The sequence below is a fragment of the Salmo salar genome, chromosome ssa15, assembly GCF_905237065.1.
Source record: "Salmo salar chromosome ssa15, Ssal_v3.1, whole genome shotgun sequence".
Lineage (NCBI taxonomy): Eukaryota > Metazoa > Chordata > Actinopteri > Salmoniformes > Salmonidae > Salmo > Salmo salar.
In genome coordinates, this window is record NC_059456.1 from 31,223,436 (window position 1) to 31,471,370 (window position 247,935).

Genomic DNA, 247,935 nt, shown 5'->3' on the forward strand with positions numbered 1-247,935 from the left:
CATCAATCTACAGTCGTGGCCAAAAGTTTTGAGAATGACACAAATATTATTTTTCACGAAGTTTGCTGCTTCAGTGTCTTTAGATATTTTTGTCAGATGTTACTATGGAATACTTGATATTTGTGTCATTCTCAAAACTTTTGGCCACAACTGTACGTACACACAATACCTCATCATGACAAAGCAAAAATATTTTTTTTAGAATTTTTTTGCAAATTTATAAAAAAAAATGTCAAACTGAAATATCACATTTATGTAAGTATCTGTGGTTATATTAGAAGTTTTTATTAAAAGTATGAATTTTAGCACCTCGTGGATGGACCGCAGTTGCATAGGACAGTTTTCAGAATTTACATTTCTACAAGCGTCGACTGATGGTGACTCAATGTTGTTGCTAGCAAATCGTGCGACCAATTATCAAAACTCAACTCTGCTTCGATATAAGAGAATGGAGTTGTGCATTCCTCAGCTACGTTAACCGTGATTGTAGTCGGCGCTAACATTGCCTTTAAATTTCATCACGTATCTTCACCTACCGTAAACGCTGCATATGTCAGCTCAATCGGAAATAACCTTTACATTTATATTGCGCAATCTGTAACACCAGCGATAAAGATTGAATAGACTTTAACCACCATGTAACACAAAGACATTAGATCGGGGAATTGATCATACACATTACCTCCTGACATTTCCAGAGCACAGGTCTGCTATAAGCCATATCTACACAAAGACTGAATTATCAGGGAGCCCCTTGAACATTTAAGGTTGTCGTTAACATTCCAATACAAGTTCCCACAGAGATATGCCTGATGTCATTTTAAGGTAGATGTTTTGCATCTGCCACCAGTGTATTGTATAATTTCTGTCCCCAAAACTGAAGTTTTATTTTTGAATATCATGTATCACTGATATTAACAATAGCCCACAAGCTTTACCATAGGAAATTATTAAAGTATGTAAAGATGTGTAACAATAATAAACTAACGAATTCATATATCTGTTATTAGTTGTGTATTGTGTATTCTCTTTGAGTAGATCTTTCAGTTTAGCCTGAGTGCCAGTCTGTTTTTTGCATCATGCCAACTCCTTGTCACTGTTTGGCTTCACAATGAGCAATGGAGTTGGCAGGAGAACAAACAGATATTGGATCAGGCTACAGTCCTTTAGTACAGATGAGCCTGAGGGCAAGTGAATCTTCTGTCCTCAGTGTATCCACTAGAGGGCAGTATACAGCCTCCGTCTCTGCCAGCTCTAAGAATAGCATCCACATCATCCTCTCACTCACCATACATACAGCAGATCCCTCAGACCTGGCATAGCCATGCAGACATACCAGTACCTACCCATACACTCTAAAGAACACATCTGTCACTGCCGATAACTGGCCTGCAGGCATTCATTCAGTAATACACTCGAGACCAAGATACTGAAGAAGCTATTACAATGGAGTTGCCTAAATGCATTTTTGCCAATAGATTAGAGCCTGGATTCATTCAGATCCAAGTGTTAACCGGCAATAGCAGACACCCACATAGCGGCTGTTTTGGCGCTGTTGGAAGTGGAACTGCATTGGCGCAAATGCTTTATATATACATACTAGATGACTGATAGGAGGCACTGTGTTGACCTCACCGTGCCTCCATCTTGGCTCTACTCCTCCATTGTAACATATTTTATAACCTATAGAAATGCATTTCTTAATGTCTACATACAATTTTGCCACATTTATTATTTTAAACACCTTAATGCATACTTTTAAATTATGTTATGTGAGCTAAACATAAAAATAAAAAATATAAAAACATTTTCATTGAAGTATACATTTTTAGAGATGACCAATGTTACTGTCCCCACTACAACAACACACATATTGAAATACATGTAATTTTGTCCTTGAAACATTTAATTGAAATACTGTGGAATTCCATTAATTTCTATGGAAGACTGCTCTTACTGGGGACTGAAAATATAGCCAACCGGTGGCTTCAAAGAATCTCAATGGCCAATACATAGCATCAGCAATCCAGGGTTTATATCCAGTACCAGTCAAAAGTTTGGACACACCTACCCATTCAAGGGTTTTTCTTTATTTTCTACATTGTAGAATAATAGTGAAGACATCAAAACTATGAAATAACACATATGGAATCATGTAGTAACCAAAAAAGTTTTAAACAAATCTAAATATTTTATATTTAAGATTCTTCAAGGTAGCCGCCGTTTGCCTTGATGACAGCTTTGCACACGCTTGGCATTCTCTCAACCAGGTTCACCTGGAATGCTTTTCCAACAGTCTTGAAGGAGTTCCCACATACACTGAGCACTTGTTGGCTGCTTTTCCTTCACTCTGCCGTCCCTCATCCTAAACCATCTCAATTTGGTTGAGATTGGGTGATAGTGGAGGCCAGGTCATCTGATGCAGCACTCCATCACTCTCCTTCTTGGTCAAATAGCCCTTACACAGCCTGGAGATATGTTGGGTCATTGTCCGGTTGAAAAACAAACGATAGTAGGACTAAGCGCAAACCAGATGGGATGCCGTATTGCTGCAGAATGCTGTGGTAGCCATGCCGGTTAAGTGTGCCTTCACACCATCACATCTCCCCCTCCATGCTTCACCGTGGGAACCACACATGCGGAGATAATCTGTTCACCTACTCTCCGTCTCACAAAAACACTGTGGTTGGAATCAAAAATCTCAAATTGGGACTCATCAGACCAAAGTATAGATTTCCACCGGTCTAAATGTCCATTGCTCATGTTTCTTGGTCCAAGCAAGTCTCTTCTTCTTGTTGGTGTCCTTTAGTAGTGGTTTCTTTGCAGCAATTTGACCATGAAGGCTTGGTTCACGCAGTCTCCTCTGAACAGTTGATGTTGAGATGTGTCTGTTACTTGAACTATGTGAAGCACTTATTTGGGCTGTAATTTCTGAGGCTGGAAACTCTAATGAGCTTATCCTCTGCAGCAGAGGTACAGTGAGGGAAAAAAGTATTTGATCCCCTGCTGATTTTGTACGTTTGCCCACTGACAAAGAAATTATCAGTCTATAATTTTAGTTGTAGGTTTATTTGAACAGTGAGAGACAGAATAACAACAAAAAAATCCAGAAAAACACATGTCAAAAATGTTATAAAATGATTTGCATTTTAATGAGGGAAATAAGTATTTGACCCCTCTGCAAAACATGACTTAGTACTTGGTGGCAAAACCCTTGTTGGCAATCACAGAGGTCAGAAGTTTCTTGTAGTTGGCCACCAGGTTTGCACACATCTCAACAGGGCTTTTGTCCCACTCCTCTTTGCAGATCTTCCCCAAGTCATTAAGGTTTGGAGGCTGACGTTTGGCAACTCGAACCTTCAGCTCCCTTCACAGATTTTCTATGGGATTAAGGTCTGGAGATTGGCTAGGCCACTCCAGGACCTTAATGTGCTTCTTTTTGAGCCACTCCTTTGTTGCCTTGGCCGTGTGTTTTGGGTCATTGTCATGCTGGAATACCCATCCACGACCCATTTTCAATGCCCTGGCTGAGGGAAGGAGGTTCTCTCCCAAGATTTGACGGTACATGGCCCCGTCCATCGTCCCTTTGATGCAGTGAAGTTGTCCTGTCCCCTTAGCAGAAAAACACCCCCAAAGCATAATGTTTCCACCTCCATGTTTGACGGTGGCGATGGTGTTCTTGGGGTCATAGGCAGCCTTCCTCCTCCTCCAAACACGGCGAGTTGAGTTGATGCCAAAGAGCTCCATTTTGGTCTCATCTGACCACAACACTTTCACCCAGTTGTCCTCTGAATCATTCAGATGTTCATTGGCAAACTTCAGATGGGCATGTATATGTGCTTTCTTGAGCAGGGGGACCTTGCGGGCGCTGCAGGATTTCAGTCCTTCACGGCGTAGTGTGTTACCAATTGTTTTCTTGGTGACTATGGTCCCAGCTGCCTTGAGATCATTGACAAGATCCTCCCGTGTAGTTCTGGGCTGATTCCTCACCGTTCTCATGATCATTGCAACTCCACGAGGTGAGATCTTGCATGGAGCCCCAGGCCGAGGGAGATTGACAGTTCTTTTGTGTTTCTTCCATTTGCGAATAATCGCACCAACTGTTGTCACCTTCTCACCAAGCTGCTTGGCGATGGTCTTGTAGCCCATTCCAGCCTTGTGTAGGCCTACAATCTTGTCCCTGACATCCTTGGAGAGCTCTTTGGTCTTGGCCATGGTGGAGAGTTTGGAATCTGATTGCTTCTGTGGACAGGTGTCTTTTATACAGGTAATAAACTGAGATTAGGAGGACTCCCTTTAAGAGTGTATAAGAGTGTATAAAAGAAACCTGGGAGCCAGAAATCTTTCTGATTGAGAGGGGGTCAAATACTTATTTCCCTCATTAAAATGCAAATCAATTTATACAATTTTTGACATGCATTTTTCTGGATTTTTTTGTTGTTATTCTGTCTCTCACTGTTCAAATAAACCTACCATTAAAATTATAGACTGATCATTTTTTTGTCAGTGGGCAAACATACAAAATCAGCAGGGGATCAAATACTTTTTTCCTTCACTGTAACTCTGTGTCTTCCTTTCCTGTGGCGTCCTCATGAGAGCCAGTTTCATCATGATGGTTTTTGTGACTGCACTTGAAGAAACTTTCAAAGTTCTTGAAATTTTCCAGATTGACTGACCTTCATGTCTTAAAGTAACAATGCACTGTCATTTCTCTTTACTTATTTGAGCTGTCATAATATGGACTTGGTCTTTTACCAAATAGGCTATCTTCTGTATACCACCCTTACCTTGTCACAACACAATTGATTGGCTCAAACACATTAAGAAGGAAAGAAATTCCATAAATTAACTTTTAACAAGGCACCCTTGTTAATTGAAATGCATTCCTCATGAAGCTGGTTGAGAGGATGCCAAGAGTGTGCAAAGCTGTGATCAAGACAAACGGTGGCTACCTTGAAGAATCTCAAATATAAAATATATTTTGATTTGTTTAACACTTTTTTGGTTACTACATGATTCCATATGTGTTATTTCATAGTTTTGATGTCTTCACTATTATTCTACAATGTAGAAAATAGTAAAAATTAAAGAAAAATCCTGGAATGAGTAGGTGTGTCCAAACTTTTGACTGGTATTGTATGTACATCATTGGTTGGAGGCTTCAAATTAGTGAGCAGCTGCTCTTGCAATCATTGTCACAAAATTCCATCTCCGACACCACCAAAACAACCACTATGCAGATGTTGGCTAAAGCGGATCTGGATGAATAAAGTAGCAAAATGACGGTAACTTTCCCTAATTCCAAGGTTTTCTAGAAATCCCGGTTGAAGGATTCATTAGTCGCAGTAAACTTGAGAAAATATGTGTTGTACCAGATTTAGCTAGTAGCTAATTTCCGTCTGCAAAGAGTATTCACTAAAAAGGGCATAGCCGCGGGAACTTGTTTGGGGGTGCTGGGATTTTTTCCCGCGCTGCAGACAGCTATATCGGTCCGCTAATACAGGACTATTAAAGGCCCAGTGCACTACTTTTGTGAAAAATATTTTCTTCCCACGGCTATGGAAAAGGTAATTGGGTTTTGTATTACTGCCAAGTGACTGCACAGGCTGGTTGAATAAATGAAATCCACTATTGTACATAAAAATATGCAAATTTATTCATTAAAAATAAGTAAATGAGAATTTCTTGGTACAATCATCACATTACTTATTATCTACGTCCCAAATGGCACCCTATTCCCTATATAGTGCATTACGTTTGCCAAAGTCCTTTTGGCCCTGGTCAAAAGTAGTGCACTAAATAGAGACGGTGCTATTTGGGATGCACCCATGATGTTTTGGCATCACATTTGAATGAAACAAAAATGTAATTCGGCTAGCGTCACACCGACACAGGAACGGACTGATGAACACTACCAATCAACACATACAGCGTTGACACAATCCGAAACAGGAAGTGACATCTTCTGTGTTCAGGGCCAACACTGATTGGCTGTATCCATTACTATTGTATAAATGAGTGTCACTTGACTCAGGACACATGACACAGATATCAAACTATAAACAAGTCCTATATTTAGTCCTGATTCATGTCTTTCTAGCTAATCAACAGACCCCTTGTCCCGCTGTGCGTGTCCTTGGATGTCAGCAAACCAAAATGGCAACCGCCTTGGTACGGCGGTTTGGCTGACAAGAGAAGAGCGAGTCAGTTTCATTTCCGGACAATGACCGCCTGGTCCAGGTAGATGGCTTCCCCCAAAAGAGCACAAGTCGTGAGCCTTTGGCAGAAGCCTGGACCTGTATCCAGGCCTGGTAGACTCCTTGTAGGGCACTAGGTATACTACTGTGAAGAGGAAGGGGGATTTAGAAGCTTGATTTTGGTCCTGGTCAAGTACAGTGGAGACTGAGGCTCTGTCTGTTTGGCACTAGAATAGCTTATCACAACAGGTGGGGGGCACAAATCTGGATGGGAAGGAGGGAGCGAGGGCTGGGGTGGAATGTTGGGGAACAGGAATTATGGCTTTGGCACTGAGCCGGCAGTGTGGAGTGAGGGGGCTGGGGTAGCGCCTTAAATGTCACACTATTCCCTATATAGTGCACTACTTTTTAAAAGTAGTGCTACATATTGAATAGGGTGTCATTTGGCACGCTGACAGAGTCTGGGTAGTGATTCCAAAGTGCCAGGGGGAGAGTCTCAGACAGAGCTGAGTTTAACCAGGCCCCTGACAGAGTCCTCGTGCAGAGAGTCCTGGCTGGCAGGGTCGTAGAGCTGGGCCGGGTTCATGTGTCCCCCGTGGGTCATGTGGGCGGGGCAGGGCAGAGTCAGAGGCATGGGGCCGGGCGAGGGCGTCTCCTCAGGACTGACAAAGTGATGGTGGTGGCAGTGGGTGTCTGGGTCCCTCAGGGTCAGCATGTCCCCCGCACAGCCCAGGCCGGGCATGGAGGAGGGCAGGGAAGGCTGGCTGGGGGCCAGTGAGGCACAGGGGCCCCCCAGGGAACTCTTCCCAGGGAGAGTGGGTCCCTCTCCGCCCATCATGACAGGGTTGCTGTGGAGCAGGGGTGTAGCGGCAGCCTGCAAAAGGAATTTGGTGCTCTGAATGCAGTGCTCTTGGTCACACTGAGGAGACGGGGAAAGTGACAGGAGATATAGATGAAGGTAAGAGAAGGGGGGGAAAAAACGTAGGAGAATGATATGTTTTTGAGGAGGGACAAGAAATAAAGAAAGTAAATGAGAGGGACAGGAAATACACACATATAAAAAGGTTAACAGACAAAAGAGGAAGAAAGTTAGTGAAACAAGGTCTTCCATAAAACATCCCATTACTACAGGCTCATTAGCATGTATAATCAACTCAATGCCTCATTCAACTCAAACAGGTGGTACTACCATGTCATTTCCATTCGATTTCCATTTTCAACACATTTTGAGATTTCCCAATGCTGCTTCCTTTTTTATTTTCAAACATTTTCATAATCTCTGCACGGGCGTACGGCCAAAGTTACTTGTTCTCACAGCTGCCAGCTTCAAGCAAGGCTGTATGCAAATAAGGAACTAGCTAGAAGACTATGATTATTCTGCTTGAGATAAAAAAGGGCTATTTGAAACCACTGCAGGGAGAGGATCCACAGACTGCAGGGGGATAACACACATCAGCATTCATCAGAGTACCGACAGGTGAATTCAAATATGGATATATTTAGATGGAGGGTGATAGGATTGCCTCAGAGTGAGACGTGAGAAGTTACACCCCGATGAATCAATGAACACAAACACATAAGCTGTGTTCATTCACTATTAAATACTGCTCTCTGGATCACAGGGTAAAGCCCACTGCGACCACCAGTAGGGAGAGAGGGAGAGAAAAGGGAGAGAGAAAAGAGAGAGCGAGAGGATAAATAGCGAACCAGAGAGAGAGAGAGAGAGAGAGGAGAAAGGGAATCAGAGCCCAATAGTGACATGAATAGAGACAGATGACTGCTCTCTGTTGGTCGTAATAATGACAGAGTCCAGTTCAAAGAGCCATTTGTAAGTGAGTTGCTGACATCATAAGGGGAGTCCACTTTGAAATAACTTTCAAAGCGTTTCTCAGTGGTTATAAATACTGAAGTGCCAACTCAGTCCTGTGAAACCACAGAATGCATTAAGAAAGTGCTCTCTCTCTCTCTCCAGAGCACACCCACATCTCCCTCTTCCTATTTCTCACACACACACAACCTACCATGTGAATGTGAAGCTGGGTGGAGTTGTACATGCTGCTCCCATTGGAGTGTGACACAGGCTGGGGTGTGTCTGGCTGGATGAAGCCTCTTCTGTCAATAAGACTAGAAATAAAAGACATGGCACATGAGCAGAGGTCTTGAAATGTGTGTGTACCTGCAAAAGTGTCTGTGTTCACGCTTAGGTGTTTGTGTGTGTGTGTGTGTGTGAGAGAGAGAGAGTCTGCTTTGGTGTGCATGTGTGTAACTGCAGAGTGTTTGTGTGTGTGTCGCCTTGGTGCGAGCATTCATGCGTGTGTGAAGCCTCCGCGCCCCATCTCTCCATGCATACCCACACACAGAGCAGATGGTAGTCACCCGTCTACGGACAGAGAACAGTCACCTGAAATTCCCAGAGGATCCAATGTACAGTACCTACCTACTGAGCAAACCACACACATACCTCAGCTAGTATTACACATACCTCAGCTAGTATTACACATACCGCAGCTAGTATTACACATACCGCAGCTAGTATTACACATACCTCAGCTAGTATTACACATACCTCAGCTAGTATTACACATACCTCAGCTAGTATTACACATACCGCAGCTAGTATTACACATACCTCAGCTAGTATTACACATACCTCAGCTAGTATTACACATACCTCAGCTAGTATTACACATACCGCAGCTAGTATTACACATACCTCAGCTAGTATTACACATACCTCAGCTAGTATTACACATACCGCAGCTAGTATTACACATACCTCAGCTAGTATTACACATACCTCAGCTAGTATTACACATACCTCAGCTATTATTACACATACCTCAGCTATTATTACACATACCTCAGCTAGTATTACACATACCTCAGCTAGTATTACACATACCGCAGCTAGTATTACACATACCTCAGCTAGTATTACACATACCGCAGCTATTATTACACATACCTCAGCTAGTATTACACATACCTCAGCTAGTATTACACATACCTCAGCTAGTATTACACATACCTCAGCTAGTATTACACATACCTCAGCTAGTATTACACATTACACATACCTCAGCTAGTATTACACATACCTCAGCTAGTATTACACATACCTCAGCTAGTATTACACATACCTCAGCTAGTATTACACATACCTCAGCTATTATTACACATACCTCAGCTATTATTACACATACCGCAGCTATTATTACACATACCGCAGCTATTATTACACATACCGCAGCTATTATTACACATACCTCAGCTAGTATTACACATACCTCAGCTAGTGTTACACATACCGCAGCTAGTATTACACATACCGCAGCTAGTATTACACATACCGCAGCTAGTATTACACATACCTCAGCTATTCCACTATTGTCAAGCCAGATGCAACCCATTAATGTGATAGGCCAGCTAATGAATCAATGATAATTGTTACTCCACCAGATGTTTGAGAAACTGACTTGATTTTGTATCTGCGAGTAGTGTATGGAGTCAAATGAATGGGTGAAATAATTTAGGCCCCAAAATAAAATTGACCCTAATGTAACTCCATAGTTTTGGTATTGTGGTGTCATTGGGGATAGAGCAGATGACTGGATGAATGACATTATCCTCTACAGCCAGACCATTTGCGTTAAATGCAATAAAAAAACATATGCTGTAGGGACGCTTACGATGGATGTGCCCCAAATTGCACCCTATTCCCTATATAGTGCACTACCTTTGTCAAAAAGGTTGCAATTTGGGGTGTAGACAATGTGCTGAGCTCATCCTAATAATGTGTAAGACAAGGCTAGTTCCAGCTCCCTCGAAAGAGAACAGAAACAGAGTGTACAGTAATTATTCCTGCCTGCGTGCACTGATGGATATCTTGATTGAAAGCGTTGCTCATTTAACACAGTGGCTGACAGTTTGATTCACATAAGGGGAGCTCATTCAGTGGGTGCTGACTAATGCAGTAAAGGAGAGGAGAGGAGGAGGAAGGGGAGAGAAGAGGAGAAGGAGGAAGGGGAGAGGAGGAAGGGGAGAGAGGAGGAGGGAGAGAAGAGGAAGGGGAGAGAGATGGAGGGATAGAGGAGGAGGGAGAGAGATGGAGGAGGAGGAGGGAGAGAGATGGAGGGGAGGAAGAGAGAAGGAGGAGGAAGGGTTGAGAAGAGGAGGAGGAGGGAGAGAGATGGAGAGGAGGAGGAGGGAGACAGATGGAGAGGAGGAGGAGGGAGAGAGATGGAGAGGAGGAGGAGGGAGAGAGATGGAGAGGAGGAGGAGGGAGAGAGATGGAGAGGAGGAGGAGGGAGAGAGATGGAGAGGAGGAGGAGGGAGAGAGATGGAGAGGAGGAGGAGGGAGAGAGATGAGGAGGAGGGAGAGAGATGGAGAGAGATGGAGAGGAGGAGGAGGGAGAGAGATGGAGAGAGATGGAGAGGAGGAGGAGGGAGAGAGATGGAGAGGAGGAGGAGGGAGAGAGATGAGGAGGAGGGAGAGAGATGGAGAGAGATGGAGAGGAGGAGGGAGAGAGATGGAGAGGAAGAGGAGGGAGAGATGAGGAGGAGGGAGAGAGATGGAGAGAGATGGAGAGGAGGAGGGAGAGAGATGGAGAGGAAGAGGAGGGAGAGAGATGGAGAGGAAGAGGAGGGAGAGAGATGGAGAGGAGGAGGAGGGAGAGAGATGGAGAGGAGGAGGAGGGAGAGAGATGGAGAGGAGGAGGAGGGAGAGAGAGGAGGAGGGAGGAGATGGAGGGAGAGAGATGGAGAGGAGGAGGGAGAGAGATGGGAGGAGGAAGGGGTGAGAAGAGGAGGAGGAGGGAGAGAGATGGAGAGGAGGAGGAGGGAGAGAGATGGAGAGGAGGAGGAGGGAGAGAGATGGAGAGGAGGAGGAGGGAGAGAGATGGAGAGGAGGAGGAGGGAGAGAGATGGAGAGGAGGAGGAGGGAGAGAGATGGAGAGGAGGAGGAGGGAGAGAGATGGAGAGGAGGAGGAGGGAGAGAGATGGAGAGGAGGAGGGAGAGAGATGGAGAGGAGGAGGGAGAGAGATGGAGGGAGAGAGATGGAGAGGAGGAGGGAGAGAGATGGAGGAGGAAGGGTTGAGAAGAGGAGGAGGAGGGAGAGAGATGGAGAGGAGGAGGAGGGAGAGAGATGGAGAGGAGGAGGAGGGAGAGAGATGGAGAGGAGGAGGAGGGAGAGAGATGGAGAGGAGGAGGAGGGAGAGAGATGGAGAGGAGGAGGAGGGAGAGAGATGGAGAGAGGAGGAGGAGGGAGAGAGGTGGAGAGAGGAGGAGGGAGAGAGATGGAGAGAGGAGGAGGGAGAGAGATGGAGAGAGGAGGAGGGAGAGAGATGGAGAGGAGGAGGAGGGAGAGAGATGGAGAGGAGGGAGAGAGATGGAGAGGAGGAGGGAGAGAGATGGAGAGGAGGAGGGAGAGAGATGGAGAGGAGGAGGGAGAGAGATGGAGAGGAGGAGGGAGAGAGATGGAGAGAGATGGAGAGGAGGAGGGAGAGAAATGGAGAGGAGGAGGGAGAGAGATGGAGAGGAGGAGGAGGGAGAGATAGATATTTTATTTCATTTGGTTTTTTATTAGGTCCCCATTAGCTGTTGTGAAAGCAGCAGCTACTCTTCCTAGGGTCCACACAAACCATGAAAGATGACATAATACAGAACATTAATAGTCAAGAACATCAAGGACAGAACTACATACATTAAAAAAAATGCACACGTAGCCTTCATATCAATACGTACACACAAACTATCTAGGTCAAATAGGGGAGAGGTGTTGCTTTATCAGTTATCTTAAATCAGGTTTGCTGTTCATTTGAGCAATACGAGATGAAAGAGAGTTCCATGCAATAAGGATTTGGGGACTGTGAAAAGACCCCTGGTGGCATGTCTGGTGGAGGGGAGGAGGGAGGGGTGAGAAGAGGAGGAAGGAGAGAGATTGAGGGGAGGAGTGCGAAAGAGAGATGGAGGGGAGGGGAGGAGGGAGGGGAGAGAAGAAGAGGAGGAGGGAGAGAGATGGAGGGGAGGAGGGAGAAAGAGATGGAGAGGACGGAGGGGAGAGAAGAGGAGGAGGAGGGAGAGAGATGGAGGGAGAAAGAGATATGGATAGGATGGGAGGAGGGATAAAAAGAGATGGAGAGGACGGGAGGGAGGGGAGAGAAGAGGAGGAGGGAGAGAGATGGAGGGGAGGGAGAAAGAGAGATGAGGGGAGGGGAGGAGGGAGGGGAGAGAAGAGGAGGAGATAGAGAGATGAATCTAAAATCCCTTGGATCTACAGTTGAGCTACAGTCGTGACTGTGTGGCCCCTCAGCGCATACAAAAGTATGTGTTCTCATTGGACAAGTTTCAGGAAGTACCTCCCTGTTTCAAATAGTTTTCTCCTTACTGAACACGACCAGCCTTGCTGTTAGGGTTAGTTTGGCCATGGCAGACAGAGACTCACCTGGGTGGAAGAGGACCACAGAGGGCAGCACAGCAGTTGGTCAGGATGTTCCCGTAGCTGTAGGGGTTGTAGTTGTCCTTCGCCCGTTTGGTCGACCACGAGCCTTTAATCTGGAGGGGGAACATGACCCATCAGTCCAAAGGGAAGGGAAGGGAACACTGCCGCTACCTCGCTCTCAAACCAAGGTGCATGAATTGAGGAGCAAATTGAAGTGAAGAGGAAATTCAGACACTCTTGGAGGACAGTGGAACTTGACCAATCACACCAGAGAGACAGTTCAGAAGGATGAGGGAGGATGTTCGAGTGTTCAATCTACCAGAACCTCAGCAGCGCAAGTGAAAAAAAATCAGGCCAGCAAGTTATTACATGGAGGACCAAGCGTGAAATGAGCCTTAATGAGACAGAATTTATATCAGCAGTCAAAGACGGAGAGAGCTGGATGATGACAAGTGGTGTGTGTGTGTACTCACGTCCTCGTTGGTGGTCTGATTGGAGCTGATGAGGTAGGTGTGGAAGCCCGACAGGCCCATAATGGACCACACCGAGAAGAAACACACCAGCACCTCCAACACAGTCATTCAGTTAAGGAAACGAGACCACCATCACTACAACAACTGGCACGTCGTCACGGTGACTGAGAGGTGGAGAGAGCTCTTGCATTTGACCTTGGTAACATAGTGGGACATAGTGGTATTGACTACCAGAAGATTGTCGGGCCATTGATTTACTAGGCAATGCAATCTCCATGTGGTACGGCTCCATGAAATAACTGCTGTGTCCTCCGTAATGTCCCGAGAGACTCCAGGCAAAGTGGATACACACCAACAATCAACTAACATACACATCTAACCCAGCACACGTGCTACACACGCAAACACACACGTTAATGCCTCTCCCCCTATCATTTGTTTAGTGTATTCCAGCCTACAGAGTGTGTGTGTGTGTGTGTGTGTGTGTGTGTGTGTGTGTGTGTGTGTGTGTGTGTGTGTGTGTGTGTGTGTGTCAGATCTGTTGCCTCTGCAGGATGACAGGGGGCGGGCCTATGTGCAGTGTGATCAAGGCCCAAATGAAAAATGACAGGTGCATGATTGTCAGAAAGCAGCAGGGTGGCTGGATGGAGACGAATGGAAAAGAGGCAATGTGTCTGTCTGCTCCCTAATGGAAATGAAAAGAAGGGAGATGGCAGCGTATAGCTCTCCCCTCAAATCAAACGAAAACCTGTCCCACAATGCACAGAATTTAAACACCTCCTCCTTGTGTTTATCTCTTCTGATGTTGTGTGTACGTGTGCGTCACGATTTCCGGACATTTGAGAAATTTACCGGACCCATATGCATTGGGTGCATAACCTGATTAGGGCGTCCACCCACGCTGCTCACAATGACAGAAATCACATTTAGATTATGGTAATTCATCTTAACATGGAATGGCGTTTCTGAATTCTGATGTGCACTTTGAAGATGTTAGAATAACAGTCCACATGTACTTTTCCTCAGCCAACAAGACGAGTAACGAACAGCAAAATCACTAGCTTATGTCAATCTACTATCCCCATAGTAGAAAAGCTTACCTATTCTATTAGTCAGCTTGTTGTTCTGCGCGAGAAAGAAATAGCCTATTCCAAACAGACTCTGGGACAATAGATTCCAAATTCATACGACCAGTAGTCCTAGCCTACACCAAAAAAACGTTAAAAAGCAAAGAGGCTGATGCAACAGATCAAAACGTTTAGTTTAAAATGTTGATAAACTATTATTTCTTCACATTATAAGCACAGCAATGTGCACAAGGCTGTAGGCTACACGCACATTTTCGTTCCATAATGCAATTAGCTGGAAACCGTAATTGTCAAAAGCACATGCGAGCGGTTTCCTGTGACAGAGATGAAAGTACCTTTAACATGTTAGTCATTTAGCATAAGCTCTTATCCAGAGCCACCTACAGGAGCAATTAGGGTTAAGTGCCTTGCACATACAGATTTTTTTCACCTCGTCGGCTCGGGGATTCGAACCAGCGACCTTTTGGTTACGGGCCCAAAGCTCTTAATCACTAGGCCGCTGTTGTCAAAAAACGGCTATTACCGGCTAACGGAAACGTTGGTGTGTGTGATAACCATTAGATTACTCCCACAGTTGGAAAGAGCGACATACTTACAGTATCATCTGTCATTCAGAGATGAGGACAGTATCATCTGTCATTCAGAGATGAGGACAGTATCATCTGTCATTCATAGAGATGAGGACAGTATCATCTGTCATTCAGAGGGATGAGGACAGTATCATCTGTCATTCAGAGATGAGGACAGTATCACCTGTCATTCAGAGAGATGAGGACAGTGTCATCTGTCATTCAAAGATGAGGACAGTGTCATCTGTCATTCAGAGATGAGGACAGTATCATCTGTCATTCAGAGATGAGGACAGTATCATCTGTCATTCAGAGATGAGGACAGTATCATCTGTCATTCAGAGATGAGGACAGTATCATCTGTCATTCAGAGAGATGAGGACAGTATCATCTGTCATTCAGAGGGATGAGGACAGTATCATCTGTCATTCAGAGATGAGGACAGTGTCATCTGTCATTCAGAGAGATGAGGACAGTATCACCTGTCATTCAGAGAGATGAGGACAGTATCACCTGTCATTCAGAGAGATGAGGACAGTGTCATCTGTCATTCAGAGATGAGGACAGTGTCATCTGTCATTCAGAGATGAGGACAGTGTCATCTGTCATTCAGAGATGAGGACAGTATCATCTGTCATTCAGAGATGAGGACATTATCATCTGTCATTCAGAGATGAGGACAGTATCATCTGTCATTCAGAGAGATGAGGACAGTATCATCTGTCATTCAGAGAGATGAGGACAGTATCATCTGTCATTCAGAGGGATGAGGACAGTATCATCTGTCATTCAGAGATGAGGACAGTGTCATCTGTCATTCAGAGATGAGGACAGTGTCATCTGTCATTCAGAGATGAGGACAGTATCACCTGTCATTCAGAGAGATGAGGACAGTATCACCTGTCATTCAGAGAGATGAGGACAGTGTCATCTGTCATTCAGAGATGAGGACAGTGTCATCTGTCATTCAGAGATGAGGACAGTGTCATCTGTCATTCAGAGATGAGGACAGTGTCATCTGTCATTCAGAGATGAGGACAGTATCATCTGTCATTCAGAGATGAGGACAGTATCATCTGTCATTCAGAGATGAGGACAGTATCATCTGTCATTCAGAGATGAGGACAGTGTCATCTGTCATTCAGAGATGAGGACAGTGTCATCTGTCATTCATAGATGAGGACAGTGTCATCTGTCATTCAGAGAGATGAGGACAGTGTCATCTGTCATTCAGAGATGAGGACAGTGTCATCTGTCATTCAGAGAGATGAGGACAGTATCATCTGTCATTCAGAGATGAGGACAGTGTCATCTGTCATTCAGAGAGATGAGGACAGTATCATCTGTCATTCAGAGAGATGAGGACAGTATCATCTGTCATTCAGAGAGATGAGGACAGTATCATCTGTCATTCAGAGAGATGAGGACAGTATCATCTGTCATTCAGAGAGATGAGGACAGTATCATCTGTCATTCAGAGAGATGAGGACAGTATCATCTGTCATTCAGAGAGACGAGGACAGTATCATCTGTCATTCAGAGAGACGAGGACAGTATCATCTGTCATTCAGAGAGACGAGGACACTATCACAGACAGATAGACAGACAGACAGACAGACAGACAGACAGACAGACAGACAGACAGACAGACAGACAGACAGACAGACAGACAGACAGACAGACAGACAGACAGACAGACAGACAGACAGACAGACAGACTCTCCCCCAGTGAAAGGATATCTGGCAGGGCTGTCTTTGAGTGCGCTGAGGAAGCCTGTCCGTTTGGATCCTGCGGAGAGCAGAGAGAGAGAACAGAGAGAACAGAGAGCAAAGAGAGAGAACAGAGAGAGCAGGGAGAGAGAACAGAGAGAGCAGGGAGAGAGAACAGAGAGAGCAGGGAGAGAGAACAGAGAGAGCAGGGAGAGAGAACAGAGAGAGCAGGGAGAGAGAACAGAGAGAGCAGGGAGAGAGAACAGAGAGAGCGGAGAGAGAACAGAGAGAGCAGGGAGAGAGAACAGAGAGAGCAGGGAGAGAGAACAGAGAGAGCAGGGAGAGAGAACAGAGAGAGCAGGGAGAGAGAACAGAGAGAGCAGGGAGAGAGAACAGAGAGAGCAGGGAGAGAGAACAGAGAGAGCAGGGAGAGAGAACAGAGAGAGCAGGGAGAGAGAACAGAGAGAGCAGGGAGAGAGAACAGAGAGAGCAGGGAGAGAGAACAGAGAGAGCAGGGAGAGAGAACAGAGAGAGCAGGGAGAGAGAACAGAGAGAGCAGGGAGAGAGAACAGAGAGAGCAGGGAGAGAGAACAGAGAGAGCTTGTTGGTAGAGTGGAACATCCAAAGTCTCACTGAGCACCATGATGATGAGCTAGTCAATACACAGCATTACTTCACATAACTGAAGCTACTCACACTGACTGACTGACTGCACCTGGGAGAGTAACTGATGTTACTCACACTGACTGACTGACTGCACCTGGGAGAGTAACTGATGTTACTCACGCTGACTGACTGACTGCACCTGGGAGAGTAACTGATGTTACTCACGCTGACTGACTGACTGCACCTGGGAGAGTAACTGATGTTACTCACGCTGACTGACTGACTGCACCTGGGAGAGTAACTGATGTTACTCACGCTGACTGACTGACTGCACCTGGGAGAGTAACTGATGCTAGTCACACTGACTGACTGACTGACTGCACCTGGGAGAGTAACTGATGCTAGTCACACTGACTGACTGACTGCACCTGGGAGAGTAACTGATGCTAGTCACACTGACTGACTGACTGACTGCACCTGGGAGAGTAACTGATGCTAGTCACACTGACTGACTGACTGACTGCACCTGGGAGAGTAACTGATGCTAGTCACACTGACTGACTGACTGCACCTGGGAGAGTAACTGATGCTAGTCACACTGACTGACTGCACCTGGGAGAGTAACTGATGCTAGTCACACTGACTGACTGCACCTGGGAGAGTAACTGATGCTAGTCACACTGACTGAATGACTGCACCTGGGAGAGTAACTGATGCTAGTCACACTGACTGACTGCACCTGGGAGAGTAACTGATGCTAGTCACACTGACTGACTGCACCTGGGAGAACAGAGAGGAGCAGAAAAGGAGATCTCTAGCCCTGTGCTCTGTCTATACAGCAGTAACACATTGAAAACCTCCCTACACAAAGGCAATGATGAGAAAACTAGGTTTAATTCAGGGCTTGATGTGAAGGGTCAATAGGCTGAATCAGTCAAGTAATCCACCAGAAACTCTAGACTTGATCAAAACACCTCTACTGTGGTGAAGCAGGGAATGTGTGCATCCCAAATGGCACCCTATTCCCTATATAGTGCACTACTTTTGAACAGAGCCAATAGGGTACCATTTGGGACGCGACAATGACTGCCAATTAAGGGTTCAGAAGAAGCTCTTCCCATCTGGGGCGGCAGGTAGCCTACTGGTTAGAGCGTTGGACTAGTAACCGAAAAGTTGCAAGATCGAATCCCTAAGCTGACAAGGTACGAATCTGTCATTCTGCCCCTGAACAAGGCAGTTAACCCACTGTTCCTAGGCCGTCATTATAAATAAGAATTTGTTCTTAACTGACTTGCCTAGTTAAATAAAGATAAAATAAGGCTACACATAGGACACACTAACCACAATCAATCCCCACAACCCGGTTAGTTACAGTAATCAATGGGCCTACTGCTGATCACTGATACAAATGAAACCTCAATCCATTCATTATAGCCTGTAGAGAAGCCATTGTAGGAAATGACTAAACAAACAGGTATATAATTAAAGCCAGGCCATGCGTATGTTGACTCTCTCCCTGCAGTGAGTTGTGGTCCCCAGACCGGGGTTGCAGTGTGCACACCCCTGGGGCCGTATGTATCAAGCTCAGTGTATCTCAGAGTAAAAGATTACATGGACGGGGGGAGCTGATCCTAGATCAGCACTTCTCTTCTGAGAGGCTTGATACATACGGCCCCTGGTCTGCTGACTGATCTGTGGTGTAAAGTGTCACAATGCTCTGTCTCCTCACACAGAGAGAGAGAGAAGCCATGTCACCAGCTTTGCTGACAGCCAGCCTCCGCTGGGGAGCAGGGAGGGAGGGCAGTACTCTGCGGAGTGGAGGTAGGGAGAGGGGCTGATCGATGTCAGAGCCCATCTCACCCATTACAGAGATGAAGTGCCCTAGGAGGTAGTGTTGCTCAGGGCTAGAGGCTGCTAGAGGGTGTGGCCCTTGTTTATGTGTATATATTGCTGACTGTTAAATACACCTGAAAAGAATGTGAGAAACGCTGTGCTGCAGTGTATCGGGATAGGAAAATTAAGTAAAGATGTCTAGGGCAAAAAAAGATTGATACCTATTAGAGAAATACCAGGGTAATATATTCCCTCATCTTGTCCTTGTTGATATTATCTGCATAACAAACAGTATGTTCAGGGTACCTGACATGTACAGGAGACTTGTTTGGGGAAAAACTGAGTTTTGTGTTTATCTCAGGGCATCACCACTGTGTGTGTGTGTGTCTGGTCGGAGTCACTCACTCAGGATGACGTGTGTAATAACGAAGGCGAAGATGAAGACGGTGAGGAAGGAGAGGGACAGGATGAAGAGGTAGAAGAAACGGTAGTTCCTCTTCCCAACACAGTTCCCCACCCAGGGACAGTGGTGGTCAAAACGCTCTGCAGAGAGAGAGAGAGAGAGAGGGGAGAGAGAGGGGGGAGAGTGAGAAAGAGGGGAGAGAGAGGGGAGAGTGAGAGAAACAGAGAGAGAGAGAGAGGAGAGTGAGAAAGAGGGGAGTGAGAGAAACAGAGAGAGAGAGAGGAGAGGAGAGAAAGAGGGGAGAAAAAGAGGAGAGGGAGAAACAGAGAGGGAAGTGGAGAGAAAGGGAAACAGAAAAGTGTAAAGAGTGGAAGAGAGAATTAAAGGGGAAGAGAGAGGGAAGAAGGTAGCGGATAGAAAAGGAAATAAAAAGTAGAAAGCGAGGGGAGGGTAGATGGTTTAAAAGTCATACATATGGAACAGCCATGGAGTTAGTCAGTTTCTCCTATTATGTTCCCACAGAAAGAAGCCTGAGCGTCTGAGTGATGTCCAGGTCTACTCCACTCACCTACACAGTTGTCACACAGGCTGCAGTGCGAGGCCCGTGGGGGCCTGAAGATCTTGCAGGTGAAGCAGTACTTAAGCTTGACCGTCTGCCCGTTGATGACCACTTCTCTGATCCTCGGGGGCGGCCTGTACCCTGGACCACTGGGGCCATTAGCGGCGTCTGAAGAGGAGCACACAAGACCAAGTCAGATTTAGTTCACAAGGGAAGCATATTCCTTTGTTTTCCTATGTTGGATATCCAGTGCATTCTCAGAGCTGTATCTTATTTCAAAATGCACAGCCAGTCTGGTAGGGGCAAGATACGAACTCCTGTATCCAAGGGGGCTCTGGCTCTGTTTTTATTTCCCTGTTCCCCGTAATAAACAAAATAAGTCACGCAATCGCATCAACAGTATAGGCTTTCACAGTCAGCACATTTTACTGGCTTCCTCGCTGATGCAATTTACAGCGGCAGGCACCTGGGGCACGGTGGCACAGTGTTAACTTGATTACATTATTCATCTCAGATCTAGCACTCATCACACACACTGCATGCTCTTCCTGCTTGGAGATGGGGGGGGGGGGGGCACACCTAATTGATCCAGAAAAAGTTATTTATTAGTCTCAGTGTGGTCTGGGGGGTGAGGCTTCTGGTGGGTGGGGGCCAAAGGGACGGCCCTGCAGCCCTGCATAACACTTACTCTGCATCACTGCCTTGGACCATTGTTTTCATCATACACTGCATCATTCCTTGTTAACATTTCATTGCACTGTACCACTGGTTTATTGTTTAATATAAATAGAGTGTATAAACGTTAAAGATCGCTCCGCCATTTCCTGGTTGCTATAATTCTAATAGTTTCAGTTTATGTAACAAAACAAGCAAGGATAGTGTAGAAAACCATTCTACCATCTAAACCGCTGTGAAATATATTTTCCATAACCAAAATATTGTATTTTCAGCTGTTTGAAGCTGGTGTACAAAACCAAAAGTAAAAGACGCAAAAACTAAACTTAAGAATGGGAAGCATAGAAATAGCGCACATAGAACAGATTGACTGTTTCTTAGACTTGCTTTAAATGAGAAAGAAATATTTGTTATAGATCTGTCAATGTGAATTTGGTCAGATCGCCCAAAAAGTTAAATATTGCAGATTTACCTATCATGTTTCAGGCGACAACGGAATATCAATGTGGTGAACATCTGTGGGATTGAGGTTTAGCCTCAATATTTAACCACGACTTTGTGCATATGAAAAACAAGACATTGACAGTGGCGGTGACAGTAGCGTCGGAACAGAGCATACATTAAGTATATTGCGGAAAGGGAATGAGATCACTTGCAATCACATTCACGTCATTCTTATACACAGAGGATTGTGAATGCATTTAACAACACGACTCCTGCTGAAACACAGTGCAGGAATGATGAGAAGTATATATAAAAAGGAGGAGAGAGAGACAGAAAAACACACAGTGTGTCACATCCTGACCAGTAAAAGGGGTTATTTGTCATTATAGTTGGTCAGGGCGTGGCAGGGGGGTGTTTGTTTTGTGTGTTTGGGTATTTTGGGTTTAGGTTCTAGTTTTCTTATTTCTATGTTTAAATCTAGCTTTTCTATTTCTATGTGAGTTTTGGCAATGACCTCCAATTAGAGGCAGCTGGTTGTTGTTGTCTCTAATAGGAGGCCATATTTAGTTGTGTTTGTTTTCACTTGTGTTTGTGGGTGGGTGCTTCTAGTATAGTCTGTGCACCTTACTGGACTGTTTTTGTCATTTGTTTATTTTGATTAAGTGTTTTCTTTAATAAAATAAGAAGATGAGCACTTTACCCGCTGCGCCTTGGTCCTACCCTTACGATGTCCATGACACAGTGAGAGAGAAGCACAGCAGACATCAGACAGAATGCATTGTGGGACTGCAAGTTGTGGGAAGCAGCAAATAAAGCAGCTTAGAATTGAAAACACATCGAGCTGCTCCAAAGCTAACATTCGGGAGCGAGACTGAAGAAGCGTGGGAGAGACAAAGACAAAGTAGTAGTTTGAAGGCGTTTAGGTTGCAAGGGCTAGGTTGTGAAACAGACAATAGGACTACCTCTCCATAAGCTCACTGCTTTTTCAGTGCAGGCCTGTAATATTACTTTTCATCAACGTTCAATAAACAAAATGTAATTCTCGTTTATAGGTATTGTTTGTAGGCACGATTTTGACGACAATTAGCACCAATTTCCTGTTTGTAGAGTTGACGGTACAGTCCAGAACCTCTACATCCTTTAATACAGGATGTGCAGATGTTATTTCTAGACGTGCATCACATAGTGACTGGCCACAGACACTAAACAACCAAACTGAGTAAATATAACAGAATTCTTTCCACCCTTCCTCATCAAACGTATACAACAGCGTTGAGGTGGTGAGACATAGGCTATGTCCCAAATGGCAACCCATTTCCAATATAGTGAACTACTTTTGACCAGAGCCCTATGGGGACTGGTGAAAAGTAGTGCATTACATGAGAAATAGGGTGCCATATGAGACGCAGCCAGGAAACGTTTTCTCTTCTGCTATAAAAAAGCTGGAGTTAGATGCAGAGCAAGCAATGCCCAAATTTGGTCATTCTCTCAGTAATGACTCTTTTGTGATTGACAGGTCTGTTCCGGAATGCTGTATTCACATGGAAAAACACAGTTTAAATATACATTGATTGTTCGGTCTGTATAATACAGATTCTGTCAGTGAACATCCCTGACTCATTCTTCTTGGTTTGCATTGGATTGGGTGTCTCATAACAAAAGGGAACAAGTGTCTTGCATGTGATAAAGGAGGGTTGGTTCCCAAATGGCACCCTATTCCCTACATATTGCACTACCTTTAACCAGAGGCCTATGAGTCCTGATCGAAAGTATTGCACTAAAAGGGAATATGGTAAAACATTTGCGACACGGCTGAGATATTTTCTAAATTGAACTCTAAAATGAGTCCCTTAAAATCAGGCTGTTTGGACCACATGCCATTGTGCTCTGGGCAAAGCACCTCTCAAAGCTGATGTCATCTCTGAACACCTTATCATCTCACTGGCACGCACACACAGGCGTTTAGAGGGCGGCACGTGATTGGCTCGATCCACGCCGTTTAATAGAGGTCGGGTGAAGTTCACGTTGATAACAAATCTATCTACCTCATTAGAACACAAACAAGGAGAAGCAGCCACCTCAGAGTTCTGCCTCAGCAAAGTCCCAAAATGCACCCTATTCCCTACATAGTGCACTACTTTTGACCAGAACCCAGTTCTGGACTGTTAGGAAACCAGGTGGTCTCCATAGTTACCAATCTGTCTCTCCAAGTCGGCAGCCTCGTCGGGCGTGGCACGGGGCAGGACTCCCGGGTCACTGAAGCTAGCTCTGAACAGCATCCCCAGAACAAAGACAAACAGCACCCCTCCGATTACCGGGATGGCCGGGGTCAGGTTGGACGCCAGGAATGGGCAGCTGGAAGAGGGGAGGAACGAAAAGAATTAGGAATGGAAAAGCATGTAGCTCATTTCCCCCCCAAACATCGGACACCCCCAAACATCGGACACTCTAGTGGTTGGAGGATTAAATCACCTTGAGCTCAACATTTAAATGGCCTGGGAAATAACAGTACGTTTTGTGACTAAAGACACCCTTCTAGCTAGCTGACCACCAATTTTCATTGCAGTTTATGTAAGTTTTGAGACTTTTCAAAAAAGTTATATATATATATATATATAAACTCAGCAAAAAAAAGTAACGTCCTCTCACTGTCACTTGCATTTATTTTCAGCAAACTTAACGTGTAAATATTTGTATGAACAAAACAAGATTCAACAACTGAGACATAAACTAAACAAGTTCCACAGACATGTAACTAACAGAAATGAAATAATGTGTCCCTGAACAAAGGGGGGGGGGGTCAAAATCAAAAGTAACAGTCAGTATCTGGAGTGGCCACCAGCTGCATTAAGTACTGCAGTGCATCTCCTCCTGGACTGCACCAGATTTGCCAGTTCTTGCTGTGAGATGTTATCCCACTCTTCCACCAAGGCACCTGCAAGTTCGCGGACATTTCTGGGGGGAATGGCCCTAGACCTCACCCTCCGATCCAACAGGTCCCAGACGTGCTCAATGGGATTGAGATCCGGGCTCTTCGCAGGCCATGGCAGAACACTGACATTCCTGTCTTGCAGGAAATCACGCACAGAACGAGCAGTATGGCTGGTGGCATTGTCATGACAGGATGAGCCTGCAGGAAGGGTACCACATGGAGGAGGATGTCTTCCCTGCAACACACAGTGTTGAGATTGCCTGCAATGACAACAAGCTCAGTCTGATGATTCTGTGACACACAGAGTACAGGCCTCGGTGTAACGCTTATTCCTTCGACGATAAATGCGAATCCGACCATCACCCCTGGTGAGACAAAACCGCGACTCGTCAGTGAAGAGCATTTTTGCCAGTCCTGTCTGGTTCAGCGATGGTGGGTTTGTGCCCATAGGCGACGTTGTTGCCGGTTATGTCTGGTGAGGACCTGCCTTACAACAGGCCTACAAACCCTCAGTCCAGCCTCTCTCAGTCTATTGAGGACAGTCTGAGCACTGATGGAGGGATTGTGCATTCCTCGTGTAACTCGGGCAGTTATTGTTGCCATCCTGTACCTGTCCCGCAGGTGTGATGTTCGGATGTACCGATCCTGTGCAGGTGTTGTTACACGTGGTCTGCCACTGCGAGGACGATCGGCTGTCCGTCCTGTCTCCCTGTAGCACTGTCTTAGGCGTCTCACAGTACGGACATTGCAATTTATTTTTGCAATTTACATTTATTTTTTTGCTGAGTTTATATACACTGCTCAAAAAAATAAAGGGAACACTAAAATAACACATCCTAGATCTGAATGAAATAATCTTATTAAATACTTTTTTCTTTACATAGTTGAATGTGCTGACAACAAAATCACACAAAAATAATCAATGGAAATCCAATTTATCAACCCATGGAGGTCTGGATTTGGAGTCACACTCAAAATTAAATTGGAAAACCACACTACAGGCTGATCCAACTTTGATGTAATGTCCTTAAAACAAGTCAAAATAAGGCTCAGCAGTGTGTGTGGCCTCCACGTGCCTGTATGACCTCCCTACAACGCCTGGGCATGCTCCTGATGAGGTGGCGGATGGTCTCCTGAGGGATCTCCTCCCAGACCTGGACTAAAGCATCCGCCAACTCCTGGACAGTCTGTGGTGCAACGTGGCGTTGTTGTTTGGATCGAGACATGATGTCCCAGATATGCTCAATTGGATTCAGGTCTGGGGAACGGGCGGGCCAGTCCATAGCATCAATGCCTTCCTCTTGCAGGAACTGCTGACACACTCCAGCCACATGAGGTCTAGCATTGTCTTGCATTAGGAGGAACCCAGGGCCAACCGCACCAGCATATGGTCTCACAAGGGGTCTGAGGATCTCATCTCGGTACCTAATGGCAGTCAGGCTACCTCTGGCGAGCACATGGAGGGCTGTGCAGCCCCCCAAAGAAATGCCACCCCACACCATGACTGACCCACCGCCAAACCGGTCATGCTGGAGGATGTTGCAGGCAGCAGAACGTTCTCCACGGCGTCTCCAGACTTGTGCTCAGTGTGAACCTGCTTTCATCTGTAAAGAGCACAGGGCGCCAGTGGCGAATTTGCCAATCTTGGTGTTCTCTGGCAAATGCCAAACGTCCTGCACGGTGTTGGGCTGTAAGCACAACCCCCACCTGTGGACGTCGGGCCCTCATACCACCCTCATGGAGTCTGTTTCGGACCGTTTGAGCAGACACATGCACATTTGTGGCCTGCTGGAGGTCATTTTGCAGGGCTCTGGCAGTGCTTCTCCTGCTCCTCCTTGCACAAAGGCGGAGGTAACGGTCCTGCTGCTGGGTTGTTGCCCTCCTACGGCCTCCTCCACATCTCCTGATGTACTGGCCTGTCTCCTGGTAGTGCCTCCATGCTCTGGACACTACGCTGACCGACACAGCAAACCTTCTTGCCACAGCTCGCATTGATGTACCATCCTGGATGAGCTGCACTACCTGAGCCACTTGTGTGGGTTGTAGACTCCGTCTCATGCTACCACTAGAGTGAAAGCACCGCCAGCATTCAAAAGTGACCAAAACATCAGCCAGGAAGCATAGGAACTGAGAAGTGGTCTGTGGTCACCACCTGCAGAACCACTCCTTTATTGGGGGTGTCTTGCTAATTGCCTATAATTTCCACCTGTTGTCTATTCCATTTGCACAACAGCATGTGAAATGTATTGTCAATCAGTGTTGCTTCCTAAGTGGACAGTTTGATTTCACAGAAGTGTGATTGACTTGGAGTTACATTGTGTTGTTTAAGTGTTCCCTTTATTTTTTTGAGCAGTGTGTGTGTGTGTGTGTGTGTGTGTGTGTGTGTGTGTGTGTGTGTATGTATGTATATATATATATATATATATACATACATACATATACACACACATATTATATATATATATATATATATATATATATATATATATATATATATATTTTAACTCAGCAAAAAAAGAAACGTCCCTTTTTCAGGACCCTGTCTTTCAAAGATAATTAATAAAAATCCAAATAACTTCACTGATCTTCATTGTAAAGGGTTTGAACACTGTTTCCCATGCTTGTTCAATTAACCATAAACAATTAATGAACATGCACCTGTGGAACGATCGTTAAGACACTAACAGCTTACAGACGATAGGCAATTAAGGTCACAGTTATGAAAACTATATATATATACACACACACATTGTGAGACACACTGTATATTGTCAAATTTGACTGCGTGACAGAGCACATGTTTAATATCCAACTTTTTACCTACATTTTTCATGCTGATTTATATGTTAGTATTAAAGTGTTATCTACTTTCTCAAAACATAAGAATTATCTGTAAAACAAATAATGAGACATTATTTGGTCACAACACTCAAGAAGATGTTGGTGAAGAACCATTTTTAAGAGTCTACAGGAGGGCCCACCGGGCTACGCAATGAAGAGTTGACAGGGAAGTCATTTTTTTTTTTTTACCCGAAGGCTAGTCAACTATCTTGTAAACACTTTGGATACATGGTTGGTGTCTCTTTTTTGAACCAAATTAAAACAGATATATCTTAGAATTGAACCAAATAGTAAGGTGGCCAATAACTGGTGACCGTATGCCGATAATACGAGACGTATTTTGTAAACCGCTTATCAAAAAGCTGATAGAGTAGTTCTTCCACTGAAATGTCAAACATGCTAATTGCTAACCAGTTTTTACGACACCAATAATCACAAAACATTGATGGCTTGATCACAAGAACACTGTTGAAGGTAATATAGTTCTTAAACGCTGTTGAATATGTCGACAATACATTATTAGCCTATGCTAGGTGTATTTATTAGCTGGTCTTAGCGTGGTCTCTCTGTATCTGGGTGGGTGGAAAGTTTACAACTAATAAAACTGTTAGGATAAACAGGCATGTGCACACACACACATAATTATTTGATTCACTTGTAACAACAAACTCACTTAAACCATGCCTAGTGTTTTGTTCATGAACAGATGTTGGTTAGCACTACTGTACTGTCTGTCTTCTGTACCTAACGTCATCAGATGACAAGACTGGGGCCAGGGCCAAGGAGGAATGGCCTTCCTGGAAAGCTTTCTGTGGCACAATTCAACACACCCCATAGGGCTCTGGTCAAAAGTAGTGCACTATATAGGGAATAGGGTGCCATTCGGGACGTATCCACTGACTGAAATCTACTGGCCTCAGCCTGAGAAGAAAAACTATTTCCAAGCATTTTCCTCGACTGGCATCCGTGACAAAAGCATGAAATGAAAGGTATGCCTTCATATTTATTTTCACATTATTTCAACAAATGAACAGACGCTCCATTCTTCTCTTCTCATAGCCTGGGTCTATAGCAGCACATACTGTACATATGGCAATGGTATGGAGTTATGTGCATTTTTCCATACAAATGGACCCATAGGGCTATGGTCACACATAGGGCACTACAGCCTCCTGAGTGGCGCAGTGTTCTAAGGCACTGCATCGCTAGAGGCATCACTACAGACCCTGGTTCGATCCCAGGCTGTGTCGCAGCCGGCCATGACCGGGAGACACATGAGGCGGCGCACAATTGTCCCAGCGTCGTCGGGGTTAGGGGAGGGTTTGGTTAGCCGGTATGTTCTTGTCCCATCGTGCTCTAGTGACTACCTGTGGCGTGCCAGGCGCATGCATGTTGACTTTGGTTGCCAGCTGTACACTGCTCACTTAACCCGGCTAGCTTCCAGGTTAAGTGAGCAGGTGTCAAGAAGCAGTGCGGCTTGGATGGGTTGTGTTTCGGAAGACGCATGGCTCTCGACCTTCGCCTCTCCCAAGTCCGTACAGGAGTTGCAGCAATGGGACAACACTAACTACCAATTCTATATCACAATATTGAGGGTAAAAAGTAGTGCACTATATAGGGAATAGAATGCCATTTGGGAGACAGCCACTGTGGAGCCTGCAAGTTAAGCATTTCATGGTACTTGTGCACATGACAATAAAACTTGAACTTGAGTGAGAGGACATATTGACTGGTCCTATGGGTTAGTAAGGACAGCAGCCCCAGATGCTGTTATTCTTGGCTTGGTGGGGAAATTCCTAAATTACTCCACTATGGCTCCTCTCAGAGGATCTCAATCATTTGCAGATCATGGTTGCACCCGAACTGGCACACTATATCCTACATAGCGCACTACATTTGACCAGAACCCATAGGACTCTTGTCAAAAGTAGTACACTATGTAGGGAGTAGGGTACCATTTGGGACATAAGCCCATAACAAACATTTTTGGAAAGATTTTGGAAGTTCCTACCTGGTATTATATAGGGGGTCATAGATAGGTATTAAGATGGCGCCGACAGACGTAAGATGGCGCCGACAGGCGGCATCTTTATTGTGTGTTATTTCTTACATTATTAGCCCAGAATGTTTTTTGTGTTATTACATACAGGCGGAAATAACTTTTGGATATCAGAGCATCGGTAACTCACAAGCATTACAAACAGGAATACAACTTTCCCGATTTGGATCCTTTGTTCGTACCCCCCATGGCAATTGAACTTATCCCAGAGGCTACTCCAAGATGCCGCCTTGGGAGAAGAGGTATTCGGAGTGGACTTCTAGTCCGACTCAGGTGGCGTGCACATCATCCACCGCTTCAGAGTATATTACTCGCTAATGTTCAGTCTCTGGACAATAAAGTAGACGAGCTCAGGACGAGGATCTCCTTCCAGAGAGATCAGACGGCATCCCTAGCTGCGTCCTCAGAGCATGCGCAGACCAGCTGGCTGGAGTGTTTACGGACATATTCAATCTCTCCCTATCCTAGTCTGCTGTCCCCACTTGCTTCAAGATGTCCACCATTGTTCCTGTACACAAGAAAGCAAAGGTAACTGTACTAAATTACTATCGCCCCGTAGCACTCACTTCTGTCAGCATGAAGTGTTGAGAGGCTTGTTAAGGATCATATCACCTCCAACCCTCCAACTTACCTGACACACTAGACCCACTTCAAGTTGCTTACAGCCCCAATAGATACACAGACAATGCAATTGCCATCGCACTGCACTATCCCATCTGGACAAGAGTGCTACCTTTGTAAGAATGCTGTTCATTGACTATAGCTTGGCCTTCAACAACATAGTACCCTCCAAGCTCATCATTAAGCTCAGGGCCCTGGGTCTGAACCCAGCCCTGTGCAACTGGGTTCTGGACTTCCTGACGGGCCGCCCCCAGGTGAAGGTAGGAAAACACCTCCACTTCACTGATCCTAAACACAGAGGCCCCACAAGGGTGCGTGCTCAGCCCCCTCTTGTACTCCCTGTTCACCCATGACTGCGTGACCATGCATGCCTCCAACTCAATCATCAAGTTTGCAGACGACACAAGTAGTAGGCCTGATTACCAACAATGACGAGACAGACTACAGGGAGGAGGTGATGGCCATGGCGGAGTGGTGCCAGGAAAATAACCTCTCCCTCCACGTCAACAAAACGAAGGAGCTGATTGTGGACTTCAGGAAACAGCAGAGGGAGCACGCCCCATACACATCGACGGGACTGCAGTGGAGATGGTGAAAAGCTTCAAGTTCCTCGGCCTACACATCACTGACAATCTGAAATGGTCCACCCACACAGACAGTGTGGTGAAGAAGGCGCAACAGCACCTCTTCAACCTCAGGGAGCTGAAGAAATTCTGCTTGGCCCCTACGACCCTCACAAACTTTTACAGATGCACAATTGAGAGCATCCTGTCGGGCTGTATCACAGCCTGGTACGGCAACTGCACCGCCCGCAACCGCAGGGCTCTCCGGAGGGTGGTGCGGTCTGCGCAACGCATCACCGGGGGCACACTGCCTGCCCTCCAGGACACCTACAGCACCCGATGTCACAGGAAGGCCAAAAAGATCATCAAGGACATCAACCAACCGAGCCACTGCCTGTTCACCCCGCAATCATCCAGAAGGAGAGGTCAGAACAGGTGCATCAAAGCTGGGACCGAGAGACTGCTTCTAAACAGCTTCTATCTCAATGCCATCAGACTGTTACAGACTGTTATTTACTGTTAAATAGCCATCACTAGCCGGCTACTACCTGGTTACTCAACCTTGCACCTGAGAGGCTGCTGCCCTATATACATAGACATGGAATCACTGGCCACTTTAATAATGGAACACTAATCACTGTTTACAAACTGCTTTACTCATTTAATCTGGATATACTTTATTCTATTCTACTGTATTTTAGTCAATGCCACTCCAACATTGCTCGTCCTAATATTTATATATTTCTTAATTCCTTTTAGATTTGTGTATTGTTGTGTATTGTTAGATACAACTACACTGTTGGAGCTAGGAACACAAGCAATTCCCTTCACCCGCAATAACATCTGCTAAATATGTGTGTGACCAATAACATTTGATTTGAATTAGAAAAAGGATTGGGAAGCATCATGTCCATGTAATCCGTTAATATTTTGGTGGGCACAATATCCAATCAAAATCTCTTAACCCTACATCTGTTCCCTAAAGTCTTCTATGGGTTGTTGCAATATTGGACATCAAGATCCCTATTTAATGAGTGAGGCATGTTGAGCGCAGGTTTGAGTAATTGGTTTCAGGTTATAGTCTAGGCATAAAACTATATTAAATATTTAAAGGTACTAGCCATGAAGTGAAAATCCATGTTTTTATTCACTTAGCATAGTCAGTGTGAACTGATATGAGATCTGAATGGCTGCTACTTTGGCTCTGTGTGACGGCTACGCTGGAATTGAATTAGACTGAAACTCAGATCTTATCAGTTCGTCATGCTGGGATTGGAAATAGCTGCAGCAAGTTTCCAAGTAGTCCTGTTTAAAAAATGTCTACCATTGTAGACTAGAGGAGGTTATCGGCCAATGTTGTTATTGGCATTGTAAAGAAAACATGGATAATTGTCAGAGGGCTGGCTTGGAGAGCTGGCACACAGTGGAGGGAAAGGTTGGGGTAGGGTCATGGTAGAGTGATTATTTTACTCTACCTGCACTTCACTATCCCACTGTCTTTGGAAATACAAGGACTATGCCATTGGTAAAGACTATGGAATCTGGATAGTATTGGATACTGTACTGAAAAAAATTGTCTGAATGAAAGCTTGAAAGGTAGACTAGCAGTTAAGAGGGTTGGCCCAGTAACCGAAATGTCGCTGTTTCAAATCCCTGAGCCAACTCTGTGAAAAATCTGTCTATGTGCCCTTGAACAAGGCACTTAACCCCTAATTGCTCCTGTAAGTCACTCTGGATAAGAGCGTCTGCTAGATGACTAAAATGCAAATGTAGGAGATGTGTAAACATTCAGGCATGAGTTTCTCATTTCGTTTTCTCAGGCTTTATACAATGCAATGAGTAACCAGAAGTTGATCCATTCCAAGGTTGAATCACGACACAATTCGTCCTTGTTATGTTTCATTGGCCCATTTGTCCAATGTTTCCCAGGCAAATCCCAGAGCATGTTGGACTATAAATGGATGAATGTTTTGGCTGTAGTTTAGAGATGCTCTCCGTTCTGGCTAGAGGAGTGCAATTACTTTAGTCTTATCTTTAGTCAAACACAACAAACAGAGACCAAGTCTGAGTCCCAAATGGCAACCTATTACCGATGTAGTGCACTATATAGGTAACAGGATGCCATTTGGGACGGAGACCAAATCAAACTGGAACAATTGGTGACTCTTCTCCAGTTGCCTTGGAGATGCAGGCTGTTGGTTCGACAGCACACAAAGAGCCTAAGAGGAAACTGTTACCATGGAAACGGGAACACTGGGGTGCCATGTTTTGGAAGGTAGGGAACGTGGGAGGAATGAAAGGCAACAGAGAAGGAAAGATGGGAGGGAGATGGGTAGACCGATCGGAAAATATCTGTCAGTCATCTCCCAGTTCTCTTTAAATATTAGGATCGGTGTCACTCTCAAATGAATGAATTTGCATGTCATAACAGTGGGCCTATGAGCTGTCCTTCAAATGTATAATTGAAGACATCTGCATATCTGACTGACTTACATCTGTAGCATTTCATCACTCAATGAATAGCCTAGGCCATTGAATTACAGGCTTGTCTGCTTAATGACTAAAATGGAAATGTTCAGGCAAATCCAAAATGTTTATGAATTTGAACCCATCTTGATTGCAAGATTGAAAGATTGCAATTATATAAACCTTTAAAAATGACCCTTTGAAAACCTGCAGGAGCTTAGAGAGCCACGAAAACATTTCAGACCTTCAACGTGCGAGACAGGATCCCAGAGGATGACTATGAGACTCGCTGACTAAGTTGAAAGGATGGTTTGTCCTGTACCACCGACCCCGCGGAGTGCACAACCATCACAAGACCTCCTTGTGTTCATATTTCTCAATATCTATGCATGTCAGAGCCCTGGAAAACCCAAATGAAATACATCAGCCCACCAAGGAATGCATTCACCTGACCCCCAAAACAAGTAACTCATTAGTAATTACTATCACAAATATCTTTCCTGACCAATGAGGATTGAGAACCATTAGGTTTCTGCAATGTTTGGAGCTCTGCTCACCCAAAGTTTGACACTTGACTGAGTGGAGTAAATTCCATCTGCTTGGTGAAAACTAAGCTCTGTGACCATTTGAAAAGGGGGGGGTCGTTCCACCTCAAAAAGCACAGAAAATTGGATTTCGACACCCACCATCTCAGATTGTTCAAAAATGTTTCTGTTGTTAGAAACAGATACAATTAGCATTCCTGCAACATTATTTTGTTGAAATATAAGAAATTAAGCTAATTGATTGAACCCAAATTGGCCATTTTAATTTATAGGATTAATATAATATTCAATAAATATACAGTGAGGGAAAAAAGTATTTGATCCCCTGCTGATTTTGTACATTTGCCCACTGACAAAGAAATGATCAGTCTATAATTTTAATGGTAGGTTTATTTGAACAGTGAGTGACAGAATAACAACAAAAAAATCCAGAAAAACGCATGTCAAAAATGTTATAAATTGATTTGCATTTTAATGAGGGAAATAAGTATTTGACCCCTCTGCAAAACATGACTTAGTACTTGGTGGCAAAATCCTTGTTGGCAATCACAGAGGTCAGACGTTTCTTGTAGTTGGCCACCAGGTTTGCACACATCTCAACAGGGCTTTTGTCCCACTCCTCTTTGCAGATCTTCTCCAAGTCATTAAGGTTTCGAGGCTGACGTTTGGTAACTCGAACCTTCAGCTCCCTCAACAGATTTTCTATGGGATTAAGGTCTGGAGACTGGCAAGGCCACTCCAGGACCTTAATGTGCTTCTTCTTGAGCTACTCCTTTGTTGCCTTGGCCGTGTGTTTTGGGTCATTGTCGTGCTGGAATACCCATCCACGACCCATTTTCAATGCCCTGGCTGAGGGAAGGAGATTCTCACCCAAGATTTGACAGTACATGGCCCTGTCCATCGTCCCCTTGATGCGGTGAAGTTGTCCTGTCCCCTTAGCAGAAAAACACCCCCAAAGCATAATGTTTCCACCTCCACGTTTGACGGTGGGGATGGTGTTCTTGGGGTCATAGGCAGCATTCCTCCTCCTCCAAACACGGCGAGTTGAGTTGATGCCAAAGAGCTCCATTTTGGTCTCATCTGACCACAACACTTTCATCCAATTGTCCTCTGAATCATTCAGATGTTCATTGGCAAACTTCAGACGAGCATGTATATGTGCTTTCTTGAGCAGGGGGACCTTGCGGGCGCTGCAGGATTTCAGTCCTTCACGGCGTAATGTGTTACCAATTGTTTTCTTGGTGACTATGGTTCCAGCTGCCTTGAGATCATTGACAAGATCCTCCCGTGTAGTTCTGGGCTGATAGCTCACCGTTCTCATTATCATTGCAACTCCACGAGGTGAGATCTTGCATGGAGCCCCAGGCCGAGGGAGATTGACAGTTCTTTTGTGTTTCTTCCATTTGCGAATAATCGCACCAACTGTTGTCACCTTCTCACCAAGCTGCTTGGCGATGGTCTTGTAGCCCATTCCAGCCTTGTGTAGGTCTACAATCTTGTCCCTGACATCCTTGGAGAGCTCTTTGGTCCTGGCCATGGTGGAGAGTTTGGAATCTGATTGATTGATTGCTTCTGTGGACAGGTGTCTTTTAAACAGGTAACAAACTGAGATTAGGAGCACTCCCTTTGAGTGTGCTCCTAATCTCAGCTCGTTACCTGTATAAAAGACATCTGAGAGCCAGAAATCTTTCTGATTGAGAGGGGGTCAAATACTTATTTCCCTCATTAAAATGCAAATCAATTTATAACATTTTTGACATGGGTTTTTCTGGATTTTTTTGTTGTTATTCTGTTTCTCACTGTTCAAATAAACCTACCATTAAAATTATAGACTGATCATTTATTTGTCAGTGGGCAAACGTACAAAATCAGCAGGGGATCAAATACTTTTTTCCCTCACTGTAGTACCGAACATCCAATTTGGATCAAACTTTATTTCTAAGAATGAATTAGACATGAGGAATCCAAAGAAATAGCCAAAAGCCACCCATGGACCCCCCACAACCTACGCCAATCCTACCCCAACAACGAGTATAAAGTATCAGTTCACTATGTCTGACAAGTAGTATGGAGCTGCGGCTCTGAGTATTGTTTCCTCATCCCATGTAGTGTATTCACAGTGAATTTGGTGATGTTTTTTTATAAACAAGCATCAACCAGTGGGTCTTGCGGCAGGTATACAGAGATTACCAGTTTACAGAGGAGTATAGAGTGCAGTGATGTGTCCTATAAGGAGCATTGGTGGCAAATCTGATGGCCGAATGGTAAAGAACATCTAGCCGCTCGAGAGCACCCTTACCTGCCGATCTATAAATTATGTCTCCGTAATCTAGCATGGGTAGGATGGTCATCTGAATCAGGGTTAGTTTGGCAGCTGGGTTGAAAGAGGAGCGATTACGATAAAGGAAACCAAGTCTAGATTTAACTTTAGCCTGCAGCTTTGGTATGTGCTGAGAGAAGGACAGTGCACCGTCTAGCCATACTCCCAAGTATTTGTATGAGGTGACTACCTCAAGCTCTAAACCCTCAGAGGTAATAATAACACCTGTGGGAGGAGGGGCATTCTTCTTACCAAACCACGTGACCTTTGTTTTGGAGGTGTTCAGAACAAGGTTAAGGGTAGAGAAAGCTTGTTGGACACTAAGAAAGCTTTGTTGTAGAGCATTTAACACAAAATCCTGAGTATAAGACTGTATCATCTGCATATAAATGGATGAGAGAGCTTCCTACTGCCTGAGCTATGTTGTTGATGTAAATTGAGAAGAGCGTGGGGCCTAGGATTGAGCCTTGGGGTACTCCCTTGGTGACAGGCAGTGACTGAGACAGCAGATTTTCTGACTTTATACACTGCACTCTTTGAGAGAGGTCGTTAGCAAACCAGGCCAAAGACCCCTCAGCGACACCAATACTCCTTAAGAATGGAATGGTCTACCTTTTCAAAAGCTTTGGCCAAGTCAATAAAAATAGCAGCACAATATTGCTTAGAATCAAGGGCAACGGTGACATTATTGAGGACCTTTAAGGTTGCATCCATAACCTGAGCGGAAACCAGATTGCATACTCCCTAGCTTGTAGGCACAAACTCTTTCTATATAAAGGTAGACAATTAGCTACATTCATAAATCAGTGGGGTCTGTGTATCAAATGACACCATATTCCCTACTTAGGGCACTACTTTTGATCAGGGCCCAGGTCAAAAGATGCACATTGTATAGGGAATAGGGTGCCATTTGGGACGGAAAAGGATTAGAGGGGTAGCAAAAGCAAAGTGTGTGTGTGTGTGTGTGGGGGGGGGTTCTGACATTTTCTTTTGGTATATGTGTCATTAGTTTTCAAGATATAAAACTTTCAAAATAGAGAAAGAGCCATTATACCTGCTTTATTAAAAAAAAAATGTTGAAGGTATATAACTTGAAAACTTGATTGCTGACATGAAAAACATTTTGAGACTATATCACCAATGAACTAATGAAACAAATACCAAAAGATAGTTTTAGGTTTACATTTCCTTTAAGTTTGGCACACTTAAAAACTTTGGCAGTCTTTTAAAAACGACTGTTCACACCTGTAAATGATGAGTTCTTGCATGAGCTACTGTAGTGTAATTTGCACTTACTCGAATGCAAAGAAAAGCCCGCTGGTGACCATGATGAGGACCAGGGTTAGGTAGAAGACCCCGGTCTGTCTCGCCATCATGACCCTTCCATTACAGTAGAATCTATTTCGGCCAGGGAAGATCTGCCACTTCCTGCGGGGAGTCCTCTTCTTTTTGTGCCCGGAGGTCTCCATAGACGATGAGTTGTGCGTGCAGATCTGATTATACTGACATTCTCGCACCGGCTCATCAAGTCCGAGATGCATCTGTAAATAGTGCACCTTGCAAAACAATACAAAGAATTCAGGGGCAGCTGATAAATGGGGTTAAAGACGTGCTCCGTGCTTGTTCCTGATCCTTTGGCACAGTGATGATGTAATGCTGTCAGAAAATGTACATTTCTGTACAATACATTGCAGTACAAAAAAAAAATCTTAAATACTTTTTAAAATAAGTTTCATTTTCTGGACGTGCATCCTCCTGAATTTGATCAGCTATGCCACTTTGTCAGTGTGAAAATAAACATAGCCTCAATTGTTTGAATAACACTTCCATTGTGTTTTTAAAAACTGTAAATGTAGCTACTAGCGAGGCGTTACTGGCCAGACTTATGTAAACACAATGCAATCAAAAAATGTGGAGGACGCGAGAAGAAACACAGTCATAAAGACGTCCTTCGAGTGTCCTTAAAAGAGAATAATGCTTTTCACATTTAAGTGCAGAGAAGATATATGTCAACCAATCGTTTAGCCACTCGGTGTATAAAAATGCAATTCTCCAACGAGGATATACGCAAAATAAAAGACGAGCATTTTACTGCAGAATAGCGCCGATTTGATTTTCTAGAGGTGCACGGCTCTCGAATCAAGCCGCCAGTACAATAACGTCGTGTCCGCGGTCTTCGTTTCTCAAAGTTCTCTCGATTCGGTAAAATAATGATTTTATAGTGTTGTTGTGGAGACGCGTAATCTTATGTTCATGCCTTCATGGTTTTGAAAGCAGAGACATTTGTATCACTGCAACAACAGCTCGCCACCCGTTGCCTGTGTTGCGGCTGCCTACAGTGTACAGCAGCCCCAACAACAAACACATGCGCGCACACGTTAGTACTGCCATGGGAATTGTAGTATCGGTATTTGTATTTCAGATGGAGTATACTACTCTCAAATCGAAATATACATCCTAATGTTCAAATGCATAGTACTGAATAAGTATGCTACAATTGATTTTCGTGGCTCCAAAAATGTGTATGTAGATAGAGTAGTTTAGAGCGAATTAAACGTTCCTAGCTGAGCATGTTTCCACCGTAATTATTTAAGTGTCGGACAAATAAAATGACCGCTTTGAAAAGAAACACGACTTTGAATGTCACAGAAAACGATGACAAACTACAGCTAATGAAAGGCAAGCGACTGCTTATTTATCTATCGATCGGTGTACTGTTTGTGAATATAATAATAGCCGTTTTTGTATCGCTATAAATGTAGTAGCTACTATAGCTAGCTAATTGTTTACTTATACGACAAATTCTTGTGACCCATAAACAACGTCCCATTATCCTTTTTCAGGTGCAGCTTTCCTGACGACTGTCGCCTCTGCTGGGATGATTGCAGGATTTGGCTCAACGTTAGCCTTGGCCAAGAAAAATAGTCCGAGATAGTTCAACAAGGTAGCTATGATTGATGTAGGTTAGCATTACATCTATGCAATTTAACGTTAGATGCCTGTTAGCCCTGACCGATGACAGAGTGACATTATACTGATCCACATAATCTGACTACTAACGTTAATTGTCTAAAATGTATTGCATTTCTTGCATAGCCTCCCTGGATGTATGGCAATTTCATATTATGAAGAAAAACGAATTGCTCGCGCTGAAGACGTATCTCGGTCCGCTAATACAGGGCTAGTAAAGGTCCAATGCACTACTTTTGTGATTTAAAATAAAAACATGTATTTGAATGTTTACCAGCATTTGTAACTTGAGTCTGAATAAAACATTTCATTTGATAATACTTATGGAATATAAAAAAACTTGCTTGATATGTTTTCCATGTGAAAACTGAAATGGTCAATTCATTCCTTTTGAGTAGATGCTCTATCCAGAGCAATTTACAGTAGTGAGTGCATAGATTTTCATGCATGGTATAAACAGCTCTACAGCCTTCATTGTCATGCACAGTCAGTACACAACATTATGCTCATGATGTCTTGGCAGGATCAGATGGTGACAGGTGTCCCAGCAGGGTCAGACAGCCATGGAAGTACAGTCTACAGAGCTCTGGTGAATTTTGCAGTATATTATAACGAGTGAAGGGATACAAAGTCACATCTTGAGTTGATGGCTAGGCTACAGTCTGGGAATAATGGTCATTTAAATGATTGTACCTTTGATTCTATTCTTGGATAACATTAATGTATAAATGTACACCAAGTTAGTTATTTGTCATGTCTCATCTGAGCAGGATCAGATGGTGACAGGACGGCCGGGGGCATTCGTATTGTGCCGCTAGAGGTGAAATTCTTGGACCGTCGCAAGACGGACGAAAGCATTTGCCAAGAATGTTTTCATTTATCAAGAACTTTTGACTAGTTTTGTGTATCTAATATCTCATTGCTTAAATGTATGCATAAATAATACCTTATCGATGCCCAGTCTTGGTCATGATATGGTTTCAGTTTTCTGTTAAGTGTATTTTTAATGTCGCACATATTTCTTTTTTAATTGCAACATGAAATCCTGTAGGCGAGACTCTCCTCAATGTATTAGTTTGGGGTCTGTGTCCTCTGAGGGATAGTCCCACAATCTCCCAGGCCGGCGGAGATACAATCTTCGGCAAAATCATTCGCAAGGAGATTCCTGCAAAAATATTATTTGAAGATGTAGTGCACTATATATGGTGCCCTTTGGGACGCAACCAGTGAGCAGTGATGTGAGCAGTGATTCAGTGAAGCCCACCTGGAATCCCTATGCCTCCACTAAGGTTGCAGAGGAGCTCCTCTACTTCTCCCTGAGGCTAATGACTGACAACTGGCAGTTTGAGAGACCCAGCAAAGAGTACATCCTTGGTTGACCTCTATGTTGTGAGTGGCTACCTGGTTGATCCTGCCAGTAGCATATGCTTGTCTCAAAGATTAAGCCATGCAAGTCTAAGTACACACGGCCGGTACAGTGAAACTGCGAATGGCTCATTAAATCTTCTTTACACTCTCTTTGGATAATTCATTCCAATCGTTTTAAAGTTAACAGCAGGTATTTTGCATGTAAGTTTAAATTATGTGTATGTTTATTCTATTACACACTAAATGCATACTTTTAAATTGTGAGCTAAACATTAATAAATGCCTTTCTACAGCTTCAAAAATACATTTTTGCGATGTAGGGGGAGTGCCAAGACCTTAAATCCCATTACTATTGTAAAATGTCAGTCTAAAACATTTAGTTAGTATTTTAGATGGTGACAGGGGTCTCAGCAGGGTCAGATGGTGACAGGGGTCTCAGCAGGGTCAGATGGTGACAGGGGTCTCAGCAGGGTCAGATGGTGACAGGGGTCTCAGTAGGGTCAGATGGTGACAGGGGTCTCAGCAGGGTCAGATGGTGACAGGGGTCTCAGCAGGGTCAGATGGTGACAGGGGTCTCAGCAGGGTCAGATGGTGACAAGGGTCTCAGCAGGGTCAGATGGTGACAGGGGTCTCAGCAGGGTCAGATGGTGACAGGGGTCTCAGCAGGGTCAGGCAGCCAGGGAAGACCAGTGTGTGACGGTGCAGAGGTGAACTTTTGCAGATACAGCACTTTATTCTCTCTTTGCAACAAACACTGGACAAGCCAGAAGCTTCAAAGATTGAAACTATTTTAAGGCAGTCTGACAAACATCTATAAAGTTGATTTTCAAACTCTATCAAGGGTTGATAGGCTTTTCCCGATGACACAAAACATGTACAACACAAATGTGAGAAAGACCTGGGAGACACTATTGATGATGATGAATGGATACATATGTTTGAATGCCCATATTCATATAATCTCAGACATAAACTGCAGTAATTTAAGACCTTCCACAGAACGTACTATATGCCAGTGAAACTGAATATCATGCAGTCAGAAATGTAATTCCTCTGCTGGAGGTGTAAAACACAAAAAGGGACATATTTGCATATGTTATGCTCTTGTGAAGGTTGGCTGAATTCTGACAAAGAGAATGTTATTTTATCTCAGCATGTCTACATACTCTCCTTTCTCCCTGTTTTTGTTTGCTTCGAAATGTTGATACTGGGGACTTATCAGAAGAAACTGTAATGTAGCATTTATAGCAACTAAGAAATCCATTGCCATTAATTGGAAGGTTGGTTATCCTCCCACAATGTCACAATGGATGGCAGAAGATTAAAGGTATACTGTGCAACTTTCATAAGGTCTGCTTATATGGAATACTGTACAACACAAGGAGTCTGTATTGAAAACATTCCCACGTCAGGGGAGATACCTATTTAGGCAATCCCTAGCTGCTGGGCTGCTCAGTCCTGGCCCTTGGTTGTCACTCTGGACTTGGCCTAACACACCTGAACTAATAATGAATGTTTCACTAAGATCCTAAAGCTGAGTGGGTGGTGTTGGGTTGGGGCACTGCAAGGCGGTGGACCCCTAGGGACAGGACATGGGCGATCCAGCTATATTGTGTGAAAGTAAAAAGAGCTCTACAATACTGTTAGGCCTATGATATGAATTACAGTGCCCTCTGAAATTATTGGGACAGTGAAGCATTTTTTCTTATTTTGGCTCTATACTCCAAAAGTTTGCATTTGAAATCAAACAATGATTATGGGGTTAAAGTGCAGACTGTCAGCTTTCATTTGAGGGTATTCATCTATATCGGGTGAACCGTTTAGAAATTACAGCACTTTTTGTACCTAGTCCCCCCATTTTAGGGGAGCAAAAGTATCGGGACAAATTCATTTTATGTGTATTAAATTAGTAAAAGTTTAAGTATTTATCATATTCATAGCACAAAATGACTACTACATCATGCTTGACTCTACACATTTGTTGGATGCATTTGCTGTTTGTTTTGGTTGTGTTTCAGATTATTTTGCACCCAATAGAAATTAATGGTAAATAATGTATTATGTCATTTTGGAGTCACATTCATGTAGAAGTGTTTAGATACTTATTTACAATAAGTGACCACAAAAGGGACATATACATATATTTATTTTAAATGCAGGAAATGAGCTTTTGTTGCCCAAAAACTCTCACCAGGTTATGCCCCTCCCCCCACTTCTAAAACCAAAGTTGCGCCCCTACTGTTTATGGCTGTAATGATGGTTACGTTTGCACAGCGATTGTGTGCGTGTGTTCACTGGGTTGTAACCTTTGAACCACTCCTTTTTGGGGGTCGTGGGGAAAAATCTAGCGCTCTGCTTCTGACCACGTCCCATAGGGCTCTGGTCAAAAGTAGCACATTTATGGGATAGGGTGCCATTCAGGACAGTAACAGATCCTGAGCTTATATCACTTTTGAAGATACAGTGAGGGAAAAAAGTATTTGATCCCCTGCTGATTTTGTACGTTTGCCCACTGACAAAGAAATGATCAGTCTATAATTTTAACGGTAGGTTTATTTGAACAGTGAGAGACAGAATAACAACAACAAAAAATCCAGAAAAACACATGTCAAAAATGTTATAAATTGATTTGCATTTTAATGAGGGAAATAAGTATTTGACCCCCTCTCACTCAGAAAGATTTCTGGCTCCCAGGTGTCTTTTATACAGGTAACGAGCTGAGATTAGGAGCACACTCTTAAAGGGAGTGCTCCTAATCTCAGCTTGTTACCTGTTTAAAAAGACACCTGTCCACAGAAGCAATCAATCAGATTCCAAACTCTCCACCATGGCCAAGACCAAAGAGCTCTCCAAGGATGTCAGGGACAAGATTGTAGACCTACACAAGGCTGGAATTGGCTACAAGACCATCGCCAAGCAGCTTGGTGAGGAAGTGACAACAGTTGGTGCGATTATTCGCAAATGGAAGAAACACAAAAGAACTGTCAATCTCCCTCGGCCTGGGGCTCCATGCAAGATCTCACCTCGTGGAGTTGCAATGATCATGATAATGGTGAGGAATCAGCCCAGAACTACACGGGAGGATCTTATCAATGATCTCAAGGCAGCTGGGACCATAGTCACCAAGAAAACAATTGGTAACACTACGCCGTGAAGGACTGAAATCCTGCAGCGCCCGCAAGGTCCCCCTGCTCAAGAAAGCACATATACATGCCCATCTGAAGTTTGCCAATGAACATCTGAATGATTCAGAGGACAACTGGGTGAAAGTGTTGTGGTCAGATGAGACCAAAATGGAGCTCTTTGGCATCAACTCAACTCGCCGTGTTTGGAGGAAGAGGAATGCTGCCTATGACCCCAAGAACACCATCTCCACCGTCAAACATGGAGGTGGAAACATTATGCTTTGGGGGTGTTTTTCTGCTAAGGGGACAGGACAACTTCACCACATCAAAGTGACGATGGACAGGGCCATGTACCGTCAAATCTTGGGTGAGAATCTCCTTCCCTCAGCCAGGGCATTGAAAATGGATCCTGGATGGGTATTCCAGTACGACAATGACCCAAAACACACGGCCAAGGCAACAAAGGAGTGGCTCAAGAAGAAGCACATTAAGGTCCTGGAGTGGCCTAGCCAGTCTCCAGACCTTAATCCCATAGAAAATCTGTTGAGGGAGCTGAAGGTTCGAGTTACCAAACGTCAGCCTCGAAACCTTAATGACTTGGAGAAGATCTGCAAAGAGGAGTGGGACAAAATCCCTCCTGAGATGTGTGCAAACCTGGTGGCCAACTACAAGAAACGTCTGACCTCTGTGATTGCCAACAAGGGTTTTGCCACCAAGTACTAAGTCATGTTTTGCAGAGGGGTCAAATACTTATTTCCCTCATCAAAATGCAAATCAATTTCTAACATTTTTGACATGCGTTTTTCTGGATTTTTTTGTTGTTATTCTGTATCAAATAAACCTACCATTAAAATTATAGACTGATCATTTCTTTGTCAGTGGGCAAATGTACAAAATCAGCAGGGGATCAAATACTTTTCTCCCCTCACTGTATACTTGGCAGAGCAGCACAGTTGTGCCCTTGTTTTTCATTCTATTTTAAGCTGAGGGCCATTTTTGTAAACTTCCATCTCAGCCAAATATGCCTTGTAAAGTGGCCAAATTAGATTTAGCGTGTTATGAGAGGTATGCGGTTGTGAGGTCACAGTGGCTGAGAAGAACACCGGGGAGAGGCAGTTAGCATTATAATGCAACACCGGGGAGAGGCAGTTAGCATTATAATGCAACACCGGGGAGAGGCAGTTAGCATTATAATGCAACACCGGGGAGAGGCAGTTAGCATTATAATGCAACACCGGGGAGAGGCAGTTAGCATTATAATGCAACACCGGGGAGAGGCAGTTAGCATTATAATGCAACACCGGGGAGAGGCAGTTAGCATTATAATGCAACACCGGGGAGAGGCAGTTAGCATTATAATGCAACACCAGGGAGAGGCAGTTAGCATTAATTTTTATGTTGCTGCACACTGACTAGCCTACACCAAACCACATCGCTTCCTCTCAGATTTTTACCCTTCCAGGAAGAGCTGCTGAGTCTTGCCAAACTCTAATTATAGCTAATCAAATGAGCAGGCCACTTAAACACATGGACAATAAATACATTGAGAGTTTATATTGTTTACTATTACGTCTGTTTTCTAGACAGCTTGTTCAGTCAGGCTGCGTCCATAATGGCACACTTCTCCTTACAGTGCACCAGAACCCTGGTCAAAAGTAAGGCACTATATAGGAAATGGGTCCCCCTTTTATACGCTACCTTGAAATGCAGCTCCTCCAGGGCAGGCAGGGCTCTACAGTGCAACCATTTTACTCGCATATGCGGCTAAATATTTTGCTGTACGAACTGGAATTTTAATTTGGGAGAACCAGTGCACCTAGAAAATTAGGGATTCTAGCTTTATTACCTCAAATATTTTTCATTGTGCTCTTAAATTTCTTTGTGTACCTACATTTTTCAACTTAGTCACACACATGCTCCTTGTAAAAAATAAAAAAGGTCAGCGCGGAGCCCCGCCAGCGCGGAGCCCCGTCAGCAACCTCTTTAAATGTTGTTTTCTGCTCACTGGGTTGACTCAGTTTGGGCCCACGTGTGCAGTACATCAATGTCACGTCAAGCATGTTATCCAGGGAACGATGGACTGCACTGCCTATAGCACCACTGCAGTACCGGAGTCAGGGGCGTTCCTGGCTCTCCGGGCCCTGGGCTGGGGCTCGCTCTACGCCTGGTTTGGAGTGGACCTGCTCAGCATCGCAGTCTGGAAAGCCATGGGGGTCCATAGTGTACGTATTAATGAACTCAACCCATCTCATTGTCTAGCCCTTATCATGCCATCAGAAAACAGACCAGCATCATCCCTATTACCTAACACTCAGTAAATGTACAACATATTGTGCTGCTTTAGAAGCCTCTATTTGTCAGTCTTTGCAGCTAACAGATCAGGCAGACGATGCAGTGTTTTCCTGGCTATTCCAAAAAAAAACGAGGAAGGACCAGCCAACTCAGAGGAATGGGACACCATCTTCAAGTCTAAAGAGGACTGAAGGTCTAGACTATATTAATGCTGCTCTCAGCCAGGGTGGGAGTAAGTCACTGCAGGACTTAACCATTACTGTGGGATGGGCAGTCAGTTGGTCACTGTGCTGAGAAGGAAATTAACTTGTGGTCCAGTCACTCTTCACTGATGCTCATCTGAAGCCTATGAAGAGAACACCTGCCTGAAGGAGGAATTATGAAACACATTACTGTTGGACTGAGGCATCATGGTTCATTTAAACTCCTTTGGAGCATCTTAAAGGCTTACTATGTAAAATCACAGGAGCCCTGGACTGTCTTGTACTGTAGTTAGCCTAAACACCAACCTGTTTGTGCTCGTTGAAGACAGTGAAAGCTGTGCAGCTGAATGTAAGGCGCCATGCCTGGTTTCTCTTAAACGGATTGAACCATCATTCAATGTAACACCTGTAAGTGTTTGCCGTTAGCTATTCCCATAAAAGACAAGTATAAAAATGAGAACAGACCTGAACTATCTTAAACTGGGCCCGGCTAGCCATATAACAAGGAATGTGTAAAAATACTTGTCTGCACGTCATCCTCTGTGCTTATGACGGCTGCCCCTGATGTTTTCCTGCACATTTAGCCCACATAATCAAGTTGAAAGAGCGTGTCATGCAAACGTTGATGCCACAGCAGTAACCTGGAGCACGGTCAGTTCAGCTGAAGTCTGACACACTTCTCTACGTAAGAGGATCTTCTGAGGACTCGAGTTTTATTTCTGTCGTGCATAGAATTCCTTCTCTGTGCTAAATTACAACTGTACTCGTCTTCAGTCTGATTGGTTGCAGTTATGAAATATAACATGCCATTTAAGCAAACGTTTTTACCCAAAGCGACTTTTAGTCACGCGTGCATACAACCACAGGCATACGAAAACACTTTGGCCATATTCTGCCGCGGGCCTCCTGTTCACAATGTCTGGACAGAAGAATCAAAAACAGCTTCAGTGCTCAACCAAAATTCATGTACGTTTATTCTTAACATGTGGAACATAGAATAGAGATTTTATACTGAATAAACAATGTAAAGTTGATCAAATGAAAGGGGGAGAAGTACCCTATACGTAGAGTTACTGTCAATCAGGCATGTTATATAACATTGTTATTCTGGAATACAGTTCTGCCCATCATGGTCTGTTAGCCAGCTGACTGTACAATCTAAATACGTTTGTCTTTTCATAACCAAAACTACAGCAACCTCATCCCTATATGTCCTTAGACCTGTCCCAGTCAGAATGTAATTCATAGGTTTTTAAATACATAAAATGACTAACCTCATTTGAAGTGAGTAACTAAATATTCAGTATTCAAATGAGCAGTAATAATAATAATTCTAAAGGTCATTATGATTATCAACTACCATCACTTATCTATACCACATCTCTTGGTGAAGAAACTAAATAGGGCTGTCAATGTACATCTATATACAAATGGGCTTATAGATAGAAAAGGACTGATGGAAGTACTGTGTTGCTATGGTTACCAGTAAGTCAGTTGAACTGGGTGACTTGTGTCTCTGTTATACTGGTATGGTAATATTATTATGATGCAATACTTGGTCAGTTGCCTGTGGTCAAAAGTCATTCACATTTGTTAACCCCCCCCCAACAAGCTTACTAAATCCTATTGCACAATAGGCCCCCCCCCCAGAACATGATATATGATGTACTGTTATATATTCAGAGTAAAGTCAGTGGTTTTTTCTTTACCTTAATACACGATAAAGAGGTCTACCTACAACATGATTCACAATTTAAATAAGTCTGCTTCCCCCTGCAAAAAGATCCCAAACAAACAGCCACATACAATAAAATAAAATGTAAGCACGAGACCCCAAAACTAAAGTACGTTACCTTTCATTGGGTGCCAACTTTGGTTAAAACAAAAACGAAGCGACAAATAAAAATAGAAAAAAATGTAAAATACCAAGTATTAAATATTTTATTAAAATTATTTAAAAATTCCAAATGAAGGTTGTGATTTGGGCAGAGGAGCTATATATATATATATTTATTTGTAAAAAAAAGAAAAGTGTCCTTTTATTTAAATAAAAATATAATACCACCCACACCGATGTGTTCACTGTAGCCTAGTCGTCAGACCAACGCCCCCTCCATCTGTTTCTTTGCCTGTGGCTGTCACGAGGAGCGTCCAATCTTAAACAGTACTTCACACATGATGGCCGCCACGGCTGAGCTCAGCACAGAGGACAGGGAGATATCCAGTAGCCTGCTCTCGTAGAGAACCAACTCTGTCCGGTTCTCCTTGGCCATGGCCAGCAGAGCCTTGGCGGCCCTGCACATCATGTTAATGCTGGGGGGTTGGGGGTGTGGTGCTGGGTGTAACAGGCTGTGGGGTCCCTGCTGGTGCTGGCACATGGCCACGCAGTCCTCCAGGAAGCCGATGAGTATCCCCACGCTGCCCTTCTGCAGGGCGATGGCGCGCGCCGCAGTTGGGTCCCCCTGCGCCAGGTTAGAGAGCACAGCCACCGCCATCTCCCGGCACACTTGGGACTTCCGCTCACCCACGTGGTGCACCAGGGTGGCGTAGAGCTTCTCCTGGCGGCTGAACGGCGGCGTGGCCAGCAGGAGGTCCACGTTGTTGTCCTGGATGCTCAGCTTGCACAGGCACTCCAGCACTAGTCTCTGGGGGGTGAGGGAGGAGGAGCAGCCCGCCGTGGTGAAGGGGTCCTGGGCCTCAGCAGAGGGACACACCATCCAGTGGAGCAGCCCGTCCAGGATGGGCAGACAGATGCTCTCTGGGTAGAGGGACAGGTCTAGTTGACCTGAGATGTTAGCCAGGGTGACCAGGGTGTTCTCCCTGAGGGCTGACAAACAGTCCCACCACCACTCATCCTTGCTGCAGGCCCGGCCCTGCTCCTCCTCTCTCTGGTAGCTGGGGGGCGTCTTCCTCCTCTGGGGGTGCAGGTGGTGCAGCAGGACCAGCCGCCCCAGGATCAGCACCAGGCCAGGGTGGCAGGACATGTCGTTGTCATTCCCCGGGATGAAGGAGAGGCCGCGGACGATGTTGGAGATGCAAACGCAGCGGCGGGCCAGGGCGTCCTGCCAGGGTTCGGCCGTGGAGAGGGGCGCCTCGTCCCAGCAGCGAGGCTCGTCCTCCAGCAGGGTGAAGATAGGGCTCTGGGTCTGCGTCCCGGGAAGACCGTTCCTCTCTGACAGAGAACCTGGCCAGGCACTCAGCATATCATCCATAGTGGCTGTCTCATTCATGCTCTTCTCTACAACAGCCTTCCTCTCCTCCTCTGTCATTTCTGTTTTCTCCTCTACCTGATCTTTCCTTTCTGTAGGCTTACTGTTGGTCTCCTCGCCACGTCTTTCAAAGTGTGTCTGGATGTGGGCCGTGGAGTCCCCTCCTCCAGCCTTCCAGTGCAGCAGGCCAGAGGTGAACCCCCTGGGCAGACTGAGCTCCTGGTCCTCCTCCACCTGGTCCTCCTCCACCTGGTCCTCCTCCACCTGGTCCTCCTCCACCTTCACAGGCAGCTTGTCGTACTTACTGGCCTGTTTGGGCCTGGGCTCTGAGGGCTGGGATTGTTCAGTGGCAGCCCCCTCCTTTTCCTCCCCCTCTACCATCTCTTTCAAAGTCACCTCCACAGGCTCTTCCTTCTCCTCTGGGACCGCCTCCTCTGTGCTGCCGTTGGCTGTGGTCTTCTCTGGCCCAGTCTCTTCTGGCCTGCTGTCCCTCTGTTCTTCGTCTAACTGGCTGTCAAGCTCTGCAACGGAAAGCTCCTCTTCCTGGTCTGTGATTGGTCCGAGCAGCATCTTCTGGCCCTCGGTGCCCACCTCGTACTCATCCAGGATCCCAAAGATGGAGATCAGACTCCGGCGAAAGTACTCCACTATCAGCTCCAGGAAGCCAGGCAGCTGGGGAAACATGGCATATCATAGAGGTTAGGTGGCTCCCTGAAATGACTGTGTGGAAGACTATTAGAGAAGGGTTTGGTTAGGGGTATTTGTCCTTGAATCCAGTCATGGTCCAATAACCACACCACTGAGAATGAAGCCATGCATTTGACATGGTTTACTATGATATACTATAGATATTGGAAGTTTCTATCATTGTCATGGATATCATTGGACATTGTATGGATATGGTTTGTGTAGCACCGTCACCTGTGACAGGGTGAAGGAGGACACGGTGCTGTCGTCATACAGTAGGATGTTGATGGTGTCCAGCGCCCACGTGCTCTCAGCCAGCAGACCTGACTTCAGAGACATCATCACACGCCACGCCTCTGGGGTTCCTGAGGGTAAGAGGTTACAGTTCTGAGGTCAGAGGAGAGACGAGGGTTGCATCGAAAATGGCACCCTATTCCCTATCTCGTGCACAACCTTTGACCAGGGCCCATACATTTTTAAATGTAACCCTTATTTAACTAGGCAAGTCAGTTAAAAACAAATTCTTATTTACAATGTCAGCCATTTCAGATGCATGCATTATGAATTACCTGGCTAATGCTCTATAACAGTTTCCCCAACCCTGGTCCTCCAGTTTCCTCAACAATACACATGTTTACTGTAACCCTGGACCAGCACACCTGATTCATCGTGTTAACTAATCATCAAGCCCTGAATGAGTGTGATGAGGTGTGTTTGTCCAGGGCTACAATAAACCTGTGTACTGTTGGGGGTCCTGGAGGACCAGGGTTGAGAAACACGGCTCTATAATAACAGCTCTAATTCTCCTACCGGTCTCCTTGGAAGTAAGTCTGCGTCGGACCTTGAGTTTGGGCAGGGTGGCCTCCACAGACCCCGTGGGGAAGCTGATATCTCTGTGGAGAGGTAGAATGCTCTGCCCTGTCATCCCCCCATTGTGTGAGCCTGGCATGGACCCGGGCATCCCTGCCTTCTTCAGAGAGGCCATGTAGTGGCCCCCGTTGTTGGGGGAAAGGGGTCCGGATCCCCCCATGGGCCGGGCGAAGGGGCTGGGGGCTCTAGCGATGTGGTTGGCCATGGCAGGGTTAGACTGGTAGGAGGAGGGGGGCTGTCGGGAAGCCATGGAGGAGGAAGAGGGGCATGGGTATGGGGACTGGCGCCATTGGCCGTCCTGGAGGGCCCTTCCCTCTGGGTCATCCCCCGGACCCCGGCCCATAACAGGGTAAGGTGGCCCCTGGCCCTGTCGGCCGGGGTAGGGCCCAGGGTAGCCCATGTCTGTCCTGGGGTGCCACATGTTGGCCTGAGGGCCCTCTGCAGAGGCTCCGGGGGGGAAGGGAGGGCCTCCGCTCATCATGCCATGTTGTTGGGGCCCCTGGATGGCTCCCATGCGGTCTCGGCTGTAGGAGTAAGGGTACTGGCCCTGCATGGGCCTGTGCTCCGGCCCCATGTAGCCCCCTCCATACTGGCGGTGCATGTCTTGCTGCTGCCCTCCGTACTGCTGCATGTCGTAGGCTTCACCCTCATGGCGCTTAGCAGGGGGACCGTACATCCCCTCTTGTCCCACTGGCCTCTTATAGCCCTGAGAGGGAACACAGAACTTTATACGTTAGATACTGCAGTTACAAAGATGAGCTTTTATTGATGTCTCCCCCAACTCGCTCCCTCTCCCCCAACTCGCTCTCTCGCTCCCTCTCCCCCAACTCGCTCTCTCGCTCCCTCTCCCCCAACTCGCTCTCTCGCTCCCTCTCCCCCAACTCGCTCTCTCGCTCCCTCTCCCCCAACTCGCTCTCTCGCTCCCTCTCCCCCAACTCGCTCTCTCGCTCCCTCTCCCCCAACTGCTCTCTCGCTCCCTCTCCCCCAACTCTCTCGCTCCCTCTCTTTCTCCCCCAACTCTCTCGCTCCCTCTCCTCTCGCTCCCTCTCCCCCAACTCTCTCGCTCCCTCTCCTCTCGCTCCCTCTCCCCCAACTCTCTCGCTCCCTCTCCTCTCGCTCCCTCTCCCCCAACTCTCTCGCTCCCTCTCCTCTCGCTCCCTCTCCCCCAACTCTCTCGCTCCCTCTCCCCAACTCTCTCGCTCCCTCTCCTCTCGCTCCCTCTCCCCCAACTCTCTCGCTCCCTCTCCTCTCGCTCCCTCTCCCCCAACTCTCTCGCTCCCTCTCCTCTCGCTCCCTCTCCCCCAACTCTCTCGCTCCCTCTCCTCTCGCTCCCTCTCCCCCAACTCTCTCGCTCCCTCTCCTCTCGCTCCCTCTCCCCCAACTCTCTCGCTCCCAACTCTCTCGCTCCCTCTCCTCTCGCTCCCTCTCCTCTCGCTCCCTCTCCCCCAACTAGCAACAAGCCATGATGTTGGAGTTGGACAAGGTGGAGTAGAAGCCAATGATGATTACTTACTGGTAGACCGCTATCGCAAACCCAGTTTAGACTTTACTTTGCATTGAAATGGCCAAGTTAGCCTGTTTTCCATCTGTTCAAGTTTCAGTAGATGAAGCACAGTGCCCTCTAGGGGCGGGAGGCTTGAGGCTGGGTCTGACCTGTTGTGGGTACATCCCAGGCTGGTGAGAGCCATAGGGCATGGGGCCGTGAGGGTACTGCTGCCCATAACCTTCATGTCCAGGAGGCCTACAAAGGAAGACGTACACACTCAGTCAGAACAAACTATGCATATGTAGGTAGCTTTATAAATAATAAGCTAATTTAATGAGTCACTACATGGAAAACCAACAGTTTTTCATCATTCACAGATCATGACACGTCTTACCGCTGATGGGGGTATCGGTTGGCAGAGTACATGCTTGGGTCACCGCTGGAAGGTACCATGTTGTTCTGACCCCCAGGGGGAGGCACACCCCCCTCCGAACCCATCACATGGTCTGGTCTGGTGGGTAGGAGGACAATTATGAGCAGCTCATTCGTGGCATTTTTATTACTGTGATGAAAGTCTCAGATTGAAACATCAAATGTTTTTGACTTGGGATTTACAATGAATCATATATTTTTATAATAGAGTGCCCCGCCTCAACTTCTGACCCATCATTTCATTATTAAGGGAGCACCTCTATTCCAGTTGTTTAGCATGAAACAACCCTTTTCCTACACAGGGGAATTTCCCCAATCACTGCCCTGGAGAATTGGGATATTTTTTTGACCAGAGGAAAGAGTGCCTCCTACTGTCTCCCATCCATGGGACCAACCAGGACCAAACCTGCTTAGCTTCAGAGACAAGCCAGCAGTGGGATGCAGAGTGGGATGCTGCTGGCACTCAGTAAATGTATCTACTATAGAATGTTGGCTATTAAGAAACCCACCTCCTGTCGTAGCCAGGCCCGTAGGGGTACTGTGACCGCGGGCCGGGGCCCATACCCGGCATGGCTCCTGAGGGAGGACCAGGTGGGTACATGTCCTGCATGGCACCGCTGGGCATCTGACCTGGTCTATAGGGCTCACTGCCCCCTGGCCCTGTGGAGAGAGAGAATAGATATTGTATATACAGTGGATTCGGAAAGTATTCAGACCCCTTCACTTTTTCTACATTTTGTTACGTTACAGCCTAATTTTAAAATGGATTAAATAAATGTTTTTACTCAATCTACACACAATGCCCCATAATGACGAAGCGAAAACAGGTTTTTAGAAATGTTTGCAAATGTATTACAAATAAAAAACAGAAATACCTTATTTACATAAGTATTCAGACCCTTTGTTATGAGACTCAAAATTGAGCTCAGGTGCATCCTGTTTCCATTGATCATCCTTGAGATGTTTCTACAACTTGATTGGACATGATTTGGAAAGGCACACACCTGTCTATGTAAGATCCCACAGTTGACAGTGCATGTCAAAGCAAAAACCAAGCCATAAGGTCAAAGGAATTGTCCGTAGAGCTCAGACAAGATTGTGTCGAGGCACAGATCTGGGGAAGGATACCAAAACATGTCTGAAGCATTGAAGGTCCCCAAGAACACAGTGGCCTCTATCATTCTTGAATGGAAGAAGTTTGAAACTACCAAGACTCTTCCTAGAGCTGGTCGCCCGGCCAAACTGAGCAATCGGGGGAGAAGAGCCTTGGTCAGGGAGGTGACCAAGAAGCCGATGTTCACTCTGACAGATATCCAGAGTTCCTCTGTGGAGATGGGAGAACTTTCCAGAAGGACAACCATCTCTGCAGCACTCCACTAATCAGGGCTTTATGGTGGAGTGGCCAGATGGAAGCCACTCCTAAGTAAAAGGCACATGACAGCACACTTGGAGTTTGCCAAAAGGCACCTAATGGACTGACCATGACAAACAAGATTCTCTGGTTTGATGAAACCAAGATTAAACTCTTTGGCCTGAATGCTAAGAGTCACGTCTGGAGGAAACCAGGCATCACTCATCACCTGGCCAAGACCATCCCTACGGTGAAGCATGGTGGTAGCATCATGCTGTGGGGATGTTTTTCAGCGGCAGGGACTGGGAGACTAGTCAGGATGGAGGGAATGATGAACGGAGCAAAGTACAGAGAGATCCTTGATGAAAATCTACTCCAGAGCACTCAGGATCTCAGACTCAGTTTCACCTTCCAACAGGACAACGACCCTAAGCACACAGCAAAAACACAGGAGTCTCTGAATGTCCTTGACTTGCCCAGCCCGGACTTGAACCTGATCTAACATCTCTGGAAAGACCTGAAAATAGCTGTTCAGCAACGCTCCTCATCCAACCTGACAGAGCTTGAGAGGATCTGCAGAGAAGAATGGGAGAAACTCCCCAAATACAGGTGTGCGAAGCTTGTAGCGTCATACCCAAGAAGACTCGAGGCTTTAATCGCTGCCAAAGGTGCTTCAACAAAGTACTGAGTAAAGGGTCTGAATACTTGTGTATATGTAAAACATTTTTTTTTAAATAAAGAATTGTTTTTGCTTTGTCATTATGGGGTAGTGTGTGTAGATTGATGAGGGGGAAAAAAACTATTTCATCCATTTTAGAATAAGGCTGTAACGTAACAAAATGTGGAAAAAGTGAAGGGGTCTGAATACTTTCCAATGCACTGTATGTAAATAAAGTGTAAATTATTTTGTCTATATTCTGTCTGTGTACTCTGCTTAATGTTGTCAGCACCATTTGACCAGGACAAATTCCTGGTGCGTGTAAATGTAATTGGCGAATACAGGCCATTCTGAATCCATCTGCATTCATGTTTGGCGTTATAAAAGGCAAGGATGTGTAGTACATGATTTTATCACTTGGGGGCAACATAGTCTAAGGAAACAATCATGATAGAGATAACCAAAAACAAGGACGAAAAGTGATTTGAACCTACATGGAGAATTGAGGAAGTACCATCCATATTCAGTTCAGACAACAGGTGTATTACTTCACTTTTACTACCATCACATTGTTCATCTAGTATCAAAATCCAAGTTTATTTGTCGCATTCAAAGATCAGCAGACGCTAAAGCAGGTGCAGCGAAATGCCTCCAGCAGTAAATGCCCCCGTTTCTAGCTCCAGCAGTAAATGCCCCCGTTTCTAGCTCCAGCAGTAAATGCCTCCGTTTCTAGCTCCAGCAGTAAATGCCCCCGTTTCTAGCTCCAGCAGTAAATGCCCCCGTTTCTAGCTCCAGCAGTAAATGCCCCCGTTTCTAGCTCCAGCAGTAAATGCCTCCGTTTCTAGCTCCAGCAGTAAATGCCTCCGTTTCTAGCTCCAGCAGTAAATGCCTCCGTTTCTAGCTCCAGCAGTAAATGCCCCCGTTTCTAGCTCCAGCAGTAAATGCCCCCGTTTCTAGCTCCAGCAGTAAATGCCCCCGTTTCTAGCTCCAGCAGTAAATGCCCCCGTTTCTAGCTCCAGCAGTAAATGCCCCCGTTTCTAGCTCCAGCAGTAAATGCCTCCGTTTCTAGCTCCAGCAGTAAATGCCTCCGTTTCTAGCTCCAGCAGTAAATGCCTCCGTTTCTAGCTCCAGCACTAAATGCCTCCGTTTCTAGCTCCAGCACTAAATGCCCCCGTTTCTAGCTCCAGCAGTAAATGCCCCCGTTTCTAGCTCCAGCAGTAAATGCCTCCGTTTCTAGCTCCAGCAGTAAATGCCCCCGTTTCTAGCTCCAGCAGTAAATGCCTAACAGTATAATACTAATACACAAATATCCCCCAAAAAGAACACAGACAAGCAATGTGGACAATACCAGTAGGAGTGTACTGTGTTATGTGAATGCACTGTATGTCATGTGTTTAAGGAGAGCCTGGTCCACTCACCCTTCCGGGGCCCTTCATAGGGGTCCTTGTTGGTGTCGTACTGCATCCTCATGGAGGGGTCTGCACTACCGCCAACCTGCTGGTAGGGGGCACCAGAGGGCATGGGCCCTCGCTTGTGGAAGGCAGGGTCACTGACCTCTGAGAAGGGATCCTGGACACGGATACCAACACTGTTCCTGAGACATACAGGAGGGGTAAGGAGGACAAGAAAGCATGATACAAAGGGTTAAAGAGGGGTATCCGTGTGTATATACAGTCAGATTTAGACACATGTACGCACCCCCACACTCTCGGGCTATGAGTGGCCCCCGGCCCAGGACCTACCTGTTGCCTGGCTGGGGGGTCATGTGTCCGTGTGGTGCGGTGGTGGGAGTGGGAAGCTTCATGCCTTCTGACATCTCAGTCATGGAGCTGCTACCTGTAGACTGGGGGGTGGGGGGACCCTGCAGGGAGCCAGAGTTGGCTAAAGGGAAATTGATAACGGTAGACAATTGTTAAAACGTCAAAAATATACATAAAAAAATACATATACAAACATAAACATGTGCTATAGACAGACTGATAAACATGGGGACCCTACAGGGAGCATTAGTAAGCAGGAGAGACTAAGGAGAAAAGACACAGCCCCTAGAGGGATGTATAAGTAATTAAGTTGTCTGAGCCAGAACGGCCCATAGGTCAGGAGCCTATCTCCTGTTTCTGTAGTGTGAGACAGATGCATGCATGTATGCATGTATGCATGTATGTATGTAGAAATACAGCGCCTTCAGAAAGTATTCACACCACTTAACTTTTTCCACATTTTGTTGTGTTACAGCCTGAATTTTAAATGGATTCAATTTAGATTTTGGCACTGGCCTACACACAATACCCCAAAATGTCAAAATGAATTAAATGAAAAGCTGAAATGTCTTCAGTCACTAAGTATTCAACCCCTTTGTTATGGCTAGCCTAAAGTTCAGGAGTAAAAATATGCTTAAGTCATAAGTTGCATGGACTCACTTTGTGTGCAATAATAGTATTTAACATGTTTTATTGACTACCTGATCTCTGTACCCCACACACAGAATTATGTGTAAGGTCCCTCACTCGACAGTGAATTTCAAACACAGATTCAACCATAAAGATCAGGCAGGTTTTCCAATGTCATGCAAAGAAGGGCACCTATTGGTAGATGGGTATGTATATAAACTCAGCAACAACAAAAAACATCCCCTTTTCAGGACCCTGTCTTTCAAAGATAATTCATAAAAATCCAAATAACTTCACAGATCTTAATTGTAAAGGGTTTAAACACTGTTTCCCATGCTTGTTCAATGAACCATAAACAGTGAATGAACATGCACCTGTGGAACGGTCGTTAAGACACTAACAGATGGTAGGCAATTAAGGTCACAGTTATGAAAACTTAGGACACTGAAGAGGCCTTTCTACTGACTCTGAAAAACACCAAAAGAAAGATGCCCAGGGTCCCTGCTCCTCTGCGTGAACGTGCCTTAGGCATGCTGCAAAGGAGGCATGAGGACTGCAGATGTGGCCAGGGCAATAAATTGCAATGTCCGTACTGTGAGACGCCTAAGACAGTGCTACAGGGAGACAGGATGGACAGCCGATTGTCCTCGCAGTGGCAGACCACGTGTAACAACACGTGCACAGGATCGGTACATCTGAACATCACACCTGCAGGACAGGTACAGGATGGCAACAACAACTGCCCGGGTTACACCAGGAATGCACAATCCCTCCATCAGTGCTCAGACTGTCCGCAATAGGCTGAGAGAGGCTGGACTGAGGGCTTGTAGGCCTGTTGTAGTGCAGGTCCTCACCAGACATCACCGGCAACAACGTCGCCTATGGGCACAAACCCACCGTCGCTGGACCAGACAGGACTGGCAAAAAGTGCTCTTCACTGACGAGTCGCGGTTTTGTCTCACCAGGGGTGATGGTCGGATTCGCATTTATCGTCAAAGGAATGAGTGTTACACCGAGGCCTGTACTCTGGAGCGGGATCGATTTGGAGATGGAGGGTCCGTCATGGTCTGGGGCGGTGTGTCACAGCATCATCGGACTGAGCTTGTTGTCATTGCAGGCAATCTCAATGCTGTGCGTTACAGGGAAGACATCCTCCTCCCTCATGTGGTACCTGACATGACCCTCCAGCATGACAATGCCACCAGCCATAATGCTCGTTCTGTGCATGATTTCCTGCCAGACAGGAATGTCAGTGTTCTGCCATGGCCAGCGAAGAGCCCGGATCTCAATCCCATTGAGCACGTCTGAGACCTGTTGGATCGGAGGGTGAGGGCTAGGGCCATTCCCCCCAGAAATGTCTGGGAACTTGCAGGTGCCTTGGAAGAAGAGTGGGGTAACATATCACACCAAGAACTGGCAAATCTTGTCCAGTCCATGAGGAGATGCACTGCAGTACTTAATGCAGCTGGTGGCCACACCAGATATTGACTGTTACTTTTGATTTTGACCCCCCCCTTTGTTCAGGGAGACATTATTTCATTTCTGTTAGTCACGTCTGTGGAACTTGTTTAGTTTGTCTCAGTTGTTGAATCTTACATTTACATTTAAGTCATTTAGCAGACGCTCTTGTCCAGAGCGACTTACAAATGGGTGCATTCACCTTATAATATCCAGTGGAACAACCACTTTACAATAGTGCATCTAAATCTTTTAAGGGGGGGGTTAGAAGGATTACTTTATCCTATCCCAGGTATTCCTTAAAGAGGTGGGGTTTCAGGTGTCTCCGGAAGGTGGTGATTGACTCCGCTGTCCTGGCGTCGTGAGGGAGCTTGTTCCACCATTGGGGTGCCAGAGCAGCGAACAGTTTTGACTGGGCTGAGCGGGAACTGTGCTTCCTCAGAGGTAGGGAGGCGAGCAGGCCAGAGGTGGATGAACGCAGTGCCCTTGTTTGGGTGTAGGGCCTGATCAGAGCCTGAAGGTACGGAGGTGCCGTTCCCCTCACAGCTCCATAGGCGAGCACCATGGTCTTGTAGCGGATGCGAGCTTCGACTGGAAGCCAGTGGAGAGAGCGGAGGAGCGGGGTGACGTGAGAGAACTTGGGAAGGTTGAACACCAGACGGGCTGCGGCGTTCTGGATGAGTTGTAGGGGTTTAATGGCACAAGCAGGGAGCCCAGCCAACAACGAGTTGCAGTAATCCAGACGGGAGATGACAAGTGCCTGGATTAGGACCTGCGCCGCTTCCTGTGTGAGGCGGGGTCGTACTCTGCGAATCTTATGTTCATACAAATATTTACACATGTTAAGTTTGCTGAAAATAAATGCAGTTGCTGAGTTTCTAAAAATAAATAGAAAAGCAGACATTGAAGATCCCTTTAAGCATGAAGTTATTAATTACACTTTAGATGGTGTATCAATACACCCAGTCACTATAAAGATACAGGCGTCCTTCCTAACCCGCTTGCCGGAGAGGAAGGAAACCGCTCAGGGATTTTACCATGAGGCCAATGGTGACTACAAAACAGTTAGAGTTTAATTGCTGTGATGGGAAAAAAACTGAGGATGGATCAACAACATTGTAGTTACTCCACAATACTAACCTAATTTACAGCACAGAAATGAAGCCCATAAAGAATAAAAATATTCCAAAACACGAATGCTGTTTGCAATAATGTACAAAAGTATAACGGCTAAAAATAAATTAACTTTATATCCTGAACACAAAGCATTACGTTTGGGGAAAATCCAACAACACATCACTAAATGCCCCTTCATATTTTCAAGCATGGTGGTGGCGGCAACACATTTTTGGGGGGATAAAAAGAAACGAAGTAGAGCTAAGCACAGGCAACATCCTAGAGAAACACTGGGTTCAGTCTGCTTTCCAACAGACGCTGGGAGACAAATTCAATTTTCAGCCGGACAACAACCGAAAAAAACCCCACAAATACACACTGGAGTTGTTTACCAAGACGACATTGAATGTTCCTGAGTGGCCTAGTTACAATTTTGAGTTAAATCTACTTGGAAATCTATGGCAAGACCTGAAAATGGCTGTCTAGCAATGATCAACAACCAATTTGACTGAATGTTTAAATGAATGGGAAAATATTGTACTACCCAGGTGCGCAAAGCTCTTGAAAACGTACCCAGAAAGACATCTGTAATCACTGCCAAAGGTGATTCTAACATGTATTGACTTAAGAGGTTGAATATGTATCTAATCAATTTTATTTTTCATAATTTATTTACAAATGTTAGAACTTTCCTTCCACTGACAGTATTTTGTGTAGATCGTTGACAAAAAACGACAATGAAATATATTTTAATCCCACTTTGTAACACCAAAACGTGGAAAAAGCCAAGGGGTGTGAATACTTTCTGAAGGTACTGTATGCATGTATGTGTACACACACACACACGCTCTTTCCATGAAAGACTGACCAGGTGAATTCAGGTGAAAGCTATGATCCCTTATCGATTTCACTTGCTTTTTGCAATGTAAACACACATTTCCCATGCCAATATATCCCTTAAATTGTCACCTGTTAAATCCACTTCAAATCAGTGTAGATGAAAGGGAGGAGACAGGTTAAAGAAGTATTTTTAAGCCTTGAGACAATTGAGGCATGGATTGTGTGTGTGTGCGCCATTCAGGGGGTGAATGGGCAAGAAAAAAATATTGAAGTGCTTTGAACGAGGTATGGTATTAGGTGCAAGGCACATCGGTTTGTGTGTGTTAAGGGTTTTTCACACTCAACAGTTTCCTGTGTGTATCAAGAATGGTCCCCCACCAATGTTCCCTATAAGCTGCATGCAGCTCCCTCAAGACTGCTGCGCAGAATAAATATCAGCCCGCACAGATGCACGAGATTGAACTTCACTCAACTTTCCAGTTCTCTCTCTTAGTTATAACACCATCAACAATTCCCTTTACTGTGGGAATTGTGATCGAATCAATGCAACATATCGAAACAAAACGAACTACGGAAGACTAACTGTTGTTGTAGGCAGAATGCATCCGAGTAGGATTCTATTGCATTGACATGCACGACTCAGCCCATACTATACACAGACCGGTGCGGCATAACAAATCAGAGCTGCAGTAGGCCTATTTGCAAATCGACCATTGCCATAAATGGATATGTGCCATTCACTTTGAACTGGACTGTGTTTACAGCATGAGCGGTCGTGAGTAGATGAGCTTGTTTTGAGATCAGAGCGAGAGCTGCATGCAGCCACGTGTGCACATTTGGTCATATCCTTTGCTAGATAGTGAGTTATTAGCCCAGTTATAGATAATTTCTAGTCAGCAATAGGGGAGTGATTGCTTCCTGCTAGAGCACAAAACATGTACATTTCTAGACATCTTTGGGGAAAAAAGTCAGGTTAAGAGCCTGTCTTAAAGGGGCAGTGTTGTATTTTGAGACAGGCTTGAATAAGATAAGTATTCAATAGGCAGAGGGTATCATAATTGGTCTGAATCTTTTTAATATGGTATCGGAATAATAATACAATTTATTTTGTAAAGTGGTTTCTTGTATCAGACAGTACATTTTCAGTCACCTTTTCCTACATTGAATACCACACATTGGCTGCTACTGTAGGCTGAATGTTAAAATGTTATGGAATGAATTTTGTTCATTGTTTTTGATGGTAGGCCTACAATATGATCAAATAGCCACAGTAGCCTACTTGACCACGGTCTGAAACTAACTTAAAGCGGGTACAGCATCAGTGGTCACAGTAAATGTGCACTCAGCAGACCTGAAATGGAGTCAACATTGGCCAGCATCCCTGTTGAACACTTAAGACACCTTGTAGAGTTCATGCTTAGACAAATTGAGGCTGTTCTGAGGGAAAAAGGGGCGCAACTCAATATTAGGAAGGTGTTCCTAATGTTTTGTACACTCAGTGTAATTAATATACACACACCCCAAAATATAGATGCAACATGAAACAACTTTAATGAATTACAGCTCATATAAAGGAAATCAGTCAATTGAAATAAATTCATTAGACCCTCATCTGTGGATTTCCACCCACTGGGGAGTCATGCTCAGCCAATCAGAATTAGTTTTTCATTCTTGGGAGTCAAGGCAAACCACTCACCCACACGACACCATACACGTGGTCTGCAGTTGTGAGACCTGTTGGATGTAATTCTCTAAAACCACGTTGGAGGCGACTTATGGTATACCAACTGCACGCTACTTCAAAACTTGAGACATCTGTGGCATTGTGTTGTGTGACAAAACTACACCTTTTAGAGTGGCCTTTTATTGTCCCCAGCACAAGGTGCACCTGTGTAATGATCACACTGTTTAATCAGCTTCTTGATATGCCACACCTGCCAGGTGGATGGATTATCTTGGCAAAGGAGAAATAGTCACTAACAGGGATGTAAACAAATTTGTACACAACATTTGAGATGAATAAGCTTTTTGTGTATATGGAACATTTCTGGGATCTTTTATTTCAGATCATGAAACATGGGACCAACACTTTACATGTTGTGTTTTATATTTTTGTTCAGTGTTTGCAACTGTGCCAACACTGTTAGCAAATTCCTTCAAACTGCACATAAAAGATGGTATCCATGAGTTTATCTGACTAGGGAAGTAGATACCGGGTTTCATTGTCAAAATCCTGTAGTATCCTTTTAATGAGAAAGTCCTCCAATCCTGCATCACATGCTCCTCTGTGTAGACAGCTGTGGGACCTACCTGACTGTATCGCTGCCATTCAACTGGGCTTGAATGCAACAAGTCAAATAAATAACTTTGAGAACATGCAGGATACATGTACAGTACTGGTGGAACAATGTAACTATCTGATGCAGGCTAGATTACTCATAGCAAAACCAGACAGAATTAAAGGCTGCTTAGCCTAGTAATAATGGTTAAGTCCAAAATGGCACCCTATTCCCTTTATAGTGCACTACTTTTGACCACAGCACTATGGGCTCAGGTTAAAAGTAGTGCACTATAAAGGGAATAAGGTGCCATTTGGGATGCAAGCCAATGAATTCAGCATTTTACATTTCCCATTTGTTCTTACATCAAAACCACTCTGTTCTTCTCATTAACGATACAAGAACAAAATAAAAGAAACCTCAAACCTGACATCTATAAAAAGAAAAGAAGTGAAACAATTCAAGACATTAAAAAGCCTGTCTTGTAATAATCCCAACTGAATGAGAGAGAGAGAGAGAGCCAGAGAGAGAAAGAAAGAGAGAGAAAGAGAGAGAAGGTGGGAGAATGGGCCAGGCAGGCAGTAATGTGTATGTGTTGGTAAATGAGAGATTCTCTGGTGCCTGATCCTCTGCCAGCCAAGACGCCACGTGTTTCAACTCCAAAAGTAAACAATGAAGAGTTTCAGCCACACGCTCCATCTCGCTTTCTAGCGCTCTCTCCTTCTCTGAGCATGTGAACTCACGTGACCCTACCATACTCACACACAGAGACAGTGCGAGAAAAAAACTACTGCCCCACTGGTCTGTGGGAAACTAGGTCAGACTAAGGTCATGGTTGTTTATATCAGACAGCCACTCCACACTCCTCCCCTATTCAGCTTCTCTAGGGGGAATCCCTTCTCCAGCAGCTTGATAGCCCTCTCTCTCCCACAGTCTAACTCGCACTCTGTATCTCTCCCTCACGCTCCTGCTTCCCTGCTCCCTCTCTGACATCAGCCATCTCGCCTGGGGGGTAGGGAATCCTACCACTGGCCGTCTGACAGCTCTCCCCTCTCCCTTTTTACTCTCCCTCCCGCTCGGTCTCTCTCAGTGCGACAATCACCTGTCAGACAGAAATAGGCCCACGTGCAGGGAGGGAGCAGCCAGCCCAGGGAGAACGGAGATGGATAGATGAAGGGCTGGATGACTGAATGGGTCTGCCTGTTTTAATGGCTATGGATGGGTGTACATTTGTCAACCCCAGCAGGTAGCTTATACCTCTAGTCTACACACAAGTGACCCCAACCCTGCATAGTGTGCAGCTCAGCTAGGAAAGCTACAGTATCCAGTGTTTTACTCACCCGGTGAGGGCGGCTGGATCTTAGCCTGTTTCTTGGTTTCCCCGGGGATCTCCAGTGGCGGCTCCTCTCCCCGCTCCACCCTGCACTCATAGGCAAACAGGTACTGGATGTACTGCTTCTTCAGAGAGCTGGCAGAGCTGCTGGACGTGCCCACGTTGAGATGGGTGGACAGCTCCCTCCACTTCTTGCTCTTGTTCACCTGCAGGGGGAGGGGGGCATATGGCCGACAGGAGACTCCTGAGCAACCAGAGCTGGGTATGAAACCGTATATGATGGGGTAGAACTGGGACGGGATGGCCAGCAAGGGTCATAGCGTAGTTCATTTAATAGCACACTGGGATTGGGTCAGGGAGCAGACCAGGGTCTAGATTTTGCCTTTGTCAATTTTGAATGTCATTTTGACATCCAGGATAGGCCTGGATGTCAAATGAGGGAAACAGCCAGCTGTCCAGGTAGTTGTCTGTCCAGCCTACTGTTCAGCTGTCCAGCCTACTGTTCAGCTGTCCAGCCTACTGTTCAGCTGTCCAGCCTACTGTTCAGCTGTCCAGCCTACTGTTCAGCTGTCCAGCCTACTGTTCAGCTGTCCAGCCTACTGATGTACCTTTTCTCACAGACTCACCATGACCAGGCCTCCTCTCTCTCAAACACACAGGTCTCACAGACTCACCATGGCCAGGCCTCCTCTCTCTCAAACACACAGGTCTCAGACTCACCATGGCCAGGCCTCCTCTCTCTCAAACACACAGGTCACAGACTCACCATGGCCAGGCTCCCTCTCTCTCAAACACACAGGTCACAGACTCACCATGGCCAGGTCCTCTCTCTCAAACACACAGGTCTCAGACTCACCATGGCCAGGTCCTCTCTCTCAAACCCACAGGTCACAGACTCACCATGGCCAGGCCTCCTCTCTCTCAAACCCACAGGTCACAGACTCACCATGGCCAGGCCTCCTCTCTCTCAAACACACAGGTCACAGACTCACCATGGCCAGGCCTCCTCTCTCTCAAACACACAGGTCACAGACTCACCATGGCCAGGCCTCCTCTCTCTCGAACACACAGGTCACAGACTCACCATGGCCAGGCTCCTCTCTCTCAAACACACAGGTCTCACAGACTCACCATGGCCAGGCCTCCTATTTCTCGAACACACAGGTAGAGGCGGCACAGATCCAGGGGCTTCCTGCCCACGGCTGGCAGCATGGGTACGGGTGTGCCCCTCTCCTCCATGAAGGCCAGGTAACGGTCCACCCACACCCGCCTCTCGGGCTCCACGCCCATCTCGTACAGGATGCGAATCTTCTCATTGGTCATGGTGGCCGGGCTGGTCTTCTAAAGTAGAGGGGAGGGGTCAGTCAGGGCTACTACTGTTGTCATGGCCACGGTCATGAGGGTCACGATGACAGAAACATGTTCATCATCCAGCTGTAGATTATTATATGACTTGTTGCATTCAAGCCCAGTTGAATGGCAGCGATACAGTCAGGTAGGTCCCACAGCTGTCTACACAGAGGAGCATGTGATGCAGGATTGGAGGACTTTCTCATTAAACGGATACTACAGGATTTTGACAATGAAACCCGGTATCTACTTCCCTAGTCAGATAAACTCATGGAAACCATCTTTTATGTGCAGTTTGAAGGAATTTGCTAACAGTGTTGGCACAGTTGCAAACACTGAACAAAAATATAAAACACAACATGTAAAGTGTTGGTCCCATGTTTCATGATCTGAAATAAAAGATCCCTGAAATGTTCCATATACACAAAAAGCTTATTCATCTCAAATGTTGTGTACAAATTTGTTTACATCCCTGTTAGTGACTATTTCTCCTTTACCAAGATAATCCATCCACCTGGCAGGTGTGGCATATCAAGAAGCTGATTAAACAGTGTGATCATTACACAGGTGCACCTTGTGCTGGGGGATAAAAGGCCACTCTAAAATGTGCAGTTTTGTCACACAACACAATGCCACAGATGTCTCAAGTTTTGAGGGAGCATGCAATTGGCATTCTGACTGCAGGAATGTCCACCAGAGCTGTTGCCAGATAATTGCATGTTAATTTCTCTACAATAAACTGCAACCAACGTCGTTTTAGAGAATTTAGCAGTACGTCCAACTGCAGAGCACGTGTATGGTGTCGATTGGGCGAGCAGTTTGCTGATGTCAACATTGTGAACAGAGTGCCCCATGGTGGCAGTGGGGTTATGGTATGGGCAGGCATGAACTACGAACAGACAACACAATTGCATTTTATCGATGGCAATTTAAATACACAACTATCATGGATGCCCATTGTTTGTAAGGTATCTGTGACCAACAGATTGTTCCCAGTCATGTGAGATCCATAGATAAGGGGCTAATTAATCCATTTCAATTGGCTGATTTCCTCATATGAACTGTAACGCAGTAAAATCTTTGAAATTGTTGCATGTTGCGTTTATATTTTTGTTCAGTATAGTGTTAACACAATGACGAAGTCTACGCAACTGCTAGCAGATACCATAAACGTCCAGTCATTGGGCTAACGCTAATTAGCATTGGCGTGCGAAACTACCTCCAACTTCCTTCATACTGGACACAGAGACATAAACATGGTCTCCATGAGTTTATCTGACTCTGGGGAAGTAGATAAAGGGCTTCATTGCCAAAATCCTGAAGTATCCCTTTAACATACTCAGTCATCAATAACAACAAACAGAGAAGCGTTTGAGCCATTGTCGTGCAGCAGGACATCCAGGTTACCGGCACCATATGGGAGAGAGATGGGAGAAAAAGAGTGTTCAATGGAAAATTATTGGTCCAATTGTATACATGTCTTAATGAGAACGTCTCGGTCACAAACATCACCACAATCACATTTCAGACATCAAAAACAAAGACACTAGAATATAAAAACGAACAAGCTGTAAAAACCTAAACAAAAATGGAAATATATAACCAATCCAACAAATTAAAAAAGGAACAGAAGTGAAAGCGAGTGCTTGCGGCACTTACAGGGCTGGTGGGCGTGCTGTCCTCCACCCCATGACAAGAGGACAGACTAGCAGGGCAGGGGGACGGGGGACAGGGGGTGGGGGGCTGGGACATACGCTGAGAAGAGCTGTAGCTGCCCTGTGACGAGGAATAGATGGGCGTACACACTCATACATGCGTCAACACACAACAGGGACACGTGATGAGAGATGGCAGGAGTTGAGAGATTTCAGCCTGACTTGATCCTTTTCTCTCACTCTCTCGCTTTTTCCAAAACACAGTCACACACCCATGCAGAAAGCATACAAACAGCAAAACCTGTCCTCAAAGACATCCTGGGAGACTAAGATCTCTGCTGTCTGCAGCCAATGGCCCACTCTCAGTCACACACTTGGTACTGCTCTGTTCAGAACTCCCCTGGAGGCTTTCAGGCAGATTTGACTGGCTTCAAAATATTCAACACATGATTGGAAAAGCACCCAGTGGAAACTACACGGTGAGAGGAGCCATACAGAGATTGAGCAACGGCGTTCTAGGGCAGTCTGCCAAACAGGTGCATGGGAGGAGCTTCAGCAGCAAAGGCCACAGTCATTATTACTAGTCCTCAAGTTGTCTGGAAACATGAAGCCACGCTAGCTACTGCTGTTGCCATGACAGCAGAAACACACAAAGCAGTCAAATATATGAGGAGTGATCATTAAGTAGACAGAGAGAGAGCAGATAGTGGTTCCTCTCAGATCAGCCGGGCTGACACTCTTCAGTTTGTGATCAAGAGGATGTTCTCACAAGCCGGTAATGAGGTGAAGAGACAAATGAACGCAGAGGGAGAAAAGTTGTTCCCTTTCACACAACTCTCAGTCTGGAACCAACCACACAGAGGGGTGCAGAACCAAACCAAGCAAGGGGGAACTTGAAGCACAAGGGAGGGAGGGAAAGAAGAGGAAAATAGAAAAACCCAAACCGAAGCTCTGACAAGAGAAACAGGAGATCATGAGAGAGCACAGTGAACAGTAACAAGTTCTTTGCAGTCGAAGGGAGATGGTTATTTTAGCATGCCTCTCTGTCTATCACACATCCAAATCAGTCAAGAGACAGGCAGGCAGGCAGAGACATGAGTGGGGTAATAATGATGAACAACTTGCTGAAAAGAGAGTAGGTCTTTTTATTATAAAAGTGCACGGCTATAAAGAAGCATTTATTTTGGAACCGTCTCCCAGTAGTAACAGAAGGTAAATACAGAGATAGAGAAAGCGACGTCTTCCTTTACAAAATCCTCACAATGACGCCAAACACAGGATGTTTTTCTCAATTCTCGGTATTCCTTTTTGTCTGCTGCCTCGTTAGATGCTGTGTTTGCTGAGCTTTGCCACATTCAGGTTCCTCCATTCACACGTGTAATTAGGACATGCTTTGAGAGGTACTGACGAGGGGCCTGTTAGAACTGTAACTCCTACCTTGGGTTTAGGTGGGGGCACGGCGGCAGGACCAGGAGTATTGCTCTCCTTGTACTGTTCTGGAGGTCTCCGTTTGGGGTCAGTGGGACACACCATCCCCTCTCCTCCCATATGCATGAGCCCTGTGGAGGAAGGGTGGAAAAAGTTCAGCCTCTTATTCACTGTTTCACTGGGGCTTGTGACTGTCTGGTATACATAGACAGTGTGCGGAGTAGGTAGATACCTGAGGGTGCGTTGTAGAGAGGTTGGGGCCCCTGTGGGGTCATCCTCCCAGAGGTGTTGGCCCCTGGCTGCTGGCTGTAGGGGCCACCAGGGCTGGAGGCCATCCCTCTGGGGCTCATGCCTGGATGGTGAGGCATGGGGGTCATTCCCTGCCTGAAAACCAAAAGAACAAGAGATTGGGTTAGTCATTTACCATCACCATAATACACAACGTTATTACCAAAGGCTTTATATTCATACAGTACATGTAACTATCAGTGGAAGCTGGTGAGGGGAGTGGAGGCTCATAGAAATGGCTGGAATGGAATTGAACCTCCAACACAGGGAAACCATATTTATTCCAGTCCAGCCATTACTATGAGCCTGTCCTCCGGTTTAAAGCGCCACCAGCCACCGCTGTAATACAGTACATTCACCTTGACCTGACGGACAGATGGAGGTATAGATATAGAGATGGAGGTATAGATAGATTTTAGTTGCGAGTGAGACAATATGAATAATGCATGTTGGTCATCAAAAGCAGTGCGTCAGCAGCTTTTCTCAACTCCAAAACACACGACAGTGTTACAACAGAAGGACAGAGAAGAAACGTTGAAGACGTTTTAAATCCTGTGGGAAATAATACCCCCATCAAAAGTCTGGGGAGCCGAGTGAAAATCAACACCACTTATTTCCTGCTCTTTTCCAACCCCCAGCCAGACTGCCTGGGCGCTGAACGGCACACTGAGGGAGCATCCTAATAATGTCCCCTTCCTTCCAAAGTATGCACTTGTTCACTTCCCTTCACTTATTTGGTGGTGGAGAAAGAAATCAAACCATGACATTTAGGTTGCTCTATTTAACCGGGTAATGGACCCAGCGAGGAGAAAGACTCAGTGGTTTGGTGATTTGGCAACTAGGCTATTTGCCCCACAGGCAGCCAGCCAGTCACACTTGATTCCTCCCTCTTAATTTCCCTTCTAAGGGAAATGTAATGAGGACATGTCCCCCACCTCTAATGGAGATACATTCCCAACCAGTTTACCATTATGTGTGTCCCAAACGGCACCCTATTCCCTATATTTTTGCACTACTTTTGACCGGGGCCCATAGGGCATTGGTAAGAAGTAGTGCAGTATGTAGGGAATAGGTGGGCATAGTGGGACGCAACCATCGTCTTCTCCCACCCCAAAACTAAAGTCTGTTTCCCCTGGATTGATGACACTATGTATTGGTCATTGAGAGGCTTTCAAACCACCGATCGGCCATATTGCCAGTCGCCAGTAAGAGCAGTCTTCCATAGGAATTCATGGAATTTCAATTAAACCTTAGACAAAATCACATGTATTTAATTATTTGTTTGTTGTAGTGGGGACAGTGACATTAGTAATGTCTAAAAATGATATTTTAAGTAAAATTTGTATATATTTTGTTTATATCACATATAATTTAAAAGTATGCATTAAGGGGTCTAATACAATAATTGTATGTAGACGTTAATAAACACATTTCTACAGGTTCTAAAATATTTGTTACAATGGAGGAGAGCCAAGATGGAGGCACAGTGGCTTCAACACCGTGCCCCCTCAGTCATCTAGTGCCTTTGGAAATTATTCAGACCACTTGACTTTTTCCACATTTTGTTACGGCCTTATTCTAAAATGGATTAAATAAAACAATTTCCTCAGCAATCTACACAATATACCCGCTAATGACAAAGCGAAGAGAGGGTTTTTTAAAGTCTTGCAAATGTATAAAAACAAAAATACCTTATTTACATAAGTATTCAGACCCTTTGCTATGAGACTCTAAATTGAGCTCAGGTGCATCTTGTTTCCATTGATCATCCTTGAGATGTTTCAACAACTTGATGGGAGTCCTCCTGTGGTAAATTCAACTGACTGGACATGATTTGGAAAGGCACACCACTGTCAACTGTGGGGCCTTACAAAGACAGGTAATGTCAGAGCAAAAACCAAGCTATGAGGTTGAAGGAATTGTCTGTAGAGTTCCGAGACAGGATTGTGTCGAGGCACAGATCTGGGGAACGGTACCAAAACATTTCTGCAACACTGAAGGTCCCCAATAACACAGTGGCCTCCATTCTTAAATGGAAGAAGTTTGGAACCACCAAGACTTCTCTTAGAGCTGGCCGCCCGGCCAAACTGAGCAATCGGGGGAGAAGGGCCTTGGTCGGGGAGGTGACCCAAGAACCCGATGGTCACTCTGACAGAGCTTTAGAGTTCCTCTGTGGAGATGGGACAACCTTCCAGAAGGACAACCATATCCACAGCACTCAACCAATTAGGTGTTTATGGTAGAGTGGGCAGATGAAAACACCTCCTCAGTAAAAGGCACTCTCAGACCATGAGAAACAAGATTCTCTGGTCTGATGAAACCAAGATTGTACTGTTTGGTCTGAATGCCAAGCGTCACGTCTGGAGGAAACCTGGAACCATCCCTACGGTGAAGCATGTGGTGGCAGCATCATGCTGTGGGGATGTTTTTCAGCGGCAGGGACTGGGAGACTAGTCAGGATCGAGGCAAAGATCAACGGAGCAAAGTACAGAGATTAAAACCTGCTCCACAGTGCTCAGGACCTCAGACTGGTGCAAAGGTTCACCTTCCAACAGGACAACGACCCTAAGCACACAGCCAAGACAACGCAGGAGTGGCTTCAGGATAAGTCTCTGCATGTCCTTGAGTGGCCCAGCCAGAGCCCGGACTTGAACATCACTGGAGAAACCAGAAAATAGCTGTGCAGCAACGCTCCCCATCCAACCTGACAGAGCTTGAGAGGATCTGCAGAGAAGAACGGGAGAAACTCCTTAAACACACGTGTGTCAAGTTTGTAGCATCATACCCAAGAAGACTCGAGGCTGTAATCACTGCCAAAGGTTCAATTGTGATTGTTGGCCACTGGCCAACACACACACACAAATACCCCATGATGTCAAAGTGGAATTATGTTAAGAGTAATTTACTAATTAATTAAAAAAGCTGAAATATCTTCAGAGTAAGTATTCAACCCCTTGTTTATGGCAAGCCTAAATAAGTTCAGGAGTAAAAACGTACTTAACAAGTCACATAAGTTGCATGGACTCACTGTGTGCAATAGTGTTTAACATGATTTTTGAATGACTACCTCATCTCTGTACCCCACACATACAGATAATTGTAAGGTCCCTCAGTCGAGCAGTGAATTTTAAACACAGATTAAACCACAAAGACCAGGGAGGTTTTCCAATGCCTTGCAAAGGGCACCTATTGGTAGATGGATAATAAAAGAAAAGCAGACATTGAATATCTTTTTGAGCATGGTAATAACATGGTAATAACACTTTAGATGGTGTATCAATACACCCAGTCACTACAAAGATACAGGCGTCCTTCCTAACCCGCTTGCCGGAGAGGAAGGAAACCGTTTAGGGATTTTACCATGAGGCCAATGGTGACTTCAAAACAGTTACAGTTTAATGACTGTGATGGGAGAAAACTGAGGATGGATCAACAACATTGTAGTTACTCCACAATACTAACCTCATTGACAGAGTGAAAAGAAGGAAGCCTGTACAGAATACACATTTTTGTCAGGATAAAAAAGAAACGGAATGGCGCTAAGCACAGACAAAATCCCAGAGGAAAACCTGCTACAGTCTGCTTTCCACCAGATACTGCGAGATGAATTCACCTTTCAGTAGGACAATAACTTAAAACACAAGGCCAAATCTACACTGGAGTTGCTTACCAAGAAGACAGTGAATGTTCCTGAGTGGCCTAGTTACAGTTTTGACACACTACTGTTCAAAAGTTTGCGGTCACTTAAGAAATATCCTTGTTTTCCATGAAAACATACATGAAATGAGTTGCAAAATGAATAGGAAATATAGTCAAGACGCTGACAAGGTTATACATTTTTAATTGAAATAATAATTGTGTTCTTCAAACTTTGCTTTCATCAAAGAATCCTCCATTTGCAGCAATTACAGCCTTGCAGAACTTTGGCGTTCCAGTTGTCAATTTGTTGAGGTAATCTGAAGAGATTTCACCCCATGCTTCCTGAAGCACCTCCCACAAATTGGATTGGCTTGATGGGCACTTCTACGGTCAAGCTGCTCCCTCAACAGCTCAATAGGGTTGAGATCTGGTGACTGTGCTGGTCACTCCATTATAGAGAGAATACCAGCTGACTGCTTCTTCCCTAAATAGTTATTGCATAGTTTAGAGCTGTGCTTTGGGTCTTTGTCCTGTTGTAGGAGGAAATTGGCTCCAATTAAGCGCCGTCCACAGAGTATGGCATGGCGTTACAAAATGGAGTGATAGCCTTCCTTCTTCAAGATCCCTTTTACCCTGTACAAATCTCCCACTTTACCACCACCAAAGCAGCCCCAGACCATCACATTGCCTCCACCATGCTTGACAGATGGCGTCAAGCACTCCTCTAGCATCTTTTCATTTTTTCTGCATCTCACAAATGTTCTTCTTTGTGATCCGAGCACCTAACACTTAGAATCGTCTCCCCATAACACTTTTTCCCCAATATTCCTCTGTCCAGTGTGTTCTTTTGTCCTTCTTAATATTTTCTTTTTATTGGCCAGTTGGCGGATATGGCTTTTTCTTTGCAACTCTGCCTAGAAGGCCAGCATCCCGGAGTCGCATCATCACTGTTGACGTTGAGACTGGTGTTTTGTGGGTACTATTTAATGAAGCTGCCAGTTGAGGACTTGTGAGGCATCCGTTTCTCAAACTTGACACCAATTTACTTGTCCTCTTGCTCAGTTGTGCACCGGTGCCTCCCACTCTTTCTATTCTGGTTAGAGCCATTTTGCGCTGTTCTGTGAAGGGAGTAGTATACAGTGTTGTACGAGATCTTCAGTTTCTTGGCAATTTCTTGTACGGAATAGCCTTCATTTCTCAGAACAAGAATAGACTGACGAGTTTCAGAAAGTTCTTTGTTTCTGGACATTTTGAGCCTGTAATCGAACCCACAAAAAGCTGATGCTCCAGATACTCAACTAGTCTAAAGAAGGCCAGTTTTCAGCTGTGCTAACATAATTGCAAAATCAATTAGCCTTTTAAAATGATAAACTTGGATTAGCTAACAACGTGCCATTGGAACACAGGAGTGATGGTTACTGATAGTGGGCCTCTGTAGATATTCCATTAAAAAATCTATTATAATAATAAAGTCGTTTCCAGCTACAATAGTCATTTACAACATTAACAATGTCTACACTGTATTTCTGATCAAGTTGAAGTTAAATGGACCAAAAACGTGCTTTTCTTTAAAAATTAGGACATTTAAGAGACCCCAAACCTTTGAACGGTAGTGTAAATCTGCTTGAAAATCTATGGCAAGACTTGAAAATGTTTGTCTAGCAACGATCAACAACCAATTTGACAGAGCTTCAAGAATTTTGAAAAGAATAATGGCAAATATTGTACAATCCAGGTGTGCAAAGTTCTCAGAAAGACTCACAGCTAGAATCACCTTTGGTGGCGATTACAACACGTATTGACTCAGGGGTGTGAATACTTATGTAAATGTGATGTAACAGTTACAAAAACATGTTTTCAGGGTGTCCTTATGGGGTATTGTGTGTAGATGGGTGAGATTTTTATTTTATTTCATCCATTTTAAATTCAGGCTGTAACAACAAAATGTGGAATAAGTCAAGGAAATGATTACTTTCTGAAGGCACTGTATATAAATCATTGGTTGTGACCAGTGGAGAGGTACATCTCCTGTGCAGCCCAGTGTCCGGTTAGTGCTGTGACCAGCAGTGTACAGAGGATGTATTAGACTGCAGACCTGACACTGACACCTACCCGTACTGGTCAGCCTTCTGCATCATGGGGCGGCTCTGAGCACTGCTGACCTGGGTGTGGTGGGGGGGACGGGGGGAAGGAGAGTGATGGGGTTGAGGATGGGGGGAAGGAGATTGATTGGGTTGAGGATGGGGACGGGGGGAAAGAGAGTGATGGGGTTGAGGATGGGGGAGGGAGAGTGATGGGGTTGAGGATGGGGGGAGGGAGAGTGATGGGGATGAGGATGGGGGGAGGGAGAGTGATGGGGTTGAGGATGGGGGGAGGGAGAGTGATGGGGATGAGGATGGGGGGAGGGAGAGTGATGGGGAGAGGGGCGAGGGCACGCCCCAGGACAACTCAGGCCGGGGTAGGCAGGGGAGCGCGCGTAGGGAGGCCTGACGTGAGGGAGGAGAGAGAAGAAGTCCCTTTGGTTTCCAAACTCACACAGACACATGAGGACAAACTATCTGTGTTTACTACACACCTCATAACCTTAGTGGGTGGATGATGACTGAATGAGGATGTGTGGGGTGTGGTGTAGTGAATGTGAAGAACTTATACACAAGAATGACCCGTGGCGTTGCATCCCAAAATGGCACCCATTCCCTACACTCTAGCGCACTCCTTTTGACCAGAGCCCTATGGGTTCTGGTCAAAAAGTAGAGCACTATATCGGGGTAGGGTGCCATTTAGGACAGGTACTATATCCCTTATGTACCCCCTGTCCTGACTCACCTGCCCTGTGCAGAAGGGTTGGGACCAGCGTTAGGCCCCTGCATAGCGTTGGTGCCTGGGCCCAGACCTACATCCTGGTTAACACTGGGCAGGGGCAGTCTCATGCCCTGGCCCTGTCCGGCAGGCTGCGGCATGCTGGGAGAGGTGGGGGCCACGGTGTTGGTATTGGCACCGAGATAGGGTCGCCCGCTGGCCCCCAGACCCAGGCCTCGCCCGGCGGGCATGGAGCCACAGGGCTGCCCAGGGCCCTGGCCGTGCATGGGGCTACTGGCATTCATGCCCAGGCTGTTGCTCATGCCAGGGCCGGGGCCGCTGTAGTTGGCGCTGGGGGTCCCGCCGTAGTTAGGGGGCCTGGGGTAGTTACCTGGAGAGACAGAGAATAGAGTAAGTCATCAACATTAAGACTGAGGATCATCAGGATGGCCATGTTTATGTTCATCAGAACTTAACAACATTGGAATTGGCTTGATCCAGATACTTCATTCACCTATCCATGTTAATTCTTTCAAAAGGACAGGCCCTGCTCAAAAGAAGTGCACTACATAGGGAATATGGTTCTATTTGGGACACACAGCTTGTGTGATGTGAACAGATCATTGCCTCATGTTCCTCTGTTTAGATTCTGTACTCCAGCCAGACCAATCTTTCATAGGGTATTTCACAAGAGAGAAAAAAAAGCACACACACACACACACACACACACACACACACACACACACACACACACACACACACACACACACACACACACACACACACACTTTCGATGTCATGTGAGACTTCCAAAAATACATTAACTCGGCCATGGCGTTTCAGGGAGAGCTGCTATTTTGGCTCTTCCTGGAGTTATTCTGGTTCCATCCCTATAACGAGCTTTGCTCACAGGCAAAGGAGAGGAGAGGGGGGGGTTCTGGGACTCTGCCAATTATATGGAAATTCACTGGCAGCAGCAGCTTCTCTGTAGTCATGTTAATCCTAGAATTCCCCTGGGGAACACAGGGCTGTGACATGGATCAGACAAGGTCATCCTCCCTGAGTGGCCACAGAAACAGTGTGCTTCCCAAACGGCACCCTATTCGGTGCACTATTTTGACCAGGGCCCAATAGACACACATTTGGGGCGCAGAACCAGTCCTGTCTGTTCACACTGATCAACTGTACTGCTCGGTGCTGGTGCTTTTAGTTAGTAGTGAAGGGGGCTTCTATTTTAGGCTTTCTGTAGGAGTGAGATGTTTGCATTGAGTTGTAATGCGGTGTGCTGTCAACCAGTTGGTTGACTGGATGAAAGCGTGCAGCATTCATCCATCTACTCTCTAACCCGCTCCAGATCCCTGATTAACAGTCCCTGCTGTGTGTACCTGGTGTCTGGCTCTGGACACCACACTACAAACACCTGGGTTGAAATACTAGGTGGGCGGGGTTTGGAGTTCTGGGAAACTTCTATTGGTTCCATTGCGACACGCATTGGAGGGAAATGATTTGAAATAGTACTTAAAACCAGGTGTGCTGGATAGCACAGCCAGCCACACATAAAAAGAGATGGAACAAGTCTCCTCCTCTACCCCAGACGGGTGTGTGAGTGAGAGAAAGTGAGAGAAAAGAGAGCGAGAGATGCAAAGTAGGCTACAGTATATGCAAAGCATGGAACACTTGGGAGGTTGATTGGAGATTTACTAAGTTGTGGAAACACCCCTGCTCTCTAACCCTGTAGAAATGCATGTTGGGCCATAGAATATAGTCATAGGATTGCCACCATTCCACTAGCCTCCTGCTACAGGGGAGAGTCCTGATGTGGGAAAGGCCAGTGTGAATTAACAGGCTGTATGGGCACCAGCATCATCATCATCAGCCACTAGCATGGAGGATGTGTTACCTTGGAGGAATATTATCATCACCATCAGCCACGAGCATGGAGGATGTGTTACCTTGGAGGAATATTATTACCATCAGCCACGAGCATGGAGGATGTGTTACCTTGGAGGAATATTATTACCATCAGCCCCGAGCATGGAGGATGTGTTACCTTGGAGGAATATTATTACCATCAGCCCCGAGCATGGAGGATGTGTTACCTTGGAGGAATATTATCATCATCATCAGCCACGAGCATGGAGGATGTGTTACCTTGGAGGAATATTATCATCATCATCAGCCACGAGCATGGAGGATGTGTTACCTTGGAGGAAGAATATCATCATCATCAGCCACGAGCATGGAGGATGTGTTACCTTGGAAGAATATTATCATCATCAGCCACGAGCATGGAGGATGTGTTACCTTGGAAGAATATTATTACCATCAGCCACGAGCATGGAGGATGTGTTACCTTGGAGGAATATTATTACCATCAGCCACGAGCATGGAGGATGTGTTACCTTGGAGGAATATTATTACCATCAGCCACGAGCATGGAGGATGTGTTACCTTGGAGGAATATTATTACCATCAGCCACGAGCATGGAGGATGTGTTACCTTGGAGGAATATTATCATCACCATCAGCCACGAGCATGGAGGATGTGTTACCTTGGAGGAATATTATTACAATCAGCCACGAGCATGGAGGATGTGTTACCTTGGAGGAATATTATCATCACCATCAGCCACGAGCATGGAGGATGTGTTACCTTGGAGGAATATTATCATCACCATCAGCCACGAGCATGGAGGATGTGTTACCTTGGAGGAATATTATCATCACCATCAGCCACGAGCATGGAGGATGTGTTACCTTGGAGGAATATTATCATCATCAGCCACGAGCATGGAGGATGTGTTACCTTGGAGGAATATTATCATCACATCAGCCACGAGCATGGAGGATGTGTTACCTTGGAGGAATATTATCATCACCATCAGCCACGAGCATGGAGGATGTGTTACCTTGGAGGAATATTATCATACAATCAGCCACGAGCATGGAGGATGTGTTACCTTGGAGGAATATTATATCACCATCAGCCACGAGCATGGAGGATGTGTTACCTTGGAGGAATATTATCATCACCATCAGCCACGAGCATGGAGGATGTGTTACCTTGGAGGAATATTATTACAATCAGCCACGAGCATGGAGGATGTGTTACCTTGGAGGAATATTATCATCACCATCAGCCACGAGCATGGAGGATGTGTTACCTTGGAGGAATATTATCATCACCATCAGCCACGAGCATGGAGGATGTGTTACCTTGGAGGAATAGTAGGAGTAGGTGAAGTTGCCGCTAGACCAGGTATGGGGGTGGGGCTACCAAAAACTGGAACTCATGAGGGGCTGCAGTGGCTCGTGGGTCTGCGTACCGTATACTTTTTGCTGACATGGGTTAATTGAGTGACTGCTGATGCAAAACCACATTTCAAAATTGCACCTTGTGTATTCTATTAACAGTAAGTTGAAACCCCAACTGAGTTCCTATTTTACATTTTTTTGTTTTTTAAATAATGACAATAACAATAATATTTATTGGTCCTTAAAAAACCTAATGGTTAAGGTTAGGATTGGGAAGCTGATCCTAGATCTGTACTTAGGGGAAACAACACCCCGGAGTGGAATATTACCTTGGGGGCCGTACTGGCCGGTCTGGGGTCCGTACGAGGGGCCGGGGCCCCCCTGCAGCTGCTGCTGGTGGTAGGTGCTCTGGGGGTGCATGGAGCCCCCGGGGGACATGGCGGGTCCCTGACCCGACTGCTGGGGGACTGTGGTGTTCCGCTGCATGGCAGGTGGGAACCCTGGAAAGAACAAAAGAATGAGAGAGAAAGGAGAGAGAGCCCTGTTAAAATAATTCTAATTGAAAGCAGAACTCCAGGAAGGTTAGGACTGAGGTAACCTAGCTACTCTTAAAAGGAGACATTTTCCTCTCAGACTCCATTATATTTGAACCCAATTGTCAATGTAGCAATTGAGTTCAATTGAAGTGTACTTGCTTGAGTTGAATGGTAACACTTACCTTTGCCTTTTGAAAAGCACTACCAAATGTTACAGAAAACGTCCAAATCGACATTTAAACCGATCTGAACGGGTGACAAATAGCACAAGAGCTAATAGATCCGCCCGTCCGCCATGGAAAAGGTCTCCCATCTGTTTGAAATGTGATCTTTTCATCTCACTTGATCAAAACCTCATTCTAAGGGCAGAGGAGTGATACAACCACTTGAATACAACCACTTGAATACACAAACTCACTACCTCTTAAAGGGATAGCTCACCCAAATGACATACTGGTTTACTTACTATGTAATCAGTCAATAGACACAGTAAGAAAGACATTTATTTGGGTGAACTATCCCTTTAAATATGAATGAGTACATGATGCATGGAATGTTAAGGCATTAATGTATGAAAGCGTGTACAAATGCGGTTAAGAGGTCAATGGAATGCAGACTATGGGGGATAGAAGGACGCCGGATTGGAACACAGTCAACAAATCTGATCTAACCAAATGGGTATTGGTGAATTCCGTCATGGTTGATGCATTTTAACAGGCTCACAATGTGGTTACTAAAGTCCCATTTGGATCATTTGGCTGTTTTCACGGCATAACAATTAGAAGTTGTCCCTTTTCAGGTTTAGAAGTGACTGCTAAATGCCAACTCCGGGCCGTATAAACTGGTAGCATAGCTAGCATACAGAAATGGGTGGTGGTAGTCAGTTTTTAACTGTAATGCAGTCGATTGGTGACGATGACATGGACATGTGTTGGGGTTGACATCAACACTTCAATTTTTACCTCAAAATAGTCTGAAATACACTAAAATGTAGGCAAATTTAACTGGGGGAGGGGCAATGAGGAGAATCTCTCCCCCATGCGTTTCCATGGCATTTCCATTGTTTTGGTTGAGTTCCATTGACCTATTTAACACATCCATTCTTATTTTAAGTATTTCTGTCCTTGTGATGTTCTTGTCTATTCATGTTCATTATACTGACATGTTTCATGTGGACCCCAGGAAGAGTAGCTGCTGCTTTAACAGTAGCTAATAGGGATCCTAATAAAATACTCCTCATACAGTCCTGATAAGGCCAATAGGAAAATCTGATGACTTCCCCTTCCCCGTGGTTCAACAGCTGGTACAGCACTCACACGCCCCATTTCAATAGACTCCGCTCCCCAAGCTTGGGCCACGGACTGACTAATCATTTGTATTAATGCCACCACTGTTACAATGATCCCAGTGAGAAAAAGGTTCTGCCTAGCTGGCAGCTGAGGTGTTATTTTGACTATTACTTGCTAGGCCTTTACCCAGTGCTGGGCTGGCTGGCTGGGCTGAGGGTGGGCCATAGAAAACAGCCTGATTGACATGGTCTGACTGCTCAGTCACTGACAACCATATTGGCAGCCGCTGAGAGGCACAGCCATGGTTACTCTATAAAGGCAGAGCCTATGTCCTAAATAGCACCATATTCCCTACAGAGTGCACTACTTTTGACCAGAGCCCTATAGGTCCTGGTCAAAATGTGTGTACTAAATAGGGAATGGGGTGCCATTTGGGAAACAAGCTGAAGTTCTGGCCCAGTGCTGACAGCAGCCCAGAGGTATAGAGGGAGTGGAATCTATGGCTAATCTGTTGTACTAATGATCCTATGGAAAACCCAGCAGGAGAAATGGACTCAGAGGTTCACTGCTATACATCATTAGGGAGGGACTACGGCTTATGGTGTCCAATTAGATGACTTCCATGGTGGGGCCAGACTGCGTACACCAGAGGGGACCTTCTTTATCAAACCATTGTTGAAACGAACATGGATTTGACCACAGAAGCGGCCGTGGATATACGAGTTGTTGCTGATTACTCTGACTTCATGTTAAATCTCCCGGAAGAGGGGGGTTGTGGGTCACAGGTGGTGTAATGTGCAGGAGAATCTCACCTCTCTCCTGAGACATGGGGGACTGGCTCAGGGTGGAATGGGAACCCACATCAGACATGTTCCCAGGGGTTTGTGGGGCCATCTGGGTACCTGGGAGGAAAGAGGGGCAAGCGTCAATGGGACACACACACACGTCCCCAGCGCTTTTGTGTCAGTGTGATGGCCTGAAGAGCAGCAGTGTGTCCAGCTAAAGGAACCCCTCCCTAATGAGCCCTACAGTGTGTGTGTGTGTGTAGCAGTTTCCCTGGCGATGGCATGCAGAGATCACACGTCAACTGGTACCTCAGTGTGGGAGCTAATGACTGACAGCTCTCCCAGTAGGGGTGAGAGCGTGTGTGAGTGTCAACGGCTAAATGGTCTCCCATCGACCTCGTTATCACCCAGAGCAGCGAGAGAGAAGGGGAATGAACTAACTTTGGCCGCAAATAACAAAACTCCCCCAACTAGTCCAGCCCTGGAGTCAACAAGGCCAACAATGCGCTGCACTGTGGGAGAGTAATTGTGTTAAAGTGACTCCGAACTGCTAACATAGTTTAGAAACTATTTTAATGACCGAGGCCTTTGTTTTGGAGCTGGAGTATAAAGCAGCTAGAGAGCCTTCCCTGACTGCCCCAGCTGCCTGTACAGATAAGAACAGACGTCTCTCCCCTCCCACTGTGACTAGCTACTATAGAGTCACTAACTCAAAACAAGTTCAGAAACAACTGACTGGAATGAGACAAAGGAGCTCTTTTTTCTTCCACAGATGAGCAAGTCATGACAACCAGAGCTGTTCCAGTTCCACTGTGGCTGTCTCAGTGTCAGAACTGCTCTCTGAAATATAATGGATGAAATACTACACATACAGTTACTGTATCAAGCCTAGGACACCGGTCCTTACTCCCTGTCCAAGGTAGGTGCATGTGTGGTAGAGTGTGTGATGTGGTAGAGTGTGTGATGTGGTAGAGTGTGTGATGTGGTAGAGTGTGTGATGTGGTAGAGTGTGTGATGTGGTAGAGTGTGTAGGTGTCTCCGAGGCTTAGGTGCTTGGTGGCCGGGATTCGTTCTATACCTGGGACGCTGGCGGGGGAGATCGGTCTGGAGCGCGATTGGCTGGAACCCACGGGTGACCCCACCGGGGAGGGGGAGGGGCCGCTACGCAGGCGAGGGGACATGTGGGGTGAGAAGGGTGATTGGGCCGGGTTACTCTGCTCGCCCTGGCTGCTGGTGGACCCCGAAGCACTGACCGCTGAGCTGATAGCCACCTCTGTGCCCGTGGGAAGGTCATCTATAGACCCAGACAGGTCCTGGAACAGAAGAGGAAAGCCAGGGTTGTGTTCATTCGGCACCAAACTGAAGAAAATGGACTGAAACAGGGAGCGACTTCCTGCAAAACATTTTAAATCGTGCTCCGTTGTGTGCCCTGAACGAACATGACCCAGAAGAAATGACACTAAGCATTCTTCACCAGCAGATGGTAAAAACTTTACCAGTCACTTGACATAACATCCAACATAGACAGAAAGACATTGGGAGTGTTGGAAATCTCTTGATGTCCAGGAGGAAGGTTTACCAAATTCAGTTAAAGCCAAAACCATGCAGGCCAGATGGCCGTCTCTCAGTCTATACTACTGCTTTAACAGCCAGAGAAACAAATGGCACCCTATTCCCTATATAGTGCACTTCTATTAACCAGAGGCCTGATCAAAACTACTGTACTACATAGGGAATAGGATGCAACCAGCATCATGGCAACAATCACCCAATTTACCTAACTGGGCATAAACACCTCAAATTTAAGCAGACTTGGCCAAAGTACCTACAAAAGAGAGCCATGCCAAATGTCCTCAATGCCAAATCAAGAGTGGAGACAGAGTTTAATAGTGCCAACGAGTTGCCCTCCAAGGTGCCACCCTTTTCTCACGCTGCGCTTTTGATAGTTGTGGAAACAGTGTGGTCGGTGGCCTCTCTCCCAGCTGGCAGGCAGGCAGCTCTTACCTACGACCTGTCACCCGTCAATATGACAATCTGAGGCCTTAACAACCACTTACTTTATGATCAGTCACTTAAAATACCCACAGTGCCACACTGCAGTTAATAGCATCCCTGCTACGCATTTAAAAATCACACTAAATCAGCCAATTGCACTTGAATGCAATGCACCCTACTGTGCAGTGGGGTCCTCTCCTCTCATCTGCACTCCTCTAAAGCTCCTACATGTGTCCCAAAGGGTTTTCTAGTTCACCATCACAGGGAGCATCAGAGGTAATGGAGGTTGGATGCTCCTATTCACCATCACATGGGAGCATCATTAGAGGTAATGGAGGTTGGATGCTCCTATTCACCATCACAGGGAGCATCAGATGTAATGGGGGTTGGATGCTCATTCACCATCATTAGAGGTAATGGAGGTTGGATGCTCCTATTCACCATCATTAGAGGTAATGGGGGTTGGATGCTCCTATTCACCATCACAGGGAGCATCATTAGAGGTAATGGGGTTTGGATGCTCCTATTCACCATCACAGGGAGCATCATTAGAGGTAATGGAGGTTGGATGCTCCTATTCACCATCATTAGAGGTAATGGGGGTTGGATGCTCCTATTCACCATCATTAGAGGTAATGGAGGTTGGATGCTCCTATTCACCATCATTAGAGGTAATGGAGGTTGGATGCTCCTATTCACCATCATTACAGGTAATGGGGGTTGGATGCTCCTATTCACCATCACAGGGAGCATCATTAGAGGTAATGGGGGTTGGATGCTCCTATTCACCATCATTAGAGGTAATGGAGGTTGGATGCTCCTATTCACCATCACAGGGAGCATCAGATGTAATGGGGGTTGGATGCTCCTATTCACCATCATAGAGGTAATGGGGGTTGGATGCTCCTATTCACCATCATTAGAGGTAATGGGGGTTGGATGCTCCTATTCACCATCACAGGGAGCATCATTAGAGGTAATGGGGGTTGGATGCTCCTATTCACCATCAGAGGTAATGGGGGTTGGATGCTCCTATTCACCATCATTAGAGGTAATGGAGGATGGATGCTCCAATTCACCATCACAGGGGAGCATCATTAGAGGTAATGGAGGTTGGATGCTCCTATTCACCATCACAGGGAGCATCAGATGTAATGGGGGTTGGATGCTCATATTCACCATCATTAGAGGTAATGGGGGTTGGATGCTCCTATTCACCATCATTAGAGGTAATGGAGGTTGGATGCTCCTATTCACCATCACAGGGAGCATCATTAGAGGTAATGGGGGTTGGATGCTCCTATTCACCATCACAGGGAGCATCATTAGAGGTAATGTGGGTTGGATGCTCCTATTCACCATCATTAGAGGTAATGGGGGTTGGATGCTCCTATTCACCATCACAGAGGAGCATCAGAGGTAATGGGGGTTGAGGGCAGCGTCCCTAATATTTGCATTGACCGCCTTTTTTGGTTTTATTTGTAATTATGTTTTGTTTATTGTATAAAAGGTATTTTTTGCACTGACATTCTTGCGCTGGCTCTATACACTCACTGAACTCTACCATACTACACACACACACTCTCTCTCACTCCCCACATACGCTGCAGCTACTCTATTATCTATCCTGATTGCCTAGTCACTTTTACCCCTACCTACATGTACATATTACCTGCACTACCTCGTACCACTTCACATTGTACTGGTACGCCTGTATTTAGCCTCATTATTGTTCTTTTATTACAATTTTTTTTCTTGACTTTTTAAATTCTGCTTTGTTGGGAAGGGATCGTAAGTGTGCATTTCACATTAAATTCTACACCTGTTGTATTCGGCACGTGACAAACAATTCCCTACATAGCGCACTTCATAGAGTACGTAGGGCTCTAGTCAAAAGTAGTGCACTATAAAGGGAATAGGGTGACTTTTGGGATGGAAGCCAAGGCCTTCTCTTCAGTTTTCAGCATGTGTTACATATTTCAACAACAAAGCCTTTATTTCACCAGTTGAAAAAGCACTGGGGGACCACTTCTACCTGTTTACATATATTCCTCCAGACTTGTGCTTCTTGCATGATTTACAGCTATAATTATTCCCATTCGTTAGTGGCCCCAGCTTACTAACTTTAACAGATATAATTATTCAGGCTTTTTAACCGCCTCCCTTTCCTCACCCTGCTCTGTCACTATGGACACGGCAGTGAAAGAAGAGGGATAAATAAATGTGGGTTGCTATGGTAACATTTGAAATGGGCCCATGAAGGAGCCATGCACACATGCGCCACATTGCAGAGAAAGAAAGTTGCTTTCCAGTTTTGTTCACCTGCTGAAAATCTGTTTCCCGGCTCGCTTTTTTCTCAGCCCCCAGAATGGCTCAGCCTGTGTGTGTGTGTTTCACCCCAGGCAGCAAGGAGCAGTGTGCTGACTGTGCACAGTGTGGAGGAGTAAGCACATCGCTGCCCTCTCTGCTCATAGCCTGGCTATTTGGACACAACGCACCCAAGATGTTGCTGATGGGCAGACAGACGACTAGATGGAGCTGGGGCTCTAAAGTAGCTATGACACATTCACCAGAGCACCCGCCATCGTCTTCTCATCCCCCGGCCATTTGATTTTGCCCATATAGTTTGAAGAAAAGTATTGCCTTTGACAAATGCTATTGAGAAGATAGTAAAAGCCAAGGAAGGCCAGTGGGACCGCCTGGGCCTAGATCTCTCCCCATCAAATGTGTCCCAGTAGGGGGTAGCATCAGTGGCAGTGGTCCTGAGCAGAACACTGTGGTGTACGCACACAGAGACATTCAGAAGGCTAAGGAGAGGAATCAGACTCTGTGAAATCTGACAAGGAGCGCTGCCTGGCGTATTAAGTTTGATGAGCGCTCTCGGGAGACGACGCGTGTCTAGAGACAGTGGGAACGTGACTCGGTGCAGAGCGATGGATGGGGGATTAGAGCCTCCAGCGGGGAGGGCACAGTCTCTCTGGGGTAGGGATGAGGCGGCACAATCATGCCATGTTCAAAAGAGGACTGATGGGCTTTTCTTCTGAGGACAAATTTAGATGAGTTTGACGGCATACACCCAGTTGCCAGATTCCTGATAACGTAACTCAGGGTGATGTGTATGTTCTGATGCCTGAACCCATATCAGAGGACTGGATTACTTCTCCATCTGGCCCCACTATGGGTGGGAGCGTGTGTTCTGGGATAGGAAGAAGATGCACCAGCCACCCAGCTTTCAACACAAACACCACTACAAAGCAGAGTAAAAGCAGAGAGACTGAAGGACGAAAAACAGCACTCAGGCACTGGTGCAGAATAGTAATGAGAGCGAGAGAGAGACTGTTATTGGTTCTGTGATGTGCATAGAAGTCAAGGTTCTTCCTCCGTCTTCAGCACTCTGAAAACCAGTTCAAATGCACACTGACTGGCTGCACCTTTCAGAAGAGTACTCCATAAGCACTGCTGTAGCAGTAGGATCATAAAAGAGGACAAACAGAGGGGGCTGAAATAGAACCCTGTGGTACTCCTTGCCTTTTCTCCCCTCTCATCCTGTCTCCTATTTAGCCCGAGGGTTAGTGTGATGGAGTCTCTCTACTTCCCGCCAACACAACACACGCATGGCCCTGAAAGGGACAACCTCACACACTCACACCCAATTAAAATATTGACAGCCAACAGAGGCTTTTTGTTGTGTTTGATGTCCCCGTTTCAGACGGCGCTCATCACCGTGGCTCTGGATGTCCTGGTTGGCTGCGTCCCAAATTGCACCCTATTCTTTTATACCATGTAACACTAGTGCACTGTAATCGAAACTTCTGTACTTTTGCGACAGCCTGAAGAGCCTGCACCATTCATTGCTAGAGCTGTCTGGGCTACATTAGCTCTCCAGTCCCCACTCATGCTGCACAGACGTTAACACACTTGAATAATGCAACACGGCATGCAGAAATGTTGAAACTGTTCGCAAAACAATATCCATACAGGCTAGAACACCTTTACCATGCTAGACCGGTAGCTTCCAGCTTCAAATTGTAGGCTTTCCTTGCTAGCTTACAGCTGAATTCACTACCCTAGTACTTCGTTAATATGGAAACCATAATGCGAAATATGCTGATTTCAAAGCCGATTGTCACCAAAAACGTTAATTCACTTACTCTCCCTTACCACCAAAAACAAATGTACGTCTTTATCTTACTTTATCCATCCTGTCTGGTTTCCACTAGATTCCATAGCCACAAAGTCAGATTCCACATGCACATTCTGCCTCCCAAATGAAGGCATTCATTTCTTAAAGAGACGGCGCACACTTTTATGCAAATGTTGTTAAATCACTACAATACTGTTCTCTTAGCAATTGCCAATAAAATAAGTCCTAAACGGATGGGATCGTTTGTCATCTGTAACCCCATGAAATCAGCCTCAATAACTCAATGCATGCACACACTCCTATTGAATAATATCCATTCACCTGTATTGTGAATAGACCTAGTCTACATCTTGATTTACCCAGTTTATCAATAGAGATTTACCATTCAACTAAATGATTACAATTATGTTGCTTTGTAGTTAGATTGATTTTTACAATTTGACTTGGGTAAAAACAATCGATTCAATTAATTGACATATCATTTGTCACATGTAATGATACTGATCTCAAAAGACACCCAACAACTGAACAGAACAGAAGCTGAGTTTGTCTGGATCAAGTGCCATTCTATGACTTTGGCTAAAACGGCTTCTTTTTTCTGTGTGGTATTGTGATGTATCGAGTATTGTGATAGGAAACCTGGTATCGTGACAACACTACAGTGCACACTACTTTTGACCAGGGCCCATAGGACTCTGGTAAAAATAAAAGTAGTGCACTATATAGGGAATAGGGTGCCATTTGGGACAAAAAACCTTTACCTTAACCTGTTGGGGCTAGGGGGCAGTATTTTCACGGCTGGATAAAAAAACGTACCCGATTTAATCTGGTTACTAATCCTACCCAGTAACTAGAATATGCATATACTTATTATATATGGATAGAAAACACCCTAAAGTTTCTAAAACTGTTTGAATGGTGTCTGTGAGTATAACAGAACTCATTTGGCAGGCAAAACCCTGAGACATTTTCTGACAGGAAGTGGATACCTGATGTGTTGAATTACCTTTAAGCCTATGCCATTGAAACACACAGGGGTTGATTAATGTTTTGGCACTTCCTATTGCTTCAACTAGATGTCACCAGCCTTTACAAAGTGTTTTGAGTCTTTTACTGTGAGATCTGACCGAACAAGAGCCATGGAACGGTGATGGCCGATTAGACTCTGGCGCGAGTTCATGTTGGGTACCCTCGTTCCAATACGTTATAAAAGAGAATGCATTCGTCCACCTTGAATATTATTCATGTTCTGGTTAAAAAAGGCACTAATGATTTATGCTATACAACGTTTGACATGTTTGAACGAACGTAAATATATTTTTTCCCCTCGTTCATGACGAGAAGTCCGGCTGGCTTAGATCATGTGCTAACAACACGGAGATTTTTGGATATAAATGATGAGCTTTTTTGAACAAAACTACATTCGTTATGGACCTGGGATTCCTGGAAGTGACATCTGATGAAGAGAATCAAAGGTAATGGATTATTTACATAGTATTTTCGATCTCTCCAACATGGCCGTTTGTCTGTATAGCAAAGCATATTTTTCTGGGCGCAGTGCTCAGATTATTGCAAAGTGTGATTTCCCAGTAAGGTTATTTTTAAATCTGGCAAGTTGATTGCGTTCAAGAGATGTAAATCTATAATTCTTTAAATGACAATATAATATTTTACCAATGTTTTCTAATTTTAATTATTTAATTTGTGGTGCTCACTTGACTGCCGGTTATTGGAGGGAAACGATTTCCTCAACATCAATGCCATAGTAAAACGCTGTTTTTGGATATAAATATGAACTTGATAGAACTAAAAATGCATGCATTGTCTAACATAATGTCCTAGGAGTGTCATCTGATGGAGATTGTAAAAGGTTAGTGCATCATTTTAGCTGGTTTTATGGTTTTGGTGACGCCTGTCTTTGAATTGACAAAACATTACACACAGCTATTGTCAATGTACTCTCCTAACATAATCTAACTTTATGCTTTCGCCGTAAAACCTTTTTGAAATCGGACAACGTGGTTAGATTAAGGAGATGTTTATCTTTCAAAGGGTGTAAGATAGTTGTATGTTTGAAAAATTTGAATTTTGACATTTATTTGGTTTCAAATTTGCCGCTCTTGAAATGCACCTGCTGTTGATAGGGTGCACCACGGGTGGCACGCTAGCGTCCCACATAGCCCCAAGAAGTTAACAGGTGGCCTGTCTGAGCCACTCAAACCGTGACAGGCCAACCAACTCCGGGACTGAATTATCCAACTACCAATAAGGATTGGGGATGCCATAAGAGGAGACAACTGAAATATGGAAGGGGAAGAGAGGCCTGGGGGAAGGAATTGTTGCTGACAATACAATGTAACAACCCCATCCCAAGGAGCTACAGAGAGAGGCATCAGCATTTACAAATCATGAGTAGCAGTCAGACGACACACACACGCAGGGCTGTGCTGGAAAATAATTGAGACTTAATGACAGCGTGTAAGAAATAGTGGGGAACGGGGACAGCAGCAATCTGACTGATTTCTCTAAGGGTGCATGTGTGTGATTGAGGCTGAGCATGTGTGTAAAAACCAAATATAGCTGAGCAGTATCATTAATACAATAAATTCCTCATTTGACTAGAGTAGCACTACGGGACAGAGCGGTGGGGTGGGGAAGAATAGATTCACCAGTACAATTTGGAACAAAGGAAGAGAGGAACAAGGAGGGGGAGAACAAAGCATTGTGAAAAATGTGGTACCTGTCCAAGACTTTCATTGATTTAGATGAAGAAGAAAAAAGTAATTACCTTCTCTCTCATCCTCCAGACAATCAATGAGAGAGAGAGAGAGAGAGAGATGAGAGAGAGCAGGAGCGAGCGAGACGAGGGAGGAAGAGAGCAGGAGCGAGCAAAATGAAGGGAGCGAAATGAGGGAGGTGCGAGCGAGCGAGATGAGGAAGCGAGCAAATTATCAAGGAACCTACCAGGTACAACCCTAAATCCGTAAACACAGACACCCTCATAGATATCATCCTGACCAACCTGCCCTCGAAATACACCTCTGTCTTCAACCAAGATCTCAGCGATCACTGCCTCATTGCCTGCGTCCGTAATGGGTCCGCGGTCAAACGACCACCCCTCATCACTGTCAAACACTCCCTAAAACACTTTAGCGAGCAGGCCTATCTAATCGACCTGGCCCGGGTATCCTGGAAGGATATTGACCTCATTCCGTCAGCAGAGGATGCCTGGTTATTCTTTAAATGTGCTGTCCTCACCACCTTAAATAAGCACGCCCCATTCAAAAAATGTTTAACTCAGATTGTCTACTCCAGACTTGACTGCACTTGACCAGCACAAAAACATCCTGTGGCGTACTGCATTAGCATCGAATAGCCCCCACGATATGCAACTTGGCAGTTAGGAAAGCAAAGGCTAGCATTTTCAAACAGAAATTTGCATCCTGTAGCAAACTCCCAAAAGTTCTGGGACACTAAAGTCCATGGAGAATAAGAGTACCTCCTCCCAGCTGCCCACTGCACTGAGGCTAGGAAACACTGTCACCACTGTTAACAAACCTCCAGACGAGCTTCAAGGCCATACACTCTTTCCGTGGCCTCCAAGTGCTCTTAAATGCAAGTAAAACTAAATGCATGCTCTTCAACCGATCGCTGCCCGCACCCGCCCGCCCGTCTAGCAAGACTACTCTGGACAGTTCTGACTTAGAATATGTGGACAACTACAAATACCTAGGTGTCTGATTAGACTGTAAACTCTCCTTCGACTCACATTAAGCATCTCCAAATCCAAAATTAAATCTAGAATTGGCTTCCTGTTTCGCAACAAAGCATCCTTCACTCATACTGCCAAACATACCCTCGTAAAACTTACCATCCTACCGATCCTTGACTTCGGCGATGTCATTTACAAAATAGCCTCCAACACTCTACTCAGCAAATTGGATGTAGTCCATCACAGTGCCATCCGTTTCGTCACCAAAGCCCCATATACTACCCACCACTGCAACCTGTATGCTCTCGTTGGCTGGCCCTCACTTCTTATTCGTCTCCAAACCCACCGGCTCCAGGTCATCTATAAAAGTCTTTGCTAGGTAAAGCCCCGCCTTATCTCAGCTTACTGGTCACCATAGCAGCGCCAACCTGTAGCACGAGCTCCAGCAGGTATATTTCACTGGTCATCCCCAAAGCCAACTCCTCGTTTGGCCGCCTTTCCTTCCAGTTCTCTGCTGCCAATGACTGGAAAGAATTGCAAAAATCACTGAAGCTGGAGTCATATCTCCCTCAAAAACTTTAAGCATCAGCTGTCAGAGCAGGTTACCGATCATTGCACCTGTACACAGCTCATCTGTAAATAGCCCACCCAACTACCTCATCCCCATAGTGTTATTTATTTTTTGCTCATTTGCACCCCAGTATCTCTACTTGCACATTAATCTTCTACACATCTATCACTCGTGTTTAACTGATAAATTGTAATTATTTCACTACTATGGCCTATTTATTGCCTTACCTCCCTAATCTTACTACATTTGCACACACACACTAATATATATATACAGCATTCAAAAGTGACCAAAACATCAGCCAGGAAGCATAGGAACTGAGAAGTGGTCTGTGGTCCCCACCTGCAGAACCACTCCTTTATTGGGGGTGTCTTGCTAATTGCCTATAATTTCCACCTGTTGTCTATTCCATTTGCACAACAGCATGTGACATTTATTGTCAATCAGTGTTGCTTCCTAAGTGGACAGTTTGATTTCACAGAAGAAGTGTGATTGACTTGGAGTTACATTGTGTTGTTTAAGTGTTCCCTTTATTTTTTTGAGCTGTGTAGATTTTTCTATTGTGTTATTGACTGTACGTTTCTTTATGTGCAACTCTGTTGTTTGTGTCGCACTGCTTTGCTTTATCTTGGCCAGGTCGCAGTTGTAAATGAGAACTTTTTCTCAACTGGCTTACCTGGTTAAATAAAAAAATTAAAATAAAGAGGGAGAGCGAGCGAGAAACTTGTTTTTGTTGCAAAACATTTTCAGTTTGGTAATGTGTGCACTAATGAATGGCAACCAATGTGAAACTGACTGGATGTTTATCTTGACCCAGAATCTCCCTGGACACCCCTTCCCTTTGTTCATGGTTCATTCTCATGGTGACGCAGTACGGCCAAGAAATGGGTGAGATGAAGAGTGGTTAAAGAGGAGGGGGGGTACTGGAGTGGGGACGGACAGTGAAAAGTACACTGTAATGTCAATAATATTTTGTTTTGTTTTGGCTTTCATACCGTGTCATGTGTCTTCTCAGTCATGTTGAGACTGACAATTGCTTTAATGTATTGTTATTCTCATTAATATTGTTGTTGTTGATGGTGATACCATTTCCACTACTACTATTATTATTGATGTCTTATTGCTGTTGGTCACACCGTTGCTCAAATATGTGTATTTTGACAATGTAAGTAACTTAACTTACCATGGAAATAAAGTCTATTGAATTGACAGACTGGGAGAGAAAGAGGAAGACTGGTAGACAGAGACACCAAGTTTGGGAAACCCTGCACTACCATATAGGCCCTGGTCAAAAGTAGTGTACTATATAGGGAATAGGGTGGGCAGGTTAGGACCCTGGCCTCTGAGGCATAATGGATGGGAATCCAGTCCTCTTGTAGTCTGTACCAACCTTACCTACTACTACAATAGTGTTTCATCTTCTAGTTCAGCTAACAGCACAGTGCATTCTGAGTGCTAGTGATTTGAAGAGAGAAACAGTAGGTAGGGCGTCTTTCCCTCTCACACCCACAGTGTAATAACAGACAGCATTTTGCTGATTTTCCCCCTCAATGCTGTGGTGGGTTTGATGAGCGAAGCTCCCTGTAGGAGAGAGGCACAACACTAGAGCCCCCCCGGGGCCTCAGGCCAACCAATAGCAGAGTGGCAACCCATCCCCCCTCTACCAGTGGCTCAGCCAACCAGCTCGCAGCTCTGCCTGCCTTAGTCTCCCCTCCTCCTCCTCTCTCCTTTCCCTCCAGCTCATCCCCCTTCTGCGCATTCTAATTATGGGGAGTGAGCCGCAACATACAGAGGAAAGAGAGACAAATCAAAGGAGGGATGAAGGGTACGGAGGGAGGAAAGAGAGATGAAGGGTACAGGAGGGAGGGAGGGATGAAGGGTACGGAGGGAGGAAAGAGAGATGAAGGGTACAGGAGGGAGGGAGGGATGAAGGGTACGGAGGGAGGAAAGAGAGATGAAGGGTACAGGAGGGAGGGAGGGAGGGAGGAAGGGTACGGAGGGAGGAAAGAGAGATGAAGGGTACAGGAGGGAGGGAGGGAGGAAGGGTACGGAGGGAGGAAAGAGAGATGAAGGGTACAGGAGGGAGGGAGGGAGGGAGGGTACGGAGGGAGGAAAGAGAGATGAAGGGTACAGGAGGGAGGGAGGGAGGAAGGGTACGGAGGGAGGAAAGAGAGATGAAGGGTACAGGAGGGAGGGAGGGAGGGATGAAGGGTACGGAGGGAGGAAAGAGAGATGAAGGGTACAGGAGGGAGGGAAGAGAGATGAAGGGTACAGGAGGGGGGAGGGAGGGAAGAGAGATGAAGGGTACAGGAGGGGGGGAGGGAGGGAAGAGAGATGAAGGGTACAGGAGGGGGGGAGGGAGGGAAGAGAGATGAAGGGTACAGGAGGGGGGGAGGGAGGGAAGAGAGATGAAGGGTACAGGAGGGAGGGAGGGAGGGAAGAGAGATGAAGGGTACAGGAGGGGGGGAGAGAGGGAAGAGAGATGAAGGGTACAGGAGGGAGAAGAGGAGGCAACAGTCACAGGATGTAGATCAGCCTCTAGGTCTTAGAATAAACAACACTCCTTTCAGCCTGCAAGTAATTAGAATGCAGTGTGTGTGTGTGTGTGTGTGTGTGTGTGTGTGTGTGTGTGTGTGTGTGTGTGGGGGGGCAAGCTTTAACGTCGGTGTGGCAGGCCCAATGTGTCTGCTTCACTGCAGCTGTGCTCTCAGAGGAAAGCAGGCAGGCAAGGCCCCTACCCACCCCCTCTCACTCATCATGGGAGCAGACAGAGTGGGGAGGAGATGGGAGCAGACAGAGTGGGGAGGAGGGAAAGAGGAGAAAGGAGAAAATAATGTGACTGTGTTAGGGGAACAGCTGAAAGAAGCAACAGAACGGAGGGAGAGAGGGAGGCTAGTTGTTTTAGATAGGACGACGGCCAAATGCTTGTCAGCAGACAGAGAAGAGGGAACACAGAATGCAGGCTTTTCTTCTTCCCTCCCTCTGCTGTAATCTTTCAAACTCAGCAGCCGCCCCCTTGCTTCGCTGGTTTAGTTATTGGTGCATTTTGCTGCCTCTGAAACGACTTCTGGGCTCTCATCCCTCACTAGACCTTTTAATCATCTTATGTCTCATTCTCAGTTCATGTTCTCTCCCTCCCCCTCTAACTCACTGCGCTGCACGCTCTCCTTTTCTCCCACCAGTAAACAGTCAGTTCCATTGTTTTTTCATTCAAATATTTATCTTTCCTTAACCCATCATTTTCACAAAATGGGAAGAAAACAGCGGGAAAAGTTGGGTAAAAAACACGTTAAGGGGCCGTCTGCGTGTGTGTGACATGAAAAGCCCACGCCGAGGCCTAGGAAAATAAACTACACCGTTAGTCCTCCCTCTCAAACACACAGCTCAATAATTGTGCTCCTACAGCTCACACCTGTCCTTTGATTGGCTCTGCTGTGAGAACCCTGTGGTTGCCACAATGCTCACGTCTGTCGCACGCACACGCACGATTTCATCATTTGTCTCTCAAAGTAGTAGTAATTAGTTAGGGCTGTCAAACGATTAATCAAGTTAATGGCATGAGTTAATCGAAATCTTTGAATTTGCTCAAATTTGACTTTAAAGAAAGATTCTTTCCATTTAAAAAGCAGCGCATTTAGTTACAGGCATACTTTGATTCTAAGGTATGGAAACACATTATCTATATCAGAATGTTTTAATAGCATTTTACACCATAAACGCCACAAGTCACTAACACAGCTACGAATGCTCCCAATGTTTCAGTAGCGCCCCCACAGCAATGTTTCAGTAGCGCCCCCACAGCAATGTTTCAGTAGCGCCCCACAGCAATGTTTCAGTAGCGCCCCACAGCAATGTTTCAGTAGCGCCCCACAGCAATGTTTCAGTAGCGCCCCACAGCAATGTTTCAGTAGCGCCCCACAGCAATGTTTCAGTAGCGCCCCACAGCAATGTTTCAGTAGCGCCCCACAGCAATGTTTCAGTAGCGCCCCACAGCAATGTTTCAGTAGCGCCCCACAGCAATGTTTCAGTAGCGCCCCACAGCAATGTTTCAGTAGCGCCCCACAGCAATGTTTCAGTAGCGCCCCACAGCAATGTTTCAGTAGCGCCCCACAGCAATGTTTCAGTAGCGCCCCACAGCAATGTTTCAGTAGCGCCCCACAGCAATGTTTCAGTAGCGCCCCACAGCAATGTTTCAGTAGTGCCCCACTGCCCCTTAGCAATGTTTCAGTAGTGCCCCACTGCCCCTTAGCAATGTTTCAGTAGTGCCCCACTGCCCCTTAGCAATGTTTCAGTAGTGCCCCACTGCCCCTTAGCAATGTTTCAGTAGTGCCCCACTGCCCCTTAGCAATGTTTCAGTAGCCCTACTGCCCCTTAGCAATGTTTCAGTAGCCCTACTGCCTCTTAGCAATGTTTCAGTAGCCCTACTGCCTCTTAGCAATGTTTCAGTAGCCCTACTGCCTCTTAGCAATGTTTCAGTAGCCCTACTGCCTCTTAGCAATGTTTCAGTAGCCCTACTGCCTCTTAGCAATGTTCTTGAAGTTTGCTCACAACACATACACACAGATGTAAGTACTGATGAAGCTTCGGGAATTCTAAACGAGTGTGACAACAGGAAGAGAAAAAAAGAACTTTTAAAACTAACCATCTTTACTGTTCAGATAACTTGACACACACAGGCTTACACACACCCTCCACCCCTCACCCCCTCTCTCACTTACTCTGCTCTCACACACTGTTGGGAAAGAGCAAGAAAGGCATTTCACTGTACTAGCGCACATGACAAAAAAAACAATAACTTTAAAACACACAATCATACACACCCCACTCTGGCACATGCCACCTACCTTTGAAGCATCTCTTTGAGAAGCCTATTCCTGCTCAGTTCCTCTTGTGCATAGCCTAGTCAGTGGTCAAGTTATCAGGATGCTAGCAACCTAATTTATTATCAAACCAAAAAAAACTGCGTCTGGTGAGTAGTTTAAAACGGCGGCGACATGCGCACCAATCCACGGCAGCTAGGAGAAACATAGCTCCGGAAACATTGGGCATAACTTTGACATGATTTTAGCTAGAGGCACACCGTCTTCAGATGTGTACAGGAACAGGCATTGACTGCAGCCGTGTTGCGTCCTGCCATTCATTAAAAGGGTCCGTGCGGAAACACGTGCGGTGAAGAAATGGAGATGGCGTCCCACAAATGACAGCGATAAACATGTCACACTATTACAGCGTTAACTTTGACAACCCCAGTAATAATATAACTGATCTGTTAGTCTAACCCAATATGGGATTAGACAGCTAACCTGGTGGGTTTCATTCCTGACATTATATAGGCACCAGCATCGTCTGCCCCTTAGTGCGAAGGTGGTGTCGTGTGCCTTGAGTGGGTTTGATTGGAATGCGTGTACACACTTGTGAGTAATCAATAGCTGGCCATGTTTGAAGGTGGCGCCACGCCTCGCAACGCTCTGTTGTTTTCGTCATGCCGTATTAAAGGGAATTTGAAATGTACTTCCCCCCCACTCCTATTTAAATCAGCCAGACTTTTTAAAGGAGAGTAAAATAAACAGGTGGTCAGCCTGCTGGAGGTAATTCAGCCTCTCTTTAGACCTTAATGAGGGATGAGTCCCAATTGACACCGTAATCCCTATATAGTAGGCTACTTTTGAGCAGATCCCTATGGACCCTGGTCAGTAGTGCACTATAAAGGGAGTAGGGTGCCATTTGGGACGCCGCTCATTCCTTAACGATGTTTAATACGAGGGAGGCAGCAGGAGGAACCATGCTGCAGTAAGCTAAGAGGCTGTGATGTCTGTCTGCTGTGTGTGGTTACAGACACATGCTAATGCAGCTAGCGCTAGCCGGCTCACTACGGACCCACCCTACTCCCTTTATAGTGCACTACTGACCAGGGCTCATGAAGCCATTTCAATGTGGCATGGGGGGGATGTACTAACTGGGCTCAACGTGAGGAGAGAGCCTTCACTCTCTTTCTCCATCACTCAGACACACAGTTTGAATGGCTGGCCCGGCAGCAGTGTTTTGTACGAGAGAGAGAAGCAGTCAGTAGGGGATGTGATATGAGGCCAAAGCTACGCAGTGTGAGCCATGCTCACTCCTATTCCTCCCTCATGCTGTTTTCTGACAGATAAGGGCACCGTGGACTGGGCCCCACATGTAGGACTGATGCAGGCACAGAGGCAGACACACAGGCTGGCACAGAGGCAGACACACAGGCTGGCACAGAGGCAGACACACAGGCTGGCACAGAGGCAGACACACAGGCTGGCACAGAGGCAGACACACAGGCTGGCACAGAGGCAGACACACAGGCTGGCACACACACAGGCACAGAGGCTGAGACACAGACACACACACTGAGGTGACAGTAATCCCCGTTGTGGGTGATTGGCCCTTCCGTCAGCCGGGCTCCGTGGAGCGCTTGTCATCCTGTCAGTTTGTCCGTGGGATGGGTGTGTGTGTGTGTGTGTGTGTGTGTGTGTGTGTGTGTGTGTGTGTGTGTGTCTCGCAGGTCACTCCATTCTGACAGCATCCTCTTGGCAGATCAAACAACTGAGAGATCACCTACAGTGGGGGGTTAACATGCCTTGTATTCAGACAGAATTGGAAGATTTCCCCCGCTGAACAGATATGTCAAACAGAGCACACGTCCAAAATGGTCCCCTATTCCCTTTATAGTGCACCACTTCTGACCAGAGGTGTATGGACCCTGGTCAAATGTAGAGCGCTATAAAAGGGAATACGGTGCCATTTGGGATGAAGGCAGAAGCCGAGAGGAGCCCATTCTGTCTGGGACCCATAGGGAACACCTGGCTGCCTTGAGAATACAGGACCGTTATGACAGGCGTTATGACAGGCGTTATGACAGGCGTTATGACAGGCGTTATGACAGGCGTTATGACAGGCGTTATGACAGGCTCACACGGCTTCTCAAATTCAGCAGCTTTACAATGGAACTGGAATGGCTGTGAGCAGCATCAGTGATAAAGGGCTCATTCACAGCCATCGCTGATCTGGGGTCAGGGCAATAGAAGTGAATGGAGGAGACGGAGGTTTACACCAGGAAGAGGCACCGTGCGGTGAAACGTTGGAAGCCATTCCCTTTCAATGGAAGGAAAAGCCAGAGAAGCAGAGTGGGGGTACCGTTAAGCGACGCGAGCATTGGCCAGGGAGCTGAACAGGGCGGGACTTAAGTTCTGGAAAGCTGATCTTTATTCAAATACTCGCGACACAAGTGACCAATCAGAGCTCACCATAGCTTCCAACCCCTACTGGATTGACTGACAATATCTGTTGATACACAGCACTACCTAGCTAGCACCCATATAAGGGTTAGCGTGGGTATGCGACTACCACTTGTACAGTGTAAATGACCGGTGAAGAGGCCGAGGAGAGACAGGAACACTGGCTGTTTGTTTACAGGACGGCAATTGTGATTCAGGAGAAATGAACGGGGCTGACACGATCTGGAGAAAGATCAGCATGCTAGCTGCACGGGGATCACAAATGGCAAGGCTAAGAGTGTTTACAGTAGGAGTGAGCCGCAGAATACAGGAGGGAGAGAGAAAAACAAAGATGAAAACATGGAGGATACGGGGGTGTAAAAGAGCAATGCATCAACAAAAACACCTAGTGAGTGAGTGAGTGAGTGAGTGAGTGAGTGAGTGAGTGAGTGAGTGATCATGCTGGGTGGGTAGATGAGATTAGAGGGATGTGTGCATCACCAGTCTCAGTACTGTTCTCTTCCATAATCAGCCTGGTCAGTAGAGTTCCTCTTTCTGGGCCAGCTGAGGAGACATCGTTTCATATCGTGTGCGTCCTAAATGGCACCATATTCCCTATATAGTGAGTTACTTTTGACCAGGGCCCATAGGTACTATTTAGGGAACAGGAGGCCATTTGGGACGCAGTCAGAGAATAGATCATTCAGAATGCCTCTCATACAGTAGATGAGAAATAATCATTATTTCCCATAAAGCAGGGGTACTCAAGTACTATTTGAGAAGGTCCAGTCACACAATTTCCTAGGCGGCACAACTTCCAGATAGATATTGCCAATTAGAGGTGTAGTAACAAACCCAGACTCTGCGAGCCCTCGTTCACACCCCTCTGGTTGGTGGAGCAGTTTAAAAAGCACATTTACTGCAATTCTACAAATAGTTTCATATTTTACGTGTGTTTATATGATACCAGGGCTTAAGTGGAGTCTAACATTCACGATGGCAGATGTACTTTTGAAGAGATGGGGAACGTTGCCCATGCTGTCTCAATGGGCCGCGGGGGCATTCTGGGACAAGGAGCGCTCTCCTTCAAGGGGTGAATGGGAGTCCATTGGGCGCTAGCCCCAAAACCCAACATTAGCACAAATTTCATCAAGAAATACAACATAACAAATCTTTTCCAAGATGTGAGATAATTAACTTGCCATCTGTAGTACCGTATAGCTTTGGAATCGTGGCATAACGTACTTGAGGAAAATAGGCACATTTCTCGACATGTACACTGACTTATAGAAGGGATTGCGTGATGATTAGCTTAGCAACCGCGTGACGCAGCATGAAACTGTGAATGCGATTGGTCAACAGTCTGCTGGGTGGGGCATTATATGTTCCTTCATTCATTGCATTCCCATCTCCTTTCTAAAATATCTCTGGCAACAGCACCCTGCAACAGCACCCTGGACTAAAGAGGCAGACAAACATGAGGAATGTGCTAGACCCTCAGTTCAACTAAACTTCCCCAGGTAGGAATATCCCAAAAATATGATCAATGGCTCATTCGAGAAAAGACATCCTCCCAAGTTGACATCAGCAGTATTGAAATCTGACATATATGATCGACGGTTTCACCATCTAAAAGTTATATTTTTCTTTTGTAGTCCGTGATTGACTGTAGACCCTGCCACATACCTCTCGTGTCTGAGCCGTTGAATTGCGACTCCACTTTGTCTCTATACTGACGCTTTGCTTGTTTGATTGCCTTGCAGAGGGAATAGCTACACTGTTTGTATTCAGTCATGTTTCCAGTCACCTTGCCCTGATTAAAAGCAGTGGTTCGCGCGTTCAGTTTTGTGCGAATGCTGCCATCAATCCACGGTTTATGGTTGGGGAATGTTTTAATAGACGCTGTTGGTACAACATCACCGATGCACTTGTTAATGAACTCGCACACCGAATCAGCGTATTCGTCAATGTTGTTGTTCGACGCAATGCGGAACATATCCCAGTCCACGTGATCAAAGCAATCTTGAAGCGTGGAATCCGATTGGTCGGACCAGCGTTGAATAGACCTGAGGGCGGGAGCTTCCTGTTTTAGTTTCTGTCTATAGGCTGGGAGCAACAAAATGGAGTCGTGGTCAGCTTTTCCGAAGGGAGGGCCTTATATGCGCCGCGGAAGTTATAATAACAATGATCCTGGGTTTTGCTACCCCTGGTAGCACAATCGATATTCTGATAGAATTTGGGGAGCCTTGTTTTTAGATTAGCCAATAAATGCAGCCTCAGGATATGTGGTTTCCAGTTTACATAGAGTCCAATGAAGTTCTTTCAGGGCCGTTGATGTATCTGCTTGGGGGGGGGGTATACACGACTGCGATCATGATCGAAGACAATTCTCTTGGGAGATAATGCGGTCGGCATTTGATTGTGAGGAATTCTAAGTCAGGTGAACAAAAGGACTTGAGTTCCTATATATTGTTATGATCACACCACGTCTCGTTAATCATAAGGCATACACCCCCGCCCTTCTTCTTACCAGAGAGATGCTTGTTTCTGTCGGCGCGATGCGTGACGAAACCAGGTGGCTGTACCGACTCAGATAGCGTGTCTCGAGTGAGCCATGTTTCTGTGAAACAAAGAACGTTACAGTCTCGGATGTCTCTCTGGAATGCTACCCTTGCTCGGATTTCGTCTACCTAGTTGTCAAGAGACTGGACATTGGAGAGTAGTATGCTCGGGAGCGGTGCGCGATGTGCCCGTCTACGGAGCCTGACCAGAAGACCGCTCCGTCTGCCCCTTCTTCTACGCGTCGTTGTTTTGGGTCGCCGGCTGGGATCCGATCCATTGTCCTGGATGGTGGTCCAAACAGAGGATCCGCTTCGGGAAAGTCGTATTCCTTGTCGTAATGTTGGTGAGTTGACGTTGCTCTTATATCCAATAGTTCCTCCCGACTGTATGTAATAAGACTTAAGATTACCTGGGGTAAGAATGTAAGAGATAACACATAAAAAAAAAAAAATACTGCATAGTTTCCTAGGAACGCGAAGCGAGGCGGCCATCTCTGTCGGCGCCGGAAGTAGAAGATGATTCTATTTAAGCAATAATGCACGGGGGGGGGGGGGTTATGGCCAATATACCACGGCTAAACACTGTTCTTATCCGCAACGCGGAGTGCCTGGATACAGCCCTTAGCCGTGGTATACTGGCCATATACCACAAACCCCTGAGGTGCCTTATTGCTATTATAAACTTGTCATACACGTGGTACACGGTCTGATATACCACGGCTGTCAGCCAATGAGCATTCAGGGCTCGAACCACCTAGTTTATAATCCAACAGAACATTAGCCTATAACCAACCGTTCTAATGCAATAATTAACTCATTCAGTGAATCTGGTATCAAATGGCAAAACTGTACTTCACAAGATAGCTAAGCGGGAGGGCTCTAGACGGACTTCTTCCAGAGCCAAGTAAGACAGGGAATGCATAATGGATATTTTGATGTGCAACATGTCAAAAAGGAACCTGAAATATTTTTGGCTCCTTAGAGATTAATTTGCCTGCATTTTTTTTGTGCACATTGGCCTAGGATATGCAACATAATTTACCACCTGAGGAAGTGGGAACTCAAAACACATTAGCTAGATTGTCAACTATCTGATGCTATATAGTCATGCCATTGGTAGGCCTATATTTTTCCATTTAACTAGGCAAGTCAGATAAGAACAAAGTCTTATCTACATTGATGGCCTAGGAACAGTGGATTAACTGTTAATGCCAGATTTTTACCTTGTCAGCCCAGGGATTCGATCCAGCAACCTTTCGGTTACTGGCCCAACTCTCAAACCACTAGGCTACTTACTGTACTCACTGTCATCTCAATGACATAGTTCATTTGTAAAGTGGTGTTATTTCCTCTATATTGACAATTGAGAAATAATGGTTATACTCACAAAGCTGAGACTCCTCTTTTTAACAACAGCAGTTGTTCTAAAAACAGAGTCTGTCAGTATGCATCTCTCTCTTCACAACGTGTACAAAGGGGAGGGAGTGAGAGCCAGCAGAAAAACAGGGCAGATACTGTCACACAGATTACATGTTCATGTTTTTAAATGTATGTCAATTGTAAAGTCTTATCTGTAATGCCATTTTCGTTTTGTGTCGGGCCCCAGTAAGACTAGCTGTCGCCATTGGCGTCGGCTAATGGGGATCCAAATAAAATAACATTCTTAACTTTAATTGTAGGAAGCAGGTAAATGCACATTACTGTGGAGCAAATAATGGTTTTAGAACCCAGAAATCAGTCTACTGGGTGGGGCATTGTGTAGTCTAATCACTGACATAAGCCTGTTGCTTCGGTAAGAGGAGGACAACGTCCCAGCTCCAGTTAGTTATGTTATCTAGAAAGTTGTATAGGGTACCTTGCACTCTCAACGACCCGAATTGCACACCCTGCACACAGAGCTCCCGCCAACGCTCCCCGACGGCGCGGTTGGGAACGCTCCCCGACGGCGCGGTTGGGAACGCTCCCCGACGGCGCGGTTGGGAACGCTCCCCGACGCGCGGTTGGGAACGCTCTCTAACATCTTGAAAGTGCGTCTCTAGTATTATCTGATGTCTAAAAAAAACGAAATCATTTTTTCCCATGGTGGCAACAATTTAGCAGCGGCACAATATAACGGAAACACTGTAGTCATCTAACATTTTTTAAGACCTTTGAAAACTGAATTTAAAACATTTTAAGACTTAAGGCCTTTAAATCAGATAAATGTATTTAAGACTAAACCTTTAAAGGAGCTGCAGATACCCTGGGATTTGTGGCTTCTGCTGCTTGCCTTCAGGTCTATAAAAACAGAGAGAAACAGAGTATGCCTCCCAAATGATACCCTAATCCCTATTTAGTGCACTACCCATAAGGCTCTGGTCAAAAGTAGTGCACTTTATAGGGAATAGGGTGACATCTGGGACACAAACAGGAGTAATTTACTAAGATCCATCTAGCCTCTCAGCCTTTCCCCATAGAGCCAGTAGCCGTTTCCACACATTTCTTCCACCATTGGTTCATACTTAAACACCACTGGTGAATCAATGAACCATAATGATTCATCATGAGTTTTGTGGCAGACTAGGAATTTTTCTTGAAACAAAAGTCAGGTTGTTATTGGTTGGTAGAGCAAAATTTCATTGGTTTATCACTGAAGCAGCCATGTGTAGTGGCCATATAGACACAACCATCTAGCCAAAATTACACACATTCTCTGCCTATAAATGTGTTCCATTTCATGGTCAGTGTTTCAGATTTATACATATGTTATACCAGTATTAAATTGCAGCTCACCCATGTGACACTTACATCACGTCATAAATCAACCTTATATTACCGGTCATAACTCTGCTTATGGGCTAGATCCACTACACAGCTCTGTTGGCTCCAATCTGCTATATATCCAAAAGGTCTGGGCTATTATGGCATATCTATTCCATCATGGTCACTGATGGAAACACACTGAATTCTCTTGTTAGGTGAGCACCTCAACCAAAATAGTTCCAGCTCCATTTCTGACTGTAAATGCTTCATGCCCTGCGTGTTATCACATGCAAGACACGTGGGGCGGCAGGTAGCCTAGAACGTTGGGCCAGTAACCGAAAGGTTGCTAGATCGCATCCTCGAGCTGACAAGGTAAAAATCTGTTGTTCTGCCCCTGAACAAGGAAGTTAACCCACTGTACCTAGGCCGTCATTGAAAATAAGAATTGGTTCCTAGTTAAATAAAATCTATTAAATAAAAAAGACAGAGCATTGAGAGGTAGAAAAAACATTCTGGGGCTGTGAAACACTCAGGGTCATACTGGAAAAACTCACACACTACTATGACAAACACACACGACGCCTGGCGGTGGTCCAGCGCTCCAGCTTGGTGCCAATCACATGGTGGGGTCTGAAAGCCTGCCGTGTGTGTGTGTGTGTGTGTGTGTGTGTGTGTGTGTGTGTGTGTGTGTGTGTGTGTGTGTGTGTGTGTGTGTGTGTGTGTGTGTGTGTGTGAGAAAGCCCAGAGCAGCACTGCGTAGGAGCTGTTCTAATAACACAGGCATCAGGACACAAGATTACAACGCAAATCTGGGCTTTCTGCTGCAACAGGCAAGAAACCAAACCTCCCAGCTTAGAGAGAGCTGCCTGCCACCTGCAACAACATTCAGCTAAAGCCAGGCCCTTCAGCTGTCCTCAACGGAATAGCGGAAGGCTGTGTGTGTCAGGAGACTACTCAGTCTTTGGAGGAGTGTGGAGGATCTGCAGTGCTCACCATCTCTGATTTAGGCCTCCAATGGAACCCTATTCCCCATGTAGTACACTACTTTTGACCAGGCCCATATTGTTGTGATGTGATGCATTATTTATTTTTTTTACAATTTATTTGAGTAAATACTTTAGAACTTTTTTTTTCTCCTTAAAACTGCATTGTTGGTTAAGGGCTTGTAAGTAAGCATTTCACTGTAAGGTGAAATGTTGTATTCGGCGCATGTGACAAATAACATTAGATGTGAATAGTGTGGTATTTGACACAGCCCATCTCTGATACAGCGTCCAGCTACAGAAAGGCCTGGATGGTTGTAAGATACCATGTAGTTTAACTACGGAGGAGCGCACCAAACACCCCCGACTCCACTCCAGCCTCTCCTGTGAAACAGTGCTGGGAAATCATTTAGTGAACTTGGGCAATGGGCATACATACCAACACTGTTGATGTTCACACACACTTGCTTTGCAATGTATGGAAAATCATTTGAAAGGTGTAGCTTAGGCAGAATTGAGTAAACACCACAAAACCTATTTTTTCAACCACCCTGAGCTTTGAAGCAACCACACTCAAGTTGTCTTTTATCGTATATTTACGGGGGGGGGAAAGAAAAAAAAATTGGGGGGGGGGCATTAACACTGTTTTAAGGGAAGCCATGTCTCTGTGAGGCAGTCTGCGTCTCAAATGGGGGGGCTTCGTGTACTCCTTCAAAAAGATTTACGGGCTGCCTCCCTCCTGAATCCTGATTGAGCATCCAGCTTGGCCTGTTTACAATGGCGCCGGGGAAAGACGAAGCGGATTTGATTACGGCTTGAAAAGAAAACAAAGATGAAATGCCGGTTCCCGAGAGAGTTAAATATCATGTCACATTTCACAGGAATTCAATTCAAATGTGTGACACTCGAAAACAAAAAACTGACTGAACTCTAATAACCAATCATGTTCCATCGTGTCCAAAACGGCAGAAGCACCCAATCACAGACTTCCACTGGGAATATTGACGCAAAATCGTATTAATAGCAGTAAGAAAACTAGAATGTGGTGAAAATAAAATGTATTGCTAAAATACACTGGCCTCATTCTACATGACGCACCACATTCGGGCTCAATTGACAATACTCAAATCTAAACAAGTGAATCTGTGGGGGGATAACAAGAATAAGTTCCATTAGTAGAATGTGGACATAATCAGCTGCTAGAATATGCATATTTCTGAGGAGGCTGTTTCCTCAGCCCCATTGCCATGGCAACACCAGTGGCAGAGGGGGAGAGCGGTGAGGGTGAACCACACTACACTTATAGACATTACATACCCTGAGGGTGGGATGACTGCTATATCTGATTAGGACTCGGCCCAATGAGAGGACTCGGCCCAATGAGAGGACTCGGCCCAATGAGAGGACTCGGCCCAATGAGAGGACTCGGCCCAATGAGAGGACTCGGCAGTAGCATTGGAAGTATAGTACCTATTCACCCTTTTCAGAGGCCCTCTTCACCAGCATGCAGGTCTGGTCTACACAGACGTTTCAACACAATTACCTGTGGGTTGTCAGAGACAAATATGAAAGTGTGGACAGGGTTAGAAGGTTCCCTGTAGATTATTACCGTAATACTACCTGTGAGCACGCAAGCAACTGCGAACCCAAGTAAAAAAAGGAAAAAAGAATTGTGATGCACGGTATATCGGTGAACATATCAGAATCGGTCGATATTAGATAAAAATGCCAACATTGGTATCGGCCCGATGTCTAGTTTAACGGCGATGTGCAAAACCGATGTCAAAGCTGGCGTGCATACCATACCTATATAACACAGATAGATGAGAACATCTTTGCATATAATGGAGGTACATGACGTAATGACGCCACGTAACATTTAGCGCTACACGAGGAACACAGCATTCCTAACCTAGCCCACAATGTCTGCTGTGTGGATCCAGCAGTCAACAAGTCAAGCAGTCATTTGAAAGAGTAAGAACATTTCAGCGAGACAACTCAAAGGCGAAATCCATTAAAGCCAAGATAATGGAATTCATTGCCCTTGACAATCAACCGTTCTCTGTCGTGGGTGATGTTGGCTTTCAGCGACTGGTCGAGCACCAGCACACTTTTTTATTGTATTATTTTTCAGATGTTGTCCTAACGGAGTTACACAGTAATAGCGTCACTGCTATTAGCTTCATGACTGACATTTGGACCAGCGATATCAGCCCCATGAGCATGCGGAGTCTGACAGCACAGTGGGCCGTCGAGGATTTCGTTCTGAGGAAAGTCGTATTTCATGCTCATGAATGTGCTGGTTGTCATATTTCAATGGGATGTGAGAACATGTTTGAAACATGATGACACTAGCTAGCTCCATTCAAACAACTGACTGGAGAAATAAGCTCAACTGTGTCTGCAGCAGACATGATACCCTCTGTCATGGCAGTGAAACGCCTGCTCAACAAAACTGACAGGGATGTCAACAAATGTGCACAAACTTTAAGATGAGCTTTATGTGCGTATGGATCATTTCAGCTCATGAAACATGGGACAAACACTTTACATTTATATTAAGTTAATCTTTTTGTTCAGTGTAGTAGTCGTATTCTAATTCCTAATTCTAATGCCACCGATTCAGTCACATGACAGTGGAGTGCACATGCCCATTCTGACTTCGCCAATGCTAAGCTAACCAGTCAGCTAGCAGCTAGTGTGCGACGTTAGGGCTGACTAGTTTCTATTGAGTTAAGATGGCCCTTTTCCCGACGAGGTGGATGTTTTTACTGACCCACATTGGCGAATGAAACAGCTGCCCTTGACAACAGTTTGCCCCGGCAACAAAACTGCCCACACAGGCTGTGAACAAGCGATTCGGTGGAATTCTCTACTGTGTCGCCATCATGCTCGATGCTATGTACAAGGACCGCTACTTCGATGCAGACAAGAAACAGGGTTTACGTGAAACGTTACATACACAGCTGGACAAGATGGAAACGGACACAGTGACAGTGTGCACCAAACGAGGAAGAGAGGCCACAGACAGACAGAGCTGAAACTTCACTGCTTGACATGTATGGTTGAGAATGAAACGACTGAACAAATGAACAATGAAATAGCACAGCAAGTAAGTGAAAGAAATAGGTTTTGATGATGTTTTACTGGTAATGGGGACATACGTAAATGCCAACAAAATAACCTTTTGGTCAGTGTGGTGTGTGTATTTAACTAGGCAAGTCAGTTAAGAACAAATTCTTATTTACAATGACGGTCTTCCCCGGACGGCACTGGGCCAATTGTGCGCTGCCCTATGGGACTCGCAACCACGGCTGGATGTGATACAGCCTGGATTCGAACCAGGGACTGTAGTGACACGTCTTGCACTGAGATGCCATGCCTTAGACCGCTGCGTCCATGTGTGTGTGTTAACTATTTAACTGTACTAGAATGCTTAAAAAGGCAGCTAAAATGGTAAATATCGGTTTTCGGTATCAGGTTTTTTTGGCAAGGAAAATATCAGATATCGGCCATCACTAAAAATATATATTACATTCCTTTGCGGGGTTCCCTATGCCATTCTTTCCTGATGACACAGTGAGTGACTTCCACTGTAAATAGAAGGAGTCTCTGCCTGCACACACTACATGACATAAGTCCTTCCAAAGCTGCAGACCACACAGCATGTCTACAAGTCAACAACTAACCCACTAGCTTTCCACACACACATGCAGGTTTATCAGGCACAGAGTGCATGACTTACACCATCACCAGGGACAAGAGAGAACTCCAACGTGAGACAAATGCATAATTAACTGATTATCTTTAAACAGCTGGCTGGCAATATGCCATCATTACAGATTGAATCCCATGCTGTCTATCTATAGCACATCGAACAATGGCATCTTTAAACCCTGCCTGAATGTTGCCCCAGAGAATCACTAGACCAAAACAGGATTCCACACTCTAATCAATCCAAATTACCCTTTGAAATCGAATCCAGCATTGAAATTCTGTGCGTACATCTCGGCTGCCACGCTTGGCCTAAATAATATCCGGCAATTACTCTTAAGTCGACTTCCATAATGATTTCTCCCTCTCAGGAGCATGAGAGAGGAGAGGGAGGGAAAATCTATTCTAGTCATGCTTAGTGGTGCAAGAGAACCACCGAAATGCAGCCATGTCCACATCCGTTGACTGTGCAGCCAAAACAACGCTGTATCAGTAACTATGAAATGGACAGTCAAACAGAAGGAAAAAGAAGTGCATGGGAGCAACGAGGAAGAGCTCCGACTGGCTCAGAGAGCTGTGGGCCCACCCTGACTGACTCAGTTGAGCACTTAGACACGGCAGAACAGAGGAGACTGCAGCAGGGAAAGAGGAGGAGTAAGGTTGAAGAGAGCCCTTCAGCACCCTCTCTCTCTCCAACCCTCCTCAATAAGACAGCAGCCTAAATAAGGTTTGTGTGGGCAAAGTCAGCTCAACAGCCATGGAGAACCAGCCCTCAGTGTTAGTGGGAGACTGATCCAGAGCGACTAGAGAACCAGCCCTCAGTGTTAGTGGGAGACTGATCCAGAGTGACTAGAGAGAACCAGCCCTCAGTGTTAGTGGGAGACTGATCCAGAGTGACTAGAGAGAACCAGCCCTCAGTGTTAGTGGGAGACTGATCCAGAGTGACTAGAGAGAACCAGCCCTCAGTGTTAGTGGGAGACTGATCCAGAGCGACTACAGACAAGTCCCTAATGGCACCCCACATAGTGCAGGACTAGGCTTAATCTGTATCTGGAAAACCAATCCCTTGGTGTCGTCTGAAAAATAAGTATAGTTAAGATCTGACTCCCAAAATGGCACCATATATTCCATAGTGCACTACTTCTGACCAGATGGAACCTTCAAAAGTAGTGCACTTTACAGGTAATATGGTGCTGGGTCTGAGTCCCACCGTGGTCCCAGTTAAAGCCCTGTGGTCTTGTTAAAGCCCTGTGGTCTTGTTAAAGCCCTGTGGTCTTGTTAAAGCAGTGACAAGGACCCAAAAGGTAATGTCAGCCCTGACAAGTGTTAAGGACATGGCTCCTGCCCTGCAATAAATATTTAAATGGTTAGGCTGACGCAGTGTGTGCGCCTCAGGGTTGAGCTCAATTCGAATTAAAGGCAGTCAATTAAGTAAACTAAAACCCTGCATGTGTGTGTTGCAGTTCCCTCAGTACATTTTGTGGTGCAGTTTGAGTGCTGTTTAGTATGCGTTTCCAGTGGCTGTGAAGTAGACTTACAGCACATTTTGTGGTGCAGTGTTTGCTGGTGTTTCTCAGAAACTGTGAAGTGGACTTACAGGTAGACTGGAGGGTCTGTCCTGCTGGCTGAGGCCCATCTCCTCATGGTTGGGCTTCCCAGGGGTCATAGCAGACTGGCCCCTGTTGACAGAGCCCTCCTGTGACACCTCCTATACAGACAGAGAAGGACAGAACACACAGAGAGAGAGCGCGAGCGAGCGAGGGGACAGGAGAGAGCGCGAGCCAGCGAGGGGACAGGAGCGAGCGAGCGAGAGCGAGCCAGCGAGGGGACAGGAGAGCGAGCCAGCGAGGGGACAGGAGAGAGAGAGAGCGAGCCAGCGAGGGGACAGGAGAGAGAGAGCGAGCCAGCGAGGGGACAGGAGAGAGAGAGCGAGCCAGCGAGGGGACAGGAGAGAGAGCGCGAGCCAGCGAGGGGACAGGAGAGAGAGAGCGAGCCAGCGAGGGGACAGGAGAGAGAGCGAGCCAGCGAGGGGACAGGAGAGAGAGCGCGAGCCAGCGAGGGGACAGGAGAGAGAGAGCGAGCCAGCGAGGGGACAGGAGAGAGAGCGCGAGCCAGCGAGGGGACAGGAGAGAGAGCGCGAGCCAGCGAGGGGACAGGAGAGAGAGCGCGAGCCAGCGAGGGGACAGGAGAGAGAGCGCGAGCCAGCGAGGGGACAGGAGAGAGAGCGAGCCAGCGAGGGGACAGGAGAGAGAGCGAGCCAGCGAGGGGACAGGAGAGAGAGAGAGCCAGCGAGGGGACAGGAGAGAGAGCGAGCCAGCGAGGGGACAGGAGAGAGAGAGGACAGGAGAGGATAGAGAGAGATGCAGGGTGAAGGAGAAGTGAAACAGAAATTTACTTATCCATTTCTGCTGACATTTAAAATCCCCCCCCCATGAGGTGCTTCTCCATCTGCGTCAGTAAACAGGACACACACACACACCTCTCAAAGAACAGGCAGAGAGTGGTGGTAACACTATCCCCTAGCCTGTAACTGGGTCTGGGCATGTCTAAAGACAAATGCTGACTTTAACCCCACAAATAACATGATACTGTGTTAAACTGGCAAATACTGGAGTAAAATGTTAAGTACGGGAGTCTCTGACAAACAACTGCCTTTAATCCGAGGAGCTCAAACATGGAGTGGAGAATGGATGATTTGTACTGTTTACGGTACACTGTCCTTCTCTCAGCACATATCAAAGCTGCAGGCTAAAGTTAAATGTAGACTTGGTTTCCTCTCACCCCAGCTGCCAAACTAACCCTGATTCAGATGACCATCCTACCCATGCTAGATCACGGAGAGGTAATTTATAGATCGGCAGGTAAGGGTGCTCTCGAGCAGCTAGATGTTCTTTACCATTCGGCCATCAGATTTGCCACCAATGCTCCTTATAGGACACATCACTGCACTCTATACTCCTCTGTAAACTGGTCATCTCTGTATACCTGTCGCAAGACCCACTGGTTGATGCTTGTTTATAAAACCCTCTTAGGCCTCACTCCCCCTATCTGAGATATATACTGCAGCCCTCATCCTCCACATACAACACCCGTTCTGCCAGTCACATTCTGTTAAAGGTCCCCAAAGCACACACATCCCTGGGTCGCTCCTCTTTTCAGTTCTGCAGCTAGCGACTGGAACGAGCTGCAACAAACACTCAAACAGGACCGTTTTATCTCAACCTCTTCATTCAAAGACTCATGGACACTCTTACTGACAGTTGTGGCTGCTGTGTGTGATGTATTGTCTCTACCTTGTTGACCTTTGTGCCCAATAATGTTTGTACCATGTTTTGTGCTGCTACCATGTTGTCATTATGTGTTGCTATCATGCTGTGTTGTCATGTGTTGCTGCCTTGCTATGTTGTTGTCTTAGGTCTCTATGTTGTGTTGTCTCTCTCGTCATAATGTGTGTTTTGTCCTATATTTTTATATTGAATCCCAGCCCCTGTCCCCGCAGGAGGCCTTTTGCCTTTTGCTAGGCCATCATTGTAAATAAGAATTAGTTCTTAACTGACTTGCCTAGTTAAATAAAGGTTAAATAAAATAAATCATACAGATTAGTATAACCTGGCATGCAGCCCAGTGACTCAGCGGACATTAAATCTTACATTTATTTTGTAGGATTTCCTCAAAACGAGAGCCTACCATTTCCTGAGGTAAGCAAATACTCCGGAGGCCAGTCAGATCACTGAGAATCAGTCTGTTTGAAATGAGGCAATGAGAAAACACAGACTAGGCCGTTAGCCTGGTGAGATATTTACAGACTGAGCAGGGCTGGCCAGGTTTACTCAAGTGGAGTGCAGTGATAGCTGGGTCACGGCCAGGTCAGACACAGGCCAATGTTTACACTCCGAGGATGCCATCAGTGCTCTGTCGTACTCGCTCACACGCTGGTCATATGGAACAGCTGCTCTGGCACAATAAAGACCACTTCCCTCAACAGGCAGGGAGGGCCAGAGAGGAGGAGTGGGGCATGTACTCTGTGTGTGTGTCTGGGAGGGCCACACACAGGAAACGAATCATAGTGAAAGTATGCAGCCAGCGAGAGGCCAACTCCACCCCCACCAAGGAACAGATGTTCTACTTGAGTTGTGCATACATTGGGATGAACATGGGTTTCATCTGCTGATACACATCACGGAAGGTACACATCACGGAAGGTACACATCACGGAAGGTACACATCACGGAAGGTACACATCACGGAAGGTACACATCACGGAAGGTACACATCACGGAAGGTACACATCACGGAAGGTACACATCACGGATGATACACATCACGGATGATACACATCACGGATGATACACATCACGGATGATACACATCACGGATGATACATTGGAGTTGGGGTTTGCATGCCTTATAGAACAAAACCCCAAATAATAAAACATTTCTAATGAAATTCAGTGGGTCTGTTTTTCCATTCTTCAATAACGCTTCCAGATCATTAAGGATGTTCACACAGTGCCATGTAGGCATACATAGTGTTGTACAAGCTCTCAGCCAGGCAGGCTGACAAACAGCAGTATTACACATAGCTTACACATTAAAGACTTCCTTTGCTTGTGAAATGCTTGGCTACACAGTAATGAAATATGTTCCGAGGGAATTTGTTTGAGGTATGGCGAGGGAATTTGTTTGAGGTATGGCGAGGGATGCGTGATGTAAGGGAATTAAACAAATCATCCAGTGGCAACAAAGCATCAGAGAATATGGTCGAATCCCAAATGGCACCCTATTCCCTATATAGTGCACTACTTTTGATCATGGGACACAGGGCTCTAGTCAAAAGTAGTGCACCATGTCGGGAATAGGGAGCCATTTGAGTTGCAGCATATCAGCTCTGACAGGCTCTATGTGATGGAGGTCAACAGGAAATACATTAGACTGTATCAGCAACAGCACAGCTGTGTGTTAAAATGTACATTTTATTACTATTATTCCCCAAAGCAACAGTCTGCTGGGTGCTCAAGAATACGCACGACGTCTGCAAGCAACCAGTTCATTATGTAATCACGGCTATTTCACGTATCATGATTGTTGTGTGCCCTCAAAAAGTTGCATTCCTTATTTTAAGAGAGATTTGCATCTAACCCGTGTCTCAGTGCTAGTCATTTCACATACCCCCAGTAAATAGCTCTAGCAGACTCAATATTTTTTATAGGCGCTGACACTTAATCACCAATGAATTCTAGTGAATCATTTCAGAAGAAAACACTCATCAAGTTGCAGGAATCTGCAAGGGTGTGCTGTTACCATAGAGACGCAGACTATGAGAGTGGAAGGACTGCCTGACCGGGTTCACATCTCTTCTCGTTAACTACAGGCCTTTATCCAGTCAAACGCAGCCAGAGAGAGAAAAGCTACTCTTTACTTTAAAGCCGATTTTAAGGCCAAAATCATCCTTCCTGCCAAGCGTAACGTGACATCCAATCTAAGCCGAGAGCGGCGTTCATAGTGTCAGTAAAATGCAGAGGGGGGCTTGGACCCTGGCTGCTCCCTTCAGGAGACCGATCTTCACTGAGACCAGTCATGACAGCCAAGCTGCCGGGCTGCAGTCAGCCACAGCATGCATTCCCTATGTTAGGAATCCCCAACTGGTGGCCCACTGGTGATTTTAGTTAGCTTTCGGAGCCCAAAAATAGTGTGTGGGCGGGGGACATAAGACTGTAAAAACACCAGCAAATCAGCGCCAAGTGATTTTCATTTTGGAATTCTTCACAGTGCGCCCTTTTTATTTAGGAACACCAGTATGCCTAGAAAACAAATCACCCAGACGATAATTGTTGCAATGATTACTTCAATGTGCCGCAACCCGAGTGCCATGGAGAATACACTGAGTGCAGATTCATGACGGTCATGCTTACACCATTAGTACAAAGAAAACATCTAGTTACCGCAAATATATTTTTATTATGCTCCTAAATGTCCTTGTGTGCTACTAAATTGTTCAACTTAGGCACACACGTGCTCCTTGTAAAAAAAGGTCAATCGTAGAGCCCTGAAAGTCTTACCAGGCATAGAGAGATACTGGATATGTGATCCAGGGTTTCCGTTAGCTGGCAATTTATGGCTTTTGGCTGAAAAAAAATTACGAAAAGCCGATAAAACTGTTAACGGCAAAAAAAATGACAGGGACAAAAAAAAAATCCCTTTGCAAAATAATGCTTTTTATTCATTGACGGAAATACATTTGACCGTCAGTCTATAGGTTCATTTCAGAATTTAGTGGAATTAAATTGGCCTGTGTTTATTCTTGTTAGTCATCATGCATCTGATTTATCACACGCGTACAGATCATCATGCATCTGATTTATCACACGCGTACAGATCATCATGCATCTGATTTATCACACGCGTACAGATCATCATGCATCTGATTTATCACACGCGTACAGATCATCATGCATCTGATTTATCACACGCCGTACAGATCATCATGCATCTGATTTATCACAGCGCGTACAGATCATCATGCATCTGATTTATCACACGCGTACAGATCATCATGCATCCGATTTATCACACGCGTACAGATCATCATGCATCCGATTTATCACACGCGTACAGATCATCATGCATCCGATTTATCACACGCGTACAGATCATCATGCATCCGATTTATCACACGCAGCGTACAGATCATCATGCATCCGATTTATCACACGCGCGTACAGATCATCATGCATCCGATTTATCACGCGCGTACAGATCATCATGCATCCGATTTATCACACGCAGCGTACAGATCATCATGCATCCGATTTATCACACGCGCGTACAGATCATCATGCATCCGATTTATCACACGCGTACAGATCATCATGCATCCGATTTATCACCACGCGTACAGATCATCATGCATCCGATTTATCACACGCGTACAGATCATCATGCATCCGATTTATCACACGCGTACAGATCATCATGCATCCGATTTATCACACGCGTACAGATCATCATGCATCCGATTTATCACCGCGCGTACAGATCATCATGCATCCGATTTATCACACGCGTACAGATCATCATGCATCCGATTTATCACACGCGTACAGATCATCATGCATCCGATGTATCACACGCGCGTACAGATCATCATGCATCCGATTTATCACACGCGTACAGATCATCATGCATCCGATGTATCACACGCGTACAGATCATCATGCATCCGATTTATCACACGCGTACAGATCATCATGCATCCGATTTATCACACGCGTACAGATCATCATGCATCCGATTTATCACACGCGTACAGATCATCATGCATCCGATTTATCACACGCGTACAGATCATCATGCATCCGATTTATCACACGCGTACAGATCATCATGCATCCGATTTATCACACGCGTACAGATCATCATGCATCCGATTTATCACACGCGTACAGATCATCATGCATCCGATTTATCACACGCGTACAGATCATCATGCATCTGATTTATCACACGCGTACAGATCATCATGCATCTGATTTATCACACGCGTACAGAGCCTATTTTGAGCGTGATTTCTGCTGCAGCTCCTCGCCTGGTTGCTGCTGGAGTAAAACGGGCTTTTAGAAGGCCATTCATTGCGCAACAATTCTAAATACAATCACGTGTTAAAAACTGTTTTGGTGCACGATTAAAAAGAGCTACAATTTTTATTCCTCAACTGGTAATTGAAGCTGACTCTCCCATTCAAGTGCAGGCAACAGGCTGTCAGTGCCTCACTCACCACTTTACAATGTGAGCTGGAGGTAGTATGCATTTTGAAAACAAACTAAATTGTTTAAAACCTGAATATTTTATTTCATATTATGGAGACATGTTTTACCTTGCTTCAAAGTAGCCTATAGACAAAATCCCACCATGGAAACATGGAGGCAATTATTTAAAAATACTTTAAAGGGAGCGCGTGACTTTCAAGTTGGGAAAGCGTAGTTATGATTTTCATATCTGCATTTTGGTGGGGAAAAATGTTTAATCCAAAAAATCTTAATTAAAATAAAAAGGTAAAAATCAACTAAGGCAATATCACCTGCCTCTGCCATATGCATTGATACACCATGATCCATTGGCAGCTAAAGAAATGAGCGCATGGAACTCAAAGCCTATAGGTCAATGCAGCTCTTTCACCCCGAGGATTGGTGATTGTCGAGGGGGAGATTGTTGGGAAGATTTTTCAAATAGCTTACTGTGAGGAACTATAGTTTTAACATTATCCACACACTTTCCTACATTTCCGCAGAGCAGACCAGGTACTTCTATGCATTCTCAGGCACGCGCGCTCCCTCAACATCTTCAGGACATAGAAACCAGATAAGTGCTCACTGCTCACATGGAGCACTCCAAACAAAAGACAATGACAGTTTTTTGTTGATCTCATAAATGGTTATGAAATTAACCAAAACTGTGTCACAACTGTAGCAGGTTGTGAAATCTGCAAACATTTCCACTCCAAGAATGAGAACTGTAATTGACTAATTAATACAGGCATTAACATAAATGAATGTATCCAAATGACGGGGAATACATTTACTACTGATGACATATGTAATGAGGAATTAATAAAAATCGCAAACAATTCACACAATGAATGGGCAAGAGACAGCTGAGAAATTCTGGAGAGAGACTCATATCTTTACCACACCCCTCCCTTTCTTCTCGTCTCAACATTTTAAATTATTATTCTCAAGACACATCTTCACACATATTTTAGATGCTTTTTACTGACAGCCACAACTGAATCAGCTAGGCCTATTGCCACGCGCGCTGCCCAAACTGCGGGCTTTCCAAATAGGCATAAGACCTACGAGAATGCAATTTGAAACAATCCACAGCAAAAAAAATTTAAGAAGCTTAATTATCCTGGATGACCCCCACTATTAGGGCTGAGGGCCTATTGGACCCCCCACTATTAGGGCTGAGCGATATGGCCAAAAACTCACATTTACATTTTCTTTCTAACTTATGGGCAATTCAAAATATATACACACACATCTCAATTTTTTTTTAAATGCTGTCACTAAATAAGCATTGTTGAACGATTAAAGGTCAAATCCACTGCATTTAAAACAGTCAGCAATAATTGAATGAATTCAGAGTTTGTGTAATTATACCGAGGCTGAATATGCCTTCCACAACCATAAAATACTTTTTTGTGCAATAATTACTGATCTGGCTTTCAGTTCCGTCTTTTAAAAAAATGCCCTTTTTTGTTACAAATGTAACCAGAACCATGCATAATGCTCATTCACTAATAATGTAGCAGGTATTATAGAAAACAAACACCGGTCTCAATCTCTCAAGCAAAGGCCCACGTGCTAGTTCGTAGCCAGCTCATGTCTATATTTCTAGTTTAGCCAACTTGGATCTAGGTATAATTTCACTAGCTCTGAATTCAGCTAATAAGGCAAAACAGTTGAATTGTTATGAACACACCCTTCTGTCCGTCTCAGTTTGAACTGCATGCTAGCCTGTCCACTTTGTTCAGACGTTGAAATCAAGTGGCCTGACTTATTTCTCAGAATGAGTTGCCGATTCCTTTGATAATAGTTGGATACTTATTGCACAGTTAAAAAACAGACTAAACAGCTAGTATAACAATCTTTATCTGACTAAAATGCTGCTAGCAATACGTGGTACCATAATGGACGCACAATGAACTGAGCATTTTCAAGAATGAATTTTCATTGGTACATCCATTTTAGTAGTGTCTGCTCTCCTTGAAATTTGAGGAGTTGAAACAGGGTATGGTTGGAAAGGTTAACTCCTCTATTCCAGTAAAATAATGTCTTGAAACCACTTGTCAGAGGAAGAAGTGATCTCATCTTTGTTGTGAGTGGTAGGGGGAGGGGCTTGGGAGAAAGTGGCAAAGCGAGAGCTTACACTCTCGCCAAAATGTGTCCAAAATAAGCCCAATGCATTTCTATGTGCTTATTTTTAAACTGAAGCTTGAAGCCTGTCTTCCCGTCTTTGGGACAACAACTCCCATTGTTAGGGCAGAGACATGAGCATCTCGTCATTATATACAGATCTCTGGTGTAAATGGGAAGGTGCCCAGCACAGAAGGAGCAAACGATACCAAAAACACAACATGAGAACAAGTGGACAAACGCTCATAAAAACTAAGAAATACAACAACAAAAAAACTTGATTCCGCGATATAGGCATTTGGAATACCGCACAAAAACATACATTTGAATTAAATCGGATATATCGCCCAGCCCTAACCACTATGCCATTTCTCTCCTGTTCTAATGGTTTCATGTCAACTTTCTTTTGTTGTCCAGAAGCCAAAGGCACAATCCTAGTCACAGTAACAACCCGTCCTAGTCACAACCCGTCCTAGTCATAGTCACAACCCGTCCTAGTCATAGTCACAACCCGTCCTAGTCACAACCCGTCCTAGTCATAGTCACAACCCGTCCTAGTCACAGTCACAACCCGTCCTAGTCATAGTAACAACTCGTCCTAGTCACAACCCATCCTAGTCATAGTAACAACCCGTCCTAGTCACAACCCGTCCTAGTCATAGTAACAACCCGTCATAGTAACAACCCGTCCTAGTCATAGTAACAACCCGTCCTAGTAACAACCCGTCCTAGTCATAGTAACAACCCGTCCTAGTCATATTAACAACCTGCCATAGTAACAACCCGTCCTAGTAACAACCCGTCCTAGTAACAACCCGTCCTAGTAACAACCCGTCCTAGTCATAGTAACAACCCGTCCTAGTCACATAAGCGAGGTTTGAAATTGTGTTTTAGTCAAATGTTATATCGGTTTGGACCTCTTGCGGTCAATCTAAAGTCTACAAATTATTTAGAATTATGCTCCGGCCCCAGACCATCCACTCAAGAAAAAAATTATAAGAAAATCGTCCAGAGGCTGAATCTAGTTGATGATCCCTACCCTACATAGTGCACTACTTCTGACTAGAGCCCTGCTCTGTATAGGGTGTCATATGGGACACACAGAATCAATGAAAACCCATGTCCAGGAGGGAGCTTCGATATCGTCTTTTCTTTCTCCAGGCTTCACTGTATCACACACACGCACGTTTCCCGTGGTGTACGCTGGCTCATTGTCTCGCCAAGACGACACACACAAAGCTTACTAAGGCCGCTGGGACAGAGGAGAGAGACGGAGTAGCAGGGGGCAACACAGAGCTCAGTAGACTGCCAGGCTCGCCGTCTCTCCCACAAGGTCTGGACTCTCTGATTGTGGTTTCTGTCAAGTGGAACACTGTTTGCATCCCTAAAGGGGGTGAACTTAGAAGCGACGCCTTGTCTTGTTCAGTGGCCCCCCGACTGAGAGTTCACGCTCTGTGTTGTTGGCAGCTGTGCTTCATCATTACAACACCCAGTTTCACAGGAAACACTGGTCTGACAAGCACAGTGGTGGCCATCTTGGGTGTTCGGTGCTAGCAGGAGCTGTAGCAAGCACAAGGGTAGCAGTCTAAATCCACCCCTTTATTTCCCCTATCCTCCCTGTCAAAAACAGTGGGAGCGGACACGTGGCAGGGGCAGAATTTGAAAATGTTTTTCCCCCCCCTATCAGTCTTGTCATCATCTAAGACATTTTTTAAATACAGTTAGTGTGTGGGGATAAACAGAAACTTTTGATTTCAGCACTTTATTTCCATGACTGATCATGTCCCATGACTCTTGTCCCTCTGCAGCAGACATATGGTGAGCAATATGTTGGAAACATCGAAACGCAATAAAAAAAAACAGTATCGAATCTCAAAACATATAGAATCACAATACATATCGTATCAGCGCCTAAGTATTGTGAAACTATCATTAACTTGGGGTACCTGGCAATTCCCACCCCTACTGGAAACTGGATTTTACTCAGTCAATTTGTCATTGTTCCAGCCAGGTAGCACCACTGTTAACCTCGCTTTTCTTTTGCTGTGTTTCCTTCTCTCTAAGAACCAAAGGAACCCCAGGTATTACACAAAGGGTCAGGGTTTTGCCTTCACCAAAAGACCCCCTGCAGGTAACTCTCTGCTAGCTGAATAAAAAATGACTGCAGCTGACCCGCTGCCTCACGCCTACAAATATGAGCATCCAAAATGGCTGACTCAAACAGCCAGAGGCTGTCCTTGTCAAAAGTAGTGGGACTAGGGTGCCATTTGGGACGCAGGCTGAGAGAGAGGGGACGGGGAGTGCAGATGGAACAGAGAACAGATCACTCTAATCTCTGGGGAACACTACAGCACAGAATTGGTTTTTAATGTATTGCTCATTAAGTTTTTAAAATGAAGATGGACCTGTGTGGCCTCTGTTCTAATGGCTATAATCCCAGTAAACCCGTCTCTCCATGATGAAATCAACGTGTGTGTGTGTGTGTGTGTGTGTGCGTTAGTATGCTTATGGAGTAAACACTGCTTTGATTACACTCATGGACATGAACTAGCCAATGAGTGCATCGTTCAGAAAGGTCAGAAGTCTAACCTAAGTCCTGCCAATTGGCTAGTCAACTTCATTACACGCGGGGCATTGTAGGGGTTGTAGTCTTACCTGCTGTGGCGGTGGACGTGTCTGCATGTAGGGGGGCTGTGTGGGGGCTGCAGGCTGCTGCTGGGGAGGGCTGGAGTACGGGGGCTGGCCTTGTGGCTGGCAGTACCCCCCCATGCCCCCCTGCTGCTGCCTATACTGAGCTGCCATCTGCTGAGAGACAGTAAAGGAGACGTGAGATATGATAGGGTCAATACTCTCTAAAAGCTCACTGTCAATACCCACAGCTCTGCAAGACGTAAAGGATAGACCACTGGCCTTTAGTTCACCAAGACATATCAGCATACAATTAAAAAAAATCCCCATTCAAATACAGAAGTGAATTTGACTAAACTCCCAATGAACGTGATGCAGTATAGCCCAAGTCATTTCCACTCCACTGCCTGCTAGGTTGTTTACCATGCTCTGTACTGGGGTTGACTAATGGCAGTGAGAAGTGATGAACAGGACCCTGGAGGGTTTCTCACCTCTCCAGCCTCAATACATTAACATTGTGTTGACATCAATAATACACACAGCCGCCGTGGCCCAAAGGGTACCCTATTCCCTATATAGTGCACCATTTTTGACCAGAGCCCATAGTGTGCCATTTGGAATACAGCCCCAGCTGCTCTCCTCCTCCTCCATTCATCCAAGCTGTTTGTAACAGTCTTACGTAAGGCGTTTTGGGGAACAGCTGTTATTGGCTCATCCCCCTCTCTGCCTCACCTGGAGTCACTTACTGGCCGTGTTTCTAAGTGTAGAACAAAATACACACCACCGGCGGTCTATAGAACAGACTGATACCTATTGTAGAGTACACCATCGAGAAATCTGGAAACATAACAGGATCGATCATAAGGTTTCTGCAACAGAGGCAGAGTTCAGCATTCCCCTGTTGGTGAAGGGTCCTCCCCCTCAATGATTCAACGATTCAAAAGCCAAGCACAACAACACTAGCCTGGTCATTCTATGAAACATCAGATATCTATGAAACCTAAGAGCAATCTATGATAATGGCTGGGTTATTTCTGTCTGCAGCTCAAAATGGCAGCCTATACCTAAAGTAGGGCACTACATGGGGAATAGGGTGCCATTTGGGACATAAAAGCAGAAACATGGAGGCCCATATGGGAGTGCAGCGCTGAGCAGTTTTACAATCCAATAGCTGTGTGCAATGCTCATCACCCAACAAGCCGTCAGCTTCTGAAGCCTGGGGGGCGTCGAGGCTGTTTTTCCACATGAGCTCATCACTGTGGAACTGAGACAGTGATGTCTGGGAGTCTAACTCAACCTCCCATAGCTCTCTGCCTCTCAGCCCCTCTCCTGAGCCCATTTCCGGGCCAGGCCAAGAGCATCTGAAGGACGTACCACCAGCAGCAGTGGTGAGTGTGTGTTCTCTCCTTCACTACCCCACAAACAGAAAAGCTTTGGATTGGTGTAGTGATGGGCTAGAGGGGAACTCCAAAATGTTCTTATACCAGCTATTTTATTTAAAATCCATGAAGGAAAGTGTCAAACAGTTGCACATTTTATTGTAACGCAACCCCCGCTCTCTGCCAGAACCAGTCTGCATTAACTGCCTCCTGTAAAGTCCCATCAGATAAATACTGTGATCAATATGTCCTGCTATCACTTCAGCAGGCTTAGACCCAATCAGGTGCTGCCATTGTCAGTCAGCGCAGTGTGACTCATTTACTAAGAACAAACTGACAGATACCAAAAAAACTGAGGGTTGGCACTAGTAAGACCTTTGATTAAATGAGGTGTTGGTTACTGAGATAGTACAATGCCAGGCAGGACACAGGGTAATGCAAATACGTCACAATCTCAAAGACGTCTCAGCTAGTGTGCATGATAACGAATCTTTTGGAAGATGCGGCACGGCCTCCTAATCATTAGGTTTGTATGGGCTGTAATAGGTTTCATAGGCCAGACGCTTTCAGACCTCCAGAAATCATTTTATTAGTCACATGTGCCAAATACAACAGGTGTAGACCTTACAGTGAAATGCTTACTTACGAGCCCCTAACCAACAATGGGGTTAAAAAAATAAATACAGATAAGAATTCGAAAAAAAAGTAATTAAAGAGCAGCAGTAAAATAACAATAAAGACAATATACAGGGGGTACCGGTACAGAGTCAATGTGGAGGCTATATACAGGGGGTACCGGTACAGAGTCAATGTGGAGGCTATATACAGGGGGTACCGGTACAGAGTCAATGTGGAGGCTATATACAGGGGGTACCAGTACAGAGTCAATGTGGAGGCTATATACAGGGGGTACCGGTACAGAGTCAATGTGGAGGCTATATACAGGGGGTACCGGTACAGAGTCAATGTGGAGGCTATATACAGGGGGTACCGGTACAGAGTCAATGTGGAGGCTATATACAGGGGGTACCGGTACAGAGTCAATGTGGAGGCTATATACAGGGGGGTACCGGTACAGAGTCAATGTGGAGGCTATATACAGGGGGTACCGGTACAGAGTCAATGTGGAGGCTATATACAGGGGGGTACCGGTACAGAGTCAATGTGGAGGCTATATACAGGGGGGTACCGGTACAGAGTCAATGTGGAGGCTATATACAGGGGGGTACCGGTACAGAGTCAATGTGGAGGCTATATACAGGGGGGTACCGGTACAGAGTCAATGTGGAGGCTATATACAGGGGGGGTACCGGTACAGAGTCAATGTGGAGGCTATATACAGGGGGGTACCGGTACAGAGTCAATGTGGAGGCTATATACAGGGGGGGTACCGGTACAGAGTCAATGTGGAGGCTATATACAGGGGGGTACCGGTACAGAGTCAATGTGGAGGCTATATACAGGGGGTACCGGTACAGAGTCAATGTGGAGGCTATATACAGGGGGGTACCGGTACAGAGTCAATGTGGAGGCTATATACAGGGGGGTACCGGTACAGAGTCAATGTGGAGGCTATATACAGGGGGGTACCGGTACAGAGTCAATGTGGAGGCTATATACAGGGGGGTACCGGTAGAGAGTCAATGTGGAGGCTATATACAGGGGGGTACCGGTAGAGAGTCAATGTGGAGGCTATATACAGGGGGTACCGGTACAGAGTCAATGTGGAGGCTATATACAGGGGGTACCGGTACAGAGTCAATGTGCAGGGGCAACAGTTAGTTGAGATAACATGTACATGTAGGTAGAGTTATTAAAGTGACTATGCATAGATAACAACAGAGTAGCAGCAGTGTAAAAGAGGGGTAGCCATTTGATTAGCTGTTCAGGAGTCTTATGGCTTGGGGGTAGAAGCTGTTTAGAAGCCTCTAGGACCTAGACTTGGCGCTCCGGTACCGCTTGCTGTGCAGTAGCAGACTGAACAGTCTATGACTAGGGTGGCTAGAGTCTGACAATTTTTAGGGACTTCCTCTGATACCGCCTGGTATAGAGGTCCTGGATGGCAGGGAGCTTGGCCCCAGTAATGTACTGGGCTGTTCGCACTACTCTCTGTAGTGCCTTGCGGTAGGAGGCCAAGCAGTTGCCATACCAGGCAGTGATGCAACAAGTCTGGATGCTCTCGATGGTGCAGCTGTAGAACCTTTTGAGGATCTGAGGACCCATTCCAAATCTGGAATAGGCTTTGTCATGCCCTCTTCACGACTGTCAGTGTGCTTGGACCATGTTAGGTTGCTGGTGATGTGGACACCAAGGAACTTGAAGCTCTCAACCTGTTCCACTGCAGCCCTGTCGATGAGAATGGGGGTGTGCTCGGTCCTCTTTTTCCTGTAGTCCGCAATCATCTCCTTTGTTATGATCACGTTGAGGGAGAGCTTGTTGTCCTGGCACCACATGGCCCTGACCTCCTCCCTATAGGCTGTCTCGCTGTTGTCGGTGATCAGGCTTACCACTGTTGTGTCATCGGCAAACTTAATGATGTTGGAGTCATGCCTGGCTGTGCAGTCATGAGAGTACAGGAGTGGACTGAGCACGCACCCCGAGGAGCCCGTGTTGAGGATCAGCGTGGCGGATGTGTTGTTACCTACCTTTACCACCTGGGGCAGCCCGCCAGGAAGTCCAGGATCCAGTTGCAGAGGGAGGTGTTGAGATCCAGGGTCCTTAGCTTATTGAGGAGCTTTGAGGGCACTATGGTGTTGAACGCTGATCTCTAGTCAATGAATTGCATTCTCACATAGGTGTTCCTTTTGTCCAGGTGGGAAAGGGCAGTGCGGAGTGCAAGAGAAATTGCATCATCTGTGGATCTGTTGGGGCGGTATGCAAACTGGAGAGGGTCTAGGGTTTCTGGGATAATGGTGTTGATGTGAGACATGACCAGATTTACAAAGCATTTCATGACTACAGACGTGAGTACTAAGGTCAGTAGTCATCTAGGCAGGTTACCTTGGTGTTCTTGGGCACAGGCACTATGGTGGTCTGCTTAAAACATGTTGGTATTACAGACTCGGACAGGGAGAAGTTGAAAATGTCAGTGAAGACACTTGCCAGTTGGTCAGCGCATGCTCGCAGTACACATCCTGGTAATCTGTCTGGCCCTGCGGCCTTGTGAATGTTAACCAGTTTAAAGGTCTTACTCACATCGGCTGCAGAGAGCGTGATCCCTGTCTTCTGGAACAGCTGGTGCTCTCATGCATGTTTCAGTGTTATTTGCCTTGAAGCGAGCATAATAGTAGTTTAGGTCGTCTGGTAGTATTGTGTCAAATGGACAGCTCTCGGCTGTGCTTCCCTTTGTAGTCTAATGGTTTGCAAGCCCTGCCACATCTGACGAGCATCGGAGCCAGTATAGTACGATTCGATCTTAGTCCTGTATTGCCCATTAAATGGTTCGCCGGAGGGCATAGCGGGATTTCTTATAAGCTTTCGGGTTAGAGTCCCGCTCCTTGAAAGCGGCAGCTCTAGCCTTTAGCTCGGTGCGGATGTTTCTTGTAACCCATGGCTTCTGATTTGGGTATGTACATACGGTCACTGTGGGGACGACATCGTCAATGCACTTATTGATGAAGCCAATGACTGATGTGGTGTACTCCTCAATGCCATCGGAAGAATCCCGGAACATGTTCCAGTCTGTGCTAGCAAAACAGTCCTGTAGCCTAGCATCTGCTTTATCTGACCACTTTTTTATTGATCTAGTCACTGGTGCTTCCTGCTTTCATTTTTGCTTGTAAGCAGGAATCAGGAGGATAGATTTATGGTCAGATTTGCCAAATGGAGGGAGAGCTTTGAATGCGTCTGTGTGTGGAGTAAAGGTGGTCCAGAGTTTTTTTTCTCCCTCTGGTTGCACATTTAACATGCTGATAGAAATTTGGTTAGCATAAGATATTAAAGTTTTGAATCAGGGACCGATGACACTAGGGGAATATCCCAAATGGCACCACATTCCCTTTACAGAGCCCTGATTAATAGAGTGCACTATAGAGGGAATAGGGTGCCATTTAGGACAGTTGACACCAGACCAAAGACAGCAGGATGTGAAGGAAGACATAGCAAGAAGGGAAGCCAGCCTGTATAGTAGACTGAGGAAAATCCATTCCTAATTATCTTGAAATATTAAGGTTGATCTCTGAATGACATCTCTAATACGGGCTTGTCTTCTCTGCTGCATCTCTTCTCTCCGTGCTGGCCGGCCATCCCCCCCACCCTCGGAGGGAGGGTGCGGGGAACACAATCAATATAAAATAGCAAAGCGGGGCCCCGGTGGTATCTGAATAGTTGAAGCATCCAATTTCAGGTGGAATCCATGAGGTAATGGAGAAGGGGCCATCTGGGGCCCGGCGCTGATAAAAGTCATTACATGCTCCGTCTCTCTCCAAGACGGAAAAGCAAGCAGAGCTGACACTAACACATAGAGCCCTAGGGTCAAACTGGAAAATGCTGCCGATTTCTAATGATGTAATGATGCAATGATGTGATAGTGGTTTTCTACCATCGTAGAGATGACGTTTTCTTTGGGCAACGCAATTCCTGCTATTTTCAAAGCTGGTGTTGTGAATATTTACATTTAGGTGATTTAACAGACACGTATCCAGTGCCACAAAGGCAGTATCAATATGACATTGGTATATGACAAGATTACAACTGCAGAACAATTCCTAGTGTGTGTGTCATGCATGGCCCATGCCAAAGTGGAGGGCATAGAAAGCTGTTATCTATTCATATCAACAAGGGTTTCCATACTTTTTTTCAGCACCTGTCACTGGAAGGATAACAGCTGGAATGAAAGAGGGCCAACTGTGAAACAGAACAGCAGCAAAGCCCAGGGAATTGACTTTAATCAGCAAAACAAACAGTGTGTGTGTGTAATATATATACATAAGTAAGAGAGCGAGCGAGAACAGTACACAAATACTACTGGTGAGGCCGACTTTAGTCCTCATTTAGGACCATCATACATCATGCTACGTCAGCAGCCTGGTCCCATGTGAGGGCCACTGCCAGGCCATCCCTGGAGGAGCGTTAAGAGCCAAGTCCAACATTCTGTCCGGGGGCTAAATATAGCAGCAGTGCAGTCTGACTCTAACCAGAATAGACTGACTCAGCCCAGCCTGGCCCACATTGCTCTGCCAGCCATGCTGCATGTCAACAGATCCCTACACTCAGTCAGAGCCCCGCCACCCACACAGGGGTTGTGACACAACCTATTCCCTATATAGTGCACTACTTTCAACCCGGTCCACAATGAACAGGGTGCCACCTGGGATGCAACCACGGACAGGCAGGCACACCGACAGACCCATGCCTTCTGCGTGATGGGACAACAGGCCAACACTTTCTTTAACCTGCAAGGTGATTGTCATTCAAAACCCACACAGCTCTGAAGAGCCCTCTGCCTTCCAGTCACTGGTGTAACTGGTGAAAGGGCATCCCAATGCGGTTCATTGTAAAAGTGAGTACGTCATGTGCTAGCTCCTGAATGCTGACAGTAGTCTGTAGAGAAGTAGCCTATATTGCAATGGCAGACATTTAGGCAGTGGTTGACGACTAGCCTAAAATGGAGAGCATACCTGCTGCTGTTGAGGATACTGCATTCCACTCACGCCCATCTGAGCCCTCCCAGGCATTCCCATTGGGTAGCGGTGAGGAGAAGGTGATCCGTATGGTTGGCCAGGGTAGGAGCCGCCCCCGCCCTGCTGTTGCTGGGAGTAAGGGTTGTTGCCCATGCCGTAGAGCTGAGAGCGCTTCATCGCCATGGCGTCTATTGGTGGCACCTAACAGAGAGAGATGGGAGGAGTTAGCACAAGATTTGGGCTTACTATGCTTTAGACATTTTAGAATACAACCAACAGCTTGCAAGGTCAAAGGCCCCTTCCTTCTCATTCGCGGCAGGTACCCTAGTGGTTAGAGCGTTGGACTCGTAACCGAAAGGTTGCAAGATCAAATCCCCGAGCCGACAAGTTAAAAATCTGTCGTTCTGCCCCCAGCTAACCCACTGCTTCTAGGCCATCAATGTAAATAAGAATTTCTTCCTAACTGACTTGCCTAGTTAAATAAAGGTCTAAAAATATATCTAGAGTCTAACCTAGACTAAGAGAAAAACTAGTAAGAAAACGATAGTGACATGGTCCAATTCTGACTACCACTACTCAAATTCCAGTATATGACAGCGGGCTAGAATTGATGTAGGCCGATTCCCCATGTCTTGCAAATTACAAAAGTAGTTTTTATAGGTTTCAATACATCAGATTTCTCCATCACTCCACCGGAGCCCTATTAAATAGCCTGAGGTTCGTAGTCAGGTCCAGGGGTTGGCAAAGATATCCGGGATAATGTGCCGTCAAGTGCTTTAGGAGTCAGGTTATTCTCCAGAGGCTCGGCAGGCTGTGCCAAAAAAGAGTGAGAGCAATTCAAACTAATCTTCTCATGTCACTGCTAAATTCAGGCCAATTGAAGCAGCACTTAAAGAAAATGTGAGCAATCGAGAAAGCCCAAGGGGCCACTTTAAACGAACAGTCTGGGTGTCAGCAGTCATGCCTGGGCACCCTGCGATTTTAACACACGCTCACTAAATGACAGTTAAGGGTAGGTTATCCAGAATAAAAACGATTCAAATGTTTTCGCTGTAGCTCAGATGGGATTATGATCAATGAAAGCAAATTGGAGGATGCTGTACCAACAATCCTTTGTAGAAGTATTGTACATCTGGCAGTACGCCTAATTTGAATTAATCAACTTTGTTCAAAGACAGAAACAAAGCAATATTTTTATTTTACACTTGCCAGAATCCAGCATGGTAAACTCAAATGACTAACAGTCTTAAAAGAAAACCGTCGCACTACAAAAAAAACGACTAGATCATCAGATAGAGAAAAAGCTACTTAAATCCCAAACACTACACTTTCTGAACTAAATACACACACAACACTTCGTCTAATGAGGTCGAAAACACAAGAATGCTTTTCAGGTACCAGCAGTAAACATTCAATTTTGTGTTGTTCTTACTCCATTTTATGACCTGTAACTGGTTTCAATCCGTTCGTAAACACCACACATGAAGGCGTTGTAGGTCCATTATTTTGATAAAGTCTCACCCCACAAATGAAAGACTGGAGAATATAGCTGCAGAGCAAAGAATGATGGGATTTTTTTTTTAAACACAAATAGGTCAAGCTTGTTTTCGTATTTTCCCTGTATTAGGAGTCCAGTGAGCAAAAAGCACTCAATTTCTGCCAGCTAAACACTTCTGTCTGCTGTAGGCTAATCTACCAAACGAGGGCTTGCTGTCAATGTGAATGAGGCCATTCAGATGGGGAAATCCTACCTACAAATCAGCAAAATAAAAGGATTGCATCCTAAATGGCACCCTATTCCCTTTATAGTGCACTACTTTTGACCAGAAACATATGGGTCCTGGTCAAAAGTAGAGCACTGTATATGAAATAGAGTGCCATTCAGGACAGATTAAATACTGAATCCCAGTGCCATGTGTTCAATTCACATCACAAGAGGGTGGGGAGGAGACATCAAACCTGCATCTGGAGAGGGAGGAGTAAACTATGAAGAGAAACCCAGCACATATGCCTGGGTTGAGTTCCTAAAACACAATCTCAGGTTTGTCTGTAACCCTACACTACGGGTAACCAAAGAGCACAGGACGAACCGTCTCCAACCCACAATGAAGTGGACGTCCAGACTCACTGACGTCCAGACTTGAATAGAACCATCCTGCACATCACAGGCAAACCACAGAATTTACCACATCATCTGGCTATATCCACACACTGCATCTACAACGTAAACATATCCACTTGTCAAAATGTAATAAAACTAGAGCTTTGATGGCAAGAATGTCAGACCAAAGCCAGCATCACTCCCTTCATAGTGCTTCTGATGCGCCAAGGTCCGTGTGCTCAAAGCCAGAATGAGGGAGAGCTGCAGAAAAACAGGACATGTCCTCTTTTAAAAAGCCTAATTTAAGACTCAATTACAATACCTCAGTGAAGATAATCATCGACTTTCAAAGCAGAAATGTTTATTATAGGCTTGTCAGTAACAGAATCTCAGAGCATGCTGGAGACAGCAGGAATTAGCTAGTGAATACAAGAATAAACTTCCATCTGAAAAGTCCATATTTTGTGTAGTGCAGCAGTTTGCGCATCTTTAAACACTGTGGGGGGCTTAGCCGTGGGGAAATTAAGCTACAATAGAGACTAGAGTGGCTGTTAAACACTTTCAGAAAGAAAGCCTGTCTAATGGAGGGGTCCGTCCACAACATGCTCACATTTACAAAAGACGTCAATGCTTTCAAACCAGGCACTTCTTGGTAAGTTATCACAGTGCAGGCCTGAAGAGAGAGTGTTTTCCAGCTGAGGTATTTAGCTGGCTGATTGTGGGATCGGGCACATGGCTAATTTGCATGTGTGAAGGCAGACCACATAATGAAGGGGAGACCACATAATGGCCTTCATGTCAAAAACCAGGATCACATCACTAGATAAAAGAGGTCAAGCCACGAGTGTCAGAGATACCATTACACATGGAAACAGAACACAGTCCTGATTCCTCCTCCCCCCCCCAAGTCCTTGATAGGCAGGTGGTAAGAACCAATCAGATGCAAGATTAGGTCAATTAGGAGGTAGCGGTCATATTTAGCGCAAATGTGCTAAATATGCAAGATGGACACCAGCCCTTACCAGGCCTGTCCCTCTGTACAATAGTTTTGGTCGGCCTACACGGTGGATGTTTCATAAACTCATTTCAGAAGAGTATGCGTAGCAGCCCACTAACCGTCCAGTCAAACAATTGATTGCAACACATTTCACTGGAACATGGACAGCTACTAGCACCAGCTCATTCTTTGGCACCTAGCAATATTGGTTTGTCTAAGAAATTGTGACTTCCCATTGTATGCGTAGGATACTGTTGTGTATTCTGGTGGCCTTTCTGTTGACAAGGCTCTCTCTCAACTACAATCTGCCTTTTTGCATTGTAGAAAGCCCTTGAACTGAAATTGGTACTTATAATGCAGCTAAAAGTATGTACATGTTATTTCCCAAAAAGCTTACAAATGTATCTGATGTATCCATACGCAAACAAGCGCTAGCACATGCAATCTACACAAAAGTACATTGTAATATTGTTGTATGTTGGTATTAGACATTTAGTATTGTAGATATGTAGTGGTGTAATAATGTTATATGATGTACTGTTTTATACGTAATGTAAGTGCCTTAATATCTTTGGACCCCAGGAAGAGTAGCTGCTGCAATGGGGATCCCTAATAAATACAAATGTACATTGGATCGAGCCCATATTGATTGTGTCGCCACTTATAAATATCTAGGTCTCTGGACTGATGGAAAGCTATTTCAAAAAGCATACTGATGAGTTAAGAATTAAAATAGGCTTCTGTATAAGAACAGGGCATGCATTTTGTTAAATAGCAGAAACCCAATCATCCAGTTGACATTCATTCTGGCTTTATTTAGACTATGGCAATATCATCTATATGAATGCAGCTGCCACTGGAAGCAGTTTATCATAGCCCACTACACTTTACTGGGGACATAGGTTCAGTACAAGTCACTGCATTCTGTATCAGAAAGTAGGCTGGCCCTCTCAAATATTCTAGATCAATGCACTACTGTCTGTTTGTTTATAAAGCCCTTGTGCAAATGTCTGCCATACCTTACTTCGTTGCTAAATGACAGACATACACACAAATCACCAGACCTGATTACATGGATGGCTAACTGGAGATCCCTTCAGGTTTCCACCGAGTTAGGTAGATCTGTGGGTAGTTGTTTTGCGGAATGATGTCCAGAACGCTTAAGTTTGATGTTTTGGCGCCACTAGGGCAGTTCAGAAGGCTGGTTGATGACTTTTATTAGTGAGTAATGCGTTTGTTTTTCATATGTTCATTTTCTTCAATTGCTTGTACATATTGTGAATTTGTATGATCGTGTGCTGAGCTTCCTTGTAAAAGAGGCCTAGGTCTCAATGGAATTTCCATGTTTAAATAAATTGAAATAATATTCATAAGACGTTCTGAGGAGCACATCTAGCTACTTGGCCAACGCGAGGCCTTCAAATTGGTGTGGCAAGGCTAACGTTAGCAGGCTATGCTATAGCTAGCTAGCAATAGCAGATAACAATTGGAGTGTATGATATCTAGCTAGCTGGATATCAACAAACGAATGTTAGTGTTAACTAGTAAGAATTCTGATTTGTTGAATAAAAGTACATGCGCGTTTTGAGATATGAAACGGATACTTCAATATCTCAGCAGTTGCACAGATCATGTGCTAGCTAGGAAGGTCGATAGTTTTCGCACCCCAGTCTAACGTTTTTTTAACGTTTTTTTTATTTAACCTTTATTTAACTAGGCAAGTCAAGCAAGTCCACAAGTTAAATTTACTACAACATTTGCAATTTATCAGCATGGGTATGCATCCGTTTACATGGTACAGTACTGTAGCTAAAGTTTGAAATGTTGGAGAACAGACTAACTTAACTAGACTTAAGAGACTAGCAAGCAAGCTAACTGTAAGGTCTGGGATCCTCAACCAGAAGTCACCTTGGACAGAAATTGAAATGCCAACTTCAAATCAACCATAACAGAATAGTTAACTAAGTTAGTTAGCTGCCCACAAGCATACTGAATTCAGAAAATGACCATTTGGGTGTTCTCCGTGTGCATGTTTATTTATTCTAAAAACAGTAGAATGTACAAAAGCTATCCTAGCGATGCTGGCTAGCTAATACATTAGCATAGCTAACGTGTCTGTCCATAGCTAAATTAACTAGCCAAGCCGCCTGGAAAGCTTAGTTATAGTTCGGCCAACTAGTAAAAAGTGACAAATATGAGTTCATCATTTACCTGTGATCTGCCGCTTCCTTGTCCGTTGTTTCCAGGGCTCATGACAGGGTGATTTCTTTCTTGTCCTCCCCAACTATGAGTTGTTGAACCGTATTGGGAGCTCAAGTCTTTAGTCAGCCCCATGCTTGATTGTTGTTGTTGAGCAGAAGGATTAGTGTAATCTTGATAGCCACTGCCATATCCCCGCATCATAGGGCTCGGGGATGTCAGTAACTGGTTTAGAGTCGGGGTAGCCCCCGACGGATGCTGCTGACTTTGCCCTGGAAATCTGTGAAACCCTCCAATATTAGCACCACCAGAAGAAGAGGCAGCAGCCATGGCAGCTCTGCTATGATTAGCAGCAGCCGTGTTGCTGATTGGGCCCATCATGTTGTTCCCGTGCCGAGAGGGACTCATCATCCCATAGCCACTGTTACCGTAGCCAGGTCGGTAGTTCGGGTAGTGATTGTACGGGTTGTTTTGGTATCCTTCGTGGGAGTTTTGTTGAAGTTGATCCATATTGTTCTGTTGTACCGAATGCATTATCCCAGACCCTGGGCTTTGTTGTCCGCCATGTTGATCAAAGCAAGGCCCTCCTCTTCCCTTTCCATAATAACTATTTAACTCCGAAACTGAGCTGTTCCCACTTTGGGACGGGTTGATGTTATTAGTTGGTGGTCCCAAACTGGCATGGTCGTACCTGCTGTTAATCCGGTCCTCCGTTTTGCTCGGTTGGTCCTCCTCCTCACTTTTATTTAGCATTTGTTGCTGCTGATGGCGTTCCACTTGATTCCCTAAAACAACGTTCTCTTTTCCTCCATGTTGGCGGTTTCCACTTTCTCCATGTATCGACTGCTGGCTGTTGTGAATTTGGCGTTGTTGGTGCTGAATGAATTGATTGAATGGCTGTTGCGACTGTTGCTGTGGAGGTGTGTGGTGATGCGATGGAGGAGGATCTCCGACACCAACATTTTTCACTTTATGACTGACAAGCGTTCCCGTCTCCATGCTTCCCGAACTCATGTTACAATTTGAAGTCGAAAAAGACTCCGATCTAGAATCTCCACTTTCCTTCTCACGTTGACTCGAATTGTTGTTTACAGGAAAAACTCGAGCTCTGTTTGGGTTCAATTCATGGTGATTGCGTTCTACATTAATAGCATGAACGATAGTCCCGTTTCCTACCCCAAGTACAGCTCCACCAACTACTCCAGATTTGGCAGATTTAAAATCTTGACTCACGCTGCTAGTTAAACTCGACCTTTTCTTACCATTTGATGTTGGGGCTGTTGCCACTTGTGCGGCCATGATCAAGTCCACATCTCAGGCAGAAAATCCAGTCGAGCTAACAAGCTAAACATATAGAAGAAAAGCAGAACACGAAAAGATGCCAGCTAGCTGACGTTAGCGGGAAATGAAAAAGAGCGCAAACAGTGTCGAATATGAGCATAAATACCATCTATGTTAGAGCGAGCTCATGTTGAAAGTTTTGATAAAGACGAGCATGAAACTTTTTTACTTCCATGTTTAACCCGTATACAGGCAAATGCCTTTTCTCTCCAAAGACCATTTAGCCCAGCATGGCAACAGCGAGCGTTGAGAATCGATAGTTTATTTCTCAGCGATCTAGAGGGCTGAATGGCTGACGGTTTCCTGGTCGGGGCGGGGCGAGATTATTCTGAGTAGTGGCACCTGAGCCCAAATAAATAAATATCACTGTTTATCACATACAACAACAAAAAAGTATTTGCATGTTCATAGCAAACCAGGCTGAAAGGGAACATTTGTATGCCTAGATTGGAAATAGTGTTCGAGGGCCTACTTTTGCGATGAATGGTGCTATTGTTTTCCTTGCTTTCTTTACTATGCCTAATCTACTTGTCTGATTGAATTCATTCACCCCATTCACCCATCATATGTGTGGAAATTGTTGACTGTATACTGTACATGTACTCATTCTTCTCTATGCTCTTCTGTTATTATTAAAGTAACAAGAATTGAAAGAAAAATATAAACAGGCCATATGAGAATGTCTGTGTGTTTCCACTTAGACCTAAATGAGAGTGAATATACATGAGCAAATATGTTTTTATTTGATTAGGATCCCCATTAGCTGCTTCTCTTCCTGAATATGTTAGTCTGTGTGATGTTGAGGGATTGACTCACTTGAGGGACCTGTTCAAGGGGGAAATCGTCTGAGACCTCCCACAGAAATGGCAGCAGCAGCCCAGTCAAGTGAAGCAGGGAAAGTGGGTCAGTGAAAACCCACAGAAAGCAGCACAGTACAGCTCCACAGGAACACACTGACACCACAGACCTTTTCTTTCTTTTTTTACAGGGAAGGAATAATACTGCTCCAACACAGCGTTTGCAAGCCTATTACCTTCATAGTGCACTACCCATAGGGCTCTGGTCAAAAGTAGTGGACTATATAGAGAGCAATTTGGGACACGCTTGCAATCAGCACACCTTGTTATACAGACACTTGTCAAACCATCATGCTTTCAATTTCAGGGTTGAGTAAATAACAATATGACAATTGATTTGTTTACTAGTAGGATGGCTTCAAGTGACCCAATATGCAGTGCATGAGAGTGACTGTATTCCCAAATGTGTCTTGAAGACTGACCCGTTCCAGTTAGCCATTTCATAGTCTTCGATGACAGTAGAATAAAAAAAATGCTATACTGTATTTGCAATCCAAGTTCGTGCATCATTTTTTTCATTGGATAAAGGTAAGCAACCAAAGGCCTCTTCTCAAGCAGCTGGTAGCAAGGTTGATGCCAAAGACCTTGTGGATGGAGGTATATAAGAAGGAATCACAATTACTTTTCTCAAATCGCAATGCATTGGTGAAGCTATGAGAGTTCAGACAGCATAGAATTAGATATAAAATGGTAATGTATAGAATGTCTATGACCGGCTTTCCAATAACAAAGCCAGATCGTAGCGTAAATTATGGTTGTGTCTGAAGCATGCATTCTCTGTACAGGCCAGTGTGTTGGCCTGTGAGAAGGAGATTCTTAAGGGTTTTGCAATCACATCTACATACACATGAAGTACACGTCAATGTTAAGTGTACTTCACAGTGTTTTGCAAGTCTGTGTGGCAATGTGCCCTGGATAATTCCACCAATAAAAAACAGACATTGATAATTTTTGTGCCACAATTGTTTGTGTTATATGCACTGTATATTAGAGAATGGCTCATTATACAATTGCTACACACAGACATCAGCAAACTAATCACTACTTTTGATAGTGGAAAGAGAAATTGTTGCAATTAAAGGTACTTTTCACACAATTAGTTGATTCCAGAATATACCATGTCAGGTGAGAGCACACAGAATAGAAACAGGGGTGTTGCTTACTCAGCAGTCAGCACTAACCATGTAACAAACTAATTACACCATGTTCACATCCCAAATGGCACCCTATTCCCTATATAGTGCCCTTCCTTTGAACAGAGCTCTATGGGCCAAGGTCAAAATAAGTACCCTACATACGGAATAGACTTAACCCATGACAAATTATAATCTTCACCCTTTTTTGACTACAGTCTGTGGACATCATCACTTGAATCTTGACCCCACATCGACCCTTGACGCATCAGCTACTTTTACACCATCCAGACACCTTTTATCACCCCACTTAAAGCATCTGTGTGACAGGGACCCAGGCAGGCAGTGGTCTCAAATGGAACCTTACACTCTATACAGTGCACGACTTTTGAACAGGGCTCATAAGGCTGTGAGACGAGTGACACTGATTGTGTTTCTCCTAATTAAACCTCCCCTGACCTTGGCAGAGGTAAATCATTAGTTTCCCGTTGTAATCATCACACGGCCGCAATTATACCGCATTGGACCTTCATTTGCATTTAGACATAGCTGCTCAGGCCATGCCAAAAATGTTAAAATACATTTTGACAATGTCATAGAACTGAGGTACGGACACAGAGACTGATTTCCAAGCTAATGGGATTGCATGATTGGAGCATAGTTGTACATACGGTACAGATGTGCAAACATAGCTGATACATCTTTTGTGTGCAAACCTTCCAAAAAGGTATATCTTATAATAACACTAATTCAAGAATATTCAAACATAGAGAGAGAGCAAATGAACATCTATTCTTAATTCGAGTACTTACACTACTTGAAATGCAGCCCACAACAGAGGGGGGGAAAGATAATCAGGGAATTACTTGCATCATTAGTAATTCATTACTTTGGTAATAACATGTCCTTTCTTACTGGCAGCTGCCTTACTGAACTAACAAGGGGTTGCCTAGCAATCAGCGTTACACACTGGGTGACATCATTCATGGCTGAATCAATCCCAATCTCTTTCATTAAAATGACCAAGCTGACCATGTAGCATCATTTCCATAAATGTGACCCTCAAGTTAAGTCAGAAAACATGTCTCTCTCTTCTCTTCCCTGTTATGCTTACCAAGCACAGGGTGAGAGGGGGTAGGTGAGATGCATCCCAGTCAGATTAGTATGGTGAAAATGTAAAATGTTTTGCTGCAAAATCAAATCCAATTTTATTTGGATCATTGCTGAGACATTCTTTTTACCACAGGGTAGCTACAATAGGAATGATTTACTTTCCTTTGAAACACACAAGCCAAGAACAGAGAAAGCACCCAGAAGTAGGGCATGTTATGGTTATAATACTGATGCCAGAAGATTTAATATTCTATTCATCTTCATTTGATTGCTGTAGGTGCAGGTTTGAAATAAGGTTGTGGTGTGTAATAGTATTATTAATCTGAAGTAATTTACCGGCGGTTTCTCAGACAGAGATTAAGTTTGGTCCTGGACTTCAAAAGCAAGCTCAATGGAGAATCTCTCGTGGGTTACATGACGGGTTTTCACACAGGACAAAGAGAGCCAGCCAGAGAGTCAGTCATACATGATATCCTATATCAATTCCTATGATCCACCACACCAACCCCTCACACACACAAATCCCAGCCTGCATGTCTGAACCCACTCAGATCTTTAAATCCATTAAGGATCCAAATGAATCATTTAGGTGTGTCGAGACCTGAGCTAAGTTGTTCTGGCACACAGTAAAATGTGGCCATGCATCCCAAATGGAAGCCTATTCCCTTTATAGTCCACTATAATTCTGACAAGGGCACATAGGGCTCTGGTCAAAAGTTGTGCAATATAAAGGAAATAGGGAGCCATTTGGGACGCATCTGTGCTCTTTCTCCCCGCCTTGCTCAGATGAATGATTTATTAAAGGACAGGTTGTTGCTGTATTGCCAGATGGATCTCTTGTGTCTCGCAGTTCCACAGATGTGTACACATGTTTAATGGTTGTTTGTGGATGCCTGTCAAGGAAAACAACCTCTTGACGAGGCGACGTCCCCTGTCTGTTCACCCCTCCTAGCGTGAACCGTAAATCAGAGCCAGGGTTTAACAGCGGCTGCATCCCAAATGGCACTCCGTTCCCAATATAGTGCACTACTTTTGACCAGAGCCTTACGGGCCTGTAGTAGTGCAAAGGGAATATGGTTCCATTTGGGATGCAGATTACTTATACACACTTCTCTCCCTAAGAGCTCTGACAGGAATATGCTATAGACACTCAGTGAGGGTACAGTACTGTTGCTGAAAGCAAGAATGTGTTTGTTGGTAACTATAATGACTATCTGAATTGGTCAACTCAAGTTAACATTTTTATGAAACAAACTTCTTTGAAGGTTGTTAGCTATGTACAATTTACATATTACATTTATGCTTGCATTTCCCCTCAATGCCAGTCATTTTCCTCTAGTGTCCAACTAATTAATTAAGTCCTAAGTTATGAAGTCATAAGTCTTATGGAGTTTTTAGATAGAGGTGTTGCCCTCTGTTTTCCCTGGCCTCCCATTCGCTGAAGCATTCTGTACCTTTATAAGCGCTTCGGCCCTGGAATGCAGGCCATGTTAACGGAACTAAATGATCAAAGCACATATTCCAAGAGAAAAAAGGTTTACAGTATAGTCCCTTTTGGATCACGCAGAAACCAGATCACATGATCTTCTGACGGTTCTGTCTCAACGTCAGCAGAGGTAGAAGCAGCAAACTCTGTCTTCCCATTTCAGGGAGCAGGGGGGACCTGTCCTAGATCAGCACTCCTACTGTGAGACGCTTGATACATACGACCCTAGATCAAGACACCAATTTAAGAACAAATGGGCCGAAAACAAAATGCACCTTGAAGTGTACGAATCAAAAGAGTTTCATTTGTACCCATTGTGTGATCTGTGTTTCAATGTGGACTTGAAGGATGACTCACAATGGCTAGGGGGTTGGAGTAGGCTGTGAGGTGGTGAAGGGCCACGCGGGCTGATGAGGGCTTCCAGCCTTAGGGAAGCGCTGTAGCAAGGTCTGGTAGGCCTGGATGGACAGGATGTAGAGGCGTCAGGGAGTCAGCGCCGTCATGTTGGCTGAGTGCTTAGCGTCCGTCACCAGGTCCAACTCTGAGAGTGCAGAGTCAGAACAAACAAAAAGACAAGGGTCTGCATTCACAAAGAATCTCAGAGTAGCTGTGCTGATCTAGGACCAGCTCCTCCCTGTCCATACAATCTTATTTATTACAATCTAAAATACAAAACTCATCCTAGATCAGCACTCATATTCTCAGGCTCTTTACAAATATGGGTCCAGGTCAGGAGTGTCTGAGTTCTCAGCAGGGTATAAAACAAGTTATAATTCAGTATGATACTGTATATTTCAAGTAGTAACTAATGATGGATTAAACTATGCATTGGTATGGAGCAAGCTAAATATAAGTGTTCATTTAGGATGGCATGTGTTACTTCGTTCTTCAGTCTTTTCAATAAATGTAAATATGGTTGTTTTGGTTTAGCTTGAATTTGTATGTTTTTTTTTGCAGCTACATGTAATTACCATACCATACCCGTACATCGGGTTGTTCACATAAACACATCAAACAACAACCATATTACTATGATGTAGGCGTTAAATCTCAAAATCCCTGCATCAATTTGCATGACAATCCTGGGATATTTCAGCATCTGTTTGTTGCGTTCAGCTCAGCTCCCTTGATAACCAACATAAAATGGCTGTTGCATCATGACAGACAAGTGCATTTTGACCATGATGGAACTACTTGCGTCATCAGTAACGATCCCATTCATCTAATCATTAAAACAAACAACTAATTAGACACCTATTATAGCATGAGTATAGACATGTATTATTTTATTTTTTAATTTATTTCACCTTTATTTAAGCAAAGCAGTGTGACACAAACAACAACACCGAGTTACATGTGGAATGAACAAACGTACAGTCAATAACACAATAGAAAAGTCTATATACAGTGTGTGCAAATTAAGTAAGATTAGGGAGGTAAGGCAATAAATAGGCCGTAGTGGTGAAATAATTACAATTACGCAAATGAACACTGGAGTGATAGATGTGCAGAGGATGAATGTGCAAGTAGAGATACTGGGGTGCAAAGGAGCAAAAAAATAAAATATATATATATAAATTAAATAAATAACAATATGGGGATGAGGTAGTTGGATGGGATATTTACAGATGGGCTATGTACAGGTGCAATGACCTATTAGCTGCTCTGACAGCTGATGCTTAAAGTTAGTGAGGGAGATATGAGTCTCCAGCTTCAGTGATTTTTGCAATTCGTTCCAGTCATTGGCAGCAGAAAACTGGAAGGAAAGGCGGCCAAGGAGGAATTGGCTTTGGGGGTGACCAGTGAAATATACCTGCTGGAGCACGTGCTACAGGTGGGTGTTGCTATGGTGACCAGTGAGCTGAGATAAGGCGGGGCTTTACCTAGCAAGGACTTATAGATGACCTAGAGTCAGTGGGTTTGGCGACGAATATGAAGCGAGGGCCAGCCAACGAGAGCATACAGGTCGCAGTAGTGGGTAGTATATGGGGCTTTGGTGACGAAACGGATGGCACTGTGATGGACTGCATCCAGTTTGCTGAGTAGAGTGTTGGAGGCTATTTTGAAAAATGACATCGCCGTCAAGTCAAGGATTGGTAGGATAGTCAGTTTTACGAGGGTATGTTTGGCAGCATGAGTGAAGGATGCTTTGTTGCAAAATAGGAAGCAGATTTTAGATTTAATTTTGGATTGGATATGCTCAAGATGAGTCTGGAAGGAGAATTTACAGTCTAACCAGACACCTAGGTATTTGTAGTTGTCCACATATTCTAAGTCAGAACCGTCCAGAGTAGTGATGCTAGGTGGGCGGGCAGGTGTGGGCAGCGATCGGTTGAAGAGCATGCATTTAGTTTTATTTGCATTTAAGAGCAGTTGGAGGCCACGGAAGGAGAGTTGTATGGCATTGAAGCTCGTCTGGAAGTTTGCTAACACAGTGTCCAAAGAAGGGCCAGAAGTATACAGAATGGTGTCGTCTGCGTAGAGGTGGATCAGAGAATCACCAGCCGCAAGAGCGGCATCATTGATGTATACAGAAAAAATTGTCGGCCCGAGAATTGAACCCTGTGGCACCCCCATACAGACTGCCAGAGGTCCGGACAACAGGCCCTCTGATTTGACACATTGAACTCTATCTGAGAAGTAGTTGGTGAACCAGGCAAGGCATGAGAAACCAAGGCTGTTGAGTCTGCCAATAAGAATGCGGTGATTGACAGAGTCGAAAGCCTTTGCCAGGTCGATGAATATGGCTGCACAGTATTGTCTTTTGTCGATGGCAGTTATGATATCGTTAAGGACCTTGAGCGTGGCTGAGGTGCACCCATGACCAGCTTGGGAACCAGATTGCATAGCGGAGAAGGTACGGTGGTATTCGAAATGGTCGGTGATCTGTTTGTTAACTTGGCTTTCGAAGACTTTAGAAAGGCAGGGTAGGATAGATATAGGTCTATAACAGTTTAGGTCTAGTGTGTCTCCCCCTTTGAAGAGGGGGATGACCGCGGCAGCTTTCCAATCTTTGGGGATCTCAGACGATACAAAAGAGAGGTTGAACAGGCTAGCAATAGGGGTTGCAACAATTGCGGAGGAACATTTTTGAAAGAGAGGGTCCAGATTGTCTAGCCCAGCTGATTTGTAGGGGTCCAGATTTTGCAGCTCTTTCAGAACATCAGCTATCTGGATTTGGGTGAAGGAGAAATGGGGGAGGCTTGGGCAAGTTGCTGTGGGGGATGCAGAGCTGTTGACCGGGGTAGGGGTAGCCAGGTGGAAAGCAAGGCCAGCCGTAGAAAAATGCTTATTGAAATTCTCAATAATCGTAGATTTATCGGTGGTGACAGTGTTTCCTAGTATTATAAACTGGGTGGTTCAAGCCCTGAATGCTGATTGGCTGACAGCCATGGTATATCAGATTGTATACCACGGGTATGACAAAACATGTATTTTTACTGCTCTAATTACGTTGGTAACCAGTTCATAACAGCAATAAGGCACCTCTGGGGTTTGTGGTATATGGCCAATATACCACGGCTAATGGCTGTATCCAGGCACTCCGCGTTGCGCATAAGAACAGTCATTAGCCGTGGTATATTGGCCATATACCACACCTCCTTGTGCCTTATTCCTTAATTATAGCAAACTTTCTGATTGAATAATATCTAGCACATTTTATCAGTTGTGATTATCATGTGCACCCCTTCCTAGGCATCCCTCTGCATCTTTCATTTATAATCTGACCACACTGAGCAGTGATCCGTCACTGTCTGGGGGACACTGCAGTGGAAGAGGGCCACTGTTCAATGTTAGTGCACTATATATGGAATAGGATGCCATTTGAGACGCAGCCTAGGACTGTATTTAAAGAATCTAAAGAATGCCCCGTCTGACAGCCTCAGTGTGCATGGGGGTCTCCATCAGCACGGGGTCCCTATCTATGAAGAACGTGCAGTCCCCCAGGGCGCACTGATGGAACTATCAAGTCCCCTCTCTTGTGTATCTCAAACAACAGCACCTCCAGCAGCTAACTCACAAACATGGGTCGGTGTCACCAAACGCATTCGACACCAGTCTTCCAGTTGTAGTAGATGACCTCCTGTTTATATACACTCTTTTTGTTTGTTTTACTGTAATATGTGTTTTTGCATTTACATTGATTGGTTAATACAGGAAGAACCTGGCCTCCCGAGTAGTGCAGCGGTCTAAGGCACTTCATCACAGTGCTAGAGGCGTCACTACAGACCCAGGTTTGATCCCGGGCTGTATCACAACTGGCCGTGATCGGCAGTCCTATAGGGCGGCGCACAATTGGCCCAGCGTCGTATGGGTTAGGGGAAGGTTTGGCCGGGGGCCTTTACAAGTAGGCTGTCATTGTAAATAAGAATCTGTTCTTAACTGACTTGCCTAGTTAAATAAAGGTTAAATAAAAATAACCTTAAGATGATAAAATGGGTCTTGGTAGAAACAAATAGTTCACATCTACTACTAAACTACAGTGCTGATAACTGATGATATTTCCATGGACTTCACTTGTAATTCGAGGGAATAAGCCATTGCATATCAGTCTGAGGGTCTTCTGAGAGCTCCATGAGGATGGCCTTGTCGTGAAACCCCTTTCCATGGTAATGGCTGCCAGGCAGACGGTGGTGTGTCATTTACTCCTTCAGGTTATTGTGTTGAACGGAACAGTTGTTTGAAAGTGTAAGAAATTGTGAGTCTCTACCACCCTCTGGTGGGGGTTGTATTTAAACTTCCATAGTTATTCAACCCTAGACCAATACAACAACAACAAAAACAGAATGCAAATAATGATGCATACATATCACACTATCTGTTAGTGATGGGGGGGTGGTAGTTACATATCGGGATATTATTTTTGACGACATATCACTTTGTGCTAGCTGCCTGTACCTGCAACAAAACTCCAGTATTTTTCCTTCCTAGCTTGTTCTCCATCTTCTTTTTATATAGGGAGCTAATTTATTTTCAGAACTTTTATTTCCATGACTGATCAAAACTTGTTTTCGCAGGGCTCTTTTGTCCCTTTGCAGCAAGACACATGATGAGAAATATGTTTGGAACATCGAATCGCAATACATATAGAATCCTGAGAATCACAATACATATACAATCATTTGAATCACAATACATATAGAATCCTTAGAATCACAATACATATAGAATCCTGAGAATCGCAATACATATAGAATCATGAGAATCGCAATACATATGGTATTGGCACCTAAGTATCGTGATAGTTTTGTATTGTGCGGTCCCTGGCAAATCCCAGCTCTACTATCTGTTAAAATAATATATGAATGCAGCTGCATCAATCATCATAATAAACTGATAAACGAAACCTGGACATTAAAATATGTACCTTCCAACCATCACGCTCACAATAACCACCCAGATTTCTGAAAAGAGAGGAAGCAAGAACAAATTAGCATGCTTCTCCATCCCTCCCCCAAAGATGCTGTACTGATTTTCAAAAAGCATTACTGTTCACTGTTAGTGAAGTCTAATGAGGTGACCATAGAATTACATATAGAATCACAATTTATAGGATCTCTATGGAGAGGAAGCTACCTCAGTGTCTGATGATGTCTTACCTTTTGGAACACCAGCACTCCCATAGTTAATTGTCATCATGATTTATGTGACACAAAGGTCGAAACATAGCCTTGGCATATTGTCTGGAGATCGGCTTGTCCTGGCAAGAATAAAATCACAAGTGAAGCGGAAATTCAGCAACTCTTGGAGGACAGTGGACGTCAAAAAAGTGCTTATTTTGTTGTTAAAAGTAAAACAAGATAGCAAGGTAGCGCTAGTGTTCCCTTCCATTTGCAAGAATAAAATCACATGCATAAATCAAGTAACTTTCCAACACTACCTAATTAATTTAGTTTAAATTGAAATCTAAGAGCTGTGTTCTTACCACCAGACCATCCAGGGTGACCCAGCTGTTGTGAGGGTGGCAGTCCATGAGGGTGACCCACTGTTCTGAGGGTGGCAGTCCATGAGGGTGGCCCAGCTGTTCTGAGGGTGGCAGTCCATGAGGGTGACCCAGCTGTACTGAGGGTGGCAGTCCATGAGGGTGACCCAGCTGTTGTGAGGGTGGCAGTCCATGAGGGTGACCCACTGTTCTGAGGGTGGCAGTCCATGAGGGTGGCCCAGCTGTTCTGAGGGTGGCAGTCCATGAGGGTGACCCAGCTGTACTGAGGGTGGCAGTCCATGAGGGTGACCCAGCTGTTGTGAGGGTGGCAGTCCATGAGGGTGACCCACTGTTCTGAGGGTGGCAGTCCATGAGGGTGGCCCAGCTGTTCTGAGGGTGGCAGTCCATGAGGGTGACCCAGCTGTACTGAGGGTGGCAGTCCATGAGGGTGACCCAGCTGTTGTGAGGGTGGCAGTCCATGAGGGTGGCCCAGCTGTTCTGAGGGTGGCAGTCCATGAGGGTGACCCAGCTGTTCTGAGGGTGGCCACCAGGAACTGAAAACAGGCGTTCTTATGACACATCAGTAGGATGGAGAGGTTCATGTGCATGAACTAGAGCACTGCTACATGACACACAGTCAATCCATGGGCCTGAAAAAATACTATGAAAAATATACGAGCAGATAAACACAAAATACTGAATAATAATAATTAGAAACATAAAAATATAAATGAAACAGTACAATACAATGTGTATATGCTGCCATGAGGTTGGAAAATATGCAGAAAGAAACCAGTAACTAAGCTTATATCTATCTAAATGGCATGGCACAACGACCTAACTATGGAATAATTACCAAACCATGAAAAGAAATGAACAAAAAACTAAAATATGTGCTCACTCCTCCATAGTGGTGAACGTATCGTAGTAGCCTGGAGAATCCAAGCAGGTGCAACAGTCTGAACAACGTAGTCATTTTGATCAGACACATCATTTGAACTCCAGCCAGGTCTGTGGAGGAGATATGTATGAATGACACTCGCAGCCTGTAACAGACAGCTCTATAAGCCATGGCTGTACACACACCGTTCAGCCTGTGGGAGGCACTGGCAGCATGTTTAACTGCATTTAGAAAAGGATACATTTCAGAGCTAATATTAAAAATAAAAAATATTCCAAGATAATAGTTGATTATTATTAGCACATTGGAGAGCATCCATGGAGGGTTTAATAATACCAACAACATTGCAACATTAAAACCTGAAAGAATCAGGGAGAATGTAGGGTAGGAATGAATCGGGTTTTCTGATAGTGGTTCCTGACTTTTCTAAGGTCCAAAATGGCAGTCTGAAAAACATAAGAAAGGAACTTATCTCATGCTGATTTAGAATAGTCTCTCTCTCATAATGTACTTCAACAAAATGTGTCTACAACAACAGAAAGAAGTTTCAAGTTTCAAAGTTTATTCACCACGTGCACAGGATACAACAGGTGTAAAACAGTACAGGGAAATTCTTACCTTCAGAGCTCTTTCCAACAGTGCAGTGATAGTAATAATAATATTGAATAAAAAAAAAATACCAGACAAGAAACACGAGAATGCAAGAAGAAGAAGAACAACAACACCTGAAAGTATAAAAATGTACTTACCTATGTTTCCATAGGTGTAACCAATATGAAAATGAAGGGCAAGGTCAACCTAGCTCAAAATTCAGTCAATTTTTACATTGTAGTCAAGCCAGTGGATATTGATTTGATTCTCGCTCACATCAAGATGAATGACAACAACCACGTTAATGACAGTCACAACGATCATTATCACAAGCCAGTATTTCGTATTTGGTTATATGTAATTTCCTACCAAATTTCAAATTTAATGTACAGATGTAGGATCTTAAGTTGATCACTCTTTTGTTGCTGATAATTTGGAAATTATAACTTGTAGTCTATTTCAGTTTTTAAAAGGCTTCTAAAGTTTGTAATTTACACTTTGAAATTTTAAGACTTGATTCACCCACAAAAATATATATTAATTTTAATCCGCATATTAATTCACATTTCCTGTTGCTGCAGGATTATGTCCCTACTGTATCAAACTGGCTAAAAGTAAGATCCTACATCTGTATTGCTGCCAGAAAAAAATACCTGTAGCTGTACATTTTGATTTTGGTTGCTAGCCCACTTGGAAAAGACTGGATTTGGTATGAGTTAGCAGTACTGTTGTAGCTACTAGTAATCAGTGTTGCCAACTTAGCGACTTTGTCGCTATATTTAGCGAGTATTCAGACCCCTCTAGCGACACATTTTCAAAAAAGCGACTAGCGACAAATCAAGCGACTTTTTCTGGTGTTTATTGGAGACTTTTGGAGACTCTGACGTGAAAGCACGTATCGTTCTTACTCTTCTCAACAAGCAGCGGGGGCTGCCGTGGGCCCCACTCCCATCCCAAAGCACTCACAGGCGGCCCAGTCCTCGCGCAGCAGTCCATCCCAGCTGCAGTCAGAGCAGGGGATGTTCACCCCTCCGCGTCCAGACTGCAAATGAATTGCGCATGCGGGAAGCCCGCCGCTGGCTGACGTTTTTTTAATTTATTTTTACATTTACATCCCGCCCTGAATGTAAGCCAGGGCGGGATGTAAATGTAAAAAATAATAAAAAAATACGTATAAAAAAATTATTAAATATAAAATATATTTAAAAAAAATTAAAAATGAAGTAACTCCGCCAGAGTGTCTCTTTTGGGTCACATTTGCCGGTCCCAAGCCCGGATAAAGGAGGAGGGTTGGATTTGTGACAAAAAAAATCAAGAATCGTCAGAAGAAAGTTCATTTGTAGTTCTAAACATATTTAGGGTGTTTTTTACTCACTTTTTGTCTCTCCCACGACGTTATTCCTCTCTCCTACAGCGTCCATCACAATTACATGCACATGGCCAATTATGCAAATTAGGCCATGACGTCATTTAGTAACTTCTAGCGACTTTTAGGACAGCCTATAGCTACTTTCCTTACTGAGGAGATGGCAACACTGCTAGTAGTAGCATGTCACCAAATAAGATAGGCAGGCAGGCCTCCACTGGTGTAACATGTGATATTAGCTAAATCTAGGCCTATTACAATTTACCTGAACGTACAGTCGTGGCCAAAAGTTTTGAGAATGACACAAATATTAATTTCCACAAAGTCTGCTGCTTCAGTATCTTTAAATATTTTTGTCAGATGTTACTATGGAATAATGAAGGATAATTACAAGCATTTCATAAGTGTCAAAGGCTTGTATTGACAATTACATGAAGTTGATGCAAAGAGTCAATATTTGCAGTGTTGACCCTTCTTTTTCAAGACCTCTGCAATCCGCCCTGGCATGCTGTCAATTAACTTCTGGGCCACATCCTGACTGATGGCAGCCCATTCTTGCATAATCAATGGTTGGAGTTTGTCAGAATTTGTGGGGTTTTGTTTGTCCACCCGCCTCTTGAGGATTGACCACAAGTTCTCAATGGGATTAATGTCTGGGGAGTTCCCTGGCCATGGACCCAAAATATCGATGTTTTGTTCCCCGAGCCACTTAGTTATCACTTTTGCCTTATAGCAAGGTGCTCCATCATGCTGGAAAAGGCATTGTTCGTCAGCAAACTGTTCCTGGATGGTTGGGAGAAGTTGCTCTCGGAGGATGTGTTGGTACCATTCTTTAATCATGGCTGTGTTCTTAGGCAAAATTGTGAGTGAGCCCACTCCCTTGGCTGAGAAGCAACCCCACACATGAATGGTCTCAGGATGCTTTACTGTTGGCATGACACAGGACTGATGGTAGCGCTCACCTTGTCTTCTCCGGACAAGCTTTTTTCTGGATGCCCCAAACAATCGGAAAGGGGATTCATCAGAGAAAATGACCTTACCCCAGTCCTCAGCAGTCCAATCCCTGTACCTTTTGCGGAATATCAGTCTGTCCCTGATGTTTTTCCTGGAGAGAAGTGGCTTCTTTGCTGCCCTTCTTGACACCAGGCCATCCTCAAAAGGTCTTTGCCTCAATGTGCGTGCAGATGCACTCACACCTGCCTGCTGCCATTCCTGAGCAAACTCTGTACTGGTGGTGCCCCGATCCCGCAGCTGAATCACCTTTAGGAGACGGTCCTGGCGCTTGCTGGGCTTTCTTGGGCGCCCTGAAGCCTTCATCACAACAATTGAACCGCTCTCCTTGAAGTTCTTGATGATCCGATAAATGGTTGATTTAGGTGCAATCTTAGTGGCAGCAATATCCTTGCCTGTGAAGCCCTTTTTGTGCAAAGGAATGATGACGGCACATGTTTCCTTGCAGGTAACCATGGTTGACAGAGGAAGAACAATGATTCCAAGCACCACCCTCCTTTTGAAGCTTCCAGTCTGTTATTCGAACTCAATCAGCATGACAGAGTGATCTCCAGCCTTGTCCTCGTCAACACTCACACCTGTGTTAACGAGATAATCACTGACATGATGTCAGCTGGTCCTTTTGTGGCAGGGCTGAAATCCTGTGGAAATGTTTTTGGGGGATTCAGTTCATTTGCATGGAAAAGAGGGACTTTGCAATAAATTGCAATTCATCTGATCACTCTTCATAACATTCTGGAGTATATGCAAATTTCATCATCAAACTGAGGCAGCAGACTTTGTGAAAAATAATATTTGTGTCATTCTCAAAACTTTTGGCCACAACTGTACTATAAGGGTATATGACCCCAGATTCTTGTTCCACAGCCCAGCTTATCTCTTTGTCGACAGCACATTTTCTCCCATAGTATTTCATGGTAGCTTTGCAGAGTTGTCAAGAAAATGTGCACCGTTTTGGTGCAGGAATACTCACTGGTTGTAGGCCTACTGTTGGTTGATCGGCTGTGGTTGAGGTTTCATTTTTCCAAACATGATCTGACGTTACTCTATGTTTCAAGATACTGCGTGGACAAGGGTTGTTGGTGTTCATTTTTCTATCATTTGAAACGCTCTGACTAGGTGTAACATTATCATGAGTTTCTCCCATATCTGCAACAGTTCAAATTAAATCTTATTTGTCACATGCTGCGCCGAATACAACAGGTGTAGACCTTGCCATAAAATGCTTACATACAAGCCCTTATTAACCAACAATGCAGTTCAAGGAATACAGTTAAGAAAATATTTTTCAAAATATTATTAAAAAAAGAAAAAAAAGTAATACAATAAAATAACATTAACGAGGCCTTTTACAGTGGGGACCGGTACCGAGTCAGTGTGCGGGGTTACAGGTTAATTAGGTAATTTGTACATGTAGGTAGGGGTAAAGTGACTATGCATAGATAATAAACAGCGAGTAGCAGCATTGTAAAAACAAAGGGGGATCTATGTTACTAGTCCGAGTGGGCATTTGATTAATCTAAAGAATGGCACCGGAGGAGATGGCTGCTGTTTTACGGTGTCCTAACCAATTGCTGGTGTGTGTGTTTTTTTCGCGTTATTTGTAACTTATTTTGTCCATAATGTTTCTGCCACCGTCTTAACACTTAAAAAAATAAAAATTAATTAATTGTTGGTTAAGGGCTTGTAAGTAAGCATTTCACTAAGGTCTACTACACCAGTTGTATTCGGCGCATGTGACAAATACATTTGATTTGATTAATTGTTCAGCCGTTCCACTGCGAAGACTGTCAAAATGTTCCCAAAACAGAAAACTTGCTGGGCTGGCCTAGCGCTAGCTAAACATGAACAAAATCCCTTTTAAAATAAGCAGGCAGCTAGCTAATGAACTTTAAAACCAGTTTAACAGCAGATAACCTTCCGATCTGTCCCCTTTTCTTGATGATTTATTTTCATAGTTTTTTTTGTGTCGCATTTGATCACTGGCGGAAATGACACTTAAGGGTTTATCATACTTCAAAACATGTATTGTGAGGACGGAGAAAATGGTGCCCATTGAGAGGGCAAGAACAAGACGTACTGTATGTTAGGAGAAGTACAATATTATCATAAGGAGACATATACTTGGAATACAGAGGAGGAATGGAGGGGAAAAGAGAGGCAGAGGGGGTTGAAGAGAGAGAGGGAGGAAGAGGGTGATTTTGAGTCGGGTATAAATGGCGGAAAGAAAGTGAGATGATTTGTCAAAGAAGAATGGTAGAAAGTGTAAGCAGAGTGAGCCATCCGCCAGATTGAGAAATGGAAGTGAATGAGGGCGAATTATCGGAGGTGGCAGGTGTGGTTTAGTCCTTGGAGCCCGAGGCTTGCACTGATGGTCAGGATAAAGATGAGTCGGTGACGGTAGGAGTGACCCTTGCCTTTTGGCTGATCCATTTGTGGTTTCAGGGTGGATGAAAAAGGAGTTGAGTGCTGTGGAATCGGTGAAATTAACCAGAAGTGGCCTGATAATTGTTTGTGTTTCTGCTGGTGGTGGAGCAGGTGCTTCGCGCCAAACGAATTGGGACAAGATACAGTGAGAGCAAAAAGTATTTGATCCCCTGCTGATTTTGAACGTTTGCCCACTGACAAATAAATGATCAGTCTATAATTTTAATGGTAGGTTTATTTGAACAGTGAGAGACAGAATAACAACAAAAAAATCCAGAAAAACGCATGTCAAAAATGATATATTGATTTGCATTTTAATGAGGGAAATAAGTATTTGACCCCTCTGCAAAACATGACTTAGTACATGGTGGCAAAACCCTTGTTGGCAGTCATAGAGGTCAGATGTTTCTTATAGTTGGCCACCAGGTTTGCACACATCTCAGGAGGGATTTTGTCCCACTCCTCTTTGCAGATCTTCTCCAAGTCATTAAGGTTTCGAGGCTGACGTTTGGCAACTCGAACCTTCAGCTCCCTCCACAGATTTTCTATGGGATTAAGGTCTGGAGACTGGCTAGGTCAGGCCTTAATGTGCTTTCTTCTTGAGCCACTCCTTTGTTGCCTTGGCCGTGCGTTTTGGGTCATTGTCATGCTGGAATACCCATCCAGGATCCATTTTCAATGCCCTGGCTGAGGGAAGGTTTTCACCCAAGATTTGACGGTACATGGCCCCGTCCATCGTCCCTTTGATGCGGTGAAGTTGTCCTGTTCCCTTAGCAGAAAAACACCCGCAAAGCATAATGTTTCCACCTCCATGTTTGACGGTGGGGATGGTGTTCTTGGGGTCATAGGCAGCATTCCTCCTCCACCAAACACGGTGAGTTGAGTTGATGCCAAAGAGCTCCATTTTGGTCTCATCTGACCACAACACTTTCACCCAGTTGTCCTCTGAATCATTCAGATGTTCATTGGCAGACTTCAAACAGGCATGTATATGTGCTTTCTTGAGCAGGGGGACCTTGCGGGCACTGCAGAATTTCAGTCCTTCACGGCGTAGTGTGTTACCAATTGTTTTCTTGGTGACTATGGTCCCAGCTGCCTTGAGATCATTGACAAGATCCTCCCGTGTAGTTCTGGGCTGATTCCTCACCATTCTCATGATCATTGCAACTCCACGAGGTGAGATCTTGCATGGAGCCCCAGGCCGAGGGAGATTGACAGTTCTTTTGTGTTTCTTCCATTTGTGAATAATCGCACCAACTGTTGTCACCTTCTCACCAAGCTGCTTGGCGATGGTCTTGTAGCCCATTCCAGCCTTGTGTAGGTCTACAATCTTGGCCCTGACATCCTTGGAGAGCTCTTTGGTCTTGGCCATGGTGGAGAGTTTGGAATCTGATTGATTGCTTCTGTGGACAGGTGTCTTTTATACAGGTAACAAACTTAGATTAGGAGCACTCCCTTTAAGAGTGTGCTCCTAATCTCAGCTCGTTACCTGTATAAAAGACACCTGGGAGCCAGAATTCTTTCTGATTGAGAGGGGGTCAAATACTTATTTCCCTCATTAAAATGCAAATCAATTTATAACATTTTTGACATGCGTTTTTCTGGATTTTTTGTTGTTATTCTGTCTCTCACTGTTCAAATAAACCTACCATTAAAATTATAGAGTGATCATTTCTTTGTCAGTGGGCAAACGTACAAAATCAGCAGGGGATCAAATACTTTTTTCCCTCACTGTATGTGTCTTGTTTTGCTCTCAAGAAAAGGGTGACTGAGGGATTTCTGGGGAGTGATTACTGGGGAGTGATTACTGGGGAGTGATTACTGGGGTAGCGGTAATTGTGAAAGTGGACCAACTGAAGGGGAAGATTCCCGGTGTTTGTGATGCTTTTCATTTGGTGCGAAGTGTACTGGGTGGCGTGAGTGGTGAAACAGAAGAGTCATTGTCTGTTCTTTTGAGTTTTGATGTTGGGTCTTTGCCCGACAAAAGTGATGATAGGATATTTCAGTTATCCAGTACGAGCTTATGTGCCGAATACATTCCTTTGTTAGAGGTGTACATCTTATGGGCATGTGGCAGCAGTGTTTAGGAGTGAGCTTCCTAATTGTGGAAAGTGGGCAGAAGGGCATGAGGTAAATGACTGTGGAGCATTGGGGAAAGAAGCAGTATGTGTTAATTGTAAGGGTGCCCATGGGGCTAGGGACCAGATATGTCAGAGAGAGGCAGGTTGAGATTACCAGGGTTAGAGTAGAGCAGAGGTTGTCCTATGCTGAGGCAGTGAAGAAAGAGGGCTAGGCCAACGAGTGATATATGCTTCAGTAAGATTGGCTTTTTATCATTCATAGCAATGGTTATCAACTGTACTGCAGGGATGGAATGTACACTATATATACAAAAGTATGTGGACACCCCTTCAAATTAGTGGACTCGGCTATTTCAGCCACATCCGTTGCTGACAGGTGCATACAATCGAGCACACAGCCATGCAATCTCCATAGACAAACATTGGCAGTAGAATGACCTTACTGAAGAGCTGTCACTTTCAATGTGGCACTGTAATAGAATGCTGCATTCTTGCCTTGCTACAGCTTCCCAGGTCAACTGTAAGTGCTGTTATTATGAAGTGGAAACTTCTAGGATCAACAACAGCTCAGCCACAAAGTGGTAGGCCACACAAGCTCTCAGAATGGGACCGGCGAGTGCTGAAGCGCTTTGCGTGTAAAAATTGTCTGTCCTCGGTTGCAACACTCACTACCAAGTACCAAACGGCCTCTGGAAGCAACGTCAGCACAATAACTGTTCGCCAGGAGCTTCATGAAATGGGTTTCCATGACCGAGCAGCCACACACAAGTCTAAGATTACCATGCGCATTGCCAAGCTTTGGCTGGAGTGGTGTAAAGCTCGCCGCCATTGGACTCTGGAGCAGTGGACACGCGTTCTCTGGAGTGATGAATCACGCTTCACCATCTGGCAGTCCGATGGACAAATCTGGGTTTGGTGGATGCCAGGAGAACGCTACCTGCCCGAATGCATAGTGCCAACTGTAAAGTTTGGTGGAGGAGGAATAATGGTCTGGGGCTGTTTTTCACGGTTTGGTCTAGGCCCCTTAGTTCCAGTGAAGGGAAATCTTAACGCTACAGCATACAATGACATTCTAGACAATTCTGTGCTTCCAACAGTTTGGGGAAGGCCCTTTCCTGTTTCAGCATCACAATGACCCCGTGCACAAAGCGAGACCCATACAGAAATGGTTTGTCAGGGCCTCCCGAGTGGCACAGCGGACTAAGGTAATGCTTTGCAGTGCTAGAGGCGTCACTACATATCCGGGTTCAATCCCGGGCTGTGTCGGAGCCGGCTGCGACTGGGGGACCCGGTTAGGGGAGGGTTTGGCCGGCTGGGATGTCCTTGTCCCATCGCGCTCTAGCGACTCCTTGTGGCGGCTTGTCGCATGCACGCTGACTTTGGTCACCAGCTATACGGTGTTTCCTCTGACACATTGGTGCGGCTGGCTTCTGGGTTAAGCGAGCAGTGTGCCAAGAAGCAGTGCGGCTTGGCGGGGTCGTGTTTCGGAATACATATGGCTCTCGACCTTCGCCTCTCCCGAGTCTGTACGGAAGTAGCAGCGATGGGACAAGACTGTAACTACCAATTGAATATCACTACCAATTGAATATCAATATAGTTTGTTGAGATCGGTGTGGAAGAACTTGACTGGCCTGCACAGAGCCCTGACCTCAACTCCATCAAACAACTTTGGGATGAATTGAAACGCTGACTGCGAGCCAGGCCATATTGTCCAACATCAGTGCATGACCTCACTAATGCTCTTGTGGCTGAATGGAAGCAAGTCCATACCGCAATGTTCCAAAATCTAGTGGAAAGTCTTCCCAGAAGAGTGGAGGCTGTTATAGCAGCAACTCCATATTAATGCCCATGATTTTGGAATGAGATGTTCGATGAGCAGGTGTCCACATACTTTTAGTAATGTATTGTAAGTCAAAGAAATTAGAGGTTGTGGGGAAAAGCTGCAGAGAAGTATTTGGGTGTAGGAGATTTAATGTCAGAAGAGTTACAGGGTATGTTCAGTGGTGTCCCGTCATTTCAGTCTGTTGGCCTGAGGTAGGACTAGATAGGTTTAAATAGTGGAACAGGGTGGTGGGTTTTTAATGAGTGTAGGCTTAGATGGTAGGGTATTTGTTTATTTTATTTTTTTCCATGCAAAGTATAAGGGAGTTATACTCCAGTCCTGTTGGTGGCGGTAATGCAACATTTATTGGATACCAACCTCATCGAGACAAAACGTTTATGCCTACATCCAGCCACAGATAGAACACAGCAGTCTCCTAGACCAGTGGTTCCCAACCAGGGGTACTAGGACCCCTGGGGGTACTTGGCCAATCAACAGAGGGTACTTGAGAAGACTCATGAGACCATAGTTACTGGTAAAATGCACATGAGGGGGTACTTCATGGGTACTCCAGGCAGAGCAAAATTCAGTTGGTGGAACACTAAACAAAAAAGGTTAGGTTGGGAACCACTGTTCTAGAATATTGGTCCATTGGCTTTCATACTTTTTGAATTCTCGCACAGCTCAAGCAATTTCTCTAACTATCAACAGATTGAAATGAATAGAGGATGTGTATCGGGAGACGAGTTGGTTGGGAATTGTGGGAGGTACGTTTTCGGGCGGATGGTGGTCACATTTGGATGCCGAACTATCACGTCCTAGTGATTTACGCTTTACGCGGGTAACACAACTTCCGCGAACACGGTGCTGTCACAGAACCACTGGATAGAACAATGGTTAGTTATTAAACGTGTTTGGTGCCTCCACAGATGCATTTATTTACAGGTCGCTAACTTAACATCGGCTTTCAAACCCAATCTAATATCAAAGACAGTGGCCACTTTGTCATTATTTTCAGGATTTTCTGTAGTTAAGAGATCTGACGAAAGTCAGATTTTTCTGATTGAAGCACCCACATGCTAGCCTCAGTTACCCATCTAGCATATGTAGCTAACTATAGCATGTCCCCAACCTGCCAAATGTACACCTGAAATGTCTCTACAAGCAATTAAAATGTATTATTTTCTGCTGCACGTACACCAGCTTTTGTGTATGCCTACTGGTAGAAAATGTTGCAGAGATTCTTTGATGGTAGAAATAAAATTTATTTTAATAGGTAAAGAATACACAAAATGCAAACGTGAAATGGCTTCATATTCACTGAACACACATGGATAATAACAGTTACAGTTATCCATATTCAAACGTTGTATTTGGACCTGCAGTCATTGTGTGTGCAGGAAGTGCACGCGGTCAAGTACAGTCATGTCTCAATTTTGTTTTAGATTCAATCCCAGGACCGCTCAGAGAATGACAGAGAAGCTGCGAGAAAAAGGAGATCTGAAGAACACAGATAATTCCATGTAAAGGCTTTGAGCCTCAGTGGCAGTAGGCCAAGGCCACACACTGAGGGAAACAACAGTAATAATGTCATGCAATTATAAGATAATGGTTGGCTGCTGGCAGGAGAAAAACGTCCCACCAAGTCTTTTATGTTTTGCTGTAGCCAGGTTGGATGAACTAGAATAGTATTTATTATACCTCTTACTTGTTCCCTATGAATTGAATCCCCAAATTAAACCCTCTAGTCAAGATGGCATTGAAAATGTTATTGCTGAATTGTAAAACTTCTTGGCGAGCAAGAATCCAAGATTCAAATAGCCCCACAAAATCAAAGTTGCTTAATTAAATATCTTCATAAAGAACCGAAACAAAAGAGACATACAGACTTAGTATTTATGTAGTGGTGTAAATAGGGCTATAAAGACAACATTTTCTGTTACTGAATAGGTGAATTTCAAGTTGAAGCTGATAGAATTGGCTGACTCAACCATATTTTTTCTTCCCTTAATTCCTCCATTTTTAGTTGGGGTCATTAAAGATACCAAATGCTTAGGAACAAGAACTCACTATGTTACATTTCCATGTAATGCCTTAAGGGTGAGCAGAATGTCAATATACCACAGTGCTACTGTAAGTAAAACTATAAACTAAAATGCTATACAGTATATATGCACTCCCTTGAAAATGAAATACAGAGTGTTGACAGAAAGAATATAAAAAAAAAGATTTAGGATGTGCTTTTTTACTGCTTCTTTGATACATTGCATGCATGGAGACTGCATAGTAAGTCAGTATTGTTGTTTTCTGTCATAGTGGAACATCCACAGAACTAGAATTCTATTTCCATGGGAACATCAGCCCTCACAGATAATTCTCTTGACACTGTAGAGGTGTGGTGGTTGCAGTCCATTACCCCAATCCTGTTCACTGTGAGGAACATTTCCATTGGGACATTCATTTCCATGCGCTAAAACAGTTGATGACTGTTGTTTGTTTTCATGCCTTCTTGGTAAAGGTGATGTAATTCATCCAGAATAATGAACAGGTAATGTCTTCTCAAAGGCGTAATCATCCGTTTACTTTTGTGGATGTGCTTGGTGTGTTTGGTATGGATTGAGAGATATTTGTGCAAACAACTATCACAAACCAATTACAGTACTAGTAATGTAGCCTATTAATACCAAAGACAGCTATAATACTCCTTTAGTTTTCCCTACGTATTGAGAGTAAGTGATGGGGGGGACTAAAGCCACTGAAGAGATGTATCTGGGGGAGGGGGGGACTAAAGCCACTGAAGAGATGTATTTGGGGGAGGGGGGGACAAAAGCCACTGAAGAGATGTATTTGGGGGAGGGGGACTAAAGCCACTGAAGAGATGTATCTGGGGGAGGGGGGACTAAAGCCACTGAAGAGATGTATTTGGGGGGGACTAAAGCCACGGAAGAGATGTATCTGGGGGAGGGGGGGACTAAAGCCACTGAAGAAATGTATTTGGTGGAGGGGGGACTAAAGCCACTAAATGTACCCTTGTGGCACAAAATGAGTGTCATTTGATTAATTAGAGTGGAATTGCACCCAGCTAGATGATGAACATAAATGCTGTGTGTGTGTGTGTGTGTGTGTGTGTGTGTGTGTGTGTGTGTGTGTGTGTGTGTGTGTGTGTGTGTGTGTGTGTGTGTGTGTGTGTGTGTGTGTGTGTGTGTGTGTGTGTGTGTGTGTGTCACAGTGCTCAGCTGTGTGTGCATTGGGCTAATTTTATGCCTGATTGAACCCACTGTAAGAGTATGTAGATTTTCGCTTGGACAAGCCTAACTCCCAGTCCCAGCAGAGCCCACCGCCTGACAATCCTCATATTATCTGGAGATGTTGGAAGTCAGAGCACGGACAGACAACAAAGAGCAGCTCTAACGGGAGGGAAGATCAAGTTTTACAGAATCTGATTATGTGCATGTTTTCCGATCGGGGAAACTGGGAGAGTCAAGCTATTAAAGCACTAGGAAAGAAGAGGAAAATATATGTTTTAATTTAGATCACATCCTTTTATTATGTTATCAAATGTCAAAAGAATGCATGATTTAAAATTAAATAAAAATATATCTTTCAGTATGTTCACTTACAGATATATTTACATTCTTTTACAGAGAAAAAGCAACAACTTTAGTTGTTCAGCACAGTAACAGGCGTTTGCTTTGTTGCCACTTGGGGACTGAAGACAGGATTGTGCACATTGTGCACAGAGAGAGAGAGAGGCAGACTACACTCTTGGGATAAAAAGGTGCTATCTAGAACCTAAAAGGGATATTCGGTTGTCCCCATAAGAGAACCCTTTGAAGAACCCTTGTTGGTTCCAGGTAGAAACCTTTTGGCTCCAAATAGAACCGTTTTGGGTTCCATGTAGAACTCTTTCCACAGAGGGTTCTACATGGAAGCTAAAATGGTTTTACCTGGAAACAAAAAGGGTTTTACCTGGAACCAAAAATGGCACTCCTAAAGGGACAGCCAAACAAGCCTTTTGGAATCTTTTTTCTAAGAGTGTAGAATATTGCAATCATGATGTTTTGTTGCACTTATGCATGTTCCATTTATCTTCATTGTAGTAAGCAACACACTCGGTCTGACATCCATTATGGAACAAGTTGACAGCTGAACAAAAACATTTGTTGACAGCTTAACAAATCCTTTTTGAGAAATTTTGAGCAATTAACAATCAAAAACATAGTCAAGTTGAACTGACTTGTGGATTGACAATCACATGGAAACATGCGTTTAATAAGAACCTGATATCCACGTAAATTCCCTCATTAATAAAGTTATGTCCTGAATCACAATAAAGCAAACCATTCTCAAAGACAAAAATATATACATATAAACCATATTTTATCAACAAGTGCACATGACCTCTTTTAAAATGCGAAGCACAAGCATTATCAAGTCTTTTTCTTTTGCCTTATTCTAGAATCTAGATATTTGTATTCCATGTTGAAAACATGAACATCGATAAGAGAGCACAGTAAAGTCTTGGTTCTCTGAGACATCAACTGTACTTAGACTTTCTTCTGATCACAGGCAGAACCACATTTATGAACATTGTTTGGGAAAGTCAACTTTTTGAAAATAAACACTCAAATTATTTCACCTTTTCCCAGTGGAGCCCTTGTAGTTATTTTGTTATCTTCCATACAAGTAAGAAACAAACTGAGCATAATACAGTTGAAGTCGGAAGTTTACATACACCTTAGCCAAATACATTTAAACTCAGTTTTTCACAATTACTGACATTTAATCCTAGTAAAAATTCCCTGTCTTAGGTCAGTTAGGATCACCACTTTATTTTAAGAATGTGAAATGTCAGAATAATAGTAGAGAGAATGATTTATTTCAGCTTTTATTTCTTTCATCACATTCCCAGTGGGTCAGAAGTTTACATACACTCAATTAGTATTTGGTAGCATTGCCTTTAAATTCTTTAACTTGGGTCAAACGTTTCGGGTAGCCTTCCACAAGCTTCCCACAATAAGTTGGGTGAATTTTGGCCCATTCCTCCTGACAGAGCTGGTGTAACTGAGTCAGGTTTGTAGGCCTCCTTGCTCGCACACACTTTTTTAGTTCTGCCCACACATTTTTTTTTATAGGATTGAGGCCAGGGCTTTGTGATGGCCACTCCAATACCTTGACTTTGTTGTCCTTAAGCCATTTTTCCACAACTTTGGAAGTATGCTTGGGGTCATTGTCCATTTGGAAGACCCATTTGCGACCAAATGCTTCCTGACTAATGTCTTGAGATGTTGCTTCAATATATCCACATCATTGTCCTTCCTCATGATGCCATCTATTTTGTGAAGTGCACCAGTCCCTCCTGCAGCAAAGCACCCCCACAGCACGATGCTGCCACCCCCGTGCTTCACGGTTGGGATGGTGTTCTTGGGCTTGCAAGCCTCCCCTTTTTTCCTCCAAACATAACGATGGTCATTATGGCCAAACAGTTCTATTTTTGTTTCATCAGACCAGAGGACATTTCTCAAAAAGTACGATCTTTGTCCCCCCCAAGCAAAGAGGCACTGAGTTTGAAGGTAGGCCTTGAAATACATCTACAGGTACACCTCCAATTGACTCAAATGATGTCAATTAGCCTATCAGAAGCTTCTAAAGCCATGACATAATTTTCTGGAATTTTCCAAGCTGTTTAAAGGCACAGTCAACTTAGTGTATGTAAACTTCTGACCCACTGGAATTGTTATACAGTGAATAAGTGAAATAATCTGTCTGTAAACAATTGTTGGAAAAATTACTTGTGTCATGCATAAAATAGATGTCCTAACCGACTTGCCAAAACTATAGCTTGTTAACAAGAAATGTGTGGAGTGGTTCGAAAAACGAGTTTTAATGATTCCAACCTAAGTGTATGTAAACTTCCGACTTCAACTGTATGTGCTGACATGTGAGGCAAACACACAACACATAAAAATTGAAATCGCTGGAGAAATGTAGCCACAATGTCTCTTTTTTCCAAAACAAGAGCAGCCCTGCCATCTAGACCTACTTATGCCTGAGATCAATGTTCTATGTTCTACTCAGCACATTATTTTCAACTCAATATTTTATATGAAAAAAATCAAACTAAATCATTGTTGCCTGAAGGGGTCCTAAAATTCATAATAAAATAGCCAAATTATCCATGGTATGACGGTCTTAAAACAACTCCATATGTCAGCTTTCAACCACAGGATATTGTATTCATTGTAACCAACTTTCAACATAGACAAACCTTGTATAAAATATGTTGAATTTGTACCTTTGAAATAACATCAGATCTTCAATGTTTATAAAAAACAAACTATAGTCTGGGCAGCACCTCCTACTGGACAGTTGATCTATCAACAGCTATTCATTTGGTCTCCCATCCGAGGTTTTAACCAAGCCAAGCCATGCTTAGCTTTGATGTTTGTCACTGTCTACTACCAATGTGCTATCTTTTAAATGATTATCGGGAGAACGCTTAATAACGACATATATTCACGGTTTCTAGCAAAGTCGTTCCAAAGGGTAGGTTTAACAGAGCAAATGAGATGTAACCATACTTTATAAGTCATATACAGTGCCTTCGGAAAGTTTTCAGACCCATTTACTTTTTTCACATTTTGTTACGTTACAGCCTTATTCTAAAATGGATTAAATAAAAACAATTCCTCAGCAATCTACACACAATACCCCATAATAACAAAGCAAAAACAGGGTTTTAGAAATGTTTGCTAATTTATAAAAAAAATAACAAAAATACCTAATTTACATATGTATTCAGACCCTTTGCTTTGAGACTCGAAATTGACCTCAGGTGCATCCTATTTCCATTGATCATCCTTGAGATGTTTTTACAACTTGATTGGAGTCCATCTGTGGTAAATTCAATTGATAGGACATGATTTGGAAAGGCACACACCTGTCTATATTAAGTCCCACAGTTGCCAGTGCATGTCAGAGCAAAAACCAAGCCATGAGGTCGAAGGAATTGTCCGTAGACTTCTGAGACAGGATTGTGTTGAGGCACAGATCTGGGGAAGGGTACCACCAAGACTCTTCCTAGCGCTTGCCGCCCGGCCAAACTGAGCAAACGGGGGAGAAGGACGTTGGTCAGGGAGGTGACCAAGAACCCGCAGGTCACTCTGACAGAGCTCTAGAGATGGGAGAACCTTCCAGAAGGACAACCATCTGTGCAGCACTCCACCAATCAGGCCTTTATGGTAGAGTGGCCAGATGGAAGCCACTCCTCAAAAAAAGGCACATGACAGCTCGCTTGGAGTTTGCCAAAAGGCACCTAAAGAACTGACCATGAGAAACAAGATACTCTGGTCAGATGAAACCAAGATTGAACTCTTTGGCTGAATGCTAAGCGTCACATCTGGAGAAAACCTGGCATCATCCCTACGGTGAAGCATGGTGGTGGCAGCGACATGGACTGGGAGACTAGTCAGGATCAAGGCAAAGATGAACGGAGCAAAGTACAGAGAGATCCTCGATGAAAACCTCCTCCAGAGTGCTCAGGACCTCAGACTGGGGCAGAGGTTTAACTTGCAACAGGACAACGACCCTAAGCACACAGCTAAGACAACGCAGGAGTGGCTTCGGGACAAGTCTTTGAATGTCCTTGAGGGGCCCAGCCAGAGCCCGGACTTGAATCCGATTGAACATCTCTGGAGAGATCTGAAAATAGCTGTACAGCAATGCTCCCCATCCAACGTAACAGAGCATGAAAGGATCTGCAGAGAAGAATGCGAGAAATTCCCCCAAATACATGTGTGCCAAGCTTGTAGCGTCATACCCAAGAAGACTCGAGGCTGTAATTGCTGCCAAAGATGCTTCAACAAAGAACTGAGTAAAGGGTCTGAATACTTATGTAAATGTGATATTTCATTTTTTTTTTTCATAAAAAAAAAAATACATTTGCAAAAATGTCTAAGCCTGTTTTTGCTTTGTCGTTATGGGGTATTGTGTGTAGATTGATCAGGGGGGAAAAGAATTGAATACATTTTAGAATAAGGCTGTAATGTGGAAAAAGTCAAGGGGTCTGAATACTTTCCGAATGCACTGTATCATCAATGATACTATATTGCATTTGAAAAGTCAGTGATAACACATTTAGATGACAACTAAACCAAAAATGTGACATTGTTTTTCCATTGTGCCCAGTGGGTCTACATGTGTGGGAATGCAGGGAATTATTTTCAGATATTCTGACGATTTTACCATCTTTATTTCCAACTACGAAAATGATTTATATTTTTTGTCTCAGAAAACTTGGGGAGCCAAATAAAATCACCGCTTTTTGTGGAACCCTGCCCTATGTAGTGCCCTATGGGCCCTTGTCAAAAGAAGTGCCCTAAATAGGGAATAAGGTGCCATTTGGGACGTAGCCTCTATTACCCTCCGTCAACACAAGGGGACAGCAGCTTGTGACAGCTAACCTCTGGCCACAGAACAGACTCCTACCGCTGTGCCTCCTGCAACAATGACACACGGACACACGCCGTAAAGATGATTGGGTACAAGACCCTATTACCCTCGCAGCTAGAGAGGGAGGGAGAGGAAGGACAAGGGTGTGTGTGTGTGTGTGTGTGTGTGTGTGTGTGTGTGTGTGTGTGTGTGTGTGTGTGTGTGTGTGTGTGTGTGTGTGTGTGTGTGTGTGTGTGTGTGTGTGCATGCGGGGGGGTGTGCGTAAATGAGTAGTGTGCATCCAGCCGTAGCGAGGGGATAATGGGAAAGCAAAGAGGATCATTATCTCTGACAGCCTGCGCTGCCATGCACCTTATTCCCCTCCACAACTCGCAGGAAAAAATGGACTGGATGTTTGTGTATGGTGTTGGTGGGAATCTGAACTCCCTTTTCACTTTGTTAATCTTCTCTAAGTCTCCTTTACAGACAGTTGAAGTTCTACACATTCTTTTAGGCACAAGCTTTGGTAACTATGTTTCAGTAACTACTCTGCATTGCACTGAATTATTTAACAAGCTACAGATAATTAGCATGCAAAGAAGACTCAATATCAATCAGTCCGTTTAGCTTTGGAAAATATGATTGATGATTATTTTTTGTCTCACAAGGCAAATGGGTTATAAAAAGGACACAAGATTGCAAAGAATGGCTTTTACACCTTCCTTTTTCCAGACATATCGACACTATCTTACTATGCAAACGTTCTGATGGCTTATTATTATCAGTTTGTTATCATCAGCACTTGTTTCCCATTGAAACCTTTGGTATGGAAAAGCCTCCGCATCAGTTTTTAAAGGAACTTGTCACAGGATTGACAGTACTTGTGCTGTGTTTGTGCATTTTTATGGCACCTCTACTCTACCCTACCCTTGTGTCTTTCCACCCACCACAACAGCAGTCAAGGAGGCATTTGCCCCAGGAATCTGGATCCACATTTGAGCTGTCTTTCTCCAATAGTTTGGGAATACCTTTACTGCTTGTGCTCGCAGTAGCGAGAGAGAACAGATGAGAGGTGGCGATAAGGCTGTCAACGTCATTAGCCTCCTCCCTCTCTTTCTCCCCTCCACTCTCTCCCTCCTCCTCCCATCCTTCCTCCCCCTCTTTCTCCACTCTCTCCCCTTCACAAGGCAGCCAGTAGAATGTCCTCAGGATTCTCCCTCCACCCCACTAACAAGAGTAGGGTTTAGGGTTTAAACATATTAAACATAGTCCTGCAGGCTGTAGCCAGCCAGGGTGTCTTTTGGAGGGACTCTGGATGGAGAGTAGAACTGCTGTGTTCCCTTGTCTTCATGTAGAGGCTTCTCCTGCTGGATATCGTCAGCTGCTTGGACCTTACCCTGGGACCCTTTGTCAACCCACTGTAGCTGCTCCTGGCTCGACTGCTCATTAGGCGACGTCTGCTGTTTAAAGTCCTTCTGCTCCCGTTGCTGTTGCTCGCGCTGTATCAGGTCACACTGTATCAGATCGCGCTGTAGTTGCTCCTGGTTTATCTGCTGCTGCAGTAGTTTGTCAGGAAAGGTGGTAGAGGTGGAGGTGGAGGTGTAGTCTCTTTTTCTGTGACAAAACAAACAAAAGATGACCCCACTGGCAAGCAGGAAGCCGGCAGAGACAAAGGTCACGTACACGGCCCCCCCAGGCTCGTATTTGCTGCTCTCGGGCACGTTGGAATCCAGGAAGGTGGTGATGACCTCGTTGGTGAACCAGGAAGCGGGCACCAGGCAGAGAATGCCAGCCAGGATGAAGCAACCCCCCGCGGCAATGGCCGCGTGCCCCTTTGCCCGGTGACTGCCCCCCCAGCGGGTGCACTTCAGCCCTAGGGCAGCAAGACAGAGGCCCAGGCAACCCATCATGCACGACAGAACCATTGTCGTCCTGGCGGTCTGCAGGTAGGCGGGCAGCGACAGCACGGAGTACTTCAAGGTGCAGCTGAACACGCCGGTGCTGTACCAGGTGCAGTCCATCCACAGCCCCTGCATCTGGGAGATGGCGGTCATGATGTTGGAGCCCACGTCGGCACTCACCTTCCAGTTGGGCAGCAGCGTGGCCACGGTGGCGCCCAGGACGCCCAGCAGCGCCAGGGCGAAGGCGAGGATCTGCATGGTGGAGGACGCCATCGCCGAGTTTCGAGTCCCCTCCTCTCCGGCACAGCGGCACCGTCACCCTGTGGTGGCCCGAGCCTGGCTCCCTGGCTCCGTCTCTCCCTATCGCCCCCGTGCAGCCTCAGGTCCTGACAGCAGATAATTCCTCAGTGCAGGCTTCAGTGGGCTGTGATAAAAATCGAAATGAGAATTGAACTGAGCGAGCAAGCGTGACGATCAGACGGAGGAGGCAGGGGCTGGATGAGGCAGGTGCGGTATGAGGCAGGGGCTGGTGATGGGGAAAGGAAACTGCGCTCTGCTCTTTTTTTCTCCCTCTTTTTAGGGGGGAAGCGTGTGTGAGTGTGCGCTTTCTGTTTGTCTGCATTTTAACTCTGCATCCCTGGCTTTGTGTGACTGAGTTTTGTAGTGTTCATTTAAAGACTCAATTATGTGCATTTAAAGCTGCAGCGTCCTTCCTCTGAAAGTGGGTTACTCTTTCACAGCAGGCAGCTACTTCACTTCACTTTAGCTATGAGGGAAATGCTGCTTCTATACATAAACTCAATTTACAATATATGTCATTGCAGCATGCATAAGCTATTTCAATAGTCTTTTAGAATAATTTGTAATTTCTCCAATTCTTTAGTTTGTCTTCTATGGTGGTGACGTTCTGACATTAAAAACAACATGAATGCATTGTTAAAGTGAATAGTTTGTTTGTAATTGCAGTGTGTTTTGAGAAAAAAAGCCTCCTTACCTTTTGTGTGTCTCGGACAGTGTGCCGTGGTGCGTCAGTCTCTTCTCAATGTTTTCTGGGCACAAAAGAGATGGAAAAAACACCTAACAAAACAATAGGCTAAGCAGCTCAGCGATTCACACCTCCTCCGTCCTCCTACCATCTCCTTAGCAACACAACATACAATTCCATCCTTTTCAGTGTCCCGTAAAAGACATGGCAGCCGCACATTCTTGTTGCCTGTGAGCTTCAGTACCTCTAAGGAGAACTGAGTGGTGGACTGAGAGAAATACTGCAAAACTGAGCAGCAATGTGCTGTGAGAGGGTTTAAACAACTGGACTAGTATAACCTGAAGGTCATTGATTCAGATGAACAGCCGCAGAGCTAATGTCCTCTCAGCAAATGAGTTGTAATGACAAAAGACAGTAGTAAGCCAATATTCTTCATCACGGCATATTTAAATGTCTGACTGAAATTTGCAGTTGTAGATATTGTTGGTCCCATTTAATTGGTTCAATATATCATTTAGACAGCCAAGAGTTTTGAGGTTTGATTTGTCATTGGTGTTCGTTCGATGGTGGCTTTTTGTGGTGTTTCGTCGTCGTCACTCAGAGCACAATATAAACGGAAAGATGGCGAGGACCTGCATCCCCATCCTTTAGCCTTGCAGCTGAGAGGAAGGTGCCGCCTTTCAATTGACCGCATGAAGTATGGCCGACTGCAACACACAGATAAGACTGTGTGAACCGCCCCCTCCATTTGTAGAGATGGAACACACACAGCGCTGGTATCCCAACAACAGTCACAACCTATCCTTAAAGTAATCCTCTGTCTATATATCCACACACTGTGACAGCAGAAGGGAAAGCACCCTATAGTGGCAGACCTGCCCCAACAGGAACGATTACCAGAGGGATAAACAGAAAACATGCATTTTTCCTACCCACTCCCACCCTATCCCCAGGCCCTATCAGACTCTACCAAACTGCCTCCCCCATTCCAACCCCTCATTTTAGGAGAGAAAGACTACATTCATTTGAAAAAAGGGGAAAATATTACTGGAAGAGAAGAGATCATTTGACCTTAGCCAGTCTGCCTACTCCCATTAACTCATTACCATTATATTTTCCAGCCCAGACGATGGCAGGCAGCAGGCTCCCTCCCAGGCCTATACCTACCTAGCCACCCTCTGAGGGAGGGAGTATGGCGGGAAAATGCCACTGTGATTATTACCACAGCTGTAGTCCTCATTAGGAGACTCTTAGCTCTATGTATACACCCCTCCATCCATTCCTCTGCATCCCACCTCTACTCAGCAGCATAAAGAGGTCATTCTTTGCATCCCAAATAACACCCTATTCCCAACATAGTGTACTACTTTGGGCCCTGGCCAAAAGTAGTGCACTATATAGGGAATAGGGTGCGATTAGGGACACACTAGATCCCAGAATACACTGCTCCAAACAGCAGAAGCATCCAGGAGTGAATGACAGCAGGAGTGACAGCAGGAGTGGGTTTAATGGAGGACCAATTTTGGGCCTCCCGCCTCAGACAGACAGTTACATTGAAGTCATTAAAATTGCAGAATTTTAGGCTGTGTGTGTGATGTGAGAGGACATGGCTAGCTAATATAAGCGGTGCTCCATGCATTTGTTATTTCTTCTTCCGGGCACACAGAAGTTAGGCTCTGTATCAAAGCCCGTCTACTTTTAGTCTCAAAGGAAAAACGGTCTTGTGAATTTTACACGCTGCATCTATCACACTAGTGTTCCTTATTGCTTTGTACAAAAAGTATATGGACTTTTACTACTCAAAATAGTAATATCAGGAAGTAACAAAGATCTCTTTAAGACCTGACCAGATAATCAGTTTTATCACCATCATTGTATTACCCAGTATTAGACAGTTAAAAGACAATATAAGGGAAATGATCAAACGGTCAAAGATGGTCATGTGATGATGGCTGTGTATAGAGATGTTAAAGGGCGCTAAACCTAGACCAAGAAAAAAAGACTTGGATTTCAGTTGAAATGAGTTTCTTCCCAATTCTCCTCCATTATGTTACCAAGAGTTTACTAAGCAAGCTACACAGGCAGGTAAGGTCATGCACTTTTTTCGGGAGAGTGACCCTGAGGACAAGGAAACATACAACAAACTACTAACAGAACATCACTGAACATCTCTCATATGAATGGTATGTAATGTCTGGATATAATTAATATCTTTGAGATTGATGTCCTTTACCAGCCTGTTGAGTCATGGGACTACACCAGTGTATGTGATGTAGTGTTTTTGGTGCATGTTTAGCTCTGAGAAGCAAGGGGTGCATGGGGAGAGGAGGGCTGGGTCGCAAATGGCCCCTTATTCACTTTATAGTGCACTATGGGCCTTGGTCAGAATTAGTCCACTATAAAGTGAATAGTGTGTCTGGAACGCAGCCAAGGAGGGAGATGGGAACCAATGCAACTCTAAGAAGAGTAGAGTAGTGTTATCCTAGCTCTCTGGTCTCTACTAGAATAGGGCAGGAGTGTTATTCTAGCTCTGTGGCCTCCACTAGAATAGGGCAGGAGTGTTATTCTAGCTCTCTGGTTTCGTCTAGAATAGTAGAGTAGTGTTATTCTAGCTCTGTGGCCTCCACTAGAATAGTATAGTGTTATTCTAGCTCTGTGGCCTCCACTAGAATAGTAGAGTAGTGTTATTCTAGCTCTGTGGCCTCCACTAGAATAGTATAGTGTTATTCTAGCTCTGTGGCCTCCACTAGAATAGTAGAGTAGTGTTATTCTAGCTCTGTGGCCTCCACTAGAATAGTAGAGTAGTGTTATTCTAGCTCTGTGGCCTCCACTAGAATAGTAGAGTAGTGTTATTCTAGCTCTGTGGCCTCCACTAGAATAGTAGAGTAGTGTTATTCTAGCTCTGTGGCCTCCACTAGAATAGTAGAGTAGTGTTATTCTAGCTCTGTGGCCTCCACTAGAATAGTAGAGTAGTGTTATTCTAGCTCTGTGGCCTCCACTAGAATAGTAGTGTTATTCTAGTTGTCACTAGAATAGTAGAGTAGTGTTATTCTAGCTCTGTGGCCTCCACTAGAATAGTATTGTGTTATTCTAGCTCTCTTGTTTCCACTAGAATAGTAGAGTAGTGTTATTCTAGCTCTGTGGCCTCCACTAGAATAGTATTGTGTTATTCTAGCTCTGTGGCCTCCACTAGAATAGTAGAGTAGTGTTATTCTAGCTCTGTGGCCTCCACTAGAATAGTAGAGTAGTGTTATTCTAGCTCTGTGGCCTCCACTAGAATAGTATAGTGTTATTCTAGCTCTGTGGCCTCCACTAGAATAGTAGAGTGGTGCTATTCTAGCTCTGTGGCCTCCACTAGAATAGTATAGTGTTATTCTAGCTCTGTGGCCTCCACTAGAATAGTATTGTGTTATTCTAGCTCTGTGGCCTCCACTAGAATAGTATTGTGTTATTCTAGCTCTGTGGCCTCCACTAGAATAGTATTGTGTTATTCTAGCTCTGTGGCCTCCACTAGAATAGTATTGTGTTATTCTAGCTCTGTGGCCTCCACTAGAATAGTATTGTGTTATTCTAGCTCTGTGGCCTCCACTAGAATAGTATTGTGTTATTCTAGCTCTGTGGCCTCCACTAGAATAGTATTGTGTTATTCTAGCTCTGTGGCCTCCACTAGAATAGTATTGTGTTATTCTAGCTCTGTGGCCTGGCCTCCACTAACTGGAGTAGTAGCTGTTGATGTGTAGGCTAGTTCTTATTGGCACATTCTACTACTCCTTGGTTCCATTAACTTTGTTTGCTTGTTTGCGTTTCACTCCCATCATTCTCAGGGACAGTAGTATCTGGTACTGATTAGATGTTGTTATCGCTCTCCCTAATATTGCTCATCAAGTTAGAAGTTCAAGTTTGAAGTTGTATTAGTTGTATGTATAGGATACACACGGTATACACCGTCCTATGGAATACTCCTACATCATCACCTCAGGTTCATTGAAAGAGAGCCATTGATAATGTTTAATGGTGGAGGAGATCATAGCTGAGGACTATCGTTTGGCACATACAGACTGTTATTCTGTTGTCACTTCCAAGGAAGAGTAAAAATAGAAATCCAGCGGTAAATTTGTAATGATGGTTTAAAAGGTGGCCCTACCCAGAATTCTTTCAAATAGAAAATGATTGTTAATGTCAACTGGCAAGCACGGTTCCAACTTCCAACGTTTTCACTGCCTGTTTAAAGTCTGTTTTAAAAAGAAATGTTGACATTGGTCAGACAGCCAAGGAATTTTTATTGCGCTGTAATGAAAATAGTCATACAGTAAAACCGGGCAATTTAGACGCATGATTAGTCTGCTATTCATTACAGGTTGCTATTGTGCTTGTTGTTCCCTCTTTAAAGCCTTGTACATACAAGCTCATAAAAAACCTGTGTTGAGCTCATTCAGCAAATCTATTTTTAATGGGAAAAAGGTACAGTATGAGCAGACTAACAAAGACCTAGTAAAGTATTTTATTTAAGAGACAAATGGATTAGTGAATTCTGTGATGACAAGCTGTCCAGCAATGAGAAATGTTGCATTGTAGTGCTGTTAGAATATTAATTTGTGACACTACAGATTTAGAATCTTAATTTGATCACTCTTATGTTGCTGAGAATTTTCCTGCGTAGCAGGAAAAGCAAACTTGTACTGTATTCAAAGAAAAGGCTTCTAAAGTTTGTAATTTCCATTTTAAAATGTCAGACTTGATTTGCCGTAACGAAAAATGTATCAACAATTATTATTCACATAATAATTCCAGGTCCCCAGTGTCCAGTCTGGAGCGTGAAGTCACAAGGTCTGCTGATCGGCTACTGTGTAGCAACCTAGCGCTGCCAAAAGCCCTGGTCTGCTCTAGAAAGCCGACGTAAAGTACGATTGCCTGAACGGCCCCCAAAATAAAAATAGACGGCCGTTTTGGGCTCTAAAATGTGTTTATTATGATCAAGTTTGATCTTCCCAGTGAATTATTTTAAAGTTCCCTACAAATTGAGATATTTTAATTAAATAGTAATCCATTCTAACTACTACATTTGTTGTCATGCAAGACCACGTGCTGACACAGACCAATCACAGGCCGGCAGGCTACCAGGAGGCTCGCGCCCTTATTCCATAAACATCTCTCAGGCAGGATGAAAACGATTACATCGACCATGATCCTTTGCTAGTTATGGTCACTTTCACCATGATCCTTTTTTTTGGTGCCATTCAGCCCCATTTAGCAATATGGCACATTTCAAATTCAAATACTTCTGGCTTCATGTGCCATCGGGAGTTTTCCATAGGAATATGTGGATGACGTCAGCGATATCACCATCTACTGGTTTTAATGTCTATCAATAATTCACATTTCCTGTTGCCGCAGGATTATTTTCCTGCTGTAGCAAACTGGCTCAAATTAAGACCCTACATCTGTAGGCATCTATTTGTTGTTACTTTACATTTTCATTGCCTCAGATGAAGTTAGAATAGCAAAACTACACGGCCAGAGAAGGGGAAAAGGTAACATCTTATGTAATAAGGATTAGTTAAAGGTATCACCCTACCACCTTATTGCAGTAGCCAGATCACCAGGTGAAATGGAATTTCTGAGTTGAGAGTTCATTCAGTAGGCTGAAATATTTTTGCATGAGTACAGCCAGGAGGCATCAACCCTACCTAAATCATCAAACAGACAGGAATATAAATGACCTATTTATTCCCACAGTCAAGAGGCAATGGCTTCGCTATACCTGTCAGCAGTTGGATTGATGCAGTTTTTTCACCACTAAGGTACCGCCATGAAATGATCAATGACAGGTAATTGACTATTTTTACACAGCCTAATACAATCAATGTGGATAGTTAAATAACTAGCTGTTTAGAAATTATATTCTCTCTGAAAACGTTATTGTCATGTCATGGCATCCGAGTAAAGGAATGATGAGGTAAACGATGGAAACCATTTCCGATTCCCTGATTGGATAAGCCATAATGCGGAAGGAATTTTGGCTAGAATGGGGAGTGCAAATAAACAACCTGTCAACAAAGTTCTTAGAACAACAATGATGGAAATCTATCCTGTTTTATGCATCATGTCCAAATTGCTAACAGATGTGGTAGTGTACACAAACTGTCACACATAGACATGTCTCAGTCCAACTGTAGGTTACTGTGAATAGCTGTGGTTCTTCTAACAACGTCTACCTAATACGCTGTAATCAACCTCACATGACTTAGAGAAGAAAGAGGGGAAACACTTTCAGCACGCACTTACCGCTGTTCTATCCATCCAGTGTTCATCCAGCAGCACAACTCACAATGGAACCACGTTTCTCCTGTGTCTGAGAGATTGTGTTAGTGTGTTTGCACACACAAACACACGTGTGTATGTGAGTATGTCACGTCACCGAATGCTAGTTGAGGCTCGGACAAGGAAAGCCAATCCTAGGTAGAGTAGGGGGACTTCAGCCCCAGGTGTGATGTTGTCCGTTGTTGAATGCAGTCCAGCACAGCACATCCCATCAGCTGTTGTTCCGAGAGAACCCAGTTAGCTGGAACCAGAGGCAATCAGCTCTCTGCCCCTGACAGTATCCCAGTATCACACCACACCGTCCATCTGTGATGGAGCTAAACTCCCTGTTCTCTACCTCTCTCTCTCTCTCTCTCTCTCCTGTTCTCGCTCTCTCTCTTCCTCTGTCTCTTTCTCTCTTCCTCTGTCTCTTTCTCTCTTCCTATCTCTCTCTCTCTTCCTCTGTCTCTCTCTCTCTTCCTCTGTCTCTTTCTCTCTTCCTATCTCTCTCTCTCTTCCTCTGTCTCTTTCTCTCTTCCTCTGTCTCTTTCTCTCTTCCTATCTCTCTCTCTCTTCCTCTGTCTCTCTCTCTCTTCCTCTGTCTCTTTCTCTCTTCCTATCTCTCTCTCTCTTCCTCTGTCTCTCTCTCTCTTCCTCTGTCTCTTTCTCTCTTCCTATCTCTCTCTCTCTCTTCCTCTGTCTCTTTCTCTCTTCCTCTCTCTCTCTTCCTCTGTCTCTCTCTCTCTTCCTCTGTCTCTTTCTCTCTTCCTATCTCTCTCTCTTCCTCTGTCTCTCTCTCTCTTCCTCTGTCTCTTTCTCTCTTCCTATCTCTCTCTCTCTCTTCCTCTGTCTCTCTGTCTCTCTCTCTTCCTCTGTCTCTCTCTGTGCTGTAGATCAAATCAAATGTTATTTGTCACATGTGCCTAATACAACAGGTGTAGACCTTACAGTGAAATGCTTACTTACAAGCCCTTAACCAACAATGCAGCCTACAAGAGTTTCTGAATTTCCTCTTCACTTCAGTTTGCTCCTCAATTCATGCACCTTGGTTTGAGAGCGAGGTAGCGGCAGTGTTCCCTTCCCTTTGCGCTGTTGGTCCAGGAGGCCCCAGGAGGATCCCAGTCATATCATGGGTGAATGGCATGCAGGAGTCGGCTGAGCCAATGATGGCTGAAGAGACCCAGCTGCTGTGCTGGAGCACCCCAGAGAGCAGGGCACGGCAGCCTGCCTGTCTGTGAATGTTGCTGCTGTGCTGTGGTCTTTGTGGAGCTGCAATCCCCCTCTATTGTTCTGGGTAGAGAAAAGAGCACGAGGCTGACAGACAAGAGAGTCTAGTGGTACTGGAGGCACTGACTAGGCAGAGGGAGAGGGAGCTCTGAGAGGAGGAGGAGGAGGAGGAGGAGGAGGACCCAGGCACTGCTGACTCTTCTGTGATGACTGCCTTCAACAGTGTGTCAGTGGAGCTGCTGCCTGTGGGCTGTAGCCTATGTAGGGTCGCCAGAAACTGCTAACATCTGATTTTCAGGGATCCAATATTTTCAACCTAACTTTCGTTTCCCCTGAAAACCAGATGTGGGGACTCCGCTCAGGTCATCTTTTTACGCCTGCTACGTTAGGTTAGTGGGCTGTGGTATCTGTGGAGCCTCCTGCAGTCTGCCCCAGAGATAGATCCAGCCATTCCTCTGTCATCCACTCGTCATCTAATCCCCCCGTTGCTGACCAACACTTCAGTCTCCCTTCCAAGCCCTTTTTCGTGAAGAGTAGGCAGTAGACACGTTGAAGTGTGTTCCCTCTCTCCTCTCTCAGGCTGTCAGGCAGCAGTGTGTTCCATCTCTCCTCTCTCCTCTCTCAGGCTGTCAGGCAGCAGTGTGTTCCCTCTCTCCTCTCTCAGGCTGTCAGGCAGCAGTGTGTTCCATCTCTCCTCTCTCAGGCTGTCAGGCAGCAGTGTGTTCCATCTCTCCTCTCTCCTCTCTCAGGCTGTCAGGCAGCAGTGTGTTCCATCTCTCCTCTCTCCTCTCTCAGGCTGTCAGGCAGCAGTGTGTTCCATCTCTCCTCTCTCAGGCTGTCAGGCAGCAGTGTGTTCCCTCTCTCCTCTCTCCTCTCTCTGTCTGTCTGTCAGGCAGCAGTGTGTTCCATCTCTTCTCTCTCAGGCTGTCAGGCAGCAGTGTGTTCCATCTCTCCTCTCTCCTCTCTCAGGCTGTCAGGCAGCAGTGTGTTCCCTCTCTCCTCTCTCTGTCTGTCTGTCAGGCAGCAGTGTGTTCCATCTCTCCTCTCTCAGGCTGTCAGGCAGCAGTGTGTTCCATCTCTCCTCTCTCCTCTCTCAGGCTGTCAGGCAGCAGTGTGTTCCATCTCTCCTCTCTCCTCTCTCAGGCTGTCAGGCAGCAGTGTGTTCCATCTCTCCTCTCTCAGGCTGTCAGGCAGCAGTGTGTTCCATCTCTCCTCTCTCCTCTCTCAGGCTGTCAGGCAGCAGTGTGTTCCATCTCTTCTCTCTCCTCTCTCAGGCTGTCAGGCAGCAGTGTGTTCCATCTCTTCTCTCTCAGGCTGTCAGGCAGCAGTGTGTTCCATCTCTCCTCTCTCCTCTCTCAGGCTGTCAGGCAGCAGTGTGTTCCATCTCTCCTCTCTCCTCTCTCAGGCTGTCAGGCAGCAGTGTGTTCCCTCTCTCCTCTCTCCTCTCTCAGGCTGTCAGGCAGCAGTGTGTTCCATCTCTCCTCTCTTCTCTCTCAGGCTGTCAGGCAGCAGTGTGTTCCATCTCTCCTCTCTCAGGCTGTCAGGCAGCAGTGTGTTCCATCTCTTCTCTCTCAGGCTGTCAGGCAGCAGTGTGTTCCATCTCTCCTCTCTCAGGCTGTCAGGCAGCAGTGTGTTCCATCTCTCCTCTCTTCTCTCTCAGGCTGTCAGGCAGCAGTGTGTTCCATCTCTTCTCTCTCCTCTCTCAGGCAGCAGTGTGTTCCATCTCTCCTCTCTCAGGCTGTCATGCAGCAGTGTGTTCCATCTCTCCTCTCTTCTCTCTCAGGCTGTCAGGCAGAAGTGTGTTCCATCTCTTCTCTCTCAGGCTGTCAGGCAGCAGTGTGTTGGAGTGGCAGTAGGTTCAGGGGGTGGAGGCTTGTGTGCGTGTGTGTGTGTGTGTGTGTGTGTGTGTGTGTGTGTGTGAGGTGGGCTGTCTTTATGGTCCTTCACACAGGTGTTACTGTGGCAACAGGAACAGAACCGGCTTGCCATTAAAGCAATCTGTTACTCATTATGCTAGTGTACACACCTCTCTGTTTCTCGTGTGTGTGCGCCCATTCGCCTGTCTGTCCACTGTCCGTTCATCTGTCCGTCTGTCTGGCCCAGGGATACTGTGTCTCATCCTTTAGATCCACAGTGACCAACGACATTCCCATCCTCAGAAACCTGCACGAACTAAGAGGAAAACATATTTTCCCCTGTAATGTCTACTACTCCCTTTGTTCCATTTCATGTGACAAAGACTGGCGGACACCCCACACATGATTAACATTGCCCACAGACCTGTGAACAGAAAGACCGAGAGAGAGGGCCAGCAATTATGACTCATTGTGGTGGTGGTGCTGAGAGACTGAAAAAAATAAGCTCTCTCTCCCTCTCTCTCTCGGAGGGGGGGGCACGAGCTCTGCAGATAGCATATGAACAGGTCATAAGTCATATCTAAATGTTTAGAATGACAGGAAATTAGCTTTAAAATGGTAAATGTTCTCTCAGACTCATGGCAAAATGTGTAGAACAGTAGGAAATTAGCTTTAAAACTGAAAAATGTTCTTGCGAAACGGTACTATACCACTGTCCACTGTCTGAAGGAGGAGGAATCTGTGTGTCACACACAATACTGACACTCAGGAACAGGATGCTCAGCTCCTGATGCCTGTGGTGTGGCTGTGGTTGTTGTGGCTAGCTCTGGTCCATAGCCCCACAGTCTCTGTGGTGTGGTTGTTGTGGCTAGCTCTGGTCCATAGCCCCAGAGTCTCTGGGGTGTGGCTGTGGTCGTTGTGGCTAGCTCTGGTCCATAGCCCCACAGTCTCTGGGGTGTGGCTGTGGTCGTTGTGGCTAGTTCTGGTCCATAGCCCCACAGTCTCTGGGGTGTGGCTGTGGTTGTTGTGGCTAGTTCTGGTCCATAGCCCCACAGTCTCTGTGGTGTGGTTGTTGTGGCTAGCTCTGGTCCATAGCCCCACAGTCTCTGTGGTGTGGTTGTTGTGGCTAGCTCTGGTCCATAGCCCCACAGTCTCTGGGGTGTGGCTGTGGTTGTTGTGGCTAGCTCTGGTCCATAGCCCCACAGTCTCTGTGGTGTGGTTGTTGTGGCTAGCTCTGGTCCATAGCCCCACAGTCTCTGTGGTGTGGTTGTTGTGGCTAGCTCTGGTCCATAGCCCCACAGTCTCTGTGGTGTGGTTGTTGTGGCTAGCTCTGGTCCATAGCCCCACAGTCTCTGGGGTGTGGCTGTGGTTGTTGTGGCTAGCTCTGGTCCATAGCCCCACAGTCTCTGTGGTGTGGTTGTTGTGGCTAGCTCTGGTCCATAGCCCCCCAGTCTCTGTGGTGTGGTTGTTGTGGCTAGCTCTGGTCCATAGCCCCACAGTCTCTGTGGTGTGGTTGTTGTGGCTAGCTCTGGTCCAGGGCTCCATAGTATCAATTAGAGCTCAATATCCTACTCTAGCTACTGGATGGAGCACGAAGGAGGAAGTGGAGGAATATTTTGCGTCCTGCTTTATGCTCTTCTTCTGTAAATTACTGCTCACAATTTGTAATATATTCTCTCATTCAGCATGTATTAGTGCCATTGCAAAACATTGTTCAACAAGAATTTCTTATTGGACAAGTTCAGGTAGTCGCTCCCCGTTTAGGTTCATTTTCTTTCGTTTGGTGTCTAGTGGATAAGACCTGGATTAGCTAATAATGTAATTACAAAGCTTCTATTATGTATCAATCAGGACAACTCTAGTATAAGAGACCGTTTTTTTATTCAATATTACAGCATTTTACCATCCCTGTACAATTTCTATTTATTTAACCCTTATTTTACCAGGTAAGTTGACTGAGAACACATTCTCATTTACAGCAACGACCTGGGGAATAGTTACAGGGGAGAGGAGAAGGGGATGATTAGATGACCGTGATGGTATGAGGGTCAGATTGGGAATTTAGTCAGGACACTGGGGTTAACACCCCAACTCTTATGATAAGAGCCATGGGATCTTTAGTGACCACAGAGAGTCAGGACACCTGTTTAAACGTCCCACCCGAAAGAGTATATGAAAATAATTTACATTAGAGAATAAATTACAGTTCAGATACATCTGAATAATGACAAAACATGTTAACAATTTTTAAAGTGATACATCAAATCACTTGAAATAAGAAAGAGCTTTAAAGCTTTTAACTTAATAAAACCAATTAAATCGAAATGTGACACTTAGTCTTTGTTTTTATGTGGATATTAACACATGAACAAAATAATATTGAGACAAAATATAAATAGAATTCAGGCAATTCCAGTTTTTAACTAACAACTGCTTTTGCCAAGAAATACATGAAAATGTAATGCTCCTGATTAAGATACTGCATCATATTCACAAACAAGAGTACGGAGGAATGTTATTGAACATAGGCTACTGTGTTCAGAGCTTAGAGTGCAGCAAAACAAAGGACGCTCATTTCACAGTGGATCTGGAAAGTATTCAGACCACTTCCCTTTTCACACATTTTGTTACGTTACAGCTTTAATCTAAAATGGGTTAAATTGTTATTTTTTCCTCACCAATCTACACACAATACCCCATAATGACAAAATGAAAACAGGTTTTTAGTTTTTTTTTTGTGCAAAACTATTAAAAAAACGAACAGAAATACCTTATTTACATAAGCATTCAGACCCTTTGCTATGAGACTCGAAATTGAGCTCAGGTGCAACCTGTTTCCATTGATCATCCTTGAGATGTTTCTACAGCTGTATTGGAGTTCACCGGTAGTAAATTAAATTGATTGGACATGATTTGGAAAGGCACACACAGGTCTATATAAGGTCCCACAGTTGACAATGCATGTCAGAGCAAAAACCAAGCCATGAGGTCGAAGGAATTGGGTTGAGGCACAGATCTGGGGAAGAGTTCAAAAACATTTCTGCAGCATTGAAGGTCCCCAATAACACAGTGGCCTCCATCATTCTTAAATGGAAGAAGTTTGGAACCACCAAGACTCTTCCTAGAGCTGGCCACATGGACAAACTGAGCATTCGGGGGAGAAGGGCCTTGGTCAGGGAGGTAACCAAGAACTCGATGCTCCAGAGTTCCTCTGTGGAGATGGGAGAACATTCCAGAAGGACAACCATCTCTGCAGCACTCCACCAATCAGGCCTTTATGGTAGAGTGGCCAGATGGAAGCCACTTCTCAGTAAAAGGCACATGATAGCCATTTGGAGTTTGCCAAAAGGCACCTAAAGGACTCTCAGACCATGAAAAACAAGATTCTCTGGTCTGATGAAACCAAGACTGAACTTTTTGGCCTGAATGCCAAGCGTCACGTCTGGAGGAAACCTGGCACCATCCCTATAGTGAAGCATGGTGCTGGCAGCATCATGCTGTGGGGATGTTTTTCAGCGGCAGGGACTGGGAGACTAGTTAGGATCGAGGGAAAGATGAACGGAGCAAAGAACAGAGAGATCCTTGATGAAAACCTGCTCCAAAGCACTCAAAACCTCAGACTGGGGCGAAGGTTCACCTTCCAACAGGACAACGACCCTAAGCAGCCAGAGCCCGGACTTGAACCCAATCGAACATCTCTGCAGAGACCTGAAAATAGCTGTGCAGCGATGCTCCCCATCCAACCTGACAGAGCTTGAGAGGATCTGCAGAGAAGAATGGGAGAAACTCCCCAAATACAGATGTGCCAAGCTTGTAGCGTCATACCCAAGAAGATTCAAGGCTGTAAACACTGCCAAAGGTGCTTCAACAAAGTACTGAGTAAAGGGTCTGAATACTTAAGTAAATGTGATATTTCAGTAAAAAAAAAAAAAATACATTTCAGAAAATGTCTAAAAACCTGTTTCTTTGTCATTATGTGGTGTTGTGTGTAGATTGATGAGGGAAAAAAACAATTTCAATCAATTTTAGAATAAGGCTGTAACGTAACAAAATATGGAAAAAGTCAAGGGCTCTGAATACTTTCCAAATGCACTGTATATACTGTCACAGTGTGATCTTAAGGCCTTTGCTCCACTAGGAGATAAAAGGATTAAGTCAAAGTCAAGAAACTGTGATCAGAGCTCAGTTCTTCAGTCGTAGCCTACTCACCAGTCAGAGTAAACACATTAAGGAGATTCATCTTCTCATCCATAGTACCTTGACCAGGCACTAATGTAGTCCGTGTGATGAGGGTCTAGACAGGTACAGGAGTGTACCTTCTATAGTGTTCATCAGCTCTCCGGGTGAAGTTTCCCTCGGTACAGATCTAGGATCAGCTGTCCACCAATCCTATTGTTAACCATTAGTGGGGAAAACTGACCCAAGATCAGCGTGTAGGGGAAACTTCTAGGGCCCCTATAGTGTTGGAATGGCCGCCTTCTGGATCCCCATAACTGTGTCATAGAAGCAGTTCTCATTGACCACAGAGGTCAGGCTCTGCACACTGAAGTCCCTCCCCAGTAGGGCGTTAAGGTCCACACACTGGGGGTCATTATCCTGCCCTCCTGGACCCTGCAGACTGCTAGCCCTCCTCTGGGCAGCAGGATGGGGCTGGTGGGGCCCCTGTCTGAGGTGCTCCTGCTGGGACGCAGCACTCCTCGGCCCGGCCTCCTCTGTGAAGTTGAGTCTCTGGAGCTGGGCCTCCAGGGCGCTGGTCAGGGAGCACAGCCGGGCCCTCTTGCCCAGCGTGCTGCCCTCCAGGCTGGGGAGGCCCGTGGTGGAGCGGCTGTGAAGCTGGGGCTCCGAGTGGGTGTCTCCCGGGCAGGGTTGGGTTGCACTACTGGACACACTGCCGTCGTCAGAGTGGTGCTGGTGGCCTGCAGTCCTCATGGCCTGCAGTTCCTGTTGTCTTCTCCAGGAGCCGGCTCTGACCGGTGCAGGCTGGGTCCTACGGAGGGAGCCTAGGTACTCTCTAGAACCTCTCTCTGATAGGAGGGGCCTACAGGTCCAGTCTCGAAGGGAGCGAAGAGCTTTCACTACGCTGGCCTTATTCTCCAAACCACTGGAAAAGACACATATAGATCCATATGAGATCAAGTCAATTAGGCACTGCCATGTTAATTCCAATGCATATGTTTTGTTCTTCTGGCTTTTTCACGACAGATAAAACATTCATTATCTCTGTCATTTTCAATGTCATCTGTCACCTGCTGCAGAGCTGGAACACGGTCTCAGGTCTCCCCTCCACCTGAGACTTGGTATGGACCAGCTCCCAGATACATGGGCTCTCCGTTCCTGCTGCGTTCCCCAGGCGGACCTGCACCGCCGACACCGGGACAAGCCAGCGGAACTTGAAGGCCTCCAGGTCCCCTGAGTGTGACGTGGTCTGTAGCACATAAACTCATTACAACTCCAATGACATCATATCAAATGTATATAGCATGAAGTCATCAGTACAGCTCATCAGACGTGTTTGAGACTCACCATCCTCTTTCTCATCTTGCTGCGCTCACGGTACACCAGGATCACTGCTCTCTTGAAAACTGAGCAGAGAGGAAGGAGCAACTGGATTTTAAGTCAGATATTTTTGATTGTTGTAATAAACACACATTTTAACATATTTAAACACCATATCATACAGTCAGTAATTCTGGTTCAACTCGTCATTGTAAAAAGCCCCACTCACCAAACAGCGTTAGCTCAGGATGTTTCCTCATGCGACCCAGGGAGGGGAGAGGGTTGAGCCATTTTAATGAGGAGTGGATGAGGAACTCTCCCATGGAGATCTCTGTAACCTGGAGAGGAGAGAGGAGGACACAGTCTGGGAGGTTGGTGGTTTAAAGGGCTCACTCTGTGATTCATGTAATTGTATAAAAATACTATAATATAATGTATATACACTACATGATCAAAAGTATGTAGACACCTGCTCGTCGGACATGTCATTCCAAAATCATGGCTATTAATATGGAGTTGGTGCCCCCTTTGCTGCTATAACAGCATCCACTCTTCTGGGAAGGCTTTCCACTAGATGTTGGAACATTGCTGCAGGAACTTGCTTCCATTCAGCCACAAGAGCATTAGTGAGGTCGAGCACTGATGTTGGACGATTAGGTCTGGCTCGCAGTCTGCGTTCCAATTCATCCCAAAGGTGTTCGATGGGGTTGAGGTCAGGGTCTGTGCAGGCCAGTCAAGTTCTTCCACACCGATCTCAATAAACCATTTCTGTATGGACCTCGCTGTGTGCACGGGGACATTGTCATGCTGAAAAAGGAAAGGGCCTTCCCCAAACTGTTGCCACAAAGTTGGAAGCATAGAATGTCATTGTATGCTGTAGAATTAAGATTTCCCTCCACCGGAACTAAGAGGCCTAGCACCAACCATGAAAACAGCCCCAGACCATTATTCCTCCTTCACCAAACCTTACAGTTGGCACTATGCACTCGGGCAGGTAGCGTTCTCCTGGCATTGAAACACAGATTAGTTCGTCAGACTGTCAGATGGTGAAGGGTGATTAATCACTCCAGAGAATGAATTTCCACTGTTCCAGAGTCCAATGGCAGCGAGCTTTACACCACTCTAGCTGGCGCTTTCCCTGCGCATGGTGATCTTAGGCTTGTGTGTGGCTGCTCAGTCATGGAAACCCATTTCATGAAGCTCCCGACAAACAGTTCTTGTGCTGACGTTCCTTCAAGAGGCAGTTTGGAACTCGGTAGTTAGTGTTGCAACTGAGGACAGACAATTTTTACTCGCTTCAGCACTCGGCGGCCCTGTTCTGTGAGTTTATGTGGCCTACCACTTCGCAGCTGAGCTGTTGTTGCTCCTGGACGTTTCCACTTTACAGTAACAGCACTTACAGTTGAGCGGGGCAGCTCTAGCAGGGCAGAAATTTGATGAATTTACTTGTTGGAAAGGTGGCATCCAATGACAGCGCCACGTTGAAAGTCACTGAGCTTTTCAGTAAGGCCATTCTACTGCCAATGTTTGTCTATGGAGATTGCATGGCTGTGTGCTCGATTTTATACACCTGTCAGCAACGGGTGTGGCTGAAATAGCCAAATCCACTAATTTGAAGGGGTGTCCACATACCTTTGTATATACAGTTGAAGTCAGAAGTTTACATACACTTAGGTTGGAGACATTAAAACTAGTTTTTCAACCACTCCACAAATTTCTTGTTAACAAACTATAGTTTTGGCAACTCGGTTAGGACATCTATTTTGTGCATGAAAGAAGTCATTTTTCCAATAATTGTTTTGTCTCACAGATTATTTCACTTAATTCACTGTATCACAATTCCAGCGGGTCAGAAGTTTACATACACTAAGTTGACTGTGCCTTTAAACAGCTTGGAAAATTCCAGAAAATGATGTCATGGCTTTAGAAGCTTCTGATAGGCTAATTGACATAATTTGAGTCAATTGGAGGTGTACCTGTGGATGTAGTTCAAGGCCTACCTTCAAACGCAGTGCCTCTTTGCTTGACATCATGGGGAAATCAAAAGAAATCAGCCAAGACCTCAGAAGAATAATTGTAGACCTTCACAAGTCCGGTTCATCCCTGGGAGTAATTTCCAAACACCTGAAGGTACCACGTTCATCGGGTACAAACAATAGTACGCAAGTATAAACACCATGGGATCCAAGCAGCCGTCATACCGCTCAGGAAGGAGACGCGTTCTGTCTCCTAGAGATGAACGTATTTTGATGCGAAAAGTGCAAATCAATCCCAGAACAACAGCAAAGGACCTTGTGAAGATGCTGGAGGAAACAGGTACAAAAGTATCTATATCCACAGTAAAACGAGTCCTATATCGACATAACCTGAAAGGCAGCTCAGCAAGGAAGAAGCCACTGCTCCAAACCACCATCGAAAAGCCAGACTACGGTTTGCAACTGCACATGAGGACAAAGATCGTACTTTTGGAAAAATGTCCTCTGGTCTGATATAACAAAAATAGAACTGTTTGGCTATAATGACCATCGTTATGTTTGGAGGAAAAAGGAGGAGGCTTGCAAGCCGAAGAACACCATCCCAACCGTGAGGCACGGGGGTGGCAGCATCATGTTGGGGGGGGGGGTGCTTTGCTTCAGGAGGGACTGGTGCACTTCACAAAATAGATGGCATCATGAGGTAGGAAAATGATGTGGATATATTGAAGCAACATCTCAAGACATCAGCCAGGAAGTTAAAGCTTGGTCGCAAATGGGTCTTCCAAATGGACAATGACCCCAAGCATACTTCCAAAGTTGTGGAAAAATGGCTTAAGGACAACAAAGTCAAGGTATTGGAGTGGCCATCACAAAGCCCTGACCTCAATCCCATAGAAAATTTGTGGGCAGTACTGAAAAAGTGTGTGTGAGCAAGGAGGCCTACAAACCTGACTCAGTTACACCAGCTCTGTCAAGAGGAATGGGCCAAAATTCACCCAACTTATTGTGGGAAGCTTGTGGAAGGCTACCTGAAACATTTGACCCAAGTTAAACAATTTAAAGGCAATGCTACTAAATACTAATTGAGTGTTTGTAAACTTCTGACCCACTGGGAATGTGATGAAAGAAATAAAAGCTGAAATAAATCATTCTCTCTACTATTATTCTGACATTTCACATTCTTAAAATAAAGTGGTGACCCTAACTGACCTAAGACAGGGAATTCTTACTAGGATTAAATGTCAGTAATTGTGAAAAACTGAGTTTAAATGTATTTGGCTAAGGTGTATGTAAACTTCCGACTTCAACTGTATGTCATTTAGCAGACTGCTTTGCTTTTATCCAAAATGATGTACAACCAACATACAATCACATGATTGCATACGTTTTCATATGGGAGGCCCCAGCGGGAATCAAACCCACAACCCAGGCATGGCAAGCACCATGCTCTACCAACTGAGCCACAGAGGACCAATATCTTTTGTAATATCACTCATATAATGGTATGTGTGGTGGCTATACTCTACCTCTTTCTCAGGGCCACTCTGCTCTGCCACCAGCTGGTCAAACACAGTTCCGTAGTCCTCGTAGATCTTCTGCATCTCATTGATGTGACTGGCCACCTTCTCCATGGCTCTCAGGGCCTCTGATGGACGCAGACAGACAGACAGACAGACAGACAGACAGACAGACAGACAGACAGACAGACAGACAGACAGACAGACAGACAGACAGACAGACAGACAGACAGACAGACAGACAGACAGACAGACAGACAGACAGACAGACAGACAGACAGACAGACAGACAGACGGTGAAGTGTTACAGCACACGTCAATAGAGCTCAAGCCTAGCACATCAGACAGACCTGGCAATGGGTGTGTGCTGTGTGTCTTATGGTTTCAGTGTGTGTGTGTGTGTGTGTGTGTGTGTGTGTGTGTGTGTGTGTGTGTGTGTGTGTGTGTGTGTGTGTGTGTGTACGTCCCTGTATGAGTCTATGCATGCTCATACATAAGCCATGTCATATGTAGTCCTACCTGTGAGGTGGCTGTGCTCCTCGCTCTCTGAGTCTGTCAGGGAGACCAGCTGTCTGAGCAGCAGGGGGTACTTGAGCACTCTCTGGACTGGCTTAATGAGGTAGGACTCCAGGGTGGATGAGTGCTGCTTGGTGGGGTTTCTCGCCTCCAGAAACTGCTTGAAGGCCCGGTCCGTCTTCGCTGTAAACCGGAAATTAGGACTTAGGCTAAGTGTGTGGATGAATGGCAAAGCAGGTATTGATTCCCTGCCTTTGCACTGGCTTTTCAGATGGCATTTTATGATTAACTGAGTAGACGGGATATTCTGGTCTAGTGTAGATGAGAAAGCAGGCTTTTGATCCTCAGAGACTTTTTTTTTCACAGACTTTTTACTTAGATGGCATTTTCCAGCCTGTGGTTGAACCGAGAACTGTAAGTGGGATGTTCAGATCTACTGTACATGAGGTAGCATAGCTATCAGCCTTACCTCGTTCCAGAACCTTTTGGACTTTGATGTGGTTGGCACAGAAGCCGCTGTAGAGCTTGAAGTGGTCGGCGTAGTAGAGGAAGGAGCCCCCCACCAAGAGAAGAAGTTTCTGGATGCAGAAAGAAAAAGAAGAGAGAATGCAGTCACTTCCTGTAAACATCAAACAGGCCTACCGCTGACTAACACTGCAATCAGTAGGCTAAGTAACATCCTGTTAATGAAATGTGAAGCTTTCCCACTAGACCTCCAATATGTGTTCCAAAAGGCACACTATTCCCTATATAGTGCACTACTTTTGACCAGAACCCTATGGGAATAGGGTGCCATTTCACACATATCACCAGACTTGTTGTGGATATACTGTACCTTGAATTGTTCCGGGGTCTCCAGGGAGTTGAAGTTGGGGGAGGAGGCGATGCGCTCCTCCAGGGTGTGTAGGAACACTCTCTGGAAGTCCAGCATCTCAGGCAGACTGCCAAACAGAGACTCCATCTAGTGGAAGGAGGAGGTGACAACAGTTAGAAACGAACTAGAGGACAGAAGATTATTGATCATTAGAAAGCCTTTATTGGCACCATTTAGCTACTGTACATACACTACATAGCAAATTAAAATGCTAAAAAAGTACAGAATAGAAGATGGAAAGAGATTTAGCTAATGTAATGTAGCAGAGGTGCTAATGTAACAGAGGTGGTTGGGAACCATGCTCATATGATGGATAGACTTGTCTGAGATCTGAAGACTTGAGTTAACTCCCTAACACCCGGGTTCAAACCCCGGTTGTCACACTAACATACAGTTTACAAACAAGTCATAATCAAATAAGCACATACTGTAATGTTATTGTATTTGATATGCGTTTAGAATTTTTTTTAATTGTCCACACCCATCTGTACTGTACCTCATCGTGGCTGAGGAAGGTCTCACTCTGTAGAGGCGTCAGGTAGATGTCAAACAGACAACCCAGGTCCTGAGGGACAGAGACAGAGAAGGAACTTCATTAGACTGTGACTTCACCACTAACCAACAATAACATCATCACTATCTGACTGTGACATCATCACTGTCAGACTATAACATCATCACTACTAGACTGAAACATCATCCCTGTCCGACCGTGACATCATCACTATCAGACAGTGACATCGTCACTATCCAACGGTGACATCATCACTGTGACATCATCACTATCAGACTGTGACATCATCACTATCCCACTGTGACATCATCACTGTGACATCATCACTATCAGACTATGACATCATCACTACTAGACTGAAACATCATCACTATTCGACAGTGACATCATCATTCTCCTCAGCCTGACACATGGGCGTTAAAGAAACTGAGGGTAAATAAATATGCATTACACTAAATGCTACTGGAGATCATTAACAAACAGCCACTTAGAGACCATTCATTAACGGGCAGATCATTAATAAAGAGAGACCATCAATTATAAATCCCCAGAGAGGATGTTCCAGCATTCTCTTAGATAGGTCCCTCACATTCTGCTGCCCTGTGTTCATAAAGTGTCTCAGAGCAAGAGTGCTGATCTAGGATCAGATCCCCTCTGTCCATTCATTACTATCTAAAAGGCAAAAGTGATCCTAAATCATAACTCCTACTCTGATACACGTCATGAACACAGGCCCTGACCTCTCTTTTGTGTAGAAGTGCTGATCTAGGATCAGGTTCCTCTTGTTCATATCATCTATTCATCATTATCTAAAAGGCTAAACGGATCCTAGATCATAACTACTACTCTGAGACACTTGGTGAATAATGGGCCAGGTGTCTACCTTGACGTAGGATTTCTCTGTGTCCACCAATTCCTGTATGACCTTACAGAGCCTCTCGGAGATGGACATGTGTCTGGGGCAGGGGGGCTTCTGGGTCTGGGGACCAGGGGGCTCCATGGAGTATGGGTTCCTCTGGCCCTCCACCACCACTGCCCCCGCTACCCCACGGCCCTCTGGGAAGGTCTGGTTCAGCGAGCACGCCGTCTCAACATTCTGAGGAAACAGAAGAGAGACGAGTTAGGAGAGATTCTCATTTCAGCTCTGAATATCAAATGACTACCCTTTACTCTGGGGAGTTAAGTTACAACTCAGCCCTGAATCGACTGCGACAAGCACCTAATCATAATGCCAGTTTAAATCATCGACCCCTTCTGTAGTTCCGAGAGCATGTCTGTCAAACCTCTGTATTTGGAGAGGCAGAAAGTGCAGAGAGCCAGGTCTATATCCTAAATGACATCCTATTCCCTAATAGTGCACTACTTTTGACGATGACCCATAGGTTTAAACCAGGCTGCTGTATCATGGGCAAAACAGGATCAGAGAGATTTGGACACTGTGGGTAAACACTGCTATTACGTTTTTCATAAGACATGAGACAGAGCAACTAACAGCATGATATCTGATACATAACCGGGAGTCTAGTTACTGAACAAGCATGTCACATCATATACTTCCATCCATCCACATTGACACCACTTTCACTCAAAGATCTTCAGTAGATTTGCCAAAGAAAGGCAGCACAATCAGCGGTAAACACACACACACCAGGCAACCCCCAGTAGCAGGAAGGATCCCGAGCCAGAGCTTTGCCCATTTGTCATCATAATTTCTCCTGTCAGGCTATAATAAAGTGCTGACAAACTGATAAATCCCTCTGGTTAGGACTGTTGTGCTGTGCTGCAATCCAGCTTTAAAATACCCTCTGAAATAGAAGCAAACGTGGACAAAGAAGGTGAAAATAAGTATGAACATGTATGGGCTTATTATTTCCTGTAACATGTGTTCTCTGTGTAGCCTATGTAGCCTATAAGTTATACCTTCAGTATGACCTGAACAGTAAAAACTCTCCTTCCCAAGCAATAACACCAGAACAACACTAGCTAGAGTACCAATACATCATTAGTGCAGTACAATGCAGCAGGTCAATTCAAATTGAAGTCAGTCAATTCAGGAAATAAACTCAAATTTCAATTCAATAATCGCATCTGTTTTCAATGATTTCTCAATAAACTGTAAAGGAGAAGCTAATTGAAGCTAATTATTTCAAATGTTTTTTGGAATTTGAAATGTTTTAATTCAAACCACTTCCTGGATTGAGTGACTTCAATTCGAATTGACTCCAACCCTGCAGTACAGTAACTACAATACAGAGAGGCACTACATTACAGTAGCTACAGTACAACCAGCAGAGCGATCCTGTCGGCTGCCTGCTCGCGGGCCACACAGGAGATGACCTCATCCAGCAGCCCGGCCAGCATGTCCTTCAGGGACTGCCTGAGAGACGGCAGGGTGAAAGTCCCAGGGATGAAGTCCCCCACCCCCACCTCATCCTCCTGGGGCAGAACCCAGCACATAGCCCCACTGGTGGAGCTGGACAGAAACAACATGCTACCCGCCAGGCTGGGCATTCTGACCTCCCCTGGTAGCCATTCATCCCTGGAGTATGTGGAACCTGAGCCAGTACTCTCCTGGCCACTCAGCCAGTACTCTCCTGGCCACTCAGCCAGTACTCTCCTGGCCACTCAGCCAGTACTCTCCTGGCCACTCAGCCAGTACTCTCCTGGCCACTCAGCCAGTACTCTCCTGGCCACTCAGCCAGTACTCTCCTGGCCACTCATCTCATTTTAGCAGGTGCCCTGATCACCAACACAGGACACGCCACCAAACACACCACTCGTTGCTCTTAACCCTCACCTGACACACACACACACTCTATCTCACCTGGCCGAGCTGCTCCGTCCCATCAGCGGGTTGTGGTTGTTGTGACAGCTCCTGAAAGGGAGACGTCACAGAGCAGTCTGGAAGCTCCTGGGGCAGCGGCATATCTGAGAGATAAGCAGACAGGACAGAATGATTAAAGATGGGCCAGAAAGCATGTGCACAAACACACACACAGTACCCCCCCCCACACACACACACCCACACACACATACAGGTGCTGAGAGGGAATTCCTGGTTTAAAGCACTGGAGGCAGTTTTACAGCAGTCCGTGGGATGGATGGTGGATGTTCTGTACTGGCAGGGAGGTTAAGTGCACCTGACTGGTGTCAGCCACCATCGATCTGGCTTCACTACAAGCCCAGCAGGCAGGAGCAATTCATTTGGCCTCACACCTACTCTCGCAGGGGTCTTATACAGCTTACTTGGCCTCACACCAACAGGAATAAAAAAGTTTTTATCATCTGTTTTAGACAGAATAGAGACTATCATTATACACTGAGTGTACAAAACATTAAGAACACCTGCTCTTTCCATGACATAGACTGACCAGGTGAATGCAGGTGAAAGCTATGATCCCTTATTGATGCTACTTGTCAAATCCACTTCAAGTAGTGTAGATGAAGGGGAGGAGACAGGTTGTTAAAGGATTTTTAAGCCTTACGGCAACTGAAAAATGGATTGTGTACGTGTCAAGAACTGCAACGCTACTAGGTTTTTCACGCTCAACAGTTTCCTGTAACTCAATATTAGGAAGGTGTTACCTAATGTTTGGCATACTCAGTGTAAATTCAGTATCTGTTTTTCAGCAATATATATAAACTTTGTTTGTCAATGATTTAATGATGGTCTATGCTCATGCCAGTAATCAGTGATCTAATCACATACTATTGCATGATGTAATGAAGACAATAATGATCCTAGCTAGCTCCATCATGGAGTGACCGCGCTGCCCAGACCAGTCAGACATGCCAGCTGTCTTCACATCCTCTTAATTGAATCAGCATGAGGCATTTGAATGTCTCCAGCCAGGCCTAAACACTCTGCGGAATTGGCTGGGCAGCATGGCATTCCCCTCAACAGACACACTGGCTTATCAAAGATACTTTGGCCTGAGGCCCTCTAGTGCTGAAAAAAGAAAACCTGCCGGTAGAAGACACTGAATGCCCTCCAGTAAACCAAATGTTGAGTTAGTTCAAATAGGTTAAGAAGTAGCCCAATGTCAATAATAGTATCTATGAAGATGAGGAATGTGAACTTTAGAATCTTTAGAACAAGAAGTCCCGTTTAAAACGTTGTCAATAAAGCGGTGAATTGGGAGCTTTGACAGTGTGTGGGCCTTCTTGTTCTATGCTAGTATTCTTTATTAGCCCAGCACCTATGTTTTTAAGGATGTGCGTATGACCACAAACATTTATATAGAATGTGCTTTCTATACCTGTAAGCCAGGGGCCACAGTGGCTGGGTGGTGCTGGCTGCCAGGGGCCACAGTCTGGCCAGACAGAGGTATGGTCCTCAGTGGTCGTGTCCTCTCGTCTGAGCAACAGATGGAGGGTCTTGTGGCTGAACAACAGGTGCATCAGACCCATGTCCAGGGAGGACACACCGGTCCCATTCAGAAACAGGATCTCATCCCCCACTCTCAGACCTGAGGGAACGAGACATTACTAATCAGACTGTTAGTGTTTGTCACTAGGTAAGATACATCACCAGTACTGTGTTCTATTCCTGAAATAAAGTCTGATTATTTATCCATGTTAAATAATGAATTGAATTAAGCTGCCATCTTGAACCACCTTTACTATTGTAGCTTTACATTCCTAGGACAGTGGTCCAGACAATTTTTTACATCTTGGTCAGAGCGCCAGCACACCATAACTATGAATTGACGTACCATCAGTGAAAGCCAGTCCCTCTGGAGTGACCTCACTCACATAGACATGGCCTTTCCTGGTTCCGTCTATATGGCCCGTCACAGCAAAGCCTACAGGTGGGATAGGTCAGAGGTTAAAACAGAGTAACACATGATATTATACTGTAATAAGGCAACCGAAGTGTAAATAAGCAATTTTTTTGCAAACACACACGGACACAGACACAAACAAACAAACAAACACACACACACAATCCCCACTCCACACAATCCCTACTCACCAAAGTCCACTGCTGTGTTTGGGCGGGACAGCTGTATGGTGAAAACATTGAGCGGGAAGACCTCTAGCTCATCATACACCTTTCAGAAGAAGAACATAGAAGAGTGAAGAAGAACTCATCAACACATAATCAATGTACTTCCTAAAGGGGCCAGAAATGTTGTCTCTGAAACAAAATTATAATAATCCTGGAATTATGGTTTAATCTTAAATTGTAGCAAGTATTGACTCAGAGACACAATACAATAAGTGACTGAATAAATCAATGAATGCTTGTATCAGTGAATTGCTACTGTATAGCTGGGGCCTTACCAGGTCTCGTAGCGGGTCTGTGAGTGCTGGGGAGCTGGTCTCTGTGTCCTGACCCACCAGCCTTCTCACACGCAGGCAGTGCTGGCTCGGGTCCAGGTGCCTGTCCTAGTTCAAGACCCAAGTGGACGAGTCAATGTGCGACCCAAATGGCTCCCTAATCCCTATGGGCCCAAATGGCTCCCTAATCCCTATGTAGTGACCTACTTTTGACCAGGAAACAATGAGGCTACGTCCAGAATGCCACCTTATTCCTTATGTTGTGCACTACTTTTGACCAAGACCCATAGAGGGCTGTGTTTAAAAGTAGTGCACTATATAGGGAATAGGGTGCCATTAGTGACGTCGCCTCAGTGTGTCAGAAATGTTCAGTGTCTTCAGCTACGGTAGCTAGCTACACTCCCGCACAACCACTAACACTCTACATGTTCCCTACCAGCTAAAATGATGCTGTAGTGAATGAAATTTCTATGGAGAGAAAGCATGAATTATTGAGGAATCCAGAGCAATTAAACTAGTAGCTGTTCAGTACAATTCTCTTCTATCATTCCCGGTTTGCCTTTAACATCCATATCAGTCACTGGAGAATTCACTGCAAAATGCTGACTTCAGAGTTAGGAGAGTGTTGAAATGTATTAATAATGAGGCGATAGATGCAGTATGCTTACCTTACAGGCCAAAGATAGCACATCTGATACGAGGAAATCGGGTTTGATGTGCAGAGTAACTGTTTGGCTTTCGGGCAAATTCACACAGACTGGAGGTTGCAAACTGCTGTACCAAGGGCTGCCTTTAGGTGGTGCTGTCAACTGCATTTTGGCAAGAGCGTCCAATCTCTGCTATGGAGAAACAAAGAGGGATGAGTTCATTTAGGTTTCTTAACCTGTTGTGATATAGGGGGCAGTATTTTCACGGACGGATAAAAAACGTACCCGATTTAATCTGGTTACTACTCCTGCCCAGAAACTAGAATATGCATATAATTAGTAGATTTGGATAGAAAACACTCTAAAGTTTCTAAAACTGTTTGAATGGTGTCTGTGAGTATAACAGAACTCATATGGCAGGCCAAAACCTGAGAAGATTCCATACAGGAAGTGCCCTGTCTGACAATTTGTTGTCCTTCTGTTGCATCACTATCGAAAATACAGCATCTGTGCTGTAACGTGACATTTTCTAAGGCTTCCATTGGCTCTCTAAAGCCGCCAGAAAGTGGAATCTGCTGTCTCTGGGCAAAGTACAACAGCTCTGTTTGTAAGAGGTCAGCCTGGGGACAGTGAGACTGAGATGCGCATTCACGAGACTTCTCCATTTTTTTTCTTTCAGCCTTTGAATGAATACAACGTTGCCCGGTTGGAATATTATCGCTATTTTACGAGAAAAGTAGCATAAAAATTGATTTTAAACAGCGTTTGACATGCTTCTAAGTACGGTAATGGAATATTTTGAAATCTTTTGTCACGAAATGCGCTCGCGCGTTACCCTTCGGATAGTGACCTGAACGCATGAACAAAACGGCGGTATTTGGATATAACTATGGATTATTTGGAACCAAAACAACATTTGTTGTTGAAGTAGAAGTCCTGGGAGTGCATTCTAACGAAGAACAGCAAAGGTAATCCAATTTTTTTAATAGTAATTCTGAGTTTAGTGAGCCCCAAACTTGGTGGGTGTCAAATTAGCTAGCCGTGATGGCCGAGCTATGTACTCAGAATATTGCAAAATGTGCTTTCGCCGAAAAGCTATTTTAAAATCGGACATAGCGATTGCATAAAGGAGTTCTGTATCTATAATTCTTAAAATAATTGTTATGTATTTTGTCAACGTTTATCGTGAGTAATTTTGTAAATTCACCGGAAGTTTTCGGTGGGTATGCTAGTTCTGAACATCACATGCTAATGTAAAAAGCTGTTTTTTTTATATAAATATGAACTTGATTGAACAAAACATGCATGTATTGTATAACATAATGTCCTAGGAGTGTCATCTGATGAAGATCATCAAAGGTTAGTGCTGCATTTAGCTGTGGTTTGGGTTTATGTGACATATATGCTTGCTTGGAAAATGGCTGTGTGATTATTTGTGTCTATGTACTCTCCTAACATAATCGAATGTTTTGCTTTCGCTGTAAAGCCTTTTGGAAATCGGACAACGTGGTTCGATTCAGGAGAAGTGTATCTATAAAATGGTGTAAAATAGTCCTATGTTTGAAAACTTTGAATTATGACATTTTGGTGTTTTAAATTTGGCGCTCTGATTTGTCACTGGCTGTTGAATATTGTGGGACGATTTGGTCCCACCTCCCCTAGAGAGGTAAACTGATAATAGGTATATAACATCTCTCTTGGCATTGTGGTGAAAAGTTCTGAATTCTGTGACTTTTGCCACAAGATATTATTCTTATAATATTAATACACTATGACAAAGAATAAACCTGCATTAACGAAATCTATCATTTGTAGATGTTTAATTAAAACCCCAATAGAAGTGTGTGTTTTCATGCCAGTCTCAGCTGACCTGTGTGTCTATCGAACTAAAGCCAAGACATTGAAAGCACACAACAACAGGTCAGTGAGGGGGGGGGGGGGGGTGTCCCATTCTCTGGCCGTACAGAGGGCTGTCACTAGGTGACAATGGAATTCTCCGTCGGCCTAACCCCACCATCCCCCCAGACCCTCGAAGGGCTCTTTGCCCTCCTCACACCTGCCTGTTTGCATGAAGCAGTGTCAACATATCAGGATGCTGCTGTGACAGCTGTGCTAACCCCGACCCCGACCCCGTGTGAATAGAAAGCCCCCCTCCATTTCTCCATCCCCCCACCCTCACTATCCCCTATTGGGCTGAGATTGATCAACAACAATACTCCTCGACTAGGTCCCAAATGGTACCCTATTCCCTATATCGTGCAATACCCATAGGGCTCTGGTTACTATGTGCCATGGTCAAAAGTAGTGCACTGTATAGTGCATTTTGGATGCACTTCTCCCTAAAACCTGGTTCTAGAGCAAACATAGGAGACTTTCTTCAACAAAGAGGAAAAAGGTTGATGTATCAAATGTATCCATGACAAACTAAAGTTATTGAATAGAATATTGCAATATGGTTAGCTAGTGAAAGATGAAGTGTTCACATATTTCCACTGGTTGCAGAAATGGTGAGTTAACATGTTGGAAAATGTTTTCCAGACAAAGTGCTTACTGTACCTCAGAGCTGCTGTGGTTGAGGATATGGACAGCAGGCACTCCAACACTTTGTCCTTCAACAACCTGCAATATGGAAAACACACACATTCATAAGTAATCAAGGAGCAAAATGCACACTAAAAATAACTACCTGGTCTATATTTACATATAATTAAAAATGATCTCTCTAAAACCAAAGGCTTTGATACTATTCGGATCCAGATTGAGACCTAAATCAGCCTCGGGAGGATCTATGGGAAGAAATAATGGGTTTGGTGATGCTGAAATTACAGGTCTGGGAGTCAGGCAGATGGAACGGCCCTCATCAGGCTGGCAGGGATGGAGACTGTCTCCCCTCCACCCAGATACCAGTCTGCCCTCAGCAGAGATACCAATACCACCACCAGCAGCAGGCAGGACCACCACAGAGACAAGATACCATACCTGTGTCAACAAATGCCAACAGCTCACTGGAACTAAACAACAATCGCAGTACAAAGGACACAAAATGCTTGAATGATCTAGTCATTTTACATCTGTACCTTTTCTGACTGGCTGATTTGACTGGCTGATTTCACTCACTGACATTACATCTCTCTGGAAGCAATTACAAGGCTCTTAAAGTGATCAACCCCCAATCACCCTACAATAAAAACAAACTGCTGTTCTAGCAGAGAGAAGGGGGTAGAGTAGATTCCCTTTGGTAAATGTGGGGCTGTAGGACGTTTAGTGGGACGGCACGGCGGTTTACACAGACCATCTGTTTGTCGCCATTGGGCTGGCATGCTGCAGCTTACAACAATTAACCACATGTGGCTTCTCATGTCTGTTCCATCTCTGTTCCATTGAGTGGTCTAGCTGGCCTCTACAGTGAGATGAAGCTTTCTCTGACTCAGCCTCATAACAAACAACTTCACTGCTGGGAGATCTCTTCCTATCTGCCCCATGACTACAGAGGGAATCATGTACGGATCTGGGCACTACTGTACATTTGACCTGTGTACAGAGATCAGAGGCCGTCATGTTATACACTGAGTGTACAATACATTATGCTCTTTCCATGACATAGACTGACCAGGTGAATGGAGGTGAACACTATGATCCCTTATTGATGTCACTTCAATCATTGTAGATGAAGGGGAGGAGACAGGTTAAAGAAGGATCTTTAAGCCTTGAGACAATTGAGACACAGATTGAGTATGTGTTCCATTCAGAGGGTGAATGATCAAGACAAAAGATGTGCCTGTGAATGGGGTATGGTAGTAGGGTGCCGGGTGCACTGGTTTGTGTCAAGAACTGCAACGCTACTGGGTTTTTCATGCTGAACAGTTTCCTGTGTGTATCAAGAATGGACCACCACCCAAAGAACATCCAGACAACTTGGCACAACTGTGGGAAGCATTGGAGTCAGCATGGGCCAGAATCCCTGTAGTCACGTTTGACACCTTGTAGAGTCCATGCCCTGACGAATTGAGGCTGTTCTGAGGGCAAAAGGGGGTGCAACTCAATATTAAGACGGTGTCCTTAATGTTTGGTACCCCTCGGTGTATGTGTGTGTGTATTATATTACATAGTGACCATCTATTACCGTGATAGTTCTGATTACCAACGTATGCTGCCTGGATCAGCAGATATGGACATGTGAGTAAACAGACTCCAGGTGTGACTGTGAGATGTATCTTTCAGAATGTCAACACAGAGCATGTGTCAGGGAGGTGAAGTGGGCTTACTATGTATATCCTATCATCCTATTATACAAGTCAATCTGTCAAATGTAATGTCACACTGACTGGACAGAACTAAACAATGATGGTGGGCAGAGGGGCCCAGTGTGGTTTGTCCTTCACAGGAGTCCTAAGGATAACAGATCCTATCAACATCCCAAAATAGACCACTCTCTGAAGGCTAGCTGTTTATCAGACAGAGACAGAGGGAGATGCAGGCACTAAAGCTGGGGCTGGGATTGGGGCTGGGATATGGGCTGGGACAAGGACAGTGGTTAGGGCTGCAGCAGGGGCTGGAGCTGGGGAATAGTGCTGGGGCTGATGCTGGGATAGGGGCTGGGGAATAGGGGATTGGGCAGGGACTAAGACAGGGGCAGTGGCTGGGACAGCTGGGGGCTGGGATAGGGGCTGGGGCTTGGACAGTGGTGTTGGAGAGTATTGACTTGACTTCAATGACTGATGATGAGAATTTCAGCAGGTTGTTAACTACTGCCCCTGACCGGGTAAAACAAAACAACTCCCTCAATCGTTGCCTCAGTTTGGAATGTTCCCAAACGACATACAGGAAAGATAGCTTTACGGTGAGCTATCTTGCCTCTCTCCCGCAGGAAAATGTTGCAAGTTCAACCCTGTCCGTCTGGCTAATTTATGGGTTAGCGAGGAGTCAGTTAGTGCTTGAAACACATTCCACTTCTTCTCTGCTGGATTTATCAAACATGCTCTCTGTTCAAAAAGAGAAAGCCTCCAGAAACGTGCTGTCGGGTCCGGAGCCAAGAGGTCTCTTGTAAAAGATTGTTTATCCAGGTGATAAAAAGGAGAACGGGAAAAAGGCAAACATGGGCGCCGCATCAAATGGGGTAACGGGGTAACTCGCACAGATCTTTCCCAGCTGACAGGTTCAGTTAACCTAATAAAGGCTTTGGGAGGGTAATCCAGAGGTTTATCGAGTACAGAACAATATCTGTCTCCTCAATTAGTTATTCTTTACTTTGACCACTGACGTGGGAGTGGGAGGTTATAGGGAGGTTGTAGGAAGGTTGTAGTGAAGTTGTAAATAGGTTGTAGGGAGGTTGTAGGGAGGTTGTAAGAAGGTTGTAGGGAGGTTGTAGGGAGGTTGTAGGGAGGTTGTAAGGAGGTTGTAGGGAGGTTGTAGGGAGGTTGTAAGAAGGTTGTAGGGAGGTTGTAGGGAGGTTGTAGGGTGATTGTAGAAAGGTTGTATAATACCTGGGACACGGACTGCCTCTTCTCCTTGCTGCGTTTGGTCAGGCTGTCCAGACCCTTGAGGGAAGAGAAGATACCCCTCTTGTTCCGTGTCCCCCGGGAAAGAGATTGGCAACGCCTCCGCAGGGTCGCCTCGTCACGGGTGCAGATCTGAGAACCGACATTAAAAGACATCACTTCTGTGGTTAGAGACTTATTATATCTGTATAAAAAATCTGACCAGAGAACAGGCTGATGTTTTCTGATCATAGTAAATATAGACCGAATTCAGTAACATTCTTAATTGCTTTCTTAAACGGGGATAAATAACGAGTTTTTAATGGAACTGGTCCAGAGAATGTGTGAAATGTCAATGTCCCAAGCGGAGGGTTGATATGGGTGTAAAACAGTAGATCAGGCTTCACCAGGGCATGAAAGGAGGAGACAGAGAAGATCCCCAGGCGTCCCAGAGTGGTCTTGGAGGGCCGTCCGGCTACGGCCAGGAGATTCTTGGGGTTGGGGAGCTCACTGCCCTGCAGGCTGGCCAGGTAACAGCGCATCCGGAACAGGTCCATGTTGAACTTCTCCAGGTTCTGCTCCCATTGCTGGATCTGGGGAGAAACAGACAGACAGACAGGGTCACATCACAGTACACAGGGTTAGAGTCACTCTCAAGGTGACAGGATGACTTCTCCACCCTCTTATTGACAATGAGAGTCCAGGCAAGGCAGAAACACATGCTCACAGTCACACCCAGAAGCAGATACAGTATATAGAGAGAGTTTGGCCAACTTTGACACAGTTCGCCATGTTAGCAACCTTATTTCAAAAACTGTTGGTGATGTGACATTACACAACGAAATTCCTCGCTGCAGACAAGCAAAACAGCAGCGAATTTGAAAACCCTTTTTAGTAATGAGATGTGTCTCTGGTCCCACCATAGTACACAGAGGGTGATGAGGTGACTGAATGGCATCAGGTGATCAAAAGGGGCGTGTCTAACTGCCGAACAAGTCACATGGCTCATTGGAGCTATGCCACATAATCACATTAAATCACCCTTATCCAACACACCCAGGGGAGAGGAATGATGGAATCTCTCTTGCTCCTTACCCCCCTCTCCTCTCTCTCTCTCCTCTCTCCCTCTCCTTCACAGAGGGTAAATGTGTAATAACAGTGTCATTGTTTGAAGAGCAGTAAGATTAGAGATGTCATCTAGAGGTCGAAGAGGTTCACTTCAAATGGCAGAGAGAATTGGTATCACTTTCAGAGAGATTGACCATCGGACATCAAAGTGGCCAGTGGTCCTGGAGATGAGTTGAGGCCAGCTGCAGTAGGACTCAGAGGCGCTGGGGGTTTGATCCCCTGATTACCCCCAAACTGGGCATGATGACCCACTCCCTGGCCTTGCTTGTGGGGGACACACCATGTTGACTGGATCCTGTCAACACATCAGCATTTGGTGTGTCATGCAATAAAACGTCCTCCTCATCTTCATTGGTGTGCTACGCAATAAAACGTCCTCCTCATCTTCATTGGTGTGCTACGCAATAAAACGTCCTCCTCATCTTCATTGGTGTGTTACGCAATAAAACGTCCTCCTCATCTTCATTGGTGTGTTACGCAATAAAACGTCCTCCTCATCTTCATTGGTGTGCTACGCAATAAAACGTCCTCCTCATCTGCATTTGGTGTGTGTTACGCAAAATGTCCCCCTCATCTGGGTTTCCCATTACAACAGACTTCTATGTGGAGTGGACTGAATGTATTGTACTAGTCCGTTAACCTGAGAACATCTGGAATACAAATTACTTTCCTTATGTCATCTTGCTTGGGTCTGAAAGCATAAAACCCCAGTTTCAACAAACTCTGCTGCCAACACATCTGGGCTCATGTCAGTATGTTCCACAACCACAAGGAACGGTGTAATAACGTAATGATTTCAGCCTTTACATGAACGTTGTAACTCGCAGGCTATGTGGACAGAAACAAGGAGATGTCATGCAGGTGTATATGTGTGGATCTACAGAGGGAGAATGGTCTGGTTTCCATAGAGCTCAGACACTGATGACTTAATAGGCCAATTTAACTAACTGCTTGTTTTAAATGCTAGGGCTAACAGTGGCCTCTGATCTTGACACACACACACACACACACACACACACACACACACACACACACACACACACACACACACACACACACACACACACACACACACACACACACACACACACACACACACACATCCCAGTGCCTCACCTGGCTCTTGATGGCCTTCCTGTTCCTCTGGTCACTGATGACAGACAGCTGCAGCTCAGCCATCTTCTTCATCTTGCTGTCCATGTCTATCTTCTGCAGCAGGGCGCTGGTCTGGCTCCTCAGTAACCGCACTGTGTCCTCCTTCCCCTGTCTCTTAGCCAGAAGAGAGGCGCTGGCAGAGTGGATGGCTGTCACCCAGTTCTCCAGGTCTGTCTGATTAGCAGCCTGTGGGGAGGAATGAGGCCAGGTGACACAGTGCCATGGTGCAGGGGAAGGGCAGGGGAACATAGGACCAGGTGACACAGTGCCATGGTGCAGGGGAAGGGCAGGGGAACATAGGACCAGGTGACACAGTGCCATGGGGCAGGGGAAGGGCAGGGGAACATAGGACCAGGTGACACAGTGCCATGGGGCAGGGGAAGGGCAGGGGAACATAGGACCAGGTGACACAGTGCCATGGGGCAGGGGAAGGGCAGGGGAACATAGGACCAGGTGACACAGTGCCATGGGGCAGGGGAAGGGCAGGGGAACATAGGACCAGGTGACACAGTGCCATGGGGCAGGGGAAGGGCAGGGGAACATAGGACCAGGTGACACAGTGCCATGGGGCAGGGGAAGGGCAGGGGAACATAGGACCAGGTGACACAGTGCCATGGGGCAGGGGAAGGGCAGGGGAACATAGGACCAGGTGACACAGTGCCAGGCCAAGGGAAGGGCAGGGGAACATAGGACCAGGTGACACAGTGCCAGGCCAAGGGAATGGCAGGGGAACATAGGACCAGGTGACACAGTGCCAGGCCAAGGGAATGGCAGGGGAACATAGGACCAGGTGACACAGTGCCAGGCCAAGGGAATGGCAGGGGAACATAGGACCAGGTGACACAGTGCCAGGCCAAGGGAAGGGCAGGGGAACATAGGACCAGGTGACACAGTGCCAGGCCAAGGGAAGGGCAGGGGAACATAGGACCAGGTGACACAGTGCCAGGCCAAGGGAAGGGCAGGGGAACATAGGACCAGGTGACACAGTGCCAGGCCAAGGGAATGGCAGGGGAACATAGGACCAGGTGACACAGTGCCAGGCCAAGGGAAGGGCAGGGGAACATAGGACCAGGTGACACAGTGCCAGGCCAAGGGAAGGGCAGGGGAACATAGGACCAGGTGACACAGTGCCAGGCCAAGGGAAGGGCAGGGGAACATAGGACCAGGTGACACAGTGCCAGGCCAAGGGAAGGGCAGGGGAACATAGGACCAGGTGACACAGTGCCAGGCCAAGGGAAGGGCAGGGGAACATAGGACCAGGTGACACAGTGCCAGGCCAAGGGAAGGGCAGGGGAACATAGGACCAGGTGACACAGTGCCAGGCCAAGGGAAGGGCAGGGGAACATAGGACCAGGTGACACAGTGCCAGGCCAAGGGAATGGCAGGGGAACATGGTTGTTGTCATTGCTCTGTTTTCTCTCTCTATTCCCAGATGGGGATCCTTAAGTGCCAAACAAAAGCCCCTTGACACATTCATCACTTTCACTATTAGGCTTCCCTCCCTCAGTGCCTCAGCGCAACAGGCCAAGGTTTCCCTGTTGCCATGGTGATGTTGGGTAGATACAGCCCTGCAGTGTGATTTGTGTGTCTGGTAAACACTTAGTAACTGAATCAAATGAATGTTACTCTCTGGGAAAAAGAAGGTGCTTTCAACGCTCGTAAAACTGAGTGTAATGCACAGTCAAGAGAAAAGACCTTCCCTTTTCAATGTGGAAAAATGAGGCAAACAACCCTATTCCCAAACAGACACACTGGATGCATCCAAAATGGCACCCTATTCCTAACATAGTGCACTACTTTTGGCCAGGGCCCATGGGGCACTATATAGGGAAATAGGGTGGCATTTAGGACGCTATCTGTAAATAGCCCATCCAACTACCTCATCCCCACATTATTACTTACCCTCTAGCTCTTTTGTACCCCAGTATCTCTACTTGCACAATCATCATCTGCACATCTATCACTCCAGTATTAATGCTAAATTGTAATTATTTCGCTTCTATGGCTTATTTATTGCCCTACTCTTCTACATTTGCACACACTGTACATAGATTTTTCAATTTTTCTTTTCTATTTTCTTATTGACTGTACGTTTGTTTATGTGTAACTCTGTGTTGTTGTTTTTGTCGCACTGCTTTGCTTTATCTTGGCCAGGTCGCAGTTGTAAATGAGAACTTGTTCTCAACTGGCCTACCTGTTTAAATAAAGGTGAAATAAAAATTTCTAAAATGTAAAAATCATACACGACTAGTCTACTCAGATCAGCCAGTAGGGAGGTTTTTCCCAACACTGCCATTTCACCCTCTTATAGAACATACACTGTAACAATGGAGCTGTAAAGCTGACACTACACCCAGACAGGACATAACCAACACCAACGTAGTCATTACCAAGCAAAACAACAGCACACAAAATCCTAAAAAGCAGATGTCCAGCCTAGTCCATACTTGTGGTTGTCCCACAGCAGGAGCTGTAACAAACCCTCCCAACAGACTGCAGTCTGAGTAGAAAGCACAACCCTGTCACCAGGGCCTGTGAGACAGGAGCAGGAAGTACAGCAAAAAACCATTAAACCCCCCAAAATGTTTCCTCTCAGCCATTCATACTGTGCTCTAAGAAAAAGAGAACATCCTACAAATAAACAAGAGACAAGCTCAGAGTGTTATAATGTCCAATTTGTAAAGACTGCATCAACATGATGACGTACTGCAGATTCAAACATGACAGGTGCCTCCATTAATGGCACAACAGTCTGTGTGGAACTAACCACGTCCCCAGGCTATTGTGCAGAGTTCACAGTGCATACGATAGAACAGGGGTACTCCACTACTATTTCAGAAGGTCCTATATATATATTTTTTTTTTTTAAATCACCCTGTTCTGGGTCCAGATCCGGTCTGCGGTCCGCCAGCTGGGAATGGAGGCTATAGCGCATATAGCTAACGTACTTCTGAGTTTGGGGAGAAATCTGGTGTGCGAGCCTCAGGTAGAACGTACCTGCAACAGATAGACATCTCCGTTGCCGTTGCTCAGGCAGAAGACGTTTTCCTTCTTGGGGTGTTCAGGGATGGCCTGGACTATGCTGTCCTCAGCAAGCAGGGCGTAGTGCGGGGACAGCTCCTGCTCGGGACAGCTGCTCTTCCCATAGGTCTCATAGAACAGGAGGGTACACCCTGTATGCACCAGGGAGGAGAGGAGGCTTCAGCTAACACACATCTTTAAGGGGGAATACCTACAGAACATATATCTAACAACGTGCATGCAACCTTTATTTAACCAGGTTGTCCAATGGTGGTCAGAAGACTTCTTTCCCAAGGGGGACCTAGTCAGCATCCCAAATGGCACTCTATTCCTTTTATAGTGCACTAGGGCTCTGGTCAAAAGAAGTGCACTATATAGGGAATAGGGTGCCATTTGGGATGTACCCCTATTGTCTGTATGTATTACAGGATATTTCCAGCGCGTGTAGGTGGAAGGTGGAGGGAGCCCTACCTTTGAGTGTGACCCAGTACTGCCGCCACTTCCTGCGGGCCACGAGCTCCAGCTTCCTGTCCTTACGCAGGGTGAGTAGGGGTTTGATGGAGAGCCAGCCGGCCCTGCGTACCACCCCCTGCTCCTTCTCAAACAGCAGGTCCAGCTGCTCCAGAGAGCCCAGGGAGCCACTGCCACTACTCTCCCCCTGTTCCCCCCCTCCTATTCCCTTTGTTCCTCCCATGTCCTCCCCCTCTCCATCCTCCGAGGGCTCGGTCCGCTCCGTCCCGCTGTAGCCTCCTGTCTCCAGCTCCTGCATGAAATTCTCATAGATGTTCTGCCGCAAGGCGTCACTGTGGCTCTGTTGGCCCCTGGAGAACCCAGAGCGGACTGACAGGGTCTGGGTGTGGAGTGAGTTCCATACTGGACCAGTTACCTGGGAGCTGGAGTCACCTAACCCAGGATCCACTCCAATGATAAAGCCTTCACTGGCCTCACTACCATAAGGCTCCTAGGGAGAGAGAGAGCGAGAGTAACAGAGAGAGAGAGAGAGTAAGAGAGAGAGATCAGGATGGTTTTGAGGAGGAAAACAAGTCTGAATAACTAACTAGACCTTTGTGTGTAAAGGGACACAGAAGAGGCACATTTTCATCAATTTCTCGACTACCATTTCCTGAACAGTAGGCAATTGTTGTCTATTTCTATTAGAAAACAATATGAAATGTATTGTGAGATACTCTAACATGATATTGTAAAATATTTTAGCAACAATCAGTCCCCTATAATAACAGCATGGAATTTCCCTGGTACGGGTAACAGAACACATGGATATTATCCAAACATTCTTGTGACTTGTGTCCCGCCTAAACATGTTAAAGGTTTCTTGTGACCAACAAATAAACAAAACCAGGACCTAGTCTTAGATTGCGACCCAAAAGAAATCAGGCCCACAGATGAAAGGGTAAATGAGTTATAGTGTAGGTATCTTTGGGTGTGAATGAGAACTCTCGAGTCTTGACACACTGACCTAAAGCTCTTACATGCTGTATCTATTCATTCATTCCCATTCCCACAAGACAAAGCCCTTCCTAACATCACTGGTTCAGTAGAACGGTGACCGTAATCTCTCATTAATAGAGAACAATAAACACTTTCTCCTTTCAGAGAAAGGTAGAGGGCTCCTCTTACATAGCCAGGAGACAGGGACTCAGCCTGCTATACAATACAGAGAAAAAACGCAATGGTCATATAACACCATCATTATTACCTGATTACATCTTCTTGTCCACCGTCGACAAATAAAGGCTGTTCACGGCAGTATTTTAGCTCAAGTAATGCTGGAAACGCTTGGTCATGTGTGACTCTGGCCTAATTTAACGTTCTCCGGGGACAAAAGAAGCAGGGAAGATTTCCTTTCTGACCTTTGAAATCTTTCCTCTCAAATTCGACACAAAGCCTTAAGGAGACGTACATAACATTTGTCATAATGATATAAGGTTCTGAAACGTTTGTTAGAATACTTTCTTTCGTGGGGTTTTTCCTTTCATAGTAGTGTTTAAGAGAGTTTCTCTCACTTGCTTGATTTTGTTTAAAGAACAATCTACAGAAGTATCTCCAAAGCTCCAGTCTGTCAACTGTGAGCCTGATTAGTATTTAACAGTCATAGGATGATATTTGACAGAGAGACATTCCTGTGACACTGCAGTGTTCTGTTTTATCTGATTGGATCTAAGAGCCAACGGCCATCAGCCAATCACGTTGACCAAAACAACCTGAACAATGAGATTACCATCCCACATACTCAGCCAGCAGTCTCATGTCATAGATAACTGGCAACAGGTCATCTGATAAAGAGTCTACAGTACATGTCCAGTCTTACTCCCTTTCCCCCTTCACTATGTACCCTCCCCTTCTCCTTCCATCTCCCCTTTCTTCCCCTCCTTCCTAACCTGTAGTCTTCTCTTCTTCCTGCTTAGACTTCCTGTCCAGTCGCTGAGGCGCCGGATGCGGCTCTTCAGGTTGTCCTTCCTGCTGTTGCTGACGGCGATGGGGGTAGGCTCGGCGGCGACCCTCCTGCAGGGCAGCGTGTGACTGTGAGCGGAGGAGTAGCACTGGTCGCCCGACTCTGAGCTCTCCTCCTGGTCGACCACGTCCAGGGTCAGCACCGAGGCCAGCGACGCCCGGTACTGGGGGATGTCCTGGAAGTGAGTGGTGGGGTATGTAGCCGCCACGCTGAGGTCAGATAGGGACACGGGAGGGGAGATGAGGCTAAACTGACTCTGCTCCCGGTAGAGGATCATGGAATCTCCGATCCCACTGTCCTCAGTGCGGCCCAAAGAACAAGAGTTATACCCGTTGCTGTTAAACCCTCGGTTTGTATATTGTCCATTAATATCCATGGTCTGGAAGAGGAGGTTGGGGTTGAACCCCGGGGACATGTCCTCAGTACGGGCGGATGAGAAGGTGTTGTAGCCGCAACCCGTCTCCTCGGTGCGCGTGGAGGAGTAGGTGGTGTAGCCACTACTGTTGTCCCTCGTTGCGGTCTGACTACATGTGAACACATTGTCGTTGAGCTCTGTGGTGTTCCCCCAAGGAGAGTCGTACCAGGAGCCCTCGGAGCTGAGCGAGCTACCCTTACTGGTCCTAGTCAGAGAGGGCTCTGGGGCTGCTACTGCATTGTGGCTGTGGCCTGACAGACCCTGGGGCTCCAGAGACATCCTCCTGGCATTGGTGAACTCCACGCGCATGCTGCCGTCCTTACTGAGGAGCACCTTGGGGCTGCTGCGGCTCTCTATTGGCTCACACAGAGAAGTCATCTCAGGGGTGCGCTGCCCGTTAGCACCGAGACCGTTCACATTCTCCCCGCTACTCTCCAGGAAACCATAGCCGTTATGACCACTGCCTTTCCTGGTCACTTGGGGGCTGTCCCCTCTGCCACAACGCTGCGGAGAGCTGGACTTCAGCTTGGCTCCTGGGGGCCCTCCCAGTCCCCTGCCCTCCTTGGTGATGTGGTGCTCGTAGTGTTGCGACAAGCCATAAGGCTGGTTGTGGGTGATCTTCTGCTGGCAGACCCTCCCTCCCTTGCCTCTGGTTTTGTACCCCTGGCCGCCCCCCTCGCTGCCCCTCCACCAGCTATGGGGGGACAGGACTTCCTCCTTAATGGATTGGAACTTTAGAGAGCAGGGTTTGGGTTTCCCAAGGACGTTGAAGTTGCTGTACTGGCTGTCAGTGTTTCCCATTCTGATCTGTAGTAGGGCAGAAGACAAAACATCAGCATGAGAGGTAATGAAGAGAGAATGCCAATAATCACACTTCCATCCACAGTAAAGTCATATCGTATAAAATAGAAAGTCAGGACAGCTGTGATGGAAACAGGAATTTGTTTGTTCGACTTGGCGGGATCTTTTTGTGTCTCTAAAATGAATTATGCGGGAAATGGTGGTGGAAATGCCTTTTTGCGCAAATATTGATATAATAACCATCATATCAAAGTCAAGCGACGATATGGTGTGTGGTCCTCCCACTACGACTCGAGAAACCATGCAGTTTATTAGGCAACAGATGAAATAAGTTATGATGAACTTCACAGAGTGGTGAAAGTGTACGGTGATGAGCTTGATGCTGCTTTCCAATAAATATTCAGGGTCTTATTCTGGTGACATGATGATTGATGCTTGACTGCCGTCTGACAAATAGTTAAATGGTAAAAAAAAAAAAATATATATCAAATGAAATCACATAAAGGTAAATAAAATTAAATGAAATCACATACATTTGAATAAAACTGAATTAAATCACGAGGTTAAATGAAAACAAAAGCACATAAAAACAACAAACTACAGTATACACACACCAGATGTAAAGTTATCTTACCACTTGGTGTCTATCCTCAGGACAAACTCAGACACCACTCTGCATAGTCCGTCTCAGCAGCGCTAGCTGGGCTCTGTCCTGTTGTGTGATCGCTTCAGAACTCAGCACCTCTCTCACATACACACTCACACACACAGCTGCTCACTCGCTTGCTCTCTCCATCTCTCTCTCTCTGTCTCCAGCTCATCTGTATGGAAACAGAGGAGGGAGGGACTTCGGTCAGTTCCACACACACAGTCTGCCTTGTATGTGAGCCCACTGTGGTTAGGAGGACCCCCTTTGCAACCCCCACTCTAAATCTAAACACCCCTTGTTCCATGGCTTGGCCACCCCCCCTCTCCACTCAGCCTCCTTCCATGACGTACTGCTACTGAGCTGCTGAAGAGACTTTTTAAAAGCGGACTTCATTCTGTCGCCTGTTTATTTTGGTTCTCAGGAATTCCGAGCAATTTTCTTTCCTTTTTAAAAACAGAAACTCTCGACTCTAAGACCGTTCAGTTTAAGTTATCAGACAAGGCTATTTCAAGCATCACCGTGAGCAACGTCTCTGAGTTCTTCAGAAAGTCAGATTTAAACTTTTAAAAAATAACACAAGTTAGAAATCTCCCAACAGCTCAAGATCATTCCAAAAAGGATGAAAGAGAACATATCCATAAGGTAAAACAATTACAGACATTGAAATACAATGACATCAACCCCAGTGTTTCCTGAAACAGATAAACCCTCAGAGACTTTTGACGTATTGCCCAGAGTTCTCATTTCCTGACAGAGACAGAGAGGGGTCAGAGGTCGGAGTGGCCTAAGGTTCACCGTGTTCCATCAGTAAACTATAGCAGCACTATGCCTGTCCTGTCCTGGCCTCATTCATACTGAGGAGGAGAGGAGAGAAGGAGAGGAGAGGAGGACAGAGCCCTTGGTTACACAAAGCAGGGTGAGAATTCATCACACCGCTGACCTTAAACACATCCACAAACTTTGACCCCTTCAATTACACCCAACAGGAAGCACCGATCAGGAAGCAGAGAAAATAGCAACTGGTTGACTCCAGTCATTAGGCTACATTCTACAATGTTGAGGAGGACAGAAGAACAGCAAAGTCATTATCACAATAGTCATTCAGAGCAGCAGCAGGACAGGTTGTATTCGGCACTCGCTGTCTGTGTTAAAAGGCTGGTGGGCGGAGCTTTCAGCCAGCCAATGGTCTGCCACTTGGCCGGGACCCTAGACTATGGGCCTGTGCGGTGGGCAGAACTGTGGAACGGGCGCTTTGTGACACAGTTGTCGGCTTGCGCTGCAGACAAGGAGGCCATGAATGGTTAAAGGTGCAAGCAGGTGGCGGTCAACACTTTTGTTGTGCCTCTCCTATAGGCCACCTGCTCCCTCGCAGGGGAAGCCCCATCACCCCCAAGTCACCCTTGACCCTAGCATTCTTCAAGCACAATGAGCTCCGGTGCAGAACTCCACAACGACCATATTGCTAAGCTGCAGACCATACTATTTACCAAGAGAGTTTTCATCCAAATTTTTCATAGCTGTCTATTTACAACCACAAACCGATGCTGATACTAAGACCGCACTCAATGAGCTGTATAGGACCATAAACACACATGGAAATGCACATCCAGAGGTGGAGCACCAAGTTTTTACTTTGTATATTTTATTTTTTTCAATTTTTGTATTTTATTATTATTAATTTTTACTTCAGTTAATTTAGTAAATACTTGCATATTTTTGTTAAAAGTGCATTTTTGGTTAAGGGCTTGTAAGTAAGCACTTCACTGTAAGGTCTACACCTGTTGTATTCGGCGCATGTGACAAATAACATTTGAGGGGATAGAGAGCTGGCACAGACAGAGAGCAACCTGACAGCGTTCCAAATGGATCGTTAAAACCTGGCACAGGCTCTTCTCTTCATCAGCTTTATGTCGTTAGAACCCATCTGCTGCGGCCAAGAACTCCCAACTAAAAATCTACTGCTATGAGCTAATATTGTAATAACACACAAGCTGAAGTTTAGTTTATGACTACAGTACATATGAATCATCAGACTGAGAATGGAATTATTCATTGTAAATGGACACGTTCACAGAAAAATGCAAAATGATTAAATAAATTATCATAAAGTTGTTTAAAATAATAATGTGCATGTAGAGTTGTCAAGAAGGCAGTGATTCGCAAGTTTCAAATCTCCACACTGTCAGTAGCAGCATGTGTACTACTGACAGAGACAAAGCCCAGAGCCCCCTCTCTCCTTCTCTCTTCCTCAGGACACTCTGCTGTGGTCCCCCTCTCTTCTTCTCTCTTCCTCAGGGCACTCTGCTGTGGTCCCCCTCTCTCCTTCTCTCTTCCTCAGGACACTCTGCTGTGGTCCCCCTCTCTCCTTCTCTCTTCCTCAGGACACTCTGCTGTGGTCCCCCTCTCTCATTCTCTCTTCCTCAGGACACCGCTGTGGTCCCCCTCTCTCCTTCTCTCTTCCTCAGGACACTCTGCTGTGGTCCCCCTCTCTTCTTCTCTCTTCCTCAGGGCACTCTGCTGTGGTCCCCCTCTCTCCTTCTCTCTTCCTCAGGACACTCTGCTGTGGTCCCCCTCTCTCCTTCTCTCTTCCTCAGGACACTCCGCTGTGGTCCCCCCCTCTCCTTCTCTCTTCCTCAGGACACTCTACTGTGGTCCCCCTCTCTTCTTCTCTCTTCCTCAGGACACTCTGCTGTGGCCCTGCTCTCTCATTCTCTCTCCTTCTCTCTTCCTCAGGTCACTCTGCTGTGGTCCCCCTCTCTCCTTCTCTCTCCTTCTCTCTTCCTCAGGACACTCTGCTGTGGTCCCCCTCTCTCCTTCTCTCTTCCTCAGGACACTCCGCTGTGGTCCCCGTCTCTCCTTCTCTCTTCCTCAGGACACTCCGCTGTGGTCCCCCTCTCTCCTTCTCTCTTCCTCAGGACACTCCGCTGTGGTCCCCCTCTCTCCTTCTCTCTTCCTCAGGACACTCCGCTGTAGTCCCCCTCTCTCCTTCTCTCTTCCTCAGGACACTCTACTGTGGTCCCCCTCTCTTCTTCTCTCTTCCTCAGGACACTCTGCTGTGGTCCCCCTCTCTCATTCTCTCTTCCTCAGGTCACTCTGCGGTGGTCCCCCTCTCTCCTTCTCTCTTCCTCAGGACACTCTGCTGTGGTCCCCCTCTCTCCTTCTCAGGACACTCTACTGAGGTCTCCCTCTATCCTGGGAATCGAACCCACAGTCCTCGTGTTACAAGCGCCATGATCTACCAACCAGAGTATGTGAGGAGAGTTGAGCTCATGGAGTGCTGTGCAATGCTCCGGCGCTCCACATCCTTTCCAACCGCTTGGCTAAAAACTGCTCCTAGCTCACAGAAAAAAGACTGCCTCTCTGAATTCCATGAATTAAAATCACAATTTAACCAACACCCATCTATTTTTGTGACTACCTGGACCTACCAGTTGGTTTTGAACTCTTAAGAGATCTCAGTTTTAGTTTTTATAAATACTTTGCTACAATGACACACACTTAGATATCAACCCACCTCATTCCTTTCTGTTAGCGCGTAGTAAGTACAGCATCATACTTTTGGGATGTCTTTTCAAATTCCACAATGATTCTTTAGTTGTGGACAATACATCACCACACTCCCTCTCTTGCTCTTGGTCCTCATCTTTCTAAGTCACCTTGATTTTTACACCTGTGTGTTCTATCAGTTTCTTTATGAAAATATTTAGTGAACTCCATGACAGTAGCTAAAGCAAGGGGCTATAGCAGCACACAAGTAGACTGACTACAAATGCATGCTGCGTCATGCATGCCCTGAGCTCATGAAGTGAGCTCTATTGGAGCGGCGACGCTCCAGCCTTTGGGAATCTCGCTCCGCGCTCCAGTCAAATTGGGCATGCCCCACTCCTCGCTCAGCTCTGCTCACATACTCTGCTATCAACTGAGCTACAGAGGACCATGATACAACACTTGGGCTGGGAGACCCCAAATACACACACACACACACACACACACACACACACACACACACACACACACACACACACACACACACACACACACACACACACACACGGAAGATCAGGGTCAGAGGAACAGGGTGAGAAAGACAGAGAGAGAAGAAGAGGGCCCATTGTTGGCCACAGGTGTCTGGCTGCCTGGGATGGTGAAAGGGTACAGACAGGAAGAGGACATTCCTAACATCCATCTCTCATCTCTCACACATATTCGTCTGTGTTATTTTGAGCTTCTTTATTCAGACACAAAGAAACTGGTTTTACATGATCCTGCTGTATCTCTCCCAAGCCTGAGGGTGACTGACTGACTACATTGCAGTGCCTGATCAAATAACACCAGACATTCCCAGAAATTATTTTCCCCTTGAGCTCTGCCAGTACATTTATTCATTTCAAAACAATTGCCTAGCTGTCAGTGTCGGCAGACAGTTTGTGTATCAACAGAGTTCTTCAAATATCATTAAGACATGTTGCCTTAGCTCATCTCCCAGGCTGGTAGCTGGGGTGGGACATGCTGGGGGTGGGTTACATGGGGAGAAGGTAGACTGGGGTTGTCCCCCAAATGGCACCCTATTCCCTATATAGTGCACTACTTTTGACCAGGGCCCATAGGGCTTCGGCCACAAGTAGAGCACTAGGGAATAGGTTGCCATTTGGGACACAACCTGGGTTGTGGTGGGTGGGATGAGGACTGAGAGGGCAGCAGCATGGGAAAACACAAAGGAGCTCCGATATGAGTAGAACAGGCAGGTAGGGCGGGAGGTTGGGTGGCTGGAACCAGCAACCCAGCAACCAGGGAACAGCTGTCTGTCAGAAAGAGGGAGAGAGCGCCTGCTTCCTCCCTATCCCGGCAGTGCCTGACAGGGGGCCTTGTGCTCCCAGCGTGGGCAGACGGGTGGGGCCCCTGAAACCCATGTTACGTTTGGTGTGGTGCCGCAGCTGCTTCCTCCTCTGGACCCCATCAAACCATTCAGAAGGGCAGAGGGGAGACTTTGAGTAGGGAGACCTGGGTAATATTATGCATCTGAGGGTATATTTATAGGACTGTGTTGGTCTGGTGTGGTCTAGTTCTCTTGATAAACTGTGTTGGTCTGGTGTGGTCTGGTTGTCTTGATGAAACTGTGTTGGTCTGGTTGTCTTGATAAAACTGTGTTGGTCTGGTGTGGTCTAGTTGTCTTGATGAAACTGTGTTGGTCTGGTTGTCTTGATAAAACTGTGTTGGTCTGGTGTGGTCTAGTTGTCTTGATGAAACTGTGTTGGTCTGGTTGTCTTGATAAAACTGTGTTGGTCTGGTTGTCTTGATAAAACTGTGTTGGTCTGGTGTGGTCTAGTTGTCTTGATAAAACTGTGTTGGTCTGGTGTGGTCTAGTTGTCTTGATAAAACTGTGTTGGTCTGGTTATCTTGATAAAACTGTGTTGGTCTGGTGTGGTCTAGTTGTCTTGATAAAACTGTGTTGGTCTGGTTGTCTTGATAAAACTGTGTTGGTCTGGTGTGGTCTAGTTGTCTTGATAAAACTGTGTTGGTCTGGTTGTCTTGATAACTGTGTTGGTCTGGTTGTCTTGATAAAACTGTGTTGGTCTGGTGTGGTCTGGTTGTCTTGATAAAACTGTGTTGATCTGGTTGTCTTGATAAAACTGAGTTGGTCTGGTGTGGTCTGGTTGTCTTGATAAAACTGTGTTGGTCTGGTGTGGTCTGGTTGTCTTGATAAAACTGTGTTGATCTGGTTGTCTTGATAAAACTGTGTTGGTCTGGTGTGGTCTAGTTGTCTTGATAAAACTGTGTTGGTCTGGTGTGGTCTAGTTGTCTTGATAAAACTGTGTTGGTCTGGTGTGGTCTAGTTGTCTTGATAAAACTGTGTTGGTCTGGTCCCTTTTGATTTGTCCATAAGTCTGAATATAACTGCTCAGGCCAAATGTGGTCTGGTGTTTTTATTCATACTCATGAAGGGACAGATTCAGAGTTCAGATAAACACGTGCAACTCAGATTTTTTGCGTAAATTGTTCATTGATGTCAATGGAAGTTAAATCTGAGTTAAGCTAGCGGATCTCAATTAAAATACTGCCCATATATTTTACTAGTAAGCAGTGTTTTTCTTATTCACTTATTCATCATCTGTTCCCAAAACAAAGTTGAACCCGTATCAACTAACCAGACTATATTTGACCTGGTGTTAAATCTAATCTGACTCTCTTTAGCCACCTCCAGCCCATTTCCACCCTAGGCCTCAACCTGTCAATTTCTCCAACACCAGTTAATGAATGGTTAACTAAGTTAGCTGTCAATTAGCGTTGGACCTCATCGATCCATCACTGTACCTGACCATTCTGTTGTTAGCAAACATGATGGGGGTTGAGGTGAGGACACAGACAGCATCCCAAATATCACCCTATTCCCTATTTAGTGCACAACTCTTTACCAGGGCCCATCAATGTTTGGCCAGTCCTGTGCGGTGACTTTCTTTGATGCATTCGGACTTTCTCTGACGATTGATAGAGCAGTCTCCATAGTGATGCTCACTTCTTTATACTGCATCTGTATGTCTTATAGTGTAAGTAGTTGTGGGTGTCTCTTGTGTGTGTGTTCACACCTGGCAAGCCTTTGTACATTCACTCTGCCAAAACATTACAGTTACAGTCACTCACCCTTCTAGATAATTAAAAACAGTCTAACAAGGTCTAGGCTAGCTAGTGCTAGACATCTTTTCCACCAATTAGCTTCAAATGGCTGGTGTGCAACCATGGCAAAGTTGGTTTGACATTTGGTAGCCTTGCTCTGGGGCTAGTTAGGGGCCGTGAATAAATTACACAATGTAAATGGGACAATATTTGCATGTTGCACATCTTTTAGTTTTCTCATTAAAAGCTTTCCATATTTATATATGAATTTCTAGAATGTATAGTTGGTTTGAGGTTTTTAATTCATTGAAATTTGGAGAGATTGTCCTTTAAAAATATTGTCCCATGTACATTGTGTAATTTACTGATGGTCCCTAACTAGCCCCATAGGGATATCGAATGTCAAACCAAATTGACACTCGAGGAATTAGAGTTCTAGCCAATGATCTTCAGCCCCTTGCCATTTCAGTGACAGCTAGCAAGATGCACACACAGCAGAGAGAGAGAGAGAGAGAGAGAGAGAGAGAGAGAGAGAGAGAGAGAGAGAGAGAGAGAGAGAGAGAGAGAGAGAGAGAGAGAGAGAGAGAGAGAGAGAGAGAGAGAGAGAGAGAGAGCAATGGCGTGGGGTGCACATATCTCCACATGTGACGTAGTACGCAATTTTTGGGGACCCTTTTGGCTCGTGAGCACTACATTCAGAACTACTGGCTAAAAAGTATACAAAAGTACTGGTGAAAGAAAGATGCTCTCAGTTTGGGCTGATCTGTGACCTGCTGGCACCTCAGCGTTACACACAACAGACAGGAAATAGATGTGGGAAGGATGTGGTTCTGTAATACAGGAGATAAACAGTAATGAATAGACTGTACACAATTAGCATAGCATGAATCCAATACAATAGCACAGCAAGAGCACTAGCAAGGACTGTGTAAATATAAAGCTAAGATAAGCAAACAATTAGCATTTCCTGGTTGCTAAAATTATAATAGTTTGCCTAGTTTCAGTTTATGTGACAAAATAGGTAAGTATATTGTAGATAGTCATTGTAACATCTAAACCACTGTGAAATATCTTTTCCATAACCAAAATATTGTATTTTCAGCTGTTTGAAGTAAAGTAAAGTAAAAGAAGCAAAAACTGGGGAGCGGAGTGTGCAACTTGAAAGGATTGTGACGTGCTGATAACAGTTACCGGCAGGGAATTAGTAACAACTGGAGAATCTTTTTAAATGCTGCAGCACCTTCAGGTTGTGCATTTCTATAGAGGCAGAGGCCGGGATTCCACTCAAAGGTCCTTGAAACCACTGCATTCAGAACTGATGTGTTGACCAAAATCAAAACATAACATCCATTTGCACACACAAAAAATAGATTTTTCGACATTATGTCATGCTATTTATTCATTACTTTATTCAGGCATTCAACTCATCCATGATGGCATGATCAGTCTGTCAGTTACTATACGGTGGGGAAGAGTTAACACTGTGGGTGTATATTCAGCACACGTTTTCAGACTTTCAGATTTGGCCCATTCATCTCTAGTCAGTAGCAGAATGAGGCATGCTGGGTTTGCTCCAGCAATAGCTTAGCACTTGGGTCCGAGCTGTGTACCGCTGTGCAACACCACACACACTAATGAGCAGGATGTGCTGGTTAAGGCTGAGCCCCATGTAAACACAGGGATACCACAGGCAAACCCGATGCCTTCCCTCACGCACAGATCCGCACACAAGCACACGCGCACACTCTAAGTACTTTGGGCTTGGAGTCAATTCACTATTTATTTTTTGTCGCTTTGGTACTAGTTTCACAAGTATATGTGGTACATTTTCACAACTCTTAGTACAAAACTCCAAACTGGTCACAATTGTAACGCAGCCAGTCTTTCATTCAAAACCTGTTCTTGTGTCTTCATTTGGATTGTAAACATCTCTCCACACAACCATTGATTCAAAATATATGTTTATTGTGACATGTAATGAGAACATTGGTTTAATCACCAAAACACAACATAATGATATAATTTAGTAGTTTTAACTACCAGTTAATCCAATAGCAAACAATGCAAGATACAAGGTTCACATTTTTCCAAATGTATTACAAATAAAAATCAGAAATACCTTATTTACATACGTATTCAGACCCTTTGCTATGAGACTCGAAATTGAGCTCAGGTGCATCCTGTTTCCATTGATCATCCTTGAGATGTTTCTACAACTTGATTGGAGTCCACCTGTGGTAAATTGATTGGACATGATTTGGAAAGGCACACACCGGTCTATATAAGGTCCCACAGTTGACAGTGCATGTCAGAGCAAAAACCAAGCCATGAGGTCAAAGGAATTGTTCGTAGAGCTCCGAGACAGGATTATGTCAAGGCACAGATCTGGGGAAGGGTACCAAAACATTTCTGCAGCATTGAAGGTCCCCAAGAACACAGAGCCTCCATCATTCTTAAATGGAAGAAGTTTGGAACCACCAAGACTCTCCCTAGAGCGGGGGAGAAGGGTCTTGGTCAAGGAGGTGACCAAGAACTCAATGGTCACTCTGACAGAGCTCCAGAGTTCCTCTGTGGAGATGGTTGTCCTTCTGGAAGGTTCTCCCATCTCTGTAGCACTCCACCAATCAGGCCTTTATGGTAGAGTGACCAGACAGAAGACATTCCTCAGTAAAAGGCACATGACAGCCCGCTTGGAGTTTGCCAAAAGACACCTAAAGACTCTCAGAACATAAGAAACAAGATTCTCTGGGTCTGATGAAACCAAGAGTGAACTCTTTGGCCTGAATGCTAAGCGTCACATCTGGAGGTGGCAGCATCATGCTGTGGGGATGTTTTTCAGTGGCAGGGACTGGGAGACTAGTCAGGATTTGAGGCAAATATGAACGGAGCAAAGTGCAGAGAGATCCTTGATGAAAACTTGCTCCAGAGCGCTCAGGACCTCAGACTGGGGAGAAGGTTCACCTTCCGACAGGAACACGACCCTAAGCACACAGCCAAGACGACGCAGGACTGGCTTCGGGACAAGTCTCTGAATGTCCTTGAGCGGCCCAGCCAGAGCCCGGACTTGAACCCGATCGGACATCTCTGGATCGGACATCGATCGGACATCTCAAAATCCATATATAGCAGACAAACCAGTTAAAAATCTATAGGTTTACCAAACGGTTAAGCGCAGTTGGATTAAGTGATGGTCAAATGTATTTATACAAATGAGAAGAGAATCATATGAAAAGTATTGTGAGCATTTCATTGTGAAACGCAATTACTTTATATGAAAGGTATTTCTAGATGAAACACTGATTAGGTTTGCTGAAAAAGTTACTGTGTGATTCTGTGTTGTACTTCATCAACTGATAATGTGTTTAAAGTTTTGAAAAAAACAGCCTTTTTGATGATCTGTTTTCAGTTTTGTACTAAGAGTTGTGAAATTTGACCACATTCTTGTGAAAATAGTACCAAAGCGATGAAAAAAACGAAAGGAGTTCATTAACAGTATTGATCTGCCTTTTAGATGCCAAATGAAAGAAAAAAATGTGTTTTCATTCCAGTGCAACCAACCTAAAACAGGAGAAAGGGCTCTGTAAGACCAAGTGGTATACCGATTCCTGGATTTAATGGCTTAAAGTTGAATACTATCTGTCCAGAAGGTCACTGGTCAATTTAGGAGTAGAGGAATACGAACTTTTTCAAGTAAATGTATCAATGTGCTGTAGAGCAGCTAAAAACCACATCCACCAATTGTATTCTCTGTTTTATTTCCCTAGTTTCTATTGTAGGCGGTGCAGCCTTAACATGGCAGTATGGCTGCTAGAGGTCCACAGCCATGAAAATAATGGTTATCTCGTTTGAAACACCTCTGACTGTGAACACAGCTTAGTAATACTGTTGACCAGTCACTGAGAGGTGAGGGCTGACAAATACATTCTCTTGAGACTTTCTCACTAGCACTGCTGACTTACGAACACACACACACACACACACACACACACACACACACACACACACACACACACACACACACACACACACACACACACACACACACTGACTATAATACACTGTACATAAAACATACCCACACAGGACAAGGTCACTTCCTGTGTCGGGGTAGGGCTATTTCCTCTCAGCTGGTCTCACCAATAGCAGGGCTCCATTCCTATCTGACTAACAGGTCTCAGAAGGTCAAACATCCTGTCCACATGTGTTCCTGTGACGCTGTAGTACTGTAGTGTAAAACCTGGGAATGAAGGTCCAACTGAAGTTTCATCGGAATAGCCTACAGCAGAGACTTCAGGAGAGCTATCAGACACAGTAAACACAGTGTCCATACACATACAGTGCATTCAGAAAACATTCAGACCCCTTTCCCTTTTCCACATTTTGTTATGTTACAGCCTTTTCCTAAAATGGATTCAGTAAATGTTCTCCGTCATCAATCTACACACAATATCCCATAATGACAAAGCAAAAACAGGTTTTTAGAAATGTTTGCTAATTTATTAAAAATAAAAAAATGAAATACCTTATTTACATAAGTATTCAGACCCTTTGCTATGAGACTTGAAATTGAGCTCAGGTGCATCCTGTTTCCATTGATCATCCTTGAGATGTTTCTACAACTTGATTGGAGTCCACCTGTGGTAAATTCAATTGATTGAACATGATTTGGAAAGGCACACACCTGTCTATATAAGGGACCACAGTTGACAGTGCATGTCAAGAGCAAAAACCAAGCCATGAGGTGGAAGGAATTGTCTGTAGAGCTCCAAGACAGGATTGTGTTGAGACACAGCTCTCGGGAAGGATACCAAAAAATGTCTGCAGCACATAGTACACAGTGGCCTCCATCATTCTTAAATGGAAGCAGTTTGGAACCACCAAGACTCTTCCTAGAGCTGGCACCCAGCCAAACTGAGCAATTGGGGGAGAAGGGCCTTGGTCAGGGAGGTGACCAAGAACCTGATGGTCATTATGACAGAGCTTCAAAGTTCCTCTGTGGAGATGGGAGAACCTTCCAGAAGGAATACGGGGAAACTAGTCAGGATCGAGGGAAAGATGAACGAGGCAAAGTACAGAGAGATCCTTGATGAAAAACATTCTTTCCGAATGCATTGTATTTCTGCTGCCTGCTTTCTGGAATACAAATATTTCAAAATGTATTTCTAAGCTGTGTACTGATTACTGAAAAGTGCAGCAGCACTTCACCAAGTTCTCCTCTGACTTCAGTCTCTTCTATCAGGAATCAAGGTAAAACCCAAGTGTAGACTGTGTGAAATAACAATGTTTATTGTAACCACAGGGGCAGGCAAATGACAGGTCAAGGCAGGCAGGGGCTGATAATCCAAGAGCAGAGGCCTAGGTACAGGACGGCAGGCAGACTCAGGCAGTGGTCAGGCAGAGGTCGGTAATCCAGAGGTGGGGCAAAGGTACAGGACGGCAGGCTGGCTCAGGCAGTGGTCAGGCGGGTACAGGGTCAGGTCAGGCAAAGGTCAAAAACCAGGAGGACGAGAAAAAGAGAGACTAGGGAAAACCAGGAGCTGAGACAAAACACTGGTAGGCTTGAACAAACAAGACGAACTGGCAACAGACAGACAGAAAACACAGGTACAAATATCAATGGGGAAGATGGGCGACAGCTGGAGGGGGGTGGAGACAAGCACAAAGACAGGTAAAACAGATCAGGGTGTGACATCTTCTCTCGTTTGATGGAGAGGCCGCCCTTCCAGGGAGTGTGAATGTTCAGGCATGGAGGGAGAGTCACAGAGCTGAGCTTACCACGAACCACAGAGGCTGATGAGTCCCAATTCTCCACCTTTTTCCAGAAGTGTGCACTTGCACACTCCCCGTCATGGATATGATTGTTGTAAACGTTGGCTGGAGTGAGTTTTTCCATTATTGTTAAATTCATATGAGAAAGTGTGCAAGGTGGAGAATCGAGAGAAGTCAGGAGAGCCTCACTCACTCCTCCTCTCTTACGCAACACTGGGAGAGGCTGAGGATCCAATACTGGGAGAGGCTGAGGATCCAACACTGAGAGAGGCTGGGGATCCAACACTGAGAGAGGCTGAAGATCCAACATTGGGAGAGGCTAGAGTTTCAACACTGAAAGAGGCTGGGTATCCAACACTGGGAGAGGCTGAGGATCCAACACTGGGAGAGGCTGAAGATCCAACACTGGGAGAGGCTGGGGATCCAACACTGGGAGAGGCTGGGGATCCAACACTGGGAGAGGCTGGGGATCCAACACTGGGAGAGGCTGAAGATCCAACACTGGGAGAGGCTGGGGATCCAACACTGGGAGAGACTGGGGATCCAACACTGGTAGAGGCTGGGGATCCAACACTGGGAGAGGCTGGGGATCCAACACTGGGAGAGGCTGGGGATCCAACACTGGGAGAGGCTGGGGATCCAACACTGGTAGAGGCTGGGGATCCAACACTGGGAGTGGCTGGAGATCCAACATTGGGAGAGGCTAGAGTTTCAACACTGAAAGAGGCTGGGGATCCAACACTGGGAGAGGCTGGGGATCCAACACTGGGAGAGGCTGAGGATCCAACACTGAAAGAGGCTGGGGATCCAACACTGGGAGAGGCTGGGGATCCAACACTGAAAGAGGCTGGGGATCCAACACTGAAAGAGGCTGGGGATCCAACACTGGGAGAGGCTGGAGATCCAACACTGGGAGAGGCTGGGGATCCAGCCACACAGAATGGAAAACAATAAGGACTGGAGCCAGAAAGGAGCAGGACACGATGCCAAAACATCAACTGAGAGAGATACCACTGAACAGTGCTGATGGAGAAGAAATAAGAAGGAATGTGGGGGAGTGGGAAAAACTGACACACGGGGGAAAAGATGTGTATCTGACTCACATACATTTGGCTGTATCTGACTCACATACATACTGACTCACATACATACACAGTTCATACACTTGTTCATACACATGCATGAACACACACATACACACACCCCCCCCTTTCCAACCCTTGCATTTTTTATTTGGGTCAAGGAAGGTTCCCAGATATCCACTGTAGGAAGCAGCCTTTTGGGGGCCCTAAACTAGATTTGGTTGGGGGGGCCCCCACAAAGCGGGCAAAACATTTTAGTGGCCCCCCTCTTGAGAGAACGTTTTTACATTTTAAAGTACATTTCCTGTATTTCTACACATGTTGCCACGAGGCTTAGAGAAAATGTTACAGTTTTAAAGCAAGTTTTCTGCAATTCTACACATTCTGCCATCAGGCGGAGAGGAAATGTTGCTATTTTATTTAAAAAATCCTGAAATTCTACACATTTTGCCATGATTTATGCCATGTCAATACAATATCTGAGTGAGTGACTAACAAAATCAATGTGGGGCCCCTGGGCACATGACCTTCGTGCCTGGTTGGTAATTTGGCCATCATTACTACTACCGTAAATTACGGACTATAAGCCGCAACTTTTTTCTCACGCTTTGAACCTCGTGGCTTAAACAATGACGCGGCTAATATACTGCTCAAAAAAATAAAGGGAACACTTAAACAACACATCCTAGATCTGAATGAAAGAAATAATCTTATTAAATACTTTTTTCTTTACATAGTTGAATGTGCTGACAACAAAATCACACAAAAATAATCAATGGAAATCCAATTTATCAACCCATGGAGGTCTGGATTTGGAGTCACACTCAAAATTAAAGTGGAAAACCACACTACAGGCTGATCCAACTTTGATGTAATGTCCTTAAAACAAGTCAAAATGAGGCTCAGTAGTGTGTGTGGCCTCCACGTGCCTGTATGACCTCCCTACAACGCCTGGGCATGCTCCTGATGAGGTGGCGGATGGTCTCCTGAGGGATCTCCTCCCAGACCTGGACTAAAGCTTCCGCCAACTCCTGGACAGTCTGTGGTGCAACGTGGCGTTGGTGGATGGAGCGAGACATGATGTCTCAGATGTGCTCAATTGGATTCAGGTCTGGGGAACGGGCGGGCCAGTCCATAGCATCAATGCCTTCCTCTTGCTGGAACTGCTGACACACTCCAGCCACATGAGGTCTAGCATTGTCTTGCATTAGGAGGAACCCAGGGCCAACCGCACCGGCATATGGTCTCACAAGGGGTCTGAGGATCTCATATTGGTACCTAATGGCAGTCAGGATACCTCTGGCGAGCACATGGAGGGCTGTGCGGCCCCCCAAAGAAATGCCACCCCACACCATGACTGACCCACCGCCAAACCGGTCATGCTGGAGGATGTTGCAGGCAGCAGAACGTTCTCCACGGCGTCTCCAGACTGTCTGTCACATGTGCTCAGTGTGAACCTGCTTTCATCTGTGAAGAGCACAGGGCGTCAATGGCGAATTTGCCAATCTTGGTGTTCTCTGGCAAATGCCAAACGTCCTGCACGGTGTTGGGCTGTAAGCACAACCCCCACCTGTGGACGTCGGGCCCTCATACCACCCTCATGGAGTCTGTTTCTGACTGTTTGAGCAGACACATGCACATTTGTGGCCTGCTGGAGGTCATTTTGCAGGGCTCTGGCAGTGCTTCTCCTGCTCCTCTTTGCACAAAGGCGGAGGTAGCGGTCCTGCTGCTGGGTTGTTGCCCTCCTACGGCCTCCTCCACGTCTCCTGATGTACTGGCCTGTCTCCTGGTAGCACCTCCATGATCTGGACACTACGCTGACAGACACAGCAAACCTTCTTGCCACAGCTCGCATTGATGTGCCATCCTGGATGAGCTGCACTACCTGAGCCACTTGTGTGGTTTGTTGACTCCGTCTCATGCTACCACTAGAGTGAAAGCACCGCCAGCATTCAAAAGTGACCAAAACATCAGCCAGGAAGCATAGGAACTAAGAAGTGGTCTGTGGTCCCCACCTGCAGAACCACTCCTTTATTGGGGGTGTCTTGCTAATTGCCTATTACATTTTTTTTACATTACATTTAAGTCATTTAGCAGACGCTCTTATCCAGAGCGACTTACAAAATGGTGCATTCACCTTATGATATCCAGTGGAACAACCACTTTACAATAGTGCATCTAAATCTTTTAAGGGGGGGAGTTAGAAGGATTACTTTATCCTATCCTAGGTATAATTTCTATAAATTATAATTTATAATTTATAATAGCCTATAATTTCCACCTGTTGTCTATTCCATTTGCACAACAGCATGTGACATTTATTGTACAATCAGTGTTGCTTCCTAAGTGGACAGTTTGATTTCACAGAAGTGTGATTGACTTGGAGTTACATTGTGTTGTTTAAGTGTTCCCTTTATTTTTTTTTAGCAGTGTATATGGATTTTTCCCGCTTTCAATTTTTTTCTTCCAAAAAAACACATTCTGTGACGTGCTCAGTTTTTTGGCGGCATGAAGCTTTCATTAGACCAATGAAATTGCCGAACGGGTTAAGGTCAAACAACTTTTTTGTTGACTGTTTAGATTAAATCGAGCGCCCTCAAACTTCCCATCATTCTGATTACGGTAGTCATTTTGTCACCCTCATCATGGCAAAGACACGGAGAAATGCATATGATGCAGCTTTCAAGTTGAAGGCGATTGATCTGGCTGTTGGAAAAGGAAATAGAGCTGCTGCACGGGAGCTTGGTTTTAATGAGTCGATGATAAGACGTTGGAAACAGCAGCGTGAGGAATTGACTCAGTGCAAAAAGACAACTAAAGCTTACTGCAAATTTTTTATTTTTTGTTACAAGCCGTGTTTCGTTAAAGCCTATTCATTTTTGTTACAAGCCGTGTTTCTTTAAAGCCTATTTATTCTTGTTACAAGCCGTGTTTCGTTAAAGCCTATTTCTTTTTGTTACAAGCCGTGTTTTGTTAAAGCCTGTGTAAAGTTCATTTGTTTCAATGTACCGGTAGGCACCTGCGGCTTATAGACATGTGCGGCTTATTTATGTTAAAAAAAAAATTATTAAATTCAGTGGGTGCGGCTTATATTCAGGTACGCTTAATAGTCCGGAAATTACGGTAAGTTTAGATAGCTGGCTAGACTAACTTAACAATCACATTTCTTTGTTGCTTACATGGGCTAATTGAGTGACTGTCGGTGACTGACATAACAAGAGGAAAACTAATGATGCACAACCACATTTCGGCCCTGGTCAAAAGTAGTACACTATACACACTGTAAGAAAAAAAACATAGCGATTCAACATACAATTGTAAGGCAACCAGCTGCAATAGGATTGTGTGTTCACTCAACAAAAATGTTCTTGGGCAAACTCACAACAAAAAGTTTGTGTGTGAACATTTTGTTGCGCAAACTCACAATCCCATCGCAGCTCGCTGCCTTACAATTGTATGTTGAATCAACATTATTATTCGTTTTTTCTATAGTGATGGCTGTCTCCCTGTCCCTCTCACCAGGGAATATGCCTCTTCTGGGGTTAGGGAGATGGATGAGTCCCCTGGGCGACCAGAAAGAGCAGGATAAGAACAACTGTGACATTCGTGGACATTGTCCACGTTAAGAGAAAATGAGTTTGAGGATGGATTTTTAAGTGGAGCATGGAGGCTATAAATATATGTGTATGTCTGTGTTTGTAAACAAGCAGAGGAACTCTGTGCTCTGAAGTGTGGGTATTCCCGGAAATGCGTGTGTGTGTATATATATATATACAGTATATATGCCTGTATGCCTTTGTGTGTGCCTGTGTGTGCAAGCGCGTGTGTTTGGGGGCTGGTGGTGAGGGGGCTGAATCAGAGGGGGCAAGCGATGGGACTTATCTTGTGTGGGAACAGGGAGTAGACGAGACTGGAGAGCATAACGGTAATGAAACGCAGCTGTGGCCCAGCCAGGCCCATAAAGACATGAGGAAACAAAAAGCCATGTTCTTGGACTCTCAGAAGAAAGGGGGAGGCCTGGGAATGGGAAAAGCCTGTTTATGATGTAATAATGCTGCAGAGGACACTTTATTCGTGTAACAGAGCTACTGTAGGTCCTGGCCCTGTTCCTGTCCCTCACTTCTGCACAACAACACCTTCCATGCACGAAGCATTGTTAGTTAGCTAGCCACCAATCTACTTTTGAGTAAGAATGGAGGTAGGGGATGTATTCTGAGAGCACTTCAAGAGAAAACAAAAGAGCTCTTGTATCGTCAGTCTGACACTCGGCAGAATGAAATGATAAGATATGAAAAGATGACGTGCTTCCCTGGGTAGAGCTCTCCCAATGCACATTGAGGAATAGAACAATTAACATGTTTCGGGGCGTCAACTTTACACTTATTTCAGAGATAGAAACAAACCTTGGCCCATCTGTGGTCTGGTCTGGGCAAGCGGCTGCCTTGTTTAGAGGGGTTACAGCGCTGCGGCTGGATGAGATTTCATTCTGTTCTAATGCCACGCACGCACTCAAAAAGAGAAAAGGGATACTGGTGCGTTGGGTTGGGTTAGGGTTTGCAATCCCAAATGGAACATTGATAAGATCAAATTTACTGTGAAATGGCATCGTTAAGAGACCCTAATGGGTGCCACGAGTTTCCAGTGTGGCTGGTGGATGGGGACCGCGGTACGTATCGCAGGCTGTTTTTTCCAGCCCAGTCAGGAAAAAAACATTACCCCTTACCCAAACCCCCCCTATACTCTCGTTTCCTTCTCTACCCCCATCAGGTTTCAACATACTCACTGGGCCCAGTGGGGGAGACCATGGAGACAGAGGACGACCTAAATTACAGCTGTGGGTAACACAGTAATCCACATTATCATGAGGTATATGCTGCTGATTTCCTCTTTGGACTTAATGTATATATGGTTCAAACGCATTAAGGAAAGAAATTCTACAAATTAACAAGGCACACCTGTTCATTGAAATGCATTAACAGAGAGGGATAATCTGTCTGATTTCAGATGTTGTGTTTCCACTTTCCAGCACAATGAGGCATGATGATAAGTACACTGATGTTAGAGGAGGAAAACACATTGAATGACCATAGTATGTTTTTTAAAAACATGATGAAATAGTATTAAATATGAAAGAAGAAAATCCATCCAGGACAATAAATAGTTCAATCATCCAAAACCTCATGAAGCTGGTTGAGAGAATGCCAACAGTGTGCAAAGCTGTCAGTCATCAAGGCAAAGGGTGGCTACTTTGAAGAATATAAAATATAAAATACTTTTTGGGGTACAACATGATTCCATATGTGTTATTTCATAGTTTTGATGTCTTTACTATTATGTAGAAAATAGTAAAAATAAAGAAAAACCCTTGAATGAGTAGGTGTGTCTAAACTTTTGACTGGTACTGTATATATGAGACAGACGTCTGGCCTGGCAATCCATGTCTATGTTTTGGAAATGCAGATCATCTAAGAGTGCTGTAGGTTTAGACTTTACATCTCATAGTTGAGAGAGGATGCATATTATGAACTGTGTAGCTACTGACTGCACGACAACATAGCTTGAAGCACTTCAATATGAGCAGCAAGTGTAACAGAATCTCTGATTGGCTGTAATTAAAAAAAAATAATATTAGGATCCCCATTAGCTGACGCTGTAACACTAGCTAATCTTCCTGGTGTCCAACACCAATTAACAAGACATTACAAACAACCACAAATCAAGACTTCACAAACATTCAACAAGTAGACAATACAGACAATTAAAATACCTGACAGGAAACACATTTAACATTCAATTGATGCTTTCTATTTCCTGTCCAGTCACATGGTCTATCACATTTTTTTCTTGAAGGTGGATTTACTTGTTGTCTGAGAAATATGGATTGGTAAAGAGTTCCATTCAGCAATGGCTCTATATAAAACTGTAAATTTAAGACGATTTGTCCTTGGCTTGGGTTGTCTTAGCTGCCCTGAATTTGCCTGTCTGGTTTGGTGGTTATGCGTGTTGCTAGTATGTACTAACTGGCCTGAAAAATACTGTGTTTTAAAAAATATATATAACATTCCTAAAGAAAATCAGAAGACTGGATAGTAATTTGTTTTCTACGTGAAGCCATGAGAGACTCTGATGCATTTGGATAATATTCAGCTTTTTATATATCTTTCTTTGCTGCAGATGACCATATAACTGGACAGTACTCTAAGTGTGATAGGACCAGGGATTGAATCACCTGATTCAGAGTGCTATATGTTACATACTCTGAACCTTTTCAGAGTAACAGCCATTCCCTTACCCATCTTAATAACAATATTATCTATGTGTTCTGACCATGATAAAGCTGAGTCTGACATGACGCCTAGAAGTTATTTTTTTTCACTTGCTCTACATGCGTTCTATTCATCGACAAATTCAATTGGGTATCATCAGCAAGCATATCTTGAACCAAATACAATACATTTAGTTTCAGAAATGTTCAACACCAATTTGTTCATATCAATTCTTAGTTCTTAGTTCACTACTTAGTACATCTGTTAGCTCATTACATTCTGATGCTGTGCTATACATTGTATAGTCATCAGCATACATTACCACTCTTGCTTTGTTCATTACTGAAGGTAGTAAATCATCAGTAAAGATAGAGTAGAGAAGTGGGCCTAGGCAGCTTCCTTGAGGAACACCACAGTGTATATCTTTACTGTTTGAAAACCTACCAATTAAAGAACATGTTTTGCCTTCTCCTGGATAGATAGCTTTCCATCCAGGATAGAACTGCAGACTTAAAACCATAACATTTGAGTTTACCTAATAACAGTTCATGATCAATTACATCAAAAGCAGCACTGAAATCTAATAACACTACACCAACTAACTTCCTGTCATCCATTCTCTTTAACCAATCATTTGTAATTCTTTCTAAAGCCGTACTCGTAGAATGCCATATTTATCTGCTACTTTTTTGGCATAATAACGTTGAATCGTTACACTTCTCAGCTCATCATCAATCCATGGGGCACCGTTTTGACCTCACAGTGCATTTTCTTAAAGGGGCATGCTTATCAGCTATACTCAAATAATTTCATAAACAAACTTAGTGACATTTCAGAATCATCCTTACACACTTCTAACCATTGCACATTCTTAATCCCATCCACAAGGGTTCAATCAGAGTCCTGATTGAACCCTCTGTAGGACCATCGGTAGATTGTTTTCCTAGTGAGTGCTACCAAGTTATGATCACTACAACCTAGTGCCACTGATACAGCTTTAGAACAATGTTCAGCCATGTTAGTAAAAATGTGATCGATATAGGTTGATGGTGTGATACCGGACTGTCGCACATTAAAGGGTAATATGTTCAAGTGAGAAATAAATTATGTATGACTAATTCATATTCAGGTCTTTTAAAGTCTGGCTCTTTGTTGCTGTCAGAGAGTCCCCACTGGGCTAATGCCAGCCCCTGAAATGACTTGAAACACTGAAACACTTCGCTCAGCTTTATCCACAGCCATTTGCTTTTCCCTGACGTGTGAAAAAAACGAGATGGTGTTTTGCCAGGAAGAATATTTGCCTTGTTTAATTTGGGTTAAGGTATGCTGCTCAGACAGCACCCTTCCCTTCCTCTCCATGTTGACTTTCAGCATCATATACTCTATAACGCTCAATGGGTTCTTTCCTTCCCAAAATGTGGGCTTTCACCTACCTCGAGCCAGTCACGTGTTTTTGGCATAGCCAGCACAAAAGAGCAGCGCTCCACTCCAGTCTCAATTTCTATCAACATTGGGTAGAACATATTGTATTGTCCATGATGTTAACAACAAGATAATTATCAACCACTGTTGTTCTATTATGATGATTCCCAAAGAGAAATGTATAGATTAAGATTACCACCCCAGTCAGATTTTTTTTTTATCAAAGCATTTATTTAAAACAATTATTTTCAATGTCTGACCTCTTCGAGGTCAACAATAAACTCTTTATTATAAAGAAAATGTGAACCCAATTATGGTTATTGGCCAGGAGCATTTTAATTTAAGTTGAATAGTTCGGTCTGCCATAATTTAATTTTACATGAAATAAGATTGTATCAGGGCTGTTCTCGTGCCTTATAATGCCATATGTATATAGGGTCTCCATTGTGGGATTACAAGGCCTCTTCATCCTCGGTACACCCAGTCCTAATGTTGTGCGTGAGACTGCTTAGTGAAAAACAACAAAACCCAGGACAGCTAAGCCTATATCGCATTCTTCCACCGTGAAAAAGTGCCGGCTTGCATGAGAAAATAGGAGATAATTAGGTAGAAAATCCACCGCACATTCCGCATGGCAGCAGTTCAGCCAGCTGAACACAGAGGGCCCTTCTTCTGCACTGGAACCACAAAGACATCAAGGCAGTTTACCACTGGATCTGGGCTGGATGAGGCTGCTGGGCTACGTGCCTGTGATGACTACCTAGTGGAAAAATGAACCCATTATCCTGGGACTACACCTCTTGATGCATCTTATCCTCTTTACATGTACCACTCAAAGTCATCTCTGACTGAGAAGGAGCTCTTAGGAGCTCTCACGTAGGAGAACTTGAAGAACAGATAAAGGATTTGGTCCCACACTGAAAATGTTCTGAAAGTGTTTCTACTATGTGACTCTCTAATCAACTCTACAACTCTGTTACATTTTTTTTATAAAATGTTGTCTTGTGTGCAGAGACTAGGCTGCTACTGGAAGTGAGGCTTCATTACTGTTCATGAGGAACGGAGCACGCTGCTAACTCAGTCAGCAAACATTGGCAACAAGAGGCTAGTATGTAGAAGCAACATAAACTGTACACGGTCCAAAACCCACCTGCTCAGCCTAACAAAAGTCCTGGTGAAAACTCAGGTGTCACTCCTTTAAAATAGTTACTTACTGACTGTAGCAAAGGATACCAATGCATTTCTATTTGAGTTAAAATGTGGCGATTAATCCATTTCATTATTTCACTGTTGGGGAATAATCTTTGATTCAACTCTTGTGACTGAACTGCTACTCACAGACCTCTGTTTGTCATTTCAAACCTCTCCCAGCCACAACGTCTCTCGTCATTCATTCTACTGCTGACAAAAGCACCTGAGGCCTCATTTATAACAGTTGCGTAAAATTTACACTAAATATCTGCGCGTGCCATTTCTGAAAAGACTGTTCACGCACAAAAATATTGAGATTTGACAATTACGTCCTTATTTGCTGTATACTTTGGAAGTATTGGAATTAGCCCAAGACAGTATAAAAAGGAAATAGCAATGGTGAACTTGATCAAATTTCTTTGGAGGTGCTGGCAGAATGTTTTCTTTTGCAGTGACATTTTCTGTAGGCTATCTGACCGCTTCTGAAAGACAAAAACTATTGTAAATTGTTGTGCACCTGTAGACAGTTTGAATTCAATAATGTTTTGCATTTACTGTTTTCCCAAACCTAAATATGCAACATTGCCTGCAAATTAGTTTTTTACTAGAGTAGGCTATACTTACAGTGGTAGCCTACACACTTCAACACAAAATATCAACTGTCTGTTCACCTGTTAAATTCTACTGTATGTTATAAACCATCCTCCCTTTCTCAGAGCAAGGAGAGCAAAAACTTGAAATTATAATAGCCTATCTAATAGGCCCAATTAAGTGTTTTATGGCTACTTCAGGAATATGAACTCATCGTGGCCATAAAAGGTGAGGAATTTATTCTGCAATGGTTATGATATACACTGAGTATACAAAACATTAAGAACACCTGCTCTTTCCATGACACAGACTGACCAGGTGAATCCAGGTGAAAGCTATGATCCCTTATTGATGCTACTTGTTAAATCCACTTCAAGTAGTGTAGATGAAGGGGAGGAGACAGGTTAAAGAATGGTTTTTAAGCCTTGAGACAATTGAAAAATTGGATTGTGTATGTGTGCCATTCAGAGGGTGAATGGGCAAGACAAAATATTTAAGTGCCTTTGAATGGGTTATGGTAGTAAGTGCCAGGTGCACCAGTTAGTGTCAAGAAATGCAACGCTGCTGGGTTTTTCACGCTCAACAGTTTCCCGTGTGTATCAAGAATGGACCACCACCCAAAGGACATCCTGCCGACTTGACACAACTGTGGGAAGCATTGGAGTCAACATGGGCCAGCATCTATGTGGAATGCTTTTAAAACCTTGTAGAGTGCAAGACCTGACGAATTGAGGCTGTTCTGAGGGCAGAAGGGGGATGCAACTCAGTATTAAGAAGGTGTTCCTAATGCTTGGTATACTCAGTGGATGTATGATGTATTATGTTTAGAAATGAAATATAGTCTATGACAAATTTGACATTATTCAGACGTAGCCTACAAACGTGAATTGAAAAGGTGAACCGTCGGTTCTACCGTTAAACTGCGCATCGGATCACATAATACTTGAAATAGCTTATCTATTTACTATGCTACTGTGAAGTGGGTCCAGTTAAATGAGAGATGGGATGAATGGTAGCTTATCCTAACTTGTTGTAGGCCTATAGGCTATTTCGCGAGTTTGAAACCATCACAGTCAGAAAAGGTGAGGAATTTATTCTGCAATGAAATAAATAACAGGAAATAGATGCCTATTTCTAAGTATTTTAGAATGCAATGATAAAATAAATTGATCTTAGCTGTTCTCACTAATGGCAAACGACTGCATCTTGTTATTATATTGAAGAAAAATATAAATGCAACATTCCTGTCACGCACGTCGTAAGGAGTGGACCAAAATGCAGCGGGTATATTGATCATCTTCTTTACTTTATTAAAGAGAAGACACTTGAACAAAACAAACGACGAAAACACTACAGTAAGGTGCACAGACTATACTAGGAACAACCACCCACAAACACAAGTGAAAACAAACACAACTAAATATGGCCTCCAATTAGAGACAACAACAACCAGCTTTCTCTAATTGGAGGTCATTGGCAAAACTAACATAGAAATAGAAAATCTAGATAAACACATAGAAATAGATAACCTAGAACATAAACCAAAAACCCCGAAACACACAAAACAAACACCCCCTGCCACGCCCTGACCAAACTACAATAACAAATAACCCCTTTTACTGGTCAGGATGTGGCAGTACCCCCCCCCCAAAGGTGCAGACCCCGAATGCACCTCAAAACAAAAAACCCACAAAAAATAACCCCAAACTTAAAGGGAGGGAAGGGAGGGTGGCCACCGTCAACGACGGCTCCCGTGCTACACCCCACCCCCAATCCTCCAACTACGGAGGTGGCTCTGGCTCCGGCCTTAGTCCCCATTCTAACCTGCCCACCCCCGCTGAAGGCTCAGGGCTGTAGACCACTGCTGAAGGCTCTGGGCTGAGGTGCGTCTCTGGAGACCTCGGGCTGAGGTGCGTTGCTGGAGACCTCGGGCTGTGGGCCGTCTCTGCAGGCACCGGACTGTGGGCCGTCTCTGCAGGCTCCGGACTGTGGGCCGTCTCTGCAGGCTCCGGACTGTGGGCCGTCTCTGCAGGCTCCGGACTGTGGGCCGTCTCTGCAGGCTCCGGACTGTGGGCCGTCTCTGCAGGCTCCGGACTGTGGGCCGTCTCTGCAGGCTCCGGACTGTGGGCCGTCTCTGTCGGTTCCGGACTGTAGGACATCGCCGGAAGCACTGGATGGGGAACTGTCGCTGGAAGCTCTGGACGGGGAACTGTCGCCGGAAGCTCTGGACTGGGACTGCGCACTGAAGGCCTGATGCGTGGGGCTGGCTTTGGAGGCGCCAGACTAGTAACCCGCACCACAGGGCTAGTGCGAGGAGCAGGAACAGGACGTACTGGACTGGGCAGGCGCACTAGAGGCCTGATGCGTGGGGCTGGCTTTGGAGGCGCCAGAACAGTAACACGCACCACAGGGCTAGTGCGAGGAACAGGAACAGGATACACTGGGTCTTGAAGACGCACTGGAGGTCTGGAGCGCACAGCCTGCACAACCCGTCCTGGCTGAGTTGTCACTGTAGCCCTGCACGGGCGGAGTGCTGGCACAGGGCGAACTGGGCTGTGCTGAGGAATGATGGCTGCCGTGCATAGAGCAGGCTCAGGGTAGCCTGGGCCTAGGAGACGCGCTGGTGGCCAGATATGCTGAGCAGGCATACTCCTTCCTGGCTAGATGCCCACTCTAGCACGGCACTTGCGGGGGGCTGGTATCGACCGCACCGGACTGTACGTGCGGATGGGCGAGACCGTGCGCACTTCCGCATAGCACGGTGCTCTCCACGCCAAACGCTCCCCATAATAAGCACAAGGAGTTGGCTCAGGTCTATTGCCTGACTTACCCCAACTCCCCGTGTGACCCCCCCAACATTTTTTGGGGGGCTGCCTCCTCTCCTCCTGAAATGGAGGATATAATGCCTCATACCTCCGTCGTTCCCTCTTAGCTTCCTCCAGCTCCTCCTTCGGTCGCCGGTACTCCCCAGCCTGCCTCCAAGGTCCCTTTCCATCTAATATTTCCTCCCATGTCCACGACTCCAAATATTTATCCTGCTGCTCTTTCTTCCGCTGCTTGGTCCTCTTTTGGTAGGTGGTTCGGTCACGCGCGTCGTAAGGAGTGGACCAAAATGCAGCAGGTATATTGATCATCTTCTTTACTTTATTAAAGAGAAGACACTTAAACAGTCCAGTAAGGTGCACAGACTATACTAGGAACAACCACCCACAAACACAAGTGAAAACAAACACAACTAAATATGGCCTCCAATTAGAGACAACAACAACCAGCTGCCTCTAATTGGAGTATATTGACAAAACAAACATAGAAATAGAAAAGCTAGATAAACACATAGAAATAGATAACCTAGAACAACACACAAAACAAACACCCCCTGACACGCCCTGACCAAACTACAATAACAAATAACCCCTTTTACTGGTCAGGACGTGACAATTCAACAATTTCAACGATTTTACTGAATTACAGTTCATTTAAGGAAATCAGACAATTTAAATAAATTCATTAGAATGTCTATGGATTTTACATGACTGGGCAGGGGCGCAGTCATGGGTGGGCCTGAGAGGGCATACACCCACCCACTTGGGAGCCAGACCCACTCACTGGGGAGCCAGGCCCAGCCAATCAGAATTAGTTTTCCCCCACAAAAGAGCTTTATTACAGACAGAAATAGTCCTCAGTTTCATTAGCTGTCCGGGTGACTTGTCTCAGACGATCCCGCAGATGAAGAAGCCGGATGTGGAGGTCTTGGTCTGACCAGTGGGACGTACTGCCAAATTCTCTGGAGGCAGCTTATGGCTGAGAAATTAACATTAAATTATCTGGCAACAACTCTGGTGGACATTCCTGCAGTCAGCATACCAATTGCAAGCTCCCTCAAAACTTGAGACATCTGTGGCATTGTATTGTGTAACAAAACTGCACATTTTAGAGTGGCCTTTTATTGTCCCCCAGCACAAGGTCCACCTGTGTGATGATCATGCTGTTAAATCAGCTTCTTGATATGCCACACCTGTCAGGTGGATGGATTATCTTGGCAAAGGAGAAATGCTCACTAACAGGGATGTAAACAAATTTGTGCACAACATTTTTGAGAAATAAGCTTTTTGTCTGTATGGAACATTTATTTTATTTCAGCTCATGAAACACTTTACATGTTGCGTTTATATTTTTGTTCAGTATATATACTGCTCAAAAAAATAAAGGGAACACTTAAACAACACAATGTAACTCCAAGTCAATCACACTTCTGTGAAATCAAACTGTCCACTTAGGAAGCAACACTGATTGACAATAAATTTCACATGCTGTTGTGCAAATGGAATAGACAACAGGTGGAAATTATAGGCAATTAGCAAGACACCCCCAATAAAGGAGTGGTTCTGCAGGTGGGGACCACAGACCACTTCTCAGTTCCTATGCTTCCTGGCTGATGTTTTGGTCACTTTTGAATGCTGGCGGTGCTTTCACTCTAGTGGTAGCATGAGACGGAGTCTACAACCCACACAAGTGGCTCAGGTAGTGCAGCTCATCCAGGATGGCACATTAATGCGAGCTGTGGCAAGAAGGTTTGCTGTGTCTGTCAGCGTAGTGTCCAGAGCATGGAGGCGCTACCAGGAGACAGGCCAGTACATCAGGAGACGTGGAGGAGGCTGTAGGAGGGCAACAACCCAGCAGCAGGACCGCTACCTCCGCCTTTGTGCAAGGAGGAGCAGGAGAAGCACTGCCAGAGCCCTGCAAAATGACCTCCAGCAGGCCACAAATGTGCATGTGTCTGCTCAAACGGTCAGAAACAGACTCCATGAGGGTGGTATGAGGGCCCGACGTCCACAGGTGGGGGTTGTGCTTACAGCCCAACACCGTGCAGGACGTTTGGCATTTACAGAGAACACCAAGATTGGCAAATTCGCCACTGGCGCCCTGTGCTCTTCACAGATGAAAGCAGGTTCACACTGAGCACGTGACAGACGTGACAGAGTCTGGAGACGCCGTGGAGAACGTTCTGCTGCCTGCAACATCCTCCAGCATGACCGGTTTGGCGGTGGGTCAGTCATGGTGTGGGGTGGCATTTCTTTGGGGGCCGCACAGCCCTCCATGTGCTCGCCAGAGGTAGCCTGACTGCCATTAGGTACCGAGATGAGATCCTCAGACCCCTTGTGAGACCATATGCTGGTGCGGTTGGCCCTGGGTTCCTCCTAATGCAAGACAATGCTAGACCTCATGTGGCTGGAGTGTGTCAGCAGTTCCTGCAAGAGGAAGGCATTGATGCTATGGACTGGCCCGCCCGTTCCCCAGACCTGAATCCAATTGAGCACATCTGGGACATCATGTCTGGCTCCATCCACCAATGCCACGTTGCACCACAGACTGTCCAGGAGTTGGCGGATGCTTTAGTCCAGGTCTGGGAGGAGATCCCTCAGGAGACCATCCGCCACCTCATCAGGAGCATGCCCAGGCATTGTAGGGAGGTCATACAGGCACGTGGAGGCCACACACACTACTGAGCCTCATTTTGACTTGTTTTAAGGACATTACATCAAAATTGGATCAGCCTGTAGTGTGGTTTTCCACTTTAATTTTGAGTGTGACTCCAAATCCAGACCTCCATGGGTTGATAAATTGGATTTCCATTGATTATTTTTGTGTGATTTTGTTGTCAGCACATTCAACTATGTAAAGAAAAAAGTATTTAATAGGATTATTTCATTCATTCAGATCTAGGATGTGTTATTTTAGTGTTCCCTTTATTTTTTTGAGCAGTGTATTTAGCTACCTGTTTCATTGTTATGAATAAGAGTGTCATCATATATTTAGCTACCTGTTTTATTGTTATGAATAAGAGTGTCATCATATATTTAACTACCTGTTTTATTGTTATGAATAAGAGTGTCATCATATATTTAGCTACCTGTTTTATTGTTATGAATAAGAGTGTCATCATATATTTAGCTACCTGTTTTATTGTTATGAATAAGAGTGTCATCATATATTTAGCTACCTGTTTTATTGTTATGAATAAGAGTGTCATCATATATTTAGCTACCTGTTTTATTGTTATGAATAAGAGTGTCATCATATATTTAGCTACCTGTTTTATTGTTATGAATAAGAGTGTCATCATATATTTAGCTACCTGTTTTATTGTTATGAATAAGAGTGTCATCATATATTTAGCTACCTGTTTTATTGTTATGAATAAGTGTCATCATATATTTAACTACCTGTTTTATTGTTATGAATAAGAGTGTCATCATATATTTAGCTACCTGTTTTATTGTTATGATTAAGAGTGTCATCATATATTTAGCTACCTGTTTTATTGTTATGAATAAGAGTGTCATCACAAGGCTACTACTTGGCTTTTGCTTTCATGCAATGCAATACATCAACCACTAGAAACAGTGTGTACCGATGGTCTAAAGTTTGTGGGAGGATAAGCACATTCTCAAGTTTAGTTTTTATAAATGCCAACTTTTGCGTGAAAACTGTATAAATGAGGCCCCTGCTATCTTTTGACTGCACCACACCATCCACTTAACTGTTCACATTGACACGTGTTCCTCCTTCTGTGTGCATATGATGGTAAGGTAATGAGGATGCTTGTTGCTTGCAATGCCACCCTTCTCTCTTTTACTGATTTACAGAGCAAGAAATTCAGCAGGAAAGTCACCTCATGTTGGCCGTAAAAACGTCTCTTTCTCTTCAGCCTCTAATAAGCGGCTGGAACCCCCCCCCCCAACTCGGCTTGTTGTGCTGCTGAAGCTGAGTGTGTGAGGGGCTTGGGAAGACTAAAGAACACACAAAAGGCCAACTGGAGTCCTGGAGTGCAGCGGTAGGCAGAGCAAACACAGCACCACCACCACCACAGGATGGAAGGCTGGGGCATGCTGCCGACTGACGGGCACAAAGAGAGCGCTGTCATGGAAACCCAAAGCCCATAGTGACTAACCACTCCAGTGCCTTGGCTTTATCCATCTGTAGGTACACTGCATCTGCACACACATAGACTTTTATTTGGATGCCGCTAGATTAGAGGGTTTACTTTTTCTGGAGGGTGTTGTTCTTAGGAAAGAATGTATATAATGATGTGGATTAGTCAAGGATTTATGCTGAGAAAATAAATGATGTTTTTGTGCTTAGGAGTCTGGTGCCAGCTTTACTTTACTAAAGCAAATTTGCCTTAGCGAATTGGTCGATGTTATCTACTGATTGCAGCCAATTGGACCCAGTGTTTGACTTCAATTGAGCGTGAGCGCAGACCATTTACATCTGGTTATCTGGGAGCAAACCTGGCTGGCCCAGCGTTGGCCAGGCCTGATTATTGATGTTGGTTGGTTCACCTGATTATTGTTGTCAGTATGTAAGCATATGTCGGTCTAGCATAGCTGTTGGAATGTTGCATGGGGTCCAATAACCCCCTCTTTAACTGGTGTCCAAGACCAGGGACTGGCTCTTCGTTTGCTTTGGGCTGACCAGTTTTCTGACTGGGTTCCTCTGTCAACAAGGGACCAGGGAGTAAACAGTTTGGTTTCCAACTTCTAGCGTGTGTCAGAGAACGCAACAATTATGTCAATCAGGGATTCTTCTGCAATTGAAATAGAATTATAGAATTACAGGAAATTGGTCTTAAAAATGCAAAAATATGTCTACACCAAGATGGGGGCATCTAAAATCTTCTCTCAAATTTAGCCTCGCCGACCGCTCCCCCCTGCCATGCCCACCACCTAAGCCCTTTTTTGATCCAGAAAAAACCCTGGTCAATGTTGTGTAAAAAATTAACTTTTTGTTATTTTTGTTATGTCTACTTTCTTCCACCAGACCAAATAAATATTATAAGGAAATGTGACCCAAAGTTTCTCTGCACAGTTACGATAGCTTTGACCACAAGTCGCCCAATATCCTTACAAGAGGTTTCTTTTCACGTCGAATGAAATAAGGTTGGACAATGGCCATACTGTCATGGCTGTCATGGCGTATTCAATAAAAGTGTTCTGAATTGCTATTATCTCAGAGGGTCACACATGAAGACTTTCTCTTGTTTGCTCATTTGACAGCAGTCTTTATGGCCAAGAAGTCACCACCTCAATGGCCATATGGTCAATGACCAGCTGTTACAGCCTTATTATACACTGAACAAAAATATAAACGCAATGTAAAGTGTTGGTCCCATGTTTAATGAGCTAAAATAAAAGATCTCAGACATTTTCCATACACACACACAAATATTATTTCTCTCAAATTTTGTGCACAAATTTGTTTACATCCATGTTAGTGAGAATTTTAGCCTTTGTCAAGAAGCTGATTAAACAGCATGATCATTACACAGGTGCACCTTGTGCTGGGGACAATAAAAGGCCACTCTAAAATGTGCAGTTTTGTCACACAACACAATGCCACAGATGTCTCAAGTTTTGAGGGCGTGTGCAATTGTCATGATGACTGTAGGATGCTGAGGAGTATTTCTGTCTGTAAAAAAGTGATTTTGTGGGGAAAAACACATTCTGATTGGCTGGACCTGGCTCCCTCTTTGGGTGGGCCTGGTTCCCAAGTGGGTGGGCCTATGCCCTCCCAGGCCCACTCATGGCTGCACCCTTGCAGAGTCATGTGAAATCCATAGATTAGGGCCTAATGAATTTATTTCAAGTTGCTGATTTCCTTATATGAACTTTAACAGCAAAATCTTTGAAATGCCTTTTAGATCATAATGAATAAGGTGATGTGGACAGGAGGGACCTGATACACTAATACACATGGCCCCAGCTATATCTTATGAGTGAGCTTCTCAGCTCCATGAAGTCTCATTGAGAGTTTGCATATCAAACGTATTTGGCATTTTAGATAGAAACTGTTTGATCTATAAAAAAAAAGATTTGTTCCCACCACATCACAACATTCTGTAGATGCATTTTTCATTAGTAATTCCTGTCTTGTGCTCTTAATGGTTAGGCCTACATGGACAATGGGAGCTTTACATATGAATAGGAGGAGGTACCTTCAGTCATGTGTGAAGACTCTTTTCCCCATATGTTGTCTAATGACTTAACGACATTGTGTTGGAGCAAGTTAATGAATAGTGGGCTGGATGATTTGTTGGTTTCTAAACCTGGCTTCATGCTCATGTGCTTTGCTAATGCCAGAATTAAGGGTGCGTTAGTGTTATTTGACCGTTAACATTCCATTGATCGCAGTCTTATAAGGTAACCCGACAGGCCGCAGATGGCTCTATTATTATTTTTATGTCATTTGTCATCTGCGTCCGACTGGACTTTGTGCAGCTGGCTATACACTCCTGTCCCCCGGCGAATGGCTCGTACTTAAAATACCCTCCATTCAGGTTGCAAAGGCGTCGATTTCCTCTTTAACTAGCTTTAATGGCGAGACTCCAAGAGAAAAACTGGAAAAATATGTGTATTGTCTTAATAAAGCACAATTTTCCACCACCATGCTAGAGTGGCTAATGATACTTCCTTATGTTTGGTCAATCAGGTTGCAGCAGTCTGTTACCCCTGGCTGAACGCTATATGCAAGATCAGGAAGTAGCATTAGCTACTAGCATGGTGGTAGAACAGTTTTTTCGTGCCGGCTCGCAAGTGGAGGAGGAAAATGATGTTTTATGTACGAGCCGGTCCCCAGGGACACACGTGTATAGCTAGCCGGCTGCATAAAGGCGTCCGCATGCTTCCCAGACTAAAAAGTTGGAAGAGTTTGTCCATATATTATGACATTTTGTGATGTTTTTGTTCATTTTGGACTTCAGTGAGGGTTTTTTCGGCTGTTCGGGCACACATTTTTTTTCTGGAGGCAAACCGAAGTCTACGCCCCTTCTTCGGTGACTAGTCAACAGTAGGGATTATTCAATAATGTCTTTGTTGTCATTCAATGAGAGACGAGTACTTTTCATTCTCCTCGGCAAAAACGTAAAAAGGAATGAGCGATTTCTTGAGTTTGTTTAAATGAATTCTGACTATTTTGAGGAAGTGTATACTGGCTACGGCATTTTTTTTCTTGTTTTTCAAGCAAAGGTCTTTTAAGGGAGTGTGCGACTCCTTCGGTTCAGCTAGCCGAATTCGGCTAGGCGCCTGACTAACTGAATCATGCTGACGCTTTCAAGAATCTAGTTAGACGCAGATGACAAACGACGTAAATGGAATAATAGTGACACCTGCAGCTGGTCGGGCTACTTTATGTGTCATAGAAATGCATTGGTATCATTTGCCACAGTTAGTAAGTATCTTTTAAGTGAGCATAAACTGAGTATAGTTGTAATTGCATCATAACAGGTCATATTTATTGCATCCATTCAGACAAATAATTCAGACTGTCAGACGCAGTAGCCTCACTGTCCAAAGACTACAGTAAGACAAGAGCCACAGTTATTCATAGTAAGTCTTGGTTTGGCCCCTACAATTACATCCAGATCACCCACCATGGCCACAAGTGCCACTATGCCATCTCCTCTGCTCTCTGCTCACACACAAGACGTATCGATGTCGATTAACATAAAGGTGCTACAAAATAATCTTCCAGAGTCTTTTTGTTGTATGACCATTTTATGATTCCCACTAAGTATTTGACAGTAACATGCAGATCCACACCGCTCGTGTCGTGTGTGCGGGCATTGCAAAATAAATGTACACGTTCATGTTATTCAATCATTGCACCCACACTGCTCGCACATCAACGAGCATATGCGTAGTAGCCTGGCGCTAAAATAGAACTTTGTTCTATTTGTGACACTGACTCGCTGCAAGTCCTGCCTCTCCCATCTCCTCATTGGTTTTTAGGAGCATATACCCACATGGGTGATTGAAAGATGAACTGAGGTCCACACTCCAGTCCAGTTGGTGGTGGTGGTAATGCACCTTAAAGTTGGTTGCCAACCGCTATATAAAGTCAAAAGAAGATGAAGAAGCCTGGAGGAGAGATTACTAGAAACAAACTCGGTTTACCCTTTTATCTGTGGATTCATTGTCAGAGTAGAGGACCTTCTGCATTTCAGGTAAAATGTACACTGTAAAATGTTTATATCCTAGGACAAATAAGCTAGCAACAGCAAGCTAGCTAGCTAAATTGCCATAAATGTTTAATGGTTTTCGACCTGTGTCAAAATGAATATAGTTTGATCAGAGTGCATGTCCTGATCTCATCTGGTGTGGGTGGATAAAATCAACACGCAAACACACGAGCCCGAGCGGTCTGGTCAGCATGTAACACGGTTTTTACACAATGAATCCCTCCATAAATGATTAATAAACAGATAGGATGTGAGCCTTTACACAGACAAGTCACATGGAAGTCAAGCGCACTGTGACATGTCATACCACGCTGAAGTAGCTCGAGAAGTAAACACTTTTGGGGAAATGTTGATACATTTAATTGGAACGTCTTGATTTGACCCACACACGTGAGAATATGGCTATGCTGCTAATTTGTGGATACTATTCGACAATTGCGTGAGAACAATAGAAATACTTCTAGACTAACCAACAATGTGTCCGAAAACAAATTCCGGAGCAACAATACAATTGTTATCTGATCAACGCTGAAACAATAACATGAAGATAATTTACCAATAGTTAAACTCACCCGTTTTAAACCCACGGTAGCCTAAATCCGGAGATTGCACAGTCGGCAACAATTGCAGTTACTCCATATTTTCTGCACGAATTACAGATCTTCAAATGACACAAAACTTAACTGGAGTCCTAATCAACAAAACTCTTGACTGTTCGATCTAAACAACTCCCGGAAATTATGCTGTCCAAGCAATGAACAGTAGTCTATCCTATCCTTCAACAAATGTACAACAGTATGCTCATCAATACATTGAGGGCGGAGTACCTCAACCATAGTAGTTGTATCAGTGGAAACCACACCCCCGCCAGTGGGACGGATGCGCTCTTCATTTTTCTATGGAGCATGAACATGCCATAATACACTTCCTAAGGAAAAGTAACAACATTAATAACATATCGTTTCTCTAATTCATATATGCCTCATTCTTAATCCTTCACTTTTCTCCATGGTTGTGGAATCCTGCTCCCACAAACTGACATAGTAGTCATTTGTCTTCATTACCTCTTGTAAAAGTTTTAAGAAAAAAGATTGCAGTCAGAGTGCAGTATAACTGCAGTATGCTGCAAATACTATGTCCAAAATAAAAAATAAAATGTTTTACTGTGTAACTGCAGTTAGAGTGCAGTATAACTGCAGTACACCACAGTTATTCTGCAGTTACTGCGTCATAAGTACCACAGTTGACTGCAGTTACTGCATTTTCAAAACTGGAATCTTTTTTTGTAAGGGTTACTAAGTTTGAGGAGAAGCTTCAAGAATTTTCCATATCTTCACTAGACTACATTTAAAAGATATCTGCACACAGGATTCTACATAGTGCTATTATTAATGTGTAACTCTTTAAGTACAGCATGGCAAGTTACAATACTTGAATAATTACACAGTAATAATAAAATAATCTGTATTCTAAAGCCATTGAAGTGTGACCAAGTGGATCCTAAAAAGGGTTCTAAAAGGGTTCTTCAGCTGTCCCCATAGGACATTTTCTTGGGGTTCCAGGTAGAACCCTTTTTGCTTTCAGGTAGAACCCTGTTTGGTTCCATGTAGAACACTGTGGAAAGGGTTCTACCTGGAACCAAAACGAGTTCTTCAAAGGGTTCACCTATGGGGACAGCTGAAGAACCCTTTTAGGTTCTAGATAGCACCTTTTTTTCTAAGAGTGTAGAACTGAGTTACCCAAATCAAGTGTTACATAGGGATGTATTAATTTGATCCAAGCTAAGAAAAACAGGGGAAGTCCACACTAGCCTTGTAAACACAAAGTAAGTCATGAACTGTTCTGCTAACCAGAGACGCCTGATCTCAATTAGGGCCTGCTCCTCACAACAGTTCCTATCAACAAAACATACACAGAGGAGGCAACTAGAATCATTTTAACTGAGTTCTCATCAATTCTGGGCACACACTTTGATCTGCCATTTCTTTGATTTCCTCTAATCAAAGACAAGATTTGTCCAACAAATGTCCTGTTTTTAACACGAAGAGGGAGGAAATATATGGAACCATGACTGACGACTCAAAACAGAGCACTGGAAGTTTTTATTGGCAGTATTTAAATAAATGTTTTCATTTCCAACATTTTACAATGTCTATCTCCTCATCAGGTACAACAACGCTCCATCTATCTGTACCCTACTGTACCTGCCTGGAACTGAGTCAGCCTCCCCTTCTCTCTGCCCTCCCCCTCCAGTCCTCAGTTCACCCGGCTAGGTTGCGAAATGAAACCCTGCGGGTGGGTGTCCACATGGGCTCTCGTTTCCTATTAACAGTGGAGTTCCCCGGGCAAGGTGAGTGGTGGTGAGAGGTGACAGACTGGGCCCAATGATCCAGGATGTCATTTGGTCCAGCCAGAGACTTATTGAGTGGGATACCTTACCCTCACTCATCCCATCCATCCCACCACAGAGTATAAGAGCCGTAAGGACAGAGCATTTATATTTATTATCTGATGTGTGACTTGGTTCATCAGTCCCAGTCCCTAAAACCACCCAAGTTCAGACATCAAGAAACATCTTCTCTGTGTTTTCTGGATCTATTTCACCGCTCAGCTTTTTTTCACCCTCAACACAGTTGTCATTGTCAAGGATATAATCGTTTCCAGCCTAAGGTAAAGTCCCCTCAGCCCTGGCTGTCAAATCTACATGTATAATTTCAGTACATAGCTTCCAAGCAAGCCACAGGACCTGTAATAGTCTAGCCATCAGTGGTGGCTTTGTCTGTCTGTTTTTATTGTCTGTAGCCCATGCAACACAGCCTCTGAATGTCTAACACCATAACCTTGTTTTAATGGCATGACTCACACTCAGACCATGTAATCATTGCCACAGGGCATTACGGAAGGCCCCAAACAGGGTGAGAAAATGTAATCATGTAAAGATATAAAATATATAGAAGTGGTGAGAGAGGAGACTCACAGGGGACCTGGACTGCCCATCGGCAGCACTGTCAGCACATAGCAACAATCAACATTCATTTTCCTGTCACTACGTCCTAAATAGCACCCTATTCACTATGTAGGGTAGGGCTTTGGTAAACATTAGTACACTATATAGCGTAGAGTGTGTTATTTGGGACGCTTGCGTGTCCAGTGATGCAGAAACATTATCACTGCTGATATTGACTGAGTGGATGAGGGCAGATTGAGGAAGGTTCTCTGGGGATGCTGACAGACTAACTGTAACCCAGGAGGCTAAGGAGATCCAGAGAAGTGCTTTTTCTCAGGGATGGTTTTTTTATAGGTTGGCATGTGTGATGGTCTGTGCCTGCATTGATGGTTGATTGAGATGCAGGGAAGAGAGAGGGTGTGGGCTTTGGGATGAGCACGTCCAGACTATCCTATAGTCATTGTTGACTTTCTTATCATGTGATGAACATACTGTATCTGTGTGGCAAGTCAACTCACATAACACTGCCTGACAAATCATCTTCCAAGATCGCCTTCCAGGAAAATCCCAGTTTCTGTGACTTTTTGTTTTTAGATGGAACAAAATTATGTCTGGAATGTTGTTGTTTGCTCAAAGTAGTAAACAATGTGTATAGAGCATAAGAACAGTCCTGTTGTTGCTCCTTCTCTGTGGGTTAAAGTGAGGAGCACTCTGTAGCTGGTCTGACAACATTGGTGGCGGCCTACACCACAAACACTGCTTAGGAATGTGTGGCATTGTCATCTGAGCAACACCAAGGCTGTTTCTGAATCTGTCCAAAGATGACTAATGACTCACTGGAGTCTTTATTTACCTCCCAAATGGCACCCTATTCTCTTTATAGTGCACTACTTTTGACCAGTGCTTTACTCTGCTCTGGTCTCTACTCTGGTTGTTACGTTACAGCCTTATTGTCACGGTTGTCGTATGATGAAGCGGATCAAAGTGCAGCGCGATTATCATTCCACATATTTATTGAACTGTGAAACTATGCAATACATACAAAATAAACTGAATAAACAAAAACAACAAACCGTGATGAAGAGTTAACATACACGTACTCAAAAACAATCTCCCACAAACCCAGGTGGGAAAAACACCTACTTAAGTATGATCTCGAATTAGAGACAACGATGACCAGCTGCCTCTAATTGGAGATCATCCCAAACAAAAACCCAACATAGAAATACAAAACTAGAACATAATATAGAAAATCTAAACTAGATTTAAAAAAACCTGTCACGACCTGACCTACTCTACCATAGAAAATAACAGCTTTCTCTGGTCAGGACATGACACTTATTCTAAAATGGATTCAATAGTTTTTTTCCCCTCAATCTTTACACAATACCCCATAATGGCAAAGCAAAAACAGGTTCTTTTTTTTTTTGCTCATCTATAAAAACCAAAAATAAATGTAATATGACATTTACATAAGTATTCAGACCCTTTAATCAGTACTTTGTTGAAGCACCTTTGGCAGAGATTACAACCTAGAGTCTTCTTGGGTATGACACTAAAAGCTTGGCATACCTGTATTTTGGGGAGTTTCTCCCATTCTTCTCTGCAGATCCTCTTAAGCTCTGTCAGGTTGGATGAGAGTGTCGCTGCACAGCTATTCTTAGGTCTTTCCAGAGATGTTCGATTGGGTTCAAGTCCAAGCTCTGACTGGGCCACTCAAGGACATTCAGAGACTTGTCCAGAAGCCACTCCTGCGTTGTCTTGGCTGTGTGCTTAGGGTCGTTGTCCAGTTGGAAGATGATCCTTCGCCACAGTTTGAGGTCCTGAGCGCTCTGCAGCAGATTTTCATCAAGGATCTCTCTATACTGTGCTCCGTTCATCTTTCCCTCGATCCAGACTAGTCTCCCAGTCCCTGCCGCTGAAAAACATCCCCACAGATGATGCTGCCACCATAGGGATACCAGGTTTCCTCCAGACGTGACGCTTGGCATTCAGGCCAAAGAGTTCAATATTGGTTTCATCAGACTAGAGAATCTTGTTTCTCATGGTCTGAGAGTCTTCAGGTGCCTTTTCGGCAAACTCCAAGCAGGCTGTTATGTGCCTTTTTCTGAGGACTGACTTCCATCTGGCCACTACCATAAAAGGCCTGATTGGTGGAGTGCTGCAGAGATGGTTGTCCTTCTGGAAGGTTCTCCCATCTCCACAGAGGAACTCTAGAGCTCTGTCAGAGTGACCATCGGGTTCTTGGTCACCTCCCTGACCAAGGCTCTTCTCTCCCGATTGTTCAGTTTGGCCGGGTTGCCAGCTCTAGGAAGAGTCTTGGTGGTTTCAAACTTCTTCCATTTAAGAATGATGGAGGCCGCTGTGTTCTTGGGGACCTTCAATGCTGCAGACATTTTTTGGTATCCTTCCCCAGATCTGTGCCTTGACACAATCTTGTCTGAGCTCTACGTACAATTCCTTTGACCTCATGGCTTGGTTTTTGCTCTGACATGCACTGTCAACTGTGGGACCTTATTTAGACAGGTGTGTGCCTTTCCAAATCATGTCCAATCAGTTTAATTTATCACAGGTGGACTCCAATCAAGTTGTAGAAACATCTCAAGGATGATCAATGGAAACAGGATGCACCTGAACTCAATTTTGAGTCTCATGTAAATAAGATATTTCTGATTTTTATACATTTGAAAAGATTTCTAAAAACCTGTTTTCACTTTGTCATCATGGGGTATTGTGTGTAGATTGCTGTGGTTTTGTATTCATGTAATCAATTTTAGAATACAGCTGAAATGTAACAAAATGTGGCAAAAGTCAAGGGGTCTTAATACTTTCCGAAGGCACTGTAGGACAAATCAGTTTGTTAAATATGCACATAAACAGAACATACCGAGAAATAGCCCTTCTTGAACCAGCTTCATGTTGGCCGAGGACATTCTTACGGATGGACATACAGTATACGCCAATAGAAATAGCCCTTCTTGAACCAGCTTCATGTTGTCCTAGGACATTCTTACGGATGGACATACAGTATACGCCAATAGAAATAGCTGATGTTTCCCCAACATTATCATGTCTTTGCAGATTACTCAAGGCCATATCTCTCTCACTCAATGTATAATTTCATTTTCATAACATTTATTGTTCAAGGTGGTTTTGATACTCTTTCGAAAGAGAAAAATAATATTGACATGATAGAACTCTAGGAAAGGCAATATTAGCCCCTGATTTAGTCAGCATCATATAAAATCATTTCTGTGAGGATTGGTAAACCACAAGTCATTAATTCATATTACACTAATGAGTCAGTGTATGATGTACTCCTCATCACCAGTGTGTGTGTGAGCAGTTCAGATTATTTTTAATGAATGGGACAACCAAGTTGCTGTTGACATTGCTCTCTGT

The 247,935-nt window shown here is 45.0% G+C and overlaps 4 protein-coding genes and 1 long non-coding RNA gene across 14 annotated transcripts; 1 reads left to right on the forward strand and 4 right to left on the reverse strand.

Moving 5' to 3' along the window:
• Positions 1 to 5,638: 5,638 nt before the first annotated feature.
• Positions 5,639 to 37,727, reverse strand: LOC106571250 (palmitoyltransferase ZDHHC14). Of its 2 annotated transcripts, none has more exons than XM_045695618.1 (9): positions 36,641 to 37,727; positions 23,192 to 23,352; positions 19,888 to 20,046; positions 19,322 to 19,459; positions 16,508 to 16,556; positions 13,111 to 13,213; positions 12,641 to 12,750; positions 8,219 to 8,321; positions 5,639 to 7,116 (listed from the first exon to the last, which is right to left on the reverse strand). In XM_045695618.1, the coding sequence occupies exons 1-9, from the start codon at positions 36,883 to 36,885 to the stop codon at positions 6,694 to 6,696; spliced, it is 1,491 nt and encodes a 496-aa protein (XP_045551574.1). In that variant the 5' UTR covers positions 36,886 to 37,727; the 3' UTR covers positions 5,639 to 6,693. The 2 variants fall into 2 exon arrangements, with proteins under 2 accessions (XP_045551574.1, XP_045551575.1); XM_045695619.1 differs by having other exon boundaries at positions 5,639 to 7,071; positions 36,641 to 37,725.
• A 461-nt stretch (positions 37,728 to 38,188) lies between these two features.
• Positions 38,189 to 39,984, forward strand: LOC106601617 (uncharacterized). Its single transcript, XR_001328040.2, has 3 exons — positions 38,189 to 38,288; positions 38,838 to 38,903; positions 39,085 to 39,984. It is a non-coding gene; the product is annotated as an uncharacterized lncRNA (long non-coding RNA).
• A 6,274-nt stretch (positions 39,985 to 46,258) lies between these two features.
• On the reverse strand, positions 46,259 to 134,572 carry LOC106571249 (AT-rich interactive domain-containing protein 1B). Of its 7 annotated transcripts, none has more exons than XM_045695617.1 (20): positions 134,203 to 134,572; positions 127,641 to 127,844; positions 120,671 to 120,820; positions 109,699 to 109,809; positions 81,514 to 81,748; positions 80,463 to 80,552; positions 78,155 to 78,325; positions 74,598 to 74,961; positions 68,077 to 68,228; positions 67,854 to 67,975; positions 64,543 to 64,752; positions 63,419 to 63,617; positions 55,738 to 55,876; positions 55,414 to 55,589; positions 52,496 to 52,646; positions 51,949 to 52,065; positions 51,722 to 51,809; positions 50,009 to 50,774; positions 49,433 to 49,563; positions 46,259 to 49,183 (listed from the first exon to the last, which is right to left on the reverse strand). In XM_045695617.1, exons 1-20 carry the CDS (start codon positions 134,203 to 134,205, stop codon positions 47,441 to 47,443), a joined length of 5,322 nt encoding a protein of 1,773 aa, XP_045551573.1. In that variant the 5' UTR covers positions 134,206 to 134,572; the 3' UTR covers positions 46,259 to 47,440. The 7 variants fall into 7 exon arrangements, with proteins under 7 accessions (XP_045551573.1, XP_013999530.2, XP_013999529.2 ...); XM_014144055.2 differs by having other exon boundaries at positions 120,671 to 120,817; positions 132,953 to 134,572; XM_014144054.2 differs by having other exon boundaries at positions 132,953 to 134,571.
• A 28,409-nt stretch (positions 134,573 to 162,981) lies between these two features.
• Positions 162,982 to 173,075, reverse strand: LOC106571248 (claudin-20). Its single transcript, XM_014144052.2, has 3 exons — positions 172,597 to 173,075; positions 166,321 to 166,375; positions 162,982 to 165,750 (listed from the first exon to the last, which is right to left on the reverse strand). Exon 3 carries the CDS (start codon positions 165,597 to 165,599, stop codon positions 164,685 to 164,687), a length of 915 nt encoding a protein of 304 aa, XP_013999527.1. The 5' UTR covers positions 165,600 to 165,750; positions 166,321 to 166,375; positions 172,597 to 173,075; the 3' UTR covers positions 162,982 to 164,684.
• Positions 173,076 to 179,609: 6,534 nt separating this feature from the next.
• Positions 179,610 to 242,420, reverse strand: LOC106571247 (rho guanine nucleotide exchange factor TIAM2). 3 transcript variants are annotated; one of them, XM_014144051.2, is made up of 25 exons: positions 242,159 to 242,419; positions 207,622 to 207,808; positions 205,698 to 206,993; positions 203,770 to 204,259; positions 203,275 to 203,450; positions 200,239 to 200,463; positions 198,402 to 198,587; positions 198,001 to 198,147; positions 195,074 to 195,136; positions 192,539 to 192,709; positions 191,874 to 191,978; positions 191,563 to 191,641; positions 191,303 to 191,392; positions 190,847 to 191,056; positions 189,412 to 189,515; positions 187,471 to 187,683; positions 186,570 to 186,638; positions 186,035 to 186,160; positions 185,669 to 185,777; positions 185,203 to 185,382; positions 184,693 to 184,811; positions 181,420 to 181,528; positions 181,218 to 181,276; positions 180,941 to 181,119; positions 179,610 to 180,795 (listed from the first exon to the last, which is right to left on the reverse strand). In XM_014144051.2, the coding sequence occupies exons 3-25, from the start codon at positions 206,985 to 206,987 to the stop codon at positions 180,150 to 180,152; spliced, it is 5,145 nt and encodes a 1,714-aa protein (XP_013999526.2). In that variant the 5' UTR covers positions 206,988 to 206,993; positions 207,622 to 207,808; positions 242,159 to 242,419; the 3' UTR covers positions 179,610 to 180,149. The 3 variants fall into 3 exon arrangements, with proteins under 3 accessions (XP_013999526.2, XP_045551576.1, XP_045551577.1); XM_045695621.1 differs by having other exon boundaries at positions 179,611 to 180,795; positions 192,539 to 192,706; XM_045695620.1 differs by lacking the exon at positions 207,622 to 207,808 and having other exon boundaries at positions 242,159 to 242,420.
• Positions 242,421 to 247,935: the final 5,515 nt, after the last annotated feature.

Coding starts and splice junctions, on each gene's coding strand:
- LOC106571247 (XM_045695620.1), bottom strand. CDS start 206,987: ATGGGAAACACTGACAGCCAGTACAGCAACTTCAACGTCCTTGGGAAA. Junction 195,137..198,000: donor AGAGGCAGTCCGTGTCCCAG/GTATTATACAAC, acceptor TCCATATTGCAG/GTTGTTGAAGGACAAAGTGT. Junction 185,778..186,034: donor AGACCCCGGAACAATTCAAG/GTACAGTATATC, acceptor TTCTGCATCCAG/AAACTTCTTCTCTTGGTGGG.
- LOC106571248 (XM_014144052.2), bottom strand. CDS start 165,599: ATGGCGTCCTCCACCATGCAGATCCTCGCCTTCGCCCTGGCGCTGCTG.
- LOC106571250 (XM_045695618.1), bottom strand. CDS start 36,885: ATGCATCTCGGACTTGATGAGCCGGTGCGAGAATGTCAGTATAATCAG. Junction 16,557..19,321: donor TATTACACACGTCATCCTGA/GTGAGTGACTCC, acceptor TGCTCTCCGCAG/GATCCAAACGGACAGGCTTC. Junction 8,322..12,640: donor TGTGGTCCTCTTCCACCCAG/GTGAGTCTCTGT, acceptor TTTTATTTCTAG/TCTTATTGACAGAAGAGGCT.
- LOC106571249 (XM_014144054.2), bottom strand. CDS start 134,239: ATGGCCGCACAAGTGGCAACAGCCCCAACATCAAATGGTAAGAAAAGG. Junction 55,877..63,418: donor GATCCAGCCGCCCTCACCGG/GTGAGTAAAACA, acceptor ATTTCCCTTTAG/CCAACTCTGGCTCCCTGCAG. Junction 50,775..51,721: donor CTGGGATGTACCCACAACAG/GTCAGACCCAGC, acceptor GTTCCCTCTCAG/GGCTATAAGAGGCCAGTGGG.